This window comes from Macrotis lagotis, chromosome 4, assembly GCF_037893015.1.
Source record: "Macrotis lagotis isolate mMagLag1 chromosome 4, bilby.v1.9.chrom.fasta, whole genome shotgun sequence".
Taxonomy (NCBI): Eukaryota; Metazoa; Chordata; class Mammalia; order Peramelemorphia; family Peramelidae; genus Macrotis; species Macrotis lagotis.
The window spans coordinates 88,322,629-88,610,986 of NC_133661.1; the positions used below are offsets into that span (position 1 = coordinate 88,322,629).

The 288,358-nt window shown below is 35.0% G+C and overlaps 2 protein-coding genes, 1 long non-coding RNA gene and 1 pseudogene across 7 annotated transcripts; 1 reads left to right on the forward strand and 3 right to left on the reverse strand.

The window, feature by feature from the left end:
* The window catches only part of LOC141522690 (GATA zinc finger domain-containing protein 1-like), a 5,535-nt pseudogene extending 647 nt beyond the window's left edge, over window positions 1-4,888 (forward strand).
* A 10,066-nt stretch (window positions 4,889-14,954) lies between these two features.
* Window positions 14,955-111,280, reverse strand: LOC141521178 (scavenger receptor cysteine-rich domain-containing protein DMBT1-like). 5 transcript variants are annotated; one of them, XM_074233437.1, is made up of 48 exons: window positions 111,099-111,280; window positions 110,360-110,401; window positions 109,883-109,906; window positions 109,074-109,227; window positions 107,140-107,357; window positions 105,404-105,715; window positions 104,040-104,072; window positions 102,878-102,904; window positions 101,259-101,412; window positions 100,293-100,510; window positions 99,041-99,352; window positions 98,063-98,116; window positions 96,686-96,727; window positions 93,075-93,386; window positions 92,541-92,564; window positions 91,124-91,168; window positions 88,676-88,990; window positions 86,603-86,647; window positions 85,623-85,937; window positions 84,639-84,668; window positions 81,992-82,021; window positions 80,669-80,698; window positions 77,499-77,528; window positions 76,334-76,363; window positions 74,643-74,672; window positions 73,988-74,017; window positions 67,141-67,170; window positions 65,663-65,692; window positions 64,034-64,063; window positions 52,955-52,984; window positions 51,485-51,514; window positions 49,984-50,013; window positions 42,479-42,508; window positions 39,050-39,067; window positions 37,881-37,910; window positions 35,831-35,857; window positions 35,577-35,615; window positions 33,154-33,192; window positions 30,502-30,540; window positions 28,796-28,834; window positions 25,825-25,851; window positions 25,488-25,520; window positions 21,729-22,040; window positions 20,353-20,388; window positions 18,442-18,474; window positions 17,751-17,926; window positions 17,046-17,437; window positions 14,955-15,684 (listed from the first exon to the last, which is right to left on the reverse strand). In XM_074233437.1, the coding sequence occupies exons 1-48, from the start codon at window positions 111,199-111,201 to the stop codon at window positions 15,396-15,398; spliced, it is 4,698 nt and encodes a 1,565-aa protein (XP_074089538.1). In that variant the 5' UTR covers window positions 111,202-111,280; the 3' UTR covers window positions 14,955-15,395. The 5 variants fall into 5 exon arrangements, with proteins under 5 accessions (XP_074089538.1, XP_074089542.1, XP_074089540.1 ...); XM_074233441.1 differs by lacking the exon at window positions 85,623-85,937; XM_074233439.1 differs by lacking the exon at window positions 67,141-67,170.
* Window positions 111,281-111,886: 606 nt separating this feature from the next.
* On the reverse strand, window positions 111,887-192,758 carry LOC141522691 (scavenger receptor cysteine-rich domain-containing protein DMBT1-like). Its single transcript, XM_074236198.1, has 30 exons — window positions 192,690-192,758; window positions 191,640-191,937; window positions 189,046-189,108; window positions 184,305-184,358; window positions 182,752-182,814; window positions 181,353-181,418; window positions 180,950-181,264; window positions 168,102-168,233; window positions 165,898-166,219; window positions 165,524-165,552; window positions 163,361-163,432; window positions 141,146-141,178; window positions 140,385-140,702; window positions 140,223-140,252; window positions 138,616-138,648; window positions 135,849-135,996; window positions 133,655-133,845; window positions 128,971-129,000; window positions 127,543-127,581; window positions 126,148-126,465; window positions 125,326-125,355; window positions 123,525-123,842; window positions 123,207-123,236; window positions 120,322-120,354; window positions 117,950-118,103; window positions 115,508-115,725; window positions 113,891-114,208; window positions 113,123-113,210; window positions 112,714-112,931; window positions 111,887-111,930 (listed from the first exon to the last, which is right to left on the reverse strand). The coding sequence occupies exons 1-30, from the start codon at window positions 192,756-192,758 to the stop codon at window positions 111,887-111,889; spliced, it is 4,074 nt and encodes a 1,357-aa protein (XP_074092299.1).
* Window positions 192,759-193,826: 1,068 nt separating this feature from the next.
* Window positions 193,827-224,175, reverse strand: LOC141521184 (uncharacterized). The gene is made up of 3 exons (XR_012477860.1): window positions 224,114-224,175; window positions 204,199-204,297; window positions 193,827-193,857 (listed from the first exon to the last, which is right to left on the reverse strand). It is a non-coding gene; the product is annotated as an uncharacterized LOC141521184 (long non-coding RNA).
* Between the last annotated feature and the right edge of the window lie 64,183 nt (window positions 224,176-288,358).

The following is a 288,358-nucleotide window of genomic DNA, read 5'->3' on the forward strand; positions in this document are numbered from 1 at the left end:
GAATTGTCCATGGGGTAATAAAAGAAGAAAATCTATATCCAGAGCAATTCAACTCCACTTAATTACAGTGCCTTCCCTCCATTCATTATTTCCTTTTTATTCTATTTACTACTTGTTCTGCATGTATTTTTTTTTTTTTTGTATGTTGCCTCTCCCATTGTGAGCTCCTTGAGGGAAAGGACTGTTTTTTTGCATCTCTCTTTTTTATATAGTAAGTAGTTAATAAATGCTATTAATTGATCTAAGATAATTTCTATCAAAATAGTTGCATGCAAATTAATATTCCATTCCTCCTAGTTAGGCTATTGATTGATCAGGAGAGAGGCAGGAACAAGGACTTCTATTCAAATAGAAGGAAAAAAAACAGGTAAAGATTTTGCTAGAAGGAAAATTCACAATGAAAGGAAATTATCAAGTGCTTCACATATTAAAAAATGAATTAATTAAATCAGAGTTTGATTACACCACTACAGACAGATTTTTTTCTCTTGCATCATTCTGAGTTTAAAGAAAAATGATATAAGGAAGTCAAGGGGGGGATACATTAGGATCCTTTGTGATGACCAGAAAATATTGGAAATCTTGCTAAGGCAATCCTTTTAATTAGATCCATTAATCCAAGTTTAATGAATCTACTGTCTATGGGTATGATGAAGAAATTCTTGAATCATACAGCAGGAGGATATATTTTACACTGTGCGAATGATTGGAAGAAGAATAAATTAATGTCTCCAGCTTTTGTTTACTCCAAGGAATTGGCTCACCAGCTAGATAAAATTACAAACTTTACATACTTATTTCTCCCTTCCTATAAGAGGCACATGGGAACTGAGACTCATCAAGGATAGAAGATATTCACAGATCTCATCTTATGTTTGTTCATTCCTGGACATATGCTTATTAGATGATTATCAAAACTACCTATGCCATTTAAATTTTTTGTTCTGTGTGTCTCTTTCATTTTCTCTCTGTCTCTGCCTCCTCTCTTTTTCCTCTCTCTCTCTTCCCCTTTCTGGGTTTCTCTCTCACTTTCCCACTGTTCCTGATTTTAATGTTGCCATCTCTTTCTCTTTCTCTCTTCCCTTCTCCCCATCCCCCTCTTTCTCTTTTTCTCATTCTCCCTTTGTCTTTCTTTCTTGATAATATTTTTAATGTCCTCTATCTCTTGTTTGATCATAAATTCTTCTCTATAGAGCAGACAGGTAAACTGTTCCTTGATCTCCTAATTTGCTTATGGTATCATTCTTTATGTCTAAAACATATAATTTTCACTTTATCTTGGGGGTACAGTGTGAGTAATTGGTCTATACCTAGTTTCTGCCACATATTTTTTGTCAAATGATGAGTTCTTATATGGAGTTTTGAGGTTTACCAAACACTAGATTATTAAAGCCATTTACTGTCTTGTGAACCTAACCTACTCAAATGATCTACCACTCTTTTTTTTTAGCCAGTACCAAATGTTTTTGATGATTGCTGCTTTATAATAGAGTTTTGATGTTGTCCTTCATTCATGACATCAGGTGGTTGATGCCATGACAAGCAGGTGTATTGAATTTGAGTGAGAGTTGTTGTGCTAAGTCACTAGCCTCACTCTCTCCTCCAGAGTCATCTGGGTCCAGTGGGCAGATATGAATCAGGATGACTGGAGATGGCCCTGGATCTGGGGCTATTAATAAGGGTTAAGTGACTTGCCCAAGATCAAATAGCTAATAAGTGTCAAGTGTCTGAAATCAGATTTGAACTCATGTCTTCCTGGCTCCAGGATTGGTGCTCTATCCATTGCATCATCTAACTGCCCTAGCTGTCACTTTGCTTTGTATTTTTCCTTAATCCCTTTAATTTTCTTGACCTTTTGTTCTTTCAGATGAATTTTGTTTTATTTTTTCTAATTCTATAAAATAATTTTTTGATAGTATGAATGAAATGGTACTGAATAAGTAAATTAATTTAGTTGGAATTGTTATTATATTAGCTCAATCTACTCATGAGAAATTGATATTTTTCTAGTTGTTTAGATCTGATTTATTTATATTAAAAGTATTTTGTCATTTTGTTCACATAGTTACTGGGTTTGTTTTGGCAAGTAGATTTCCAATTATTTCATATTGTCTACAGTTTTTTTAAATAGAATTTCTCTTTCTTTCTTTTGCTACTGAGCTTTGTTGGTGATATATTGAGATGCTGATAGATTATGTGAGTTTATTTTATATTCTGCAACTTTTCTAAATTTATTTCAAGTGTTTTTTTGGTTGATTCTCTAGGATTCTCTAAGTATATCATCACATCATTTGCAAAGTGTGATATAGTTTTGTTTTCTGATTGTCTATCCTATTTCCTTCAATTTCTTTTTCTTCTCTTAATGCTAAAGCTAAAATCTGTCATCTATATTGAATAATGGTGGTGAAAATGGGCATACCTGTTTCATCCCTGATCTTATTGGGAAGACTTCTAGCTTATCTCTGTTTCAGATAATGCTTGGTAATTTCTGTTGGTTTTGTTATTGATATGGTCTATTATGTAGATGATTTTTCTAATACTGAACCAACCTTTCCTTCCTGGTATAAATGCCACCTGATTATCATGGGTTGAAATCCTGGTGATAAATCGTTGTAATCTCTTTGCTAATATTTTATTTAAAACTTTGCATCAATATTTATTAGGGAAATTTGACTATAATTTTTTTTCTCTATTTTGACTCTTCCTAGTTTGGGTATCAGTACCATATTTGTGTCATAAAATGAATTTGGCAAGATTCCTTCTTTTCCAGTTTTTTCCATATATTTCATATAGTGTTAAAATGAATTGTTCTTTAAATGTTTGGTATAACTCAGTTGTAGATTCATCTGGCTCTGGAGATTTTTCTTAGTGGGGTTATTGATGTCTTTTTCAATTTCTTTTTCTAAAATGGGGTTATTTAAATATTTTATATAGGTAAATTATATTTTTGTAAATATTCATTCATTTCATTTAGATTGTCAGATTTATTGGCACACAGCCAGACAAAGTAGCTTCTTATTTTTCCTTTAATTTTCTCTTTGGTGGTAAATTTACCCTTTTCATTTTTGATACTGGTAATTTGGTTTTCTTATTTCTTTTTTAAAAAAGTCAAGTTAACCAAGGTTTATTTTAATGGTCATAAACTGGCTCATAAAACCAATTCTTAGTTTTATTAGTTCAAAAGTTTTCTTAGTTTTGATTTCATTAATTTCTCCTTTCATTTTCAGAGTTTCAAATTTGGTGTTTAATTGGGAATTTTAAATTTATTCCCCCCCCCAGCTTGTTAAGTTTCATGTCCAATTCATTGATCTGTTCTTTCTCTTTTTATTCATGTAAGCCCTTAGAGATATAAGATTTCCCCTAAGTACTACTTTGGCTATACCCCATAAACTTTCATGTTATCTCATTATTGTCATTCTCTTTGTGAAATTACTGATTTTTAAGATTTGTTGTTTGACCCATTCATTCTTTAGGATTATATGATTCCATTTCTAAATAATTTTTGATCTATCTTTCCCTGGTCCTTTATTACATGTAATTTTTATTGCATCATGATCTGGAAAAGATGCATTTAACGTTTCTGACTTTTTTTGCATTTGATTGTGAGGTTTTTAATGCTCGTATGATCAATTTTTGTGTCGGTGCCAAGTATCACTGAGGAAAAAGGTATATTCTTTCTATTCCTATTAACTTTTCTATAGAGGTTTATCATATCTAACTTTTGTAAAATTCTAAGCACTTTTTAAAACATTTTTTTGGTTTATTTTGTGATTTAATTTATTTAGTTCAGGATGGGGGGAGGAAAAGGGTTGGAGTTCCCTATTAATATAGTTTTGCTATCTATTTCTTCCTGTAACTCACTTAACTTATAAGAATTTGGATGCTGTACCACTTGATGGACATATGTTTGGTATTGATTTTACTTCACAGTCTATGGTATCTCTTAGCAAGATGTAGTTTACCTCCTTTTCCTCTTTTAATTAGATCTATTTTTCTTTTACTTCATCTGAGATCAAGATTATCACCCTTGGTTGTTTTTTTAACCTTAGCTGAAGCATAATATCTTCTGCTCCAGTCTTTTGCCTTTATTTTATGTGTGTCCCTCTGCTTCAAATGTGTTTCTTGTAAATATCATATTGTAGACTTTTGATTTTTAATCAAATTTATTCTTTATTTCTGTTTTACTGAAAAATTCATGCCATATTCATTCATGTGATTTAATTTACCCCAATCTGACTCCCTTTTCCTTTTCTCCCAGTACAATTCCTTTGACCCTTAATTATATTTTTATCAGCATATCAAAGTCAATTTATACCAAGTATACTCCTTCTCTCTTAACTAATAGAGATGCAGTTCTTAAGAATTACAAGTATCAGGAGCCCCCCGGCCCAACTGGAGGCCCGAGGCGGCCCCCGGCCCGGCGCTCCCCGGGCCCCGAACTGACGCTTGCGCTTGGTCTTTTAGCCCGTCAAAGCCCCCAAAGCCGTCTCCACCATCATCACTGCGGAGTCCATCTTCCACAAGGGAGTGTACTATCAAATTAGAGATGTTGTTTCTGTAGTCGATGAACAAGATGGAAAAACATACTATGCTCAGATAAGGGGGCTTCATCCAGGACCAGTGCTGTGAGAAGAGCGCAGCACTAACATGGCTCATCCCCACCATGGCCAGTTTGATCCGGCATCTTATATCGTAGGACCAGAAGAAGATCTTCCAAGGAAGATGGAATGTTTGGAATTTGTTTGTCATGCACCTTCAGAATATTTCAAGTCTTGCTCCTCACCATTCCCCACTGTTCCCACTAGACCAGAAAAAAGGCTATATATGGACTCATGTTGGACCTACTCCTGTAATAACCATTAAGGAAACAGTTGCCAACAACTTGTAGTCTAGGGTGGCTTTTTAAAACTCAATTTTCCTATATCCTCTATGCAAACCATTACAAGATATCCTACAGTTTACTTACTGAAATTGCTGGCTAGCTGAAGAAATCAGTTTTTTAAAAAACCTTTCATTATTACCAGTTAGACATATAGTAACTTCTTGAACATAGTTAGCTTTTTCTTCACTTATTAATCATTTTTTAAGAATAATTCTAAAAAGGTATTTCTATAGAATAGGGTAAGATGGGATAGAATAAATGTCTCCTTTGCTGAGCTAGGATGTCTTGCAGTGGAGGCAGCCCCTGCTTTTCACAGGTGTATCCTGTCATCAGTGTAATGATGCAGGGGCTAACTTCCCATCCCAAAGTATTTGATGCTCAGTCCTTAGATTCCAATCAGTCTTAGATTGACCAATGTCAATAAAACAAACACAAAACTATCAATGTTTTGTTAGATTTAAATGTCACTGTGAAATAAACACATCCACACAGATTAAATAGGGAATTGCGCAGTGACATCCATTGAGTACGTATTACTGGATTGTAACCAGGACCTGAAACTAACCTAGTGGCTAGAATCCCAATAGGAGCCTTGGGCAGTGGTCTGGGCTCACCAGATAGTTTTGTAAAAGCTTCCCAGCTTAAAGTGCCACAGAAGTGGCTCCATTGACTTGATGGTAGTTTCTTAAAGGGTGACCTCATTCCCTATCTCTTCGATTTGCTCCAAGCTGCTGCTCATTACCAGATCAGACCAAGGGCTATCAGGGCACCATGTGAGCAAATCCTAATCCTTTCAAAAAGGATCTTGGAAAGAAACATTTCTGGTGAATGTGTTCCTGTGGATGGGTTGGAGCAGAGGGAGCTCGGCCCAAGATGTGAAGCTTCCTATCTGCTGGCCACAAACTGAGAGGGAGATTTCACCCCCCCCCCCAGTTTGGAAATATAAAAGTTTGAATATAGTCATCTGTCTTCCACCCCTTTCTGTACACACTTTGGCTTGTGTCTGGTAGGACTGATTGTAATCAAGTCTTACAGTTCATTGTATTTAATAGCACTCTGCGTCTTCCACAAGAGTAGTTGTGAGTCATTGTAAATATCTTTGTAAAAATATACTTAGAACTTTCAGATTAAACTATATTTTTCAAAAAAAAAAGAATTACAAGTATCATCTTCCCATGTAGTGATGTAAACAGCTTAACCTTATTGCAAACCATTTTAACCTCTTTAATGCTTCTTTTGTATTTGATCTTGAACATCAGATTTTCTTGTCATCAGAAAAGTTTAAAAGTTCTCTTTTTCTTTGCATATTCATCTTTTCCTTTGAAAGATTTTGCTCAACTTTGCTCCTTTGCTTTCTGGAATATCATCATATTTCAAGCCCTCTGATCCTTTATTATGTAAGTTGCTAAATCCTATATAGTCCTGATTGTGGCTTCTTGATATTAGAATTGTTTCTTTCTGACTACTTGCAGCATTTTTCTCCTTGAATTTATAGTTCTGGAATTTGGTTATAATACATCTTGGAGTTTTCATTTTGTGATCTCTTTCAGGAGATGATTGGAGGAGTCTTTCTGTGAGTCTTTTACCCTCTGGTTCTCGGATATCAGGGTAGTTTACCTTGATAATTCTATTTTTGATTATGACTTTTAGGTGGTCCAATAATTCCTATGTGCTCCTGGACCTATTTTCCAAGTAAGTTGTTTTTTTCAATGAAGTATTTTACATTTTCTTCAATTTTTATATTCTTTTGATTTTTTGATTGATTCTTGATATCTCATAGTCATTAGTTTCCACTTATACAATTCTATTTTTAAGGGATGATTTTGTTAAGTTAGCTTTTATACATCCTTTTCCATTAGACCAATTTTACTTTTAAAGGAATTGTTCAGTGGATTTTTTTTAACCATTTAGACAATTCTGTTTCCTAAGGTGTTCTTGTACTCCCATTTGACACATTATAGATAATGTCATTAATATGCTACTCCCTTGTTTCAGCATCTCTTATCCTGACAAAGCTTAAAATAGGCCTGACCTGATGGAAGGTCCAAACTAGAACTCTTAGTATTCTTTAATTCTATAAAATCAAGCAGTTGGATTCCCAACATTTTTGTCCTATGAACCCCTTTCAACCTTTCAACAATAACAAAAATTCTGTTGCAAACCTTCTGGGTAATTTGATATATTATTTAAATTTGTATGTAGAATTATCAGACTCATCCCAAAGAAGGCCCAAGAATAATATCAAAGATATAAAAATGTTTAAAATATAACTTGACAGTTCATGAAGGAAAAAAATCAGAACCTGTATGAATTAAAATATCAATATATAGTCATATAGAATCCAGACTTAGGATATCAAAAAAATGTAATTCACTCGGATAATCAGTTGAATTCTATGAGGTGATGAAGGTATGCATAGTAGTTGGTTGTCTTGGGATTCATTAAGCTTCCTTATGTTAAGGAGTGCAGAAATGCACAATAAACAATATTTTCTTAAATGTATTTCTGATATAATGAATTAAAGGAAATTAGGCACCTAATGCTAAAGGTAATGTGAGAATACAGAATCTGGATAGGAAGGTTCTATTGGTCAGTCCACCGTTGGAGAAAAGGAATCAGCTCAGCAGCCCTTAGGAGACTTTCTGTCACATGTCTCAGATACAACAGATGGCACCTCATCTATCAGACTCATCTTTTTTTTTTTAAGTTTTTGCAAGGCAAATGGGGTTAAGTGGCTTGCCCAAGGCCACACAGCTAGGTAATTATTAAGTGTCTGAGACTGGACTTGAACCCAGGTACTCCTGACTCCAAGGCTGGTGCTTTATCCACTATGACACCTAGCCACCCCTATCAGACTCATCTTTATTGCAATAGGAAGCTTTTGTCCTCTCTGACTTAAGCAAACTAGGTCTCTAAGGATAAAAGAAATGAAATATATTTTTCTTAATAGGTGTGTTGCTGTTTAGTCATTTCAGTTAGGTCCAACTCTTTGTGACCCCATTTGGAGCTTTCTTGGGAAAGATATTGGAGTGGTTTGCCATTTCCTTCTCTGGCTTATTTTATAGATGAGGAAATAGAGGCAAATAGAGCTAAGTGACTCCCCCAAGACTGAATGTATACTCATGTTTTCCTGACTCCACATCTGATACTTAGCTGTTCCCTTAATAGGTGTACTATGGATATTTACCCACCATGGGTAAAACAAGTGTAAAATAGTGAACTAGTTTGGATTTGGAATTTGAGTTCAAGTTCTGACTTTACTATTTATTGACTTTAAAAAATAAAAGGTAGCTCAGTAGTACAGTGAATAGAGTACTGGATTTAGAGTCAGAAAGATCTGAGTTCAAATCTGAAAGTGAGCACTTACTAGTTGTGTGACCCTGGGTAAGTCACTTAATTTCTATCTGCCTCAGATTACATCTGTAATGTGAAATCAGCATAACAATAGTATCTACCTTCCAGGGTGGTTGTGAGGATAAATTGAGATATCATTTGTAAAGAATCTGTATTTCTTAAAATACTATATAAATGCTGGCTATTGTTATTAGTTATTAATCAATATCTCATTAATGCTTAAGATATGTCATACACTATGCCACAAAGACAAAAATCTTATCCTCAGGTAGGTTACATTTTAATGGAGGTGACAATGGACATGTATAAGTATATACATAATATATATTATAGGAATATAATTCAGTTTTGGGTAAAATATACCAATAACCAGGGGATCAGGAAAGACTTCCTGTAGAAGTTTGACAACTGATCTAAAACTGGGAGAAAACTAAATATTCCAGGAGGTAGAAGAAAGGAGAACGTATCTAGTTGATCTTGGAAGATCTCCAAATCACTGAACCAATAAGGGTCTCATTTCTTCATCTGTAAAATAAATGAATGTATGCCCTGAATTCCTTTTCTTTTCATCTTTATGGCCTTGTTTGTTCTGTCAGATGTGAGATTTTCAAGCTATTAGCAAGGAAGCAGTCTTTGTTCCTTCCTTTAGGCAGTTGTGGTTTGATGCAAATAGTGCTGGGGATTCTAAAGAACCAGATTCAAATCCCAGATCTGATATTGCCAAGCTGTGTGACCATGGATAGGACTAAATTTCCTAATCCAACAGAAGAATGTAAATTGTGCTATCCACTTTAAGTGGTACTCCAAATGGCAGTAATTATTTGAGAGGCTGATAATCTTTGGATTTACAAAATTCAATTGTTTGTCATAGCTTATAAAAACTAATTTATCCACCCAAAACAATTACATTTTAGCAGGAAGCTGAAATTAGTAGCACATGTGAACACAACAGGGTCACAAATTTTGCCTTTTCCATTTAAGTACTCCATTTTCTACACACCATTTTCATCTAATGGACTAGTAATCACATGTCATTAAATTCTACCACTTATATCAAGGGAATTGTGCCAAAGGGAATATAAAAACCATGTTTTTAGTTAATAAGGCATGACTGCTTTAATACCATCCACAATTAAGGTTTTCATTTTCTAAGCTATTATCAGAAAGAGGGGCAGCTAATATCAACGGAGATGGAGAAAGTCTGAGAGAATGGAACAACAAGGGCTATAGAGTTAGAGGATCTGGATTTAAATTCAAGACCTTAGGCAAGTCATTTCATTTCTAAGAGACTCAGTTCCTCATTTGTAAAAATGAGAAGGCTGAACCAGATGATCTGTGAGATTCATTTCAGCTTTTTATCTGCAATCTTCTTATTCTATCTTTTTCCTTTGACCCGATTTTCAGATGTCTGACCATTAAGGTTTTTCATAGCAGAAGAAATCAAGGAGATTGCCTGCCATGTGGTTATGTGTCATTTAAATGTTCTTTTTTTTCCCTATAAAACATAGATCAAACAGATCAAGTAGGCAATAATGAATCTGCATTCCTATCATGCAGACAGTTTGTCAGAGGTAGACATTTGAATTTTTAAATACTGCTACTGAATATTTTCTGAAAACAAGGAAGAAAAGTGATAGAAAATTCTTACTACAGTCAAGTATGATTCAACATAACTCAATTCCTTAAGGACACAATTTTAGTTAGGATAACAATTCTAGACCCGGATCACTTAAGCAAAATAACTAGATAAAAAAAGCAGATTTCTCTCAGCTTCTGGGAAGTTATGGGAATATTTAAATTTTTCTCATGTACTTTTTCCAGATTTCCTGTAAGGCAAACTAAATCCTGGAAGCAATCTGAGAAAAATAGCACATGAGCTCTTGGCACACCAGAGGAAAGACATCCTTGGTCATTGTGTTCCCGGTATGTTTCACATTCTCTAATTTCTTGAATTGTGTGCATTTGACAAACAAGCAATAATAGTTACCTCATTTCTCTCGGCTTCAGGCTTCTTCAATTTCTTTTATGTAAAATTACCAATTTCTAAGGTAAGATAACTTCTAAGGTGCCTAGGCAACTATTTAGTCTTTATACTGGAAGGAAGAGTTAAGGATACCTTGAAAAACTAAGCAAATAAATCAGTTGCACTTCTATTGATGAGCTCCATCCTCCTATTGTTAATTAAAAATGCTAGACTTAAAGTCTGGAAAACCTGAATTCAAATCCCACCTTAGACACTATCTATATGACCTTGGACACATGATTTAATTTCTATTTATCTAGTTTCCTCGTCTGTGAAATGACAGCAAGGAGAACTCCTGGATTGTTGGGGAGTTAAAAGGAGATTCGAAGCAATTTGCAAAGTTAAAAACATATTAAGTCTAGTTATAATTATTAATCTACATCTAAGTGACAAGTTATTTCACTCAACTGAAGTCAGTTAAGAATTGATCCAGTACATCAAATAGATATATAATCTTGTTTTTTCTTTCAAAAAATTTTGATTATTTATTTTGCGTCACTTTAATTTCCCTATATATCCTTCCCCTTCCCCACTCAGAAAAATTACAATGAATAATACAAAAGAGAAAAACAAGGTCAGCAAAATACATCATTTATTATTAGATATAAAATTCCACATCTATTGTTCCCTATCTCTGCAAATAAGGGAGGGAATTCCATTCAAGTATCTCTTTTTTTTTTCAGAGCCAAATTTAGTCATAATTACACAGCCTCCACTTTTAATTTTTAAATTTATTTTGGTTGTTGTCCTTTCCATTTATATTGCTGTAGTCATTGTTTTTCATGTTTGGCAAGTTTCATTTTGCATTAGTTTTTATGTCCTATGCCTTCCTATATTATTCAGATTTTTAAAATTTCTCTTGTAGTGATTTTTGTATATGTATGTATGTGTGTGTGTGTGTTTACTTATGCCAGTTTATTTAGCAGTTCCTCAGTCAATGGGTATCTTCTTTATTTCTACTTCTTTGCTATGATGATAAGTGCCACAATAAATATGTTTGTGTATTTTGGATTTTTTTTTGTTATCTCCAGTCTTTTCAGTTTATACATAGAAGCAGAATCTCTGAATTAAAGAGTCATAGACATCTTAGCTACTTAGTACTTTATTCACAACTTCTTTTCAATTATATAAAAGTATCTGTCTAATCAGTCTACCACTGACTACTCTCATCTTTTGTAATTTTCACCTATTGTAAGTTATGAGATGGAAACTTAAAGCTATTTTGATTTGAATTTTTCTTATTAGTCATAATTTAAGGGCATGGTTTTCTATTTTTCTTTTGAAGATTGTTTGTTCATATTCTATGATCACATATTCATTAGGTAATGGCTCATGATCTTATATATTTCTGAGACCACTTACTTACCTGGTAGTACATTAGTTCCTTATATATCAGATACTTAAGATATTTGATGCAATTATTTGTTTCCTATTAACCACTTCCCTTTTAATGCTATAATTGAATTTATCCAGTTTATCTTTTTTTATGATCATCTCTAATATTTGTGTAATAATTCTCCCCTAGCTATGGCTACAAAAGGCATCTGAGTATCTTCTTTTTATTTTTTTAAGTTTTTGCAAGGCAAAAGGGGTTAAGTGGCTAGGTAATTATTAAGTGTCTGAGACTGGATTTGAACCCAGGTACTCCTGACTCCAGGGCTGGTGCTTTATCCACTATGCCACCTAGCCACCCCTGTCAAGTAATTCTTGTTCTTGGGTTTATCAAACATTGAGTTCTTTAGTTCAATTGTTTTTGATTTATCCTTATGTATGTAATGTATCATATTGTTCTACCTACTTTTCTATTTTTAGACTAGCATCAAATAGTTTTAATTACTACTGCTTAATAGTATAATTTAAGATCTAAGATTCTCTGTGTTTCTAATTTTAAAAAATTCCCTCCAGATTCCATGTTTTTGTTTTTCTAAATAAATTTTTGTTATTATTTTGTCTGGCTCCATAAGTATATCTTTTATAAATCTGAAAAGTAATTTGGATCATATTAACATTTGAAAAATCATATTGTTGAGGTCCAGCTATGATCATCTGAATGTCCTTCCAATTAAGTTTAAAGAGTATCGTACAATTCTACCTATATAAGTCTAAAGAGTACCTTGACAGATAAATATTAAGCTATTTTATGCATTTTGAAGTTTTAAATAATTCAATATTTTATTTTTTCTCTCCAATTTCAAGTAAAAAGTTTTAACATTTTTTTCCCCAAATTTTGAGTTCTAAATTTTCTTTCTCCTTCCCTTCTCTACAGTTCTCATTGAGAAGACAAGCAATTTGACATAGGTTATACATGTGCAGCCATACAAAACAGATTTTTTGAATTTATTTTGAATGGGACCTCCTTTTCTATTATTTCCTCTTTGGATTTGTCACTGATATAAAGAAATGCTATTTTTAGTTAATTTATTTTTGCAACTTTCTACTTCTCTTTTTTGCTGATTTTTATGTAAAAATAATATAAGCAAATTTTATATATTTTTATATATCACATATTTATTATTCTTGTAATTACTGTTTTTTAGCATTTCTAGAACTGTGTAAAATAATAGCTTGGAAAGGAAATATCTATTTTTATGTTTATTGAGAAAGTTTCTAGTGTTTCCAAATTGCATATAATAAAATCTTTTTGATTTTAGAAAATTACTTGTTATCAATTTTCAAAAGTTCCTTCTTTATAATTCCTAGGGTTTTAACATAATGATATACTTTGGCAAAGTTTTCTTGCATTATCATGGACTTTTAGATATTTAAAAATATGATTGGTTATATTATCTTCTCAAAAGTGAACTAACTTTGCATCCCTATTATAATTTAATAATAATAGATAATTATTTTGATATGTTGCTGTAATTTTTTATCAGAATATGGTTTTGGATTTCTGTTTATTAATAATGATTTTTAATTCTTTTTCTTTTCTTTGTCCTTTGCTTTATAATGTATCAGAAATATATTTGAATCATAAAAGGAGTCTGATATAAGGTTTTTCTTTCACAATTTTAAAGAATAATTTGTGAAAAAAGAATAATTTGTGAAGTACAACTATGATGTATAGTAGAAATTATCTCATTTTACGCTTTATATCATGAAGTCTTGATCCTTCCTTAATATCAGTTTCCATCCTCAAAGTCATTCTTTCTTTTGCTCTATGTTGATCCCTATCCAATTGTATTTCAACTATATTTAGGAAGTCTCAATCCCTTTGCCTAGGGTAAAATAATAGCCATGAAGACACAACAATTTCTTAGAGAAGATTGGACTTCCAATACACAAGTTTTTCCCCAAAATTCATTTTAACTTCTCCATCTCACACTTCCTCACCTATAAAAATGTTCTTCAACACCATCCTCTTTGGGGTTACATCCTCTTTGTTCCATTCTTGGTCCTAGAATTCTCTACATCTTTCCTTTCATGTGCAGTATTCTTTCTCCTTAATAGACAATAAAAACCATCATTCCTTCAGTGTTCTACCACAAACTTATTATGAATTTGTCATTGATTTCTTTCCTATTCCTTCCCACTGAAGAATATGATCCCACTTGGTAGGGTGAGGTCAGAAGATTAGTCCCTAGTGCCTCAATTCAACTCTTCGTTCTTTGTTTCCCTTGAATTAAGTTCTTTTGAAATCTTCAGCTTCTTTTAATCTCTTGATTCTCTTTCTTTTTTTGACACTTGAATATCTTTTTTTTCTTTTAAAAAATAAATCAATAATTTGTATACTTGAGACAACTATTTTTGTTACTTTTTTGATAATTGTACTTATTTGCCTTTCTTAGGCTTCCTTTTGGGGTATTTGTCAGTCATATCTGTTCACTCCCCCCCCCCCCACTAATGCCTTAAATGAATTTTTTTTGTCGAGTATCTTACCTGTCTTGTATTGATGACTAACCACTATTTTGGTTCACTACCTGAACTTGCTTCTTGGAATATATCATCCTGTTCCCTTTTTTTTGATCCTTGTAACTACAGAATAATCATGTGTCATTCAATTTGTCTTTCATGTGGGAAGTTCTTTCTATTGGCCATTTATACAATTTATAATTTGTCATAGGAATGATTAAATTAAACAACTATGTCTTAAAGTTTGAAGTGAAGGCTGTTTTTTTCTCCTATGCATTCTCTTGATTAATGCTTTGTTATCTGTATTCAGAAACTCAAGACAGTTTTCTGGCATTCTTTCTTGCATTAGGGTTTTGAAGTGTTTGGGTTTGTCATGTTCTTCTGGAAATCCCTAAGTTATTTCTCTGTGTTCTACCTTTATGGCCAGTCACTTGAATTCATGTAGAATTTATATTTTCAATGCTGCCATCCCTCTTTTCTTCCCTTCAATTTCTGCCTTTCATCATACAGAAATTAGTTCTTCACTTTCCTCATTATAGTATTTATGAATCTTACTTTGATTTTGCTTTGGGACATTATTCTTTATTCTTTTTTTGACTTTCAGGGTGACAAGTACATGAAATGATTTAAAAACGCACAATGTATTATAGAGGGAATGCAGAAACACAGCAATTCAATCTGATTCAAAACAAGGATATTTTATATTAAGAGACTAATTTGCATAATCTTAGCTAGTAATTGATTTTTTTTATCATGAATAGTTAAAAAGCATCTTAGTTAATCATGGAATTTTAGAAATAGAAACACAAGGTTTATTTAGAAAGAAACACCAAGTGAATAAATCTAACTTTCTTTATCTGTTTCCACTAAAATTGGTAGCATGTTATGTGTCAAAAATACCAAGGAATATTTATTAAATGCCAACTATATACAAGACACTGTGCCAAGTATTGAGGATATAAAGATGAGAAATATTGCCATCTTGGCTCTCAAGGAACTTAATATACTTTTTTGGGAGGGCAGGTAGCAGCAGAGAAGGCATGAATACAAATATATGCATACATTTATATATATGTATATTATAAGGTAGAGTATACTAGAAACAAAAGTTCCAAACTACTCTGGGAAAATTTTAAAAGAATCACTTTGTGAAGACCTTAAAAAACCCAACCACAACTTTGCCACTTAATTTCAAAACTGATTTTTTTTTGTAAAAATTGGAAAAATCACTGTAGGCTCCTTCTCTGATTGACTCCTTTCTGTATCTCCAAAGGTCCTACAAATTCAGATCCTTCTTCTCTGATTGATTCTTTTCTGTATCTCGAAAGGTCCTACAAATTCAGATCCTTCTTTTGCCGCTTCTATTTCTCCCTGGTAACTCGTATCTCTCCTGTTCCGACCCATGCAACCCTTGTAGCATCGGGAAGAGTGGTCATCTGCTTTGCACACCACAACCTTACATTGCAGGTAAACCACATCATAGTTTTCAAGAAAGTTGAAGGCATTGAATTTGAACTGTGCCACATTCTTGTGCTGAGAATTGAGGTTTGCATAGGAATTGTCCTTAATGCATCTATGGAAAAGAAAACACCCCATTCCATTAATTACTACAATTATTGGTGATAATACCTTATATTTCTCTACCACTTTAAAATTTACCAAGTATTTTGCCTTCTCTGTTCTCAACGAAGCATCCACAGTCAAATCTGGTCTACCATGTCCTAATTGGAAAGAAGTACCCTCAGGAACCTGCTAGTTATGTTCTGAGACAACAATAATTATCTTCTGTTGGACCTGGAGGTAAATGGTACCTAAGGCTCTGATGTAGGTAATCTAATCTGACGCAGGTAATCAGGCTTTCAGATGATCTGGGCTGTGATTGTGAAGAATACCTGGAAGCTTGAATAGGCTGTTTGTTCATTATTGACCTGTGTACATTTATCCCCAGTTAGAGGAATTGGAACCATATAAAAATAGAGCCATAGTCAGGGAGTCTAGGGAAAGAACCACAAATTACACCCTAGGAAGCCACTGCATGATGATAAGGACAATAGATAATGGGCAAGTAGCATGCACCAGCTGGATTAGCTTCTTATTTTAACAAATTAATTTTTGTTTTAGCTAACTAGATACTAAATCCTGATTTTTTTATGCTGCTGAAGGATTTCAAAGACAGTTAGCAACTTCTAAATTCAACACAATAAGGTCAAAAATCTAAAAATTTTAGTGACTTCACTCTATTAAGGATTGAGCTTTCTCTCTGTCTCACTCCTTTCTCCACTCTCTTACTTTTTTCTCTTTCACTCCTATTTCTCTCTCTCTACTTCTCCCTCTCCCTCTCTCTTTCTTTCTCTAACATCCCCATCTCTCTTTTTTCTCCCTCTCCCCTTCTCCCTTTTGTCTGCCCCTCTCTTTTTCTTCCCTCTTTCTTTTTTCCTCCCTCCCCCATCCTCTCTGCATCCCTCCCTCTCAGTCTTCTTCCACTTTTCATTCTTAGGAACTAAAAAAGGCATGAAAATCCTTAAATGATCCAAATGGATCATTGAAAATCTAATTAGAATATAGAATAAAGCTAATAGAGCCTCTCACTGTCAAAGAGAAGATATCTAAAGCCCAAATTTGCTCCATAATAGAACTATAAAAGTTAAAAGGAGGAGGGAGCATATTGGATTATTTAAATCAATATGAGATTGGGTGATTAGGGACAACCCTTTAATGAACCTGTGGTAAGCTCCTAATCAGGACTACAAGGTCGGTGGTCTAACAGAGATGGTGACTGTACTAATCTACCCAACCGAGGCTTTATGAGAGTTATTTTGAACAATTTAAAAAGTCCTTACTGAGCTTAAAAAAGATGGTGATTCCCCAAAGAAAGAAATGGTGAAAGAAATGACCAACCTTAGATCACCATGAAGAAAATTGCATTTCCCTTACCCTTGTTGGATTAAGATATATTTCACAGTTGAAAAATCATTGGCATTAGGAGAGGCCACACATGTGTCTACAAACAGCATTAGGTTTGGGTCTGAGGTATGGAGTGTAGCTTGAAGGAAGACCTCCTTCCTCTGGTCAGCCTGGTACGATGTCATGGTCTCTTGAACTTGGGATTCTGGCGACTCAAGAAATGTTATGGAGACATCATAGTTGGCAAGTTGGTCATTCTCCTTGGGGGTGTCAGGTCCATGAATGATTTCAACCACTGGAGCCTGGTTGGAGTTGCATGTGAATTTTAATTGGGGCACCCTGTGCTTCACAATGATGTGCCCCGGGTGAATCCGGGTTCTTGTCCGGATTGAGTTGGAATAACTGACAGAACCAACCCTGTCCTGTGAAGAGTGAAACAACTAGTCACCAAAGCACATGCCTCCTGAGCAATGATACTCCTTAACAAAAACCTCTTGAATGTAGATTTGGTAAGACAACCAACACATGATAGTAGAAAAATAATGAGATCCTTGTATTATATGACTATCATAGTTAAGGATTTTAACTTTATATCATCATGGTCTTGCCATAGCAATCATAGGGAGGGTTATAGCCCAATCACAGGGTTTTTCTTCTCTAAATCTTTAAAAATGTCATTTTAAATACTCATTGAACAAGATCCAAACTCCCTTAACATTCCAGTCAATTTCTTACCTGTCTGATTGTCCCGCACCTGCCAAAAGGTATGTCAAAGATAAGAAAACGTCCTGTAACCTGTGGTCTGCACAACCTGTCATTTAAGTGCACATTCCAGGAAGAGTAGCCTAGTTGCTGAAGGTAGCCTCGGTCAATGACAGCTTTGAATCCATCTGGGAAGCAAGACAGCTGAGCTGGAAGGAGAGGAGAGGGAAACACTTTTACAGCAGACACTAGGTGATTGAACATATGAGTTTTGAGGGAATTGTTTTTAATATCAACAGGCAATGGGGAAGACTATATAAATGCTGACCCATTCCAGATCTAGCCCTACCATTATTAACAAATTCGAAGCCAGGGTCCCCTTGACAATGCACTATGCATCATCAGTATGCTAGAAGGACAGTGTGTTTCACACACAGAGACCAAGCTGACAGAATTCCTCAACCTTGCAGTAAATCTCATTTTTATCTTTGTGTGACAATTAGGGTAGGAATTGGAGATTTAAACAAACCAAATATACCTAGGATTCTTTTTCTTCCCACCCCACCCCCATACCTTCACCTTCATCATGCATTGATTTTTGAGAAGGAAAGAGGATGAACGGTGGAAACACAGAAACATTTTCTCTTCATGCAGTTGTCCTCTTGGTTACTTATCCTTCTTGCAGGAAATTTCAAACCCAGGATGATAAAAGAATTTTACTTACCATTTTCCTTGGGTACAACAGAACTGTGTAAAGCTGGTAATAGGGAAAAATAAAAAAAAAAGACCTCACCTTTGCTGAAAACTCTGACAATTTAGCAATTCAACTGAGTGAATAATTGGATAGTCTTATCTAATTTAATGGTCAGTCCTTAAAGGAAAAACTTAGAGAGAATAAAAGATAAAATTATAGACAAAATATTATTCTTAAACTGGGGTCCAGGCCTCACTGTCCCAAGAGTCTGTCAATAGATTTCAGGAACTCTCTAAACTTGGATAGGAAAAGTACATTTTCTCAATACAACTGATTCCTTTTATAATCCTATGCACTTTATATTATGCTTTTATGGGTTTTTTGGTCTTTTTTTCATTTTTTTTGCAAGGCAATGGGGTTAAGTGAATTGCCCAGTGTTACACAGCTAAGCAATTATTAAGTGTCTGTGGGTGTATTTGAACTCTGGTCCTCCTGACTTCAGGGCCAGTAGTCTATCCACTGCATCACCTAGATACCCCATTTTATGCATTTAAAAACATTATTCTGGGAAAGGATTCATATACTTCTCAGACTACTAAAGGGGTCCTTGACACAAAAAAGGTTAGGAACCTCTTATTTTTATCAAGGTAGAGGGAATAAGTTTGGATTTACAGATGATAGGGACTTTTGAGATCATCAATTGAATGCCTTCATTTTGCATATTAAATAACTGAGGACTGAAAGGAACTATCTTAGAGAAGGTCACACAAGCAGGAAATCCCAAAGCCAGAATTTGAACCCTTAGCCTTTTATTCCAAATTCAGAGTTTTTCCCACTATAGTATATTCACTTTCGGAGGCAGAACATCTCATGAGCTGGCAGGATTGAATTTAGTGAGAGAATGAAATAGTCCAGATTGGTTTCATTTCCATTTGTGTCCTCTTTTTCCTAGAAGTGACAGTATTCTGGTTTCCAGAGCCATAGGCAAAATGATAATAGCTTTCAGGTACTGTGCTTGTATCAATCAACTATTAAACATTTATGAAGCACCTATGCTTTACCCTATGCTATTCTTATTGTTATGTCAATTTAGCTGTATCCAACTTTTTGTGACCCCACATGCATTTTCTTGACAAAGATATTGGATTGGTTTGCCATGTACTTTTTTACCTTATTTTATAGATGATGAACCGAGGCAAACAAAATAACGACTTGTCCAGGGACATACACCTAGTAAGTGAGGTTGGAGTGAAGTAAGAGGTTGGATTTGAACTCAGATCCTCTTGACTTCAGGGCTTGTGCTCCATACATTGTGCCAATTTAGTCCTTCTCATCAAGGACCTTGTCTTTCAAATATCTATCTATCTATCTATCTATCTATCTATCTATATATCACTATGGAACATAAGAGATCTGAATAGGAAGAATTGCATGGTTCAGTTAGCTATACAGAAGATAGCTCCTCTCCATCCTTATCCTAATATTGACAAACCAGGAATAGGACCAGGAAATCATAAACTAGAAGCAAGTGCTACCACCTGAAACCTAGTGAGTATCTCTTTCAATACCTGAAATTTTTTGGCAATAAAGACGTTGACAAGGAAGGTACCTGATAAGCATTACAAGGTTGTATCTCCTAAAATTCTATCATGGAAATCTCAAAAGGAAATATCATTCTTTAATAGCTACTCCAACCATGTAGATTACTGTATTTTAGAATTCTTTAATTCAATTTTCAAAGAACAGTCCATTCATAAATAAAGCAAAGTCCCATCTTTCTCTTTTTGGTTTATAAGATAATCCTCATTTTCTTAGAACATTTAAATTAATTATAGATCAAAAACATTTGATTAATAAAGATTTTTCTTAGATACCAGGAAAAACTAAAAAAGTTTTTGGCAAGTTGTAAGTCTCACTATAAAAAGGAATGTCATTAATTACCATTTAGATTGACTCCTCCACTTTCACCAGGGTAGCCTGAAAATGTAACCAGATTAAAAACAACCATCAAGATCATGGCAAAAAAATGACTATGATGGATCTCAATATTAATTGTCATGATTAATAGTTTTCATCAACTTTTTCCAAATTTTTAATGGTTGACTTTTGATTCCCCCTCTCCTTATACAATGCTAGGAACCTCTGGTATAATAAACTGAAATCTATAATCTAATTGATCCTAATGATACCACTTAAGGACAATCTTAAGAAGTCTAAGCCTTTTTTTTTAATGTGGTGCCCCTACAAATATTGGAAGCTAATTCCCTTGTTCCACTGAGCCTCTTTGTTGTGCTGAAAGTCCTATTTTCTTCAATTTATCCTTATGTGACAGGCCATCAAATTCCCCCACAATCTTGGGAGTCCTCTTCTAAATTGGTTCCCACCTATTAAATATTCCTCTTAAAATGTGACACATGAAATGTTTAATAGCAATAAAAATGATTAAAGTCTATTAATTCATATATGGTATGACTACTTATAGTTCTAAATATGTATAAAAAGAGTTGTCAAGATATTAGAATAAAATAACTATGGGTCAGCTTTGGAAACTTAAGGGAAAAACACCTTACATAAAAGGGAATAAGTGTATAAGACTTGTTCTAAGAGCTACCATAGGCTGAAAATATAGTTTTAAAAAAAGTTTGGCCAAAACTAAATGGTGATAGCACTGTAATAGTGAGGGGAATACTAAGATTTTTGAAGAGAGATTTCCAATTTTTAGCAGTGATATCATGGAGTGCAACTATTTTCTTCTAAAACATAATACCTTTCTATAACATATCTATAGTGTGTTTCTAGAGACAGAACAATGCACTGGAATAATCATTAATATAAAATAGAATGGTAATTCTTCCATTCTTATGAGTATTGTTCTACCTTTCTGTTTTTCTAATGTAATTTTTGAGAGAATATTTAGCATAATATTCCTTCTACCCAACCCTTTTGATCTAATAATATCAATATATTCTTTTAATTATAATTCAGAATAGAAATTCCAAAATCAATTTTATCAGTGATTTAAACCCAATTTGTGAACGTCAGTCAAATTATGTAAATGGATTTTACTTTCCCCCTTCTGAATTTGCTTAATTATCTCGATTTGACATCTTTACTTGACTGTGAAGACCTAGCCTATATAATTTTCTTGGGGTTTTTGGATTTTGAATTTATACATGTCTGCTGAAAAAAAAAACCCAAAGTGAGACTCATTTATAGTCCCTGGAAAAGCGAGTCAATTCAATTCTCAAAGCTGTTGGACAGTAAGGTCAGGAGGAATAAACTGGTTTCTAGCTTCAGCAGGATGACCTTATACATACCTGCACAGATGACTCCTGCATCTTCGTGGTGTTTGCAGTTGTGATTGGCCCAACCTGCATGATGACATTGCTCCAAAGAAACCTCATTTCCCACACAGCGCACATTATCTAGCAATATTTTCCCCATTCCAGCTCCAAAGTGACCATGTCCAGGGGCTCTTATAGCCCTGCCACAGCCAAGCAACTTGCAAATGACCCGTGCATTCTTTATGTTCCAGTGATCATCACATACAGTGCCCCATTTGCCATCATGATGGACTTCAATCCGCCCCTCACACCGGTTCCGTCCATTCACAAGTCTGATTGGCAAATCTTGAAAACACCAAATAATTGTTTAGAATTAGAAGAAATCTTAGTCATTTATAGCTTCTCATTTGACATTGATTTATGCAATATTAATTTGTCTTATTTTTTGAGCCTTATTTTTAAATATATTCTTTTGAGTCTTATTTTTAAATACATCAGAAAAAATATGTAACCTGGAAGAGAGAATACCAATTCTAGTTCAAGATATGATATTATCTTTTTTCACCAAAAGTAAAATCACAGTTTCCTCAGAATCCTCAGGATCTGAGTTTTTTTGATTGAGGCTTCTAGGTAATGGAAAATTTGCTCCTTTAAAGATTAGCCAAATTTAAAAATTGTAAAGATTTTGGATGGAAAGTCTTAAAAAAATAAATCCCATGATTTTGTACATTTTTAAAAGGACATGGCAAATACAATTAAACAATTCCTTAATGCCTCAAGATCCTCAAAAATAACAACTATTTTACTATACTATATAACATAATGATACTGACAGAAAACTTTAGAAATCATCTAGTCCTACCCCTATATTTTATGAAGAAGGAAACTGAGGCTCAGACTTGGGATCAACTCTTCATCAAGTAGTCAAAGCACAGCCTGGAAACAAACCTTATGTATTTGGAGGCTGTCAGAAGTTCAATGTTCTTTTGCTCTGCCCTATAGAAGCCTACAAAGTATTGTGCTAGACCCTTTTAATAATGGATCCAAAGCAAACTTGAAGAAGCCTTAATAGCCTGGACAGTCATTCATTTGTTCTTTTTTTCCTCCTCCAAATCAGTTATAACACTTGGTGGAGGTTTAAATTCCATCTTGAATTCTGAGAGGGACATCCCCTACAAATTCCATATGGTCTGGATTGGTTGATGGAACATGCAAAAGAGTACTTTGGACATCTTGTTTCAGAGTCTTAGGTACAATCAAAATTCCCATACCATTTCACCCCCAATTAAATCACCCATACTCTTCTCCAGATTAATTCTGGGGTCAACCATGACTTTGTCCATTCTATTCTGCTCTATTCTCAACAATATCTTACATTCTTGAATTTTTGAGCAACTAGTTTTCCCTCCTTTTAATTTTAACAGAAACCTAGTTCTTCCCATCATCATCATCATATGTCTAGTAACTCATTCCATTTAAAGTCAGTTTTCCTCCCACTCCCCTCCAACTCTCAAAGTTAGGAGGAGTGAACATTCTTCTGGACACCAATTTGCTCCCAGATTATTTTCAGAGTACAGATTTAGTAGCTTTAATAGTCCTAAGAGATCATCAAACTCAACTCCCCTATTTCACAGAGGAGAAAAATGAAGCACATTCAGTTTAAATGACTTACTCAAACTCATATAGGTAGCAAGTGTAAGAACTGGGATTTGAACTTGTACCTATGACTCTAAAATTCCTGTTCTTTTCGCTGCACCTGTTTCCCCTCATACTTCTATCACAAAATTCAATAAATTTTATTTCCTGAGGTCCTTGTAATCTGCATACACCTTTTCTTCCAATTCTTGTTGCTATTGTCTATGCAACTCCATGTCATTTTTTAAAATGACTTTATTTGGGGAGCTCTAGAAAATGTTGATGAAGGAACTTCTTTCAGCTGACCTGAGTTATAAGATTACCATCACATCTCTGGCCTCTTCCACTGCTACACTTCTGGGAAATTGTTTTTTGCACCAATGCTTTGCCTTGTTGACCATTCCCTTTTGTCAACTCCTTATTTTTGGAATTCCATTCCATCTAATGACTTCCTAAATATGAAATCCAAAGCCCCTTTTTCAGTGTTCATTATCTCTAATATAAGAGGTATAATGGTGTAATGAATGAGCTACTGGACTTGAAGTTAGGAAGATCTGATTCATATTTCTCCTGTGACACTAGCTGTGTGACCTTGTAAAGTCATTTAAATTCTTTGTGATCCAGGCAACTCCTTAGAAATTACCTACTAAATTATAGTCATCAATCCTCGATGGAGGGAAGGTTTATTCTGAGAGTTCCCTAAACTTAAAACCATTGCAGATTTTTTCTCTATTCTTAATACTGTGTAGAGTCACAGGTAGTGTAGTAAACTGTACCTTATACTTAGACCTGATTTTGAGTATGACCTCTGACACATACTGGTTGTGTTATCTTAAGTCACTTAATCTTTCTAGTGTTCAGTGCAATTCATGAAGAATATAAATTGCAGAAAAGTTGTCAGCCTTCATTGGGAAAGGGAATTTTCTCACCCAGGCTCACAGTAAAATCACTGTGAGTTACTATCTATCCCTAGGCACTATAATATATGACACTGTTGAACATCCTTCTTCTTTGACTTTCTGATAGATCACACACTTAGCGGGTGTCTAATCATTCCTTCTTTGTAACTTGGCTAACTCTTCATCTTCTTCCTAACTTCCTCATGTTGTTCAGTCATTTTGAATCACGTCCAATTCTTCATAACTCCATTTGGGGTTTTCTTGACAAAGCTACAGGAGAGGTTTTCCATTTCCTTTTCTTGCTTATTTTGCTGATCAGGAAACCAAGGCAAATAAGATTAAGTGACTTGACCAGGTCATAGAGCTAGTGTCTGAAACCAGATTAGAACTCAGGAAAATGAATCTTTCTGACTCTAGACCTGGTGCTCTCTCTGCTGTATCACCTAGCCATCCAACCCTTTTATATAGGAGCTCCTCAAAGATTTGGCCTTGGATTCTTCTATGTTCTTTCATACATTTCCTGAGTTTAAAATGTTACCACTCAGGCAGGATCTTAAAATTTTACCACTTATTCCCAGCATCTATTATACAGAGCCTATTATAGCTGTTCTGTAGTTGGTGTCTCAAGGTCCTATGAGATCAAAACCATTCTGGGTATAGAGCTCCAGCCTTATCTCCACTTTACATTTCTCAGACATGAAAACTTAATAATATTTGTTTATTAAGTGATTTGGCCTAATATAAGTTCAATTCAGGCATTAAATAGGAGAGATAGAATTCAAATCCAAATTTCAAATTACAAATCAGACACAAAACACTTTTTTTGTTGCAACCTCTGCTTCCTTCTAACATGCTGCCTCTTATTTGGTGTTTACCTTGGAAACTAGATACTAATGCTTGTTAGAATTGTGTGTAAAAAAAGGGCATAGGTCAGGTAGCTCACATCATTTCTCTTGCTGTGATGTAGCATGTAGATATCAGCCAGAAACATGTAATAGGTGAGTAAATATAAAATAAAATAAATAAAAGATAAAGGAAGGAAAGAGGAAAAGAGGAGGGAGGGAGGATGGGAAGGAAGAAGGCATGAGAACTAGGGGGAATGATGAAAGGAGAGAGGGAGGGAACAAAGGAGAGATGTAAGAAGGGAGGGAAAGAGGAATAGAAAAAGGGAGTGAAGGAGGGATGGAAGGAGAAGGGAGGGACACCAAGAAAATCAGAGGGAAGGAGGGGAAGGAAAGGGGGGAAAGAAAGATTTTACCAGGTGTCGGTACTACTTCTGCTTCAGTGGTAACTGTAAATATAAGAAATAAAATGAAATGTTAAAGACCTAACTTTGAGCACATCTTCACAACCATTGTGATGTCCCACAGTGACTAAATGAATTGTAAAACTCCAGTCAAAAATGGCCTTTTTCTCTACTTCCATTTTGATTTGGAAGGAAACCTTAGTTATATTTATATTCAAAATATTATTTATTACACATGCATATTGATGTACAGTGTTAATTCTATGAAAAGAAAATATTTCTCATAGAAATGTTGGAAAAGAGGATCAACAGAAACACAAAGGTGCTGGCAAGTGGCACCAAATCTGACCTTTTGTAGGGGTTACGTCCAAAGGTTCTAGAAAACAAAAGAGAAAACCAAGTCAAGTTCCACCTGGGCTACTTGCACTTTTCTGTGTGTAACATCCCACCTCTCTTCTCAGTGACCCTACTGAAATGCTTCCCCACACCTGGAAATCCTCCAGTCTGTCCTTTGCCTCTCGAATCCTTGGCTTCCTTTTTGAGGATCAAATACTCCCTCCCACAAGAGACCTTTCCTGATTTTCCCTAGGGTTAGTGTTCATCCTTTCAATAAATTTACTTACTTCTCTGTGTACATGCTGTAAGATGTGAGCTCCTGGAGGGGAGGAACTTTCATTTTTGTTTTATGTGTCTTTGGTATTAGCAAAATGTTGGACATAATGTATATACTTCTATATGCTCAAATAATTCCATTCACCCTTTTTACTCTACCAGATTTCTTCCTCTATCCCCTTTCTTTTACTTATCTTCTCTCCCAGCTGTTTCTTTACTGCCTATAAACATACCCATGACTCCCCAATGCACCCCAAACCTCATTTGATTCATCCTCCCTGTTAGCAATCATCCCCAATCTCTTATGCTTTTTTGTGGCAGAACTAGAGGTTATTTATCCTTGAATGACTCTACCTCTCTCCTCTTTATTATTCTACTGACTTCCCAGGCTTATCATTCAACTGAAACTGCACTCTCCAAAGTTTCCAATGGTCTCTTAAATACTAATCTAATGATTTTTTTCTCAAGCCTCACTATTCTTTTCATCTTGATAGCCTTTGATATTGTCCACCACTCTATTCTTGTTGCTCTATTCTCTCTAGGTTTTCAAAACCCTCCTCTTTTGGTCCTTCTAATTGTCTGGCCACTTCTTTTATGTCTCTTTTGCAGGATCTTTATTTCATCCAGGTTATGTCAGCTAACCTTGGGTAACCCACAGGGTTTTGTCCTGGGTCATCTTCTCTTCTTTCTCTATTCTGTTTCACTTGGTGATTTTATCAGTTCCCATGTATTCAATTATCATCTCTATGCAGATGGACATAGAGGCACAGTGGCCTTGGAGTCACACCTTGGGCAAATCATTTAACCATAATTGTCTGGCATCCAAGGTCATCTCCAGTTGTCTGAATTCCTCTCTGGCCACTGGACCCAGATGGCTCCAGAGGAGAAAGTCAGGCTGGTGAGTTAGCATAGCTCCCCCCCCACTACATACAAATTCAATTCACATGCTTTGTCATGACATCATCTTCCTGATATCATGGTCTTCTTTGAGAAAGAAGGACAACCATTACTATGCTGATAATTCTCAGATCTACTTATCTAGTTATGATTTCTCTACTCACAACTCCATTTGCTCATTAGACATCTTGAACTAGATGATCCCAAAACATCTTACATTCAGTATATTTGAAAAACATATTTCCCACCCCCAAACTCCCCTGTCTTCTTATTAACTTGCTTGTTACTGTTAAGGTAGCACCATTTTTCTAGTTGTCCAGGCTGGGAATCTAGGTGTCATACTTCACTCATTTATCTTTGTAAGATATCTATATACTTTCTTTTTTATGACAAGGCTGTCATATTAGTAAAGGTTCTTATCACATCATGCCTAAATTATTGTAGTAACCTGTTGATTGGTCTCCTTGCTACAATTCTCTTGCTTACTCTTCTCCATCTTAACTTTCAGCTGTCAAGCTGATTTTACTGTATAGATATGACCATGTCACCTTCCTATTTCATAAGCTTCAGGGTTCCCTGTCACTTCCAGGACTAATTCTTAGCATTCAAAACCCTATAGAACATGGTCCTTTCTACTTTCCCATTCTTAGACTTTTTTCCTCTCCGTGTACCTAGTGATCCAATGACACAGGTTTCCTTGATGATCCTCCAACAAGACACTCCCATTTCCTAACTCCAGCAATTTTTACTGACTGTACACTGCCCCTCCTCTCTCATCTCTTCTGGGCTTCTCTGGCTTCTTTCAAGTCCCACCTAAAATTCTACCTCCTCTATGAAGCCTTTTCTTGATTCCCCTTTAATTCTAGTGCTTTCTCTCTCTGTTGATTATTTCTAATTATTTTGCAGTTCATTTGCACATAGTTTCTTAAATTTTGTCCTCTCCCATTATCATGTATGTAAACTCCTTGAGGGTAGGGATTGATTTTTGCCTTTCTTATATCCCCAGGACTCATCACAGTGCTCAGCACTTAGATGCTTAATAAGTGCTTATTGAATTGAACCAAACCTAAACATTTCAGAAAATATTTCTACATGTAGCACTAGCCAGGGAGTCAGGAGTCTACTAACTTGCTATATGACTTTGGACATTCACTGCCTCTTTTGGGGCCTCAGCTGTCTCCTCAGAAAACTAATTTTGTACCAGATTATGCAATCTCTATGATTCCTTCAGCTCTCAGTCTTTGAGGAGTGAACATCGCTGATGTGTGAAACTTGCTGAAAGAGAAATGCTGCAATTTGAATGACCTCTCTTAAAAACACAGAGGAAAAAGTCAGTAATTGTCCCAATGGACAATGGATCCAAGACAGGATTTTTTTGGTTCTTATTCAACAAGCATTTATTAAGGTCCTGTTGTATGCTCTGATCCAGGTTCTGGAGAGCAAACTAAATTTAGAGAAAACATGGTTCTTGTCCTTATGGAGTTTATAGGGAGATAGTACATAAAATCAAATAATGATACTGTGTAATATTATTGGATAACATAAGTGTCTTAGAAAGATGCAGACCATGGTGCTAAGTGAGGTGTGAGGGAGAAAGATGTGAAGGCTTCTTGGGGGGGTCACATTTGAGTTGTGCTTTAAAGAATAGATAGGAATTCTAAAGGAAATCTGTAGGAAGAATAGGGGGCATTCCTGGAATAGAGAACAGTTGGAACAGAGACACTGAGGTAGGAGGACAGGGTTTTGTTATAGCTTGGTAAGTGTAGTCAAGAGCAAGGTGAATTATTTTAGCAATAGATAGACAGCATTACCAGGTAAAGGGATCACTTCCGTTGAACTTGAAGCTATAACTGGAAAAAAACACAGATAATCAAATATTGTCTCACAAAACTCAATATTAAAAAAAAGACAATAAAAGTTGGTTTCAAGGTTTTACAGTATTATTGAAATAGTCATTAAATGTGCTAGATCTGCAAGCAAAATAAAACAGAAACACATTTTTCTACAGCTAATTATTGAATGTCTTCGAATGTTTATTATATGGGCTAAATAAACTGGAAATTGGTATTAGATCTTTCTTCTTTCAATATAAAGAGACCTTATAAAAAGATTCCAAGGTGACATGGGTTGGACTGCAAATTCTGTATTTGTAGTCAATACTCCATTTAATCTTGGAAGGAGGCAGAGGAATGAGGAAAGGTCCAGGTTGTTCCATTTCTTCCCAAGAGTGTTCTTCAAGGGCCACTTCCCATAGGAACAGGAGACTGAGTAAATACTGACTGTTGAATATATTTCCTTTTAATTAAGTCTCAAGTCTCCTCATATTGAGATTGCTCTAGACACAAAAAGTAACGCCACATTGCAAGCTATGCTTGTACAAAGCAGATATGGAATGAATATTTGTTTGATCGAGTTGAAAGGAAAAGCATAAGGATTAATTAAAGCCAGTAAAAGAAACATTATAGGATGGAGGGATTACTTTGTAATTTGTAAAACTGGAAATAATCAAATTTAAATGGTAATTAAAAAAAGAAAGTTTTATTAAATTTGCTTAACATTTATATTATTAGCATATAGCAACACTGAGCATTGAATGAGTAAACCACTTGAGCATTATATTGTAAAGCTCTGGAATTTCATGGGTGATTATTATACCAGCTTGAACAGAACATCTAATCCAAGGATTCTTAATTTTATAGTATGTTATGGACCCCTTTGGCAGTCTGGGGAAGATTATAGACTTCTTTTCAGAATGATGTTTTTAAAATGTATACTATAGAATACATAAGATTATAAAGGAAAACAATTGCATTGAAATAGTTATCAAAATATATTTTTTACAACTTCATGGTCACTGGGTTAAAGAACCTCTGATGTCATCAAATCAAATCCTTACCAACAGGACTAAATATTAGGAAAAAGTCTGATATTGGAAAGCAAGAATCTTAGCCAGTCAATTAGAAGAACTAATTCTATTCTCAATGAATGTAACTGTGTTATTTTATCCCTCTAGAACTCAGTTTCTTTGTCCCATGTGGTGGTAAAACTAAGGTACCTCCCAATATATGTTCTCTCTTCTAAGTAGCCAAGTTTAAGTGAGAACTCTTTTTGTTTGTCTTTCTTCAAGAATAGACTTGAAAAGGGTTTCACTCTATTTAGGGAAATAATTAGGGTAGGTAAGGTAGGAGTGATTTAAAAGAAAAAGAGAAGACATAGAAGGACTTGGGGGAAGTGAGGTGCTTAATGCTCCCCCAGATCAATCCTAAGTTATCATCTTGTGACAATTACTGCATGAGTTAAAAATCAAACCGCAAACTACAAGAATAACAACCAGCTCCTCCAAAAGAACACCAAATCGAATTAGAATCCAATTTTTACTGTGTTCTCTTATCAGAACAGAAGTACATAAATAGCTCCAGACACATAAAACATTGATAACTTAAATGACTTATATTGGATAGGAAAGTCAAGTGACATTATTTTGTAAAAAATGAATATAAATAAAAAATAGATTTACCAGTTGAAGGGATCACTTCTATTGAGTTTGAATCTGTAACTACAAAAGAGAGAACTAGGCTGAAATATTAATAGTGGAAAAATAAAAACTGAACACTTTAGTTCTTTGGACATTGCCTTGTAGCTAAAGTAGTTATTAAACTATATTAAAATTATCCCTTCTACATCACAATTTTCCCTATCACCCTTTCCATACATCACGGGGCCAGCATAAGAAATTAAATGGGAATTTTTTTTAGAACTTTGTGGAAACTGCAGTTGACCCAGAAAAAGTTTAAAAACTCAGCATAAGAAATATGTATAGTTGTTGCATAATATCAATATATTTTATCTTTTAATGCCATAATATTTTAGGATTCTTCTCTGGTATGGAGGTATAAAAATTTTATGCATATTTTCCAAATCATGGGGCTTCTAATACCTCTAAGCCCCATAATGTGGAAGGGATAACTAGTTTATGAGATAAAGCATAGTAAAGTCCATGGATGGTATGGCTCACCATTGTGTGAATCTGGATACATTAAGAAGGTCAAATCATGAGGAGAAAAACCCTGCTCTAATCCATGGTGTCCCCAAAGTCCTAATGTAATATTAAGATTTAATAACTTTTTAAAACCTATAAAACAGATTTAATAACAAAGTTATTAGCTTTTTGTACAACTTTTAATAACCTAGAGAGACATAAAACACCATTGGCTTTTGGGACACCTTGAGAGAACCAGACTAAGGATCAGGAAGATTTGAGTTCCATTTCTGCTTTTCACACACTATAGAAGTGTGACCTTGGGAAAGAGATATCACTTTTTTTTGGCAGCTCTTTGAGTTGCAGAGAAGGGGCTGACTGCATTGATTGAGGGAGGTTCAACCCTTACAATATTAGATCCAGAAGATAAGTACTGCTAGTTCAGGTTATTACTAATTCAGGTTATTATTATATAGTTAGGGGGTTCCACTGTATTTAAAATAGAATTCCATTCTATTTACTAATAAATTGGAAACTATACTGAGAGCTTAATCACATGAAGGAATCAATTAGGTTGAAGATGAAGTTGGGTCTGTGCATATTCAAATACAAAACTATTGGGGACATTAACAGTAACTTTGTGGGATGATCAACCTTGAGCAGTTCAATAACTGGAAAATGCCATCCACATCCAGAGAAATAACTATGGAGTCTAAATGCAGTCCAAAGCATATGTTAAAATTTGTTTTATTTTTTATTTCTTAAGGGTTTTTTCCCCTTTTGTTTTGATTATTCTTTCACAACATGACTAATATGGCAATTTGTTAAACTTTAATGTACATCTATATTAGATGACTTGCTTTCATGGCGGGAGGCGAGTGGAAGGAAGAAAAATGTGGAATTCAAAATCTTACAAAATGAATGTTGAAAACTATCTTTACATGTAGTTAGGAAAAAAATTTAAAAAATGAACTAATGGCAAAAAGAGTTTTATTATGTTTGTTTTCATTTGGGATGCAAGCTTATTGGAAAAAGAATGAAAAAAGGAAAGTGGATCTGAGTTCTCTTATCTCCTGTTGTATCATCCTAAGGATGTGCATGTCTGCTGCTTCTTTTCATTCATTGACCTCTACAATGCTAACTGTCCTCTCTTGGGCAATTAGATGGTGTGGTAGATGGAGCACATGCCCTGAAGTTAGGAGAATCTGAGTTCTAGTCCAGCCTCAAACACTTACTAGCTGTGTGACCTTGGATAAGTCACTTAACCTGCATTGCCTCACATCCACGGGCATTTCATGATCCATATCTAGTCATTGGACCCAAATGACTTTGGAGGAGAAAATGAGGCCCCTCACTCAAATCCAATTAATGTGCTTGTCATGACATTCACCTCCCTGATGTTGTGGTTTTCTTTGAAAATGAGGACAAAGAGCAAGTGTCCTCATGCAAAGAAAAAAAACTTTACTTCTCTAACCTACTTCAATCATAATTCTTCTCTTGCCCTTATAAATTTTGTGATGCCTTTTGGTCCAGAACAGTATAATTCCCCCTGACCTGACCTGTGTCAAAATGTAAAGAAAAATTAAATGCAAAGGAACATTTAAAATAGGAAGTCAATTGCTTCTGTATAAAACTAAAACCACGTCTAAAGGAATATGAGAAAATCTATGATATGCAACTTAGAGTGAAGTAATTGCTCAATTTAGTCAAATAAGTGGGAGTTTAATCAACCAAACAATTATTTTTTTTAGCGGTTCAATCAACTGTGGCTTTATATCATGCAGCTAATTGCCGAGGTGGATCCACAACAACAAAAATCTATCTATCTAGAGAAGAGCGACAGAGAGAGAATGAGCTGTACAACAGGAAATAATCAATAATACATATGTGTTCATATATGTGTGTGGCATATACATACATATATTAAACATTGCAGATTGCATTTTGCTTTGCAAATTGTAGTTTTAAAAGTTTCCTGGAGTAACTATGTCATTAAGAGGTTGAATGACTTGGCCAAGGCTACACAGTATGTGGCAGAGGTAGCATTTATACCTAATTCTTCTGACTCTCTCTATTATTCAATGTTCTCTCTTAATCTCTTATATACCTAATAATTTTGTTTTTATTTTTTAATTTTTAGCTACAAAAAGAGAATTAATCTCATTTATTAAAATGGGCTGAGAACATTACCAGTTGAAAGGGTCAATCCTGTTGAAGATGAAGTTGTGTCTGTTCATAAAAGAAAATAGTAACATCAAATTTAAAAATTAGCAGAAAATGAACTTTAACATCTATTTCCCTTTAGAAGTTATCAATGTTTGTTAAAAGATGTTAGTTCACCAATCAGATAATGAAAAAATGAAAGTGGGTCTCAGTTCTCTCAGCCAAGACTCTTTGTTTAAAAATTTTTTTAGGTTTTTGCAAGGCAAATGGGATTAAGTGGCTTGCCCAAGGCCACACAGCTAGGTAATTATTAAATGTCTGAGACCGGATTTGAACCCAGGTACTCTTGACGCCGAGGCCGGTACTTTATCCACTACGCCGCTATGCCACCCCTCAGCCAAGACTCTTTTATCTTCCCAGCTGTTCTGCTGCCTCCTTTCATCCACTGATCCAGTGATATTTTTGATAGATATCTTCCGAAAATGTATCACACATTTTCCAGACTTCTAAACTAAGGACAAGATAGAGGTTAGAAAGACCTATGATCTTACTATTTGGATATGAAGGAATTCCTTCTATTAAAGTAGATTGAACTCTTCTCTGTAATTTATATTATTAAAAAAATCTAATTTTAGAAAATTAAGTAATTTTCCTAGGGTTAGACAGCCAATATACTTTAGAGACATGACTTGAATCCAGGTCCTCCTGGCTTTGCTCTCTCTCCACTTAATTACGCTTCCCCTCTGAACTAAGGTTGCTAAATACAAATGAACATCTTTTTTATTTGTTTTGGTTCATTATTATAAATATCACTTATAGTTTCACAAAATTCAGAGGCCATAGAGATATTGACTCTGCACTAAATGAAACTAGTCTGTTTAATTTCGAATTTCATATTTCTGCTTCTTGTAATCGTTTCTTTGGTTGAGGTATCTATAAAGCCATCATTGGTCTACAATCATTGCTGCTAGTTCTGCTTTTAGCAGAACCTTCCCCCTCACCCACAATCTTTCCTTTTCTGATATATTATTAATATTATTATTGTTATTGCTATAGTTTGAGAAACCAGATATTCATGCTTTCTAAAACAATGTGTGAAATAATAGTAACCAGTCTATAATGAGCTCTTTTGCGAGAAAGTGCATAAACATGAATTTTGGGGCATATGGTCTCCCTCACCTCTGGCTTTGACTAATATTAAGTGATTTGCTACCTCTGATGTTTTCTCTCTCCAATCCATTCTCCACACTCACCAAAATAATCTTTGTACAATATGGATCTGATTGTGTTGCCCTGTTAGCTAGCTCAGCATATATACATTTATATATATATATATGTATATATATATACATATATATATATATGTATATATATATATATGCTATTATCATCCCCATTTTACAAATAAGGAAATTGAGGTTAAGTGATTTGCCCAGGGTCACACAACTAGTAAACATCTCAGTCTGATTTGAATGCAGGTTTTTCCTGACTTCAGGCTATCCACTGTATAACCTAACTGCCTCTTTTACTCTTTACTCAAAAATTTCCAATGATTCCCTATTATCTCTAGGATAAAATAAAACTCTTCACTTTGGTATTTAAAAACCCTCATAATCTGATTCTCCTCAACCTTTCAAGATTTATTTTATATTGCTCCTTTTCTTCCACTATATATTTCAATCAACTAGCTGGCCCATTAGCTGTTTCTTCAACACAGCATTCAATACATCATATTTCTTTACTGCAACTTCTTTCAATCTCTTCCTCCACCTAGTGGTTAGTGCTATCTCTTTCCAAAATTGCCTATTATCTACCTATTGGGATATGTCCCTTAATTCTCCAGTTGAATGTAAATTACTTGCAGACAAAAATGGTTTCCTTTTTGTCCTTGAATACTGAATGGTGTGTGTGTGTGTGTGTGTGTGTGTGTGTGTGTGTGTGTATGTATAGGTATGTTGGATATATGTAAGAAATTTTTGCTTGATTCTAAATTCTCAGCTATCACCTCTGTCTTCTGGATTCCCTAGTTTCTTCTGATCTCAAATAAGTTTCCACCTTCCACATGAAGCATTTTCCAATCTCTCTCATTGCTATTGATTTCCCCTTTATCTTATCTCCTATTCAACCCTATATTCCTTGTTTGTACATTGTTATTTGCATATTGTCACCTCCGTTAGAATGTGAACTCCTTGGGAGCAGAGACTTTTTCTGGCCTATCATTATATCTTTACTGCTTAGCCAAAATCCTGAACCAGTGGATCTTTAATAAATGTTTGCTGACTTGATTGATGTTCCAAATAGTAAAATTAATCAGGTAAGTGACCTCCAGAGAAGTGAGATGGTCCTGTGTTATGTATCATAGATTGGTTTCCATAGAAGGATATGCATTAGATATGCCTTAGAATTATAGGAAAATAAGGAACTTTCTATAAATCACAAGATAAACTTACCAGATGTGGGGCCCATCATATCTGTTGCTGAAGTGGAACCTATGAATGTAAAAAACAATAAAAATATTAAAGTTACATGAAAAGAATTCTCCTTGTCCAAAGAAAGGTTTACATTCTGTGGACATTCATAAGTCTAAATAGATACCCCACTTTTCCTCATCAGTCCTCATGCAATTAAACTGCATTATAGGATTCAAATGCATTCTGTGGATCCCCATTCCAAGAAGCAATAATTCAAGAACTAAAACAATTACCAGGTGAAGTCACTTTTGTGGTTGAACCTGAAATTGTAAAAAGACAGCAAAAGTCAAATCTAAATCCCATCTTTACTCAAAAAGTTTATATTATAAATTAAGCTATATTTCAATTTACAGGGCCTATATGTCAATTATATTAAGCAATGACACAACACAGTAGACAGACTTTGGTTGGGTTTGTGTCCTGTCTCAGGCACATACTGACCAGTCATGTATTGACTATGTGACTCTGAGCAGGTGAGTCTGTGTACTCTTTCTAGTCAATTCTCTGAGACTCTAGGTTGCCGAGAAGGTGCTGCCCTTCATTGGAGGAGGGGAGTTTTCTCATTTGGAATGTCGATCAACCATTGAAATCACAGATTACATCCCTATCCTTAATTTCAGAGACAAAACTGTTTCTAAAATGGAAAAGGAAGAAACTTTTCTTAAATGAAAGCATAAAACACAAAGAGACAATTATTAATTCAAACTCAGGACTTTTCATATTTTGTAATAAACATTTATCACAGAATTTCTCAATCCAAATCTTTGAGTAGCTGGTGAAATTATTTCCAGTCTTGGCCAAGTACATTGAACTGTGATTCTTTTAATTCTGCATTCATATGGATTACAGTAGAACTTTATTGGCACTTGGGTAGTGCAGTGGATAGAATATCAGAAGTGGAATCAAAAGACTCATCTTCTTGAGTTCAAATATGGCCTCAGACATTTACTAACTGTGTGACCCTGGGTAAGTTACTTACCCCTGTTTGCCTAATTTTCCCCATCTGTAAAAAGAGATGGAGAAGGAAGTGACAAAGACACTAGAAAAATCCCAGATAGGGTTAAAAAGAGTAAGACACAATTGAAAAAGAGTCTATGCTTTATGGAATTTTCCCCCTACCTCCATTAATATTATGGGCTCAAAAATAACAAATTCAAGATTAATTTAAATTTAAAGATTAATTCAAGGTAAATTACTGGATGATAGACCAATGATAGAGATCATCAGTAAATTAAAGGAAATAAGAGTATCTGGGGTCATTCTCAATTGTTTTCTTTAGTATGAAGAACCACTATTAAATTCCATAAAACATCCCCGAAAGATTCTTAAAGGGGCAGATGCTATTGATAAACCCCCTGACAACTGAAAATTGATTAATATATTCCTTGGTTCTGGCAGTCCATCACCAAGTTGGATCAGTTTACTAGGGATACACCTCTCCATCTTCATCTAGATTGGTCTTCAGAAACCCAACATTGTCAATTGTGAGGATGTTGCTTCCTATCACTCCCTATTTCATTTTACTTTTTGACAGACATTCGAATGAGCAGTTGGATGGAGAGGAAGTCCAGGTGAACTTCCAGTTAGATAGACTAAATGAAAACAGTTTAGTCTGAAAACCTCGTCTTTTAGTATTTTAAGGGAATAAGGGAATAATTCTAATGTCCTTATTTTGAAGATACTGAGCTAAGAAAGATGTAGTTTCATTGGAATGGTTTGCCATTTTTTTCCAGTTCATTTTACAGATGAGGAAAGTGAGACAAAAAAAGGTTAATTGACTTGTCCAGGATCCCAGCCACTAAGCGTCTGAGGACAAATTTGAACTGAGATCTTCTTGTCTCCAGGCTGGGTCTTTTATGCACAATGGTGCCCACCTAGCTGCTTAGAAAGATGAAGAGACCCCTCTGATATCACATAGCCAGTCAAATGGCAGAACTGGTCTTTTCCCCTTTCTGTCAAAGTTCATAAGATTGTCAAGGATTTAGAAAGGGACTTGTTTATCAAATTACAGAATTTCAAAACTAAGTGTTCACCTTCTGAAGGTTGGAAGAGGTGTGTTTATGAGAGATTAAAGAGAATCATTTGCTTGGCTTCCTTTCAGAGATTTGGTTTTTATCTAGTGGTAGGGAAATGGAGAAATTATGTATCTTGAGGGGAATAGATATTCAATAAAGAGTGACTAATTTAATATGAATTAGACATAAACATTCCTTTTCAATAAACAAGTATTCTGTGATCAGTCTGCATTTCATAAAGTGAGAGAGTAATAGAAAAAACAATTACCAGATAACGAGGTCACTTCTGTGGTTGATGCTGAAATAGCAAAAAAAGTCAGTGTAAATAAAATCTATATTCTATATTTTGAGTTAGTTTTTCTCTTATATGGCAAGCCTTTCTGTTATTTTGGCAAAGGTATAAAATGCTTTTTAAAATTGACAAGTTTTTTGTTTCTTATTTGAACTTATGAAATGAACAGAGAAATATGAAGACAGAGAGTGAGATTTTCTTCTTTGCTTGTGAAAAGTTATTAGATCTCTATTATTTGATGATGAATAAAAGTATTTCCAGTAATGAAAGAAATTCACTTAGAAACTGGGAAGCTGTTTAAACCATCCAGATATAAAATAATGAATTCTTAGAGTTGAGATGGCAATACCAAGAACTGTCAAATAGCCAAGGTACTAATGGTACACCAGGTGGATAGCATGAAATGATGAATAGTCATATAGAATTCCAAAACTTCATTTCAACCAATTGTTTCTAACTTCTCACCCATCAGAATTGCAAATGAGGATTAGAATGGTCAGCTATGCATTGCCCTTCAATTCCAATTTTGTTACATGTTTTGACAGATAAGTGGGTGACTTGTAGGAAATAGGGAAAGCACAAAATAATAACAAATTAAATTGATAAAAAAAATTAACCTGAAAAATCCTAGAAGGAAGAGCAGCAAGAGACTTTAGAGTTCATCTACCACAACTATTTCAGATTATAAATGAGGGAACTGAGGTTCAGGAAAATGGAATAGCTTTTCCATTGTCCCATAAACAATCAATAGTAGACTGAAATCCATTTCTTGATTCCTACTCCAGAGCAATTCCTATCCAAATTTATAAAATAATAAAGGGTATGGGAAAAATAACGTTAACTTGTTCACCCAATTCAAGAATATTAGAATTAGAGATTAGCTTCTGAAATTGAGAAGGAATGAATTTATGAGAGATAAAAGAAAGTTAAATATTTAATATGATTTCAGAGACTTCCTTGGGTGGAATAGTGGGAAGGGGAGATAGTATGTACTCATATTGAGTAGTACTCTATAAAGATTGACTTGATTTGAATGAATGAATGAATTTGAAATTATTTAATAGGAATTAGGCAAAAAACTATTTCTTCTGAACAAATAAGTCTTGTCTACATTCCATAAAGCAATAAAACTTTTTAAAACTTACCATCATCTGTGCTTGATGCTGAAATGACAAAATTAAATAAAATCTATATCTATCGGTTGAAGGTTTATGTAGTTTTTATTTATAGAGTATATGTTTCATAAATATTCAGAATGGACAAAAATAAAACAGAAAATATGAGAAAGATTTTCTTAAATGAAACTGTAAAGAAGAAAGAGAAACTCCCAAGATAGAAAATTTTCTTGTCTGATTGTAAAATCTCATCATAGATTGCTATGTTTTTGACAAGCTAGTGAAAACATTTCTAGCCACGGCATAATACAATTTGAAGTAGTGTTTATTTTCTAGTTCAGCACTAATAACACATAAAGTAGTACTCTTATATTCTGGTAAGAGTACTTGGGGAATGTTCTTAAATTTTCTTTTTGCCATGAAGGGCAGATATTATATATTTTTTTAAACAAAAATAATCCTTGGTATTGTTTTTAAGGACTTATTTGAATGGACCATAAACTGGTGTTGCACTTGATGATCTTTATGTAACATAGTTAATTGAAGAATTCTTTGGTTATAAAAATTCAAAACTACACTTCCTGGAGATAAGCCTCTCCTTATTTAGTTGGAATCTGAAAGAAGACATCCTCTATTGCTCAGCTTCACATCACTTTCTGTCTTGTCATACCTTTTTTACAGAAATTTGACACTTGGAGAAAAAGAGAAATCTGAAGAAGCCACAAATTGGATTGATTGAATAGAAGAATCTGGAAATCATGTCATTCCTGAGATAAAAGAGATCCTATGGACAATCTACTCCATCCATCAATAAACCAACATTTATAAAGGTTACTATGTGTTAGGCACTGTGCCAGGTGAAAGAGATACAAATAAAAAGAATGAAATAATTTCTACTCTTAAGGAGATATTATTTGAATGGTATACAATACAGACAGAATAATTACAAAGAACTAATTTATGTAAACATAAGGTTGTTTGGGAAGTAAGATAATGTGGGGGATCAGGAAAAAAAGCTGAGTTTAAGGTGTTGCTTGAACATCTACATCTTAGAGGAAGAAAGGGATTATGAGTTGGAGATGAGGAGAAATTATGTTTTAGGAATAGGAAATGGCCAGTGTAAAGGTATGGGAGTAGGAGATGTAGAATTGTGTGTGAGAAAATGAATGAAGGTTATTATGATTGGACTGAAGAGTATGCAAGGAAGAATTTTATACAATGGTCCTAGAAAAATAGGTGGGAGCAAAATGCAAGGAGATTATGAAAAGAGAATTAACATTGGTAAAGGAAGCACAAAAATACTGAAAATTTAAACTATAAACATCAAAATTGGTAAATGATAGAAGAGGTACAAAAAATGTCGCAAAAAATTTTAAAAACTAAAATTGGTCAAATGAAAGCTAATGGCTGCAAGAGACATCAAGAACAATAAAACAAAGTCAAAATACTAAAAATATTAGAAGAAAATATAAAATATAGGAAAAATGATGATCTAAAATAGATTTAGAAAAGGTAATGTAAGGATTATTAAACTGCAATCACTAAAAAACAATTTAACACTCTGCACAAAGGGCTGCAACTTTCTGTATATCCTTTCATGCCAACAATTCTGTTACTAAATCTATACCCCAAAGAGATCAAAGAAAAAAGAAAAGAGCCTACATGTGCAAAAATTTTTTTGTAGCTTTTTTGTTGTGACAAAGAATTAGAAATTGAAGGGATGCCCTCTACTGAAGAATGACTAAATAAGTTATGACATATGAATGTGGTATAAGAAATGATAATGGGTATGATTTTAGAAAAACCTAAGAAGATATATATATATATATATATACATATATATATATATATATATATATATATATATATATATATATATATATGAACTGGTACACAATGAAATGAACAGAACTAGGAAAACAGCATACTCAGTAACTGAAATATTTTAAAGATAATCAGCTATGACAGACTTTATAACTGATCAATACAAAGATCTACCACAGCTCCAAAGGGCTCATGATGTAAAAGATTTCCTACTTTCAGAGAAGTAACTGAGAGATTCAGAGTCCAGATTGAATAATATTTTTTCCTTTATTTTTCTTGCCTTCTCATTTTGAGTAAGACTAATATGGAAATATTTTCTATGACTTTCATATGTATAATGGGTACTTATTATTTGCCTTCCCAGTGGGTGGGGAAGGATGGATAGAGGTAGAGAATTTAGAAAAAATGAAATTGAAAAAGAATTATTGGACTACTTGAAAGGTATGATAAAAAAGGCTAAATACCATATTTTAAGAAATTATAAAGAATTTACAGTATATCAGGCATTAGGTTAATTTCCATGAAGGTAAAAAAGCAGTTCCTGCCCTGAAGGAGTTTGCATTCTAATGAAGATTTTTTCTTTTTCTTTTTCCTCTTTTGATTTATTTATTTTTTTTATTAGGCAATGGGTTAAGTGACTTTCCCAAGGTCATACAACTAAGTAAGTATTAAATGTCTGAGGCAAGATTTGAACTCAAGTCCTCCTGACATCAGGGCTGGTGCTCTGTCTACTGTGCCACGTGACTGCCCTTCTAATGGAGATTTCTAAAGGAGGCACTAGAGAATTAATATAGAATAGAGGAAGATAATCTGAAGGAGAAAAGACATTTGAATTTGCACCTAAGGAATACAAGGAAAGGTTCCTAGCAAAAGGTGGAATTTTAACTGAAGGAAGCCAGGAAAATGAAGAGTTCAAAGTGAGGGGTCAGAGCATTCCAAGAATGGAGGACAGGTAATGCAAAGACAGGGAATTGAGTATCCCATTCAAATATTTGCTATAGATCTATGTATCTGGTTCACAGAGAATGGATTAAGAAGTAAGGTGTAAGGTTGGAAAAGAGTGAAGAGTAGGTATAGAAGGGCTGAGGCATAGGAAGAGGTGGAATTATATGTTATAGTCAGAAAGGTGAATATTGGAGTTTTTGATAAAGGAGTAATTGTGAGATCCAAGGTGCAACCATCCCAGTGTTGCAGAGGATGAGTGAAGAAATAGATGAGGAGACAGATGTACATTTAGATGAAGTAACTAGTACCAGGTCAGGGAAAGAAGTATTCCCCTAATTCTCAGTTCTGTGTCCTTTTCAGTACAATTTTTAAAGTCCTTAAAGGGTGATAGAAAGGACTTGTCCACCACAAGCTAGAACATTTAAAGTAGGGTTTACCCTCTCAAACTTTGAAGGGGAAAGTTTATGAGAGATAGAAAAATTATAACATATGACTTGTTTTTAGAGACTCAGTTTATATAATAGAGGGAAAAATAGACATACCAGGGGCCCATGGCCTCTCAGAAAGAGTAGGTAGTAATTATGGGTTGATATAGTCTGAATTGGATATCAACACTATTCCCTTTAAATAGTCAGGATATTTTGTAGCACATCTGAATTCCATAAAGTAAGAAAGAAGCAAAAAAGTTACCTGGTAAAGTGGTCATTTCTGTGGTTGATCCTGAAATTGCAAACAGAACACTGTAAATAAAATATTTCAAGCATTATATTTTCATTTAGAAAATTTCATGAATTTGATCTTAGACATACTGGGACATCCAGTTTGAGATGTGGAAAGGGGATCAGAGAGAAGTGAAGGGCTAAATTGATATGAGTCATTATTTTTGATCACATCAAACAAGGATGCAAACCATAGACTTCTAAAATGGTGAAGACTCACTATCATTCTTCATAACATTAGAATTCCATAATTCCATAATATTAGAAACAGATTTTACCTTTTCTGAAGTTCAGAAGAAGCAGGTTTATAAAAGTTTAAAGAATGTAGTGTGTTAAACTTGACTTTAGAGACCCATTTGTATCTAACAATAGGGGAATGGAGAAAATGTGTGGTATTCAGTAGCTATTGGTTGAATTAATTAAATTTAGATTCAAACACCATTCCCTTTCAATAATGAAGGCATTCAGGGACATGTCTGTATTTTAGAAATCAAAAAAGCAGCAATTGAAAGTTACTATATAAAGTGGTCATATTGGTAGTTGATACTGAAATAAAAAATGATAGTGGAAATCATACAAATCTCATCTTCAGGAAGCAAGACTTTTATGAGTTATATTTTATTTATGTAATTTATGTTTCAAATTTGTTAAGAATAAATACCAAAAAAAGAAAAAAAGAATAATTACAAGATGGTGGATTCTAAAATGGGAAATAGAAATTTGTTATGTTTTTTCATGAATGAAAAGATGAATCAGAATCAGAGAAATCCTAGGGTAGAAGAGAAATTTTTCTTATAAATAGTTATAAAGTATTTTATCTTTGATTCATGAAAATCTTTCCAGTCACAATCATACTACAATTAGAAACCGATTTTTCTCCTGTTTTGTCACTATTATATAAAAGAATTCTTTGATATTTTGGGTTTAGGTGACATAGAAAATAAATTGAAAATAGAATTAGGCAAATTCATGATTGATAGATTGTAGGGGAGAGATAGCAGTTAATCAAGAGGGTTAAGGCTGGAACATCCCTGAAGTTTTCTCTTTTTTTGTGTGAAAACGAGTATCATATCCTACATAAAAATATCCCTCAACACCATTTGGAGGGTAAAGGGGAACTAAATTGAATGAACCATTAGGCAATGGAACACATAGATAATAGAGTTGATTTACGAATCTTTTGATAACTCAAAACTAAGTGATCAGCTCATGGGTTAAAGCTATGTTGGTCCCCTGAAAGTAAACATTGTCCATTAATCACACTATACTTCACATTACTTTCTGATGTATTCTCCCTCTTGATAGAGATCTGACCAATCAGCCAAAAAAGAAACTGAACAAACCAAAAATTCGATAGTCTAAATAAAAGATCTCTACGATCTGAAAATCACAATATGAGACAATAGTGATAATCAATTCCAATCATTAATAAATAAATTTTTATTTTATTCTTCCTATCTATCCTGCATGATTTGTATATAGTTGTTTGCATATTCTCTCCCTCATTAGACTGTGTCTGAAGGCAGTGCCTTTCACCTTTTTTTTGTATCCCTCTGGCACAGTTAATGGGAACAACATAGCTAGAGAACTAGCAGAGTAGGTGCTTAATAAATTCTTATTTATTAATGGAGCACTTTCTATGTCCTGGTGATATTCCAGGATCTGAAGATAAAAATATAGAATCATGAAATAATTCTCACTCTCAAGGAGTTTACATTTGAATGGATAATAAATAGATATCTAAGTATGTACAGAATACATATAAAGAGAGTATTCAAGTGGTTGGGAAGAAAGATACTAATAATTGTTGGAAAAAGGCAAAACTTCATGTTGGGTGCATTTGACAGGCATCTTGAAGGAAGGGAAGAATTCTATGAGATGAGAAAAGAATACATTTTAGGCACAAGTAATGACCACAGAGATGGAAAAATGGAATTCCCTATGTGAGAAATATAGCAAAGGTCAATTTTTCTGGATTTTACAGTATGATTATTATAACAGGGCTAGAAAGATAGGTTGTGATGCACTTTAAAATATGAAGATAAATATTTGTATTTTATTTTAGAGTCAGTTGATTGAGGATGGTCAGATTTGTGCAAAAGTGAAATAATACTGAGGGCAGCCAGGTAGAACAGTTGCTAGAGCTCTGGGTCTGGCAGCAGAAGACTTGAATTCAAAACAATTTTCAAATCTCTAGCAGTGTAACTGTGGACAAGTCACTTATCACTTTTTACCCTTGTTTCCTCATCTATGAAATGAATTGAAGAAGGAAATAACAAACTACTTCAGTACCTTTGCCAAGAAAACCCCAAATGTAGTCATGAAATATCAGACGCAAAAGAAAAATAACTAAATAACAACAAAAAAATAATTTGAAAACAATATCAAAGCCAATCTGGAATAAGGAGAGAGATTTGAGACAGGGAAATGAACTAGGAGACTGTTAGAATAACCTAGGAGAGAAGTGAAATGAGCCAGAACCAAAGTGATGATTGTGTGAAGTGGTAAAAGAAGGGTCACATGGAGAGATGTTTAGGAGGAAGTTATGGCAAGATTTGATACCTGAGTCAAGAGGAAATAAATAATTATGATTCTGAGATTATAAATTTTAGAAATTAGAATCATAATAAATAGAAAGAGGGAAGTTCATGAAAGGGTTAGAATGATAACAAATTCTGCTTTGTATATGTAGGGCTGGTGATTTCTTTGGGACATACAATTTGAATTTCCAATCAGTAATAGATGATATTGAATTGAAGCTCAGGGGTAAACCTGGGTTGAATAAATCTATGAGTCATACATTTGTGAGTCATCTGCAAATCAATATGGAAGCTGATGTTGACCCCAAGAAAGACCCCATAAAAGAACAGAGAAGATCCAGAACAGAATCTTCATGAACCTCCACAGTTAATGGGTATCACAAAACTTAAGAATCTGCAAAAAACATAGACAAGGAATGGTCAGACTGTTAGTAGGAGAATCAGGGAAGAGCAGCATTTCCCAAACCCAGACAGGAGAGAACATTCAAGAGAGTAAGTGACCAGTGGTAACATGTTTTCCATCAGCAGTTCTGCTTGGTTTCTCCAAGGAACATCATGTCTCTCTAAGGACAATCTGATCAGATGCAATCTCATCACCACGCAGATTGACTCAGGTTTTGAGACTCAGCCCTTGCCTCTCTCCTCTGATTGGAGAGCTGAAGGGTGGAAGGAGAAACTTCCTACCAAAGTCTCTGCCCATTCTAGGTAATTGTATTTTCTATCAATGCCTCTGCTTGGTTTCTTTAGGGAACATTATATCTCCCTCAGGACAAGCTGAAAGGAAACAATCTCATTCTCACCATACAAATTGAATCAATTTTTGTTACTCAGCACTTTCTCAGCCCCTCCAGTTGCCTGAGGGTAGAGGAAGAAACTCCTACCCAGTCTTCCTTCCTAGATGGCTCTGAATATCCCAGATTACTATTTTCTATCAATGCCTCTGCTTTCTCCATGGCACATTATGATGTACTCACCTGATAATTCATCCCTTCTTTTTCAGCTTCCCTTTGTGTGTTGTCTTCCCTCTTTAGACTGCAAACTTCTTGAGGGAAGGGACTATTTTTCTTTCTTTTGTTTTATTCCCTAGTGCTTAGCAGTAGGTGTCTAATAAGTGTTTATTGAATTGAGTTGATCTTAGTAAGGATAATGATGAAGGAAAAGGATATTAGATGTGACCATTAAGAAGTCATTGGTTAAAAAAAAGAAGTCATTGGCAATCTTGCATTCAGTTGAATAATGAATTCAGAATCCATAATGAAGTGAATCTGGACAGTGAGAGGAGAGGATTTGAATGCTAAGGATGTGTAAAACTTATTTTAGGAGCATGACTAAAAAAAGAGAGAAGAGATACAGAAAGATATCTTGGGGATAGTTGGGTCTAATGAATTTTTTTTAAACACTGGGGACAATGAAGTATGTTTGAAGATAACATGGAAAAACCAGTAGGTAGGCAAGAGATTGAAAATAACAGAGTTTTTGGAGAAGTTAAAAAGGAGAACGTTTGGCCTTAACAAGGAGAAGGGATATTTCGTTAAAGAGAGTAGTGACAAGATGGGAGAGGAGGAAATTATGTCAAGAGGTTTAGAGATGAAGAGACTAAGGAACTCAGTGAATTGCTTCAATTTTCTTCAGAAAATAAATGAATGTATCATCTGAGAAGGCAGAAGGTAGAGGTGTGGGAGAAATGAGAAGGGAATGGAAGAAACTTTCTGTTGGAAATGGGATAGGGAATCAAGATAGAGAAGTGAGACAGGGAAGAATGACTAGTTGTAGTGCCCCTATTGAAGTTGAACTGAAGCTGGATAACATGCATATCTAATCTACAAAGTCAGCATGGTTGTATGATTTCTTCCAAGTGGAGTTGGAATCAACGTGTGCAATAAGCTTGAGTGAGAAAAGCAGATGATGGCAGTAATGCAGAGCTAGGAACTAACAAGAAATGGGGTGTGACTGGACAAAGGGGTGACAGAATGGAGAAGTGACAACAAATTAGAAAAAAATAAGAGAGTCAATCCAAGTAGTTGGAAAGAAACATACTTGCACTTGTTGGAATGAGGGAAAGCATGTTGGTTATGTTTTGAGAAGCATTTTGAAGGAAGGGAGGAATTCTATGAGATGAGAAGAGAATATATTCTAGGCACAAGGAATGGGAAATGGAGTTCCTTGTTTGAGAAATTGACCAAAGGCCAATTTGATTGGATTACATGTAAAATAAGTCTAGAAAGATAGGTTGGAACCAGATTGTGAAGTCCTCTGTAGACAGGTCAAGAATGAGAAGGGAGAAAAGTGAAGTTAGAGGTAGAGGACAGTCAGAGAAGGGCTCTATGGTAGAGGTTTTGAAAAACAATCACTCCACACTCAGTCGTTAACCATCTAATATATGCTAAATACTGGACTTCATAAAGGGATAAATAGAAGGAGGAGCAACTCCTATCCTTAAAGAATACCTACTTTAATGGAGGTTTTGCAGTGTAGTTGAAGATATTCTGGAAGGAAATGATATTTACTTTTGTAGCCAAGAATATCAGGAAAGGCTCCTGAAGAAGGTGAGATTTGAAGTGAGCCTGGAAGAAATCCAATGGAATGAGGCTGAGGTGAGGAATCCAAGCATTCCAGGTGTGGAGGTTAGGAAGGGCTAAGACACTGAGATGGGAGAGAGTATGGTAGTGTATCTGAGTCACAGCATGTGTAGAGGGGGTATAAGAAATTGGAAAAGAATGTGAAGAATAGGGGGTGGCTAGGTGGCGTAGTGGATAAAAAGCCTGGGTTCAAATCTGGTCTCACACACTTAATAATTACCTAGCTGTGTGGCCTTGGGCAAGCCACTTAACCCCATTTGCCTTGCAAAAACCTAACCCCCCCCCCAAAAAAAAACAAAAAAAAAGAATGTGAAGAATAGGTGCAGCAGGGGTGAGGCATAGGGAGAGGTTTAATGATAGGTTATAATCAGAAAAGCACATGTCAGAAGTTTTGAACAATGAAGTAGAGAATTTGTGGCTAATTGTGAAATCCATTGTGCAACCATCCCATGTTTATGACTAAAGGGGAATGAAGAAATAGATGAGTGACTGAGATTCATATAGCTGAAATAACTTATACAAGGTTAGCCATACACACAAGGTCATACAGCCAACTAGGAGAAGAACTTGGCTCCTATCTCCCAGTTTTGTGTTCTTAACATTAAAGATTCTAAAATCATGAAGGCTAGTAGAAGGGATTCATTCATCATAATCCAGATTGTTAGAGGGAAGGGTTATCCTCTTAAACCTTGTAGAGACAAGGTTGTGAGAAAAAACAGATCTGATTTCAGAGGCTTATTTATAACTAATAGTCAGAAAACAGAGAATCTACAAGCCCATGGCCTTGCAGAGAATCAAGGTGGTCAGTCATGTTGGACTGATTCAATTTAAAATAGATATAAACATCATTCCTCTCTATAGCTAAAGGCATTTTGTCCTATATTACATTACTTAAAGCAAGAAATCAGCAATAACAATAATTACCAGGTGAAATTATTTCTTCTCTAATTGATGCTGTAATTGCAAAAAACATCAGCTATCAATGATAATAAAATATATATATCCTATAATTTATGAACAACTAAATTAAAAATTAATTTTCACTTAGAAGGTTTGTGCTTCAGTCATATTAGGAAAAGACAGAAAATGCAGGTTTTAAAATATCAAATAGAAAAGAGAAAATTTTTTCCTCTTCAAATTATAAAAATATATAGGCATACTTAGGCTGATAGTAAGAAGTCTTGTTTGTGAAACATTGTCTTTGAATAAGTGAAAATATATCTAGGAATGGCAAAAATTGAATTGGAAAGAGGGAGTCTCTCTCTACCTCATGCATTCATATGAATGACAGATCCTTAAAAATAACAGAAGAAACTTTCAAATTGGTAATAGAATAATAGTACACAAGTATAGCCTGATTGATGGACATTCACAGATTATTCCAAAAGTTCATGGAACCCTATTCTTTCCAATTCCTCTCCCACTGGAACTGCAAAGAAAGAGCAAAATTCTTAAGTACATAGTTCATATCACTTAATTTTTTAATTATTTTTGACAAAGTGTGGTGAGTTTTAGGTTAGGAAGGAGAGGATGTCTACAATATCTACAAATTAGATTGATTAGTAGTCAGACCTATTCAATCTAGAAAGTTCTATAAATCAGAGATTGTCTAGTCCCAGCTCCTTCACTTGTACAGATGAGGGAACTTGAGGTCAGAAGATGAAAAAGCTTGTCCCAGATTTTCTTAGCCAAATGGAGGCAAAGTTGAGATTTTTTTTTTTTTTTTTAGGTTTTTGCAAGGCAAACGGGATTAAGTGGCTTGCCCAAGGCCACACAGCTAGGTAATGATTAAGTGTCTGAGATTGGATTTCAACCCAGGTACTCCTGACTTCCAGGGCCAGTGCTTTATCTACTATGCCACATAGCCACCCCTAAAGTTGAAATTTTAATATAAATCTCCTGACTCCCAATCCAAAGCTCTTCAAATAAACATGAATGAAATCATGAAGGAAATGGAAAGAATAGCATGGACTTGGATACCAAATTCCAGACTATAAGAAATATGGCTAACCCTTTAAATCTGAGAAGGGGTAAGTTTATGATAGTGAGTTTATGAAAGTGAGATTTGGAATTTGACTTCAAAGACAAGCTTGTAATGCAATAGGCTGAAAATGAAGTAATTCTAATGGTAGGAATTCATTTAGAGTCATGTACTCATATGACAGATCCTTAAAGTGTAGGAGTTACAACACAAGAAACTCAGTGCCTTGCAAAGAAAAATGTACAATAAATAAATATTGGTTGATTTAATTTAATTTGAACACAAAAAATATTTTTTCTCAAGAATTAAGGAATTCTGTAGCATTTCTGCATTTCATAAAGCAAGAAAACAGCAAAAACAAAACAAAAACAATTACCAGATGAAGAGGTAACTTCTTTGGTAGAGGCTGAAATGCAAAAAAAGACTGTAAGTAAAATCTATATTCTCTCTTTAAAGAATAAGAATTTTCATAATAATTTTTCATTTTCAAGATTTATTCCTCACATTAAGCACATACACAATATACTAACTTTGAAAAAGGAAATTGAAAATATGGAAGTGTTCCCCTTTGAAATAAACTATGAATTGATCCATGGAATACCAAAGTCAAAAGTCAGAATTTTTGTTTATGAAAAGTTATAATACATCCTTATATTTTTGCCAAACAAGTGAAACTATTTCCAGTCTGACAATGATAAAGTTAGAAACTGCAATCTCTCTAGATGTATAGTACTACCAATTGAAGTGGTAATATTATATTCTGGGTTGTGACTTCATGAATAGTTATCAGATTCACAACAAAAGAAGAAAAATTAGTGAATAATGGATCCATAGGAGGCAACAGTAAATCAAAGGCGTTAAGGATGCCTGGGAAACTTGCCTAGCTTTTTCTCTTTGATATAAAGAGAAGTTACCACATCCTCTACCATTTGCCAGACATTATGCTAAGTTTTGGAAAAACAAAGAAAGGCAAAAACAAAACACCAATAATAAAAACAAAAATAATCATTCCCAGATCTCAGGGAGCTACTAATCTCCCACAAATTATCCCTTGATGTCACTGTGAAGGACTGAATGACCCATTTTTATATATGGTCCTTCATGAGCCCTTGAGCAATTCAGAGGTGACTGATGAATTCTTTGGTGAGGGCAGCCCACCACCAAATTAAGAGTCTACTAGGGTTGAACTTTTCCACTAGTCCTCAGAAAACAGGAATTATCTGTTGTTAGAATTGCTTCATATAATTTTCTGTTTTGTTCTGTCTTGAAAGAATGAAGTAAGAAGTGAAGAAGGTATATCAAATCATCAGGGGGTTTGAATAAGACTCTTCACCCTGAAAATTGGCTCCATGTTGAGCTGGTAATTGGCCTAACTCACTTATTATACTCATGAGAAAGCTGAGTGCCAGAAAAAATGAAATGACTTAGCCAAGGTCAAATGGTCATCAGTAGCAAAATTGAGTCTAATGCTCAGGTATTTTGATTTGCAGTTCAGTGCTCTTTCCATCAAAGTTTATAAAATCGTGACAAATTGCAATGACTCACCAAATTTAATAAAATTAGAATAAGCATTTATCTTATGTAACTCTGAAAAGCAAATTTTTGAGAGATTGAAGAATGGAGTATGTTTCACTAGTCTTCAGAGTCATGCTTATTATACATCTATGAGAATAGAGGAATAATTTGTTCATTAAATAGTGAGTTCCTCTAGGACAGGGACTATCATTGACTTTCTTTGCATCCCCAGTGCTCAGATCTTGGAAACTCTTAATAAAGTTATTGATTGACTGATGTGCTGGATGCTTTGCAGAGAGCAGATAAGCCATAGACATGCTTTTATTGCATTTAATTTAGACTTCATATTCCAAACTTATTACCAAACAAGGTGGTCACTTCTGTAGTTGATGCTGAAATCACAAAAAAGAGAATAGAAATTAAAACCAAATCCCCATTTAAGAATTCTGAAGGGTATAGTCTCATTTATACTAAATTTAAACATTTAACAACACTTAAAATCACTGCGTTATTAAGCCAAGAAATAAGATATTAACTTAAGTGGAAAACTGAAAATAGGGAAGTTGTCCTTACATGTAACCCTGAAATAGTCAGAAATACAAAGATTAGAGAATGGATATTTTTCTCTTTTCTTTGTATAAAGTCATCATAGTCTCTTGTCTTTGAAGGAGCAGTGAGATGGGAATGACAGACAAGTACTAAGACATAATACATCTGTTCACATACCCATATTAATGGTGATTCTTAAAGACTGGAAATGATAATACAACCCACTCTTAAATACTTAGTGTAATAATAGTATTACATGGATAGCTACATTCACAGATATTTCAAAAATAACTTCAACCAATGTCTATAAATTCTCACCAACCAGGATTGGAGATATTATTATCAGTAGCAATAATATAAGTCTACATACACACATATTATTCATACATGAACACAATCATATGTATATATACACAGGACTTTTAAGTATATAGAGTTTTTTCATATATCTCATTTGATCCTTACACCAATATTGTGGGATAGATGCTATTGTTCCCATTATTATAAGTCTGAAAAAGGTTGTTACCTGCCCAGGGACACAGGAAGAAAATAACTGAGTCAGAATTTGATTTCATGATTTCATTTTCCTGATTCCATGTCTTATGCACTTTACTATCCAACTACCTCCCAAATTCATATATTATTTGTCATTTATACATTACATATGATTTCATGTTTCATCCTATCTTTTGACAGAGAAATGAGTGAGTGGTCAGAAGAAGGGGACAATTTAGAATGTACACAGATTAGATTGTCTGTTAGGAAGTACATTTTTTGGTATAAAATATAATAGAATAACAGTATTGTAAATCAGGCTGAAGACTGAATACAGCTCTCATTTCAAAGGGATGAAATAATTTGTCAAAGGTCCCATACACAGGCTGTCAGAAGCAGAGTTACTGTGTGAATCCAGGACATACAATACTAATCAAATCAAATATAAAGTTTATAAAATGATGAAAGTTCTGGGAAGAGTAAAGATGATCTTGTTTCCCAAACTCAAGGATAACAGAATTAGGATTTTCCAACTTTCATGCTGGGAAGAGACAAAAATTGTGAAAGATGGAAGAAACTAGGATTTTTCAGTTAACTTGAGAGACTTGTCTGTAGACAATAGTGGAGGAGTAAGGAAGCTATGTTCCCAGCAGTTTGCAGAGAACATGGTCTCAACAAATAATAGTTAATTTAATTTGAACTAAATTTAAACATCATTCCTTCTGAATGACCAAGGCATACTGTGTCTACATTCCACAAAGTTAGAAAGCAGCAACAAAAACAATTACCATATGAAGTGGTCACTTCAGTGGTAGATGCTGAAATCATAAAAAGACAGTATGAATCAAACCAAATCTCATCTTCATGAACAAAATACTTAGAAGTTATATTTTCAATATTTTCAACATTTTTAGGCTCAGACAAGTTAAACAAGGAAAAAAGATATTTGGCCATAAAATGGAAAGTCAAAAATAGGAAAGTTTTTCTTGAATCAAACTGTGAAGCAGGAATAGTGAAATCCTAAGGCAGAAAGTAATTTTTTTGTTTTGTGAAAAGTCCCTTCAGACTATTTTGTCTTTGACCACCCAGTAGATTATTTTAGTCACAGTAAAATATAAAAATAAATAGTTGCTCCCCTGGTTCAACCCCAATACAATATTACAAAAAGTAATATTTTATGCTTTTTAAAAAAACTTTGCATGACAATGGGGTTAAGTGACTTGCCCACAGCTAAGTAAGTATTAAGTATCTGAGGGTGAATTTCAACTCAGGACCTCCTGACTCCAGGGCTGGTGCTCTATCCATTGTATCAACTAGCTGCCCCTTGATGCTTTTTTTTTTTTGGATGCCTATCCAAATATAGAAGGTGTTCCAAAAGTCTCAATGCAATTTAAAGTTTTAATCATTTTAGATATAAATTTAATACAGGCTTTAATAAAAGAAAGTTTAAGGTTCTTTTAAGCTCATATAGTTTTCTTATATTTGAATAAAATATTTTAGTTGTAAAAAAGACAGAACATCCTGCTATATTTTGTCATGTGAATGGCAGTTGCTGGATGATACTTTTGTAGAATGATGAGCCTTGCTAGAGAAAATTTTCCTGCTTGGATCCCTTGACCATATACTTTATCTCCATTTGACTTTTTCTTGTCAGATCACATAAGAAATATTATACAGTGTTTGTCTTTGGATGATCTTATCCTGGTATGGCAGTTGTAGTTCTTTCATCAGCAGCTAATAAAGGTTTTTCACAAAGTTTGATAATTTACTAGAGTTAAGTATAACAGATGATGGTTATATTGAATTTTCATAATAAACATATAAAATGAACATATAATTGACTGATTTTTCTGGAGTTTTATCAAGCTTAAACCTGAATTTAGCTCCATCATCACTAACTCTCATTATAATATATTCATGGGCAAACTCATTAGTACTCACATTTCATTAAACATTCAATTGTTTCTACCCATTCTGATTGGAGGTAGGAGGGTAGAGTAAATGCTACATCCAAAGCCTTCATCTAAAGAAAACTTGGAAACCCAGTGAACACATTTCACATCAGCATTACTCTTTGGATTTAACTCCACTATCCTCCTGCTTCTGGGTTGGATACCTTCTCCACTCACCTTCAAATCTTTCCCCCTTTTCACTTTCCATTTTGTATATTGTCTTCTCCATTAGATTGTAAGGTCCTAAAGGAGACCTTTCTTACTGTGTTCCTTATTTGAATCCCCCATTAGTTAGAATAGTTCCTGATAAATAATAAGTTTTAATAAACGTTTATTGAGTTGACTAGAAAGCACCAAGGCTTTTGCGACCTTCAATACAACAGAGTTGATTGGTGAAATTTTTGATCATGCCAACACAAAGTCATTGGATCACTGGATGAGGTAATGAATGTCACAATACTAAGAGAAAATATTTCTCTAAAAGTATATTTCCTCATCTTCATCATCTCCTCTCTTTAAATAAAATAAATATTGCAATTTTGTTTTCCTCACACAAGATGAAAAGTTAGAATGCAAAAATTTAAATGACACAGTAATGTCTTAAGCATGAAAATTCAACAATCACTAGTGTTTCATCTTCAGTTTTGATTGACATTTTTAAACCCCAACTTTTAAATCATAATGACTCTGAAGAGATTTCAGCACCGGCATTAAGATTTCTACTTTTAGAGGGTGGAGCCAAGATGGCGACATGAAGGGATCAAGTCTTAGGAGCTCTCTGATAAAAACTCATAAACTAAAGACTTTAAACTTTCGAGAGACAGAACCCACAAAGGGACCCAGTGAGGCAGTTCTCCTACTCAAGGTAACCTGGAAAAGAGGAGAAAGGCTCTGCTCCCCCGGGGCCAGAGGGGCAGCCCGACAGAGGGGTGGCCCACCAGAGCCAAAGAACTTCAGCCTCCTGGAGGCAGCCCCAGGGCACTGGGAGCCTCAGCTCACAGCAGCGGGGGAGTCTCCTGAGCTGCACCCCAGGGGGCACCGGCACAAAGTGGGGGAACAGCGGGGGACCTCTGCCAGAGCAAGTACGGGGAGCCCAGCCCTCAGGGCACACAGCCAGCAGCCTGGTCTTTCCGCAGCCTAGACCCTGAAACAGAAGCAGGTGGAGCCCGTAAGCAGGAGCCCCCAGGGCATGAGCCCATTGAGCTGAGGGAGGGGAGTGAAGAGAAACTGCAAGCTCTGTCCTCTGCCCCTGGAACAGGACTCTGGAGCTCTGACCACATTCCGATCCTGATCGCAGTCTAGGCCCTCCCATAGAACAGCAGGGGCCCCCCACCTCAGGCCCATAGCAGAGGGGGGCGCTTATGTTCATTCACAGACCAGGAGGGAGGACAGAGCCTCACACACTGAGACCCCTGTGGGAGTGTCCCAAAAGCTCAGGAAGCACCCCCAAAAAACAGGCTTAGACTGGGAAAATGAACAACCAAAGAAACAAGAGGAAGACCATTGAGAAATATTTTGCAAATGAGCCCAAGAAGGATCAAAATACTCAGTCTGAAGATGAGGAAGCACAAGCTCCTGCATCTAAAGACTCCAAGAAAAACAGAAATTGGGCTCAGGCTATGATAGAGCTCAAAAAAGACTTTGAAAATCAAATGAGGGAGTTAGAAGAAAAACTGGGAAAAGAAAGGAGAGAGATGCAGGAAAAACATGAAAATGAAGTCAGCAGCTTAGTCAAGGAAATCCAAAAAAATGCTGAAGAAAATAGCATGCTAAAAAACAGCTTAGGTCAAATGGATAAAACAGTTCAAAAAGTTATTGAGGAGAAGAATGCTTTAAAAAGCAAAATTGGCCAGATGGAAAAAGAGATAAGAAAACTCTCTGAGGAGAATAAATCCTTCAGACAAAGTATAGAATTCAGGGAAATTGATGAATTTACCAGAAATCAGGAATCAATACTTCAAAACCAAAAAATGAAAAATTAGAAGAAAATGTGAAATATCTCATTGAAAAAACAACTGATATGGAAAACAGACTTAGGAAAGATAATTTGAAAATTATTGGAATACCTGAAAGTCATGATCAGGAAAAGAGCCTTGACATAATTTTCAAAGAATTACTACAGGAAAATTGCCCTGATATTCTAGAAGCAGAGGGCAAAATAGAAATGGACAGAATCCACCAATCCCCCTGAGAAAGAGATCCCAAAAAACCAACCCCCAGGAATATTATAGCCAAGTTCCAGAATTCCCAAGTCAAAGAGAAAACATTACAAGCAGCCAGAAGGACACAGTTCAAATATCGTGCAGCTGCAGTCAGGATCACACAGGACTTAGCAGCAGCTACATTGGAAGCTCTAGGGCTTGGAATACAATATACTGGAAGGCAAAAGAGCTTAGAATGCAGCCAAGAATGAACTACCCAGCAAGGCTGAATGTCCTCTTCCAGGGAAAAAGATGGACTTTCAATGAACCAGGGGAATTTCAAAGGTTCCTTTTGGAATGGCCAGAGCTGAACAGAAGGTTTGATCTTCAGATAGAGGACTCAGGTGAAGCATGGAGATTGGAGGAGAGGGGGGAAATATGAGGGACTTAATGAGGATGAACTGCATGTATAGAAAAATGATACTGATAATATTCATATGAACCATCTCAGTTAATAGAGCAGGTAGAGGGAGCTTTTATAGTTGAAGCACAGGAGAAAGCTGAATTCGAAGATAAAATATGGTGTAAAAATGTAATCAATAAGAAAAAAAGGGAAATGGAATGGGAGAAAGAAAAAGGAGAGGGGGAATAGTCCAAGCTATTTCACATAATAAGATTTTTTTTATTACAATGAGCTATTGCAATGATATGGAAGGGGGGGAGGCAAGGGGGAATGAGGGAACCTTTGCTCTCATCAGAGATGGCTAGGAGAGGAAACAGCAAATATACTCAATGGGGCATAGACAACTGGAGTAAGAAGGAGGGGGGGAGCAGGGGGAAGGGGTGGGGATGTGAGTAAAGGAGGAGAGGATGGACCATGGGGGGGACAGTGGTCAGATATAACACATTTTCTTTTTTTACTTCTTGCACGGGGCTGGGATTGGAAGGCCTGCCCAGGACCATAAGGCCAGGTGGATTCTGGTCCTAAGGGGTGGTATAGGGGCTCAGGGCTTCTTGGCCCCAGGACCAGGGATCTGTCTGCTGCGCCACTCAGTGACCCTACAGCAGAGTCAGAGTGAAAGGAGAGAGAAAATATAGTACATGGTAGTGGAGAAATAAGAAAGGAGGGAGTTGCGATCAGCAATGGCAACGTTGGAAAAATATGGAAGTAACTTTTGTGATGGACTTATCATAAAGAATGTGATCCATTCACGACAGAATTGACAGTGTTGGAACAAAGACTGAAACACATTTTTTGTTATTATTATTTGGGGGAGGGTGCAGGGCAAGTGGGGCTGGGTGGCCTGCCTGGGGCCACATAGCAGGGTGATCATTGGGTGTCTGGGGCCGGATTTGGACCCAGGTGCTCCTGGCTCAAGGGCCAATGCTCTGTCTGCCACCCAGCCACCCCTACTGTTATTACTATTTTATTTTATTTTGGGTCTTTTTTTTCCTTCTTTTTGGTTTTTGCAGGGCAGTGGGGATCCGGTGGCTTGCATGTCACATGGCTGGGTGAGTATTGGGTTTACGAGGCTGGATATGGACTCGGTGCTCGTGGCTCCAGGGCTGGTGCTTCGTCCATTGCACCACCTGGCCATACCTACAATTATTAATATTATTTTTTTTAATTTTAATTTTTTTTCTCCCCCCTTTACTTTTTTGCCCAAGCAAGTCTATCTATATTCATGGGGGGGAGGGGTATTTTGTTTACTTGTAAACAAGTATATTTTATTAATGTAAAGAAAAACATTTGTACAAAATGAGAATAAAAATAAATTTAAAAAAATAAAAAGAAGGGAGAGAGGACAATCTGGTCTAGGGAGAGAACAGAAATGTGAGCAGAAAATGAAAAAAAATAAGATTTAAAAAAAATTTCAAGACACCAGGTCCAGAGGAACTATTATCTTGAGTCCTGAAGAAACAGTCAGGTGTGATTGCTAAACTGCCATAATCTTCAAAAGATTGTGGAGAAAATAGGAAGCAGACCTGGAGAAGACTCATTTTCAAAATAAAGATGGTGGAATTTGAAATTTAAAAAAAAAGATTTCTACTTTTAGTTTGTTTTATATTGATTTGTTAGCCATTTATAGAGTATATAGTACAGATTTATCTTGGATTAGATTATATTGGTGAGAAATAGCATCTTCATGGGAATAAAAAGACTCCCTTAAATGGTACTCAACTGAACCTTCACATCACATTGTGCTTCCTTCCCCTTTTTGACAAAAAATAGACTGTGAATCCAGAGAAAAGAGAAGGTTGGACAAGTCATAAATTGGTTAGGATGAATAACAGTACTTCTCAGTCTAAAAATCCAAGTATATCAGAGATAGAAGAGATCCCACTGGTGACAATGTACACAAAGAAGTAATAAACAAGTATTTATTAAACAAATGTATTATTAAATAATTTAATAAATATTATGCTAGGTGTGGGATGAAAACAAAATAAAATGAAAATTTAGAAATAATCCCTATGCCCAAGGAGCTTACATTCTAATGGGGAAACAAGTTAATATATACATATATAAAGAAAAATATAAGGAGAATAAATAAAAATCAGCATAAGTTGGTCAAATAAAAGATAGCCTGGGAGGGAGATCACTCATAGTTTTGACCTCAGAGAGATTTTATATAGAATATGCTATGTATGAGTTATGTCTTGAAGGACAATGGTGATTCTGTGAAGAAGAGGAGCAGAACAAGTATTTTCTGGGCACAGGATTGCTAGTGCAAGGGTTCAGAGATTGGAAATGAATTTGCTTGTCTGAAAGACAGAGAGATGGATATTTTAGTTGGATTGCAGAGGAGTGAGGGCAATGGACAATGAAGCCATAAGGGCTTTAAAGGAGCCTTAAAAGTCAAATAGCAAAATTTATATTTTATATTAGAGTTAAAAAAGAAACTACTAGAGTAGTTCTGCCCATTAACTTAAGAGGTCAAATGTATACATAAGGAAAATCACTTTGAGAGAAGCTAAGAAGATCTGAATTCAAATTCAGCTTCATCTCTGGCAGTGTAACACTGAGCAAATCATTTAATCCTATTTGTCTCAGTTTCATCAACTGTCAAATGAACTGGAGAAGAAAAGGACTCTGGGATGTTTGCCAAGAAAAACCCAAAAAGGATCATGAAACATCAGACATAAATGAAAAATGACTAAACAAAAACAATAAAAAAATAACTTTGACAGTTATTTCAAAGAAAATTCAGAGGGAAGAGAAAGAATTAAGGGAGATACATGAAGAGACTGTTATTATATAATGTATTATATGTTATAAATCATATTATGTATTATATATTATAGATCACATAATATATTATATTTTATTAAATTTATTATATACTATTAATCTGGATAGAAGTGATATGAAATAGAACCAAAGTGGTAATGTGTGAAGTGAAAAAAGGGTTTATGTTAAAAGATTTTGAAGATGTAAAAATGGCAGGATTAGAAATATGTGGCAACAGAAAATAAAGTTATATTTCTGAGATTACAAATCTTAGAAACTTGAATAATCATTGCATCTTTGATAGATAGAAAGAAAACTGTAAAAGGGATAAGTTTGGTTAGCAAGATAGTAAATTCTGTTTTGCATAAGCAGTGTTGGGGATTTCTCTGGAACATTCAATTTGAATCTTCAATCAACAATAGACTATATAAGAGGGAAGCTCAGGGCTAATCAAGGGATAGATAAAGAGATTTGGGAGTCTTCTTCATATGTTAATGAACCAATGGAAGCTGATGTAGGTCTCAAGAAAGACCCCATAAAAAGAATACAGAAGACCCAGAACAAAGCCTTCATGAATCTCCAGAGATATTGGATATCACAAAACTAAAGAACCAGAAAAGAACATAGAGGAGGAATGGTCAGATTGACAGTAGGAGAAATAGTGGAGAGCAATTTTTCTAAATCCAGAAAGGAGAGAACATCTAAGAGAGGAGGTGACCACTTGTGGCAAATGTTTCCCATCAGCAGCTCTGCTTGGTTTCTTTAGGGAATACCATGTCTCCCTTAGGACAAGATGATCAGATACAATCTCATCACCACACATTTTGGTTCAGTTTTTGATACTCAGTACCTTCTTGGCTCTTTCAGTCACCTCTCTTTTCTGTGTGGAGGTCTGGAAAGTGGAGGACAAAATTCCCCCCCAAGTCTTCCTTTCTAGAGGGCTCTGAATGTTCCAGGTAACTATTTTCTCTCAATGACTATTCTTGGTATCTCCAGGGTACACCATGTCTCTCTTAGAACAAGATGATCAGATGCAATCTGCTGTTCAAACATTGACTCAGCTTTTGAAACTCAACGTCTTTTCAGCTGATTGGAGAGCTGGAGGATGGAGGAAGAAGCTCCTATCAAAGGCTTCCTTTTTTTGAGGTCTCTGAAAGTTTCAGATGACTATTTTCTATCAATACCTCTGCTTAGTTTCTCCATGGAACATCTTGATGCACCCAATTACCTGTTCCTGCCTTTTCAGCTTCCCTTTGTGCATTGTCTTCCTTCCTTAGATTGCAATCTTCTTGATGAAAGGACTGTTTTTCTTATTTTTATCCCTAGTGATTAGTACATAGTAGGTATATAATAAGTGTTCACTGATTTGAGTTGAAGTCAATAAGGTTAATGATGAAGGAAAAGGTCATTAGATATGGTAGTTAAAGAGTCATTGGTAACTTAGGGGCAAGCAGTTTCAGTTGAATAATGAATTCAAAATTCTGATCGAAGAGGATCTGGTAGATAGTAGGAGGAGAGAAACTGAATATTGTAGATATGGACAACTTATTTTGAGAGCATAACTAAGAAAGAAAGGAGAGATAGAGCAAGGTTTCCAGAGGAAATGTTTGGGTCTGATGAAAGCTTTTTAAGCATTGGGTCAATGAAGCATGTTTGATGATAGTATGGAAAGAGTCAGTAGACAGAGACTGAAGACGACAGGGGTTGTGAGGGAGAACTGACTTGAAAAAGTTAAAAGGGAGAGGGTTTGGCCTTAACAAGGAGAAGGGATGTTTCATTAAGAGAGTAGAACAGGGGAAGAGAGGAGGAGATTCATGTCAAGAGGTTTGAGATAAAGAGACTAAGGAGCTCACAGTGAATTGCTTAATTTTCTTAGTTTAAAAAAAAGAAATGAGAATTTCACCAAAGAAGAAGGCAGGAAATGGAATTGTGGGAGGCATGAGAAGGGAAAGGGGAGGATTTTGAATAGCTTCTTTTGGGAGTGGAAATTTATTGAGGAAGAATATAAGGAATGACTTACCATAGTGCCTCATTCAAATTGAATCTGAATTGAAACATAATATGAATTTATATTCTACATGGTTGTGTGACTTCTTCCTAGTGGATTTGGAAGCAGCATATGCAGGAAGCATGAGTGAGGAGACAAATAATGACTGTCATCCAGAGCTAGGGACTGGAAAGGAAAGGAATTGGGTGTGACTGGACCAAGGAGTGATTGATTTGAGAAGTGATGACAGTGCGGAATCAAAGTGGTCAAGCTCAGGATCAGGAGAAAAGTGAAGTCAGAGGAGCAGGATGACCAGAGATGTGAAGAACACGTGGAGGGTTTTTTTTTTAAAACACAAAACATAAAACAAAAACCAGTCATTCTACAGGCATTTATTAAGCTCCTTCTATGGGTCAGAAAATGGGTTGTACACTAGGGATCAAAAGAAAGGGAAAAGCAACTCCTATCTTTTAGGAATACCCAGTCTAATGGAGGTTTTATAAAAGACTAGACAGAGTAGATGAAAGTATTCTGCAGAAAGTATTCTGCAAGTATTCTTCTAATAAAGAACACCAGGAAGGGCTCCTGAGGAAGGTAGGATTTGAAGTGAGCCGGAATGAATCCAGGGAGATGATGAAACTGAGGTGAGGGGTTCAAGCATTACAGTTGAGGAGGTTTGATAGGGTTAAGACACTGAGATGGGAGACAGAGAGTTTCATTTAAGGAATTTGGCAGGTGAGTGTATCTGGTTCAGAGAGTGTGTAGAGAGAAATAAGGTGTAAGAAGCTTGAAAAGAGAGTGAAGAATAGGTGCAGTAGGGGTGAGACATAGGATGAGGTATAATGAGGGGTTATAATCAGAAAAAGAAATGTCAGCGGTTTTTAGTAAGAAAGTGGAAGATTTGTGAGTAATCCAAGAGGCAATCATCCCAATGCATGACTTAAGGAGAATTAAAAAAAGGATGAGGAAACTGAAGCCCCTTAAGCCGAAATAACTTATAGAAGGTTATGCAGTCAGGAAAAGAACTGGTCTCCTCTTTCCCAGTTTTGATTTCTTAGCATTATTATAATGCATTGGAAGAGACCCATTCACCACAATCTACATTCATAGAGGTAAGGATTTCCCTTCTAATCTTTGTAGAGGCAAGGTTGAGAGAAATTAATTATTATTTTTTCAGTGAATTGCTTGTAAATAGTAATCAGAAAATGAAGAAACTATAAGTCCAGGGCCTTGCAGAGAGACAAGGTGTTCAATAACTTTGGGTTAATTTAATTATATATATATATATATATATATATATATATATATATATATGTATACATACACAATCTCTCTCAATAGAGTTTTGTTCCTAGCTATATTCCATAAACAAGAAATCAGTAACAAAAACAATAACCAGGTGAAATGGTTACTTTTGTGCTTGATTCTGAAATTACAAAAGGAAAAAACCCTACAAACACCCAGTATTAAGTTACATTATATTTTTCTACTTTAATCATATTAGGAAAAGACAAAATATAGAAAAATTTCAATTCAAATCATAAAAAAAGAATACTTAAGCAGAGAGTAAGAAATCTTCTTGAATATGGAGCATTATTATAGACTCTCTTGTCTTTGAATAAGTGAAAATATGTCTAGTAATGGCAGAAATCCAATTGGAAAGAGGGAGTCTCTCTATATCATATATTCCTATCAATGACAGATCCCTAAAGTGTGGGAATGACAACACAAGAAATTTTCAGATAGGTAGTGGAATAATATCATATAGGTATAGCATGATTGATAAGCATTCACAAATAACTCAAAAAGCTCATTAAACTGTTTTCTTTCTAATTCCTCACCCACTGGAACTTCAAAGGAGGAGCATAATTTTTAAATGCATAGTTCACATCGCTTATTTTTTAAATTCTTTCTTTATACAAGAGTGGTGAGTTTTCAATAGGAAGGACAAAGAACGTCCAAAATGTTCACAAATTAGGTTGATTGGAAGTCATCACTATGCTAATTAGAACTAGTCTAGAAAGTTCTGTGAATCAGAGTAGTAAGACACCTAGATATTGTGTAGACCCACACCTTCACTGACCAGGTGAGGAACCTGAGACCCACAAGATCAGAAAGCTTGTACTAGGGGTCCTTATCCAAACAGTGACAGAGCTGAGATTTCAACTGAACTTTCCTGGCTCCCAGAAAACTCCCAGTACTCTTCTAGGAAACATTTATAAAGTAATGAAAAATATGGGGAAAATAGAAAGGATTTGATCATGAAATTCCAGATTATCAGAAATATGACTGAGCTCTCTAAATAGGAAAAGAATAATATGATAAAATGAAGAGAGATTTGGAAATTCGCTTGAAAAAAATTGCCTTGTCTACAACTGTGTGGAAATGGAACAACCCTGGACTAAGTACCATGTAGAGAAAAAGTATACAATAAATATTGGTTGATTTAATTTAAATTGGACAAGACTGCAAAGAAGCAAGGAATTCTGTAGCATGACTGTATTTCCTAAAGCAAGAAAGCAGCTAAAATAACAAATGGAAACAAAAACAATTACCAGATGAAGAAGTGTCTTCTGTGGTAGATCCTGAAATTGCAAAACAGACTGTGTAAGAAAAATCTACATTCCATCTTTGGTGAACAAGAATCTTCAAAGTAATATTTTCATTTATGAGGTTTATTCTTCAATCACATCAAGAACAGATACATGATACTGATTTCTGAAAAGGAAATTGAAAATATTGAACCCCCCCCAATAAAGTATAACATGACCTGAGGAATACTAAAACCATGAGTCAGATTTTTTGGTTTATGTAAAGTTATCACTGAGTCTTATATCTTTGAGAAACTAGTGAAATTATTTTCCTGAAATTTATTTCTGCAATGATAAACTTAGAAACTCAGATCTCTAGCTTTGGTACCATTACTAATTCAAATGATATTTTGACTCTTGGTTCTGATGTCTTGAAAGATTAACAATGGAATAAGGTAAATTCATGGACAATGGATCCATAAGGAGACATCAGTAAATCAAAACAAGGGATGCCTAGAGAATTTATCTAACTTTTCCTTGACATGGAGAGCAGCCACCATATTCTTCAGTCAAGTCAATAAGCATTTATTGAACATCTATCCTGTGTCATATCCAATGGTAAGTTTTGGGGAAGCAAAAAAGGCAAAAATAGCAAAAATAAAAATAATTTAAAAATCATTCCCAGATTTCAAGGAGTTGGTAATCTCCCACTAAATATCACTTGATGTTCCTTGATGATTTTGGAGGATTTGAAGGATCCATTTTCTTATGTGGTCCTTTATGAACCCTTGAGCAACTGAGAGGTGATCAATGAATTCCTTATTGAGGGCAGCCTACCTACAAATTGAGGGTCTACTGGGGATGAACTTTTCCACTGTTCTTCAGAAAGCAGATACTGTCTGAGTGGAAAGTAGAGAATATCATGATAAATCAGAGGAGGGTTAAATAAAAGTTCTCTTCATCATCAAAACTGACACCTGCTCCAACTCACTTTTTTTAGGTCTTTTTTGCAATGCAAATGGGGTTAAGTGGTTTGCCTAAGGCCACACAGCTAGGTAATTATTAAGTGTCTGAGACTGGATTTGAACTCAGGTACTCCTGACTCCAAGGCCATTGCCTTATCCACTATGCCACCTAGCCGCCCCCCCCCCACTCACTTTTTATACTCTTGAGGAAGCTGAAGGCCAGAACAAATGAAATGACTTAGCCAAGGTCAAACAGCCATCAGTGGTACAATTGAATCTAAAGCCTTAAGGATCTCAGTTTGCAGTTCAGCTCTTTCGATCAAAGTTTATAAAATCATGAAAAATTACTATCATTTATCAAATTTTATAATGTTATGATTAAAGTTTACCTTACATCATTCTAAACAGACAAATATTTGAGAGATTGAAGAATGGAGTATGTTTAACATTCCTTCATAGATATGTTTTTAAGTTTGAGAAAGGAGGAATGATTTCCCTTTAGATAGTGAGCTCCTGGAGCTGTCATTTACTTTACTTTGTATTCCCAGCATTTGATACATAGGAAATACTTATTACATGCTTATTGATTAGCTGACTGATGTGATGGATGCCTTGCAGGGAGCAGATAAACAATAGATATGCCTTTTTATTTCATTTGACTTAGATTTGATATTTCAATTTTAATTACCAGACAAAGTGGTCATTTCTGTGGTTGATGCTGAAATCACAAAAAAAAGAGAACAGAAATTAAAACTAAATCCCCACTTAAGAATTCTGAAGGGTATAGTATCATTTATACCAAATTTAAATATTTAACAAAACTTAAGTCATTGTATTATAAAACCAAGGAACAAAACATTAACTTCTTAAATGGAAAACTGGAAATAGGGAAGTTGTCCTTACATGTAACTATGAAATAGTCAGAAATACAAAGATAGAGAATGAATATTTGTCCCTTTTCTTTGTATAAAGTCATCATAGTCTATTGTCTTTGAAGGATCAGTGAGTTAGGAATGACAGACAAGTAATAAGACATAATACATCTGTTCACATACCCATATTAATGGTGATTTCTTGAAGAATTGAAATGATAATACAACCCACTCTTAAATACTTAATATAAGAATAGCATTACATGGATAACTACATTCACAGATAATTTCAAGAAATAACTTCAGCCAATGACTATAAATTCTCATTGACCAGGGCTGAAGATATTATTATAAGTAGCAATAATATGAGACTACACACACACACACACACACACACATTATCTATACACGAATACAATCATACATATATACACATAGGACTTTTAGGCATGTAAAGAGTTTTTACATATATTTCATTTGATCCTTATACCAATATTGTGGGATATATGCTATTGTTCCCATTATTATAAGGCTGAAAAAAGAATGTTCCCTGCCCAGGGAGACAGGAAGAAAATAATTGAGTCAGAATTTGATTTCATGTATTCCTGATTCCATGTCTCTATGCACTTTACTATCCAACTACCTCCCAAATTCATATATTATTTGTCATTTATACATTATATATGATTTCATGTTTCATTCCACCTTTTGACAGAGAAATGAGTGAGTAGTCAGAAGGAGGGGACAATTTAGAATGTACACAGATTAGATAAACTATTGGTAAGTAAATTTTTTGGTATAAAATATAACAGAATAACAGTATCGTAAAGCAGGCTAAAGATTGAATACAGCTCTCATTTCATAGGGACGAAATCACTTGTTAAAGGTCCCATACATAGACTGTCAGAAGCAGAGTTACTGTGTGAATCCAGGAAATACAATATTTATCAAATCAAATATAAAGTTTATAAAATGATGAAGGTTCTGAGAAGGGTAAAGATGATCTTGTTTCCCAAACTCAAGGATACCAGAACTAGGGTTTACCAGCTTTCATGCTGGGAAGAGACAAAATTGTGAAAGATGGAAGAAACTAGGATTTTTCACCTAACTTGAGAGACTTGTCTGTAGATGATAGTGGAGGAAACTATGTTCCCAGCAGTTTGCAGAGAACATGGTCTCAACAAATAATAGTTAATTTAATTTGGACTAAATTTAAACATCATTCCCTCTGAATGACCAAGGCATACTGTGTCTACATTCCTAAAAGTTAGAAAGCAGCAACAGAAACAATTACCATATGAAGTGGTCACTTCAGTGGTTGATGCTGAAATCATAAAAAGACAGTATGAATCAAACCAAATCTCATCTTCATGAACAAAATATTAAGAAGTTATTTTCTTAGTGACACACTTTTAGGCTCAGACATGTTAAGCATAGAAAAAAGATATTTGACCATAAAATGGAAAGTCAAAAATAAGAAAGTTTTTCTTGAATCAAATTGTGAAGCAGGAATAGTGAAATCCTAAGGCAGAGAGGAATTTTTTGCTTTGTGGAAAATATTTTCAGACTACCTTGTCTTTGACCACCTAGTAGATTATTTTAGTCACAACATAATATAAACAAAAATAGTGTTTACCCTAGTTCAGCCCCAATACAATATTACAAAAAGTAATGCTTTGATCCCTCTTAAATAAATTTCTCAAGGCAATGGGTTTAAGTGACTTTCCCATAGCTAAGTAAATATTCCCTGTTTGAGGCTGAATTTGAAGTCAGGTCAGTGCTCTACCCATTGTATCACCTATCTGCCCCTTGATGCATTTTTTGGATGCCTTTGGGATCAATAAGTCAACTCAAAATTAAATTAGTGAAATTCATGGATAATAGATTCACAGTGACAGTATCTGTGATCAAGGGAGTCATAGTTATCTTTGCATCAACCCTAAACTTTCTTTGTCATAGAAAGAAACAACCATATTTTCCAACAAAATATTTCTTGATGTTATTTAGAGGGACAAAACTGAAGAGGCCATTAGTCACTGTTGTACTTAATTGTCTATATAGAGGGTGTTCAAAAAGTTCCAATGAAATTTAAAGTTTTAATTAGTTCAGATATAAATTTCTTATAGGCTTTAAAAATGAAAAATTTTAGCTACTCTTAAGCTCATATAGTCTTTGTCAATTTGAATATAATGTATTTTAGTTTTAAAAAGGACAGAGAATCTTGCCATTATTTTATCATGTGAATGGCAGTTGCTGTATGATACTTTTGTAGAATGATGAGCCTTGCAAGAGAAAATCCTCCTGCTTGGGTCCCTCCACCATTTACTTTATCTCCCTTAAACTTTTTCTTATCAGATCACATATTTTTATATAGTATTGGTCTTATGCTGGCATAACACTTGTAAGCCTTTCATCATCAGCTGATAAAAGTTTTTACAAAATTTGACAATTTGCTAGAGTTAACAGATGATAGTTATATTGAATTTTAATAATAAAAATATAAAAGTATAAAAATTAAATTGATTATTATTTTCCTCAAGTTTTTTAAAAGCTTAAAATTGAATTTAGCTCCAGCATCATTATCCTCTAAGGAAAATTCAGTTAATAGGAAACTCATAATTCTGGTGACTATCAGCATTCTGGAGACTATTAACAACATTCAGTTGTTTCTACCCATTCTGATTGAAGGCAGGAGGGTAGAGTAAATGCAGCATCCAAAGCCTTCATTTAAAAAAAAAACTTGGAAACCCAGTGAACTCATTTCACATCAGCTTCACTCTTTGGATTCAACTCCACTATCCTTATGCCCCTGGGTTGGATACCTTCTCCGCTCATCTTCAAATCTTTCCCCCTTTTCACTTTCCACTTTGTATGTTATCTTCCTCATTAGATTGTAAGCTCCTGAGGGGGAGGAACTGTCTTTCTTATTTGTATCCCCCACTACTTAGAATAGTGCCTGATACATAATTAGCTTTAATAAATGTTAATTGAGTTGACTAGAAAGCACCAAAGCTTTTGGGACCTTCAATACAGCAGAGTTTATTGGTGAACTTTTTGTTCGTGGCAACTTGAAGTCAAGAGATCATTGGATGAGGTAATGAATCTCACAATACTAAGACAAAATATTTCTCTGAAAGTATGTATAATCATCTTCATATCCTCTCTCTTTCTCTCTCTCTATATAAAATAAATATTGCAATTTTATTTTCCTCACACAAGATGAAAAGTTAGGATGCAAAAACTTTAAATGACGCAGTATGACAAACATAGCAAGAAAAATTTGAAAAATACTGTCTTAAAAGAATGTACACTTAAAGCATGAAAATTCATCATTCACTTTTGTTTCATCTTCATTTTTGATTGACATTTTTAAACCCCGACTTTTAAATCACAATGACTCTGAAGAGATTTCAGCACCAGCATTAAGATTTCTACTTTTAGTTTGTTTTATATTGATTTGTTAGCCATTTACAGAGTGTATAGTATAGATTTGTCTTGGATTAGATTACATTGGTGAGAAATAGCATCTTCATGGAAATAAAAAGACTCCCCTAAATGGTACTCAACTGAACCTTCACATCACATTGTGCTTCCTTCTACCTTTTGACAAAAAAAATTGACTAAGAAACCAGAGGAAAGGGAATGTTGGACAAGTCATAAATTGGTTAGGATGAATAAAAATACTTCTCAGTCTAAAAATCCAAGTATATCAGAGGTAGAAGAGAACCCCCTAGTGACAATGTACACAAAGAAGCAATAAGCAACTGATTATTAAATAAGTATATTATTATATTATTTAATAAATACTCTCCTAGGTGCTGGGATAAAAACAAAACAAAACACAAAACTAAAACTTAGAAACAATCCCTACTTTCTAATGGGGAAACAGGTTCATATATGCATATAAAAATATAAGGAGAAGAAATACAAATCAGCGTAAATTGGCCAAATAAAAGATAGTTTGGGAGGGAGATTGTAGTAGTTTTGGCCTTAGAGAGATTTTATATGGAATATTCTATGTGTGAGTTATGTCCTGAAGGACAATGGAGATTCTATGAAAAAGAGGAATGGAACAAGTATTTTTTGGGCCCAGAGGATGGCTAGCGTAAGGGTTCAGAGACTGGAAATGAATTTGCTTGTGTGAAAAACAGAGAGATGGACATTTTAGAGCAGGAGAGGAAGGGCAACGGACAATGAATCCAGAAGGGCTTTAAAAAGATCTATTTTTATATTAGACTTAAAAAAGGAAACTACTAGAGTAGATCTGCCAATTGAGTTAATAGGTCAGATTTATTCTTAAGGAAAATCACTTTGAGAGAAGCTAGGAGGATCTAAATCCAAATCTAGCCTCATCTCTGGCAGTGTAACACTGAGCAAATCACTTAATCTTATTTGTCTCAGTTTCATCATCTGTCAAATGTACTGGAGAAGAAAAGGACTCCAGTATATTTGCCAAGAAAAACCCAATAGGGATCATGAAACACCAGGCTTGAATAAAATGACTAAACCAAAACATCAAAAAATAATCTGACTGTTACTTTAAAGACAATTCAGAGTGAAGAGAAAGAATTAAGGAAGGGTGATGTACTAAGAGGCTGCTATTTTATTATAAAATGCATTATATATTATTAAACAATAATCTAGGAGAGAAGTGATATGAGACCGAAACAAAGTGGTAATTGTGTGAAGTGATAAAAGGGTTTACATCAAAAGATTTTGAAGATGTAGAGATGGCAAGATTAGATATATGAAACAACAGGAAATAAGCAATTATAATTTTAAGATTACCAACTTTAGAAACTTGAAAAATCACTGCACCTTTGATAGAAAGAAAGGAAGAAAATTGTAAAAGAGATAAATTTGGTTAGACAGATAATAAATTCTGTTTTGCATATATAGGGTTGAGGATTTCTCTGGAATATGCAATTTGAATTTCCAATCAGCAATAGACTAATACTGAAGCTCAGAGAGAAACAAGGAATAGATAAAGAGTTTTGTGAGTCTTCTCCATCTGATAACTGAACCAATGGAAGATGATGTAGGTCTCAAGAAAGACCCTGGAAATAGAAAAGAAGACCCATAACAGATCTTCATGAATCTTCACAGTTGATGAGTATTAGAAAGCTGAAGAACCAGCAAAGAACATAGAGGAGGAATGGTCAGGCTGGCAGTAGGAGAAACATCAGAGAGTAGTGTTCCTAAAACCCAGAAGGGAGAGAGAGGAGGTGACCACATGCAGCAAATGTTTCCCATCTGCAGCTCTGCTTGGTTTTTTTAGGGAACATCATATCTCCCCCAGGACAAGATAATCAGATGCAATCTCATTAACACACAGATTTCAGCACCTTCTCAGCTCTTTCAGTTGCCTCTCTGGAAGGTGGAGGAAGAAACTCCCACCCAAGTCTTCCTTTCTAGAGGGATCGGAATGTTCCAGATCATTATTTTTCTATCAGTGACTATGCTTGGTATCTCCAGGATACATCATGTCTCCCTTAGAACAAAATGTTAACATGCAATCTTGTGACCACACAGATTGACTCAGCTTTTGATACTCAGCACCTTCTCAGCTGATTGGAGATCTGGAAGGTGGAGGAAGAAACTCCTACCAAAGTCTTTCTTTCTCAAGGGCTCTGAAAGTTCCAGATAACTATTTTCTATCAATACCTCTGCTTGGGGTTTCTCCATGGAACATCATGGTGCATCCATTTGATTACTTGTCCCTGCCTTTTCAGCTTCTCTTTGTGAGTTGTCTTCCCTCATTAGATTGCAAAATTCTTGATGAAAAGGATGTTTTTTCTTATTTTTATCCCCTATGTGCTTAGCACATAGTTGGTAGCTAATAAGTGCTCACTGATTTGATTTGAAGTCCCTAAGGATAATGATGTGGTAGTTAAGGAGTCATTGGTAATCTTGGAGTAAGCAGTTTCAGTTTCAGTTGAATAATGAATTCAGAATTTTGCGTGAAGACAGGAGAGAAACTGAATGTTGTATGTATGGACACCTTATTTTGAGAGCATAACTAAGAAAGAAAGGAGAGATATAACAAGGTATCCGGAGGAAATGGTTGGGTCTGATGAAAGCTTTTTAAGCATTGGGTCAATGAAGTATGTTTGATGATAGTATGGAAAGAGTCAGTAGACAGAGATTGAAGACGACAGGGGTTGTGAGGGAGAACTGACTTGAAAAAGTTAAAAGGGAGAGGGTTTGGCTTTAACAAGAAGGGATGTTTCATTAAGAGAGTAGAACAGGGGAAGAGAGGAGGAGATTCATGTCAAGGGGTTTGAGATAAAGAGACTAAGGAGCTCACAGTGAATTGCTTCATTTTCTTAGTTTAAAAAAAAGAAATGAGAATCTCACCAAAGAAGAAGGCAGGAAATGGAATTGTGGGAGGCATGAGAAGGGAAAGGGGAGGATTTTGAATAGCTTCTTTTGGGAGTGGGAATTTATTGAGGAAGAATATAAGGAATGACTTACTATAGTGCCTCATTCAAATTGAATCTGAATTGAAACATAATATGAATTTATATTCTACATGGTTGTGTGACTTCTTCCTAGTGGATTTGGAAGCAGCATATACAGGAAGCATGAGTGAGGAGACAGATAATGACTGTCATCCAGAGCTAGGGACTGGAAAGGAAAGGAATTGGGGGTGACTGGACCAAGGAGTGATGGATTTGAGAAGTGATGGCAGTGCAGAATTGAAGTGGTCAAGCTCAGGATCAGAGAAAAGTGAAGTCAGAGGAGCAGGATGACCAGAGACGTGTAGAACACGTGGAGGGTTTTTTTTTTAAAGAAACAAAAACCAGTCTTTCTACATGCATTTATTAAGCACCTTCTATGAGTCAGAAATTGGGCTGTACATTAGAGATCAAAAGAAAGGGAAAAACAGTTCCTGTCCTTCAGGTATATCTACTCTAATGGAGATTTTAGAAAAGAATAGTTATAGAGATCTATACTGAGTAGATAAAGATATTCTGGAAGGAACAGGTATTTTCCTCTGTGGCCAATAACGCCAGGTAGGGATCCTGAGGAAGGTATGATTTGAAGTTAGATTGGAAGAAATCGAAGGAATTGAAGAGGCTGACTTGAAGGCTTTGAGCATTCCAGTTGAGGAGGTTTGATTGGGCTGAGGTACTGAGATGGGAGACAGAGAGTCCCATTCTAGGAATGTGATAGATCTGCGTCTGGTTTGAAGAGTATATACAGAGGAATAAGGTGTAAGAAGCTGGAAAAGAGAATGAAGAATAGGTGCAGCAGGGCTAAGGCATAGGGAGAGGTATAATGAGGGGTTAAAATCAGAAAAACAAATAACAAAGGTTTTGAGCAAGGAAGTGGAAGCTTTGTGAGTAATCCAGGATGCAACTATCCCAGTGTGTTACTGAGGGAGAATAAAAAAATAGACGAGGAAACCAAAGCTCATTTAGCTGAAATGACTTATACAAGGTCATATAGCCAGTCAGGAGAAGAACTGCTTTCCCTCTCTCCCAGTTTTGAATTCTTTTTTTTTTTTTTTGCAAGGCAAATGGGGCTCAGTGGCTTGCCCAAGGTCACACAGCTAGGTAATTATTAAGTATCTGACACCAGATTTGAACCCAGGTACTCCTGACTCCAGGGCTGGTGCTCTATCCACTGTGCCACCTAGCCGCCCCCAGTTTTGAATTCTTTTTTTTTTTTTAGGTTTTTGCAAGGCAAATGGGGTTAAGTGGCTTGCCCAAGGCCACACAGTTAGGTAATTATTAAGTGTCTGAGATCAGATTTGAACCCAGGTACTCCTGACTCCAGGGCTGGTGCTTTATCCACTGTGCCCACCTAGCTGTCCCCAGTTTTGAATTCTTAATAGTATTATGAAGCATTGAAAGGGACCCACTCACCACACTCCATATTCATACAGATTACCCCCTTAACCTTTGTAAAGGCAAAGTTGAAAGAAATTATTTAATTTTTTCAATGAATTGCTTATAATTAGTACACAGAAAATAAAGAAACTACATGGTTATGACCTTGCAGAGAGAGAAGTAGTTCAATAGTTTTGGAATGATTTGATTTAATATAGATACAAACATCAATCTCTCTCAATAGTCAAAGAATTTTGTTCCCTATATATATCCCATAATCAAGAAATCAGCAACAAAAATAATTACCAGGTGAAATGGTTACTTCTGTGGTTGATGCTGAAATTACAAAAGCAACAAAAACCAATGTTAATTAAACATTAATTTGTGAAGTTACATTATAGCTTTCTACTTTAATCATATTAGGAAAAGACATAAAATATAGACTTTGAAATGTTAAGTTAAAGAAGATAAATTTTTTCACTTCAAATTATAAAAAGATAGAAGAATATCTAGGCAGAGGATAAGAAATCTTCTTGTATATGAAGCATTATCATAAACTCTCTTTTCTTTGAATAAGTGAAAATCTTTCTAGTAATGGCAGAAATTCAATTGGAAAGAAGGAGCCTCTCCACATCATACATTCATATCAATGACAGATCCCTGAAGTATAGGAATATATCAGAAATATGAGTGACCCCCTAAATATGAGAATGGGTAAATTTATGATAAAATGAAGGAAGTGAGATTTGGAAATTGGCTTGAAAATCTTGCTTATTTACAATTGTGTGGAAATGGAACAATTGTGGATTCAGTACCGTGTAGAGAAAAAGTACACAATAAATATTGGTTGATTTAATTTAAATTGGACAAGACTGCAAAGAAGCAAGGAATTCTGTAGCATGACTGTATTTCCTAAAGCAAGAAAGCAGCTAAAACAACAAATGGAAGCAAAAACAATTACCAGATGAAGAGGTGTCTTCTGTGGTAGATCCTGAAATTGCAAAACAGACTGTGTAAGTAAAATCTACATTCCATCTTTGGTGAACAAGAATCTTCAAAGCAATATTTTCATTTATGAGGTTTATTCTTCAATCACATCAAGAACAGATACATGATACTGATTTCTGAAAAGGAAATTGAAAATATTGAAATCCTCCCCCCGCCCAAATAAAGTATAAAATGGCCTACGGATTACTAAGGTCATGAGTTAGAATTTTTTTTTTTGTTTGTGAAAAGTTATCAAAGTCCTCTATCTTTGACAAACTAGTGAAATTATATTCCATTCTGCAATGGTAAAGTTAGAAACTTAGATCCTTTCTGGCTGTGTACCATTACTAATTCAAATGGTAATCTTAGACTCTTGGCTCTGATCCCATGAAACATTCACAACGGAATAAGGTAAATTCATGGATAATGGATCCATAGAGGACTACAGTAATTCAAAGGAACTAAGGATGCCTGGAAAACTTGCCTAACTTTTCTTTGTTGAGATGGAGAGCAGCCACCATATTCTTCAGTCAAGTCAATAAGCATTTATTGAACACCTGTCCTGTGTCATACCCTATGCTAAGTTCTAGGGAAACAAAAAAGGGCAAAAGCAGCAAAAATAAAAACAATAAAAAATCATTCCCAGATCTCAAGGAGTTGGTAATCTCACACAAAATATCCTTTGATGTTCCTTGAGGATTTTGAGGATTTGAATGACCTGTTTTCTTATGTGGTACTTCATGAGCCCTTGGGCAAATGAGAGATGATTGATGAATTCCTTGTTGAGGGCAGCCTACCACTAAATTGAGGGTCTACTGGGAACGAACCTTTCCTCTAGTATTCAGAAAGCAGATATTGTCTATTCTTAGAACTGCTTCATGCAATTTTCTGTTTTTTTCTATCTTGACAGAATGAGCAGAAAGTAGAGAATATTATGATAAGCTATAGGTAGTTTGAATAAAAACTCTCTTCATCATCAAAATTGGCACCTGCTCTAACTCACTTTTTATACACATGAGGAAGCTGAGGGCCAGAACATATAAAATGACTTAGCCAAGGTCAAACAGTCATCAGTGGTACAATTGGATCTAAACCCCAAGGATCTCAATTTGCAGTTCAGTGATCTGTCCATCAAAGTTTCTAAAATCATGAAAAATCATTATCATTCATTAAATTCCATAATATTAGAATTAGAGATAGCTAGGTGGCTCAGTGGACAGAGCATTGGCTCTGGAGTCAGGAGGACCTGAGTTCAAATTCAGCCTCAGATACTTAATAATTGCTTAGCTGTGTGACCTTGGGTGAGCCACTTGACCCCATTGCCTTAAATAAATAAAAATTAAAAAGTTTTATGATTAGAGTTTACTTTATGTAAGTCTAAAGAGACAAATTTTTGAGAGACTGAAGAATAGGGTATGTTTAATGGTCCTTCATAGATATGTTTTTGTACATGAGAATGGAGAAATGATTTGGCCTTTAAATAGTGAGAGGCAGGGGCTGTCATTTGCCTTTCTCTGTATTCTCAGTGCTTGATACAGAGGAAATCCTTATTAAATGCTTATTGAGTAATTAACTGATATGTTGGATGCCTTGCAGGGAGCAGATAAACAATAAATATGCTTTTTATTTCATTGGACTTAGATATTACACTACAATTTTAATTACCAGACAAAGTGGTCACTTCTGTGCTTGAAGCTGAAATCACAAAAAAGAGAGCATAAATGTAACCTAAATCCCATTTTAAGGGAATGAGAAATCTGAAGATACAGTTTCATTTATTCTAAATTTAAATATTTATTAATATGTAAGTCATTGCCATATTAAGCAGAGATATAAGATGTGGGCTTCTTAAGAAGAAAATTAATGATAGAGAAATTTTTCTTCCATGAAACCATGAAATAGGAAAACAGAGATAGAGAATGAATATGTTTCTGTTCGATTTGTAAAAAGTCTTCATCTCTTGTCTTTGAATGATCCTTAACAATCAAACAATCTTTAAAGGAATGGCAGATATGTAAAAAAGCAGTACATCTATTCACATACTCAAATTAATGATGATTACTTGTAGTACTAAAATGATAATACAAGCAACTTTCAAATGCTTTATGTATCATAGCATTATAATCATATTCACAGATCACTTACAAATACTTTAGCCAATTGATAAAAATTTCTCATGGATCATGACTAAATATTATTAGTAGCATTAAAAATAATTTTGGTTGACATACACACAAATTACACATATATACACACATTTGTAGTCTTTTAAAATATGAAAAGAGATTTTCATCTTTTATCTCATTTGATTCTTACACCAACATTGTGAGGTAGATGATAATACTCCCATTTAATAAATGAGGAAATGAACTGAGAAAGTTAATGACTTGGCCAATTACACAGGAAGAAACTATCTGAGTCTGGATTGGAACTCAGGCATTCTTGATTCCATGTCTCTATGCATTATATCATTCAACTACCTCCAAAATTAATATAAAATTTGTCAGTTATGCATTACACATAGCAACCATTGGTTGGACTTGACATTCACTAAATCTAGGAGCTTTTTAGGGGTAAATTAATTAAATGTTTGACCAGATATAACAGGTGAGTGATGTTATAAAAATCCAAAGCCCTTGGCAGAAAAAAGGTTCCCTACCTTTGCTGTAGACAATAGTGGAGGAGTGGAGAAACCTTGTGCTCAGGTGCTTAACAAATATTAATGACTTAATTTGAACTAAGTTAAAATATCACTTCCTTTGAATATTCAGGACATCCTATGGCATGTCTACATTCCACACAGCAAGACAGAAAGAACAAAAACAATTACCAGATGAAGTGGTCACTTCAATGGTTGATGCTGAAATCATAAAAAAAAAATAGTGTAAACAAAACTCACATCTCATCATTACTGTCATGACATGTAGAAGTTATATTTTCATTCTTGAAATTTAACTTTCAGCAATTCTAAGTATAGAAAAAAGATATTTGGCCCTAAAGCAGAAAATCAAAAATAATTAAGTTTTCCTTGGATCAAACTAAGAAGTTGAAATAGAGAAATTCCAAGACAGAGGGGAAATGTTTCCCTTTTGCTTCATGAAAAATCTTCAGACTATCTTGTATTGAACTATCTAGTACATTATTTTAGACAAAGAATAATATAAATAGAAAAAGTGTTTTTTTCTCTATTTCAGTCAATACAATATTAAATTCATAACTTGTGTTTAGGGATCAAGAAAAATAAGCTGATTCAAGATTGAATTAGGTCATTTCATGGGATCATTGATACATAGTGGAGGTATCAGTAATCAAGAAAAACTATATAATTAAATTTTCTTTATCGTGGAGAATAAACTACCATATATATTATCCAGCAAAACATTCTTTGATGTCATTTATCTAAATGACAGACTTTACATTTTATGGAAGTTTAAGGCCCTTTTAAAGCCATACAGTTTTGTGATATTTTAATAATATATTTTTTATGTGAGTAAAAGTCACCATATGATACTTTTGTAGACTGGTGAGGCTTGCTAGAGAAAATCCTTTCTCTTAGACATTAGTTTTCTCTCTATTAGATTTTTCATATCAGAGTACATCAAAAATGCCATGTAGTATTGGTCTTTGGATGATTTTAAAATTAGCTTATTTCATCATTATCAGCTGGTAAGTTTTTACAAAGTTTGACAGCTGACTACAGTTAAGTATAACAGATTATTTGGAACTTTATTAATAAATATATAAAATTTAATTGACCTTTCAAGTGTTACTGCTCTGCAAGTTTGTAGCACTTTTTGAAGTTATTAAAGATTAAACCTGGATTCGGCTCCATCATTATGCTGCCAGGAAAAGCCAGTCAATAGGAAACCCATCATCCTGGAGACTATCAGCTTTGTTACAACCACCTCATTAGAACCTCAATTGTCTTTACCCCTTCTGATTGGAGATTGGAGAGTAGAACAAACACTCCACCCAAAACCATCAAAATGCCTCTGGGCTGATTACCTCCTTTCCCATGCCTTCCAAATCCTCCTCACTTTTTCATTTTCCATTTTGTGTTCTATCTTTCCCCATTAGATTATAAAGGACTAGAGGACAGGGACTGTCTTTCTTATTTGAATCCCTCAGCTTATTGCATGATTCATAGGCTTTAAGAAATGTTTATTGAATTGACTAGAAAGCACTAAGCAACTCAAAACTATGTATGGGAATAATGACTCTTTTGTTTTACTTAGACAAGATGTTTCTCTAAAGGTAGACATCATTTCTTAATATATAGATTTATAGATATCTCTTTATATATCGATATAGATATATCTAGCTAGCTAGATTACAATTTTATTTTCATCACAAGGAAAAATTAGACAGAAAATTTAAATGGCATATAGTATGACTAAACATAGCAGAGAAGGAACGGAAAAATGAAATCTAAAAATGAGGTACACCTAAAGCTTGAAAATTCAACATTCACTAGCTTTTATCTCTAGTTTTGACACTTGATGGGCAAGCTTTTTTTTAATAACAAACTTTTAAATCATGACTCTTTTCAAGAGTTTTTTTAGCACCTGCTCTAAGATTTATAGTTTCAATTTGTTTGAAATTGTTTGAACAGTCATGAGGCTTAGGGGAAGGCTTTACATAGAATGACACTGTGTGAGTTACATCTTGAAGCACAATGGAGGAGAGAAGCAAGGGTATTCTGGTCTCAGAGGATTGCCAATGTAAGGGTGCAGAGATGGGAAGTGAAGTGAACTTGTGTGAAGAATAGAGAGAAGGTGGGGGGAGGCTAGGTGTCACAGTGGATAGAGCATCGGCCCTGGAGTCAGGAGTACCTGAGGTCAAATTTGACCTCAGATTAATTACCTAGCTGTGTGGCCTTGGGCAAGTCACTTAACCCCATTGCCTTGCAAAAACTAAAAAAAAAAGAATAGAGAGAAGGACATTTTAGTTTAATTGCAGAGTAGGGATAGGATGGCAATGTACAATGAAACCAGGAGGGAAGTTTGGGCTCCTGGTTGAAATGAGCTTTAAAAGTCAAATAATAGTTTATATTTTATATTAGAATTAAAAGAGAACTACTAGAGTAGATCTGACCATTGAGTTAAGTGGTCAATATTTCTTCTCTCCAAGGCATTGGTATAAGAATAAAGGTACAAAGAAACTACCCTCCTGGAGTGCACACACTAACTGGTAAATGATTAGATACATAGACTGTAGATGAAAATTATATAAAAGGGGGATATAATCAGAACTAGTGGAACAAGGATAGGCTTCCGGCAGAGAAAGATGGGTCAGAGTATTCTAGACTGGGAGATACATAGCAAGATACATAGTACGAGGCACAGAGTACAAAGACATAGTAAGATAGGAGAATGTCCCACTGAAGGAATTTCAAGTAAGCCAGTGTGGCTGGATCATAGAGAATACAGAGGTGAGGACAGTGTAAGAAGTTGGAAAGAGAGCAAAGGATAGGAAAAGGAGGAGTGATGTCAGTATAGTCAGAAAGGTGAATGTCAGAATTTTTGATTAAGAAAGTAGAAGCTTGTAAGTAATGGCAAGATCTCGTGTACGGTTATTACAGGATATAATTTAAAAAATAGATGAGGAAATTGAGGCCTATTAATATGAAGGGACTTATTCAAGTTCACACAGTCAGGGGAATTAATTCTCTAATTTCTCGTTTTCTGTTCTTTCTATAAAAGTGTATAGAGTTTTGAAAGCTATCAGAAAGGCCCTCTTTATCATATCAGTTTAACCCTTTGAATCCAAAAATGGAGAAAGTCTATGAAAAATTAAGGATAGTAAGACAATAAATTTAGTTTGAGATGCTCTCATGTATGCAATAATGAAGAAAAATGTGGTCAGTCCCTTCAGAGGGCAAGTGTTCAATATTGGTTGATTTTGTTTGAATTAGACATAAACAACATTCCCTCTCAATAACCAAGGCATTCTAACATATGTACTCCAAAAAAACAAGGACACAGTAAGAAAAATATTTACCAGGGGTGGTGGCTTCTTCTGGAGTTGATACTGAAATTGTAAAACCACAAAAACAGTATAAATAAAATCTACATCATATCATTTGTGAACAGGAAGTTTAAGAGTTATATTTTCATTTAGAAGGTTTATATTAAGTCCTATTAAGTGAAGATATAGCACTCTAACTTTTTAAAAATGGAAAATTGGAAATATGAAAGTTTTTTCCTAGAAATTATAAAATGAATAGGAGAATATTGAAGAAAAGAGTAAGGAATTTTCCTGTTTTTAAAACATAATCATAAGGGGTGGCTAGGTGGCACAGTGCATAGAGCACCAGCTCTGGAGTCAGGAGTACCTGGGTTCAAATCCGGTCTCAGACATTTAGTAATTACCTACCTGTGTGGCCTTGGGCAAGCCACTTAACCCCATTGCCTTGTCAAAAAAACCCATAATCATAGATTCTCTTGTATTTGAATAATGAGTGAATGCCTTTCTATGGATGGTAGAATTATAATGAGAAACCAGGGGATTCTCTAAATCATTAATACATTTGAGAGTTGAGGTGATAATATATCCATCTCTCAGAGAATTAAGAAAATTATATACAGAGGCATAGCATGAATAATTGACATTGCTGGATAATTTCAAAATAAAACTTTGACCAAATGTTTCCAACTCAGATCAGAAAGGTCATTTGTTGTCATTTCATTTTTTTTGTTCTACCTTTTATAGAATGGCAAGTTAGCAATAAAAAGGAAGGAAAGTCCAGAAAATATGCTAATTATATTGACTAGAATAAGTAAAAAATATATTCAGTCTAGAAAATCATGTATTATCAGAATAGTAAGAGACACTAGAGATTGTCTAGTCTTCAACTCTTTCACTGTAGAAATGAGGGACCTGGAGTCTTCAAGATGAAAACTCTTTTCTAAGATCCTAGAACCAGTCAGTGACAAAGCTGAGACACCAACCCAAGTCTTTCAACTCTTAGTCTAGAACCCTTTCCAAAAGAATTTCAAAAATCAATAGGGGTAGGATAAATATGGACTTAATCACCACAGGCTAGAATATCAGAAGCAGGGCTTACATGCTGAGTCTGAGAAGGGGCAAGTTTAGAGAAGAGTAAAGACTTTAAAACTATTATCAAGACTTAAGAGAAGTGCATGGATGTAATAGTGAGGAAAGGAGAAAGAATGTGCCTATGCCTTTGATAGCAAGTATTCAATATACATTGATTGATTTTATTGAAATTAGACATAAACATCATTTTTTCCTCAATATCCAAGGAATTCTGTAACATGTCTGTTTTCCACAAGGCAAAAAAATAGCAACAACAATAATTACCAGATAAAGTGGTCCCTTCTGTGGTTGATGCTGAAATGAAAAAAGGCAAATGTAAATAAAATCTACATTCAGTCTTTGGTGATCAAGAAGTTTAATAGTCATATTTTCATTTACAAGATTTTTTTTTGTTTGTGCTCATCACAAACATAAAATACTGGTTTTAAAATTGAAAATATGGAAGGCTGTCTTTTCTTCTTCTTGGAATTAATTTATGAAAGGGTCAGAGGAATCCTAAGACTGAATAAAGCAATATTTTTTAAGAATTTGAGTATAAAAAGTCATTATAGATTCCATCTTCTTTGATGAGCTCATGAAAATATCTTCCATCATGGTACAATAAAATTTGAAATGGGGGCCCTCTCTAAGTTGTGCACCAAACCAATTCAAGTTGGTAATGTCATGCTCTGGGTCCTGGCTTCATGGAAAACAAGCTGACCGAAAAATGGAAATAGTTAAATGCATGGATAATGAATGAATTGATTCCATTTTGAGTCAGCTTATTTTCTATGAAGCCATGCCCCAGAGCATGGCATTACCAACTGAATTGGTTTGGTGCACAACTCTTCCTGTTTGCCATGAAGGGCAGTTTCCATATTCTCATGGTAAGTGAACAAGCATTTATTAAGTATCTACTATAGCTGTGGCAAGAACTAAGGATACAAGGGAATAAAAAACACAGCCTCTGAACTAAAGGAGCTCATGATCCCCAACAAAACATCTTTGGCATCATTTTGAGAGTATCAACTCTGAAGAGACAAATTTATAAGAGTTTGAAGAACTCATTTGGTTTAACTTGCATTCAGACACTGCATTCTTGAAAGGGACTGGAAGAATGGAAGAATTATATGTGTAGTGTCAAGATAAAGAGCTCAATAAATATTAGTGGATTCAATTTGATATGTCATCTTTATAACCAATATTTCATCAATAATAACCAAATATTTCATCTTTAATAACCAATGCATTTTATGGCATATCTGTAGTTCATAAAGCAACAATACAACAAGAAAAACAATGAACAGAATTGATGGATATTTCTTTTTTTTTTGGATACTAAAATCTCAGCAAAGCATCATAATTCAAATCTAAATCCTGTTTTATGTTAACAGAAGTTTGAAAGTCATATCATAATTTATGGTTTAAGTTTTTATTGTTCAGTCATGTCAGACTCTTCATGACCTCATGTTTTACCATTTTCTCCTCCATCTTTTTTTTTTTTTTTTTTTAACAAATGTGGAACGGAAGCAAACAGGATTAAGAGATTTTTTTAAGGTCACTAAGCTAGCAAAATATTTGAGGCCAGATATAAATTCATGAAGATGAGAAGATGAGTTTTTCTGATTCCAAGCATTGTGTTTTATTCATTGTATCACCTAGCTAGCCCATTGTTTTAGGTTGCCATACCACTAAACCAAAAAACAAAATGTTGCCTTCTAAAATGGAAAATAGAAGATAAATTAGTTTTTTTAAGTGAAACTATGAGTTTCAATATTGAATTAGGCAAATTCATATAACCTAGATCCACAGAGACCTTAGTTTATTTGGGGGAGCTTAGGTTATTTGAGGAATATCTCTAGTTTTTTTCCCCTATGGAGAATAACTATTATATTCTCCAACAAAAAACTATCTTGATGTTATTGTGAGGAAGTAAATGGACAATTAGGCAGCTAAGTTGTACACCAAATAGAGTTTTAGACTTGGAATCCAGAAGACATGACTTCAAATTTTGCCTCAGACAGTTGCTAACTGTGTGACTGACCCTAAGTAGGTTACTTAAACCTTGTCAGGTTCTCATTCTTCATTTGTAAACTGGAAATAATTATTTTTATCACCCAAATGTGACTGTGAGACTCAAATGTGATAAGTAAAGTTATTCACAAACATTAGAGCATTATATACATGTTATTCTATTATCATTAATTTTTTTGTGATATTTAAAACACTCTTGAATAAAGGAGAGATGATTTATGTACTCTTTAGTTATAGTTAAACATTTTTAGTTAGGTCAACCTATGGGGAATTAAGAGTCTCCATATTTTCCTGGACTGGTCCTCTGAAAATAGATAACAGAATTACTCCACTTTGTACAACTTCATGTTTTGCTCAATCTTTAGGCAGAGATATAATTGACCAGAAAGTAGGGGAATTAGAGATAAGTTACAAATCAGATTGAATAAAAGAACTCTTCAACCAGAAGATTCACAACATGTCAGAGCTAGAAAGGACTTTAGGGATAATTTTATCTGAATCTTTCATTTCATAGGTAGGAAAATTGAAGATGAAGTTATAACAAAGATGAAAGCCTAGATGTCCTTACTCATAATGCAGTGAGTGCTCTTTCCATCAAAGCTTATGTGATCATGAAAGTTACCTGACATTTCCAGAATATTAAAATTAGGTTTTTACCTTCTGATTCTTGGAAGAAGTAATTATAAGAAACAGAAGAAAGAATATTTAGCATGATTTCATAGTTTTGCTTATATATTATAATGGGAAAATTTAGAAAGTTTGAGGCCAATGAAGATGACAGGTGCTCAATAAAAATTGATTTAATTTGAGTGATCCATAAATACTATTTCTTTGCTAATCAAGGTATTTTGTGGCATATCTGTATTCCAGAATATAAGGAAACAAAGAAGACAATTACCTGATAAAGTGGTCACTTCTGTGGTTGATGCTGAAATTGAAAAAAGATAGCAAAAATAAATGTAAACTCCATCAGAAAAGAAACAGAAAGTTTGAGAATTAAATTTTTATTTATAAGACTTCTTCTTTAGATATATTAAGCATAGGGGCAAGAAGTTGACTTATGCAATGAAAAAGTAATAAATATGAAGTTTTTCCTGAATGAACCTTCAGATCAAAGACAAATGGGCACTAAGAGAAAGACTGAGAACGTTTCTTGTTAGATTGTGATCAGTTATTTTAGAATATCTCACCTTTGAGGTACTATTGCAAATTTTTCAGCCATAATGTAATACAATTAGAATTATTTAAAATAATTTGGGCTTCAAAGAAAGTTTGGCCCTAGTTAAGTTCATGGATAGTAGATACACAGTGGGAAAATATCAGTTAATATAGTGATACTTAGGCTGTTGGGGGGATAGCTCTAAGTTTTTCTCTTTATCATTGAGGATGACTATTATATTCCCTCACAAACATTCTCTGGTGTTATTGTGAAGTTTTGAATGGACCATTGTACTTTATGAGTGTTTATGTAGTCAAAATGTTTCTTCGTGTAAGCAGGTATTATAATTAAAAATGGGAGCAAACCTTGCCTACTCATGGAAACAAATCTACAGCTTTGAATGGAGCTTTGCATAAAAACCCTAACATTCAGAAACTTCATCCTTGTTTTGAAAACTGCTCTGGCTCCCTCTCCTAACTGGAATCACACTTTCAGTCATCAGTCCTAAGGGTTCTGTCCCTTTCTTAGGGCAGGGCTACCTTTAGCTCATCACTATGTACTAACCAGAATCTTTGGAGGAGGGGCTGATCCCTCTCCCATGCAAACCGCCTCTACCAAGAAGGTATATCTTTGTCCTCTAGCAATTCCAGATAGATGGATACATTAAAAGTTGTGTGAAAACTGAGAATAGTGCCTTCCTAAATGCCAAAATACAAAGAATACCTGAACAAATCACTCCTGCGTCTTCATGGTGACCACAGTTGTGGACAGATAAGCCACGATGGTGACACTGCCCCAGGGTAGTCTCACTTCCTTGACATTTCACATCATCCAGAAGGATGCTTCCGGAGCCCTCCCCAAAATAGCTACTCTGCAGAGCTTTCATCCCCTCCCCACAGTCCAGTTGCCTGCACACCACATGAGCAGCATTGATATCCCAGAGGTCATCACACACAGTTCCCCATGTCCCATTGTAAGATACTTCAAGGCGTCCTTCACACCTGTCTCTTCCATTCACCAGTCTGACATCTGGCAGCTCTGGCAAAGATTCAAGAATAATTCAGTAGAAGTTCAATCATTTCCCCACAATTAATGAATAATACAATTTTCCTTTAAGAAATAATTAGGATATTCTAAAGTATACTAGCAAGGAACCCTCTTCTTCCCTCCATTTCAAAACTTTACTTTCTAACCCTAAATTCTACCCACAAATCTTCACACTTAGTATTTGATATTTATATAATGTTTTAAAATTTGCTTTTGACAGATTAGATAAAAATGAGAGATAATCAAGGATAATTTGTGCTGTTTGATACTTTGCATCATAAACACTAATTTTCAAGCTATGTTTTTTTCTACTTACAAACCAAAAGCAGTAATAGAAAACTCAAGTTTGTAGGAGTTACAAATTATTTCAGCTTGTTTACAAACATGTACCCTTTGGTAATCTTTGGCTCCTAATGAGTCCATGCAAAAATCACTAGGAGCCAAAGATTATACGGTTATTTAGAATTTTTGTAACCAAATTTTAAACACTTGGACACATATTTTTATATATTTTTCTTCCTTCTTGCCTTTTGTAGACTCCAGGAATCTGGAAGTTAAATATGAACTGACTTCTATATGTAACACATGTGAGGAATATTTTAGGATGCACCTGACCATTAGTTAAATTTTGGCTAAAAAAAAAGAAAAAAGTTTACCCAATGGAGAAGATGCTTCGGTTGATTCTGGATTAGCTGGACCAACTAAAAGACATCAAAAGCCAATGTGTTCATATTAAAAGGACTTTTGTAACCTTGGACATGTTCCTTAGCAATCAATAAGCATTTATTAAGTGACTACTAAATGCTAACACAATGCTTCAGTTTTCATATCTATAAAACAGAAATGGTGATTCATTTTTTCATTGGATCTCGTTCAGAGAAGTGCTATTATTATCATCCATGTTTTATAACTGAAGTTAAGGAATGGTTAGATATAAGATCTCTAGAGCCAGAATGGACTTATTGCTCAATGTCTTTATCTAATGGATTAGGAACCTAGGGTCAGAGAAATTAAATGTTTTGCCTACAATAACTGAATTAGGGAGCATAGTTGAGTTATGGTGCCATGAGTCAAAGTAAGTGTGGAAAGGTGCCAAAGTAAACTGAACTAATGGGATTATTCGTGCAGTTAATATTTATTTCTTAAGAGTTAAGGGTGTTTTGGGCATTGGGCTAAGTCAATAAGGGTAATTCAGTAAAATTACATCATAGGACTATATGAAATTGGCATGTCCAATAGTTCATCCAAATCTCTCATGGACTAAGTGGAAAGAGTATTGGACTACTGCTTAAGTTTTGGCTCAGATTTTTCCTACCTGTGAGAATATGAGTAAATGCTTTCACACCTCTGTGCTTAAGTTTCTTCAGTTGTAAAATGGGGTAATAGTACTTACCTTCTAGGGTAGTCATGAAGAAAAATGAGATACTTATGCAGTATAAACTTTAAAGCACTATTTAAATGCTAGTTAATTTAAGATCTGTCACTAAATTATTTGAATGTGGACAAGTTATTTTGCTACTCGACTTAATTTTCCTCATCTGTCAAATGGAATAATTGCACTAAATAATCACAAACATCCATTCTAGCTTAAATATTATATATTTTATGATTGGGACTTCTTTGAATTTTATGTGTGTGTGTGTACCTATACACTAGTTTCATGAGTAGGCTTAAATATATCGCGAGCAAGAAAATCATAAATAGCACAAACCTATATTTTGACTAATTGAGGAAAATAATGGACTACATTATTCTGGTGAGAGCTGAGTGGATGAGGAGGACACTCCATCAACTGCAGTCTTCCTAGCAGGCAAGGCAAGGCAAGGCAAGGCTTCCATATAGGACCTTTTCCTCATATATATATGTATGTATGTATGTATAGTTGGAAGGATTTTAGAGATAATTCAGTCTAACTCCCTCATTTGATGAATAGAGAAATAAATTTTAGAGAGATGAAATGAGTTGTCCACACTGATAGTTCTAATAACAATAAACAACCAGTATTTATATCTATTTATTTAATATTTTGATATTAAATATCTTCATTCTGACATTCAAATCCACATCCTCTGACCCCAGGATCCTTTCAATTGAAAAAAGGGGCATCATTGGAGCAACTGATGAATTGGTCATATGGTGATTGTGTGGTATGACTGATGAACAGTGGAATTCTTCTATTTTAAGAAAGTATGGAAGGCCCTCAACATGTTGGGTAGACCCATACTGGAGAGCTTACAGAATGACTGTATGAGAGCAAGATTTCTTAGTGTGGGCAGGAATTGATAAATTGTATTGTTGGAGGTAATGTCCTCATTAATAAGATAATTGATCCCAATGGAGTATTTCTCAAGAAATTGGTTCCATTTGAGTATTTCTGGATATTACATCTTAAATATTTCAAGAAGAGAAACTAGACTAGACATCATAAATATAATATAAAAATGAAATTCATTGTATCTTTTCTCCCCTCAAATTTGTTATTTAATAACTGTGAAGGAATTTCCTAATATAATACCCCACTAATTTCCTAATATAATACCCCACTAATCTGTAATAAAGAGATAATTCCTAGCAAAATTTTACCAAGGGGCCTAAGAGAATCTCTTTTCTTTCTGTGACCTTAAGTACTCTAGAGGAAACTCAAGTGCCCCTCATGAAATGGAAAGATAAAACCTTGTCATGCAGGTCTGAACAAACATCACTGATATGATTTTAGAGGCATGGTTTACCTGAGCAAACAACTCCAGCATCTTCATGGTGACCGCAGTTATGTATAGATAATCCAAGATGCTGGCACTTCCCTATATTGGTCTCGTTGCCATCACACTGTACATTATCCAAGAAAATGCTGCCTGATCCCTTGCCAAACATGCTGTTTCTTGGGGCAGACAGGGCAACTCCACAGCCCAACTGTCTACATACAACATTGGCTGCTGAGATGCTCCAGAGGTCATCACATACAGTTCCCCAGTTTTCACTGTGATAAACTTCCAAACGACCTTCACACCTGTTCCTCCCGTTCACCAGTCTTATTACTGGTAAATCTAAGAAAAGTCAATAAGTTGTCAACAAGTGAAAATTTCATCTTGGTATAAAATACATCAACAAAGAAATGATTTAAAAAAGGAAGTCAACCAGTCACATTAGGAGAGTGAACAGATGGCAGTTCATATGCTGTACTGGTACCCATGAAATATTAAAAGACAATCAGAGGTTCCTAAGGAGCCATAGACTCTCAAGGAATCTTTGGATGGATTTCAGGGGACCTGTGTTATTGGAAAGGAAAAACTGCATTTTTATGTCAATATGATTATTTTCCCTTGTAATCCTATGTATTTCACTTTATGCATTTAAAAATGTTATTCTAAGATGGTGTTCCAAGACTTCATCAGTTGCTAAACCATAACAAACAAACATAGAAACAAGACCAAATGAGATGTGAATGAGGAGAGAATATCATCAGGTCCATCAGAGTACCAAGCAAATTTACCCTGTTAACATTTTTGTGTGGGGGAAAAAAGGACACACATTAAACTTAATTTTGAGTATTAATTCCTTGTATCAATTGCTTGAAACAAAATAATTGTAACAAATCATAGTTTCACATTACTTTATATATTATTTTTCATTTAATTACCATAATACCCCTTGATGAATGCAGCTTAACACTTATCTCTATTTTATACTTGAAGAAATTTAGGTCCCAGTGGGTTAGATAATGGGCTTATATCATTAAAAATGAGCAAGGGATCATGTGAGGACGCAAGTCATCCACCTATCAGCCTGATGCTCTTTCCAGTCTCCCAAGATGCCCTTAAAGTTTTTAAAATAGTTCAGGTTGTAGATTAGGGATTTTTTAATACCGTCTATGGTCTAAGAAAACAATCTTTTATTCTCTTTTAGTTAAAACAAATGCTATGCCATATTTATTTGGAAGGCAGTACTGTTGTAAAATCAAAAAGTCAGTTTTTAAAACATTGCTAAGTGTCTCCTATGTGCTAGGCAGTTTGCTAAGTGTTGGGATAATTAAGGATCAATGGGATATAGCTTAATGATTCCATCAGCAATAAAGCAGATATAGAGTCTATTGATTTTTGTCTTAGATTGTGAAGTCCTTGTTATGAAGGACTTTAAAAATCATCTTGTTTAACCTCACACATTTACAGATGAAGAAACTCTTAATCTGAAAGGTGAATTGACTTTTTTCAAGGTAATGGAACTAGTTAGGAAATGAGATATTTAGGAGCACAATCCAATTTGTCAGACACTGACTTTAGTGTGCTTTAGGCTATGTTAACTGCCTCAGTTTTCAAAGGCTTCGCAGTGGCTATTCTTGCCTATCCCTTATCTCTCTTTGTCTCCCTGTCTGTCTCTGGCTTTCTCTTTCTCTCTCTCCATATACATATATATATGTTTATATATACATATTTATATTAATAGTGAAGATAACTTTAAATAATGGGAGAAAGCATACAGGGCCTACTTCAGCAATTTTAAGATAAATAAAACATTAAAGAAGCAGTGAGATTTTCATTGAAGTCCTTTAAAAATAGATAAAAGAATGTTTATTGGTAGGATTATAGAAGGGATTCTCAATCTCAACAGATGGCACTAGATGGCCTTGGAGATTCTCTTCCAGAGTTACAATTCCATGATTCTTTGACTCTAAGAGAGTATCAGAGGAGGTGCTGGATACTCTCTTGGAAAAAAAACTGAAGTCAGAAAAATCATTTTTCGTAAGTAAATATTTCTATACAAGACTTATTTAAGAACTTCCTTTTTGTGAAAGACTTGTTGTGTCAGTTAAATTATTTTTGACCATAATGTTCCTCAGAATGAAGAAAAAATTTCCAGAATATAAGGTACTATTTTACATATAAATTAATTTTCAATTGGTAGACAACTCTGGTTTAATAGAGAAAGAGGAAATCTCAGAGTCAGGAAGACTTGGGTGCAAGTCTCATATCCCAAAATTGCTGGCTCTGTGATTCAAGTCACTTATATTCTCAAAGCCTCAGACAATTCTCTCAGACTCCATTATAGAACAGTTGCTGATTTGTTGAAATGGAGTTTTGATACAAGGAGTTGCTTCAGAGGAATTCCATACACAGATTGAATTACAGTTCTGGTCCTGTCCTCCTTCCCTCCCCCACTCAATCCACAAAATTTATGATTACCTATTAGATGGAGAACGTTTGTCTTTTCCTTAGGACCTGGAAAATCTAGAAAAGCAAAGAATAAAAGGCAGGTTAATTAGTGTCCCAAATAAACAGGAACTAGTTTCTTACATTGTTATGTACTACTTTTTTGTAAACATTCTTTTTTTTTTTTTTAAAGGCAACGGGGTTAAGTGGCTTGCCCAAGGCCACACAGCTAGGTAATTATTAAATGTCTGAAACCGGATTTGAACCCAGGTACTCCTGACTCCAGGGCCAGTGCTCTATCTACTGCGCCACCTAGCCGCCCCTGTGTACTACTTTTTAAGAGTTCCAGTGACATCCTAATTGCTAAAATTGATGGCTGTTTTTTAACCCTTAAACTCCTTGAACTCTTCTCCTTGAGTTCCATGACCCATCACTCCTTCTAATTGTTGGATAGTGCTCCAGCACCATCACCAGTACTCTCTTAGATTCACAGAATCTGGACATTTTTAGCTCTGGAAGAGAATCTTCAAGGGCATCTTAGTGTCATTTACACCTGGCTAATTCATTTAATTTCTTTTGAAAGATCTTTAATGAAAATCTCACTGCCTCTGGACATGATCACTTACGAATAAGTTTAAGTGTAAGACAGCTATCTTTATATCAGTCTCAAATCTTTTTCTCTATGACTAACATTCATTATTCCTAGTTCTGTCCTTTGACATACCAAGCAGACCTAAATAATGGTTCTTCTATATGAGAGTTTTTGAAGACAGGTTATATACTAGCCCTTCCGAATATTCTCTTCTCTAGGCTAAGCATCCCCATCTCCTGCAATCAAATTGCACATGGCATGGTTTTTAATTCCCTTCACTTTCTTAGTTATCCTCTTCCAAATTACTGCAGCTAATCTATGGCTATTCTTCTTAAGCATGACGTATCTACCCTGAGGATGATAATGAACAACATATGGAGGAGGGAAAGGTCTGTGCCATGATCAACTTTTAGGAGAGATCACTGTCAGGTGACACAGCAGTATATCGTGAGCAGCCATAGGCTCACAGTATCACAGATTTGGATCCAAACTACTCCAATAATTTGAATTTACAAATGAAGAAACTGAGGCTCAGAGAAGTCAAGAGAAGCCCAAGACAGCATAGGCAGTGATAAAAGCAGGATTTGAACCTTAGTCCTCAGTTTCAAAGTCAAAATTATTCTAATTGCTTCATCTGCCACAGGACCCTGGACACTTGTAGGGGAGGGGAGGGGAGAAGCATCAGGAGAATATCCTAATGGGAACCTAGAATAGCAATTTCTCTTCTGCTACTGTAATTTCCATGATTTTCTGAAAAGCCTGTAGAGTCACACTAGGTATATGAACTAGGACAAAATCATGCTTTAAGGCAAAATTTCACTTTTTAGTCCAACATTGTAATCAATGAGTTACTGATACCTGACTTTCCCATTGATGAGGAATCTGTGGAGACAAAAAGAAAGCATTGGTGATGACAAATCATAAGTTAGTTGCAAGATTAGAAACTGAAATTTAAGCCTTGACAATGAAACCAGGTTTAAACAGTTCACATTCACCTGTTATATACTTCTTTGAGCTTTTAACATTTTGTGTCCGACCAAATTTCAATCACCTGACTAATAGCTGTCAAATATAAAAGTAGACAAATTGATTTTATGCTGAATCCCTTTATCCAACTAGGAAAATGTACTAATGAGCTAAAGTCATTATAGGAAAAAATGTGGTATTCCTAGGTCTGAAATAGTCTATTGATCTTCCCTTCTGCCAAGATGCTACAGTTGGGGTGGGTTATTCATTCTTGTTTTTAAAAGTTTGCATATTTTTAGGAGTAAGGACTGAGAATAGCATAATACTGTACACCTCTTTTTCCTGAGTTCCTTTATTGTAACTGGGGTTTCCAATGTTTATGATTGTGATATGACATTGCTATTTTAAGGAACCAAACCAACATACTTGAACAGATTACACTGGCATCTTCATGGTGCCCACAGTTGTGAGTGAACCAGTTACTGTGAAGGCACTGTTCCAAAGAGGATTCTGCTCCTGTACAGATGACATCATCCAGGATAATGCTGCCAGAGCCAGGGCCAAACCTGGCTCCTGGAAGTGAGGCTAAGGCAGATCCACAGCCAAGTTGCTTGCAGACGACCTGGGCATCTTCGAGGTCCCAGCCATCATCACACACGGTTCCCCAGGTGTCATTGTGATAGACTTCCACACGCCCTTCACATCTATTCTGGCCATCTGTTAACCTGATACCTGCACCTTGGATGGACAGAGGGCAGAAAGAACCTAAGGTGAGGCTTGCCTACAAAAACATGACAGCGAGTTGGGAGTGAGAGGGCAGATGTCTATGGTAATTAGAAACTACAAGAGATTCACCTTTCTGAGTTTTGTTTCCTTATTAGAATATGAATAGGTGGTGGGACTGGTGCACTCTGTGTCCTCATATCACTAGCATCTGACATGTAAAAGGTACTTAATAAATACTTGATAATTAGCAAACATTCAGTATTTTCATTGTTATAGTTCCCTTCCCCCATTTTTTAAAAACTGACTTGTCAATACACTAGAATTCTCCTCCTCCCTTTGTTTCATATGAGACCTGGCTTTTGTCACAAAGGATTTTGCATTTTTCATGTAAAACACACAAACAACATTGTGATGCAGTGTTGAGATTATTGCACAAGAAGTTAGGAATCCCAGATCCTAGTCTGGTCTCTGCAGCTGACTCCCCCTGTGACCTTGAACGTAGTCTAGAGAACTCAGAGATGATCTAGTGCAGTCTTATTATTCAACAGATGACGAAGTCAGGCCAACCAACTGAATGACTCATAGAATGTTAAAGGCAGAAACAACCTTGGCAATTATAGCTCCTTTTATAAATGATTTAATATGATAAATAATTTTAATTATAATAATAATTTAATTATATAATTATACACAAACAATAAAATAAATAATATAATAACTAATTTAATTATAATAATTAATAAATTGTTTAATATAATTTCTTTATAAATAAGGAAAACGAAGCCAAGTAAGATTAAGTTCAAGAGCTAATTAGTGTCAGGGCTGGGATTTAAACCCATCATTCCTAGTTCTACCATATGAAGCCAAGAAGAGCAAGCTAATTCCCCTTCCCTGTGACAATCCTTCACTTTGGTTTTTATTTCTTGATTGATTTGTACTTTCTAAATATTTTTTGATTATTTGATTGATTTTAGGAATTTGGATAGGGTTGGAGAAGGGATGACTGGAATCAGCAATGTAAAGATTGATTGTATTATGAGAGTCAGTTCATGTGGACTATAATTCAATTTCAATTTGAGATTTTCCAGTATCAGTCCTCCAATTTCAGTCCTTAACAGTTTAATTGTTAGTTTGTTAAAAATAACATTTTAATATATACGGTCATGTCCAATCAAAATAGTACCAGGCTAAATCTGAAATGTTTGTCCTTCATTTTTGAAGAAGACTATGACATCAGGGAGGTGATGCCTTGACAAGCATACGAATTGGATTTGACTGAGGAGGTGCTGTGCTAAGTCACCAGCTTCACTTTCTCTTCTAGTGGCCAGATAGGAATAAGGAAGACTGGAGATGGCCCTAGATGTGAAGGAATCAGGGTTAAATGATTTGCCCAAGGTCATACAGCTATTAAGAGTCAAGTGTCTGAGGCTGGATTCAAACTCGTGTCCTCCTGACTTCAAGATTATGCTCTATTGGGGTGGCTAGGTGGCGTAGTGGATAAACCAGGCTTGGAGTCAGGAGTACCAGGGTTCAAATCTGGTCTCAGACACTTAATAATTACCTAGCTGTGTGGTCTTGGGCAAGCCACTTAACCCCATTTGCCTTGCTATAAAAGGAAAAAACCTAAAAAAAAGATTATGCTCTATTAGGGTCATTATTTATAGCACTCTTTGTAATACAAAATGGAGATTTAGAATTTAGGACTAAGGAACTGATCATTTTGATAATATGACTATTTTTCTCTGGGTTGAGTTCTGGGTATGGGAAACTCAAGGTTTTATAATTTAGGACAAGAAGGATGGAAAAATGTTTCATATTTCCTATGTCTAGGCAAAATTTTGAAATGGGTAGAATCTTTGTTTTCCTCCTCCCTTCCTTCCCTCCTCTCCTACCTTTTTTTTTTTTTTTTTTTTTTAGTTTTTACAATGCATTGGGGTTAAGTGGCTTGCCCAAGGCCACGCAGCTAGGTAATTATTAAGTGTCTGAGGCTGGATTTGAACTCAGGTCTTCCTGACTCCAGGGCCCATGCTCTATCTGCTGCACCACCTAGCTGCCCCCCTCCTCTCCTACTTTTGATGTTTCCATGATGCATAGTTTTCCTGATATCCTAAATTTCCCCTTGAATCACCTCACCCTGTTTTACTATTTAAATTCTTTCTTCTCTTCTCTAATAAAAACAAAGCAAACCAAAACAAAACAAAGAAAAATTCCTTCTATTCACTTCTGTAGTTGATCTCAGCTAGGGGAAAAAGTAATTACCAATTCACACTAATGCTTGAATGAATAAGAATGCCTAACTCCTTCTGGAGTTATTTACATTTTAAGAAATTAAGATGAAAAATGCTTAAATTTATGTAAATTTAATCAGCAAAGAAGTGGAAAAATTAGGTTGTCTATGTATGAACTTGAACAGATATTTTTGATCGAAAAAGATTGCCAAGAAAAGAGACCATCACTTCTTGGAGTGATAATTTCCAAAACTACTTCTGTTTTTCACCTTTTATTAAATTCTGCACTTAGAGTTTCTCTAATAGCATTAGTATCAGTGGGCTTGGTGATGGAGTAGTAGGGAAGTTAACAATAAGAGGGTGGGTACCATAGACTGTATATCTATAGATTTATTGTAATTCAGACTATCAGTACACATTTAAGGTATCTCTAGAAGTTTGCTATATTTTTCTAATAATCAATCAATTTACAAGCATTTATTGAGTATCTATTATGGCCCCCAGGTAAGCACTTGGGAGACAGAAATAAAAGATAACAAGTCCCTTGATCTCAATTTTGAATGAAATTAGAAATTCTAAGAGCTGGTTTTGGGGAGAAGATCCAGTATAAAAACCCAGAGACAGGAGATGGGGTCCCATGGGTGCAGAACATCAAGTGGGTCAGTTTGACTGAATCTTAGTGTGTGTGAAGGGAAGTAAAATGCAATAAGGAAAAGCAGGTTGGGTTGTAAAAGTTCATATGTGTAATCTTTTAAATAAACTTGTTGTAATTTATAGAACTTATATAATAATGCAATATATAATATACTATTTAATATTTAATATGTAATATACATCAATTAATAATAACATAATTTAAACAAAGGTTGTAAAATGTTGTATATGCCATACATAGTATATTCTACCTTAGTGGTTCTAGGGAGCAAATGGGATTTGTTGAGTAAGAAAGCAATACGGTAAGATTGGATTTTAGGAAAATCGGTTTGGCAGCAGTGTAAAGGAAGAATTTACTGGATATAATGAAAATTTCCCTGAGCTGAAGAATGATAAGATGCATTGTGAGAAGGTTTGAGAGAGTATTACCAGTTGCTGGGGGTGATTCTGTTGAATTTGCGGCAGCTGCCTCTGCAAATAGAAAGCAAAAGAGGAAATTATATAACATCTTTGTCAATATAAGTTACATTCAACTTATTTATGGTTTGATTATCTTCTTTGGGGATCATTTGCAGTCAATTTCTAACTCTAGGCTTAGTGTTTCATTATTTCTGCAGATTCTGGGGCTTTTGACTCCTTTGATTCATTATTTAAAAAAAAAGTCACCTAATGGATTTAAAAGTCAAATAAGAGATTGATTGTTTTGGCTAACATATGCCAATGACTAATTAGTAGGATCACAAATTCAAAAGTATAAGAGCTGTTGGATATTATTGAGTTCATTTTACAGCCGAGGAAACTGAAGTCTGAAGAAGCTAAGTGACTTGCCTAAGGTTGCATAAATAGTGGTAAGTTTGATACAGGATTTGAACCCAGGTCCTCAAATTGCAAATTTAGTTCTCTTTCCATATCACCATGTTGTTTTCTTTGACTTATCAACCATTTTGCTGTCTTGAATTTTTACCTAATAAAGATTCCAGTTCACTACATTGGGAATTTGGCTATTATCCAGTGTTTTACCACAGCATGAGAGTGATGTGGGTTTTCAGCAAATGTGCCAATTGAGTCCAAACTCTGTGGGGGGACTTGAATGTCCATTAAGGTTCTCAGTGTGACTAAGTGATGAATTGTATGTCTAATTGTTTGAGTACCAGTTAGTTAAGTTTAGAGATAGAAACAGTTCTATGGCTCAATGAATAGAGCCCATGGACTTGCAGAAGGATCAAAGCTCAAATTTAGTTATAGATATTCTGTGATCCTGGGCAATTTACTTAACCTCTATTTACCTCAGTTTCTCATTTATGTAATGGAGATAATAATAGCACCCACCTCTCAAAGTCATTACAAAGATAAAATAATGATAATATTTATGAAGTGTTTTATATACTTAAAAGCACTATATAAATGTTATTATTGTTGATGCACACCACCAGGTAGGTCATAGAATAATCATTTTCTCATTACTAAAACTTTTAAAGATCATCTACTCATCTACTTGAGGGATTTCATCTATGTAGTTAGTTGAACTATCCACATCAAGGTAATAATGGGAAATCACCATTGAAATTATGAATGAATGTCAAAGCTTTGGAAAGGTGAGCCAAGATTAATCTGAGGGACAGAAAGAAGTTACCCCTCTTCCCACTTTCTTTCCATTAAGATGGAACCTAAAGGTAAAAAATACAAGTTTATGTCCTATTTTTGGATTTCCCTGGGAGCAGTAGAAGAATAATTGACTCTGTGTCTTAGTCATTGACAAAATGACTTAGATAATGTTTTGCTAACTGAAGAAGAACCAAAAAATACCTGATGTTGAGTCATTAGCTTCAGTCACTGTTGATGTTGGAGAATTCATTGTACCTAAAAAAGATAAGGGGAAATTAGGCAAATATTTTATATAAATGACCCATCTATTTGAAAATTGTTCTAGAAATTAAAATTACCTAAATTTGTCAATTGTTCATTTGTAGCCTCAAATTCCCATAATTCTTAATCCACCCCCCCTCCATTTTTTATTTAGCTATAGTAACAAAACACTTCTCACACCAATTTGGAAACCATTTAGATAAATAATACAAGTATTCATTTCATTGATTTATTGAATCATTGTTGAACTGATTATTGGTCAACTGATTATTGACTCATAAAATTTTAGAGCATGAAGAGAACTTAGAGATAATTTAGATAATTTAGTACCTCTTCCTTTTATAGTTGAAGACACTGAAGCCCAGAGAGGAAAAAGATTTACCTAAGGTCACACAAATGTTAAGAAGTATTCAAATAGCATATATTTGGTGCTTCTTTGTAGAAAAATTGAGTTTGTAGAAATACAACTTGAATTTGGTTTCTAATAATAATGAGGAAACTGAGGCAGACAGATTAAATGATTTTCCCAAAATATCTGAGAATGGATTTGAACTCAGGTATTCATGACTCCAGGTCTAGTACTCTATCCACTGTGTTATCTTATTGAATATTATCAAGAAACATATATTTAGGGTTTTTTTAGGTTATTTTTTTTTGCAAGGCAAATGGGGTTAAGTGGCTTGCCCAAGGCCACACAGATAGGTAATTATTAAGTGTCTGAGACTGGATTTGAACCCAGGTACTCCTGACTCTAGGGCCGGTGCTTTATCCACTACACCACCTAGACACCCAGAGAACCATATATTTAGAAATAGATTCTTTTGAGTTTATAGTTGTTGGGTCAATATGTATTTTATTCCTTCTTGTTTCCTTCAAATGATTCCTCCACAATTTGCTTTAATGGAAATAAGACAATACCTGAACAACTAACTCCAGCATCTTCATGATGACCACAGTTGTGGGAGAACCAGCCACTGTTAAGGCAATGCCACAGTTTTGCTTCATTTCCATCACATTCCACATCATCCAAAGCAATAGATCCTGAGCCTCGGTCAAAATGTGCCCGTCCTGGGGCTGCAATAGCTCTTCCACAGTCCAGCTGTCTGCACACAACTTGTGCATCTCTGAGGTCCCAGCTGTCATCACACACTGTGCCCCAGGTCTTATTGTAGTATACTTCAACTCTTCCTTCACATTGGTGACTTCCATTCATCAATCTTAGAGAAATGTCTTGGCAACAGGGGGGAAAATGGTTATTGCTTTGTGACACTTCCCACTTAATAGTATTTTGAAAAAGGGGGTCTATGTGCAATTCCACAGAGTTCAATGGTTTCTGAATACGTAGTCTTCATCAGCTTAGCATTTTAGGAAAAATGTTTTCAGAAATTCCCTTTAATTTTCCATTTGACATGAAAACATTTACCAGATTAGAGAAAATGGCTTTTTATAATGAAATTCATTTCTAGATGAAAAGATTGAGCTATCTGATTTTGAACTTTGGATCAAAGTTATTTTCTGTTTTTTTTTTAACAAAGAGATCATTAGTTAAATAAATATTTATTTTTACTAAAATAGTTCATGTAAAAGAAGTTTCCCAGTCATGCTATCACATATGATGACTCTCATGTGCTGAGCCTAAGTTCCCTAATGGCCCAGTTATATCATGAGAAATTACTTCAGCCCTCTTGGCAAGTGCATCAATTCTTTCAAACCACTAGATTACTATTGAGTACATTATAATTTCAATATAACTATTATGGCTAAGGACAAAATATAGGGTGCAAAAAAAGTCATAAGTTCAAAAATTAAAGTCTTCCTTGTATTGTTTTTACTATCAAGGTTAAATCAGTTATATTCTAAGATATCCCAAATTCATAGCCATTTGTGAATCTGAGAAAAAGGATAATGTCTCTGTTTTTCAAAAAGAAATAATTGAAAGTAGCACATTTTCATTTTGCTTTAGTTGACTTGCTTGCTAGTCTTGTAAGCAGTGGATAAGTCTGAAATCATAAAACTGCTATCCTACCAGGTGATGCAATGAAAAATTATCTGCCTAATTTAGAGCAGAGGTTATGTTTTGATCTCAACTCAATTTTTAGAATATATATTCTTACATTTGGAATGAGATATATTTATTTTTCAGAAATGTTCCAGCTTTATGAGCTCTTACCATTACTATTTTCATCTTGCGTAAGGGAATCGTAGGAGGCATGGAAGCCAATATTGGTGATGATGGCATCACTGTGGAATACAACAGTCATACTATTGGAGGAAGATGTGAATATTGGGGTGGTATCAGAACAGAACCTCCCAAGGGAAAATGAAGCACTCTGGGGACCATCAAATATTTCCACAAAGTCATAAGGACAGCCATAGAAGTTTTCCATCCTGTGAAATGAAATGAAATTATCTCTTAGTAGAATAATCTGGGAGGAATAGTGGATAATGAACTAGGCTTGATGTCAGAAAGACCTGATTTCAAATCTTACATTAGATAATAGCTGTGCAACCAAGGACAAGTCACTTTAGCTCTCTTTCCCTTAAGCTACTAATTTGTAAAATGAGGGGTTTGGTCCTTCCTTCCAGTTCTAAATCTGTAGTTTTAACTAAATGGTCACTGAAATAGAAAGAGCATGGCTTTGCAGCCAGATAATCTATGCAAATCTGAGCACATTATTTAACTTATCTGAGCCTCAGTTTCCCTATGTGTAAAATGGGAATCATAATATCTGCAATGTCTACCTACCATATAGGATTGGTATGGAATTCAAATGAGATGTTAGTGAAGTGTTTTGTAATGGTAAGGAGTCAATATAAATGTCAGCTACTATCAAAATGTATTTGTTTCTCTCCCCTTTTGCATATGCCCAACTATTTTGCTTTTGAGGAAAATATGGTCAGTAAGAATCCTTAGTCTATGATCATTAAGTAAGAAGAGCAGAAGATGTATGAACTGTCTAGATAAAGGCTATTATCTGGAAGTTTGTATTTGCCACATTCCCATTATTATCTGGTCTTTAGCTATTATTAGCCCTTTTTGAAATATAAGGAATCCATACTTTAGCAGATGATACAATAGCAACTAATATGTATGTATGTATATATGAATATATGTGCATATACATATTTTACTTACTTTATATCTTCAAATGTGAGTTTGACATGAGCTCTTCTGTCCACTTGTATTTCCCAAGCACAAACTATATTAGTTGGGTATTTTTTAGGATACCAGGGACTGGCAAAAGAGCCTGAAGAATTTGTGAGCAAACCACCACAATGGAAATTTTCATCTGCAAAAAAGGGAAGGAATCACATTAGATGACTTTTATATGTTCTGATTTCTACTGGTTGTGTGACCAGGATTAACTTCCCAAGTTCCCTTATCTGTAAATTGGGGATAATTATTTGTACTACTATTAATCTTATGGGATTCTTATGAGAAAAGTGCTTTGCAAATTTTAAAGCATTACCAAATATTATTATTAATTATTATTATTTATTATTATTATTATTATTAATTTGGATTGATGGCAAGGGCACAGAGTTGTAAGTCAGGATCATTAATTTTATTTCTCTATTAATAATCTCTATGCCTTCAGTTTTTTCATTGACTTCACAGTCAACTACATAGGACTGTTTGAAAATAAGAGTAGAACCTGTGATTTTTTTTTTATTGGGGTTGGAAGTTCCTGATGAGAAGGTTAGGCAGTTCCATTGCCAATTCAAATCAGCACCATCTCTGCAGCCCAAAGTTTCAGAGACTAGTCTAGAGCACTGAGAGTTTAAGTAATTTGCCAAGGTCATAGAGCTTTTTTGGATGTATTAGAGGCAGAATTTGAACCCAGGTTTCCTGCCTCCAAGGCAAGTTCTCTTTCTACTACACCATTGTTCAGGAGTATCATGAGGGTAAAAATGATAGAAATAACATTTTGAAAAATTGAAATTAGGTAAGCAGTGTTGTATAGCTAGGATAGAGAACTAGATTTAGTAGTCATGAAGACCTCAGTTCAAATCCTTCCTTTGATAACTCTCTCTTTGACAACAAGCAAGTTACTTAAATTAACTACACTTCGATATCTTTATTTGTAAAATAAGAATTATAGGAACAGGTCAGAGAAATCTCTACCTCCTAGGATTTTTATAAGGATCATATAAAATAGTGGAAATATAAATATCAGTTCTTAAAATGTTACGATATTCAAAGATATTATTTTTGTATTCAGACAGGACATGGACTGAGTGACTTCTTAAGTTCCTTTCTGCAGATACATATATAACAACATATTTACCTTCTATTAGAATAAAAAAAATAAATCAATAATTGTGTTCAATTGTTGTTTTTGAACTAAGTCTTTGACTTGGTTGTAACCTTTCATGTCTACCTATTCAAGGTGAAAAGAGCATTAATCTAGGACCTAGAGGTGTTGTGATTTGAGAAACAGATGGTGACTCAAAGCTAGGGCTGATTGATTTCTTGAGCTCATGGTGGTCAGAGCCAGTCAGATTATCTATACTAAATTTGATATTAATGTCTTCAGCCCATGGAAGCAAGGGGCCATCAGGTTGCCTAAGGATGGACCAACTGGCTCAGGTTGAAGACAGAGAAGGTCAAAGCCAACATGCTGATAGGTAATGGGATTGACTCTGAGTGATACTACACATTTCCAAAGACTTTTTGGTCTCACACTTAAAAAAAAACCCCCAAAACCAAAAACGTTAGCTGAGTAGAAAAGGCAAATAAAATGTCAGCAATACCTATTGGTGGAGATGCATCATTCAAGTCTGCAAAGGAAACAGAAAAAAATATCATGAAGAAAGATTGCACTAGTCAAATGGGTTTTTAAAAATATCAAGTCCCCCTTTCAGAACTGGGGCTAGGATTTCCTTTTCTATGTTCCACAGACTGGTCAGATGATTAGGTCCTTTCTAAGTCTATTCCTCTCACATACTTTATGTTGCAACCCCCTCTAAAATATTTATCTTGTATTATTATTCATAATTATTTGTGCATATTATAGTTGCCTCCTAAGTCCCATGAGGGTAGAGAAACTGTGTCTTAGCTAAACTCTTTTCTCCAGCACCTAGCATAATTCTATACACATGGAAGATGCTGAATGAATTAAAATTGAAATATAGCCCTGGATTTGAAATCAAAGCAATGGGTTTTAATCCTATGAATTTTCTATGTCACTCTTGGCAGGTAATTTAACTTCTTTGGGCCTCAGTTTCCCCATCTATAAAGTGCATGGGTTGTGTGTTCTACTTCTTTTGAGGGACTATGGAGTATAGCAGAAAGGAATGAAGTCAGGAAGATCTGAGTCCAAATTTGACTCAGGGCAAAGTCATTTAACTTCCATCAACCTCAGTTTTCTTTCTTTCTTTTTTTTAAAGGTTTTTGCAAGGCAATGGGGTTAGTGGCTTGCCCAAGGCCACACAGCTAGGTAATTATTAAGTGTCTGAGGCTGGATTTGAACTCAGGTACTCCTGACTCCAGGACCGGAGCTCTATCCACTGTGCCACCTAGCTGCCCCTAACCTCAGTTTTATTGACTGTAAAATGGATATGATGATATCACTTAATTCCCAGAGTTGTTGTGAGGATGGAATGAGATAATATTTAGAAATGAGATAATATTTAGAAAGTAAATGTTTGCTCATTTTTTATACCTGTAAGCATCTGGTACATGGGTATTCTGTACCAAGGAGGGGGCCAGCTAACTGATCCATGGAATCCCAGTAATTTTATTGTGATTTTCATCTCTGAACACATAGGTATAAATCTATTTGATTTGGCAAAGAGCCTCAGAAAAATCAGTGGTTCCAGGATTAAATAACTTTTATGTATTTGGGGAACCTCTCAGCTTCCCAAACTCCCAGTCTCTGTCTGATAGAAACATGATGTTATAAATAATTCCTACCTGTTGGTACTGATTGCATGTGGCCATCAGAAGCTGCTCAGATGCAAAAGAAGACAGGAGAGTCAAAGTGAATAAATTAATAGATTAGTTAAATTTTAAATATCACATGATTTTTACACTAAAATCATTAGGGCTTGTAGCAATAAGAGTCAATGGTCAAATTAGTTCAAAAGTATATGAACCAAATCTAAAGTTGGTGAGTAACTTCTCTAAGTTTTAGTACTCAGGACCAACAAAACAAATTCAGTTGGGGCTGGTTGGAGTGGTAGTCAAAAGCTCATACCTCAGCATACCAGATTCTATAGAGGACAGTCTTAAGCATCCCTTAAGAATAGGGGATGGACAACAGTGTAGGACTAATTCAATAAAGAACCTCTGTAGAATGTTTTTGTTTCATCTGGCTAGAGGGAGGAAATGTAATTTCCTATATAACTAATTATTCTTGCCAAATAGGAGCAAAGTTCAATAGTTTCTACATGCTAAAAGAGTATAAATTTCTCAATTTCAATGCTCTGGGGTCAAACCCTGATGAATCTGCTAAGCTATAGCTCCAGATTATATTTTTCCTTATAGGTTTAATGATAGTACAAATATAAATAAACTATTGCTTATTAGTTAGCAGTAACAGAATCCCAGGAAGTGGAATTAGTAGGATCATCATTGGCAGTCAGTTTAATATGGTTACTTGGAATCAATAGGAATTATTATCAGTTAGACAATATGATGCATAAAGAATTTTCTGTGGCATCAGAGGACCTAGGTTTGATCCCCAATCTCCAATATGTTCCTTGTGTGACCTTGAGCAGGTCACCTTTCCCTGGACCTCAGCTTCTTCATCTATCAAAAAGAAGCTTGAACTGTGTCCTTTGTAACTTTGTAATATGAATAACTTTCAAAATAGATAGGAATTATGTCATTGTAGAGAAATTCTGCATTCTAGGAATTCTGAAATTTAGAATATATGATAATTTCCATCTCCTATTCATCCACTACCATCATCCAATTCACCAGTTCATTCAAATTGAGTCTTGGTAAAAGATATGTTCATATCAAGTCTTTCTAAATTTTATATAGATATGTAAAATGAAATTAAATTAAAAAATGAAATTAATGAAAGAACACTGCCAATGTGAGAACTCTCTCAATCAATATAGATCATGACCTAAGATTCAGTTAATAAGTCTTAGATTTTGAGGAATATAAAACAGAAGTACCTTGCCCAGGATCATTTTAACCATTTGAGAAAAGTAAAAAATCCATAGCATATGATGCAAAAATGAAACAAAGGGTAGTGATACACTAAAGACTACTTTCTCAACTGTTCCCTCACAGCAGAGGCATTGACAGGGCCAACCAGAACATACCTGAACAGACAACACTGGCATCTTCCTGGTGTCCACAGTTATGGGAGAACCAACCATTGTGCATGCACTGCCATACTTTGGCTTCATTTCCAATGCACTGCACATCATCCAGAATTATGGGTCCCAAACCTCCGACAAAGTGGTTATGTCCTGGTGCAGACAGAGCTTGTCCACAGCCCAACTGCTGACATATGACCTGGGCATCTGTCAGGTCCCAGCTGTCATCACACACTGTTCCCCAGGTGCCATTGTAGTACACCTCCACACGACCTTCACACCTATGACTTCCATTCACCAATCTCAGGGACATATCTTAGAAATATAATTTAAAAAACCCAAAACAAAAAAGTTTAGCTATAGATAGAGCTTTTGCCAGTATCTTTTTTTAAAATTTAAGGCAATGGGATTAAGTGAATTGCTCAAGGTCACACAGCTAGGCAATTATTAAATGTTTGAGGCTGGACTGGAATTCAAGTCCTCATGACTCCAGGGACTATCCACTGTGCAATCTAGTTGGCCTATATAGAGCTTTTGCTAAAAAATTTCATTTCCTATCCCAACTCTGTGGGACCATCAGCAAGGAGTTTTATATTTCTACCTCTCAGTTGATCCTTCTTAAAATGAAGGGGGTGGATTATAAATGAGCTTTTAGTTTGTTTGTCTAGCAATAAAACTATGAAAGGTAGAGCCTGTATTTAGCACTTGGATGTCAATGGTTTAGAATACTAAAAAAAGCCATTTATGGCATAATTAGATGAGCAATCTTGGTCCTAAACTATAGGTGAGGAAATGCACCTTTCTCCTTTCATTGGAAAGGCAGGCGTCAACAGATATAGAATGGTGCATATGCATATATATATATATATATTTATTTATATGCATCACAAATAACTATATTTGTTGATTTTGTATAACTTTTTCATTATAATAATGCAGGACTTTCTAGTTATATACTGGGAGAATACTGAGAAATGACAGAGAAACCAAAACAAAAAGCATTAAAAATTATTTTTTAAAATACCATATTATTGGATTGAAAGTTGCCAAAAGTCCAGTAACTCTTTAAGATGAGATACTACATTAAGCAAGGATTACGTGCAAATTATGGGTAGAGGAGGAACACTTTGGGATGGATAAGTGTCATAAACAAGTAAGACTGACATATGCCAGCTGAAGTGGTAGAAAGAGTATTGGATAGGTAGTCAGAGGATCTTGCTTAACTCCCATTTCTGATGGTTGTAACAAGCATGACATTGGACAAATCATTTAACTTCCCCATTCTCAATTTTCTCAAATTTAAAACAAAAAGACTGAACTAGATGGCCTTTGAGATCCCAATATCTATAATCTTTTTTTAAATGAGAATTTTAATGTCAAATTTAAAATATATATACATATATATATATATTTTTTTTCATCTTGGTAGCACTTCCTCCCCAACCCCCCCCCCCCCCATTTATTTGGGAAGAAAGATGGCTATTTATAGGAGTAATGCACCACTCTCCTAATGTACATAGACTTATTCAAGACATATATTCAAGACATTTTGCTTCTGCCTGAAACTAAATGTCACCATTTGAGGATGGAACAAATGACTATGAATATCTTTAGGAGTAGGATAGGTAGGTGCTTTGTATAAATGAAATTCCGAACTTTGCCAGCAAAAGGTCTGCTTCAGATCAAATTTCATATATTATTGTCTTAAAAACAAAGGAATCAGCATCATAGATACCTACCAGTTTCTTGTTCACCTTGCTGAATAGCATTATACATTGCATAGAAGCCAGTGTTGGTGATCATAGAGTCACTTCTGAATACAACTGTTACTTTGTTTAAAGAGGAGAAAAATGTGAGCTCTGCCCCAGCACAGAATCTCCCCATAGATAGGTGGGCAGCTTGCAATCCATCAAAGATTTCAAGAAAGTCATAAGGGCACCCATAGATATCTTCCAATCTAAGAATGGAAATGCATTGACATCAGTTTCCCATCATTATAATCTATGATCATTTCAAATTCAAGTTAAGAAAATAAAAGAACACATAATGAATATTTTGAATTATAAAATGGCCCTTTACCTTAAGAAATCTCAAGATACCTAATTCTTTTTTAAATATTAGACTGGGGGCAGCTAGGTGGCGCGTGGAAAGAGCACCGGCCCTGGAGTCTGGAGTACCTGAGTTCAAATCCAGCCTCAGACACTTACTAATTACCTAGCTGTGTGGCCTTGGGCAAGCCACTTAACCCCATTCATTGCCTTGCAAAAAAAACCCCTAAAAAATATTAGATTGAAATTCTTCAGTTCAATTGGAAAATCAACAATAATTTAATAAGTGCCTGCTAATATGTCAAAGACAAAAGGGTTCCTATACTCAAGGAGCTCTCATTGGATTGGTTTTCCCAAGAGAAACAGCATGAGTAAGTATCCAGATTCTGCGAGATCATCTACTCAGGCCTGGAATCTTCCCCTTAGTTCAGCACCACAGATAAATATCATGAAAAGTGTTTTCATTTAATAGAGGGACTTCATAGGAGTACAGGATAAATCACTTCAATCTACTTCCACAGGCATTGGTATTTTTCCGATTCAGGCAAAAGTAAAGTGTACCTGTTTCCTCTTTCTAGCATTTATCAACCTATCATCTAGCTACCTATCACTCAATCATGGGCAACTGGGTAGTGCAGTAGTCAGAGCCCTGGCTTTGGAGTCAGGAGGACAGTTCAAATCCCGCCTCAGACACTTGCCACTCACTAGCTGTGTGACCTTGGGCAAGTCACTTAGTCCTTATTGCCTTGCATCCAGGGTTGTCTCCAGTCCTCCTGATTCACATCTGGCTACTGGACCCAGATGGCTTTAAAGGAGAAAGTGAGGCTGGTGATAGTATAGTCCCCCTTACTCAAATCCAATTCATGTGCTTGTCATGGTATCACTTCCCTGTTGTCTTATCTTCTTTGAAAATATGAAAAATCATTATTATCAGTCTATCTATCTGCCTTTCTCTGTCTATCTGTCTCTCTATTATCCATCATCTATCCAGCTGCCTGTCTATGCATCCATCTATCTATTTTTCTTCTATCAGTTTATCATCTCCCTGTCTAGTATATATTAGCTAACTAATATCTACATCTATCTGTTTCTGTCTGACTCTTATCTATCTATCTATCTGTCTATCTATTGCATTTTTGAAGACAGTTATTAAAAAAACAGGACAAAGATAGCAGAACTAAAGATAGATTGGAGACTCTGAATTGTGTCCTGCAAAGATTATAATATCATTGCAGTTGTGAAAAGAACTGTAAGGGATTTTAGTCTAACTCCACATTTGACAGTTGAGGAAACTGGTCGAGGCTGGTTAAGTTGGAGAAAGGAAAGGAAGTTTACTGTTTTATAGACTGGAAAGATAAAGTCAGAAGGAGAAGCTGCCAGGAAACTCAGTTCTACTAGGGGAAGAGTTTAAGAAACAAGAATGGAAAAGTTATCAAAGAAAAAAATATCAGAGAAACTGCAAAAAGGGCAAAATAACCTTCTTTTGTGAAAGTTCTAGGCAACAACCAACTGAAATTTTGAAAAAAAAACTTTCTCATAGGAAAAAATCCAAGTATGTTTAAGAAAAGTATTGATTCCAATATGATTAGCTATTGGGGGTGTGATGGTTTAGGTTGTTTACTTACTTCAGGCTGGGGATCTGAAGTTCAATTCGGAATTTCTCTTCCACATGTATAACCCAAACACATTCTACATCTGTGGGATAGTTTTTAGGATACCATGGGCTAGAAAATGAGCCAGAAAGCTTTGAGATGACTCCACCACAAGAATTACTTCCTCCTGTAAAAAGGGAAAAAAGGAAGTCAGGTTTTACTTCTATATACTCTTTATATTTTCACTACAAATAATCAAGGAAAAAGTGAGATGCATGTAACATTCATTCTACCTCATAAGTTTGGCAACTGGCAAATTGGGAAGATGGTTTAGTTATGAATCTTGGTAGGCAAATCAAAGACAGATATTGGAGTGTGTGTGTGTGTGTGTGTGTGTGTGTGTGTGTGTGTGTGTGTGTAGGTACTGGTGGGAAGTCATAGAAATTATACCCTAAAAACGGAAATGATATAGTGCCTTAATAATAGACTGACACACTCATGAACTGAGCTAATAGGTATGCCATCATACTAGTCTTTTGCCCCACATTTAGTGTCCTTAATCCTCAAACGAATCCTACATGAAACTATTCTATCCTCTCACTCCTCCCTTCTACCTCTGGTCATATGAAATCATCTCTTACTTGCCCATCAACCTTAGATTTTATGGCAGGGTGGATGTTGTTTTTAGGGATTTTAATTCACTCTCTCCTTTGCCCTCATAACTGCCAATTGAATCATCAATGGAAAAAGAAATTCTATCCTGCTTTTAAGGATTCTAGAAATACTGATTTCAGCTAATATCATTTTAAGGAAGTGATAAATTTTTAACAAGAGAGAATTACCTTTGGGCACAGTTGCTTGTAAAACTGAAAAATAAAAAAAAAGTTTAGAATTTGTTTTAAATGCATTTAAATGTAAATCATAATCCTTGTTTTTTTTTTATTAATTTCAATGTTTTGATGCTTTCTGATGTTTTCTCAGTATAGAAATTCCTACTCCTATCTTATAAAGTGACAAGTGAGAAGTGAGAAGACTGCATCAGAAGACTCTTTCACAGAAGTCAATCATAATTGATTTCTGCAATTGGTGTTATAGATGCTTGGATATTTCTTTGATGCATGAGAATTTTATTGATTCTATAAACCCATCTGAAATTAAGGGAAAGATATTTACATGTTCTTTTTATGGAATTAGCATTTAAGATAAGTCCCCGTTCCCCAGTGTCTTGGTGCACTGCATTTTAAATAGTGCATAGAAATTTTAAAAAATGTTTATTGTTGTTGAGGATAACAAGGACTCTTACAGAAGTCCAGGCATACCTGAAGGTATAGGAGTCACTCCTGGAATCAAATTTTCAGCACCTATTTATATAGAAAAAGAAAACAAAAATTATTAAAGAATAATTCCACTTGTACTGTAAAAACTAAAACTTTTACTTTGTTGGATGTGCCTTTTGAACATTAACACTTATGTTTCCAAGTGCCAAGTTTTAAACTCCACTAGACAACTAGAGAAGGTCCATAGCTTAGTGGACAGTGTGCAGGACCTGAAGGTAGGAAGCTATGAGTTCAAATAACACTTTAGATGCTTATTAATTTTGTGACCCTGGGCAAATTGCTTAACTACTCTCAACCTCTGTTTTCTCACTTAAAATGTAAACAACCTCACAGGGTAGTTGTATTAAATGAAAAAAAGTATATCTAAGATGTTAATATATATAAACATTTCTAATATACCTCTCTCTCTCTCTCTCTCTCTGAAAGAGACATAGAAACATCTCCTAGGTCTCTATTTCCTTGTTTCCTTTTTTTGGGGGGGGGTTGCAAGGCAAAGATGTTCAGTGACTTGCCCAAGGTCACACAACTAGATAATTATTAAGTATCTGAGCTCAAATTTGAACTCAGATCCTCCTGACTCCGGTACTGGTGCTCTGCCTACTGGTGCCACCTAGCTGCAACTCCTTACTGGTTTTTATTTTTTATTATTATGTCTTTGCAGCTATCAGTCGGATGTATCCAACTTAAATACTAGGGTCAGGAATTTTGAAAGAAGGCATACCTGAACAGATGACCCCAGCATCTTCATGATGACCACAATTGTGCTGAGACCAGCCAGAGTGGGCACACTGTCCAAGATTGTCCTCATTTCCTGCACATTGCATGTTATCCAGGAGAATGCTTCCTGAACCTGGTCCAAAGTGAGCCTCCCCAGGGGCTGAAATGGCTTTCCCACACTTGAGTTGCCTACATACTACTTCTCCTTCATTCAGATCCCATAGGTCATCACACACTGTGCCCCAGGCTCCTTGGTGATGAACTTCAACTCTTCCTGCACATTTCCCAGAACCACCAACAAGGCGCAGTTCTGGTCCTTCATCTAAACAGAGTAATTTTAACTGTGAATTTTTGAAATACAGCTATGTAATGAATAATATTTAATGAAGTAGAAAGAACAATGTAACACAAAGGATCTTAAATATCTTCCCATTTTAAAATGATTTTCCCTATAAATACAAAAGCATGGTTGTATCTCACTACTACTCTAGAAGTATATATTTATTGTCAGATGTTATTTTAGGGGTTGTTTCAGTCACTTAATAGTTGGTATCCTTGTCCTTTCAACAAGGTTTTTTCTCATGACTGAAAGATTCCAGTAAAATTTGTATTCATTTATTCACCAAATATAAAGGAAAATATAGTTCAAAAATAAAAACTTTGATTTTCACATATATTCTGGTCAATATAAATGATTGTATTGCGCAATGAAGGCTCCTTAAAATACCTAACTGCCTATTGAGCAACTTTAAGATGAATTCCAACAAGAAAAATGGAATACATTTTTTCATTCTAATTTGATCCATGCTGCTTTATGCCTGTACTTAGGCCTAATCCTGGTGAGAAACATAGAAGATATAAGGTTATGTATTTACAAACATTTGTAAGTAAGGACTTCAGAATTCTGGGTAGAATTTATGGGAGGATGTGGATGAAAATAATATAAAATGGGTAGAATGAATACATGAGAGTGGGGGGCGGATAATACTAATCATCATATATCTATTGGTGTATTGGAATATTTCTAAATGTACTTCCCAAGTTAAAGTAGTAAATTACAAAACAATACCCTGAAATATCATGCTACAAAAGTTATCTTTTTATCTCAACTGATTAAAGTATGCTTATAGTTCCATTCTGCTCACAGTTTAAAAGCAATGCAATCATTGATTCTTGCTTCCTTCATGTCCATTTTTATGTGCTGTGGCTTACCCAAACCAGAAAATCTTTTGACTTGCTTCACTGATCGACCAGGAATGTGCATCAAACTAAACATCTGTTTATAGTTCAGTTTCTAGGAAGATATGGTTCCTGCACTCATCACTTAGAAGAACCTTCACATGGTAGGTTGTTGCAGACTTGGAGTTATAGGAGGTCTTGACACAAATGTCATTTTGCTCAGGAAACAAGTTATATCCTCCTTCAGGTCACAAAGATTTACCTAAGTGACCTGTGTCAACTTACAACACCACCTTTCTTAGTGAGTAAAAATAAAGACAAAGTACGATTTGAGAGTGAACCTCCAGGTTTTATTAATAAGGAAGCTGTTAGGCTAAATTGAATTTAAATTATGGATTCTAGATTTTCTTTAAAAATAAAGGTTAATTTAAATTACTTACCCATTTCCTGTTCATTTTGCCTAACAGCATTGAACATCACATAAAAACCTGAACTGGTGATCATAGAGTCACTTCTGAAAACAACTGTCATGATGTTTGAGGAAGAGAAAAATGTGAGTGCTACGGATGAACAGAATCGCCCCATGGACAGAGAGGCCACTTGTGGCCCATCAAATATTTCAATGAAATCATAAGGGCAGCCATAGATGTCTTCCAACCTAAGATGGTAAACAAAGGGTTAGTCAGACTCATCTTGTAAAAAACCTTCCAGATTAAAGCAAAATAGGAACACGGAGAAAAACACTCAAACCATTTGAAGTGAAAATTTGGCTTGAGTTTAAAAATCACACTTTAATATATAGCATTAGCTTTCTTTTAAAAAATCTTTTTTGCCTTCAGGGACTTTTACTTTCTTTGCTCAGTGCTCATAGTTATATTATTAAAACCAGGCATACCTGAAGGTATAGGAGTCACTCCTGGAATCAAATTTTCAGCACCTATTTATATAGAAAAAGAAAACAAAAAATTATTAAAGAATAATTCCACTTGTACTGTAAAAACTAAAACTTTTACTTTGTTGGATGTGCCTTTTGAACATTAACACTTATGTTTCCAAGAGCCAAGTTTTAAACTCCGCTAGACAACTAGAGAAGGTCCATAGCTAGTGGACAGTGTGCAGGACCTGAAGGTAGGAAGCTATGAGTTCAAATAACACTTTAGATGCTTATTAATTTTGTGACCCCTGGGCAAATTGCTTTAACTACTCTCAACCTCTGTTTTCTCACTTAAAATGTAAACAACCTCACAGGGTAGTTGTATTAAATGAAAAAAAGTATATCTAAGATGTTAATATATATAAACATTTCTAATATACCTCTCTCTCTCTCTCTCTGAAAGAGACATAGAAACAATCTCCTAGGTCTCTATTTCCTTGTTCCTTTTTTGGGGGGGGGGGGGAGTTGCAAGGCAAAGATGTTCAGTGACTTGCCCAAGGTCACACAACTAGATAATTATTAAGTATCTGAGCTCAAATTTGAACTCAGATCCTCCTGACTCCGGTACTGGTGCTCTGCCTACTGGTGCCATAGCTGCAACTCCTCACATTATGTCTTTGCAGCTATCAGTCGGATGTATCCAACTTAAATACTAGGGTCAGGAATTTTGAAAGAAGGCATACCTGAACAGATGACCCCAGCATCTTCATGATGACCACAATTGTGCTGAGACCAGCCAGAGTGGGCACACTGTCCAAGATTGTCCTCATTTCCTGCACATTGCATGTTATCCAGGAGAATGCTTCCTGAACCTGGTCCAAAGTGAGCCTCCCCAGGGGCTGAAATGGCTTTCCCACACTTGAGTTGCCTACATACTACTTCTCCTTCATTCAGATCCCATAGGTCATCACACACTGTGCCCCAGGCTCCTTGGTAATGAACTTCAACTCTTCCTGCACATTTCCCAGAACCACCAACAAGGCGCAGTTCTGGTCCTTCATCTAAACAGAGTAATTTTAACTGTGAATTTTTGAAATACCAGCTATGTAATGAATAATATTTAATGAAGTAGAAAGAACAATGTAACACAAAGGATCTTAAATATCTTACCATTTTAAAATGATTTTCCCTATAAATACAAAAGCATGGTTGTATCTCACTACTACTCTAGAAGTATATACTTATTGTCAGATGTTATTTTAGGGGTTGTTTCAGTCAGTTAATAGTTGGTATCCTTGTCCTTTCAACAAGGTTATTTCTCATGACTGAAAGATTCCAGTAAAATTTGTATTCATTTATTCACCAAATATAAAGGAAAATATAGTTCAAAAATAAAAACTTTGATTTTCACATATATTCTGGTCAATATAAATGATTGTATTGCCCAATGAAGGCTCCTTAAAATACCTAACTGCCTATTGAGCAACTTTAAGATGAATTCCAACAAGAAAAATGGAATACATTTTTTCATTCTAATTTGATCCATGCTGCTTTATGCCTGTACTTAGGCCTAATCCTGGTGAGAAACATAGAAGATATAAGGTTATATATTTACAAACATTTGTAAGTAAGGACTTCAGAATTCTGAGTAGAATTTATGGGAGGATGTGGATGAAAATAATATAAAATGGGTAGAATGAATACATGAGAGTGGGGGGCGGATAATGCTAATCATCATATATCTGTTGGTGTATTGGAATATTTCTAAATGTACTTCCCAAGTTAAAGTAGTAAATTACAAAACAATACCCTGAAATATCATGCTACAAAAGTTATCTTTTTATCTCAACTGATTAAAGTATGCTTATAGTTCCATTCTGCTCACAGTTTAAAAGCAATGCAATCATTGATTCTTGCTTCCTCCATGTCCATTTTTATGTGCTGTGGCTCATGCAAACCAGAAAAATCTTTTGACTTGTTTCACTGATTGACCAGGAATGTGCATCAAACTAAGCATCTGGATATAGTTTCTAGGAAGATATGGTTCCTGCACTCATCACTTAGAAGAACCTTCACATGGTAGGTTGCTGCAGACTTGGAGTTATAGGAGGTCATAACACAAATGTCATTTTGCTGAGGAAACAAGTTATATCCTCCTTCAGGTCACAAAGACTTACTTACCTAAGTGACCTGTGTCAACTTACAACAACACCTTTCTTAGTGAGTAAAAATAAAGACAAAGTACGATTTGAGAGTGAACCTCCAGGTTTTATTAATAAGGAAGCTGTTAGGCTAGATTGAATTTAAATTATGGGTTCTAGTTTTTCTTTTAAAAATAAAGGTTAATTTAAATTACTTACCCATTTCCTGTTCATTTTGCCTAACAGCATTGAACATCACATAAAAACCTGAACTGGTGATCATAGAGTCACTTCTGAAAACAACTGTCATGATGTTTGAGGAAGAGAAAAATGTGAGTGCTACGGATGAACAGAATCGCCCCATGGACAGAGAGGCCACTTGTGGCCCATCAAATATTTCAATGAAATCATAAGGGCAGCCATAGATGTCTTCCAACCTAAGATGGTAAACAAAGGGTTAGTCAGACTCATCTTGTAAAAAACCTTCCAGATTAAAGCAAAATAGGAACACGGAGAAAAACACTCAAAACCATTTGAAGTGAAAATTTGGCTTGAGTTTAAAAATCACACTTTAATATATAGCATTAGCTTTCTTTTAAAAAATCTTTTTTGCCTTCAGGGACTTTTACTTTCTTTGCTCAGTGCTCATAGTTATATTATTAAAACAAATCAAAAGCTTTCAGAGCATAGCTTTATCACCAGCTACATCATTTACCAATCACATTTAGTATTGTAAAGGAACAATAATGTATACTACACAATATTTTACAACAGCATTCTCAAACTTTCTATGTGGCAAATAATTGGGTACTGAAATTAAAATGACAGCAGGAGAAAAAAGAGAGATGGAACTCATTTACAATGTGGCGGTTGCTCTTGAGGAAATCATTTTGAAGGAATTGGTAGCTGTCAGAATGATGGGTTTTAAAAGAGAAAGTAAAGATTGATTACGTTATTTGCTGTTTCAAAATATTCATATAGAATAAGATGTAATTTTATTTTGAAAGAAATGAGAAGGAAAAAAGATATATCTTCTTTTCTCATCTCTATTTAAAAAATATTGATGTAAGAGATGGAACTTAGCTTTATAGCTTGGGTTCTCAAATGGTTAGTGTACACAATTATTATAAATGAGGGGACATATTCTAAATCAGTGATTCATTAAATACAACACATACATCTGAAATACCGTAGGAAATGCTAAATCATTATAAGATTCTACTGCATTTTTGCAGTAGAGAAATGGAATGTTTCATGCAAGGAACAGCACGAAGACCAGTGTCACCAGATCATACAGTAGGGTGGAGAGAGATGTAAGATATAAGAATAATGGACAGGGAGATGGGTGAGCCAGGTTATGAAAGAGGATTTTATGTTTGATCCTGTAAGCAATAATTAGTCATTGGTATGTATTGAATGGGGTGTGGGGTGTGATGAGTGGGACGTGTGTGTGTGTGTGTGTGTGTGTGTGTGTGTGTGTGAGAGAGAGAGAGAGAGAGAGAGAGAAAGAGAGAGAGAGAGAGAGAGAGGAAGAAGAAGCAGGAGAAGAAGAAGAAGAAGGAGAAGAAGAAGAAGAAGGAGATGAAGGAGAAGAAGAAGAAAGCAGAAAAGGAGGAGGACCAGACTTTCACTTAGAAAGATTCTTTGGTCTCTGAGAGGAAAATGGATTGGAGTAGGTAGGGGGAGACCACTTCCTAGAGGTGGTGGTAGTGTCAGAGGAGAAAAGGGGACTTATATAAGACATGTTAAGTTAGGTAAAACAGACAAATCTTGCCAATAGATAGCATATGAGGGCAAGAGAGAGATCAAGGAGTTGAAGACGACACCTAGGCTGCCTGCCTGGATGACTGGGAGGATGGGAGTTCTCTTGACAGTCATAGGCAAGTTCAGAAGTGAGGAGGACTTGGAGGGAAAGAGAATGATTGTCACCTTTATTCACACCCTCATCTCTTTTCATTTGGATTATTGCAATAATCTCCTGATTGATTTCCCTGCCTCAAATCTCTCCCTAATCCAGGTTATTCAAACAGAGCTGACAAGATAATTTCCCTTAAGTATAACTCTGATGTGATTTCCTACCCAACTAGCCTCAATTGGTTGTCTTCTTAATTTCTTTATGATAATAAAATACCAAAAAACAACAAATGTCTCCTAGCTTTTAAGGTCCCTTTATAGCCTGGCTCCAACCTATATCTCCAAGTCATTACTCCTCCTTTTGAACTTTGTGATCCAGTTAAATTTATCTTTTCTCTATTCCTCACACACAATCCACATCTTTCGTGGTTCTTTGAACAGGCTATTTCCCATGATTGAAATATACTGCCTCCCTACCTCTGTGTCATAGAATACATTTTTTCTTTAAGATGAAGCTTAGGCACTATCTTTTTCTTCATCATTATCATCATCATAGAGTGCTTTTAAGATTTTCAAAGGGCTTTATAAATACTAATTCATTTTGTTTTCACAACTCCCATAGGACTTAAGTATTATTATTATTCTCATTTTACAGATGAAGAAATTGAGACAAATTAGGCTAAGTGACTTGTCTTGGCCTCGGTTTCCTTTTTGGTAAAATGAAGAGGTTAAAATAGAGGATTTTTTGAGTCCTTCCCAACTCTAACTTGCTACAGATTTATGGAATAATATAAATCATTTACTTACTTCAAATTTGGAATCATAAGCTCAATATGGAATTTCTTATCTACATGTATCTCCCAGACACATTGTATGTCTGTTGGATAATTTCCAGGATACCATGGACTAGAAAATGAGCCAGAAAGACTTGAAATGACACCACCACAAGAATTACTTTCTCCTAAAAACAAAAGAGAGAAATGCAGCAATGTAGATTTACTTCCACAGACTCCATACCAATCACTGACATAGAAATTTTTAACTTATGGATCTATTCTCTCAAAAGAGGTGATCTTTATGGACGTGGGTTTTGAGATGGGTTATTATGACTCTCACTAAATCATCTTAGGGCCGAAAAAATGTGCTGAATTTGGCAGCAGTAGTATGACACCTTTTAACTCATCTCTTGCAGCATAGTTGAGCTACTTCAACTAGGACAGATTCAATATTTTGGTCCCATCTGATTCATCTACACTTAATTAATGTCCCCTTTAATTGAAATAGTCAGCATCATAGCAAGATATGTAGCCTTTTTGGTGCCATGGACCCCTTTTGTTTCATAAAGTCTACAGAACCTTCCTCAGAATGTTTTAAATGCCTAAAATAAAATAGGATTTCCAAAAAATATATTGAAATACAGTCATTTAAAAACCTCAAGTTCACAGATTCCAGGCTAAGACTTGATTTATAGAAACATTCATTCAACAAATATATATTAAGTATCTTTTAATAAATAGTACTGTGCTATACAATATGGGTGATGTAAAAGTCAATAAGACTTCCATTTTGAGGAAGGTACATGAGTAGCCATGCTTTACTCTCCAAACTTCTACCAGTCTTCTTGCCACCCTGAGGGAAGTGCCTTATCCCTTTGTCCCCAAATCTCATTCTCCCTTTGGTTTCTTTCTAGAACTTCATTTTGAGGATGATCCCAGACCAACCAACTTTCATGACCTAACTTCATCCACATCCACCCATGCAGGCACCTCCCTCATTTCCTTTCAGCTCTCCATCATATGTTGTCTTATGTTATTATGTCATTGAAGTCAGGAACTGTCTTTTCATTTGTATTTGTGTCTCCAGTTTTTAGTAGGATCATTAATAAGTGCTTAACTGTTGAATGAACTTAACTTAGTCCTTGTCTTCAAGTAGTTTCTTACTGAATAGGGAAGATAAGGCACATCTATGTATAGAATTTTACAAAATTTCCTTTGGAAAAAGAGATGCCAGGTCTCATTCCTTTCACCTATTCTAGATGTTTTCGAAAGCTTCCCCAGGTCATTGGAGTTATATCATTTTCCTGTCAATAGGAAATACCATGGATCAAGAACAACCAGAAAAGGGAATGGTGGTGTTCCTCCTGGAACCCTAGACCCTGTAGACTCAGTAGAAAATACTGATCAAGCAGAATATACAGCGTTGAAGTGCTTGGGAGAAGTAAATGAAAATGGCAATGAGATTACATAGGACTGGAGAAAAAGAATACTAATAAAATGAAAGGAAAGATGTTTTACATTCCTCTAAGAAATGGTTTTTGTGTGAGTTCTGGAGCTGTGTGAATCCTTTTTCAAAAACAGACTGGAAGCAATGGCAGAACTTTAATCTGGAGGCTATTTATCAGCTAAACACATTTCCAATGTTCTGTGGTCCAGTGGTTGATAAACTGATTCCCTGGGAAAGGGAATAAGTGCCATCTCCTGGAGCCTAAGGGAAATGACAGAACCACAGAGGTGAGAGGAGTAGAGAATAGAGATGTATGGAGAAAAAAGTAAGGAACTCTATAAATGGAGTATGAAATATGTCAGATCTCTAGAAGAAATAGGAGTAAGGTGTTTATGAAGGCTCCTGGGAACTAAAAATCATATGCAGCTGGGAGGCATCAAAATAGAACTTCCAAAGGAGATACAATCCCAGCTGGAAAGTGGAGGTGGAGGGGAGCACCTTCTAGATACAGGAGACTGTATGAGGAAAGGAATAGAGGTGGGAAAAGCACAGGATATGATGGAAGAACAACAAATTGTTCAGTTTGGCTGGAACATAAAGTGAAACAGAATTGTGTGAAAAAAGACAAAGGTGAGTAGGCATGGTTTGTTCCCTTTCCTGATGCTTAAAAGAGTCTGTGATATGGATCTGTGAGGATATAATTGAGATTTTTTTCTCTGACCTTATTCTGAATCATTGACTATCATGTTATTTAGCAACAAAATCATAGGTGACCTCACTTTCCTTTCTATTAACATTTATGATTCCTTCTATAGAAACCAAATGACTCTTCTGCCTGAGAAGTCTCAGGACATATTCTTAAAAGCTAGATTACAGTGGGTAGGTTATTGATACCTTTTATCATTAAAGTAGTTTGAATTACATTCATTCTGAAATTTCAGATAAAAAAGATATACCTTTTGTATAATCTCTGGAAACTTCTGGTGAACCTATAAAGAGAAGTAAACAAATGAATAATAGCCTTAGGGGAAAAAACAAAAACAAACAAAAAAGTTCATTCCAGTTCATTTTTTTACTCTCAACAATCAAAATGGAATCATGTCACTGTCCCATCCCCTCCTGGTCCCCATTCCAGAGACATTAATGGTACCTTTAGGAATAGATATAAAATTCTCTCTATTTTTTTAAACTCTTTGTAACTTGCCCCCTTCCTACCTTTCCACTCTTCTTATACTTTGTTCTCCTCCATGTATTCTGCACTCTTATGACATTGGCCTTTGCTATTCTTCACACAGAATGATTCATCTCCCAGTTCTAGACATTTTCAAAGATTATCCCCCATGCTTGGAATTCTCTCCCTTGTCTCCAACTTTTGGCTTCACTGTCTTCCTTTAAATCCCAGCTAAAATTCCACCTTCTGTAAGATGCCTTTCCATATCATCCTTAATATCAATGTATTCCTTCCTCATGCTATTTCTCCAATTTATCTGTATCTATTTTTTTTTTTACAGTGGAATTCCCTATCTTGCCCAGGCTGGAAATACAGTAGTAATTCATGGTCTAATCCCACTGCTGATCATCATGGAAGCTTTGACTTGTTCAGCTTTTCATTTGGGTGAGTTTGTCTCTTCTTAAGCAATCTGGTGACCTCCATTCATGGGTTCTTACTATATTGGTTATTGACAATGTAGATGCCCAATCAGTTTTAGCCCTACTGCAGTTCAACAATCCCAAGTTCAAGCAATCCATCAGCAACTATTTCTCCCAAATATTACAGATGTATGCCTCCATGCCAACTACCCTATTTATGGATATTGGTTTCATCTTGCTTGTACATAATTTGTAATGTCTCCTCATTAAGACTGTGAGATCCTTGAAAGCAGTATTCTTTTCCTTTTCTTCTTATCTCCGGCTCTTAGCCAGTATCTGACACATAGTATATGCTCAGTAAATATTTATTGACTTGACTTATGTAGCTTTAGAGATGAATAAAATGCTAAGGGTCCTTTAGCTGATGTTCTTAGTATGACAAGAATAAGGTCAAGAATTGCTAAATGAATGTTTTTTGAAGTTTATTCCTTCATTTTATATCCACCTGTTTGATTCATCCTTCTCTATTTGAAAAAACATATACAATCAGTTTAGGTAGGTGTCAATGGTCTGAACTAGCATTCTGGCTGTATGAATGGAGAGAATGGGATTTATTATTTCTATCTATCTACCTGTCTACCTATCTGCCATCATCAATCTATCCAGCTGTCTGTCTGTCTGTCTATCTGACTTTTTGAGATTTAGAAGTAGAAATAAGATTTGGCAACTGATTTTTAACTTGACTAGAACATTTGTTTTTCAGACTTTGAAGAACAGAGAACAAAAATTTGCTCAGAACCCATTTCTTTCATGAATTGTTCCCCCACACCCATTTTACTCTCACCTGTATTCTTAGGAACTTGACTATAACTGGGAAATAGCTGCACTGGGATCTGAGAAGGTAGTGAGGACTGAATATGAAAGGCCCTATTATTAGGGGAGGATATCATATCTTCTTGTTTCCCCACAGAAGATGAGTATTAGATGGTATAGGACAGAGATCATGTGAATCAGCAGAAGTTAAACCACACTAGAGATCCTAGGCTATGAGAAACTCTGCCTTTCCTGTTCTAATTCTTGGCTATGTCTTTGCTGATTTTAAAATGCATGGAATGGCACTTATAAAAATAAAAGCAACTTTGCCTTTTATTTTTTAGGGTTTTTTTTGCAAGGTAAACAGGGTTAAGTGGCTTGCCCAAGGCCACACAGCTAGGCAATTATTAAGTGTCTGAGACCGGATTTGAACCCAGGTACTCCTGACTCCAAGGCCGGTGCTTTATCCACTACGTCACCTAGCCGCCCCAACTTTGCCTTTTTTTCACTAATACCAGGTTTCTCTTTCATTAATGGTATCACAATTAATTCCTTAACTTTTACGTAACCATATTGATCATTCTTTCTTGACTACTATTTTTAATTCCATGAAATGTTCAATCAGCAATATATATGTGTGTGTATGCATTGTGAATAATATATATATATATATATATACACACATATAAATACACACACATATAAATGTACATATACATTGATATAGATAGTTGGTATAATAGATAGCCTGTTACACCTGGAGTCAGGAAAACTCTTTTTTTCCCTGAATTCAGATATGATCTCAGACACTTACTAGTTGTGTGATCCTACACAAATCCATTAACCCTGTTTGCTTCAATTTCCTCATTTATAAAAAGAGCTGGAGAAGGAAATGGCAAGCCACTCTAGTATCTTTGCCAAGAAAACCCCAAATGGAGTCATGAAGAATCAAATAGGACTAAAAACAACTCAACAACAAATACATATTTATCATATGCATCACAATATAATACATTATATATAATATATGCATTACATATTATAGACATATATACACAAATATATGTATATAATAGATATAAATGCAATATATATATATATATACACATTATGTATACAATTACATATATATATTTGTTGGTTGAGCAATTCACTATAAATATAGAGATAAAGATGTTTACTACATACAAATCAATGAATTGGCTGCTGGTGATACAAAATTGAATTGAGACATTTTTCCTTTAATGGGCTTATAATCTAGTAAGATGAGTAAAACATATATATATATATATATACATATGTATATGTATATATATATATGACTTTTTATAAAATATAAGCTAGGATGTAAAATTGTAATTAGAGGAGCCCAAAGTACTAGGAGAATTCAAAAGCCAGATAGATGTGATATAAGAACATGATCTAGCCTATGACATACCTGAAGGTGTAGTAGTGAAGTTTCTTGCATCTGCTTGCATAAAGAAATAAAATGTCATTTAAAAAACAAATACAAAATGAAGGAGAAGTTAGAATTAGTTCTGAAGGGCTGGGATGGGGATATTATTTCACTTTAGTTGTGCTTGGGGCAACATGACAAAAATCTTTTCTGGAGATATTTAGCAGTTCATTTAAGGAAGGATGAACAGGCAAGGTGGAAGGGAATGAGTAACTTGAAGTTAGGGTGTCTATGACTTTTAGATTCCCTGCCATTTGAGTGAAACTTCAGTGGCTGATTTCTTGACAGAGTAATGAATACCTGAACAGATGACACCAGCATCTTCATGATGACCACAGTTGTGGTTGGACCATCCAGAATGGGAGCACTGGCCCAAGTAGCCTTCAGTTCCAATACACTGCATGTTGTCCAAGAGGATGTTTCCTGAGCCTGGCCCAAAGTGCGCTTCTCCAAGAGCTGACACAGCCTGTCCACACCCCAGCTGCCTGCAGACCACCTCAGCCTCATTTAGATCCCACAGGTCATCACACACTGTGCCCCAGACCTCTTGATAATGAACTTCTACTCTTCCTGCGCATTGCCCGGGACCACCTACCAGACGCAATTCTGGCCAGTCCTCTAAAGAGAAAAAAAATTATTTGTTGTGAACCTTTAGAAGGTATGGTATATACTTTATTCTGAATGTGGAAAGAAAAGGTCTAGATTTAAGTCTTTCCTATGTTATTAGAAAAAATGAATTATCTTATTCCTCTCAGGTTTTGCTTCCCTGTCTTAAAATGAGGAAATTGTATTAAGTGATCACTAAAGTCCCTTTCAACTCTCACTACGATGATTCAAGTAACCCATTCCTTGAAGGGCTAAGTCTTGGAGGTAATAGCTATTTTAATTGAACCAGATGGGCTACTACATGATAGTTCCTTTACTGTTACAGTTATTGTGGTATTAAGTGACTAAGCTTCTTGATATTCTTTTCTTTCCAAGAGATCAGAACTTATACTTTTAGTGAAAGTGTGCTGTCTTATATGCCAATACAATGCTGTCAATAAGATATGTGCTTTGAATTAATTTTTAAGCACTGAGACTTCGCTAAAACTGAACTATCTATGTGATCTCTCATGCATTACTCTCGGTAACGAATAAGATATTCATTCATTCATTTAATAAACACTTATTAAGCCCCTACTGGTTGCCAAGGTACTATGATAAATGTTGAATGAAACAAAAATGTTGAAGGAGGCAAAAGACAGTTTCAGTCTTCAAGAAGCTCACAATATTTTACCGAGTCAACTGATTGAGAAAAGAGGTATATAATCTGTGTCCATGGGACAGAGTTTATTTCTATGAGAAACTGGTTAACTGATAATGTTTATCAAAATGGCAGCCTTTGGCATACATTTCAACTTATTCTAACAGAGTTATTCTAACACTGGTTCTATTAACTGGGTCAGAAGTATTAGAATTACTAGAAGAATGGAAAGCATTGAGATATAACTAGCAATTCTTGTGACCAAGACAATTCAGTCAATAAGAGTTTTAGGAAGTATTGGGGTGAGATATCAGATTTAAAGAATACAAGACCCAATGGTAAGAATGATCCTGAAGGGGGAGACAAAGACCTCAGGACATTGGCTGGGGAAGCCATAGCCAGGGGAGAGTAGTGTTTCATTTAGTAACTTCCTAGTTTAATCATTCTTTTTAACTTATACTTAACTCAGTTGTGTCCACTTGCTAGAGGTGCTCTCAGCACTAAATTTTGGCATTCCAGGACAAATTTCTTAGTTTTGGCTTTGGAATAATGTAATTTTTTTCATTTAGAAGTTTTGACTCACCAGAGTCTTTTGCCACAAAATATCAAGCATAAGACATTTCAGGTACTTTGTTGTTCAAACTTTACTAAATTGCATATTGGAGATCTGAAAGGGGGTTTTGAGTTTTCAGGAGTGTTTAGTTAAAGAATAGTCAAAAGTTAAAGAATAGTCAAAATATTTTTGAACTAAATTAAATTGAATTTGATGCTGGAAGAATATATAATTTGGAACAAAATCAAGACATGGTAAACAATATCATGTTACCTGTTTTTGAAATTTTACTTTAGACTTACCTGGTTTGGTGTCCTCTGAAACTTCAGCATCTGTTTTTAAGGACCAATAAAAAGAGTCTATCAATGTTTTTAGTAAATTTAAATAAGAAAGATAAGACAGATTTGGTACCATCCCTTGCTAAGTAAGTACTAAGCAGGTGCGTGATATTTTTTCAGCATAAGATCAGACATGGGTGAAATAAGAGAGTTAAAATTTACTAAAAGGAGATACAGACGTAGAGTGTTATCAAAATAACTTCTACAAATGTTTAATTAAAAAGGAGGCAGTGTGATATAATAGATAAATGTTAGATTTGGAATCAAGAAGACCTGAATTTAAATTTCTTTTCTGAAGCTTAGTAGCTGTAAGATCTTGGGTAAAATACTTCATTTTTATGTACCTCCAAAGAAAATTAAGACTTATCTATAAACCAAAGTTGAGCTCTTCAAAGATGAAAGGCATCTAGTCTCAGATCACCTATGTATCTACATTTTACTTAATCACTGGGAATATTTAGCTTCTCTCATAAAACCATCAGGAATCTTGACTTATTTCAATCAGTTTCCCTTAATATTTTTAGTGTAACATAGAAACATTTGAGTATTTTATACATGTTAATAGTCTAAATCTAAATTTTAATAGTAGCAAATTCAAGTGCTTTATTGCATATAAAAAATCTAGCACCTGAAATATTACTTCCAGGTTAGAATATTTCAAGTAAAATTTCATATTAATATTGTTTAGTTATTCTATTTGTCTTCATCATCTTTTTTGGTATGTTAGTATAAGTGATCCAGAGGAGAAATAATGAAAGAAGTGGTTTTTGAGAGATAGGGGTATACCTGAGCAGATGACACTGGCATCTTCATGGTGACCACAATTATGATCAGACCAACCAGAATGAGAACATTGTCCAAGGTAACGTTCAACTCCTGCACACTGCATGTTGTCCAGGAAAATTTCACCTGAGCCTGGGCCAAAATGAGCCTTCCCTGGGGCAGAAACAGGCTTTCCACAGTTGAGCTGCCTGCATACCACTTCTGCTTCATTAAGATCCCACAGGTCATCACAGACTGTGCCCCAGTTCCCTTGGTAAAGGACTTCGACCCTTCCTGCACACTTCCCAGGACCATCAACCAGCTTCAGTTCTGGCCAGTTTCCTAAAGACAGACACATGTTGATTATAACTTTGAAACATAATTGCTCCCTTTCTCTCAGTCAATAGCTAGGAAGATTGAAATATTCTCCTCTTCAACCCCATCTTCTAAAAAAGAATGCAGTTAAATTTCAAATCTTGAAATCAAGTTTATCTTCCTTGAAAAACTGAGGTTGACAAGTCAGCATTTTAACTTGCTAGTTAACCTATTTCTCCAAATGATTCTACTCAGATGATGTGGAGGTATTAATTTGCATTGGTCCTTTGAATGCTACAAAGGTTTCTCAATGTCAAATAAATGAGGTAGGGTGAACCAGTAGAATCTGTTATCAGCTTCAGAATTTTCTCTTTCCCCAAGTGTCCACATGTTAAATGAACATTTTTTTTCTCCCATGGCAAAGAATAAGAGACAATAGGAATAATTTGAGTGATATATTATTTTCTTTAAAATATTAAAAGGAACAAAAGGAAGCTACTTTATAGAAGCACCAGTGTTTCAGAGAGCTACCTCTCAATATCCATGAGAATTCCATAAAGGGAGAAAAATATTTCCAGTAAGAAACAAGGCTGTGAAATATACCTTCTTTACATCTGTGTCCTATTATTGTACTTCAAGTTGCTTTTCCCATTAGTTCTTATGGCTCTTTGTGAGACAGTGTGTTCTAGACACTTGGGGGGTATGTTTCTATAGCAATTGTTCATGACAAATATTTTCTATGAATGCCATCCTTTTCTAAAAGCTAACTATCCATGGCTGACTTTAATTTATTCTTGCTAAGTGCTAAATTCAGGTAGATTGATAACTCAGAGGAAGAATACCAAATGGAGGCTCATGAGCAACTTTAGTAGAAAATGGACTCTAAAAGTAGATCACTCATCATCATCATCATCACAATCCTATTTGAAGCTGTATCTTTCCTAATAGTTTTGAATGACTATGTCAATGTATTTGAGAAAAATCAACTGGACAGTGTCTAGATAGACACATCAAATCTGCAAATGGTACAGATTCTGCATGACCCATCCATTGGGTAGAAAGTAATTAATTTAGTAAGCCAAAAGAGATGCTTATATTGCTTACCTGCTCTAGCTGTAATTATCCTGGGTGTTGTTGGAAGGGCTGGGGAAACAAGAAACCCCCCAAATCCCAAAACAAAATGAGATTTTTAAATTAAATATCAATTTTAAAATTATTATCTTATTGCACTGCTCCAATATAATAGATAGATAGAACAAACATGTATGAAGCACTTACTATGTGACAGACTTTGTGCTAATTGGTGAAGACACCACTACAAACAAATAATACAGTCTTTATCCTCTTGGAGTTTATATTCTAGTGAAAGAACAATGACACATAAAGGGGATCTGGAAAGCAACAGATAGAAAGGGGAAGGAAAAGTCAAGAGAGTAAGTTGAGCCAGGAGAGAATCTGGGACATTGCTAGAAAATGGGGTCCTACATAGACAATCATCAATCCAGAGAATAGGACACTAGGAAAGAGGTTTCATAAGAATAGAAAGACAATTAGAAAGAAGTGGAGGAAAAAAGTTTGAAAACTGAATAGAATTGAGGGTGATTTGAGACTGGTTGGGAATTGTCTGGAGATGGTGGTCCAAAGCAGGGAGACACTATTAATCACAATAAGTTGTTTCTTTGCAGCTTCCATATGTTGTTCCAGGGACTGTCATCATTTTGAATGCATTTCTGACTTCATGTCCTTGGAACTCAGTAGGATTTATTTGTACTGTACACATTCAAATCATTTAAGAAATTAATAGATTTTAATCATTGTCAATCTTTGTTTAAAACAAAATGTAGAATAATGTGATAAGAATACTGATTTGGAATTAGAGGACAGAGCTAAGTTAAGCTGGTCATTTTGACAGCCTGGACAAGAGCACTGGGATAAAGTATAAGCTGATTTCAATTGTAGGATGAAAAGCACATGAAGCCTATGGGTCCTGTGAGTGAAAACATAGGAGCCCTGTGTTTTTTGGTAAAACTCCTCTGGGTAAAGATCAAAGGGCGTGGTGAGACTGCTATTGAAAAAGCAGCTGTGTGGGGAGGAAATAGGGTAGCGCTTCAATTAAAGATTTTCAGTCTTCAGTGATAGGTTAGAATAAGCATTTTATTGGGTAGCTTCTACTTTAATTTATTCTTGCTAAATGCTAAATTCAGGTAGATTCTTTGCTTTGATAAATGGAATCTCCTCTTTGACAGAATATTGGATCTAAAATTTCAATTATCATTAGGCTAATCACTATGACTGTAACTCATAAATAGTTTAAAAGTAAAATCTCACAATTTAAAGCTGTTTATAATCACATGGTTATATTTGAGCAATTATATTAATAAAAATGTATATAAATATCCAATATCTGTAAACTGGGGTTGAGAGAAGAAAATAGAAAATGATTATTGAATAAAATAGTTTATTAGTATTCATAAATTATAAAGTAATGATATAAATATTTATAAAAATGAATTAAAATGGAATATGACTCACTTATTACATGTGGTGTCTTGGAAATAGTTTCTGTAAATATAAGAAAAATTATATGGCAATAAATTTGTAGTCACTTTGAGTTTAATACATTTTGATGACATTATATATTAGGGAAAGATCCTGGACCTGTAATTTCATTGGTATCCCAGATGAGGATACTCTCTCCATAAATGCAGGTTAGTGCATTTTCTTTCCATAACAAAAAGACTTAAAGATTAGTCTGTAGTACTAAGACTTTAAATGACTTGCCCAGGGTCACACAGCCAGTGTGTGTCACAGGCAAGGATCAGCTCTTTTACCTATTATACCATGCTACCTCTCACATTATCAACTGCACATTTTTAAAACACAAGGAAATGGATTGGTGGTGGAGCCAAGATAGCTGAGTAAAGACAGGGACATTTCCTTGAGCCCTCCCCTAAACCACCCCAAATACCTTTAAATAATTGTTGAACCCACAAACAAACTGAGTTAAACAATTTTCCAGCCCCGGACAACTTAGAAGATCTTCAAGAAGGGTCTGTTACACTGGGGTTAGAAGGACCCACAGAGCAGCCCAGGTCACCTGGAGCTAATCAACTCCAATCATCAAGAAACAGACCATGGGGTACCTGAATCACTGGGACCACCTGGGTCAGTGGCAGTGGAGGCAGTTTCCAGACATCTCAGCCCAGGGATTGTCAAGGACAATTGGGAAGGTCAGCAGGAAAACTCTGCCATACCAGAGTGAGAGGGAAGTCCAGCCCAGTGCAGACCCCTTCAGTACAGACCCCAGTCCCAATTGATCAGAAGCAGGACTAGGCAATCACCCGGCAGGGAGCCACCTGGCAGCTGCTTCCAGAGTGCTCAGCCCATGGATGATAAGATGGGGCAGGGGAATTGCAGAGTTTCTTTGCTATCCCTGAGACAGGACTCTGTGGTTTTGTTTATACTCAGATCCAGGTGGCAGTCTTGGACCTCAGTCTCAGGAAAAGGAACAGAAGTACAACTGAGCTTATTGCCTCTAGCAGAGCAGGGACCATCCTCACAGTTCCAGGGCAGAGGGGAGTGCTTGTGATCATCCAACAGATAAGAACATAGGACAGGAGAACAATCAGAGCCTCTCAGAAGACTTTGGAGGAATTGAGAATTTGCAGGTCCCTGGCAGGGGGGTAATCCCTGAAAATAGCTGTGAAAACCCTCAAAAGCTTGGGATAGTGCAACCTCTACCCTGGAAGTCATAGACTGGGTAGATCAACAAACAACAGAAGAGAAAAGATCTAACCATAGACAATTACTTTAATTCCATAGGGATCAAAATACACACTCAGAAGAAGATAACAAAGTCAGAGCTCCTGCATCTAAAGCCTCTAAGGAAAATAGGAATTGGTCTCAGGCTATGAAAGAACTAAAAAAAGATTTTGAAAGTGAACTAAGGAAGGTAGAGAAAATATTGAGAAGAGGAATGAGAAAACTGCAGGAAACATCATGAAAACTGAGTCAGTAGCTTGGTGAAAGAGATAAAAAAAATACTGACAAAAATACCTTACAAACCAATTGGGTCAAATGGAAAAAGTAGTCCAAAAGGCCAAGGAGGAAAATGCCTTTAAAAAATCAGAATTGGCCAAATGGAAAAGGAGATACTTTCTGAAGAAAATAATTGTTTCAAATGTAGAATGGATCTAAGGGAAGCTAATGACTTTGTGAGAAATCAAGAAACAATAAAATAAAACCAAAAGAATTGATAATTAGAAGAAAATGTGAAATATTTCATTGGAAAAAACAACTGACCTGGAGACTGATCCAGGAGAGATAATTTAAAAATTCTTGGACTCTAAAAGCCATGACCTCCCAAAAAAGAACTGTCCTGCTATCCTAGAAGCAGAAAATAAAATAGAAATTGAAAAAGCCAACCTATCACCTCCTGAAAGAGATTCAAATGAAAACTGTCAGGGATATTATGGTCAAACATCAAAACTCCCAAGTCAAGGAGAAAATATTGCAAATGATCAGAAAGAAACAATTCAAATATCATAGAGCCACATTCAAGATAACACAAGATTTAGTAGCTTCTACATTAAGTGATTGTAGTGTTTGAAATATTCCAAAAGGCAAAAGAGTTTAGATTACAACCAAGAATAAATTGTCTAGCAAAACTGAATATACTCTTTCAGGGGAAAAGATGGACATTCAATGAACTATGGGACTTTCAGACTTTCCTCATGAAATGAGCTGAGCTGAACAGAAAACTTTATTTTCAAAAACAAGACTCAAGTGCAGCATAAAAAAAGATAAACAGGAAAGGCAAATCATGAGGAACTTAATTATGTTCAGCTACTTATATTCCTGCATGGGAAGATGATACTGATAGCTCATATAAACTTTCTCATTTATTAGGGCAGTTAGAAGGAGTATATAGAGACAAGGCATGAGGGGAAGTTGAATTTGAAGGTATAACATTAAAAAGATGGAGTTAATGGGGAGGAAGGAATGTATTGGGAGAAAGGGAAAGGAGAGGTAGAATGAAGTATGTTATTTTACATAAAAGAAAAAAAAAACTTTTTCCAAGAGTGGAAGAAGGGGAAGGTGAGGGGTAGTGAGTAAGCCATACTGTCATTGGAATTGTCTCAGATAAGGAATAAAGTACATGCACAACTGGATATAGAAATTTATCTTACCCTCAAGGAAACTAGGAGAGGAAAGGGATGGGGAAAAAAGAGGACAGGGTGGAGAGGAGGAGATGTAGGTGATAGAATGGAGGGAAGATTGTGGGACAGATTAGTAAGACGCAATACACTTTTTTGGGGGCTAGGCAATGGGGTTAAGTGACTTGTCCAAGGTCACACAGCTAGGTAATTATTAAGTGTCTGGGGCTGGATTTGAAATCAGCTCCTCCTGACTCCAGGACTGGTGCTCTATCTACCACACCATTTAGCTGCCTCTGATGTAATACACTTTTTTTTTAGTTTTTTTGCAAGGCAATGGGGTTAAGTGGCTTGCCCAAGGCCACATACCTAGGTAATTATTAAGTGTCTGAGGCCGGATTTGAACTCAGGTACTCCTGATTCCAGGGCTGGTGCTCTATCCACTGCACCACCTAGCCACCCCTGCAATACACTTTTGAGGAGGTACAGGGTGAAAGAGAATAGAATAGATAGGGATGGGGGAATAGGATGGAGGGGAATACAGATAGCAATGGTAACTGTGGGAAAAATATTGAAACAAATTTCTATATTTTAATAAAGACCTCATTTCTAAGACATTCTAGGACATAAAACAAATTTATAAAAATAAAAGCCATTCCCCAGTTGCTAACTGAGCAAGAGATATGAACAGTTTCCAGATGACGTTATCAATACAATCTACTTAATTTTTTTTAAATGTCCTACTTCACTATTGATAGGAGAAGTGTGGGTTGGAACAATTCTGAGGTACCACCTTATACTTATTTGATTTGATTTGACAGAGGGAGAAAATGACAAATGTTGGAAAGAAAGTAGGAAAACTAAGACATTGATGCACTGTTGGATGAGTTTTGAAATGATCCAGCAATTTTGTAGAGCAATTTGGAACTATGCCCAAACAGCTATACAGCCATGCCTACCCTTTGATCTAGTAGTGCCACTATCAGAAAAGAAACTATATGTACAGGGATATTTATAGCAGTTCTCTTCTGGTGGCAGAGAGCTAGAGTTTGAGGTGATTCCCATAAGTTGGGGAAGGGCTAAACAAATTGTATGTGTGATTGAGATGAAAAACTGCTCTGTTATGAGAAATGATGAGCAGGAGGCTCTCAGTAAAAAAAAAACAACTTACCTGAGCATATGCAATGGGAAATATATCTTATACAAAATAACAGGAATATTGCAGGTTGATCATCTGTGAATGACCTACCTTTTCTCAGCAGTGCCATGACCCAAGAGACCTCTGAAAAACCTATGATAAAAAATGCTATCCATCCCAAAGGAAGAGCTGATGGTGTCTCAATACACACTGAAGCATGTCTTTTTTCCACTTGATTTTTCTTGAGATTTCTATTTTTTGTGTGTCCAACATGAGTATTGTAATAATGTTTTTCATAACTACACAATTTTAACCTATCATGGAACTTGCTTTCTCAAGGAGGGGGAGTGTGGTGGAAGAAAGGGAGAAAATTTGGAACTCAAGGTTTTGGAAGTAAATGTTGAAACTTGTTTTTGCATGTAACTGGGGGGAAATTTTTAAAAGTCCTTCATTTCACAATGAAGTGAAATCAAAAGACATGATTTTTCAAAATGATATGCATGTTACATAAGACAGGGTCCAAGACAAAGTATTAAGTATGTTTAGATCAGTCCCTACTCTCAGGAAAAATAATTATCTTAATCTTTTCAGATTGGTAGTTATATATATATATATATATATGCATATATATATATATATATATATAATTAAATTGCTTTGAGGAAAACTTTTTGTAAATTTTAGATTACCATATAAATGCAAGTTATTATTGTTATTATTATATTATCAGCAGCAACAGTAATAGTAATAGTAGCAGAAAGATGAGGACGTGGAGTATATATCATACTGCTTTTGTGTCTGTGAGCACTTGGTACCGCACCGCATCCAGAGTAGGATGTCGATATTTGCTTCTTAACTGAATGCAAAAGAGTATGTTGCTGTGAAATTGGACATCATGCTGATTTTGTTTTTAAATTCTTACCTTTGGTTGCAGAATAATAATAAGCAATAAAGTTCTTCCCTATATTGTTGTAACTGCGGTAGTACACAAGTGTCATTATGTTAGAAGAAGAAGAGTATGTGAGGTAGGTTCCATTACAAGTCCTCCCCAAGGAGTCAGAAGAAAATTGATCTCCATCCAGGATTTCAAAATATTCATTAGTGCAGTCCAGGCTAAGGAAACAAATTCACATTCTCCACATTAGAGAACTGTACAAACATTGTATGGATTTTAGATACTTTAAAAAAAATTTTAGTACTGAATCAAATGGACAAAGATAATCCCTGGCAATTAAATGGCACATTAAGATTTGCAAGCACTTTGCATTTATTTTCTTATCTGAGTCTTACACAGTGCTGAACAATGGATATTATTACCCCAGTTTTACAGATGAGTCAACTGAAGACCCTAGAAGTTAAGTGAGTGGAAGGCTACATAGTATGGTAGGATGGGAACTTGATTTAGATTCAGATTCAGATGGAATTGTGCAGTGCTGCTGACTATCATTTACCACCTGTTGTGACTACGGGTAAATATTTAACCTCCCTAAGTCATAGTTTCCTTATCTTTAAAAAAGTAAAGATATAGATCCCAGTTCATAGATTTGTGAGGATTAAATGACTCAAATTCTTGCCTTTAGTAACACAGTGATTAAGGATTTGGACAAGAATCTAAATAATTGGGTAGAAGATGCTAAATGGGAGATGGGAGTGTTTCAAGAATAAATTTCATTTATTTGTAAATTTTTCTATGCCCAATATTGTGCCAGAGAAGAGAGAGTAAACATTTTCTTCTTTGCTCTTCTCCTTCCTACAACACATGTTCATACCTTCCCCTATTTTCAGGACTCAGAGCTCAGGATAGTATTCTTTATTTTTTTAGGTTTTTGTAAGGCAAATAGGGTTAAGTGGCTTGCCCAAGGCCACACAGCTAGGTAATTATTAAGTGTCTGAGGCCAGATTTGAACTCAGGTCCTCCTGACTCCAGAGTCAGTGCTTTATCCACTATGCCACCTAGCTGCCCCAGGATAGTATTCTTAAAACCAGAATACAACTACATTATGAATTGAAAGATTTCTGTCAACTGACGTGGGAATCTAACTTTATTATAATATTGTGTTAGTGGCCAAAAGGTGGTCAGAATTCTAAAGAATTTGACTAACATATTAACATTTACAATAAAAATTGTTCATAAATAAGCCAGCACTTGTATTTGCCAGATGATTTTTGCAGAAGTGAAATGACTCTGCTAATTGCTTTTCACAGAGCTATATAACAAATAATTTTTTGCAGCTAGTCCAAGTTTCGCAAAATATGCCTAGGATGAATAATCAAATTTTACCAACAAGATAACTCTTAAATTAAGATGGGCATCTAGGTGCTGCACGGCAGCTAGGTGGCCAGGGGATAGAGCACTGGTCCTGGATTCAGGAGGACCCGAGTTCAAATACAGCCTCAGATACTTAATAATTACCTAGCTCTGTGACCCTGGGCAAGCCACTTAACCCCGTTGCCTTATTTAAAAAGCAAAAAAAAAGATAAATTAAATTAAATTTAATGGGTGGTGGGGTATTGGGAACTTTGGATCACTGCAAGACCACTGCTTAGAAAGCTACAATAGGGGAAGTATAGTAAGGTCAGAATAGGGAGGAAGTCACCAGGGGTTTAGCCACAGGAGGCACCCTGTTTGATAATTTCCTAACTTTGTGCTAAACTCAATTGTTTCTATGTTGCAGTAATGTAGGTATTCTCTGAAACCATCTAAATTTCAGTGTCCCGAGGCAAAATCCTAATTTGCCTTTCCTATATGTATGGGGACAAATTGTAACTTCACTATGAAGTCTTAGTAAAATTCATGAAAAGTTCTACAATTTCTATATGAAAAATAAAATCTAAGCCCCAGTCAATTGACTACGTATATGAAATAATATTTTAATTTATCAATAATCCAGCTATTCCAGCAATGGTAATAGTGACTGTTAGTACCTTGGACAGCATCTCATCACTAAACATTTTATAATTAAAAATGAACTGAAACAAACAGGATGAATTTCTATTTTCTATGAATCTTAAATTAAAATGTAGAAAGATGTTTTATTCTCCTTTGTCAAGGAAAAACTCCAGAGAAATAATGATTGAAATTATAAAAATTAGTTGCTAGTGTACTTTGTACTTACTTAAGATAAGGAAATGCCAGCAATATGTGATCAGATGAATTGGCTTTTATTTCCCAAATGCATGTTATATTGTCATGCATTTCATTTTGGGGAGGGTTTCTAATTGCCCCAGACGTATTTGAGACGATGCCACCACAGGAAGATTTTCCTGAATGTAGAAGGAAGACATTTTAAAAGTTATTTTTTTTTTTGTTTTTATTGTCAATTAACTATCACTATCATCTTTCAGTTTTCATTTCAGGTGTTGCCTGCTACAGGAAACTTCAGATAACTCTGACTTCCAGGTCTTAATTGCTCTCTCTCCTCACATCCTCTTGTATTTACTTCTTTCTCAGTTTAATGTAAGTTTCTTGAGGGCAGGGACTGTCTTTGTCTTTTATCCCCAGAACCAAGCTCATTGCCTGGCACACACAACAGGCAGCTAAGTACATGTTTTTAATTGAATTGAGTCATTCATCCTATGGCTAATTTCCTGTTTGTTTTTGTTTAATTGAGTATAACTCTTTGTGACTCCATTTGGCAAAGATACTGGAATGGTTTAACATTTCCTTCTCAAGGTCCTTCTACAGATGAGGAAAACAGGGTGAAACGACTTGCCCAGGGTCACTTAGTAAATATCTGAGACCAGATTTCAATGGAGGAAGATGATTTTTCCTGACACCAGGTCTAGTGTTCTCTCCATTTTGCCATCTTAGCTACTCCAATTTCCTGTTTATTTCTTTACAATAGAACTTCTCATGGGTCATGGGTCATTATCATCATCATCATAATCATCATCATCATCATCATCATTATTATTGCTTTATAGGTTGTATAGGACGAGAGATATAAACTTGTCAAGATGGTTGTACTACCATAGAAAGCTAGGGAATGAAGCACAACTAAAAGCACATGCTGATAGAGCACCAGCACTGAAGTCAGGAGGACCTGAGTCCAAATTCAGCTTCAGATACTTAATAATTACCTAGCTGTGTGACCTTGGGCAAGTCACCTAAGCCCATTGCCTTGTAAAAAGCCAGAAAAAAGCAGATGTTAAAAAAACAGACATAGGCACTAACTTCAGGACATATTGTTTTGTCAGTTTCTCATCTTGTATTTTGCTTTATTGCCTGATTAGGTTAGGAAGTCCTAATTGTCTCATCACTAGTTTTAATTACAAGTTACTCTTTTAATATACTTAGCGAAATTCTGGCAAATATATAAATGCTCTGTTCTTTGTATACAAAGATAACACAGATCATTGCTTTACTTGTAGTGGCAACATGGCAATAGAGTACAGAGATGTCAAGGACATGACCAGTTCCCCATTGGAGAGTATAAAAAAAACTAAAGTAAATTTAAAGTCATTTGCCTTCCTATATGAAAGACAGCATTCCTGAGTACTATTGGAAAAAAAGATTACAATCTAATTGAAAAATATTAAATAAAATAAAAATAGAATAGAACATAGATATTGTTAATATGTAGTTTTCAAAATCAAGATGAAATTTGTTGGTATCCTAAAGTATGGTTCAATGGCTCTCAATTCTGAGTTTGAAACCATTTTCAAAGTGCTCAACTTAAAATAAGGAAAGAACTGAATCAAAATCCTGTCCCTTATACTTATTGGTGATTTTGCCATAGAAAACATTCACTTTCCCTAAAATTTAGTTTCCCCATCTATAAAAGGGAGAGCGAGATAACTTATTCCATAGGGTTGGCATGAAGTGCAAATGATTTCTAGTAATGGTAATTGGCTCCTGTGTCATCTACACTGTCACTTCTATATACTTAAGATAATAAGCCTTCCATTTGAAGAGTACCTTGGTGGTTACAAAGTATTTTCACCTTTATCATACCATTTAGTCCTTATGAAAAGCTGTTAGAGGATGGAGATGGAACAGGTATTATTATTATTTTACAAATGAATAAACCTAGACAGATTCTTGTCTCAGCAAGATGCCCTAAAATATGAGGAAGGCAAACTTTACCTTACAACAAGTAATAAATACATTTTCTGTTCTTGGAATGGTTTTTCCTATCTGTATTTGGTCTCTACCAGGATTTCCAAAAGGAGTGACAATTATTGATAACTTTTTCTTCCTGATCTTATTAACTAATAATAGGAAAAAACTGACATTTACAGAGTACTATAAGTTTAATACCTAGTACCTAATAGGTGCTTAATAAATGCTAGTGGATGGATCACGTTAAGGCAAAGTATTGTACAAATATCTTATTTGATTATCACAACTTTGTGAGGTAGGTAGGTGCTATTAGCATCCTTTTACAAATGAGAAATATGAGACTCAAGAATTTAAGTGAATTGCTTAGCATCACACAGATAATAAGTGTCTGAAGTGGGACTTGAACTTAGCTATTCCTCTCTGTGAGTCCAAGGGACCATCCACCATATCCACTGACCCTGCCAGTGAATTGGCAGGGTTGCAAAAGATGAAACAGCCTTTTGATTAGTAAAACCTATACTTAGAATAAAGATTTTAGTGAGCATTTAATGTTCTGGAAAGGATGGTTCTCTGACTACCAATTGTTCTAATAGAAAATTCCCTTACATTTTTTGTCTAGAATATCAGGTAGATAATGATAAAACATTATATATATATATATATATATATATATATATACACATATATATATACATATACATGTTACATACTATATATATAAATATATGTACATATATCTATATATCTATATCTATATCTATCTATCTATCATCTATCTATCTATATATCACATACTAGTACAAAGTTGGTAGAAAGCTCACCATTCATCATTGCAGGAACAGCAAGTGGAAGACCTGTCAAAGTAAATAGAAAGAAAAAGGTAGTCAACAGCCAACCAGGTATTTTTCAGACTTTGGTGCATTATTATCCTTCATATCATGAAATACAAAGGAAATCAAAGAAATGAAATTCTGGTTCATTTTTAGAGGAGGTGAATCTTAAGAAGGCATGCTCACTGGTCAAAGTTTAGAGGTTGCTTTCATGGGAATGAGAGAGTATTTCCTTCCTTGTAATGACTTTACTCTCCCAGATCATAACACCTAGGAAGGAGCTCCTACATTGGCGGAACACTCTCAAGGTCTCTATGAAGAACTTTGGAATTGATTGTGTGATGTGGGAGATCTTGGCAAAGGACTGCCCTGCATGGTGTACCAGCTTCAAAGAAGGCACTGTACCCTATGAGCAAAGCCTAATTGAAGTAGCTCAAATGAAACATGACATGCACAAGTCTAGACATCTCCATTCCAAACATTCCTATCGACTATTTGTGCCTGATCTGTGGTAGAGCCTTCTCAACTCACATCAGTCTGATCAGCCATAGTTGGACACACTGCACCTTGATTCCAACATAATGATGTCATTTTGGTCCTCTTTGAGAAAGAAAGACAACAACCAACCAGGTGGTCATCTAAATGTGTGAAATGGATCCTTTTTTCCATACTACTTGAAATTAAACATTTGTGACATTTCTTTGGTTGAGTTTTTGCTGTCTCTAGGTTTCTTTTTAAAATAGAAATTTCTGGAGAGTATTTATATGTATAAAGGAAATGTTAAACAAGTAATACAATTTTTGAGAGGTTTTTATGTTTACTTTTACAATATGATTACTGTGGTAATGCTTTTCATGACCATACTTTTTTTTAGGTTTTTTTTTTGCAAGGCAAATGGGGTTAAGTGGCTTGCCCAAGGCCACACAGCTAGGTAATTATTAAGTGTCTGAGACTGGATTTGAACCCAGGTACTCCTTATTCCAAGTCCGGTACTTTATCCACTACACCACCTAGTCGCCCCATGACCATACATTTTTAACCTATATCAAGTAACTTGCTTTCTCAATTATAGGGAATGGGGTGGAAGGAAGGGAGAGAATCTGGAATTCAAGGTTTTGGAAATGAATGTTGAAACTTGCTTTTGCATATAACTGGGGGAAAATAAAATAAACTATTAATACAGAATATCAGAAATGGAAGGGACCTTAGCATCTGTTTAAATATAGTAAGAGAGATCAATTGACAGAGAGACATACACACAAATTGGGTGTGTGCTCTCTCAATGGCATACAAAGTTCCATAGTGAGGAAAATGCATCTGTCAATGTGGATTGTCAATTCTTATGCAACTTTAGTCTTAGAGAACTTTCTGGTCCTTTGATTGAGAGTTTTAATGACTTGTCCATGTTACACAACCAGGATGTCAGTGGAAGGATCAGAAGTGACACGTCACTTAAATACTCACTTTTGAGTAACTAGATTTCTCTAAATGTCATATATTCTTCCTTCCCCACCCCCCCAACTCTGCCCCACATCTTTCTTCTCATCTGTTCTCCTTTTCTGCTGTTTAAGTGTTTACGCATTTTTTTCTTTTCTTACCTGATAGTACAACAGATGAATTTTCAGCATCTGAAAACATTGAGAGAAATTAAAACACTGGTTATTAGTCAATGACCAGACAAATTCTTAGATTTGTCAACTAATTATTAGAATACTACCATTTGAAAAAATAGACTATTGAGAAGGAATATTAGAAATTACCTGAACAGATGACACTGGCATCTTCTCCATGGGCACAATTGTGGGAAAGCCAGCCTGTATGAGAACACTGTTCGAGATAATTTTCATCTCCCTTACACTGCACATTGTCCAGAAAAATTTTCCCAGATCCTTGTCCAAAATGGGCCTCATTTGGGGCTGAAATGGCCCAGCCACATCCGAGTTGCCTGCATACAACATTTGCTTGTTTCATATCCCAGAGATCATCACACACAGTTCCCCATTCTCCTTGGTAATAAATTTCAACTCGTCCCAGACATCTTCCTCTACCTCCTACTAGTCGCACTGGTGCCCATTCTCCTGAACACAAAGAATGCAGAATGTTAGTTTTTAATTCAACTTTTCCAGGTACGTCAACATATCTCCTTCCTTTTATTAATGGGGCTCCTTCCTCTCTTTCTCTTTTTAGTTTTTACAAGGCAATGGGGTTAAGTGGCTTGCCCAAGGCTACACAGGTAATTATTAAGTGTCTGAGGCCGGTTTTGAACTCAGGGACTCCTGACTCCAGGGCTGGTGCTCTATCTACTGTGCCACCTAGCTGCCCCCTTCCTCTCTTTATCAATCTTTCCAATTTTATCTCTCTCCACTGACCCCCTGATGACATAAATTTCCCACTCTACCTCTATATAGATACAGAACTCCTGTGTCTAAAACACAACTAAATTACCTTGGGAAATCATATGGAAATGTTGAATTATGCTTTGATTACAAAATACCAGAGATTTAAGAAAAATATACCTTACCTTGAGGTTTAGGAGGAGCTGCATTTTCATGATCTACAACACAGAGAAATAAACATATTTACTGTCTGCTTTGTTATCATATTATTGAACCTCAGAAGCAAGGTAATATGAATGTTACATAAGCCTAATCAACTTTCCCATCTTCTGGACATGAGAGAAGCATTAGGATTCACAGTAGATGAGAGTCAGATGCTTATACTATGATTTTGTTTTTGTCTTCCCATGGAAGAGTGTGTGAGAAAACCTGACTTAGGAGTGGAACTGCAAAAAGATATACTACTTTCCTTACGTTTAGTGAAATTTTGAGATATATTTTTCACATATGGTAGATATTTAATAATATCTTTATAATTTAATGACATTGGACCTAGTTATTTAACTATAACTTGGGCCCAGAACTTATATGAGACTGTCCTAGAGAATCTTCCCAATTGAATATGAACTTTCTTTTTTTTTTACGTTTTTTGCAAGGCAAATGGGGTTAAGTGGCTTGCCCAAGGTCACACAGCTAGGTAATCATTAAGTGTCTGAGCCCACATTTGAACCCAGGTACTCCTGACTCCAGGGCTGGTGCTCTATCCACTGTGCCACACAGCTGCCCCTAATATGAACTTTTTAAGGATGGGGATTGTTTTTGATATTGCTTTTGTACCCCAGAGTTTAGCATAGAGCCTTACCCACAGCAGACACTTATTAAACATTGTTGAATGAAAGAATGAATAGAGAACTCATTGCTTTGCAAAGTAGCTTTTAACTTGATTGACACATTAGTATATTTAAACTCTTTTCTAAAGATAAGAAAGGGAATTATTTCATAGAAAATTAATATGATTCTCATGTAATTAGTTTTTTTATGTTTTTTGCAAGGCAAATGGTGTTAAGTGGCTTGCCCAAGGCCCCACAGCTAGGTAATTATTAAATATCTGAGACCGGATTTGAACCCAGGTACTCCTGACTCCAGAGTCGGTGCTTTATCCACTGTGCCACCTAGCCACCCCTCATATAATTAGTTTTTGCAATAATTTTGGTCTACCTGGCAGTACAGTTGCTGAGTGTTCAGCATTTATTATCAATGATGGCCTGGAAATTGACTATTCAGGATGTACTAGTATATAAAATATAAAAAGACATTGTTACTTGATCAGAATAATGAATAAAGAAAATAAATTCAGGAAAACAAGGAATTTTAAATGATAAATGATTTCTGCATTCATGATGGATCATGGATTTTAGAGTGATAAGTGAACTTAGAGAAGTTGCTTATTTCAATATTTTCAATTTCTAAAAAATGAAACTGAACCTCAAGAAGCTAAATGGTACAAACAAGGTCACATAAAAGATAATTGGCAGGACCAGAATGTATGCTTATTTTCTGAATCCAAGTCTAATCTTCTTTGTGATCTTTCTCCATCCCCCCCCATTATATTCCACTCTTTGTGACCCTAAATAGGGTTTCCTTGGCAAAGATGGAGGAGTGGTTTGTTATTTCCTTCTCTAGATCATTTTACAAATAAGGAAACTGGGGAAAATAAGGTTAAGTGATTTTACCCAGGGTCACAAAGCAAATATGTATCTGATACCGGATTTTAACTTATAAAAACAGGTCTTCCAGGACCAGTATTCTACCTACTGTGCCACCTAGATTCCCATTTTTTTCTGAACTCCCATTATAAAGAATGGATTATTACTGGATTCAGCACAAAACAACTTGAAACAGAATGAAATACAAGAAACAAAGCAAAATAACCTTTCATCTATAAGGTCTCTAGTTAGGAAAGAAATTGATATTGCTTTGCTGCCTTTGGACAAACCCATGAGAAAATCACATGATGGATTTTAGTAAATAATATCTGATTTTCAATATCAACCTCTAATGGTGACATAAAAAAATGCATGTTACAGTCAACTTTCAAGTATTTACTGGAAGAGTTATTCATGGAAAATTTAAAAATTAACCCTGTTTTAAAATCAGGTTTTTAAAAATTATTTCTGGTTACTTACTGTTTTAGATGGTTTTGTAATTAATCTCCCTCCTCATTAATGAGTTAATGAAAGCAAGTGATGGAGGTAGGAAATGAGACATGCATACACACACACACACACACACACACACACACACTATAAATCCCCATTTTCCACCACTGAAACCCAAACCTGCTTACAGTTACAAAAGAAAAAGTTATTTATTGTACTAGGTACTTCATTTTGGAAGATTCATTGTAATCCATTCTTCAAAGTCAAGACCATTATTTAGTGCTGAAGCCAACACATGAAAACTACTTTATTATATAGAATAATTTTTATGCAATAATAACTAATATCAAAAAAATTCTATTTCTTGTGTTTTATAGCTTTCAAGCTATTTGTCTTTACAACAACCATATCAACTGAGTAGATATGAATATGTGTGTATCCTGAGTCTGTGATTTTATTGGTATATAGAGTTTCCATTATCTATCAATGAAGAATGGCACCTTCTTTGTAACTGTATATAACTATAGTTGTCTGGAGGCAATTAAGGGACTTGCCCAGGGTCATATAGACAGATTGGATGAGAGGCAGGCTTGAACCTAGGTCTGAGAGGGCAGATATTACTGCCTCCCTTTTCAAAATGAGAAAACCAAGGTTCACAACTAAGAGATTTGTTCCAGGGCCCAAGACTACTAAACAGCAGAATTGGGACTAGATGCATTCTCTGAATTCTGTCCATTCTACCCTGTTATCTCCAGCAGCATTGATTGTAATGGAATTTGCTTACATAAAGTCCAAGTGTCCCTTTTGATCTCTTTAAAACCCACATAAAAGACCACTAGGTGGTGCCATAGTGTACAGAGTGCTAGAGAGGGAGTCAGGAAGATTCATTTATTAGCTGTGTGACCCTGGGCAAGTCACTTAACCTTGTTTGCCTCAGTTTCCCCATCTATAAGATGAATTGGAGAAGTAAATGGAAAATCACTGCAGTATCTTTACAAAGAAAACCCCAAATGGAGTCAAAAAAGATTCAGACATGTCTGAAATAATTGAACACCAATAACAACAAAATTAATGCAGTGTAGGTCAGCTGGCAGCTAATATTTCACTCACAAATAATTTGTCTTACCTGGGGTTAGAGAAGTTGAAGAATCAGTACCAGTAAGAAAGACAAAGAGCATACTAGTACATCTCTCACTGTGTCTCTAGTACAATGATGGGCTGGACATATTGTTAGAAAGCCAGAAGGATGCTTGCCAAAAAAAACCCCAAACTATTTTTTGGAGAACTCACACAGGGAAAGAACTCCAACGGGGTCAGAAAAAGTGATACCCTGAAGGCCTCATTGAAAAACTTTAGAATTGATCATCTTACATGGGAGACACTGGCACAGGACCACCCAGCATGTCATGCCCTCATCAGTGAGGGTGCTGCACTATGAGGAAAGCATTATTGAAGCAGCTCAAAGGAAATGTGATAACCATAAGTTTAGAGTCTGCACCCTAGGTCTTTACATGGACCATTTGTATCCAACCTGTGATAGAGCATTCTAAGCTCGTATTGATCTGATCAGCCACAGTTGGACATACTGTCTCAAACATTTTGGTCTTCTTCGATAATGAAGGACAAGAACCATCCAAGAACCAACCAGGACTCTTAACATTCATTATGTCTTTTATAGCATAGGTGACAAAATAAGAGGTGATATTTGGAGAGGAAAAAAGGAATAAATCTCATCAGACAACTCCAGTATCATTCTGAAGATCAGTTAGGAAAGGGAGAATACTGTCCCAAAGTATGTCCCACTGTCTAGAACAATTTTTCCTAAGACTATTTCAAAGTGAGCTTCTCTGAAATTGTCTACTTATACTACAATTCTTGGCTTAAGTCATTAGCTCCAATTTTGTCCCAAAGATTGTCTCACATATATCCCTAGGTTCCTTGTTAGAAACCTTTGACACATGGTCAAAATCTTTCAAATTTATCCATTATCCTTACTCTTGTCATGCAAACAACCACACTAGTCATCTGGCACACTATAGATATTTAATTAATGTGTTTTAATCAATGTACTTTGATTAACTTATTATTTCAGGGATATAGTATGCATGGTATGATACAAAGAATGCTGAATTTGAAGAAGAGGAAGAAGGCTAGGTGAATACGATGGAAGGAGAATTTTGACTTGGAGTCAGAGGACCTGACTTTAAATTCCATGTCTGCTACTTTATTTGTAGGTGACTTTGGGAAAGTCAATCAACCTCCCTGGACCTTCATTTTCTCATCTGTAAAATGAAAGGGCTGGACAAGGTGGCTTCCAAGGTCCCTTCAGGCTCTAGAGCTTCGATCTATTATCTCTGAGGCTCAAAAATCCAGGTCTGCCACTTAACTATGTGAATATAGGCAAAGTACTCCATCTCTTTGGTCCTTGGTTTCTACAGCAGGAGTAGAATGGACTAGATGTTCTTAAGGGTCCATTTTATCTGCAATTCTGATCATTTTCTCAGAGTTGTCCACCATTTCTGGAATCCTCTCCTTCCTCATTTCTACCTTCTGGCATTCAAGATTCCCTCCAAATCCTGGCTAAAATCCCAGCTTCTTTAAGAAACTTTTCTTAATTCTGTTTAATTCTAGTATCTTCCCTCTGAGATTATCTCCAATTTGTCCAGTATATGTCTTATTTCTACATAATAGTTTGCATGTTGTCTCTTACATTAGATTGTGAGTTTCTTGATTATTTTTCCCCTTTCTTTTTCTCCCTAGCAATGTCTAATATATAGTAGATGCCTAATAAGTATTTATTGACTACCTAAATATATGATCTTGTGATTCTTGAGAAATTAATTAATTCATTCATCCATCCATACTTTGGTATTTATTTTTATTATGTCAACTAAATACAAAGCTTAGCATTAGAGAGATGATGAGATGAAGTAAATATGGTTTAAACCCTCATGGAAAAAATGAGCAAACATACAACATATTACTAAACCTTATGATGTTTGTTTGTCCTTTGTTTTCAAAGAGAACCATGACATTAGAAAAATGATGTCATGAATTTCAACTGAGTTGGATTTAAGTGGGAGGTGGCTGGATTAAGATACAAGACTCACTTTCTTTTCCATAGCCATTTGAGTCCAGTGGCCAAATATGAATCGGAACAACTGGAGATGGCCCTGAATATGAGGCAATTAGAGTTAAGTGACTTGCCCAAGGTCACACAGCTAGCAAGTATCAGAGGACATATTTGAATTCAGGTCCTTCTGACTTCAAGACCATCTCTCTACCCACTGCACTATACATTATGGAGCAGAATGAAATGCAAATAAAGATGGGATAAAGTACTCTGTAGAGATAGATAAAAGAAAGATATGAACCTATCCTCAATCCATTCATAACTATGAAAAGCTCACAATTTTTAACAATCAGAAGACATATCAAATTAGTAATCTTATGAGAAACTTTGTTTTCTGCTTGCCTAATATGACAAGGACTGCCCCCTGGAATGATATTCCTCACCAATTCATTCTCTTTAATTTTTTCCAGAAACACAGGATACACTTTAAAATTTCACAAAGTGATGGAGTTGGAAAATAAGATTGCTTCACAAATGTCTCTGAAGTTTCCAAAAGAACATTAACCTCTGAGTGTAGAGATGCTGTGGTTTGGGATAATGGAAAAAGCACAAGCCAAAAGATGTAGATTCATGTCCTGGTACCATTACTAACAATGTGACCTTGCCTTTGAGTAGGTCATTTAACTTCCCAGAGACTTAATTTCTTAGTCAGTAAAATGAATATGACAGTACTTGACCTGCCTATTTTCCAAGGGTACTGTGATAATGCAAAAAAGATAATGGGATTTTGAAAGTAATTCAAAAAATCACAAAGTGCTATTTAAATGAAAATGTTATTATATAAGCAAGTTTGACTCTCCTTTATTTTGGTGAGCATATAACTTTAGGGATAGAGGGTTGTGGGGTCCAAAGATGTCATAAAATTGACATGATAATAACTCAGAAAGAGAGCTACAGAAAATAAAGGCCTAAATGGTAGTGAATTAAGCAAAAGCATTGCCTTACCTTCCGATAAATGGGATCTATGAAGGACTGCACTCTCTCTTTTGAGAGTATTAGAGCAGCTATTCCAGTAGTTGATAATGTGACCAAATGGAGATGATATTGCTCTATTGGCACCTTTGATATAGTCCTGTTCTCTGTAATGCCCAATTTAGTTCTTTGTCACAAACACTCTCCTAATGGAAAGAGCTAGACACTTAGAGTTGGAAGACCTGGTATCAAATCTGTAACTTACTGGTTCTTTGAGAGCAAGTTACTTAATGTTAGTCTCAGTTTCCTCAAGTGTAAAATTCAGAAAAAAATAATTGTAGCATGTACTTTCTAGAGTTTTGTAAGGCTTAAACGAGAGATGATGGATGTCAAACTTCATTGCACACTATGCTGTACAAGTGCAAGGGGTTTTACTCTCATTTATTCTTTTTCTGAAAACTCAACAACTAAATTGAAAGTTTCTGGAGGCTGTTTAGTTTTTTAATTTGCCCTTTAGGTACCGGAATAAAACCAGAACTATAAACTGGTTGTCAGCAAAAATGTTTTCTTGCACATATCAGTTTATTGATATCTATGTTTTGTGTGTGTGTGTGAGTGTTTATTTTTGCAAGGCAATGGGTTTAAGTGACATGCCCAAGATCACACAGCTAAGTAATTATTAAGTGTTTGAGAGTGGATTTGAATTCCAGTATTCCTGACTCCAGGGCTAGTGCTCTAGTCACTGTGCCAGCTAGCTGCCCCATATTGATATCTATCACTACTGACTGTGATGCAATGAGGGTAAAGGAAAGTTTGTAACCTGAGAAGAAAAGTTCTTATTAGGGAAGAAACAGAGAGGAAGGTGATATCTTCAGGGACAGTGACTGACTTTGCCTCTACTAGCACAGGTCCTGGCACATAATAGGCACTTTAAAATGTGTTTTTTTTTCATTTAATTGAAGTTTTTCCTCAGATACATACTATCTGGGTGATGCTGGACAACTCTCTTAAGTCTATAGATTGAATAAAAGTTACAGATCTGAACTGGTAGAGGGGGTTTCTTCACTGAGAATTCCCTACAAAGATAAAATCTTTGGTCTGGACCAAAAAAGAAAATTGAAATATAGTCAACTCAAAATCTTTCCATAGGAGCCAGGAAACTCTGAACATTTTTATAGCATTCATTTTGTTTAGAATATTCTAATCCTTTGATACTGCATAAATCAGACTCTCATCCAAGAGATTTTTTTTACCAGAATGAGGTAATGTCTTCAAAAACTTAATCCTAGGAAATATTTAGGAAAATATTAGTGAAATATCTCTACATATATTATACAGAGTCATATAGATGTTAAATATCAGGTTATATTTAAGCACTCAGATGTTTGGCATTGTGAAGAAAGAATCTAAATAATATGCCCTTTGAGTCTTTGTCTCACTGTATGTGGTTCAGATGTTACTTTCCTGTCAGATTCTTAGTGATCCCATTTGGGGTTTTCTTGGCAAAGGTACTGGAGTGGTTTGCCATTTTCCTCTCCAGATCATTTTTATAGGTTAGGAAACTGAGGCAAACAGGATAAAATGAATTGCCCAGTGTCACACAGCTATAAGTATCTGAGGTCAGATTTTATAGTGCCTTCTTAATTCTCACCACATAAAGAGAATCAAAAGAATATTTAGCAAGTTCAAATACATATGTCATCATACCTATTAGTTTTATATCATTTAAAGTCAGTATATATATGCATGGATGTGTGTGTGTATGTGTGTGTATTTGTGTGTGAGAGAGAGAACAGATTTTTTTTGATTGCTCTCATTGCCTACAGTACCACATCATCCATTATTAATGCTCTTAAAGAATCAAGAAGTGACCTTTAAAGGGAAATAAAGAAATGGACCGAGCAGATGACTCCTCTATCTTCCTGGTGACCCCCGTTGTGTGCTTCCCAGCCCATATAGGGGCAATGATCCACATTAATCTCTTTCTCAGTACACTGCTCATAGTCCAGAAGAATTTTTCCTGAGCCTGTTCTAAAGTGGGTCCCTCTCAGGGCCAGAATGGACAGGCCACATTCCAGTTGTTGGCATACCATACCAGCCTTATTTCTGTCCCAGAGATCATCACATACAATTCCCTGATTTCCTTGATAGTGAACTTCCACATATCCTGAACATTTTCCAGATCCATTCACAAGCCTCACTACTATCTTTTCATCTAAGTAATACATTGGCAAGAATTCATGTATTTTCTATCAATCAAAATTTTCTGGCCCATTTTCTCTTGATCTGTGGTTAATCTTATTTATCTCAATCCTCAATAATTTTGTAAGCCTGGCTAGAAGATTATTCTGCCCAGGTTCAAATACCTTTCCTCCTGCTTGCCTATGATAATGGGCACTATTCCCTGGAACATCATTCATGGCTGAAGTTTTACTTTTTTACCCATGAAATTTAGAAATACTGTGGCAAAAATGATGACTTGGCAAAACAATGAGAACTATTTGGTCCCCTGAGCAGCTATATTCATAATTGCCTTATATGTATTTGCCTTGTACAAGTATGATACTTTTTCTCCAAGTAAAAGATGAATTAATGAGTTTCAGAGGGGTGAGATGATCTCTTTGATATCACTCAATAAGTCCGGGTTACTAATTCTACTACTAATTCTAAATAAGTTATATTTACTAAATCTTCAAAGAAGGCTACAGAAAACTTATTGCAGTGTTCAACATGGCTTTCTTGCCCAATGAAAGCATTCTATTAAATGAAAAAGTAACAAAGACCCAGACAACAATAAAACTAATTTCAAAATCCAGTAGCAAAGGAAATGGGGGGAAAATTATTTTAAATATGATTTTTTTAGGTTTTTTTGCAAGGCAAATGGGGTTAAGTGGCTTGCCCAAGGCCACAACAGCTAGGTAATTATTAAGTGTCTGAGACCCGATTTGAACCCAGGTACTCCTTACTCCAAGGCTGGTGCTTTATCCACTATGCCACCTAGCCACCCCAGCAAATTATTTTAAAATTCACTTTTCTGCATAAAAGCTCTTCCATAGCATACTAAGCAGGTTGGCAACCAAATGACTTAAGCTCAATTTCATGTTGATCTTTCTCAAATTGCTGGACATTTGAATCTACTACTTGCTCTAACTCCATGCTTATGTTTTCTCTACTCTAATATCTCCAAGGTAGTTTCAGGCAAGAGTCAGTTCAGCACTAGAAATACATATTACAAGTACCACAATGACTTATCTGTTGACATGTTTACTGGTTGAACATTATCATAGGAAGTGCTTACTATGATTAAAAACTCAAAAATCACAAAATTATTAGACCCTAAAAAATTCTGGTTTAATGTCTTCACTCTCAATTTTTGGCTTGGCTTCCTCAAATAAAGAGACAGGAAGCTTTTCCATTGCAGCACATCTGAGCAAATTTAGAAAGACTTCTCCTATCTTTAAAATATTTACCCTGGCCACACAGTCTATGTGAACATTTTAGACATCTGTAAGCCCATATCATGCAACGAACTACTAAGTATGATGAGGTAATGCCTTGAACAGCCAAATTTTTAGCTTCATTTGAGGGGAGGAATTCAGGAATTTCTCCACCTGGGAAAGTCTTTTTTTTCAGGGAAACATCCAGATGTCTGGAGCCATGCAGGACAAACATTCAAATTAATGGCTGAACTTTTTAGCTTGTATACAGCCATTTGACTGCTTTAACTGGTCTACATGAAGATATGGCATAAACAATATGACATATACAAAATTCTTATTGAGTGTCTCCTTCAATTTTCTCTTCTTGTCTCATTAACCTATTGGTAAAAAAACAAGCCTTTCTCGCTGCATTATAGAATCAATTCAGATTAAATGACTGTTTTCTGTTGTATAAACAAAATTATCCACAGATTGACTTTTTTTCATTTGTACCATCTTTTGTCAACCTATCAATAAAGATTCATTGAGTTCCTATTACATACTAAGTACTGTGTTAAATACACAGAGGTGATAGTTGTATGTGTGAAACCATCCTATGTCAGCACCAACCCCTGTGAAGAGAGGACAACTGCTATCAATCCATACCTCTTCTATCTTGTTAAAATTGTGGAATTGATTGTTTTGTGCCTAAGTTCAAGGCTTAGACTGGCCTAAGTACAGTTCATCACCAGATTAGCCCCAGGAATTTTTTAGCACCATCAAGCTCTAATAAAACTGTTTCCCAAGACACAGAAAGGACTGCAATCTGAATAACCATTCCAATGAAATTAGGTTCTTTAAGGAGTGAAACAGATTAGCAAAAACTTTGGAGTATGTGGTGAGGAAGTTTATTTCATAAAATAATGCAAGAGTTTTACTTTGTGGTTTTTGCTCAGATGAATAGAAAACAGGGAGACTAAGGAATAGGCTAGAAGGCATATGAGGAATATTGAAACTTTCTGCCTAAGGAATGGGAAGGATGGTGAGGGATGATTTCTGGGATGTAGAAATCAGATCCCTTAGAGTTGGAAAGGACCTTAGACATCAACTAATCCACACTCCCTATTTTACAGATGAGGAAACTGAAGTCCAGAGCATGTCATAGTGTCATACTGTAGATGACAGTAAATAAAAGTAAAGCTGATATTCAAAGATTGGTGTTTTGACTCCAAAATAGTATTCTTTCCACTGTATCTTTCTGCCTTTCTGAAAATGAGGTTGATGGGGGTGAGAACTAGAGTATGACCATTCCATTTTAGCCCAAAGAGGTATCCATTCTGGAGCAGGCTCAGAAAAAAAAATTCTTCTGAAGGAAGTAAAAGTATAGAAAATATAAAAAACATTCATACCAGTGTCTTCCCATGAGCTGAGACACACAGAACGATGACTACCAGGAAGATGTTGAATTTACCTACTGTGATTCATTTCTTTCTTCTTTGCTTTCAGATTTGCCTCCATTATGAAATATTTTATAGTGCAGTCTTTGTACAGTGGGGTTTTAGAGGACATCAAGCTCTATTATGAGTCAGGAGTGATACGGCTATCAAAAAAGAAAGTTAATGCAAACTAAGGGGCAGCCAGATGACTCAATAGGTATAGCATTGATCCTGGAGTCAGGAAGACTGAGTTCAAAATCAAGTCTCAGATACTTATTAGCTGTGTGACCCCGAGTAAACCATGTAACCTCTGTTGGCTCAGTTTCCTGATCTGTAAAATGGGAATACCTACTTCCAATAGAGGCCACTTTATGTGTAATAGCAAAAGGAAATAAAAACCCTCTTAATTGTTGTTGTTTCAGTAGTGTCCAACCATTTATAACCCCATTTGGGTGTTCTTGGCAATGATATTGATATTGATACTGATTCTGTGTGGTTTGTCATTTGATTCCCCAGTTCATTTTATTTATTTTTAATTTTTCTTAGGTTTTTTTTTTTTTGCAAGGCAATGGGGTTAAGTGGCTTGCCCAAGGCCACACAGCTAGATAATTATTAAATGTCTGAAGCTGGATTTGAACTCAGGTACTCCTTACTCCAGGGCTGGTACTCTATCCACTGCGTCACCTAGCCGTACCCACAGTTCATTTTGTAGATGAGGAAACAGAGGTAAGCAAACTTTAGAGACTTGCCCAGGGTCACACAGCTAGTGTCTGAGGCTGGATTTGAAGTCTGGAAGTTGAGTCTTCTAGACTGCAGGTCTGGCACTCTATCCACCTAGCTGTCCAATCCTCACAATGAGACATGTCCAAATAGGGAGTGAGTTATCTAAAGAAGGAGGTTCTACCTCTTAAGAAGGTTTGAAGCCGAAACTAGATAAGTACCTGTGGGGGATGTCAGGGATTATTTTTTTGCATATGAATTGGACAAAATCCTGATGAGATTCTCTTCAGCTCTTATTCTAAGATTTTGGGGCTAACAGCTTCTCCACTTATTCTCAAAGATTTCCTCACTTGGCAATGTGAATTAAGAGAAACATTTAGATATTCATTGCTGGTAGTACTCTAGGTTTGGAGTAAGGAAGAATTGAGTTTAAATCCTTTTTTAGTTATGCAATCTTCAGCAAATCACATATTTTTTAGTTTTTTTTTCAAGGCAATGGGGTTAAGTGGCTTGCCCAAGGCCACACAGCTAGGTAATTATTAAGTGTCTGAGGCTGGATTTGAACTCAGGTACTCCTGACTCCAGGGCTGATGCTCTATTCACTGCGCCACCTAGCCACCCCTCAAATCACATTTTTAAAAGAGTAAAAAAATCCCTTTGTGCCTTAGTTTCCTCAACTGCAAATTGAGGGTTATGGCAGTACTTACCTCACAGGATTGTTATGAAGATCAAACAACATGATATAACTTAAAAATTTTAAATCTTTAAAATACTATATACATGTGAGTATTAGCTAGCTTATACTCAGATAGAATTGCCCTTGAAAACCCAGGTTTTCTTCTGTGCCATGGTCAAATATTGGCATAAGTGTAATTTTGTAGAAGTGTTTTTGTTTTTTTGTTTTATTCCAAACACTGGTAAATTTTGGTGATTAGCGGGCTATGTGGAGACTTTTTAAAAAAATTCCACAGTCCCTATGTAATTTCTACAAAACTAACCACCATGAAATAGATTTGTAGTCCATGGGCCAAACATGGCCTTCAAAATCCATTTTTGTATTTATGACTGCAATGTAATCACTATTACACTTTATTATTATACATATTGATAATATGGATTACATTGCAGTCATAAATACATGTTAAATTCTATGTGTAATCCTAGACAAGTTTTTGTTGGGAAATGTGGACCAGAAGAACTAAAAGATTGGATACTCATTCCTAGACATTGTATGCTTCCTTTATGTCTTTCTAAAAATGACACACTCTTCCCTATAGTACTTATACAGTTTGCAACTTAAGTTTGCAACATATGATATATGTTATCTAATTTGGTCCTTACTACAACCTTGTGAGGTGTTAATATATTTTATGGATGAAGAAATAGAGACTGCGAAATGTTTACTTGCTAGCTCAAGAGCCTTATACTGTGAGACCTTAGGCAAGTTACTTGCAAGTCATTCAGTTTCTTCTCTATAAATTAAGCTGAAGAAATAGCAAACCACTCTAGTATCTCTACCAAGAAAATCCCAAAGAGAACATGACCAAAATGACTGAACAATAACAACAAACATCTTTCTCACACTGGGTCCAGTGCTTTCGCCACTGCACTATCTAGCTTCTTCTACCAAGAGCGTGACCATTTTTGTAATCACAGAAACAAGAGGTATTGTGGGTTTGAACAGTAAGGGGATGAACATTCATATATACCTAAAATAAAAAATAAGTGCCAATCATATGATTGAACCAATTGTGATAATTTTTAAATGAAAATATTTTGCTTTTTTAATATGACCATGGTACACATTTTCTATTATATTTATAGTAAGCATAAGTGAAGAGCATCTAGAGGAAACCTTGGAAAAATGTGAAAAAGCCATAGAACATGAAAAAATTAAAATTCAGAACTGTGTTGTTTCATTTGGTCCCTTCTGCTTCCACAGGGATTATAGCAGAATAATGTGTGAGAAAAGGGTGAACAGTGGGAAATTTTCTACAAATTCAGTTTTAACTATTGAAAAGAGGTGAAGAGAAGAGAAGGAAATGCCAAACCATTCCAGTACCTTTGCCAAGAAAGCCACCAGTGGGGCCAAAGATAGTTGGACATGATTGAAAAATGACCAAACACTCTATATGTGAAGGCAACTAGAAGGCACATTTAAGTATGCAAGCCTGGAGTCAAGAAACCTATTTTGTTGAGTTCAAATCTGGTTTCAGATACTTACAAGTTGTATGACCCTGTGACTTAATCCTGTTTGCCTCAGTTTCCTCATCTGTAAATGAACTTTGGAAGGAAACTACAAACAACTTCAATATCTTTGACAAGAAAACTCCAAATGAGATATGAAGAGTCAGACATGACTGAAACAACAGAACAACACTTTGTTGAATAAATCAATATACTTTTGGAGGACTGAAACTTTCATATTGACATACTTACTATAAGGAAATTAGAAGACATAAGAAAGTTGAAACTAAGTGAGAGGATATACAACAGGTTCTCTGAAAGGCAAATGAACCAGTAGAGTTCATTTCCTTACACTCATATCAAGATGAAGAGGCCAGAAAAGACAAGAAACCAACTCAAATAGAAATTTTTTGTTGTAGCAAGTGAAGGGCTTACAGAAACTTACAGAGAAGGAAATTTCATATAGTTTCAGTAAGAAGAGGGTTTACAGGGAGGCTGGTGGCACAGTGGATAGAGCACTGGCCCTGGAGTCAGGAGTACCTGAGTTCAAATCCAGCCTCAGACACTTAATAATTACCTAGCTGTGTGGCCTTGGGCAAGCCACTTAACCCCATTGCCTTGCAAAAACCTAAAAAAAAGAAGAGGGTTTACAGAAAACTAAGCATAGAATTCAATCCTCAGAGCATTTCAAGAAGAAACTGAAGAATAAGAAAGAAATAAATAGTGAAGTAAATCTATTAGCATGCCTATAAAAGATAATTTCTCATTATTAGCACTAACTGAATCAATGATTTTAACTAAGTCATTCCTTAACAGGTTAAATCAGAAAATAGAAATAATATTACTTCCCTTCACAAAGTGCTTTAAGTGCTTATTTTTTGGTAGAATAAATAGATGATGTATGCTTGCCAAATATATTTGTTACTGTCATGGAAGAAGTTCCGAACAGATTCCAAATGGAAGGGGCATTGCCAAAAGATTGAGACTTTTCAACTGTTCTTCTTTGAAAAGGAGATTATGCTCATTGCCCCAAAGTACCCCAAAATGTTTCTTCAATGATTTCTTTGCCCACAATAATCTAACAGTCTGGCCTGTTCAAGCTTAAAAGCAAGTAGGTAAAAAAGGCTTATTGTCCAATTTCCAATATTATAATGATTTGGGAAACTCATTTAATTGTGACACTTTCTTAGACACTAAACAATGATGATAAAGCAGATCCAAAACTATTGAGTAAGAGGAAATCAAGGTGAATTGCATTTGGGAAATTTTCATATATATTATATTAATATGACATTGATATTATATTTATATAATATCATATTATATTAATTAATTTATTTAATATTGATATACCTCTACTAATGTTACAGACAGAATATAATGATCTTTGAAAGTTCAAAACTGTGGATAACCCAAAGGACAATAATAGAGAAATGCGGGATGGATATAAAAGTCTGTAGTGCATTACCAATGATGTTTTCCAGGATAGAAGGGATATAAAATATCATTAAAACATTTTAGAATTAAAAAAAGGAATTCTGTTGGTCACGTAGCTAGAGCAAGTAATGACAAACAGAAACATGAGAGCGACCTTAGTACCATAAACTGTAAACCCTCTAGTGGATTAAGTATGAATTTATAGAAGGATATGGACAAGAATCCTATGGGATGATAACAAAGAAGAGTGTCAAGAAGCATCAGTAGAATAATTGACACCAAAGAGAACATAGCTCTTACAAAGTACTGAAGCATGTCATTATCGAACATAAGAATATTTTCATTAAAATGTCAGAATCATTCCAACTCACGGTTTTACGGTACTCAACTCTTTAGTTATATTAATTCAATATAGATAATGAAGTTGTTGATTATATTGAAAATTTTTTTGTAAAAAATCAATTATATTAAGTTGAAAATATTACCAATCTTTTCCCCAGAGAACATTTCTCTTCTTTCTATAACAAATTGGAGTACGCTGAGTATGAGATACTTTGAAACATCACTCTAGTTGCTTCTTTGTGCTTTTTAACAAGAGAGAGTTATGATGAGATGGGAGCATATCTGAAAAAAACTCTGGGGTTAAAAACAAAAGGCATTCATTTATTCTTTCCAAAAGTATTTGTTAAGTATCTATAATAGACATCAGAGATGAAGAGACAAAAAATTAAACAGTCCCTTCTCTCAAGATGTTTATATATACATGGTGTGTGAGGATGGAGTAGGGGAAGACATCATATACACATAAATAAATACATAATATTTTGGTGGGTATTTATAATAGCAATTGGAGGACTTTTAAATGAGATCTCACTTGCACTGAGGTTTAAAAGATACTAAGTAGTCTAAGGAAGACATGCATTCTAGGCAAGAGGGGACTGATGATGTAACTTTTCAATGAGAGCCATGAATGTATATGGAACAGTGAGCAGATCAATTTGGCTGAATTGCCATGTAAAAAAAGGGAGAATCATGTATAGTGAAAAATGTAGAAAAAAGGAAACCATAAGATTGTGGAGGTTTTTTAATGTCATTCTGAGATAGTAAAGAGCCATTGTGGCTTCTTGAACGGGAGAATGACACCATCAATTCTGTGCATTGGATTTATCAGTTTAGGAGCTGTCTGGAAGATGGTTTAGAGAGCAAAGAAAACTGAGGCTGGGAGACCAATTAGGTGATTTTTGAGAGAGTTCAGGTGAGAGGTAATGAAGGCCTCTATCTAGGGTAGGGACCTGTCAGCAAAAAATCTTCAATTTATTTAACTTTTTAAATAAAACTTTTAAAAATATTTAAATTTAATTTTTTAAATATTTAAATTTAAATTTTATTTATTCAAAATTTTATTTAATATTAAAATTTAATATTAAATATTCTTAATTTTTTATTTTAAATACAATTTTTAAAAATATCTGGTATTTTTTAGACAAAGACTAAAAAATCTTCAATTTTTACAATGAATTCAGGTATTTTTTTTAATAGAACCACTAAGTCAGGTTAAAAAGTTTACAATTATTATCTATACAAAAATCAACAAAAATCATGTGGCATCTATAGTGTTTTACAAAATATATTTAGATAGAACTGGAACTCAGATTTCAATTTTGAGAGTCCTGTAATTTGGTTAACCATAGAGTATTTTTCTTTTGACTAGTTAGTGAATGAGTAACCAGTGAAAAGAAAATTACTCTATGATTAACCAAATTAACTACTCTAGTGAATGAGTAGACTCCCCTACAGTCCTTACTTCACCTAAAGCCTGGAGAAGTTTGAGATGTAGGTGCTCAACATCCTATAATCCATGTAACATTTCTTTACCTAAAATCTTTGACAGTAGAGTAACACAAATATTTATCAAATTACCCCTTTGGTTTTACTTTGTACACTTGGTTGTAAGAATGAAGAAAAAGACTTTTCACCTGCCTTTTATCATGGGAAACAAAATAACTTTCCTTGTACTGCCTGTGGTGAATGTCCCTAAAATCTTTTTCCTTCCTCTAAATTTATTCAATCCTTAAGCAAGAGGGCATTTTTTGGTACCAATTAGGATTGAGTGGTAGGAAATAGTGTATAGAACTTGGAGTAAAGATTCTAGATCTAACTTTTATTAGTTGCATAACTTTGGGTGTTAACCTTTCTCTACCTCATTTTCCTCATCTAGATTTCTAGATAACTTCTAAAGTTCCTTTTAGATCATCCTGAGTTCTTATAATCCTGTTGGTACATGACCCAAATGCACAACTGTAAACCATATGAATTTTAAACTACATTCAGAGAGGAGATTCAGTATGTTGACTGTTGGAATACTCAAGGATCTATCAAGCAGCTCAAATAATCATTCCTGACTTCAAAGTTCTAAACTTGCCCAATTTGACCCAGTCCAATTATTGCCATGTACTTTGCTATTGTTACTAAACCTAGCATTTAAAGTCCTCTACAATCTTGTTCCAATCTAATTTTTAGATTTACTTTACATTCTTGATCTTCATGTAGTCTTTGTTCTGGTCAAATTGTCCTAGGGACTAATCATTGTTCCAATAATGGTCTATTTCTCACCCTTCTCCCTTTGTGCCTGCTTCTCTCCTACACCAATTGCCTCACATTCACCTAGCTGAGAACTTGTGCTTCCTTCCCTCCCTAGTAGAGTGTATAGGAGTTTGTTGAAGGAAAGAATTATTTCCTTTCTGTCTTTATATCCACAGTGCCTTGCGGATCATAAAAGTTGAATCAAAGTCTGGAATCTACTTCCTTCACTTACGGAACTCTCCAATGTAGCTTGCCATAATCTTTTTAAACCAATGGCTGAGAAGACAAGCAAGGAGTAAGGCATTCAATTTAAAAATTGAAATACTTTCAATTCACTTAGAATGGAAAAATGCTAGACTTTTAGAACAGTGAGGGGGACTCCTGACCTTTTAGAACTAGTTTGTATATCCCTTCTTTCTTGATCATTTAACTGCCTAGTTAGCATCCATGCAAGAGATGGAAACTAGAAACCAAGTCCTGGAGATTTTAACTCATTTCTGGTTCTGTCCTGGGCACTTCACTATCTCCCCATTGTTGGCTGCCTTACCTGTCTCACTGCTTTTGGCAGATCCCAGCCCCATGTTTTATTTCATTATCTCCCTACCAATGCCCTTGATCCCATCTCTTCTCTGATTTTTTTTTTTTGGAATGGAAAATACAATTACAGCCAGTTATTTTTAATAGAAGAGATGGGTGTAAATTTTTTTTAAATGTTTTAAAAAAATCTTTATTTAGATAATTTCTTCAAGAACTCATACAAGTTTGTCTTAGAAGCTAGTGTATTCCTAGTCTCCAGTAGAGTGATTAGTGAACATGAAAAATGAATTCTAAAAAATAACAGGGTTTTTGGTAATTCAAATTTTGCTATTCATACAAAAACTAGAAACCTCAAGGAATTCTTGCTATAATCTCAATTTGTCAAAATTTGTTTCAGACACAAGGAAAATTTACTCTATAATTGTCTTATCAAAAAGACCTTGCTTTCAACTGTAATAGACTCTGAGTTTCTTAAAGGCAGGAATCATGTCCTATACTCCTTAGGCCCTCACAGAGCCTAGTGCATTAGCTAGAATACAAGGTGCTCAACCAATACTTATTCATTGGGCTTCCCTCTCATTAGCATTAGGAAAGAGGTAGTGCCTCTATAGAATGATTCTGTCCAGTATCCTGAATATTACTCTATCTGTTCCTCAACTTTTTTTGGGGAAAGCCATTTAATGAAAGCATAAAATATATGATTTTTCATATTAACTGATAGAAGAGGTGAAGAGTCAGCATCTATTGTCATGAAGAGAGAATGGGAATGTTAGCAGCTTGCATGAGTACTAGATGCTATAAATGTAAATTATGTATGGTAGATTAATAATAATAATAATAATAATAATAATGACATTGCCATTCAGAAATTACTGAAAGGTTAATCTGAATGAATTTGGGTTTAGTAGTATAGATTATGCAGCCAAGTAGTAGCAGTCATTGCTGTTCAGTTATTTTTGACTGTTTGAATTTTCTTGGCAAAGATACTAGAGTAGTTTGCCAATTCCTTCTCAAATTCATTTTACAGAGCAGGAAGCTGAGGCAAAAAGGGTTAGGTGTTTTGCTCAAGGTTTACATAACTTGTAAGTATATGAGACCAGGTCTGAACTCAGGAAGATGAAGCTTCCTGACTCTAGGCCAGATCCTCTATCCACTATGCCATCAAGTTGCCTGTAACAAGGTAGTAGGAATTATTCAATACATTATTGAAAGCTGTACTAAGTGTCACATCAACTGAGTACCTAGAATGACTGTGACTTCAGTGATTAGAATTGTACACCGGAATCTTGCTACTTTTCACAGACTAACAGGAAAAAATATCTCCATAGTACAAATACAGATCTCCAAATATCTTAGAGAACTCAACCAAAAGTTGGTTATAAAGAATATTATGTTCTGAGCCATGGATGACACTTTTGACAAATATCATTATATCAGTATTCAGACTCCATGGAGTGAAGAACTTTCAAAATAGAATAAGGGGATCAAAATCACAAGGGAACACGATAAGGTAGATATAATTTCTTTTGTTTTATCTGCAGTCCTACTGAGGATGAATTCAGCAAGCTTACATTCTAATGCTTTGATCGATCTACAGAAACAATTGTTTTATTCACCTAATGGTTTTCAAAACATTAAATAAAAATGAAAAACAAGGAAGGCACTTGTTTTTAGGATTATTTGTATCTGAACCACCATATAAAATTTGAATATGAAATGATGATAATAACCTCTAATGATATTTATATCATGCTTCAGTTTATAAAATATTTTCCTTACTTTATTCCTATGTTGTAGAGAGTGTAATTGTCCTTTTTACAACTGAAGAAACTGATTCTCTAAGGGGCTTAGATATTTGTCAACACTCATGGCAGAGTAGATTGAATGCTGGTCATAGAATCAAGAAGACAGATTTAAATCAGGACTCAGTCATTTAACTAGTAGTGTGACCATTGGCAAGGTCCCACTGGAGCCTCAATTTTCTGATCTATAAAGCAAGGATAATCACATCTATATCACTTCCCTCCCAGGGTTATTGTGAGATCATGCATGTAAAGAGAGCTTTTTAAACCCTAAGGTCCTATGGGATTTTAAATTAAGAATTGTGATTAGTAAGTGGCAGGGCCAGGATTCACACCTAGGTCCTTCAATTTTTTGTCTAGGACTTTTTCCACTATAATACAGAAAAAGAAACAAATTAATATGAGCAGATAATTCCTAGCTTGCCCATGGTTTTCTTTCATCTATTCTATATATAGCTAATATATACCTAGTTATTTTCAAGTTGTTTCCCCTACTTGAATGGGGGGGGATCCTCGAAGGTAGGGTCTTTTCTGCCTTTCTTTGCATTCCCAGTGCTTGGCACTGACTATTTGATGAAGCTGTCCAGGGTGGCTCTGTCCCTCATGCATTGTCCATCATCTAGGAGGGTTTTTACTTAGACCGCTCCAAAGTGGCCCTTTTCTGGTCCACACTTCAGTTTTCTTCATTCTACATCAGCTACATTCATGTCCCTGAAATTGTCACACTCAGTATGCCATATTACTTAGGACAGAATGTGACCATGCTCTGTGCATCTTCCTAAGCCATTTGCTAGCTTCACTGCTATCTAGTGGGTGACACAAATGGCTATAGACATTTAGCCATCATTGGTCCTCACCTAATGGATTATTTGACCTGGTTGGCATTTTTTTTCAGTGTATTGAATTTAAAAGCATCCGTCATGGTGCTGATGGCTTAAGGGAACTGAGGTGATCATTTTCACTTTTCTCAAATTTCATAATGTTCCTATGTCAAGTAATGGATTCATTACTCAATGATTTGTGTTAATGGTAGATTAAGTCCATTGCCAAGATGCATGAAGCAACCAGGCAGAGGATTTAGGGGTCAGTTAGTTCCATCATCCCATTGACATGCTGGAATGAACTCAGTAATCTGGTCCATTATTCAGGGACCTATCTGCAAATGGTCAAGCTTTCCATCACCCAAATTTGGTCTGGAGAGCTATCATAATGATGTCACTACATGTGGATAAGTACTAGGACTTTTCAATAATTCTACCCTTTCTCAAAGTTTTTCAAACTTTCTCCATTTTTTTCTATTTGCCCCTCCCCTAGGACCCCAAACAATAACTTTTTTTTTGTTTTAATGTAAATGGTTACAGTTCACTTAGAAGCTGAAATGCTAACCTTACCATAGGGTAAGGTTACCAGTGGTACCAGTGGCTCTGCCCTCCTTATTAAGAATGGAAAGTAATGAAGAGGTAGAAAGATGCAATGTCTATTAGCACACTCAGCGGTGAACCTCAGAGTTGATTTGTCATAGTACCATATTCTAGAAACACCTTGGTTTGACTAATTTAGTTAGTCAACAAACTAAGCAATGTACCAGACACTGAGCTAAGCATTAGATACATAAAGAAAGGTCAAAACAAGGTCCTGGCCCAAAGGGCATCACATTCTAATGGAGAAATAACACGAAAACATATGTACATGTACTATATATATATACTGAATAGACAGAAAGTTAGATATTTTTACCCTTTGGAATCTCTTCTTTGGGTATCTGAGTGGGTTTTGAGGTTTTTCTTAAATAGAACTATTGCCCATATATACTTCAAGATATCAAAATCTACAGATTTCATCCTAGACTAGAATCTAGTTGATATCATCTTTGTAGAGAGGATTTATATATTGATTAAAGGATTGGGCTAGAAGCCTCTAAAAATAATTTCCAACTCAAATACTATTATATTGAAACTATATTCATACTATATGAATTTATGATCTTTTGGATTTCCTTCAGTGATTCAATCATAAATTAGTGTTGTGACTATGGAAAGGAAACACAAATAATTCACATTGAACATTTGACCTACCTGGTTGAATATGTGTTGAGGAAACATCTTGGGGTCCCAGGGATGATGTGAGAATTGCTGGCTCCTTAGCATCTAAGAATAGAAGGAGACAAATATACTTATTATAAACAATATTATAGTTAATCATCCAAGTTATTATTTATTTGTTTTAATGCAATATTTATAAGAGCAAACATGGAAATCTAAGCTGTATAATTTTCTTCTTACATTTTGAAATGATTAGGATATAAAAATAAAGGCACCAATTTATTTTAATATTTTAATTGAAAGCAATTTAATTTAAAGCTTAAAAAAATGCTCTCCTAAAAATTGTTTAAGTTTTGTCCATTAAAACCATTGTAGAGAGAAGCTAAGACCCACTGGTATAAATCCTGTAATTTTTATGAGCCCCATCAAGCAAAAAGAAGAAACATCTTATTTAGAAAGATCAATACTTCTTGGAATCCAAATTAGAGGCAAGGGGGCTTTCACTTCATCTGAAGAGAGACTATACCCAAGATTTCCCTATCAGAGTTGGGAGTTTTTGCAGGGGCCTCATATCCCAATTACTCTGGTGGCAGGGAGGGGAAGGGTAAAATATATATATTCCTTAGCAATGTGAATTATTTTATATTGCTTTTATTGTTTATTTTGGTCCTGAATAAGTATTTATTTATGTGTTAACTTAAGTAATGATAATATAGATGTGTTTGCTTCAGAATTATGGGATGGAAGTAAGAGAGAAAATGAAAGCTGAACTTCATTTACCAAGGAAAATCCCCACAGTATGGCCCTGGATCCATAAAAGATCTAGAATTAATTTTAAACATATACCATAGCTGTGGGGTTTCACTTAACAGGTTTGATTTTGTTTTTAAAAATCTCTGGTCTATTTATTAAAAACTAAATCAACAAGTAGGAAAATTTAATGCTAGAAACATATGATTGTGTATTGGAATGAAATTATATAATCATGGTGGCTACTTAAGTTACTGGAGAACTGGAGAACACTGATACTCAGTGTTAAGAGCAATAAGCAGAATTTCTAGGGAACATCTCAAAGACTGTTAGACGTGGGGAGGGAAGGGAGGATGAAGGAGAAATTGTAAAATTCAAAACCTTACAAAAATGATAGGTAGAAACTACTATTGTATATAATGGAAAACAAATAGCATATATATATATATATATATATAAATTAAAAAACAAGAACTTATCAAAGTTCTCTAGAAATATTAATTTATTTAATCTTCACTTGTACCCCAGGAGTTAGGTGCTATTATATTCTCAATTTATAATGGAGGAAATTGAGGGAGATAGAGGTTAAATGAATTGCTCCAGGCTACATAACTAGTAAGTATCTGATACTGGATTTGAAATCAAGTCTTCTGGAATCTGGAGTTCTATCTACTGAACTATCTTTTGTTATTGTGATTCAGTCATTTCAGTCCTGTCTGATTCTTTGTGATTCCAGATAGGATTTTCTTACAAAAATTCCTGGAATGATTTGCCTTTTTCATCTCCAGCTCATTTTACAAAAGAGAAACTGGGACAAAATGGGTTAAGTAATTTGTCCTGGGTCACCCAGCCAGAAAGTATCTGAGGCCAGATTTGAACTCAGGAAGAGGAATCTTCCTTATTCCAGTTCAGCACTCTAACCACTGTGCCAGCTACCTGCCCACTGGAATAACTAGATAATAGACTCTCATGAAGGTTTCAAGAACTATTGATTGGAATTAGATGTTAAAAACACTCCCTAGAGGAATGTGAAGTAAAGAAGAAGGCATAGAAAAGGGAACACTATGCAGGTGATTAATTATATGAGTGGATTAAAATTGTAGGTTGCTTCTGGAGATCTCTGGCAAAGGCATAACTGGAAAGCATTAACCAGATCCTTCCTTAATGATTTTCTGAGCTGAGTTAAAAAAATCTATCAATATTTTTCTCAAGAAACTGAATGCCACCCTGACTGCTTTAAACTTTGCATCTCTCTCCAATCTAGTACAGTGCCCTGCACACAGTGCATTCTCACAAAATATTCCTTAAATGTTTCTAACTTCAACTGGTAATATGAGGTTCCTTCTATTTACATTTTTCTCCACTTTTTCAATAAAAGTGAACAAACCTGACTTGACTGTTAGCTGTCTACATAATGGGAATAGACCAAATAAATCATTGCACTACCTGGTGAAGTATCTGCTGAAGTTTCTTCACTTGTTGAAGAGAAGAAATAAAGACATGACAAATTATTAGCCACATTGTTTTACTGAAAGCAAAATGATAAATAAATGTTCATATATAACTGCAAAGATGGAGCCAATAACACAGAAAATTTCTAACAGAGGGATTATCCTTCTCTTCCTAAATTACTCTTTGGTCAGGTTCTACTATATGTAATTGTTTTTGTATCAGACTTCTTTCAACTTACTATTGATAGAATGTCTATATATATATATATATGTATATACATATATATATATATATATATATATATATATATATATGTATATATATAGTTGAGGAAGCATGACTGTGATTTTGAGAGAGAAAGGAGACACTCACCTGCACAGATGACACTGGCATCCTCTTTGTGACCACAATTGTGTTTGAACCAGTCATCATGGGAACACTGAGCCAGGTGACTTTCCTCTCCACTGCATTGCACATTGTCCAGAAGGATTTTCCCTGAACCTGGGCCAAAGTGGGCCCCCCGAAGGGCTGAAAGAGCCTGTCCACAGCCGAGCTGTCTACACACCACACCTGCTTCCTTCAACTCCCAGTGGTCATCACACACTGTTCCCCAAGTCCCTTGGTAGTAAACTTCCACCCGGCCTGAACATCTTCCTTTTCCATTTGCCAGTCTCACAGAAGGCTGATTATCTATGAATAGCAACAAAGAGATAAGTATTCATACATTAAATGTATACTGTTCATCTTCTCTTTTCTCATACTTTAATTTTTCAAATCTACAAAGTTCTTCCTTTATCTTATTTTTGGACTAAGTTCAGAGAAGTGTGATGCAGTAGAAAAGTGGATAGAGACTCAGGAGACTTAGGATTGGTTTATTCTATCACCAGTGAGTTGTGTGACAAAGTCAAACAAACAAGTCATCCTTGTTGTAATTACCCTGAACTGTCCCTCAATACCACTGCCCAAATTCTTTTAAATGTACTTTGTTTGTGTGTTAAATATACTTTTTTGTGTACATCTTTCCTTCCAGTAGTATTTAAGAACTCTGAGAACAGGGATTCTTTTGTATTCCTTTTTGTAGCACAAACCCATAGACACCATGCCTGGCCCATAGTAGATACTTAATATTGTTGAATTAAATCAAAACTTCTAGCATTAAACTTCCTCATTTGGAAATTGTGTGTTTCAGTATATAGGTGTGTGTTTCTGTGTGTAGGTATGTATTTCTCCGTGTGTGTGTGTTAGACTAATGTTCCTTTTAGCTAGAAAATTTTATGATTCAATGAAAGCCTGAGAATTTCACTGTAGGATTTATCAAATTTTCTTATAATCATTAGAGAAAAAAGTGTTTCCCCTTTTGAGGATAGCAGACAGCATTTTAGATTTACTTCCCAAGTATCATCATAATACATTTGGGGACTTGAAAGGTCACTGAATCCAACTATCCTTATTTTATAAATGAGAAAAACTTAGGCACATTAAATATAACTAGATATGACTGACTCTGAATCCAATGCCTTATACACTAACCATACTGCCTCTAGCATAAACATGCTGAAATCTTAGACTGAAAATTCAAAGTTTAGATGGAAAATCCTGTTTTTTTTTAAGACAGCAAATTAGTGGAAAGGAAGTTATGTGATTATTTAAAAGAATTTGAATTCTCCCCTCAATTTATTGCATCCACTACAGCTTCATTACACATAGTGTATTCTTTTAGATTCTTGTAAAGTTTGTTGTTTCTTTATAAGCCTGGATTTCAATAGCAACATATGAAGTTGTTTCATTCCTACCCACCCACCATACATTAATTCATCTAAACCACTACTAGGAAGAAGTATTGCTCAGTCTATGACCTCATGGCATGGTTAGAACCATAAGTTCATCTGAAGTTATCAATTTAAAAATCTCAACAAACATTTAATTAAATACCTACTGTATGCTAGGAAGTGTTTTGGGCACTAAAGATGCTAAGACAAAAGTAAGGGAATATTTGTCCTCAAAAAGCTTATATTCTATTGGGAGAGACATGTTTATACATATAAATATGTATAAATAAAAGTAAAAGGTATAAAGGAATTTGGGGGTGGGGAAGAGAGTAGGAATTAGAAGTGGGATGGGTCAGGAGAAGTTTCATATAGAAGATGGTACCCGATTTGAAGGAAACTAGGAACTGTAAGAGGTATAGGTGAGGAGGGAGTATAGTACAGGCAGGGGGGCCTCAAGCCAATAGAAAAAGCACAAAAATAGGTGGTATTGCTTGTTTCCTTTGCTCCACCCCTCCATTTTGCCTTCCATTCTTTCTTTCCTCCTCCCTTCCCTCCATTCTTCCTTCCCTTCATTTTTATTTCCCTTCTCACTTCTTCCTTCTTTCTTTCCTCCTTCCTTCTACCCTTTTGTCCGTCCGTCCTTCCTTCCTTCCTTCCTTCCTTCCTTCCTTCCTTCCTTCCTTCTATTTTCAATCAGTACTCAAAAACATCTTAAGGTTTTTAGATGTGAGTAGATTCAATTTCTTATCCTGAATTTCCCAATTTGGAGTTTGATTAGGATTCAGAGGCTTCTTTGAGCTTACTTGATGGACTAGGTAAATTTGAAGATAGTTGAGAAGGTTCTGGGAGTGATGGTGATTCTGCTGGAGATGAAGCTAAAGATGATGATGATGGGGATGAGGAGGATGAGGAGGAGGATGGTGGTGAGTCTACATCTGGTGCAGGAAATAAAAATAAAGAGAATTATATTTTTATATGTTAGGGAAGAAGTATTCATCACTTTATTGTTATTATGAAATAAAGAGCAAAAGTAAATGACTGAGGCCATCAAGCTTTTTTCTATAGCTATTAATACCTTGATATTACATCTAGGTACATTTTTGAATAGCTTTGGGATAGAAGTTGGACCTATGATTTCATTGGTGGCATTAGTCTGATTAGTAAAGAGGATTTATTACCCCTAGAATATAGAATCAGACCCTGAACAAATCTGTTATTCAACTTTGTTTAGTTGTTTTCATTTATTTCATGTACTTTATTTATAGTAAGATTCTTTGTAACTTCACAAAGTTACAGGGAAATTTACCATTTCCTTTTTCAACTCATTTTATAGATGAGGAAACTGAGACAAACAGGTTATAAAGAGACTTATCTATGGTCACACAGCTAAGAATTATCTGAGGCTAGAGAACTCAGGAATTGAGGAAGATGAGACTTTCTGACTCCAGGTCTGACATTCTATCAATTGCCAATCTTAGATTGTTGGAGAATTACCTGGGATGCTGAGAGATTAAGTGACTTCCCAGAATCATACAGATAGAATGTGTTAGAAGTATAAATTGAACCTCTACCTGCTCTTTTTTCTAAAGCTTCTGATTTTCTCTAGATGTTGTCTCCTTGACTCATTTATCTTTTTATTTTGGAATTTTCATTAACACTTATGACTTTTTCAACATGAAACACCCTTCTACCATACTGGCTCCCTTCTACCACTGATGAGTTTCTTCAGGTAGCATTCTTTTTGGGGATCAGTTCATACTTACCATGCTTCATTTTCCTTCTCTTATGCTTCTTACTACTGAACTTCACCACCAAGTCCACCTGACTCCTTTTTTTTTCCCACCACTCTCCTATACTTCTCAGTTCCCTTTTACATGTTTTCCTTCTCCCCCATTAGAATGTAGCCTCCTTGGGGAAGGGAAAATCTTTCATTTTGTTTATATTTGGATCCCTTGTGCTTATCATGGAGTCTAGTACATAAATTATTAAGTTCTTGTAGCTAGTACATTGCTAGCACTCACCACTGGGGCTACCTTCTTTGAAAATGTCAATAGGAGCAGGTTTATTTCAGGTCAGTAAACATATTCTTAAAATTCATAGCAAAACTTGAATGTGCTTTAGGAAGATAAAGAGGATTGGGATTGATAAAGATTGTTACAAATTAATTGCATTTACTTGTTCAAAAGGGTTAGAATGAATGAATTGCTAGTTGGAATAAAAGAAAAATGCCTTATATCCTATTGCATCTGGAATAATACACCAAACAACAAAGCTTATGGAATAATCTGATGTAGGGACAAATCAGTAAAAGAGGTAAAAAAACTCCTAGAATTTTATTTCTTGAAGAAAAGCAATTGGAAAGAAACCACCAGTCAAATGTGAGCTTTTTGTGAGAGGGGATCGTGCCCCAACTATCTTTGTATCCCTACAATATCTCATACAAGTAGGTACTTAATAAACATTAAAACTGAATTCAACATGCTTTGTAGATGAAGTTTAACTGAATTCTCCTGGACAATGTGCAATGTACTGGAGCAACAGTAACAAAATCCTGACCCAAGTCCATTCTTGGGACAATGATAATGACTTATTTGAATAAACTAGGTTGACTAGTTGGTCAGTTATCACTGACTTTTGTATAAAAAGAATGTGAAGATGAGTCAAGAAACAATTGGAATTCACATTGGGGAAATAGGGTCTGATACTGGTCATTAAAACCTGTCTGAATTCCACACATGAAGTATTTGAATTTCTTTTTTTTTTAATCTTTGAATGTCTAAGAGAAAGAAACACTCACTTGCACAGATGACTCCAGCATCTTCTTCATGACCACAGTTGTGTTTGAACCAGTCATCATGGGAGCACTGTGCCAGATGGCTTTCCCCTCCACTGCACTGCACATTATCCAGAAGAATTTTTCCGGAGCCTGGGCCAAAGTGAGCCCTACAGAAGGCTGAGAGAGCCTGCCCACAGCCGAGCAGCCTGCACACCACACCTGCTTCCTTCAGCTCCCAATGATCATCACACACAGTCCCCCAGATTCCTTGGTAGTAAAGTTCCACCCGACCTGAACATCTTCCTGTCCTATTTACTAGTCTTACAAGAGGTCCATCTTCTAGATGAAGCATTTATGTTTAATTTGTCCACATCTTTACCATCTTTCCACCTTTCAAGATATCCTCCATTAACTTAATCTTTTTAAATTAAAAAAAGGATTGTGTTTATTACTTTATTAGGATGGGAAACTCTGAGGAATTCCCCTTACCAAATCACCACCTTTTTGCAATATGTTATGTTACTTTTTAACTTTCTTGGCACATTGGTAGGTAACATGATCATTACCTTAGTTTTTTGAATGAGGCTAGCTTGGTTTGTCATTGTAAAAAGAGCACTGTTAGGCCTCAGGAGATCTGGGATCAACTGTCAGTCACAAGACTAATGAATTTGGTGACAGTAGTCAAAGAAGTCATCACCTAGGGATTCCAACATCCCCTTTACCCAGGAAAACAGAATACTGAGTCTTCCCCAAACAGGGAGCAAATCAATATCCAGAATGGAGCTTCCAAAAGATGAATAAATCAATTGTGCTTCAGGCCTCAAAAATCAGCAAGGGTATAGACAAAAACTTTCAGTATGTTGACTTCCAGACCACTTGATTATAATTATTGAGGAGGAAACTCAATTTAAAATCCTAGGTGGGAGAGAGGTTACAATCCCTCTGCTACTCTAATTAAAGTAAATTTTAATATTTTCTTTGATTTTTATATCCCATATTTCTCTATACCTTTCCTACTTAACTAAATCTTAAAGGCAATTATCTACCAAACTGTAGGACATGTTCCCTCCTTTCTTAAGGAATTCAATATAGAACTCACAGTCTTCCTCTCCACCTTGATCTTATGGGTCTCTAGTATATATTGTCACTTCAAAGACGCTGTATTCTTTAACATGGTCAGATCCCATGCTCTACACATTCATTTCATCTCTCTTATAAATAGCAGTGGCTATAGCATCATTTTGTTATCAACCACAATCATTCTAGGTTATTAAGGGAGGGGCAGCTAAGAGGCCCAGTGATCCAGAATTCTGAAATTCCTCTCTCTTTAATTATAATCTCTTATCCTTCTAGGGCAGCTAGATGTTTCAGAGGATAAGGCACTGGCCTTAATCAGAGGGACAGGTGTTTGAATTCCAGCCTCTGACACTTCCTAGCTGTGTGACCTTGGGCACTGTACCCCAATTACCTCGCATTCAAGGTCATCTCCAGTCATCCTGATTCAGATCTAGCCACTGGACTCAGATGACTCTGGAGGAGAAAGTGAGGCTAGCGACTTAGCACAGCGTCCCCCTCACTCAAATCTAATTCATTTGCTTGTTGGTGAGATCACCTCTGATGTTGTAGTCTTCTTTGAAAATAAAGGACAAATATTCTAATTCTTCTCTCTCTCTCTCTCTCTCTCTCTCTCTCTCTCTCTCTCTCTCTCTCTCTGTCTCTCTGTGCTTTAGCCTTCATGAAATTAGTCTTCATTCTTAGTGCTATCCAGTGATCCTACTTATCCTTGGCCTTTCTACCTGTCACCAACATTTTAACCACATTTTATCTCCCTTAATAATTTTTTAAAAAACTAATTAATCAATTTATTTATGGCAATGAGATTAAGTGACTTTCTCAAGGCCACACAGCTAGGCAATTATTAGGTGTCTGAGGCCGGACTTGAACTCAGGTCCTCTTGACTCCAGGGCTAGTGCTCTATCTACTGGGCATCCTAGCTGCCCTTCCCTTAATAGCCTGAGAATGTAGTAAAGCAGTTCAGTATCACTCTATCCTCTACCCTTGAATCACTTTGCCTCTTGACTCATTTCTACTCATCCCTTTCTAAACCTCAAACCTAGGTTACCACTACCTTCTGCCATGTGGCATGTCTGCTTCTAATCACATATGAGAGGACCCATTTCTCCTGATTTCCATTTGTAAAAATAAATTTTAATGCTTTCAGTTTTCTCTGATTGATTGCTATTATATTATTTATGGTATCTGCTCCAAACTACTTTCTCAAGCTACCAAAGCATATCTTAACAATGGACCTTCCATCATACTATTCCAATTCAACTGAGGCATTAATTATTGAAATCCTTTTCCCCCCCAGTGCTACACATAAAATCATTTCAGGATCAGTTCCCATTCTCTCTTCTCCAGTTTTTTTTTTGTTTTTTTTTAGGTTTTTGCAAGGCAATGGGGTTAAGTGGCTTACCTAAGGCCACACAGCTAGGTAATTATTAAGTGTCTGAGGCCGGATTTGAACTCAGGTACTCCTGACTCCAAGGCCGATGCTCTATCCACTGTGCCACCTAGCCGCCCCCACTGCACCACCTAGCTGCTCCTCTTCTCCAGTTTTTAAGAAATGAAGTTCATTTTCTTACAAAGTCATATTATTTATTCTGGGACTGCTTGGTACTTCCCATCTGCCTCCCAAATGTATTCTGATCATCCCCATCCTTAGAAAATTTTCAATTAGTCATACTATTACTTCAAACTATCCTATAAATTGCTTCTCTAGCACAGATAAACTCCCAAGAGAGTTTGTTTACACTCTTTGGTTCCACTTCTACACAGTCCATTTACTCCTCAACCATCTTAATTATCTTTAAACTTTGTTTTTTAGTTGTGGTTCAGTGACAGAACCCTGGGTCTGGAATAAAGAGGACCAGAGTTCAAATCCAGCTTGATATACTTACTAGTTGTGTGACCTTGGTCAAGTCACTTAACCCTCTTTTCCCTTAATTTCCTCATTTGTAAAATGATCTGGAGAAGAAAATGGCAACCATTTGGGAATTTCTTTGTCAAGAAAACCACAAATAGGGTCGTGAAGAGTTGAACACAATTTGAACATAAATAGAAATTGGTTTAGCCAAGCTTACAAATGATCTCTTCTTTGCTGAATCTAAAAACCTTTTAACCTTTTCACATTACTTTTTTTCTTCACCTCTCTGCAGAATTTAACCCTGCTGTAACCACTCTCTATTTGTATTTCCTCTTTCTCCCAGGGTTTTTATAGCATTCCTCTCTAGTGATTCTTTTCCTACATGATTGTTCCTTCTGTTACCTTTGCAAGATCATCATCCATGTCCTTCCCTTTAGGCATATATATACTCCAGGCCTCCCCCCCCCATTTATTTTCTTTTTCTTCCATCAAATTTATGGAAATGTCTCATGTATATCTTCTTTATGAATTCAAAATTTGCTTTACCAGGTGCCTATTGGATAGTTTTTATCTCAGTGTCTCCATCTCAACATTTTAAAACAGAATTTTCTTTTTCTTAAAACCCACAAGTCTTCCTCACTTTCCTTTCCTTCCAATACCCCAAATGCCTAACTTTGAAATCATTGTTAGTTCTTCATACTTTCTCATCTTCCTAACCCAATCATTTGTCAGAATGTGCTAATTATATCTCCATATTATTTTTCTAATCTCTTCTCTTCCCTCTTCCCACACTACCACCACACCAATCATCCTGATTTTTAAGTATAATTTGTCTGAATATTTTCATTTTTTGTCTGAATATTTCTCTTAGTATATGCAAAATCACAAGAAAAATGACTTTTTTATTAAAGTAACAATGTATATTTGAATCCATATGCACATTTGTATTTACCTGATGAATTAGAAATTTTTATAGCTGATAATGTTGGTAATGCTGACATTGATATTGACAGTGAAGATGATGATAATAAGGAGGAAGATTCTGTTTTTATTTGTTAGAGAACAGATCATTAAATCATTGTTTTTTTTGAAATAGGAAGCAAAAATGAATGATTGAAACTTTTAGCCTTCTCTCAATATTTGTAATATTCTGATATTCTATCTAGGTGAGATATTTGTGTACTGATACTCTAATGCCTCTAAGTTATGAGATGGATAATCAAGTTCTCAGATTATAAGTTGATCATATTATCTAATTACTTCAGAAAGCAAGAATGAAAAGTTAAAAGATAATTTTCATTACATGTACTTTAAGAGTTTTTTCATGGAAAAACTAACATTGAGAAGAAGAGAAATGATCAATTTGGGAAAAACTTTAGAATCTAAGTCTTTTTTAAATTATATGTGTTTATGTGTGCAGGTATATGTTCAGGTATATATAATATATATGGTGAGTACAAATATAGAAGATAAGAAACTAGTGTCCAATGGGTTAAAAACAATTCATAAGAGATTTGTAACTTTTAACAATGATGTTGAAAGAATTCTTTATATTTCTAATAAAAAATCAAAATAATTTTGATGTTTCATTCTACATTAAATAACTTAAATAGAGATGACAAGAAATGGCAATAATCAGTATTGAAAGGGTTTCATAAAAATCCATTGATACTTCTCTGGTGGAGTTGTGAATTACAGTAACTATTCTGCAAAGCAATCTGGAATTAGAAAATAACTAAAATGTCCAAATTCTTTGATCCTAAGATTTTTGCTCTCCTATCACAGAATTAAATTCTAAAAAGAAAGGTTCCATAAGCACCAAAAATATTTACAGCAACACTGTTTTTGCCATAGAAAAATAATTGGAAACAAAGTAGAAGTCCATAGATTAGAGAATGACTAAACAAGGTATGGAATGGAAATATAGTGGGATATTACTCTGCAGAAAGAAAAAGTAAATATGATGACTACAGAGATAAATGGGAAGATATTCAGCATGAAATGGTATAAAGAAAATAAGCAGAAACATAAAGGCAAAATGCACAATGACTAAAGTAACAAAAATAGAAACCACAAAATAATAAGTGTAATGTTGGTTAATAATGGCAGAGTTTGGTTCCAAAGAAAAGAGATGAACATGTATTTCTTGTATGGGTGGGAAACAATTAGTATTATGTAATACAAAATTTGCTTCCTTTCATTTTTTAACAAAAAGCAAAATGTGAAAGTTTCTTTCACTGATATAATTTGGTGATTTATTTTTTAAGTTGCAAGCTGTATGAAGACTCTTATCCATAGACATGTAAGTAGTATGTGACAGAGGGAGGGCTTTCTGTAGTTCATCATGAGTCTAATGCAGATCCTATGTCCCTTATCCAATATTCATCCAAATTGCTTTAATTTGAAGCTGTCCATCCTTTGGTATTTTTTGAGGTCCAGTGTCTTTGTGTGAACCAACTTTGTATGAAAGGCATATAGAGTTCTAAGACTTTTACTGGTAACATCAGAATGTTTTCACCTTGAGGACAGGAACTATTTTCTTTCTATGTATCAAAAAGTTTCTTATATTATCTTTGTTAAATTCTTTATACTATTCCAAAGTTGCTTTATAAATTTCCTACCATAGTTGGTAATTGACTTGTTAAATATGAAATATTCAGAAAATGTATAATTTTTAAATAATGACTTTTTTGGAAGAAAAATAAAATCATCCCTATCATTCCTTCCCATACTCTGTTTTAGAGTAATGATAACAGATTATTTAGATAAATGAGGCTTCTGGATTTTTAGATAGAATTTGAAAATCAATAAAGAACTGAATATCTTGGCTACCATAGCAAGAAAATATACAGAGCATACATTTTCATGAAGGCATAGGACTTAGTCTTTCAGAACATGTTATCATCAATTATTACTGGAACAGACCATTGTCTTCTACCTAGTGAACTGTGAATAGTCTCTTTGAAGCATGAGATTTGAGGTTTTAAGTGAGGGAATATTTATTCACCTGCACAGATGACACTGGCATCTTTTTTGTGACCACAGTTGTGGGTGAACCAATCATCATGGGAACACTGTGCCAGATGGCTTTCCCCTCCACTGCACTGCACATTGTCCAGGAGAATTTTCCCTGAGCCTGAGCCAAAGTGGGCCCCATGGAGGGCTGAGAGAGCCTGCCCACAGCCGAGCTGCCTGCACACCACACCTGCTTCCTTCAGCTCCCAATGGTCATCACACACAGTCCCCCAGGTTCCTTGGTAGTAAACTTTCACTCGACCTGAACATCTTCCTGTCCCATTTTCTAGTCTCACAGGAGGCCATTCTCCTGTGTTCATAAAAATGATGATGATGTATTCATGAAGCATAACACATTCATTTTCCACTGTACTAACCCTGCGTATTTGACTCAGAGAATCAGGAGAATCCATTTATCTCAAGTTAATGGAAACATATCCAGAGAGAAAGCACAATAATTACAACACAGTGTAGCAATTTTCATTCAGGGAAACACAGTCAGAAAATGAAAGAAAGTTTTTTCTCAGAGATTGACCTGGTAGCCAGCATATTGAACATGGTTGGCTGTGTTCTAGCTGATTTTTGAGAACCCAGTTGAGGTGAAATAACATAAATGGGTACTGGATCCAGTCAGTATGTCTTAGAGATTAACATGATTTTGTCAGCTTTGGGAGCAAAATATAGCAATAATAAGGATAATAATTAATTATATTTATATAAAATTGTACAGCCATAAAGTGTTTTTTTCAGGATTATGAAATAGATTATAAAGTATCATTACCATTTTACAGAGATAGCTGAGACTCATGGTGGCTAAATGAGTTGCCCAAGGTCATAGGCTAGTAAAATGGAGAAGTCAGTATTGGTGACCAAATTTTCTCATGATAAGTTTGGAACTTCCCCCCAATTCCCCCATCCCCAACAGCATCCTAATATAATATTTCTGCTTGCTGTGAAAACTTTTAAGGAAAGTTACCGGAACAAATGTTATAAGTATCTAAAATTCCATCTCATATATCACAGTCTTGGAGGATGATGGTCTACCTTGTAACCATTAGGCTTTCCCTAATATAAATTGCACTCTACAACTAACTAGGTATGTAACCTAAGCAAATGACTAATTTCCCAGAGTCTCAGTGTTCTTGTCCACAAAGTGAACGGATTAGACTAGATGTTCTATTGCCCCATTTATATCTCTAATATTCTGTGATTCTATGATGAGAGTTATCATTATCTTCATTTTATTCCATTGTTGTTGTTCAATCATTTCAGTCATGACCAACCCTTCATAATCCAATTTGGGGGTTTTCTTGGTAGAGATACTATAGTGATTTGGCATTTACTTCTCCTGCTCATTTTATAGATGAGGAAACTGAGGCAAACAGGGTTAAGTGACTTGCCCAGGGACACACAACTAGTAAGTATCTAAGGTCAGATTTGAACCAACAAAGAGAACTCTTCTTGACTCTAGAGGTGATTATCTACTACTCTACATAACTTCCCCCCTGAATAAAAGAATATTAGAATGGAGATCATCCAATAAATCCTTGCCTCAAAAGGGATCCTTTTGGATTCCTGGACTAAAAGTCTCCCAGCTGGCCAGCTGGATTCCATAAAATGAATACCAGTGAACCCATTACCTTTTAAGGTTTGGATAGCTGTAATTAGGAAGGCAAGTTTCTTACAACCAGTCTACATACATTCTGAACTTTTTGCTCTTAGTTCTGCTTAGATCTGGGGCCAATAACAACAAGTTAATCCAACTTTCTCTTTTCCATCCTTTATAAATCCTCTCTTATCAATTTTGTAATGAGATCACCTGTATTTCTTTCACCATTTTGGATTCCTTCTTCTTAATACTCACTAGGTTATGAGTGTTCTTTCTAAAATGTAGCAACAGAATTGAACACAATGCTCTAGACCAGTGGTGTCAAACTTTAATAGAATTAGGGGGTCACTGAACTCTGCATAGATCCCTATTGATCACATATTGCATTAGTTTTAAAAATGTAATATTATTTGCATTTGTTATCTTTTTATTTACTTGGTTAAGGATATCCCAATTACATTTTAATTTGGTTCTGGCTGTACTGGGAAAGTTGTAGGTTGTTTGTAGTCCGTGCACTACGTGTTTGAGACCTGTACCTTATACGTGATCTGAAATATGCAAAGTACAATAGGATAATTACTTTTTCTAGTCCTAGATCTGGCTGTCTTTAATACCAGGTAAAATTTTTTTTCACTTTTTCTTTTTTTTGGTTTTTTTTGCAAGACAAATGGGATTAATTGGTTTGCCCAAGGCCACACAACTAGGTAATTATTAAGTGTCTGAGGCTGGATTTGAACTCAGGTACTCCTGACTCCAGGGCCAGTGCTCTATCTACTGTGACACCTAGTTGCCCTAACTTTTTAGGGTTGTAAAATTACAACCAAAATGGGGCTTGTATTACAATGAAATCCTTAGTTCTTTTCTGGGTAAACTGTTATTTAATCATGTTACTCTCATTCTATAGTTTTCAAGTTGATTTTAGTTATCCAAGTGTATAATTTTACATTTATCTTTAAATTTAATTTTTGATTCATCCTACTGAGAGATTTTGGATTCTTATTCTGCAATTCACGTATTAACTATACCTGTTGGCAAACAAAAGTTGGAGAAGCATGCCAGTTATGCATTTATCTACCTCAATGAAAAAAATTAAATAGAAGAGGGTCAAAGATAGATTCTTGGGGCACTCCATTAGAATACCTAATTGACATGGTAGATGACTATTCAGTCAGATTCAATTCCAAATCTACCTAATCATATTGCATCATGCTCTAAATTATTGAAACTGTTCACAAAAACATTAGGAGAGATTATTCCATGGTACTGCTACAGCAACAAAACAATAACAGCATTAAGCATGTGGTAAGGACCTATTGAACAGCTTATGAAGCAGGTGTAAAGTTTTTAATAGTCATGGTCACTACTCTCAGTATCTTAATGACAAAATAGGAGAAGGGGTTGACACCAATACAAAAATGTAATAGTTAAATGTATAAGAAAGTTGAAAAAAATAAAATGTAAACTATAAGAAAGGACCTTCCCAAATAAGACTTTTGTAAAGGTAGCATTTGAGACTGGCATTAAGGGATTGGTAGGATATCCAGCAAATGAAGAAAGGGAGAGAGCATTCTCCAAACACAGGGAATAGTTTGACCAAAGGTAAAAAAAAAAAGTAATGTGCTTTCTGACAGAGATTCATCCGGCTTGGTTGGAGAGCAGAACAAAGGCAATAAGAATTTAATAAGTACTTATATTTGCAGACATTTCTCAGCACTTAAAAATATTATTTCATTTGATCCTGACAAGAATTCTAGAAAGTAGGCAATTTTATCATCCCTACTTTACATTTGAGGAAACTGAAGCAAGCAAAAGTTAAATGACTTGGTCAGGATTTTATAGCTAAGTAAGGATCTGAAGCTGATCCCAGCCCAGAGCTCTGTCCACTCCCAGCCCAGAGCTCTTTCCACTCCACTTCTTCACTGCCATAAGTAGTTTAGAACTCAAGAAGGTTGGAAAGACAGCTCATGCTTTGTTGTAAAGGATATTGAAAGGCAACAAGAGAAATTTGAATGTTGCGACAATAAAGCATCACCAGAATTAAACAGAGTCATATTTTGGTACAAAAGATGGATTGGAGGGAGGAGGAAGAGAGAGATTGGTCATGAGAAGACTTGGAAAAAGACAAAGGCAATAATCTAGGTGAGTGGAAATGAGCTCATGGAATAATAATACTTTTCTAGGGGTAGATGGTTGTAGACCTGTGATTTCATGGATATGGGGAAGTTTTGGTATAGAAATTCCCTCTACTAATGTAGATGGGTTATTTTCTAACATCCCAGAGAAAGGTCTGGGACTTTAAGAGTTTAGAAGAACTGCCAAAGGTCATATAACCAGTATATGTCAGAGGAACTACCTGAACTCAGGTCATCCTGACTATCCTATTGGCAGTGGTCATGGAAAAGAAGGTCACAGTTGATATGGAGAATAAATCTAACAGGATCAATAACAGGACAATGCAAGTTGATATAAGATGTTCATAGTACAGTTGATATTACTGTTGAGTGGGTCAAGTGGACAAAATTTAATTACATATATAGTCAGAAATCAATGATAATTTGGTACAACTCCAAAACAGTCAATTCGATTTAAGTATCTTATAAATTTTTTTGAATTAAATTTACATTTTAGCCCCAAAGCCTTTCTAGGAATAAATACCTTAAGTTTTAGATACTTCCCAACTTTGTCATATGATTCATGATTTGAGTTTGCAAATGAATGTTTTAATATTAATCAAAATATAACTTGGAATGTATATATAATGGAAAATTTTTTAGAAATATGCTACCCAAAGCTAAATACTAGAGATTATTTGGATTAGTTGCTGTTTTGGTTTGTTTATCCTAGCACTCCATTAACAAAACCATTGGAAGTTAACTATGAATCCAAATGTCTAATATGATCCATATGTTTTAAAAAAGGTTTACTCATTTTTTTTTAGAGAATTATTAGGTTATGGAATTCTGATTTTTGCATTTTACAAAGAAAAGCCTATTCATCTTAAAACTACATCATAGTTATATGAAATTTTATTATTATAGATTTTTCTGTAAAAGATATATAGAGTTAAACATATTAGCATTCTAGATATTTTTTTATTTCCTACACTTAGGTATTTAGACACAAAATTTATCAAGAAAAACAATAACTTCATTGGACTACCTGATAAAATAGTTGTTGGATTCTCATCACCTATCGATAGAGAAATTAAAATAGCTATAATCATCATGTTTATTCATCAACCAGTTTGTTTTCCAGGATATCTCTAAAGCTATGAGCCTGGTCCATACAAAGGATGAGCTTTAAAGAGACAAGAAAAAATACTCACCTGCACAGATAACACTGGCATCTTCTCTGTGACCACAGTTGTGGGTGAACCAGGCATCATGGGAGCACTGAGACAGGTGACTTTCCCCTCCAATGCACTGTACATTGTCCAGGAGAATTTTCCCTGAGCCTGGGCCAAAGTGGGCCCCATGGAGGGCTGAGAGAGCCTGCCCACAGCCGAGCTGCCTGCACACCACACCTGCTTCCTTCAGCTCCCAATGGTCATCACACACGGTCCCCCAGGTTCCTTGGTAGTAAACTTCCACTCGACCTGAACATCTTCCTGTCCCATTTACTAGTCTCACTGGAGACTTGTCTTTTAAAGACACAACAATGATTAAGGTTAGCATGTGAAAGACATTGTATTCATTTATTATTGCACCAACTGGTACATAGAGACTCACCTGAATCTGGAATTGAATTATCAAGAATTCCTGGTGAAGGAGGATTTGAATCTGCAACAGGTAGTACTGAAATAAAATTAAAAAGCTTGGCTACCGTTTACCTTGAAAGGGAAGGAGTTTATTTATCTAACCCAGCAATCTAGGTAAGGAACACAATTATCCCTATCTATGTATATTGATATGGGAGATAGTTCTATCAAAGAAGCACCATACTCTAGTTTGATATGAAACCAATTAAAAATTCAGAGATTTTGGCTTAAAATAAAAAAAGTGATTTTTAATAATTAGAACTATTAAAATTATTATACAACGGTAGAAAAAACAAGAATATTCAGACTTTTAGAGAAGTAATACAAGTAGGGCATTATAACTATGCCTTCAAATATTGGAAGGGCCATTATGTAGGAGTAATATTATATATATTTTATATGCTCAGAAGAGAAAAATTAGGACAATATTGATCTTTATATACAAACAGATTTTTTTTTATTAAATACAAAGAACTTTCAAAGTCTTGAACCTTACCCAAAAGAAAAGATATTTTTTTATTTCCCCACCAATAGAAATGTTCAAGTAGAGACTCTTTGGTCAATAAAGATGTCAAGAATTGATTTCTTCATCTAGTAGGAAATTAAATTAATTGATTTCTAAGATCATTCCCAACTCTAAGATTCTATGATTCAGTCAAATAGGCATGAAGTGAAAACAAGATTATCTCTTTTTATATATAGATATGAACAGTTGAGGTTTGGGAGCTACAGAGTACCACAGTGTATGATAATAAAACTTTATTTTTTTTAAGGTTTTTTGCAAGGCAAATGGGGTTAGGTGGCTTGCCCCAGGCCACACAGCTAGGTAATTATTAAATGTCTGAGGTCGGATTTGAACTCAGGTACTCCTGAATTCAGGGCTGGTGCTCTATCTACTGTGCCACCTAGCCGCCCCATAATAAAACTTTAAATAGCCAAAGATAGGAATTCTTGACCTGAGAGTCTACAAATTCATTTAAAATATTTTTGTAGCTATTTAAATATAATTTTTTATCTTTGTAATTCAATGCATTTTATTTTTTTGCATTTAACAAGATTATTCTGAGAAGGGGGTCAATAGGCTTCACTGGACTGCCAAAGGAATCCATAATACAAAAAAATTAAGAATTTCTAGATTGTATGTAGATTTTAGATGAAAAACTACCTTAAAAGATTTAGAGAGTAGACTGAAGCTAGAATTATCTTAAGGGTCTTAGTGTCTTTTCTCTCAGTCTTTCATCTTAAGTAACTACATCAGTGGTAATTAAATAGTTTATATTTTTAATGAGTTTCTTCCACCATTATTATGATTTAAGTGTAATTTAATACATTAAATAAGCAGTTATGCTTATTTCCTCATAGTGCCATACCTGAAGGCATATTTGTATAAAAGGCTTCTGGTGATGAAGGATGTGAATCTTCGATTGATGGTGCTATAAAAATATCAGAATGAATATTTAAATATTGATACTATTCACTTCCAACAGATGAATACAGTTACTTAACATACATGAGGCAATGTTTTGTAGGCAAAAGATCTTTGGATTTAGAATAATATGACAGATTTGTGTTTCAACTCTGCTCCATAATTATAATCCATATGACTTTATGACTTAGTTTTTCTAAATTTTCGACTTTCAATTTACAACTCAGTAAATAGGGGATATAATAATGGTAATTTTATGTCATAAGGTCATCAGGAGAGGACTTTGTAAACTGTGTCCATAGAAACATGAATTGTCATTTGATCCATCAATCCAGAAAGGGAATTCAATGATCTATAAATGTGTTCATTCAAAATATAAGCATTTCCAGAACCTACAGGAAGTCATGGACAGAGTTGCACAGAATGGGCAGATATAGATGGGATTTAGTCTCCATCACTGGACAGTCACCACTCTGATGGAGTATTAAAGAGTTAGAGTTCCATAGAGCAAACAGACTGCTCAAGATGATATATAATGCCTTTATTCTTTGACTAGATAACAGGTGAGGAATCTCATTAATTTTGTATTTTCATTTTTCAGTGACTTAAATCCATAAATATATAAGATTGAGAATCATATAGTTTAATGCTGTATAGCAGTAAAATTCTAGCAACCAGGTCAAGTTTTCTAGATAATGGATAAAAGCAACTAGTGACAAATACTTAATGCAGAAAGTTTTTTAGTGAAGGAATACAAGCCATCTTTTTTCCTTTTAGGCTTTCTCATCTTTGGTGACCCTCAAGAGTATCCAAGTAATCAAAATACTATGCTCTTCTGTCATAGAAATATTACTAAAAACAGTTTTGATGATTTGATCATTATACCACCCTTTAAAAAATCTGTAATGATTCTCTTTTGTTTGGTGGATAAGGCCTCAATTCCCTAGACTTAGGTTGAAGGCAGGACCTTCCTTCTTAAGGCAGAACACAAACCATATTGAAGGCAGGTCCAATCACCTTTCCATACCAATGTCCCATTACCTTGTTTCACATTCTTTATGTTACAGTCCAACTGGAATTTTCACCTTTCCCTGAATAAATCTTCATGCTTTTGTTCAAGCTGTTCCTTCTTTGTGGAGTGCCCCTTTCCCGTATACTCATGCTTATTAAATATGTGCCAGTTTTTAGAAGCACAGATCAAGTACCACCTTCTTCATCAAATCTTCCTTTTTTTACCTTTTAGCTGGAAATGATCTCACCTTCCTCTAAAATCTTCTAATGGTCCTTTATATCTTGTACTGAATTTATCCAGTTTTCCTTTCACTTTAGTTAATGATAGTTGTCTTATTGGACAACCTTACATAGGAACTATAGTAGGCACAATAAATAAAAATGAGCCACGACTTTCATTCTATTTCCTAATTGTTTACATGTGTAAGGATCAGAAAGGCACCTGTTAATGATTTTTCAATTACCAGCTCCTATTGGATAGTTTACCTGAATGGTCAGCAACTACTGGTGATGAAGGAGTTGAGAAGGCAGCTGGTAGGACTAAATAAAGAAAATGGCTGTTAATAATGAATAAACTCTCACCTTGATGAAGAAAAATGTAAAATCTTCAATTTTATTAACTGGAGATATTTTGCTACATACGGAGCACTTTAAGTTTGAGGAATATTTGAACTTCACTCCATGAAAAAAAAGGACACAATAGAAAATACTATGATTTTTAAGTGATATTACATTCTAGATACGTGATAATAGATCACTCCTGGCCCAATGAGCCTTAAGATCTAGTCAGTCTCCAGGCTTCTACTTCAGTTTTGAAATACTTCTTCAGGTCCTTATCTAAGACCTCATTCTCTCTTAGATTCTATGTCCAGTGTTTTTTTTTTTTGCCAGGCAATGCAAAGGCAATGGGGTTAAGTGGCTTGCCCAAGGCCACACAGCTAGGTATTTATTAAGTGTCTGAGGCCAGATTTGAACCCATGTACTCCTGACTCCAGGACCAGTGCTCTATCCACTGTGTCACCTAGGTGCGCCCTGTGTCCAGTTTTGACTAAGGATTTGTGTAGGCAACATATCACATATCTGTTTTACCAAAGTTGGCACTTAGAAATCTCTCAGAAAGGATTAGGGACTCCTTCCAAGCAGTGAGTTTATATATTCTGACTACTAGGATTTTCTGGGGCCTTTTTTCATCTGTCTTGCTAAGGTCATAACTTTCATTGATGATTCTTACTCTGTGTCTAACAACAATAACTCTTAATTTCTCTGAAGAACAATAGCTGAAGTAAATATTGATTATGGATAGGGAAATAATTTCACCTTTCTTATCAATTAAACATTTTTAAAGCATCAAAATTTAAAAACATCAAAGATTACTTTAGAGATCACTTTGTTAAGCTCCTTTGCTTTACAATTGAGAAAAGTGAGGTACAAAAAGAGAAAGTAATTTGCACAAGGTCATTTGCTGCAGTAGTAGTATGATAGGCTCCAATAGTTAACATAGAAAAGGTATGATCTTAAAAGCACCACAGCATTGGTTGCCTTTCCTGAGGGGAGGGGAATGGAAAGAGAGAAGAGCTAAGTGTTTCGGTAGAGTTCACATACAATTATACATGTACAGATATATACATAGGAAGACATCTACTTTATATAGCTGTGTATATATATATATTATATATACATATTTGCCTTGTTATACTGATGGTCCTTCCTTGTTCTTTCTTCTTTATTGCATTGGTTTATTGCCAAGTGGTAGGTTTATGGTGATAAGCTTAAGGGTCAACATCAATCAATTAAGCAAATATTTATTTGTTGTGGTTCAGTTGTGTTCAGTTCTCCATGATCTCATTGATTTTTGTCTATGAGGTTTTCTTAGCAAGGATACAGAAATGGTTTGTTATTTGCTTTCCCTATGTAACTTCATTTTACAGATGAGAAACTGAAGCAAATAGGGATTAAGGAAGTTGCCCAAGGTCACACAGCTAAGGAGTGTTTGAGGCTAGATTTGAATTTGGCCCTTCCTGAATCCAGGCTCTATTCACTGTACCTCAAGCCACTATGCTAGACCTTGGGAGTACAAATACAAAGAACAAAACAATCTCTACCTCTAAAAAGCTTACATTTAAGTAGGGGAAGCAGCAAGTACATGTATAAATGTAAATTACATAAATAGAGCATTAATTAATACAAACATGGGCAAAGTAGTGAAATGCACCGTATTTGAGAGATTAGCAGTTGAGGGGAGAGGCACCAGGAAATGGTTAAAGTGGAAGATAGTACTACAACTAGAAGCTAGATATAGTAGATCATAGTAGATAGAACTTAAAGAACGAAGAAGACCTGATGAAATGGAAGTTAAAAAGAGACAGAAAATCTCAGGCATGTGGACTAGCCAGGGTAAAGACCTAGAGTTACAAGGTGGAACGTCATTTGTGAGTACTAAGAAGTGGTCAGGTTAAATGGATGGCAAAGTGCCATAATAAAAGAAACATTAAAAAAAAGAAACATTCCTATTTTTCTCCCAAAGGCAAAAGAATTTGCTTAAGTGAGAGAGTCACATCAGATTTATGTTTAAGGAAAAATATGTTGGCAGTGATGTTTAGGATGGATTGTAGTGGAGGGAGACTTGAGGTAGGGAGTTGAATTAGGAGGTTGCTGCAATAATCTTAGACAGGTGTTGCGGCATTGAACTAGAGATAGCAGCTGTGGGAGTGAGAAGTTATCATCTATGAAATATTGTGAATGTGGAAATGAAAAGATTTGGCAATGGACTGGATCTCCTGGGAGAGAGTGAGGATTATACCAAGGTGATAAACCTAGGAGATTGGAAGGATAATTGTGCCTTTGACAGAAACTGGGAGATTTGGAAAAGAAGTTTTCAAAGAGGAGGAGAAAAAATGAATTCAACTTTTGATATATCTAGTTGAAGATATTTCTGGAAAATCCAATCGGAATTATCATTAGAGATGATTATCCCTGATTTTTTAAAGACAGTTAGATGGTGCCATAGTGCCCAGAATGTTGGACCTGGAAGTCTGAAGACTCATATTCCTGAGTTCAAATCCAGCCTCAGTTACTTGCTTGTTGAATGATGCTGATTAAGTCACTTAAACCTGTTTACCTCAGTTTCCTCCTCTGTAAAATGAACTGGAGAAGGAAATAGTGAATCATTCTAGTGTCTATACAAAGAAAACCCCAAATGGAGTCACAAAGAGTTAGCCACAATCGAAACTACTGAACAAAAATGAATGATTTTAAGTTGCCATAGGATTGGTACCAATACCCCTGTGCTCTTACCTGCAGGAATTGCTTTTCTCTACCATACAGCTATGCTGTACTGCTTTAGATCTTGTACTAACACAGTAGCAGGTCTGGGATAAGAACTTGAACTTGGTGTTTCCCTAGTCATAATTTTGTTTTGTTTTTTATGCATCACTCACCTATCCCTGTCTTTATTATCTTTCTTACTTTTCTTACTCCTTGAGTCACTATTTTTACTGTCTTTTTTTGGGGGTGGGGTGGGTTTGCAAGGCAAACAGGGTTAAGTGGCTTGCCCAGGGCCACTTGGCTAGGTAATTATTGGATGTCTGAGACTGGATTTGAACCCAGGTACTCCTGGCTCCAGGGCCAGTGCTTTGTCCACTATGCCACTTAGCCATCCCTACTGTATCTTGTAATGTTCCATTTAACAGATTTCAAACACTGTTCTGTAAACATATCTAATACCCTATAATTAACCCAAAATCCCCCAAACTTCTGAATAGAGGAAAAAAAATCAAATTTTTTTCTCCATTGCAAAATTGACTTTGTTGCACTGAAGAATAAAATCTATGAGACCTTGAGTTGACCACTGAGTCCAACTGAGGCTTGAAGATGTAAGGGGCTCTACAATGCAGATAAAAAGAGCACTGAATTTAGTCATAGAAGACTTGGTTTTTAATCCAGACTTTTATTTCCTACCTATGGAGCATAGGACAATTACTTAAAACTCACTGGACCTTGATTTTCTCATCAAGGTTTCATAAAATGAGAATGGTGGATTGGATGACCCCCCGACTTTACTACTTTCATGCCTTAGAAGAATTAGAAAATATTGCCCTTTTTTCATAACAACAGTATCTTCTCCTCAAGTGTATGTGTCTAAGGGAGGACTATTGAAAACAAGTGATTTTACTTAAACTTGCATTTCATTTGTAATATCTAGGATGTATAACCAAGAAAACTAGCTTTAATGGCACAGCCTTTTAAAATCTATCTTTAGCAGTTCTTCCTTTTCTTTTTTTAAATTTAAAAAAAATTAAATGTTTTTCCTTTTATTTTTCTGTCATATATCTTGATGGTTAGAAAAACCTTCTCTTACCTGATACCATGGTTGACAAATTTTCATCACCTATGGGTAGAGATAAACTTTAAAAATCTCTCCACTATTTTGCTTTATTAACCAGTCTATTTTCATAAAACCAGTAGTATAATAAAATTCATAAAATGTGAAATGAATTCTCTTATATTTAAAATATGGCATCTTGTGATATTCAATTTTTGATTTGATTTGGTAAAAAGAAAGGATAACAAAAAGATAACAAATACTCTCATTCTGACTGCTTACTCCATATAAAATCTAAGCCAGGTGGTTTTCATTATAAATCTAAGATATTCCAAGTCCTGGAGAATTTTTCCCAAGTCTGGACCAAAGGTGGGCACTAGTGGGGCCAAAATACCTTGCCCAAACTTCTACTGTGGGTTCACTGCACTTGCTTTATCCCTAAGTCCAGAGGTTGCTACATAACATCTTCTAGATCTCTTGGTTAGTTAACTTTATTTTTATTTTCTTTTATTTTATTTTGGTTTCTGCAAGGCAATGGGGTTAAGTGACTCACCCAAGGTCACATAGCTAGGAAATTATTAAGTATCTAAGAGCAAATCTGAACTCAGGTCCTCCTGACTCCAGGGTCAGTGCTCTATCCCCTGTGCCACTTAACTGCCCTGGTTAGTACACTTTAACCCATTCTGAATATCTTCCCATCTATATCATTTGCTAGTTGGAAATAAAGTCAGTTTTCTAGTACGACAAAGGGATGAAAGTCTATATACCAAATGTTATCAGCTCTGTTTCCTCAGGGTCCTAGACAGAAATCATATGGTTCAACATTTCAAGTAAAAAAAATTAATTGCTCTATAACAGAAGGGAATACTTAAGAGCAAAGGATAGTTGTCATAAAAAATATCTTACTTATTTCTTCAGATGACTCATCAACATCTCTTGATGAGGGAGGAGTTGTGTATTTAATATCTGCTGTAATGGGAAAAAAATCCATAGACAAAGCTATTAATATTCAAGTAGCTACATTTTTTTCTCATCATGATGGATGAATGAGAAATAAGAAATGATATAGAAATAGTTTATAATGAGTTTGATCATTTTTTTTGCAAGATAATGGGTTTAAGTGGCTTGCCCAACGTCACAGCTAGAAAATTATTAAGTGTCTGAGGTCAGATTTGAACCCAGGTACTCCTGACTCCAGGGCCAGTGCTCTATCCACTGTGCCACCTAGCTGCCCCTCAATTTTTTTATAGAAATTGAACTTTTAATATTGAGTTTTAAAAGAAAAGCCTATTCCCAGAAATGATTGAAATATAAAATAAAGAGAACTTAAAGAAAAAAGTGACCTAATTGCATTTTCTATGACTGGAAGAATTTATGGAGAGTGACTCCCTACTAGAGATCAGAGGGGAGAATGATCTTTTCCCCCTGTCCATTAAGAAGGATAAGGTAAATGGGAGCATTCCCAAAGAGGGACACATTGTAGGGGTAACAGGTCTATTTTTGCCAACATTCAATGCTTTCTATCATATTTCCCTGTTATATCTATAAGCCTTTTATTTCTCCAATAACCTTTGCTCTTACACTATTAGAAAGGATGGAATGGCAGTTGGAAGACTGATGAGACCACCATTCTCTGAACCAGAAGTTTTCTGAAGAATGGGACTCAGACTCATGGCTGTGTTTGCTAAAAAAATAAGAACAATATTTAATTTAGGAGTATGTTCAACATTAAAAAAAATTTAAAGTGTTGGACACAATCCCCATTTTATCAAAAGAATAAAATTATTGCTTTTTTAAAAAGAAATGAATTACTGAAGTTGCCCAGGATTGCTGAAATAACTCTGTAGAAATAACTAAAACTTGCCAAGCCTATCACTTTAAAGTGATGTGACAATAGCATTTAAAGTTGGAATCATTTGTACTATATTTTCCACCTCATACTTCCCTACATTCCCTTCCTGAGAACACTGTAATAAGTATATTGAAAGAATATCATGTTAAGAAAATTGAAGATTGAATTTACCTTTTGTAGGCATCAAATACTCAGCCTCTGTCAACATAGGAAAAGGAGACATCTATTGTTAGACAAGGGTGGGTTTGTTCTTTTTAAACAAATGTTTCAATTACAAATGATTCTTACATATGAAATCAAGGAAATAGACTGTGTAACAGCACTTTCTTGATTCATGTTAATATAAGCAATAACAATATAATAAACAATTAAACACTTTACCCCCGTGCCTTAGAACATCATGGAAGATTCTCTATAATCAACCAATTAATCAGAAATCATTTATTAGGCAACTACTGTGTGGCAAGGACTAGGGATACAAAGACAAAGGTTAAGATCCCTGCTCATAAGGAACTTTCATTCTACTGGAGAATACTTATAACTGAATATTTTTATTGCATAAACCTTATTTCATCAATTACCTTTCAGGGAAGATTTAATTCCTAACAAATGAAACATCTGGTTTTACCTAGCAAAAATACTTAATTGAGCATTTCTATGGAGATATAAATTCAATAAAAATGATTGGATAAAGTATTGGATTGTTTGATTTTACCAAACCAAATGTTATTTTGCTTTCCAGTAGGCATGGTATAGTGGGCCCAAATCAAATGAACCCTTCTCTGGTTGCCTCTAAGTTAGCTGGTAATCATTTTTTCCCTCAAACCTCATGTCATATTTCACTTGGGACACATCTTTCTTTTTTCCCTGTTGAATCTTTTGGTATATATACTGTAGTTACTTATGTACATGCAGTCTCTCCCTATCTCCAAGGTTGCTCACAATAAAAAACAAGCTCCTTATGGACAAGGACTTTTTCTTTTCTGAATCCCTAGTACAGTGACTGGAACATAGTAGATACTTATTGAGTTCTTTTACTCTATAGATATCTGTGCATGCAACATTTCCCCTCAAATAGATTGTTGGTTTTATCATCATCATCATCATCATCATCATCATCATCATCATCATCATCATCGTCATTGTCATTATCATAATCATCATCACAATCATCCTTCTAATTATTGCCTTTATCATTGCCATCATTATGATAATAATAATAATAATAATAATAAAATAGCTATAATTTATATAGCACTTTAATATTTGCAAAGTTATTTTTATATGTTATTTCATTTGAGCCTCACAACAACCCTGGGAGGTAGGTATTATTATTCATCCCATTTTACAGATGAAAAAGGCTCAGAGAGGTTCAAGTTAAATGATTTGCTCAGGGTCATTGAACACAGAAGGGAGATACACTAGAGATGGTGGAGCTCAGGTCACTGTCATAAGAACTCCCCTTTATTTTTCTCTTTCATTAGATTACAAGCTTTTCCAGGTGAAGAACTGTGTCTACCGTTTTGTTTTTCTCTCCCCACATTTCAAACAATCAGGAATTTTTCATAATGGAAAAATGTGTTCAAGAGACCAGGGGAAATGCATTTAGAAAGTGATTTATTTCTTTGGGAGAAGAAGGAGACATTACCTGAACAGATAACACTGGCATCTTCTCCATGACCACAGTTATGTAGAAACCAGCCTGCATGGGGACATTGCCCCAGATAACTTTCTCTTCCCGTACACTCCACATCATCCATAAGAATTTCTCCCGAGCCTTCACCAAACAGGGCCTCAGTGGGGGCAGCAATGGCTTGCCCACATCCTAGCTGCCTGCAAACCACATCCGCTTCATTCATGTCCCAGTGATCATCGCACACCCTGCCCCACTGGCCATGGTAGTAAACTTCGATACGTCCAGCACATCTGCCTGACCCGTTCACTAACTGCAATTGGGGCCAATCTTTCAAAGACACAAATACGTTAAATATTAAGAGAAGAAATACTCTATATTTATTCACAAACTTTTTCTAAATGTTTCTCCTCATACATATATTTTGGGGAAAAAATAAAAAGATCATTTATTTTCTTAAGCCATCCTCTGTCCATTACCTCTCTTTTGTATCCTTGTTCAAAAAGGAATCCTTACTGTCACTTGAGGCTGCCCTAAGTATAAGGTCCCTGGACGAATCTCTATGTATAGATATCAGAAAAGTCTATGAACTTAAGTGTGAAAAAATTACACCTTTATTTCAACATCATTTATATGCCTTTATAACCATATGAATTTTATTTTATGCATTTAAAAACATAATTCTGAGGAGTCCAGATGCTTCCTCAAACTTCTAATGGAATCCCTCACACAATAAATGGTTAAGACCCCTGCTTTATGTAGAACGTGTATAGCTTTTGCCTAGGAAACCAAAGAATTAAAGAAGCAAATTCTTCTATTGTCTTAAAGTGGAAGCAAATTCACTCAACAGCTCCTGTACCTTTTATTCCTTGGGGAAAAGCAAGTTGTGAGCAGCTGTTTGGTCCTGCTTCTTTAGACCAAAGAAATTTAAATATACCCAGACATTTGTTGAATTCAATTCAACCTTCAACCTTATAATTGGAAGGAAAATAAGTCTTCCCTAGAGATACTACCTCTTAATCACTTGCAAATTATTCTTCTTTACCCCCTCCCACTTCTACTTACCTCATGGTAACAGTAAATGACTGTTTCAAACAGATGGCATTCCAGATCCACTAGCCTTATCATAAGCATGGAGAATACATAATCTCATTGAGAAAAGAGTGTGCTTTATGACTACTGCAAGTACACAATATTTCTAAAGCAAAATAATCTTGGAGTCCTTGAATGTTAGGGATAGCAAGTCATTTAGAAATATATGACACATCAAAGTTTATCAGATTTATTAAAAAAATGACTTACCACCTGGAAAGGGTGTTAAGATTTCAGAGCCTATGGGCACAGAGAAATAAAGTGCTTTACTCTTTACAGATTTTCTATTTTCATATATACATACATGCAATATACATAAGTCATTGACTTTATTTAACGTTAATTCAGAGAAAAAGACCCTAATCTGTAAGAAGATTCTAGCAGTGGGTAGAATACTCGATTGAATGATCTCTAACTCAGCCTAAGAACATATGATTCTACCAAACAAAACTATTGTCTTGTTTTCACATGTGTGGATTATCAAATTACTAGATATTCTATTATATCTTTTTTACCCAGCCCTCAGAAATAGACAAGTTTTGATAAAAGTCATCGAACTTTTATCTTTTTTGACAAAATTCATCCAATATATAATTGTGCAATTATTTGAACAATTTAGATTACATTTGCCTCCATCTTGGTTTATTAAGACTCATCAACTTATGTTAAAGTTCAATTTTGAATCTTCTTATGTTCTGCTTGGAACAAGGCAATTTTTCAATCTTTTCTTATTATGTATTTAAAATAAAAAAGATAATTAAAAATAAAACTCAAAAGGAATGAAGTTAAATGTTGCCTTACTAAATTGCAAAAAAATCTCCTTTGTCATTTAAAAAAATATTTTCCTTCATAAAGGCAAAGGGAACATTCTAGATGTGAAAGGTGGCAGACAATTATCTTTTAATTTCTACATCTGTTCAGTTAAAGTGAAAGGAATATTGCTTATGTTACCTGAAAACATATCCATATAAAATTAACTTAATGAATAAATATGTATACATCTAGTTGAGATTCAGTATGGTATAACTACATCATTCATTGGAGGAAGAGGTCAATATCAAAGAAATCTGAGACTTATTAACATTCTGATATAAAAGAGTTTGAGTCTTACCAGAAGCTCCAGAGCTTTCAAAGTCATTACCTATGAATAGAAGAAATGAAACATTGCATATCAATGTTAATTCCTTCTTTTTAGGAAAAATGCAGTGATTGAGATTCCCTGTACCTGGTGCTTAGGTGGGTCTATAAAATGTAAGTGATAGTTGGTCTTATGGTATGAGAGACTAAAATTAGCTTGATTTTTGAAAAACTCTCTCTTCTTTCCTCCAAAACAGATTCCTGCAATTTCTAATTATTGTACTTGCTTCTAAAGGATAAAGCCTTTGTTATTGGGGAGGGATAACTTATTGTTTATTCATTAAAGTGAAGGAATTAATTTTTCTATTAATCCATTGCTATTCTTTTGGGGAAGTGAGGACTGAAATGAGGGCTTCAGGAAATGAACAGAATACAAGATGTAATCTGTCCTTTATTTTAAAAAGACCAGATGAGGCATAGAGGAAGCAGGATGGCATGATAGAAAAAAGTCACCTTGAGACAAAAGTCTGAGAGATTCAATTTTTGACTATGCCTTTTACATCCTGTTACATATTCTTTTCCATTTGTATAATAGGGAATTGATATAGATGATCTGTGAGGGTCCCTTTTAGCTTGAAATTTAGGAACCTCTGGGATTTTAGATTCTTCCTCTCCCTTGTGGAATTTAGCATATATATAGTCAACTTTACCCTGCTTCATTGAATTATATTAACAGCTGAAAGGAATCCAAACTGCTTTAAACTCAGCCAATTGGAACACTATGAAAGGATTCCTCAATGCACCATGGGATGAGTTCCTAATAATTGCTTATAAATATATTTTCCATCTGTTATAAATGTAGTGACATATTTCTCTTGGAAAAAAATTTGCTACGAGATAAATTAAAATCACATTGAAGAATGCAGCCAATCTTGAAAACGATCTTCAAAAGATTTTGGATTTCCTCATATAGAGGCTTATCCTCTATGTGTGAAGAATGCAGGCTCTACAAAATCAGCCTTTGTGAGTCACATCTTGGTCAGTTTTTAGATATTGAATCTCTTTAAGATCCTGAAGAACCAGACATTGCTAATCATCCCAGCCATAATCAAAACCTTTCCAGCTTCAGGAGACCCTACCATGAGTGACATTCTGCTAGTACATAGCCTTTAAGAAGGCAGGTTTACCTCAATCCCCCAGTGAGATGACAGAGTAGGACTTTAATGGAAAAATTTATATATTTAGAAGAGAGAAGTGAAACTGTACTACTTTTCACTAATGAAGAAACTCAGAAGGAAAAGTTTTAATTACAGATTGTAATACAATTTATTTTCAAATGATGAAATGCGTAGGCTAATTGTTGCCTAAGTAGAAGTTCATTAATAACTTTCATGACTAGATTAGAATGTGAACTTTTTATGATATTTGAAAAGAGCTTGTTTTCTTTATTTTGAGACAATTTTCTTGAATTATTTACATGCTTCTCTGAACTTATGGCTATATATAACATATTAATTTACTGAACTGTCCTCTTTAGATAAAGTAGAAGTAAATTTCAAGCCAGACACTCTTCAAATAGAATTCATATACTTGTGCAAAGGTTTGAAAGGCATATAGAGTTAAAGAAAAGAAAGCTAACACTAACAGGTTTGCTCCAAATGAAAAGGTCTTCAATTCTTTTTTTTTTTTGCAAGGCAATGAAGTTAAGTGAATTGTTCAAGGTCACATAGCTAGCTATTTATTAAGTCTCTGAGGGCAGATTTGAACTCAGGTCCTCCTGACTCCAGGGCTGGTGCTCTATCCACTTTACCATTTAGCTGCACCCCCTTTTTAAGGCCTTCAATTCTTAAAAATAAATCCCAGTCTGGAATTAGAGCATGTTTTTTTTTGCTGATATTTTTAACAAGAATTTTATTTCATTGAGCAAAAACAGCATCTCTTGCATATGTAAAAATTATACAAAAGTCCTTGAAAGATATGACAAAAATACTCTTTCAATAACTTTAGTTTTTAATTTTGAGTAAGTCATAAAACAGAGATCATCCAGTGTCCTAGCTGCTCTCTTAAAGGAAAAGCAGAATAGAATCTGAAAAAAGGAAGAAACTCCCATAGATGGTGAGATCTTGCAGATGCAACTGTTTTGTAGCTGACATTGTGATGAATTTAACCAAGGCCTAGGACACTCCTGAGCCTCCTAAGACCCTCCTAAATCAGATCTAAAAATTGCTTTGGTTTGGCCTTTCTTTTATTTTAAATTTATTTTTATTAAAGATATTATTTGAGTTTTACAATTTTCCCCCCAATCTTACTTCTCTCCCCCACCCCTCCACTGAAAGCACTCTGTCAGTCTTTACTTTGTTTCCATGTTGTACATTGATCCAAATTGATTGTGATGAGAGAGAAATCATATCCTTAAGGAAGAGAGAAAAAGTCTAAGAACAAACAAGATCCAACAATAAGATCTGTTTTTTCCTAAATTAAAGGGAATAGTGCTTGAACTTTGTTCAAACTCCATGGCTCTTTATCTGGATACAGCTGGCACTCTCCTTTGCAGATAGCCCCCAAATTGTTCCTGATTGTTGTACTAATGGAATGAGCAAGTCCTTCAAGGTTGAACATCACCCCCATGCTGCTGTTAGGGTATACAGTGTTTTTCTGGTTCTGCTCATCTCACTAAGCATCAGTTTATGCAAATCCCTCCAGGCTTCCCTGAAATCCTGTCCCTCCTGGTTTCTAATAGAACAATAGTGTTCCATGACATACATAGACCACAGTTTGCTAAGCCATTCCCCAAATTTAGGACATTTATTTGATTTCCAATTCTTTGCCACCACAAACAGGGCTGCTATAAATATTTTTGTACAAGTGATGCTTTTACCCTTTTTCATCATCTCCTCAGGGTATAGACCCAGTAGTGATATTGCTGGGTCAAAGGGTATGCTCATTTTTGTTGCCCTTTGGGTGTAGTTCCAAATTTCTCTCTGGAAGGGTTGGATGAGTTCACAGCTCCACCAACAGTGTAATAATGTCCCAGATTTGCCACAACCCTTCCAACAATGACCATTATCCTTTCTGATCATATTGGCCAGTCTGAGAGGTGTGAGGTGGTACCTCAGAGAAGCTTTAATTTGAATTTCTCTAATAATTAATGATTTAGAGCAATTTTTCCTATGGCTATGGATTGCTTGATCTCCTCATCTGTAAATTGCCTTTGCATATCCTTTGACCATTTGTCAATTGGGGAATGGCTTTTTGTTTTAAAAATAAGACTCAGTTCTCTGTATATTTTAGAAATGAGTCCTTTGTCAGAATCGTTAATTGTAAAGATTGTTTCCCAATTGACTACATTTCTTTTGATCTTGGTTACAGTGGTTTCATCTGTGCAAAAGCTTTTTAATTTAATGTAATCGAAATCATCTAATTGGTTTTTGGTGATGTTCTCCAACTCTTCCTTCGTCATAAACTGCTCCCCTTTACATAGATCTGACAGGTAAACTAGTCCTTGATCTTCTAATTTGCTTATAGTATTGTTTTTTTAATGTCTAAATCCTGTAACCATTTGTATCTTATCTTGGTAAAGGGTGTTAGGTGTTGGTCTAATCTAAGTTTCTTCCATACTAACTTCCAATTTTCCCAGCAGTTTTTATCAAAGGGAGAGTTTTTAATCCCAATAGCTGGACTCTTTGGGTTTATCAAACAGCAGATTACTATAATTGTCTCCTGCTTTTGCACCTAGTCTATTCCACTGATCCACCACTCTATTTCTTAGCCAATACCAAACAGTTTTGATGACTGATGCTTTATAATATAATTTTAGATCAGGTAGGGCTAAGCCCCCTTCTTTTGCACTTTTATCATTAAGTTCCTGGAAATTCTTGACTTTTTATTTATCCATATGAATTTACTTACAATTTTTTCTAACTCGTTAAAGTAATTTTTTTGGAATTTTGATTGGTAGGGCATTAAACAGGTAGGTTAGTTTTGGCAGAATTGCCATTTTTATTATATTAGCTCTACCTATCCATGAGCAGTTGATATTTGCCCAGTTATTTAAATCTGATTTAATTTGTGTGAGAAGTATTTTATAATCGTTTTCAAAAAGTTTCTGAGTCTGTCTTGGCAAATAGACTCCCAGGTATTTTATATTGTCTGAGGTTACTTTGAATGGGATTTCTCTTTCTAGCTCTTCTTGCTGTATCTTGCTAGACATATATGGAAAAGTTGAGGATTTATGAGGGTTTATTTTATAACCTGCAACTTTGCTAAAATTGCTAATTGTTTCCAGTAATTTTTTGGATGATTTCTTGGGATTCTCTAGGTAAACCATCATATCATCTGCAAAGAGTGAGAGTTTTGTCTCTTCCTTCCCAATTCTTAATTCCTTCAATTTCTTTTTCTTCTCTGAATTAGAGCATGTTAAAGTTATTACAGACTTGGCGAATGAGGAGATCATATAGAATGAGGAGGCATGAAACTAGTAAAAAGACAACGTGGGTTCTAATCCAGTGTCTCACTCTCTTTGTTCAAATCACTCCTCCATTTTGGGCCAGTAAAATGAGAAGGACTGGACTGGACTAGGTGACTTCTGGAGGCTCACCTCTAACGTTCCATCATTCTATTTTGTCCTCCTCTCCCATTCTACAGGGGTTATGGCCACATTAGATTAGATGACTAGGAGAACAGGAGTTAGAAAGTTGATAGGGTCATCCTTGACTATTCAGCAATGAGATGCATAGATGTTTTAAAATAATACATAAGGAATCTTTTAAAAGGAAGGGGGGTAGGAGAATTAAGAACTAGGTAATTAATTTTTAAGGTGGCCATCAGTTTCCCTTAGAGGGAATCCCTTGTTGAAGCTACTGTGGAACTTTTTAAAAATTCTCCTTCTCTATCCCTTCTAAACCCTTCCTTAAATACAGAGTATCTAGGTTTACATTTGTTTGCTGCCAACCATTAAGAGACATTGAAACCACAAGGTATTTTCAGCTTCAGTAAAGTCCCATCCCTAGATACATGCTGAAAATGAAGAAAGTCCTCTTAGAGATTCTGGACCATTTCCCAAAGTTTCTGAGTTATAGAAAATGCCTACTCAGTCCATCAGAAATGAGGGGATACAGAAAAAACATCAGAAAGCCTATGCTTAGTGGAACATATTATGATAACCCAGTGATTGGGCATAATTGTCATTTAATAGATAGCTGAAATAAATAGACTTTGGCTAACTGAGAAGGCCTTTGATGTTCTAAACTAGGAAGATAGTTTCCTAAAAATGACCCTTGAAGCATCTATACTAAGCATGATCCTTTGATTGAATGTCAGTTGCTTTTTGAATGTTCAAACCCAGTTTTTGCCCACAGCTCAAATCTAATAATGTTTATTGTGTTCTTATTTTTAAAAAATAGAGACATGAGAAAATCAGGAAAGAGTAAGGATTTAAAAAAATGATTGATTTTAAATGATCTCAATGCTAAGAAAGATGAGGAAAAATATAATAATTACTTGATATTATATAAAATTCAAAATAAATAACTTCAATTGTACCAAGCATCTCTTTGAAAACTCTGTTGACTTTTATTTATGCCCACCAAATTCAGACAGGGAATGGAATTGGGGTTGATGAGGATTGGGAAGTGACAGACATTTTGTCATAAGGTAAGAAGAAGGTGGGGTAATGTTTGAACTCATTTCTTATCACTTACGACTTATTTTTAACTTCAAGATCAATGAGTGGACAGATAGGTTTATCATTGGGGGGGGGGGAATTACAATTAAAAAGAAAGAAGAAAAGTCCTGAAGATTAATATAGTTTGTCAAAACCTTAGAGCTGTCAACCTTCTCTTTCAGGATGATAGAGTCTTTTCCATTTCCATAAACTCTAAGTAGCCAAAGAGTTTGACTAATTGCACACTTAATTTGAATATTCAATGAAATTTATATATTAGAGAGCATTTAAAATTTAGGTGAGGTCCTCGACTGAACTTCCCCCCCTTGCCCTTGTCCACATCTAGTTTCTCTTTTTAACTTTTAGATTCCAATGCTTCATTTTTTTGGGGGGGGGGTTCCTTCCTTTTGGTTGATTAGAAAGTATTTGTTTTCCAAATAGTATTTACTTCATGGTGTTATAAAGTATTGAGGGACAACTTGGTATAATGAAGAATATTTAAAACTTGGAGTCAGGAAGGTCTGATTTCAAGTCTCACCTGCAATACTTATGGGCTCTCTGATTTTGGGAAAGTCATTTATTTAACTTTTCTGAGCCTCAATTTCTTCATTTTTAACTTGGGAATATTGATAAATGAGCTACTTCACAGAGCTAAGGGATCTCAGAAAAATCAGAATTCAAATCTAACCTTAGACACTTACTAACTATATGATTATGTACTAGTCACTTAACCTGTGTTTGCCTCAGTTTCCTCATCTACAAAATAAGGATAATAATAGCATCTACTTGTCAAGATAGCTATGAGGATCAAATAAGATAATAATTGTAAGGGGCTTAGCATAGTACTTGATACATAGTAAGCACAATAGCTATTATTAACATACTTTATAAACTTTAAGATGTTACCTGAATGTCAATTTATAATAAAGTTCTTTGCATACAAGAAGTATTCAATAAATTTTTTTAGGATTATGATCAGAATTAGGTTGATTAATTAGCATATTAATTTATTAATTGAGAATTTCCATGCATTGAATTTCTTTTTCAACGAAGAATTATATTTCTGAATAAAGGGATGCCTTTTTAATCAGAGGTATTAATTTTCCAAAACTGATGGAAGAATGCAGAAAGATTTGAAAATCTCCAGAAAAAGAATCAGCTTGCCAAAGTGTAAAGAAGGAATTTACCTGAACAAATCACACCGGCATCTTCTTTGTGACCACAATTGTGCACATACCAGCCTGCATGGGAGCACTGTCCTAAGTAGCTTTCGCCTCCAGAACAGTACACGTCATCCAGAAGAATCTGGTCAGAGGCCTGGCCAAAATGAGCTCTTCCGGGGGCCGAGACAGCCTGGCCACACCCAAGCTGTCTGCACACCACCTGGGCTTCCTTCAGATCCCAGAAGTCATCACACACTGTTCCCCAACTTCCTTCAAAGTAAACTTCCACGCGTCCAGAACACCTTCCAGACCCAGCCACTAGTCGGACTGTGAACCAGTCTTGGGGGGGAGACCCAGAAAAAAGCCCGGAAATCCAGTGAATGGCATATCTCTTTAGTGTTTCCTGGGATCTTATTCATTCTGCTCACTTTTGACTGTGCCCTCTGGTTTGCCTGCTGCTTCAGGTTAATTCACTCTTTGGAGGCTAACCAACAATATCACCATCAATATCTTAACTGATATTTATATGTTACTGTAGATATTTATATGATACACTAAGGTTTGTGTATCATTTGTCCATCTTATCTTGTTTTATCCTCACAACAAGGAAGGACTACCATCCTGATTTTATAGATGAGAAAATTGAGGAACTTGCTGATCTCCAGTGACTTAAGCAGAGTTTAAACTCACCCAGAATTCTGTGCACTGACCTGCTTAGCCTCTTTCTCTATTAAAGGAAATCCTCCCATTTTGCCTCAATCAATGTGGGATTCAACATGGAATAATGAGTAAAGAACTGAACTTGTGAAGAAAGAGACCCAGGTTCAAAACCCAGCACGTTCACACAAATGATTTGACCTAGGCAAGTCGTTTAACATTTCAAAGTCACAATTTCTTTTTTTTGTTAAATTGGAGATAATAGGGGCTTCCTCAATAGGCCTTTATGGGAGTCAAATTAATATATGTATACTGTGCTCCATAATTGTGTGTGTATGTATAATATATATTATATATATATATATATATATATATATATACTTATATCCTATGATTTTTAGCCTCCTTATTTTACAGATGAACAAACTAAAGCTCATAAAAGTTGTGAGATTTGCCTAAGGTTTCAGAGAAGTTGAATGGTCTAATGGAAGGAACATTGGAATGCGAATCAGAAGAGAGGTTCCACATTATGACATAATCCATCCATCAATCAGTGGATTATTTGTTGAATGACTATTATGTGCTAGTGATGGCTCTACTGTGCTACGTGATGGGAATACAAAAATAAGCCAAAGACACTTGCACTTAATGGGGGAGTCAACATTCAATCAAAAATACACAAAGATACAAGATATATTGTATCTGTATATAAGATAATTGATAGATAATTGACAGAGGAAATCCCCATTGAGGATTAGGGGAAGCTTCCTAGAGAAGGTGAGATTTTAATTGTGATTTAGCAGGAACCAGAGAAGTTAGTTATCAGAGAGGAGGAGGAAGAGCATTCCAGGTACAGGGGGAGAGTCAGAAAAAATGTCCAGAGCTAGGAGATGGAGTGTTATATTCTTGAAACAGTCAGAAGGTCAGTGCCATTTATTGTCAGGAAATACAATATAAAAAGACTAGAAGGGTGGAGGGGACTGGGTTATAAAGGTCTTTGAATGCAAATAGAACATTTTATATCCGACCTTGAAGGTTGAGGGAACCACTGAAGTTTATTAGGTAGGTGAGATAACATCATCTGATCTAAGTTTCAGAAAAATCAGTATATATCTGAAGATTAGAGGAGAGAGAAATTTCAGACAGGCAAAGTCATCAATAATCTGGTTTGTTTGATGATGAGGGCTTAAACCAGAGTAATGACAGCATCAGAAGGAAGAAGGAGGTTTCTATGAGAGATGTTGCAAAGGGTAAGTGGATGACTTTGACAAAGTCTTTGATATATAAGGGAGTGAGAGTTATTGAGGAATGCAGAATAATTCTTAGGTTGTGAGTCTGAGGGACTGGGGATATGGTGCTGGCTTCTATAGCAACAAAAAAGGAGTTGGGGAAGGCTTAGGGAGAAAAATAATGAGCTGTTTGGATATATTGAAGTTAAGGTGTCCACTGGATTTCCAGATTGAGTTATCTGAAAAGCAGTTGGAGATGCAAGATTGAAGGTCGGCAGAAAGGTTAGGGAAGGATAGGTGAATCAGAGAATCATTGTGGAGATGGTAATTAAATCCTTGGGAACTGATGAGTTCATCAAGGGAAGGACAATGGAGGGAGAAGACAAGATGGCCCAGGATAGGACCCTGAGGGACACCTACAGTAAGACTATGCCACTTTTCAGTTGGGTGGTCTTGGGCAATCTTTTTCTCTCTGGGCTTAATTTCCTCATCAGCAAAATAAGGTTATTAGATGAGCTGACTACTAAAGTCCCTTTTACCTCTACTATGATAATTCTAACTTATTCAGTTAGTTAATATGTGACTTGGGACTAGTCCTGATAACCTGTCTTTTTCTTAAATATACTTTCCACTTATTCCAGAACATACTGATGTAAAATAGTAGTCACTTGTATATGTATGACACCTAGTATTTTAAAAGTACTGTCATATTTGTTATTTCCTTTGATACTTTAGTTGAGAGCTGAAGTTAGTGTCCTCATTTTGTAGATGTGGAACCTGATATTGGGAGGCATTGAATCTTATCTAGAGCTCACCAAACTAATTTAGCAATCCTGATCCATTATCTTCCTTACAGGTATGGTTAAATTAAGTAAGAACTTTTGGTGTAGGACATCATCATTGTGAAAACAAAGTAGTTGCATTTAAAAAAATTGATTTGAATCTCATTAATGCCATTAATTGCCAAATGTGATCTTGGGCAACTCAGCTAAACAATGAATATTCATTTTCTTCTGGGCAGTTAGGTTGCACAGTAGACAGTATGCTGGATCTAGAGTCAGGAAAACTCATCTTTCTGAGTTCGAATATTACCTCAGACACTTGCTAGTTCTATGACCCTGGATATGACACTTAATTGTATTTGCCTCAGTTTCCTCATCTATAAAATGAACTGGAAAAGATATGTTAAACCACTCTAGTAACTTTGCCAAGAAAACCCCAGATAGGATCACAAAAAGTCAGACACAAATGAACAATATCAAAAATTCTGTTTTTTTTTCATTTGCAAACTAGAGAAGATAATAGTTGTGCTATTTATCTCACAGGTGTTTTACATATCAAAAATCAATACATGAAGAGGACTCTATGAAATGTAGAATACTATGGAAATGTCAACTTTTATGTATAATATTAAGCAAGAACAAAGATAGAGAGGAAACAACAAAATTGTTGTTGTCAGATGGGAACAACATATGGGAGCAAGAATTTCCATGGGAAATATTCTATTTCTAGCCCTGTTCTCAAACATCATTCATCATTCTTCAAAGCATTCTAACATTATCAAGCCTGATATAAATTATTTCTTATCAATATTATTGCTTAAATTCATAATAAGAATTCTTGAATTCTCAGAATAGCACTTCCTTCTTGCCTCTTATCTGAATAAGAAAGGGATTGGTTTGATAATTATTTACCTTCTCTCTGCTCCATTGGCATATTTTCCTGGTTTCTGTTTCTCCAGGGATGTCCTTTCCAAGGCCGTTCTCCAGGTCTTCTATTACTCCACCTGCAAACTGAGATATATCAATTCTTTAGTATCTAGAAATCAGTTAGCAGGGAAATAAGTATTCTGACCAACATTACTCTCTACTTCAATGATTCTTTTTTTTGGCAAGGCAAATGGGGTTAAGTGGCTTGCTCAATGCCACACAGCTAGGTAATTATTAAGTGTCTGAGACCAGATTTGAACCCAGGTACTCCTGACTCCAGGGTCGGTGCTTTATCCACTGTGCCACCTAGCCACCCCTACTTCAATGATTCTTGCATATTATTCCCTTCCCTTACTTCCCAAAATTATTTCTTCAAATTCATATGCACTTATGCTTTTATTTTGTACTTATTCTTTAAAAATAAGTCTTACTGATAAATTTTATTTTTATATCATGCTCCTTTCTGGATCCCTCTACCCCACTCCAGTCACTAGAACTAAAATCTGCCTTGTAATAAAGAAAAAAAAAACTTGAATGAAGGAAGCCAATATAACGATCCCATTGCCCAATGTATGCTAGATGGTACTGTGGTTTGAGCACAGGACTTAGAGTTAGGAAGACCCGAGTTCAAATTCTTATTCATATGTTTTACTAGCTGTGTGACCTAAGCAAGTCAATTGAAATTTGTCACCGTTTCCTCAGAGTTAAATGGTGATAACAATAACACATCTCATAGGATTGTATCAAATAATTAGCATATATAAAATACAAAATAAATTGTATTATCATTATATTCTATATTTTTGCAGTGTGGAGAGAACTGTTTAATTTTATGTTTTCCAGGGTCATTATCGTTGACTTTTCAGCTCAGGAATTGACCTCATTTATACTCATTCTTATGTAAGTTATCCTTCTACCATTTCACAGTTCAAAACTTTATACAAATCTTTCCATTTTTTCTGAATTCTGGATATTCATAATTTCTCATGGCACAGTAATATTCCACTAAACTCATATAAAACAGTTCATTCAGATATTCTGCAACTGAGGGGCTTCTGTTTTATTTCCAATTTTTTACCTGCACAAAAAAGATATGCTGTAAATATTTTGTCATAGATTAAAACTTCCTATTTTTGACCTCCTAAAGTTCATATCTAATAAGAGATCACTGGGTCAAAGAGTATGACCAGTTTAATCACTTTTCTTACATAAATCCTATTTTTAAGAGTGATTGGGCCACCTTAAAGCTATAACTACACTAATCTTTATGTTTCTTTTCCTTTATCTGGACTTGCTTGAAGTAATTATTTGCACTTGATAACTACTCCAGTGAAAATGAAATCCTCAGATATTTCCTATTAACTTTGAAGAAAAAACTTTTCCTAATGCCCCCTTTCCATTTTATTGTGTTGTAGTTTTCACATTCATTTTAGTTAGGCTCCATATCACTAGGATAACTTTTTGACACTTGTTTTATTTACTTTGTGTTGGTGCAAAGTAACAGGTAGATAGATAAGTTTTCATATGTACCATATGCCAGACCCAGGAGAATTAAATCAAGATGCACTGAAATAAAACAATTGCTTTGCAAAGATATTAGATATTTTGGCTCCTGGTCAATGCAAATATTATAGTTTCTCTTTTCCCCTACTTCCTCATTCTTTGTAGTTTTGTACAACGGCTTTACTCTAGCCACTGTGCTACCATTCTAGCACAGAATCAGTCATTATCCCTCCAAACCAGACACTCAATTCATTTTAAAGTATTTCAATATTGTATTTTTCCCAATTGCACATACAACTTTTAATCTTCATTTTTACCTATTTTGTTCTCAACTCTTTCCCACCCTTTCTCCACTCCCTCATAATTGAGAAAGCAAGTAATTTGATAATGATTTTACATGAGCAGTTGTGCAAAATATAGCTATATTTTAGTCATTCTGTGAAAGAAAATGGTAAAAAAAACCTCAGGAAAAATAAAACAACACTATGCTTCAATCTACATTTAGACTCATCAATTCTTTTTCTGGGGGGTGGATACTATTTTCATCATAAATCCTTCACAATTATTCTAGATCTTAGTATTTCTGGGACTAGCAAAGTCATTCATAGTTGATCATTGTATATTATTACTATTTCTATGTAAAATATTCTCCTGGTTCTGCTTACTTTACTTTTCATTAGTTCAGATAAGTCTTTCCAGATTTCCAAAATGATTCTTCTCATCATTCCTTATAGCATAATGGTTTTTCTTTCACAATTATATATATTTATTATATTGATGGGCATCCCCTCAACTTCCAGTTCTATGCTTTCACCAAAAGAATTGTTATAAATATTTTTTTGTACAAATAGGTTGTTTTAATTTCTTAAAAAAAAATCTCCTAGCAATACAGACCTAGTAGTGTTATAGTTGGGTCAAAGGAAAAGCACAGTTTCATGACCCTTTGGGCATGGTTCCAAGTTGCTCTCCAAAATGGTTGGATCAGTTCATCGTTCAAACATCAATGCATTAGTGTCCCAGTTTTCCCACATATTCTTCAACATTTGTCTTTTTATTTTTCTATTATGTTATTCAATATGATAGATGTGTGGTAGTACTTGAGTTATTTTAATTTATGTTTCTCTAATAATGATCTAGTGCATTTTTTCATATGCCTATAGATGCCTCTGATTTCTTTATCTTAAAAACTGACTTCATATCTTTTGATCATCTATCAATAGGGGAATGACTTTATTACTCTAAATTTACCTCTGTTCTCTATATATTTGAGAGATGAAACCTTCATTAGAAAAACTTGCTGAAGGGGCGGCTAAGTGGCGCAGTGAATAGAGCACCGTCCTTGGAGTCAGGAGTACCTGGGTTCAAATCCGACCTCAGACACTTAATAATTACCTAGCCGTGTGGCCTTGGGCAAGCCACTTAACCCCATTGCCTTGAAAAATCTAAAAAAAAAACTTGCTGGGGTGGCTAAGTGGCACAGTGAATAGAGCACTGGCCCTGGAGTCAGGACTACCTGAGTTCAGGTTCTGCCTCAGACACTTAATAATTACCTAGCTGTGTGGCCTTGGGCAAGCTACTTCACTCCATTTGCCTTGCAAAAACCTAAAAAAAACTTGCTGTAACTTTCCCCCCATTCCCCCAGACCCCTGTTTTCTGTTTCTCTTCAATCTTGATTGTATTGACTTCGTTCTGTTTTCATTAAATGTAATTAGTTAGCCATTTTCCATCCCATAATGCTCTTTCTTTTGTTTGACAATTTTTCCATTATCCATGGATCTGATAGGTCAACTATTCAATGCCCCCCAAATTGCTTATGGTAACACCCTTTATATCATAATCAGGTAGCCATTTTGAACTATCTTGATATAAGGAGTGAGGTGTTAGATTATACCTAGTTTCTGCCAAACTGCTTTTCAGTTTTTCCAGAAATTTTTGTCCAGTAGTAAATTCTTGTCCTAAAGGTCTGGATTTTTGAGTTTATCAAACATGAGATTGTTATGGTTGTTTTCTACTGTGTATTGTACACTTAATTTATTCCAGTGATCCACCCTTCTATTTCTTAGTCATTACCAGATAGTTTTGATGTTTCCTGTTTTATAAAAATATTTGTATTCTGGAATGGTTAGACAACTTTCCTTTACATTTTTCCCCATTACTTCTCTTGATATCCTTGACCTTTTGTTCCTCCAGATGAATTTTATTATCATTTTTCTAGGTCTACAAAAATAATTTGGTAATTTGATTGATATGGCACTGAATAAGTAAATTAACTTAGGAAGAACTATCATTTTTATTATATTGACTTGACCAACCCATGAGCAATTAATGGTTTTTCAATTGTTTATATTTGACTTGATTTATGTAAAGTGTTTGGTAGTAAGGGTCATATAGTTTCCTGATTTGTCTTGGCAAGTAGACTCTCAAGCATTTTACATTGTCTCCAGTTATTTTCAGTGAAATTTCTCTTTTTTTTTACCTCTTGCTTCATAATTTTTTTATATTATGTTCTCATCCTATGTGTTCCTATCCTTCCTTTCAACCATGAATTTCTTTTAGTTATTTTAAAGCATCACAATATCTAATATGAAGACATACATAATTAAGCCTGTGACTTAGAGTGTCAGAATATTTGAGAACAGAGACCAGTGATCCATTCACTGTCTATGTAACCTCAGGATGTAGCACAGTGCCTGGAGAATTGGACATAGCAATAGTTTTACTATATATAGTCTAAACCACTTATAATAGTTTTCAAAATAGAAATAAAACTATTAATAATTACATGAAAATGTTTTAAGTAAGTAATAAGTGAAAAATTAAAACTCTGAGGTTTAATTTTTCATCAATTTGACAAAAATGATAAATGATAAAAACTAGTCAAAGACAGAGTGCCCATGGGGAGACAAATACCTGTATATACATTGGTGGAAGTATGTAAGTTGGTTTAGCTGTTCTGGAAAACAATTTGTAGTTGTACAAGAAAATTTATTAATGTCTTCATACCATTTGATTCAGTAGTTCCACTACTGACTATATCTTGAACATACATATTGAACATATGTACCTAAGAGGTATAATGCAGAAAGAAAAGTTCTAAATAAACACCCTAATATTCATAGCATCAATTTAGTGGTTAAAAATGTTAGATGCAAAGTAGGAGGTCATTGAATGGAGAATGTCTGATCATACTGGATAAATAGAATGGAATATATACTTATGTGTTAACAAAGTATTCAGAAAAAAAAAAAAAACAAGTGAAGAACTGTCAAGACCTGATAAAGAATGAAGTCAGCAGAACCAAAATAACAAAATTTACAATACTAACAATATCAACTAAACAACACTAAAAAGCAACTGACTTATGATAATTATATTGATTAACCTTGGTTCCAAAGACCAAATGATAAAGGATCTAAAATGATAAAGGATGCTTATTTGTTTGTGATAGATAGATGTGAATATTAAAAATATCCAAATCGGTCATTTTGTTAGTCACTTTTGCTTAACTCTTCTTTTATTATAGGGGAAGATTCAATGTTGAAGTTGTGATGGTAGGAGGTCATATATAGATAAATTACTCTGTTGTTAAAAAAAGAAAAGAAAGGAAATCACTTCAGTATCATTCCCAAGAAAACTCCAAATGCAGTCAGGAAGAGTCATCCATGCCTGAAATGACTGAAACATGACAAAAATCCACCCTTAGGAGACTAACCAAGGTGACAAAATTCCCATATATACTACAGAAGTGATACCAGAAATATGGACCAAAACATGTAATTTAGACAGTAAATGCAGTGGGAGGTCAGAAAGCAAGATTATTATGAACTAGAGTAGTTAGGAAAAGCTTCTTAGGTGTGTTTAGGGTCACACTACCATTTATGGACCTGAAACCAGTTATATTTTGCATCTCCTTCTCCCTGACCTCCATTTTCCCCTAGACACAAGTTCTTCATATCAGTCCTTTAATCTATATAGTATTTATGCTTTTTAAAGCTCTTTTCAATCAATCATCATAGTTGTTAAGTAATTAAGAAAGATGTTATTATTATTATTATTATTATTATTATTATACCATTTTATAGTTAAAGAAACCAAGAAACACTCGAAGCTATACAGGGAAAGAACAAAGCTAAAATTAGAACACTAATTTAATGTTCTTTCCATTTTACTACACACTACCTAAAAATCCTCCCTCATGTGCTCCTTCAGCATTTTAGTCCAAATGAAAATTCTTTAGCAGATTATGAAAAGAACATTGCATTTGGAGTCAGAGGAGCTATATTCATATTCTAGTTTCCCTTACTAATTGTATGACCCAGTTCAAATCATTTAACCCCTAAAAACTCAGTTTCCTCACCTGTAAACTAGAGCTGACTAGATCACCTTGAATATCCCTTCTAGGTCTAAAAGTATAACCCCTTTACCTGGATAGTTATAATATTCTCCTAACTTGTCTCTCTGATATCAATTTTCCCATTCCTATATAATATAATATATACATATATATATATGTATATATATATACATATATATATGTATATACACATATTAGATTAATCTTCCTAAAACTTTTCAATTTGTCACTTTTACCCCAATACTTTAATGGTTCCTAATTACTTACAGGGTAAAGTCCACATTTCTTAGTCTGGCAATACAAGTCATTTACAATTTGAGTCCAACCTTCCTTTACAGCTTGCTTTTCACCACTGTCAGTCCAATAGGCTAAGCATGATATGGGACTGAGGACAAAACCAATGGATACTAGTACCTAAGAGTCATCTGCATAGAGATTAGAAATTAACCCTCGAGCAGATGAGATTACAGTAAGAGAGAGAATATAAAGATAGCAAAGAAAAGATCCAAGTTAAGACAGAATCTTGAAGATAAACCCTCATTCAGAAAGGTATGATGAAAGTCCAAGAAAAATGAATGATAAGAAAAAGTTAAATAGGTAAGAGGAAAAACTAAAAGCATAGTGTTGTCAAAACAGAGAGGAGGGAGTGTCCAGGAAAAGGTGGTATTCAGTGCCAAATGATGCAGAGATGGAGGGTTGGAGCCAAGATGGCAGAGTAAAGGCAGGAACTCCCTGGATGTCTCCCCCAGATCCCTCCAAATATTTTAAAATAATGACTCTAACCAAATTCTAGAATGGCAGAACCCACAGAAAGACTGATTGAAGCAATTTTCCAGTCCAAGACATCTTGGAAGTTGTCTCCCCCAACACTGGGGTTAGAAAGGATCCACCAGTAACACTGGAGCAAACCACAACACAGTGAAACAGCTCCAGCCATCAAGGAACAGATCATGGGGTGCCTGGGTTCCTGGGGGTGCCTGAGTCTGTGGCCATGGAGGCAGTTTCTAGACCTCTCAGCCCAGGGATTGCCAAGGAAAACTTGTAAAGTCAGTGGGAAAACTCTGCTGGACTAGTGAGTTCAGAGACCAGTCCATCCCAGGCCTCAGCACAGTCCTGGCCCTAGGAACCAGGAGTAGGGGAGCCACCTGGCAGGGAACCACCAGGCAGCTGCTTCCAGAGTACTCAGTCCATGTCTAGTAAGGGGTCCAAATAGACTGCAGAGGTCTCTTTACTATCCCTCAGATCCAGCTTCCAGTCAGGGCTCTAGTCTCAGGAAAAGGAGTTTTACTCCCATTGTTGAGCAGGGACCCTCCTCACAGTTCCTAGACAAAGGGGAGTGCTTGTAGTCATCCACAGTCCAGAGCACAGGCCAGGAGAACAGACAGAGTCTCTCATAAGACCCTGAAGGAATTGAGATCCCTGGGAGGTATTCCTGAAAACAGCTGCAAAACACTCAAAAGCATTTTCTACCTTGGAAGCAGTCTCACAAAAGAGTTAAATTCAAGTCATAGGCTGGGGAAATGAGCAAACAACAGAAGAAAAAACATCCAACCATAGATGATTACTTTGGTCCTATGAGGATCAAAATTCACACTCAGAAGATGATAAAGTCAAAGCTTCTTTATCCAAAGCCTCTAATAAAAATATTATTTGGTCTTGGGTTATGGAAGAACTCAAAAAAATTGAAAATCAACTAAGGGTAGTAGAGAAAAAATTGGAAAGAGAAATGAGAGCAATGTGGGAAAATCAAAAAATCAAGTCAGCAGTATGGTGAAGGAGATACAAAAGCCAGATACAAAAAATATTGAAGAAAATAACATCTTAAAAGCCAGTTTTGGAAAAAGCAGTCCACAAGTCAATGAGGAGAACAATGCCTTAAGAAAGCAGAAGTGGCCATATGTAAAAGGAGATACAAAAACTCTTAAAAAAACTAACTCCTTCAAATATCAATGGAAGCTAAAGGCAGCTGATGACTTTGTGAGAAATCAGGAAATAAAACAAAGCCAAAAGAATGAAGAGCTAGAGGAAAATGTGAAATATCTCTTTGCAAAAACAATTGACCTGGAAAACAGATCTAGAAGAGATAACTGAAAAATTAGTGGGCTACCTGTAAGTCAAGACCAGGAAAAGAACTTAGATTTCATTTTTTAATAAATAATCCAGGAAAATTTCCATGAGATCCTAGAAGCATAGGGTAAAATAGAAATTGAGGGAATCCACTAATAACCACTTGAAAGAGATTCCAAAATGAAAACTCCCAGAAATATTATAGCCAAATTTCAGAACTCCCAAGTCAAGGAGAAAATATTACAAACACCCAGAAAGAAACAATTCAATTATCATGGAGTGTTAGTCAGGATTAACATAAGATTTAGCAATATGTACATTAAGGGCTTTTAGAGCTTGGAATATGATATTTCAAAAGCTAAAAGACCTCGGATTACAACAGAGAATCATCTATCCAGCAAAACTGTACATCCTCTTCCAGGGGAAAAGACGGATATGCAATACAATAGGGAACTTTCAAACTTTCCTGAAAAAAAACAGAGCTGAACAGAAAGTTTGATCTCCAAGTACAGGACTCAGGAGAAGCATAAAGAGAGTCGTTGGGAAGGGCAAATTATAAGGGATTTAAGGATGTTGACCTACATATATTCCTGCATGGGAAGAAGGATATTGACAATTCATTTGAACCTTTTCACTAATTAGGGCAGTTAAAGGGAAAGGAGAATGGATTAAGTTATTTCAAATTGAAGAGGCAAGGAAAAACCTTTTTGCAATGCTGAAGAAGAGGAAGGTGAGGGGGAGTGAATGAGCCTTCACCCTCATTGTAAGTAGGTCAGAGAGGAAATAACATACACACTCAGTTGGGTATGGAAATCTATCTTACCCTAGAAGAAAATAGGAGAGGAAGGGCATGTGAGAAAGGGGGCAGGGGGAATGGAGGTTGGGTATAGGTGACAGAAAATAAGAAAAATTATGGGAGAGGACAGTCACACTTTTGAGGAGGGACAGGGTGAAAGGAGAGAGACAATAGAATAAATGGGGGTGAGGGGAATAGGATGGAGGGAAATTCAGCCAGAAAGAGCTACTGTGGGAAACAATATTGAAGCAATTTCTCTGATTGACTTATGATAAAGAATGCTATCCATCCCAAAGACAGAGCTGATGATATCTGAATATAAAATAAATCACACTTTTTTTCTCTCACTTCATTTTTCTTAAGATTTCTCTTTCTTTGTGGGGGAGAAGATTATGTTTACTTCTACAATATGACTATTGTAGGAATAAAATACAAAATATAAAATAAAAATAAAAGATTTGTTGAAACAAAAAATTATTGAAACAAATGATGCAGAGATGTCAAGAAGCATAGTGACAGACACTGACATTTAAAAGATCATAAATAGATTTATAGAGAACAGTTTTAGTAAATTATGATGTCAGGAGGAATATTGCAAATGTTTAGCAGAGAATGAGAGAGAAAGAAGTAAAAACAATTAAGTGTAAATCATTTAATTCAAGGAGCTTATCCAAGAAAGAGAGAAGGGTGCACCATGCAAAGGTAGTGGAGGTTGTAAGAGCCAGTGAGTTTTCTTTTTTTTTGAGGATGGGGGAAACTTGGGTATATAGTAAGGCAGAAACTAGTAGAAAAAGAAATTTAAGACTAGAGAGAGGAGAAGGAAGATAATGTATGAAATCTGCTGAAAATGAGAGATGATGGGATCAATGGTTCATAGAAAAGGGTTGTCCTTGGCAAGGAGAAGGACAACCTCTTCAGAGAAAAGTATAGAGGAGGAATTAGTGCAGGATTATATCTGGGGGATATGAAATTAGAAGAAAGGGAAAAGAAGTGTGTGCCATTAGCTAAAAGAGTGAGGAATGGGGATTTTTGTAGAAATTCTGATAGGACAGTTAAGAGAGTGGTTGAAACATTACAGTGAGTGAAAAAGAGAATTGATAGGGAAATGACTTCATGATTTACCTAGGATAAGACAGTGGTAGTATTAGAACTAGAATTTGAACACCAGTTTTCTAATTCCAACTTTATATTCTTTCCCCAGTAGTCCATGTCTTATTTTCTTTCAAGCATCCTTTGGTGGTACAACTTTGAGTTTTCTTTACTTTCTTGATTGCCCTTCATTTGTTTTTGTCAAAATCCTTTCTAAAATGTGGACTAAAATTCAGGGTAAGATGGGGTGGGGGTATAATAAATTGAAAGGGAAGGAATCTGATCCTTCTTCTCTTGTTGTCCCTGGAGAACTTGATATCCAAGAGCAATTCTGGAGAATTTAGAATGAGGCTGATAACTGCATTTGAAATTCCAGGAAGCCCCAATCCTTGGATTTTTGGTTGAGTAATGACCTAATATAACCTTGAGCAAATTAAGAACCAGAAATTTGATTGACTCTAGATTCTTTAGACATACGAAAATAAAAAGCCAATCTAAATTTTAAAAAAAAATGCCTTTTGACATATTTCCAAAAGATGAAATGGAGACAAAGACAAATTTGAAAGAGTACTCAGGTGAGCAACATCTTTCTTGGTCTTACTATTCTTTTAAGCCATCTCCATATCCTCCATTTGAATGGTTTGTAAGCTGATTCTTTAAGGTTTTAGAGACATTTTCATTGTTTATTTTGGATAATGTTGTTCAGATAAATTCAATCCCAGTGAACAATAGCATTTTGAAAAATAACCTTTCTTTCACCATAGGCTAACAAATAGTCCCTTGTCTTCAGTTGCCTCCTCTATCTCCCAGAGGTTGTATTGGTAGAAATCGGATTTTCTACAAATTCCCCAGAAAAACTTTTGAAAAGTCAGTTTTTAGAGGTTGCTCTTAATCCATCATTGGAGACTTGTTCCCAGGTCACATTGGTGCTGTTGTCTACAGTGGTATTATGCAATCTGCAAAATCTAAGAAAGCTATCACATTCTCATAGTATCATGTCACTAATCTGTGTTCTCCTTAAAGCTCATGAACTCATTCCTAAATACTTGGGTCCACGTGCCTTTCTTTGTAGGAGGTGGGGATTTTCAGGTTTAGGTAGAAGGGTTGCAAATTGGGGTAGAGATAAATGAAATGAAAACCAGCAATAAAATGGTATTATTGAGAGACAATAATTGTAAAAGGTGCCTAAAAGATATCCTGATCAGCTCAGATATACTTAATGTTAAGAAGAGCTCAGGAGACATGTAGCCCTAGCTTTTTTTCATGGACAGATGGATAGATAGGCAGATCCAATTTAGTGTAAGAAAAGGAGCATGACCTAAGAGCTAAGGAGATATGGACTCCTGTTTCAATTTTACCTTTAACTATGCAATTTTGGACAAGCCCTTTTTCCTCTCTAGGTCTTAGTTTCATTGTTGTTATTCAGTAGTTTCAGTCATGTCCATATCTATGTGACCCCATTTGGGGGTTTACTGGCAATGATACTAGAATGGTTTGCTATTTCCTTCTCCATTTCATTTCATAGATGAGGAAACTGAGACAAACCAGATTAAGTGAATTGTTCAGGGTCATAGAGTATTTGGATACGTATGTGAGGTCAGATTTAAACTTAGGTCTTCCTTATTCCAGACCTGGTGCTCTATCTACTGTGCTGCACCTACATGATCACTCGAGTACAACTCCAATGTTCATTTATTCTTTAATAGTTGGTATTTTTTCTAGTTAGTTCAATTGAATCAAGAGCTTTTGATGGAGTAGGGATAGCAATATATATTTTGCATTCCATCATAACATCCCTGTATCAAAGAGTAAATTATGTATTTCACTGAAAATAGTTGAGTTATATAATATTTGATCTGGAAAGAGGATGGTAAAGTGGAATCATGATGCAGCTATGTAGTCTCACCAACACTCATAATTTCCAATTATAGAATTATACAATCTAAGAGAAGGAACTTTAGAGATTGTTTTAGCCTCCCATCTGCATGCAAGAATAGCCTCTCCAGTATCATTAAAATTGAATTAACCTCTTCTTGAACCCTTTTAGAGTTGGGGAATATGGGGTGATCTTCTATAATTGTTGTAAATTCTTGTTTATGCAAGATGAAATAGAATGGTTTTTTTTAAAAGGCTAGATTTAATTACTGAACCTGCAATTTACCAATTATGTGATTGGGGGCAAATCATCTAGCCTTTCCAAGTCACTTTTCTTCATCTGTTAAATGTTGATAAATCAACTTGCTCAGCCTGCCTCCTAAGACTGTTATGAGGAAAAGTGAGCTAATCCATATAAAGTATTTTGTAAAGCATAAAGTCCTCTATATATGTAAATCATCATTATATCATTAAGCCAAAATTTATCTCCCTGAGGTTTACACCCTTTGTTTCTGTCTTAAGGCATTGCATGACTAAATTGCAAAACTGTTTAAAATGACAAATTTTCAAATACTGGAGAATAGCAAGCATGTTTTACCTAAATCTTATTAATTTTCTCTCTTCCAATCATAGTTACTATAGTTCAAAAGATACCCACTGGAAATAGTCTTGAGATCTTTCAATATCCCAAGTCCTTTCTTTTAAATTCATCTTATATTGCCAACAATCCTTTAAATTCCCATCACTGAATATAATACATTAGATAATCTGACCACCACAAAATCTTGTGAAACTGTTATTTCTCTTGCTATGGAATATACACTTCAATGAACACATTTCAATAGTTTTTGTAGATCTATTTTGTATCTTAGGGCAACAATATGAGGAGGCCCTGGGGCCACAGAGATAAATAAAGCTTGGCCTTTGCTTCCTCTAAGGAACTTGGAAAAGCCTGCTGGGATTAGATTAATGTTTGGGAGAGCCAGTTCACTTATACTTAGATTTCAATCATTTCAAACCTTCTAGTCATTTTTTCACATTAACTAACTGTCAAGTCAATTATCCCCATATCCTTACTTGTCTTGTTGATTTTATTGAAGTTAAGGTCAGGTTATATTTATTTAATTTATTTCAACCATTAAGTTTGCCCTATTAATCCAGTATTTTGATATCCTTTTGGACATCTAATTTCATTATCCAGGATGTTAACTATTCTGCTCAGTTTTGGTTCACTTAGAAATTAAAAAAAAACTGCCTTCATCCAAATTGCTAAAAATGTCATATGGAATAGGCCCTTTGGCATTTCTCTAAAGACATATCTCTGGGTCAAGTATTCTTAATCTTTATTGTGTCCTGGACTTCTGTAGCAGCCAGGTAAAACTCCTTCTTAGAATAATGGTGAGTGAAAATAAAGATTTAACTCTACCATTCAAGTTCATAGATTCCTTGAAATTTATTTATGGATCCATTTACTTGTGAACGATCCAAAGATGCCTTGTTAAGATGTCTTGATCTAAGCTGATATTGATTATTGTTTTTAAATTATTATTTTTCTACCAGTTTTGAATCTACCTAGAAACCTAACTAACTCTAGCCCATATCTCATTCCCAGGAAAACATGAGGAGTTTGGTCTGATGGTTTCTTTAAATCAGAATATACAATATTATTGGCATTACTGAAGTAGTAAGCTATCCAAAAATAATAGTAGATAAATTTGACATGATTTGTTCTTAGTGGCCGATACTGACTCTGAATGATTTCCAATGAACCAATAAACTTTTATAAAATACCTACTATGTTCTAGGTACTGTACTGAGCATAGGAGGTGCAAAAAAGTCAATCCCTACCCTCAAGGAGCTTAAAATGTAATGGTAAAGACAGCATATGTATATATATATATATGTTTGTGTACATATATGTATATATATGTATGTATACACACATGCACACACATATATACATATATATATATATACATAAAGATACATACAGGTTAAATAAATAGTTAACAGAAGGAAGGCAGTGAAATTAAGAGGGGCTGGGGAAGGCTTCCTATAAAAGAAAAGATTTTTCTCAGGAATGTCATTAGATGAAATTGAGGAGTTAAGAAGATGCCATTTCCTTTTCTCAAAGAATACAAATCATATACTTATTTATCTTTCTAAGATTACACCAGAGATTTAAGTCAATTTCTAGAATTCACTTTTTATTTTCTTCTTTTTGAAAAGTAGAACAACATATACCCATCTTTAGTCTTTTGGTACTATTTCATTCTTCATTAATCCCTGAGAATGACTGATGGTTGTTTAAGTATTGTTGTTCTTTCACTATCCTGGAATATAATTTGTCTAGATTTAGAGGTTTAAATTAATTTAAAGCACATTACAATCTTATGATTTATATTGATCTCATCAGTTTTAGACTTTCCTCTTACATAAGCCCATCTGACACTTTCAAATCAATATGGTAATAACATTAACTTACATTTCTTTAAAATTTACAGTGAGGGATTTCTGAAATTAAAGCTTCTAGAATTTGTGATTAATCAGTTTGGGCTAACTTCTATTGAGGTGAATAAAAACTCTCACTTTGTTTTAATGAACAATATTCATTAATTGCTGAAACCAAAGAAATTTATCAATTGATGATAACCTTCTGGGAATGGGTCTAACTCAAACCTATGTAGACTGGTCCTTGGGTGACAAACATAGTTCTTATATCTTGGTAGGAGATAACAGAATTTGCCCTTCATAACTTTCAAGAACCAACAGCTTCCTCTACACTATGAACAGAAGGTAATTCCCCTTATAATAGAAAATTAAAATATAATTGGAATTGATTAATATTGTATATTAGCCTTCATGTGAAGTTTATCCCTTTCTCTTCTTCTTTATATCAAACAACCCTTTTAAAATTATCTTCAGTACTTTGTACAAACCTCTACTCATTCTGTTTTTTGTTTTTCTGACTTGTTTCTTATAATTCAGAGATTCACACAGGTCATACATATAGAGGTGGAAGGGATTTTAAATTTTAATCTTATCTCCTTCATTTTACATGTGAGGAAACTGAGGTCCAGATCCATTCAGTTACTTGATCATAGTAATACAGATGATAAGGATATAATCAGAATTTGAACTCATGTCTTCTAACTCCAAAGTCACTGTTCTGTGTTCATTCTGTCAACTTATATACATATTCTTTAAAAATTTGAGCTTGTCAGAGATCCACATGAAACTTTTTATGTGGCCTCTCTATCTTCTTCACTGGGATCATTTGCAACTTCAGATTACTTTTGAGACTGTCTTATCTATCTCGCTAGCAATTGGAGAATAGAACATTAAATGGGGAATCAGGAAGACTCATCCTCCTGAGTTTAAATCTAGCTTCAGACATTTACTGGTTGTGAAATCCTAGGCAAGTCACTTAACCCTGTTTGTCACAGTTTGCTTATCTATAAAATGATCTGGAGAAGGAATGGTGAACCACTTTAGAATCTTTGCCAAGAAAACCCCAGGTGGGGTCAAGGAGAGTCAAGACACAACTGAAAAATGACTGAACAACAAAGGCACTGCTTTAATAATACAAATAACTAGAATTTTTATAGTGCTTATTATGTGGCAAACACCATGCTGCTTTTTTTAATGATCTCATTTTATCCTCAGAACAACCCTGAGAGGTAGGTGCTATTATTATTCACAATTTACAGATGAGGAAATTGAAACAGAGAAAGATTAAGTGACTTGTCCAGGATCATACAGCTAGTAAATATCTGAGGTCAGATTTGAATTCATGTCTTTTTGACTCCAGGCCCATCTCTCTTAGTTGCCTCTCACTATTATAAGCTGAAGATAATGTGATCACCTTATCTTAAAGTTAGCATCACTTCTTATTCTTCAATCAATTTCTATGTATTGGTCAGAAAAAATCTAGAAGAGTATTCACCTCATTGCTTCCCATAATATGCTAATATTAGCAAATTGATCTGACCCTGTGTCTTTTCATGATTGATTCCTATACCTGGAATGCTGTCCTTTCCTCACTTCTACCTTCTGACTTTTCTAACTTCTTTCAAGACTCAGCTAAAATCTTACCTTTTCCATAAGGGCTTCCCTGACCATTCCCATTGTTAGTGCTCCCCCTTCTCCACACCCAGATAACTTCCCAAATTCTGAGAGAGAGAGAGAGAGAGAGAGAGAGAGAGAGAGAGAGAGAGAGAGAGAGAGAGAGAGAGAGAGAGAAGATAGTGACTGGGAGAGTGAGAAGAAAAGAGAAAGAAGAGTCAGAAAGAGGAAAGAGAGAGATTGAGAGAGAGAGGAGGAGAAAGAGACTGGGAGAGATAGATAAAGAAAAGTCAGAAAAAGAGAAAGAAGAAATTGGAGAGGAGAAAAGATAAGAAGAGTGAGAGAAGGAGAGAGGAGAAAAAAGGAAAGAGGAAAGAAAGGAGAGAGGAAGAAGACAGAGGAAGAGAATGCGAGAGGAGATATAAAGATAAAGAGAAAAGAGAAAAGAAGAGAGAGGAAAGAGAAGAGGGGAGAGACAGACAGAAAGACAGACACAGACACAGGCACACACACACACGAGAGAGAGAGAGAGAGAGAGAGAGAGAGAGAGAGAGAGAGAGAGAGAGAGAGAGGTGTTCTTGATGTATCTTGCATAAGAATGTCATGTCCTTGAGTACAAGGAATGTGTTTTTGCCTTTCCTTGTATCCCCCAACACTTAGCACAGTGTCCAACAAATAGCAGGTGTTTGTCCAGTGTTTGCTGACTACTGATCCTTCAGCCTACTTCCAAATAGCTGCAGTTCCTGGATGGTACAATATTTTCACTTCTATGTCAGTTTTGTGATGTATGTGAAAAGCAATGTTACAAAACTAAGAGGATCCATAGAGTTTAACTAAAGTTCTTTCATTTTAAATCTGAGAGCTTAAAGCAGGGATTGTCTTGGTTGTCTATTTGTATTCCCGGTTTTGAGTACTGAACAAATCCTATTTTCTTCAAACTCCTACAGCTTACTAGTCGTAATGTTCTTATATCACACAACAGGAAAAAACCCAAAAAACAGAACATCCAAGGATATAGAAAGAGGCCAGCCACACTCACTTTCTTGGCATTAAACCTATTACTGCCTTGTTTTGTCATTTGTTTATGTCTATGTCCTTTCTTTCCACTGGACTTCAAGTTCCTTGAAGGTGTCCCCTAGTACCTAATATAGACAATAGAGGTAAGAGATCCCTTGTGACTACTGCTGTTGAAGAGATGTCTTTGTTTCAGTTCCTCTAGGGAGGGGACACTACACAACTTTCCAAGGGAATCCTTTCCATTTTTGGATGCCACTAATTACCAGGAAGTTTGTTATTACATCTGACCTGTTTCTAGCTCCCCACAACTTCTACTCATTGTTCCTAGTTAGACCTCTTGGGCCAAGAACAAAGGCTACTCTCTTCCACATGATAGCTCAGATTCACTTGCACAGTTTAAAGTGTGCAAAAATACTAATGCCCAAAATATCTGGTATCAAATCTAGGGAAGTGGGTAGATTTTTTTTTTCCTTTTCATGATGTTATGGCTGTTCAGTCATTGAGGTCATATCCAATGTTTCCTGAACCATTTTGGGGTTTTCTTGGCAAAGATACTGGAGTGGTTTGCTATTTCCCTTTTGTTCCACACCAATGATTTAATCAGTATAAGGAATTCCTCATGTGGAAACTTCCTCTAGTGATTTAGATTCACAACTCACAGGCAATTGCTATTTTCAACAAGTATTGTGAGCCACTAAGGAGCCAAGCAACTTTCTCAGGGTCATCTCCTATGTGCCAGAAACAGAACTTGAGTCCAGTTTTTCCTGGGTTCAAGTCCAACTTTCTAACTATTACCACATGCTACCCCTCTGGTGAGTGGATAACTTTTATACATTGAGTGGTCCACTGAGCAGTTATGACCCTTAGGAAGATGGTATATATCAGACACTGGACTTGAAAAAAAGATATTCTTGATCCAAGTTCAGCCTCCTATCCACTCTCCCTACTATTTCTTGATATTCTTTTTGTCCTGACCTATAATTTCATCAGTACATGGGGTCCACCTTAAGAAATTGTCCTACTGCAGGTAAGTAGCTATTTTACAATTTGTAGAGTTTTTAGGGGAATTGATGTTAAGTCACTTGCCTAGAGGCAAGCTTTAGACCCAGGCCTTTCTGCCTTCAAGGTCACCTCTCTATCCCACTCCCCCCATATTGTCTTTCTGAGCATTCATTGCATAAATAAAATATAAAATGTATGGGTGAATTAGGATTTGATCTTTCTCAAGAATGGAACCAACAGACAACAAGCTGTAATTTTTCTATTCTAAAACATTTTATTGACAAATGTTTCTCAGAGAGTAGAAGGAATAATTATATTTTAAGGTGGTGTTTACCTCTAGAAGTCCCCATGCTCATTAGTCTCAAAATGGCAGTTTTTTCCCTACTTTTTAAAAAAATGTTGATATTGAATACCTTTTGTTAGAAGAAGGCATATTATTAAAATGCCTTCATAACTTAAATTGACTTTGCTTCACTTGCCCATTGCTTATAGGACTTATGGCGTTATATTCATGATTGAGTTAATGAATCATTTCAAAATATGTTCCCAATTTTAAATATTTCAATACCTCAAACATCACACAAAGTAGATTTTATATTGACCATCAGTAGAACAAACCAAAAGCAGGTCAATTTTGTATTTTCAAATCTAAAAAAATATTTAGGAACTTTGAAAACTCCATAAATTTTCCTCTATGATTGGATCTATTTGTAGAATTCTCCATTCTTCAGATAGATCAAATCCTAAGTCACCCATACATTTTACATTTTCTGTTTATAATGAATATTCAGAAAGACCACATGGAGGGAATGGATAGAGAGGTGGCATTGAAGACAAGAAGACGTGGCTCTAAGACCTGCATTGCTCTAATTGGGTGACCCTAGGCAAGTCATAACCTCAATTCCTCCTAGTAAATAAAAGATATTGGATTTTGTGGTGGAGGGGGGAGGGGTTGTATCTGTTGTCATTTGAAAACTGACTGTCATTATTAAAAGACAGGAAAAAAACCCATGATTTTCATAGTGATGGGACCTGAATGTCTTAGTTTTGTAAATGGCTCTTATATATACATAATTTCAAATGCACCACTTTCTTCTCAGTTTTAAACACATTAAAGAATAAAGATTTAAATTTACTTAACTGATCTTTTGTGATAAATGAGAAGTCCTTTCATTTTCTCATTATTTTAATAAAAAAAAATTCCCAGTTAGTCAGACAAAAATATTTTCTGCTTTTGTTTCTAACTATTCATTAGTCTCCTAAAGGCATTTATACTGGCCCAATGGAGCAGAAAAATGACATTAGTCCTTTAAATGATTGGTTTATTTTCAAAAATCAACTGCCTAGAAATTCTAATATCTTTAATGGATGAAAAAAAACATTCAGCATTCCATGTAGGAGAATTTTGGCAAAGTAATAGATAAATAATTTTGCATTAGATGAAAGCAATTTTGTGATGAGTCCAAATTATTTGACTTCATGTCTAGTATTCTAGTCTTTGAGAACTGCCAACATATTCCATGTGTGAGTAAGGCTGTTGTTACAAGGGAAGTAATGTAGTATGATGGGGATCATATGGAGTCTGAAAGATCTAAATTCAAATCCTGGCTCTTCTTTACTCCCTAAACCACCTTGGACAGTTCTTTCCCTAGGTTTCAGATTCCAAATCAATAAAAAGAAGTCATTGTGCTATATGATTTGTAAAGTCCTTTTCATTTCTAACTTTATTAATCTAAAATCGCTCACTTCTGCTGCAATAACTGAACAATAATGCAAATCCAAAAGTTCATTCAGAATCAGTATTTAACAACTTTGAGCTAACTGCATTCTGCAAGAAAGGCAAATTTTTTTTGCATAGCATGATTGATTCATTCTAGTCTTGAAAAAATAGCTAAATAGAGAAAACATTTGAGTAAATTCCCTTAAGGTGTTATCATCAAGAAATTCATCTGCTGGTCAATACACTAACATCTCAACTGCTATTGATTAAACTAAAAAAGTAATTAACAGTCATTGGATTTGGCTTCATTTTCATTCTGTACCAATTCAGTGGGAAGTCACAGGTAAATAACAGCATTTTCCCCTTTACTCTCTGTAACAAATGATAAACTTTTTAGATGCATATGGAATACCTGTCTCATGGAGAAAAACAGCATGAATCAGCAACATCCAAGAGATGACAGGTGAAAGGCCCATGTTGAGAGGGTTTTTGCTTCTCCAAAGAATTGTCTCAGGTTTTATATGCTCACCTGGGGCAGGCTAATGAAACCTGATGCTTTTCTGAAACTTTGGAATTAACTCAGAGCTTTAGGCAACCTAGTGCTATTGATATTTAATGTATTTCCCTATTTCTGGGAGGGGAGACCAATCATCACAAGTGACATTTACTACATGACAAAGTTGGAAATCAGACTAAAGAAATAAAACTGAAATGTTCTTTCCAAATATTTATGTTTATGCACATTTGCATAATGAGACTACTGATCATATTTAGTATAGCTAAGATCAAAATCCTTTGCTTTCATAGCATCCACATATCACATTTTCCAATAGGGCCCACTGGTTTAGATTTGAGCCCTAGTATTGACTATAATTTTCTTTGGACCTCAGATGATTTCTGAGCTATCTGGAAAATTGTGTTTAATAAAAACTCAATAAGACTTGTGTTTTAAATAATTTTCCTGGGGGGGGTGGCTAGGTGGTACAGTGGATAAGGCACTGGCCCTGGAGTCAGGAGTACCTGGGTTCAAAACCGGTCTCAGACACTTAATAATTACCTAGCTGTGTGGCCTTGGGCAAGCCACTTAACCCCTTTTGCCTTGCAAAAACCTAAAAATAAACCCCAAAAAATTATTTCCCTAAGATCAGTGATAGATATGGACTCAACTAACCACATGCTTTCCAAGTCAATGAACATTAATGAAGTGGCTGACTAGTCTGTGAGATGGGACATGCTGTTTGGGAGTGGAGATAAATTGTCCATGTGGAAATGGAACCTGGGAGCATGGTTTTAGCAGTGCCATACTGTTGCCTCCACATGTCTTTTCATTGTATCACTTACATTGACAGAATGATAGTTTATCAAATAAACCATGGGCAGGAAGGGAGGGCTTTATATTCGTGAAAAGCAGGCCTTTGACAAATACATTGGAACTAGAAGATGATGTAAGAAGGACAATAAGGCAAAGCAAAGTGTCTGAGACATAGTAATGCTTCCTGACCAACTAACTAAAAAGGGAAAGAGTGAGAAAGAGAAAAGAAGACTGTAAAGTAAGGGAAGAAGAGAAGAAAGGATAATTTCCTTTTTTCCTTTGAAACTATGAAATAATTGGTTTCTTTTTAAAAAAATTTTTATTGTATTCTGAAGATAAGAAATAAAACAAGTATTTTTACAACAGTAAAATAGAAAAAAATGATAGTACCTGAAATTGCAAAACTATTATTCATAATTTATCATTCCTTTTGAATATATTTTATAAATATAAATATTAATTCTAGGAATGAATAAATCCTTTGGAGAGTTGTTCCTAGGAGAGGACAAAGAAAAGGGGACATATTTATGTAACTACTCCATTATAGATGACCCCTCCATTGAATAGGATCAATGTAAATAGCATTATCCTTTAGCCACCCACCTGTCAGAAATTCAAGTCTCTCTCTGTTAACCATTACTAAATTTGAAATGAAGAGTGATAGTGTCATTGATTGCACTGAGATTAAATATCTCCCAATGTTAATCCACTGAAATAAGAGAAATTCTACCTTTCTCAACCCCAAGTTGAAATTCCAGGAAAACAGGCCTCTTAAACTGGTAGAGAGAACACAGGTCTAGTAAGCTACCTTCATTATCTCTCTTCACATTAACTTTATCATTCCTGCATTGTAGACAGATTTACTTAACAACCAACAAAAGACTATGAGAGACCTCTCTGAAATGTTAACTAAGAGGTTATTCATGCAATGAATTCATAATGGATTTTTAAACAAGATCTGAATTTTAAGACAAAGCTTTATACTGTAAAATCCTTCTGAACAGCCATTTACCTTTTGCTTTTCTTTGTATCTTCATAGGACTGGGTCTGGAACACAGTAGGATCTTAATAAATGCTGATTCACTGATTGACACTAATGCTTTGACGATAGCATAACGTTTTAACCATGGTCTTCAAGGAGTGATCTAATAATGAAATATTACCATAACCCATTCAGAATGGAGGATGTTTTTGATCAAAACTTTGGAGAATTTATTGATTTTTTTCCCCTAAAAGAAAACCCCTGCTGCTTTCCTTTGCCTTCCTGGATCATGAGATCATAGATTAAGGATAAGAAGCAATCTGAAAAGTTTTATAATTCAACACCTTCATTTTACAGATGATGGAACAGAGACCCAGGAGAAGTAAAATGATTCTTTCATGGTCACATGAAAATGGAAATGGCTAGGAATTGAACCCAGACTCAAACTCCAGGATATCTTACACTTTATCTGCTATAATGACATATTCCAATTTATTCTTTACATTAATAGAGAATAATCTCATGCTATTCAAAAAACCTTTTATGTACTTGGGAAACAATGATAGCTTTGGAGAAAGAATAATTTCTAGATTCAAGGTATAAATTGATGTGGATATAAGTAGCTAGGATGGCACTGATTGGGAAGTAGCTGTTTTTGTTATTTAGGAGAGGGATTGTTTATGTAATAGTAACAATTGAAATTTGCATGACTTGAAAGTTTAAAAGATATAAAGTTTATAAAATGCAAATATCTCATTTGGAACTCACTACAATCCTGTGAGGTAGTTATCACAAATATTATTATTCCTATTTTCAGATTAGGAAATTGAGAGGTTAAATGATTTGTCCATGGCCATGAAGCTAAAAAGTGTTACAGGTAAAATATGAAATAATGTCTTCCCCTTTCAAAATACAACATATTATGATTTCATTGACTGACTTGAAAATTGTAGCATTATTGCTCAAATGTTATTAAGAATATACTCACTCAACATAGATCTCTAATGCTTCCTATAAAAATTCACTTGACCAATTTGTTGGAGAGCATTTTCTGAACATATCCTGTGTCAATACTCCTAACAGATTTAATGCAAATTCACAGAATAACAGAAATTCAACTGCCTTTTAAACTGGCCCATCTATGAAAAATAATTCTTTCTCTGGTGTTTCCAAAAATGACCTTTCAGTGTTTGTTTGAAGGCCTTCAATGAGGGGATGCCTCTCCTGACCATTGTATCTTCTTCAGGAGTTTTAATTGCTCAGCTTTTTTTTATATCAAGCTTATCATTTTTTCTCTGAAACTTCTACTTATGACTCCTAGTAGATATTGTTGATGACAATAATAATTATATTACTTCCATGTGTTCTTAAATTTAAATTTTTGCTACATGATGACAAAATACAAATTAATTCAATAATCTAGATCAGTTAAACTGGGGGTGCCTAGGTAGGGCAGTGTATAGAGCACAAGCTCTGGAGTCAAGAGGACCTGAGTTCTGTGTGACCTTGGGCAAGTCACTTAACCCTATTGCCTTGCAAAAACAAACAACAACAAAAAATCAATTAAACTATCAAAGAAAATCCTTTTTTATTTTTGCATTGTATAGATAAATACAACTGACCAAATCTTTGACCCTGGAGCTATTCCTCTACAAAAGGAGGATAATAATATCATTAAATCATTACTGAGGCCAAATTTGAACTCAGGTCTTCCTGATTCCAGATATTCTATCAATTGCATCACCCAACTGCCCCAACTCCCTCTTTTAGCTTCTCTTAATGGAATGTCATCTCCTTGAGGGCAAATACTATTATAATTACTTTTTTTTGTATACCCCCCAAAATTCAAATGACTGATGATTTTTGGAAAACATTGGAATAGTGCTATTATTTGCTAATAATAACTGAAATGGTACTTTCTTATGGACTTGACTGCCTGAGTGTTAGTACATTGAATGGATAGAAAAAATCTTTATATTTCCTTGGTGGACAAACAAATCACCCACACTACTGAACTAATAAATTTTCTGATCTTGTTTTAATTTACTGATAGATATACCTATCAAATATATTAATGTTTAATTCCTGGAATGTATCAGGAGCTATAGAGATATTTATTTTCAATCCCTTCTTGGCTATAAAAAATCTTCTATCTGAAAAAATTGATTCGGTTGACATATGAGTATTTTTTTGATGGCAAGTGAAGATTGAGTAAGAACCTCAACCTTCATTAACAAAGTGAATTTTTGATATGAATATACCTTCCATTTATGTTGAGTGTGGCTTTTAATGTAACTTCCAGTTTTAAAGAACTGCCTCAGACAATTCTAAGAGGCTGTGAATTGCACATGGACATATAATCAATATAAATGAATGAATGAAAAAATATTAAGTTATATAATTTTGGAAGATACTTTGCTAAGTTTTGGGAATACAAAAACAAACAATTATAATAGTATTTTCTCTCAAGGAGATGACATTCCATTAAGAGAAACTAAAAGACAGAGTGGGAGCAGTTGAGTGATACAGTGGATAGAGTATCTGAAACCAGAATGACCTGAGTTCAAATTTGGCCTTAGTTAGTAACCGTCATTTCCTGGGTAAGTTACTGAATTATATTTTCCTCACTTTCTTCATCTGTAAAAGGAGCTGGAGAAGGAAATGGCAAACCACTCCAGTATCTTTGCCAAGAAAACCCAATAAAGGGTCATGAAGAGTCAGACATGACTGAAAAATGACTAAACAACAAAAAAAGAGGGAGTATGAAGATTTTCTATAGAATAATTTGAAGTGGTTAAAAGCCTACCTGATGGACTCTAGACAAGTTAAATCAAAAATTCACCCATGAAATCCAAGGATTCCAAGGAGCAGAATCTCAGTTTTTGTGGGAAGGGAATAAGGAGGATGTTCAGAATGCAATTGGAAAGGGGGCATGGGGGAAGAATGATGTGATCATTTGTTTCTAGACAAGATAGAAGTATGTGTGTGTGGGGGGGTGGTAGGGGGACAAAATCTGAGTTCCAGTGAGAAGGGTATGAGGAGATTGAGTAGAAGGTAGCAGCATTGTTTGGAAATGGCCAGGACATATCAATGGGGAGGACTTGAATACTGATTTCTTGACCCCAGAACCAAATGTTTTTCTTTTTACTATGCCATGCTGTCTCTATGGATATGACCAATGTAACTGTATATCAACAAACAATTTCTATGATGTAACAGATATAATTACTTCTGATTGAAGAATACAGGTATCAACAAAGTGAACCTGATAGAAAGGTTCTATTACAATGGACAAGCTTCTAGTATGGTGCAGCAACACAAAATGAATCAGCTTTTCAAGGACCAAAGCAATTACAAAGTAATTCACCCAGAGTTTGGTGACTTGATAAATTATCATTTAGGCATGATAACTCAAAGCATAAAGAAAAATATTACCTTGTCTTACTTAGCTTACATCACTTTGATAGTGGTCATGGCAGAGTGGTAAGAAAAGGGCTATAGTACATCACATAGCTTTTAGATCATTCATAAATTTTATTTTTTTATTTTTTCTTTTTCTTTTTTCAAATAAAGATTTTATTAATTTTGAGTTTTACATTTTTCCCCCTGATCTTACTTCCATCTCCCACCCCCCACAGAAGGCAATTTGCCAGTCTTTACATTGTTTTCATGGTATACATTGATCCAAATTGAATGTGATGAGAGAGAAACCATATCCTTAAGAAAAAAAAAAGCATAAGAGATATCAAGATCAGACAATAAGATATCAGTTTTTTTCCTAACTTAAAGGTGCTTGGTCTTTGTTCAAACTCCACACAGATGGTAATTCTCCATTGCATATGGCCCCAAATTATCCCTGATTGTTGCTCTGATGGAATGAGCAAGTCCATCAAGGTTAATCATCGCCCCCATGTTGCTGTTAGAGTGTATAGTGTTTTTCAGGTTCTACTCATCTCACTCAGCATCATGACCTAGATGATTTTTGAGATTCCTTGTGCCTTGTTTGTTTTTTTTTGGAATGAATTACATATTTTTACATAATATTTATTTATTCTCATTTTGTACAAATAATGTTTTTTTACACATTAATAAAATATTCTTGTTTAAGAGTAAACAAAATATCCCTCCCCCCAAAAATAGACTTGCTTGAGCAAAAAAGTAAAGGGGAGAGGAAAAAAATTAAAATTAAAATAAAAAATAATAGTAATAATTGTAGGTATGGCCAGGTGGCACAGTGGACAGAGCACCAGCCCTGGAGCCAGGAGCACCCAAGCCCAAATCCAGCCCTGTACACCCAACAATCACCCAGCTGTGTGACATGCAAGCCACCCCAACCCCACTGCCCTGCAAAAACCAAAAAAAAGGACCCAAAATAAAATAAATTAGTAATAATAGTAGGGGCAGCCAGGTGGTGGACAGAGAACTGGCCCTTGAGCCAGGAGCACTTGGATCCAAATTCAGCCTCAGACCCCCAATGATCACCCTGCTGTGTGGCCCCAGGCAGGCCACCCAGCCCCATTTGCCCTACACCCCCCCAAAAATAATAATAATAAAAAATGTGCTTCAGTCTGTGTTGCAACATCACCAACTCTATTTCTCCACTACCATATACTGTATTTTCTCTCTCCTTTGCATCCACCTGGATCCTGGACAGGCCATCCAATCCCAGCCCCTTGCAAAAAGTAAAAAAGAAAATTGTTATATCTGACCACTCTCTCCCCATGGTCCTTCTTACATCAGATGTCTATATCCCATTGAGTATATATATATATATATATATATATATATATATATATATATATGTATATATGCTGTTTCCTCTCCTAGCTACCTCTGATGAGAGCGAAGATTCCCTCATTCCCCCTTGCCTTCCCCCTTCCATATCATTTCAATAGCTCATTGGAATAAAGAAACATCTTATTATATGAAATAGCTTGGCCTATTCCCCCTCTCCTTTTTCTTTCTCCCATTACATTTCCATTTTTTCTATTGACTCCATTTTTACACCCTATTTTATCTTCAAATTCAGCTTTCTCCTGTGCTTCATCTATAAAAGCTCCTTCTACCTGCTCTGTTAATTGAGAAGGTTCATATGAGTATTATCAGTGTCATTTTTCTATACAGGAATACATGCAGTTCATCATCATTAAGTCCCTCATATTTACCCCTTCTCCTCCAATCTCTATGCTGCACCTGAGTCCTGTATTTGAAGATCGAACCTTTTGTTCAGCTCTGGCCATTCCAACAGGAACATTTGAAATTCCCCTGGTTCATTGAAAGTACATCTTTTTTCCTGGAAGAGGATGCTCAGTTTTGCTGGGTAGTTGATTCTCCATTGCATTCTAAGCTCTTTTACCTTCCGATATATTATATTCCAAGCCCTATGAGCATTTAATGTAGTTGCTGCTAAGTCCTGTGAGATCCTGATTGCAGCTCCACTGTATTTGAATTGTGTCCTTCTGGCTGCTTGTAACATTTTCTCTTTGAATTGGGAGTTCTGGAACTTGGATATAATATTCCTGGGGGTTGGTTTTTTTTGGATCTCTTTCTCAGGGAGATCAGTGGATTTCTATTTTGCCCTCAGCATATCAGGGCAATTTTCCGGTAGTACTACTTTGAAAATGATGTCAAGGCTCTTTTCCTGATCATGACTTTCAGGTATTCCAATAATTTTTAAATTATCTTTCCTAAATCTGTTGTCCATATCAGTTGTTTTTCAAATGAGATGTTTTACATTTTCTTCTAATTTTTCATCCTTTTGGTTTTGAAGTATTGAGTACTGATTTCTTGTAAATTCAGCAATCAACCTGAGTTCTATTCTTTGTCTGAAGGATTTGTTTTCCTCAGAGAGCATTCTTATCTTTTTTCCCATCTGGCCAATTCTTCTTTTTAAAGCATTCTTCTCCTCAATAACTTTTTGAACTGTTTTATCCATTTGACCTAAGCTGGTTTTTAGCATGCAATTTTCTTCAGCAGTTTTTTGGATTTCCTTGACTAAGCTTCTGACTTCATTTTCATGTTTTTTCCAGCATCTCTCTCATTTCTTTTTCTAGTTTTTCTTCTGTCTCCATCATTTGATTTTCAAAGTCTTTTTTTGAGCTCTGTCATAGCCTGAGCCCAATTTCTGTTTTTCTTGGAGTCATTAGATGCAGGAGCTTGTGCTTCCTCATCTTCAGACTGAGTGTTTTGATACTTCTTGGGCTCATAGGCAAATTATTTCTCAATGGTGTTCCTCTTTTTTCTCTGCTTACTCATTTTCCCAGCCTGAGCCTGGTTTTGGGGTGCTTCCTGAGCTTTTGGGACACTCCCACAAGGATCTCAGTGTGTGAGGCTCTGTCCTCCCTCCTGATCTGTGAATGACCCTAAGTGCCCCCTCTGCCACAGGGCTGAGGTGGGGGGGTGTTGCTGTTCTATGGGGGTGGGGCTAGACTGCAATCAGGATATGAATGTGGTCAGAGCCCCAGAGTCCTGTTCCAAGGACAGGGGACAGAGCTCAGCAGTCTCTCTCAGCTCCCTCCCTAGGCTTATGTCCTGCGGCCTCCTGCTTACCGGATTCTGCTTCCTGTTCCTGGATCTGGGCTGCCTTGGCCATGCTGCTCGCTGTGTGCCCTGAGCGCTGGGCTTCATGTGCTTGCTCTGGCAGAGGTCCCCCAGCTGTTCCCCCAAGTTGTGCCTGCTGCTCCCCGGGGGGTAGATCAGGAAACTCCCCTCCCCCTGCTGTGAGCCAAGGCTCCCAGCGCCCTGGGGCTGCCTCCAGGAGACTGAAGTTCCTTCGCTCTGGTGGGCCACTCCTCTGGTGGCCACCCCTCCAACCCCGGGTAGCAGAGTCTTTATGCTCTTTTCCAGGTTACCTTGAGTAGGAGAACTGCCTCACTGGGGCCCTCTGTGGGTTCTGTCTCTTGAAAATTTAGTTAGAGTCCTTAGTTTATAAGTTTTATGAGACAGTGCCTAAGAGAGGATCCTCTCTTGTTGCCATCTTGGCTCTGCCCCCCCCCATTCATAAATTTTAATTTGGCTATGAGTTACTTTAAAAGTGAGATACATATCCAGTACCTCTTTGGAGGACACACTGTTGGAGCAGCTTAATAATATCAATCTTGACATTGTTGCCAATCTTGACAAATTGCAATAAAATGGAAGAATGAGTCATAGGTACTCATCTAAGAAATAAATATGAGTATTATTATGTGTACAAATACAACAAGAAACATTATTTTATAAGTTATATAGTCATCTAAAATTATAATATTAATAATAAATATTTGCAAAATATCAGAGAAATAATCATCATCCATGAACCATCAATGGTTGTTGGGAGTAATGAAGTAGAAAAATTCTACAATGAACTCGTTATGAATTTCTAGATTAACCTTTCATTTTCAGTGGTTTCTTTTTGTATGTCAATGTCAAAATTTAGTTGGAGTTAGACATTATTTTGGTGGATTTTTTGCATTTATTAATTATTATCATTCTTTTCTTTTTAAATTGTTGAGTTCCAGATTCTTTCCCTCTCCTACCCACAAGAACAGTATGATATCAAATAACATATGAAATAATACAAAACATTTCCATATAAGGCATATCACAAAATAAAAAGAAAAACCTAAAGCTAAAGCTAAGAAAGCAAGAAAATTATTCAATTTGCACTTAGGTTCATAAATTCTCTTTCTGTAAGTAGACAGCATTTTTTTCATGAGTCCTTTAGAACTATCTTGAATCATTTCTTGATCAGAGTAGTCAAGTCTTTCACAGTTGATCATCATTAAAACATTGCTGTTCCTATGCATGTTTATTTCTCAGTTTTTCTCACTTCACTGGGGTTTGCTATTTTTTTCCCTGAAATTACCCTTTTGCCATTTCTTATAACACAATAGTTCTTCATCACAATTATATACCTCAAATTGTTTACCAATTCCTCTCAAATTCCAAATCTTTGTCATCATAAAGATGCTTCTAATAAATATTTTATGAGTTTAGGTCATTTTTCTTTTCCTTTGATCTCTTTGGATTTACGATGCAATAGTATACACAATTTTGCACAATTTAGACATAGTTCTAGAATACTCCCCATAATGGTTGGATTAGTTCACTACTTTACCAACAGTTTGTGAATATACCTGTTTTCCCCTCATCCCCCGGAGCATTTTTCATTTCTGATGGGTGTTTTGGTACTTCAGAGCTGTTTTGCCTTTTTCTAATCAATATTGATTTAGAGCATTTTTCATGATAGCTTTAATTGATGTGAAAAAGTACCTGTTCATATGCTTTAACCATTTATGAACTGAGGAATGATATGTATTCTTATAAATTTGACTCAGTTTTCTATATATTTTAGAAATGAGTAATGAGTCCTTTACAGAAATGTTAGTTGTAAAAACTTTTCTTTTCCTCAATGAATTTTTGTGTCTCTTTCCCAGTCAAATGCTATTTTAGGGTAATATTTTCTTCAATATTTTTGTGCTTCTTTAACTAAACTTATTTTTTATTTTTTGCTTCATTTCCTTTCCAAATTTTTCCTTTGCCACTCTTCTTGCCTTTCAGAAATTCTTCCTGGCCTTGGGTTAAATACTTCTCTTTGAAGCTTTCTTGTTACTTACTTTTGTAAGCACTAACAAACATCACAAAAATGAAATAGATTATATTTTTAAGTGATATTAACACAACTTCTTAAAAAACTCTTTGTTGTGGTAATTATTCCTGAATTATCTCCTTGGTTTGTCAGAGCAAAGAGGAGAAAAACAAGAAGAAAAAGATGGAAGAAAATAAAAAGAAAAATATTGATATTTTAAAATCTCCCCTACAGATCTCTTAAATTGTCTTAGATTGGACAAATGTCTCCCTCTGATCTTTTATTGACTCTGTCACTCAAAAATTTGATTTGAGGCAGTATTTTAACAGAATTTTAAGTGAAATTTTTGGGAGAGCTCAGTCAACTTGGCTTTTTCCAAAGAAAAGCTGGAAACAGATGATCACGATGAAAAATATATTTGAAAACAAAGGAGGAGAAGGAGGAGAAAAGAAGAAGAAGGAGAAGGAGAAGGAGAAGGAGGAGAAAAAAGGAGGAGATAGAGGAAAAAAGAATAAGAAAGAACAAGAATGAGATGAACAAGGAGAAGAATAAGAAGAGAAGCAGACTTGAACAAGAAAAAAATAAGAACAAGAACAAGAAGACTAACCCTGAGAAAAAAATAAAAGTTTTCATATTGTCTTCCAAGTTAGTGTCTTAATCTTTCCTGCCATTATTTTAATTTTTTTAGTCAAATTATTTTAGTTTTTGTTTTCTTTTTCCCCAGTCAATTCTTGATTTTGAACTTTATATTAAAGTTGGGCTCTACTTACCTGGAGTGGGGAGGCACTGTCCCAACCTTCAGGCTTTATTGTGCTATTGTCTTCAGAGCTAGTTCTGGGGATGTGCAAGTTTTTGCTGTTTCCAAGGTGGTCTTATCCTTGGAGAGGTGGAGTCACTGCTCTCCTGGGTCTGTGGTCTGGTCTTTACCCAGCAACGGCCCTTGCTTCCCTACAACCATAATTTACTACTGCTCTTTTCCTTGGAACCATGACCAGGCCCCCTGCGCTCTTGTGACTAATTACAAGTTCTCCTTTCCTGGGACTGCAATCCAGAAGGATTTATGGGCAATAGAGTTGCTGATTACCACCAGCTGCACCCAGTGTTGGCAAAGGATCCCCTGTAATCTCTTTTTGATCAGTTGTCTGACACCCCCTAGCACTTCTGGGATGAGAGTTCTTGAAGCTGCTCCTGTTATACCAGCAGCCTCCAAGTCCCATTGCTGGTGCTCCTGTTGGGTTTTGGTCCTGTGCTTACCTTGGTACTTTAGATCTCTTCTGTAGATCTCCTAAGATGTCTTGGACTGGACAAATGTCTTCCTCTGACCTTTTATTGACTCTGTCACTCCAAAATTTGATTTGAAGCAGTATTTTAAAACACTTTGGAGTGAAATTTTGGGCCAGTTCAACCTGTACTCTGCCATCTTGCTCTCTCTACATTGTGGTTTCAATGAAAAAATGAAGATAGATGATCATAGTGAAAACACTGAAAAATAGTTTAATAAAAAAGGAATGAAAGGCCAAAGCCTTGTAGACTAAACAGATATGTTGTTCCTTTGTATAATAATGATATTATTCTAGGAAAGTGTAGATTTTAGGCATGGTAAGCATATCACATGGTATGGTAACATCACAAACTTGAAATAGATTATATTTTAACTGATTTTAATAAGATTTGTTAAAAAACTCATTGGTGTGGAAATTATTCCTGAATTCTCTGCTTGGTTTGTAAGGGCAAAGAATGAAAAAAGAAGGAAAAAACAGAAGAAAGAGGAGAATGAGAAAGAAAATGAAAAACTAACTCTGAGAAAAAAGATATGGTTATATAATTGATTTAAAAAACTCAATTCTGAACTGAAGGACATACAAGAAGTATACAGTTGGTGCAGTTTTAAGCTTGAATGATGTAATATTGTACTATGACTTTTAAAACACCATGTATTTAAATAGCAATGATGAGAAATCGAAAATGTGACACTGACACACATTAGTTTAACTACCATAACGTACCTCAGGCAGCAAACATTTGACTTATTGGCAAGCAGAAGAAAATACAACGGCACAGAGTAACCACAAATGGTTTATGAAATCTTGAAAAGAGGTCTGATGGACAGTTATCAACAAGATTACCTCAAAACACAAAAAAAATTTGAGGGTTCACCAATTTAAAGCTTGGCAAGAGATCCAGCTAAACAAAGTCATCCCAAAGGCATTTAAAATAAAAATGGAACAGATTTATAGCAATTATTATTTTCCACCTCAAGGAGAGTAGAATCATCACAAATCATCACATTTAGACCCACACATCACTGTTCCAGATGAATTTATAGAAAAGAAAAATGTACTAAACAGAAGCAAGAAAGGAAAATAAGATTGGATGAAGTATATTTAGAGAGATTATATTTAGGTCTATAAGGGTGTTGAGGAAGTGATAGAAGACATCTGAATGACAGGAAGTTAACAAATAAATGCAGAAAAAAAGAATTTTATTAATACTCCATAACCAAGAAAACATAAGGAATTATCAATCTACTTACCTTGTATTTTATTTATACAAAATCTTGGTATGAATCATTTTTACTCAAGACAAGGACATCTTTGACATGGATATTAGTAGGGAATAAGAAGACTTTCATAAACAATATTCAATAGTTGATCATTCCTTTACCATCTCACAGTTAACTGAAAAATATAGGTAAAGATGTCATGGTACTTTTTATGAAAAAGTATTTTATTTGTTAGAAAAACCTCCTGCCTTTTTAAAGACTCTTTCAAAAATGAGCCTGACCATCCATCCATTAATCAATGAGAATTTATTCAATGTCTTCTATGAGTCAGATATTGGAGAAAGGAAGACAAAAATAATACCTATTTTCAAAAAATCTATACTCTATCAAAATAATTCAAAATTCCTTGAAAGATGAAATAACATAAATAATATTTTTCATAAGCCCCTGACTGTAAATATCAAACAAGGCACTAAACAGAGGGATATACACTCACTAACAGGGTTCTCTGTGGGGATGATGGAGATCCAATGCAGAATCTAATTATATGGCATTTTCCTGTGTCTGGCTAAGTTCCCCAGATGATGCTTTTTACAAAGGACATTGTACTTATTACATCAAACCCTGGGGTATTGCAGCGTCTTCTGAAAGAGATTTATTAACAGTCAAAAGGTCTTGGTTTGACCAACTGAACAGGAAAGACCAAGGTGGATTGAGGAGATTTTGATATGCAAGAACATGGAAGGAAAACCTATTGTTCCTATTCATCAATACGCATATCTAGGATGAACAATTCAGATTAACATCATGGCATCAGGTTGAAGAGGTGGAATAAAGTATACTGGAATGCCTTCAGAAAATTGCAATGTTCTTTTGATGATCTCAAGGCTTCCTTGGAAACAAAAACCTACCTTTTAAATACCAACAATTTATTGATGTTATGGCATGTCAGAGAATCAAGAAACATGAGAAAGAATTAAAATTCAAATAAAATAGAGCAAATATATCATGCATTTGAACTGGCTGAAAAAATGTGCTACTAAGAAAAGAAATAATTTTCTTTTTTTTTTGTTTTGCAAGGCAAATGGAGTTAAGTGTCTTGCCCAAGGCCACACAGCTAAGTAATTATTAAGTGTCTGAGGTCAGATTTGAACTCAGGTACTCCTAACTCCAGGGCCAGTGCTCTATCCACTGCGCCACCTAGCTTCCCCAATAGAAGTAATTTTTGAGGACATGAAGAAATGTTGACATTTCAGGAAGAGATAATGTTCTGGTTTCATAATGAGGCTTTGAAATGAAAAGTAGATAGCCAGATTGCTCCACTGAGGCCTTCATAATGGAGGAGAAAGTATAGAAAGTCTCTAATATAGTGAGTAGATCCCTTTTGGTGAACTTAAGGGAGGATAAGAATAGCAGTCATACAGATGGTAGAAATAAATCCCAGATCAATGAGGCTGCATATCTAACTGAGCATCTTTAGACTTAACATGGCCATCATTTATGAATATTTTCTTCTTTCTTCCCTAGAAAAGTCATCCCTTATAACAAAGGGGGGAAAAAAGAAAAAAAGTTAGTTCAGCAAAACCAACCACAACATATCAAATGGGTCTGACAGGATATATAATATTGCACAACCATAATACTACATCTCTGCAAATAAGAGAAAAGGAGGGACATTAGTTTTCTCAATTCCCTTGCAGAGTTTTTTGTATATTATAAGTATTCAGTGTCAGCTGTGGGGTCTTTTGTTTTCTCCATTAAAACTATTGTTGCCAATGTATATTTTGGTTTCCCAGAAATACATGCCTTTTGAAGGACGTACTCTTTTCATTAGTGGTTATAATCTGGGGCTGTTTAGTGTCATTTGGCTCCCAAATAGAAAGGAAAAAAAAATCAAGTTAGGAAATTGAGAAGAACAGCAACCTCTATCTCTTATGGTCTCTAAGCTCTCATCTAAGGATCCAAGGCTTGATTATTATTGACAAAAAGACTCAATTTCATGGGAATTTTGCTTCTAATGAAAAAGTTTCAATTATTAAAAAGATTTCCTAAGTGATGAAAGTTTTTTCAGCACCTAGAGAATTGTACATATTTGGAAATCAGTCTGTCAGTCATCATCACTGATTGTGTGCTTACCATGAGAGAGGCATGTTACTGGATAAATTCATGCTGATTAATTTCCACTTAAACAAATGTGAAGAACACAATTAGGTGTTCTGGACCTGAATAAGAAAGATTATTTTTTGTGAAATCAATTTTAGCCTCAGACACTTACTAGTTGTGTGACCCTGGACATGTCACTTAACCCAGTTTATTTCAGTTTCTTTATATGTAAAATGAACTAGAGAAGAAAATGGTAGACCATTCCAATTGCTTTGCCAAAAGATCCCAAAGTCATGAAGATTTAGACATGACTGAATAATAAAATAAATATGATAGAGTAGAAAGTACCCTAATTTTGGATCAGGGAACCCTTGTTTCAGTTCTGGCTACTTAATGTACAGCTATGCAACATTGGACAAATGTTTTAATTTTTTGGAGCATCAATTTCCACCACAACAAAATGGAGGACAACAATGCCTAATGCAGTGGTAAGGATCAAATAAGTAAATATGTTTAAAATGTTTTATTTATTTTAAATTTAAATTTAAATAAATATTCACATAAATATTTATAAAATTTAAATGTGTATATTTTAAAACATTTAAAACATATCAATAGAAAACATATTAGTCTTTATTGTTTTTTGAACCAATTAATACAATTCTCTTCATAAATACTGAGGAAATTTCTTGGACTCTTTGCTTAAAACAAAGTACATTTTTAATAACTGTTTCATGTTCAATAATTATATTGAGATCCCTAATAAAAATTTGGGGTGGTGAGAGCACAGAAAGAAAATTAAGATTTTAAAATTCTCCCTCCAAGGGAAGTTTGGCCTTCCCCTCAATTCCCAGATGTTTCAAGAGTGCTAAATAATGTTGCCTAACTATTGTTAATAATAATTGGCTGAAACAAAGCAGGGGAGAGGAGTTTCCTCTTTAGGAAATTAATGTAGGAGGTTATCTGTCCTAGTACCAGGGAGAAAATATCAAAGAGATGAAAGAACAACTAATTCTTACAAATCACCATGAGCTAACTCAGGCACATAATGGGAGCACATCAGTTCTCCAGAATAGTTTCTATTCCTCAGACACTGGAAAGTAAACAAAGTTGGGCTCAACTCAATCCATCTTGAAGTGGGAGGTTCAGACCTTCTTTCATAGGATATGCTACCACTGACCTTTATCCTCTTTAAGGTGTCAGGATGGGTTGTGAGCTGAAAGTGTATTTAGGTACTGAACTCCTGATGTCTGCCTACAAATATTCAAAGAAGTTTTCAAACAGTGCTTTGAATAGGCTGAAGTTAATACCAATCAAAGATGAAGCTCCAAATGCACAAGAGATCCTGGCATAGAAGGGTTGTGGTGTCAACCCTCTTGCTGAAAACCATCACTTACTTCCCCCAAGGAACTTCAAGATCACTTTGATTCAACCCAAACATGGATAAGATTTTTTTTACACTGCCATCATGGACTATTGACGTTTATGTCTCAAGTGACCTTCATAAAATTACTATAATGCAATTATCTCTTGGGTGTGACTTTCTAACATAGCAGGTCACTATCTGTATAATATCTTTCATTGATTGACAGGATCCTAAGAGGCCAGAAAGAAAGATTGATGAGGCATAAAATTGATTCTTTGGGCTCTGGGAAAGTCCCCTTTACAAAGTCTGCCTTTGTTTCTCAATATCAACAGAATGGATAAAAGCTTCCACTGAACCAAATCTCCATGTTTTTTTTCTCAACGGCATCTAGTCTGCACATGTCCATCTAACCCCTAGCCCTTCCGACACCAGAGTCAAAGCTTTTCCCATGGTATGCTTCAGGATCTATTTACTTCTGAAATAAAAATAATTAAACATTTGTTGCAAACTTAGTTTATATAAGAAATTATACGTTATACTAAGATTCAAATTAAATTTAAAAATATGTGATCTCTAGGTATAAAAATTTTGACCCAAGTCACAAAGAAGATAGACACAAATTACTATAATACAAAGTGGAATGTGATAATTTGTTAAGCAGGAAAAATAAATTGTTATGAGTGTCCTGGAGAAGAAGAGGCAATTTTCAGTTGAGATCAAGAAAAGTTTCATGAAGAAAATAATTTTTGGTTGGGCAACATATATATATTATATATATATATTATATATACATAAATATATATATATGTATATATGTATATATTAGGATAGAGAAAGACTTTTGAGTAAATGAAACAGTATTAGCAAAGACAGAAAGACAAAAAGGCATGAGATGTGTTTGGGAGATGATGAGAAGTCTAGCTTGGCAGGAGTGCAGGCCAAATGAGAGGTTACTGTGAAAGAAGGCTAGGAAGTATGTTGGTGTTAGATCATAGGGGGCCTTGACTACCAAGTTCAGGGCTAAAATATTCAGTCTTGAAGTCTAAGACCATGAGAACATAGAAGTGGTTTAAGAAAACTGGCAATCATTTAAATTCAGTTAAATCAGCAATTCAGTTAAAAGAATGATTACATGCATAGAAACTGACAGGTATTAATTGTTTGGTTAAAGCAATGAGTCATCTTCAAAATCATCAGTTAGTGAAAGGATTCCATTTTCTTCAAACACATCTACATGAGTAAACAAAACCTTGATCAACTTTTAGAAACTAGCATTCATTGTATAATAGAAAGAGTACTGTATCAGTAATTACGAATGGATGAATTTAAAGTCCAAAATTCAGCTGCGTAATATTTTATATTCAGTTTACTTTTATGGACCTTATTTATTCTCTATCAGGGTTCTTAAGATTATTTTTGGATCCTTTTGGCAGCCTGGTGAATTCTGCAGACTCCTCCTCAGAATACATAAAGTAAAATAAAATACATAGATTACAGAGGAAATGAAATAAATTGATATATGAATAATTATGATAGACTAGCATATATTTCCCTTTACAGTTTACAAAACATTTTATAAATATCTTATTTTATCTTCCAAACAACAATAGGAAGTAGATACTATTTTCTTATCATTGTTTAACAGCTGAAGAAACTGAGATAGAGGTTGTAAAGTGACTTATTCTGGGTCACAGAACTTTTAATTGTCTGAGGCCACATTTGAATTCATGTCTTCTTGACTTTAAAAACATCACCCTATAGAGTGTACTATATAGCTTTAATTATCAAAAATCCATTGAAAACAAAACCAAAAAATCAAATTCACTGATGCCTGATTAAGAAACTTTAAGTGACTTAGCCATCAAATTCCCCTTCAACCCTAAAATTCTGTGAAAACATTTTACTCTTCCTTGGAAACTTCTGTCCCTTTCTCTGAAAAATTTCCTTCTCTCTCTCCCTTGAATTGGAGACTGAATATCTAAGAAGCTGACTTCTTTACTCAAATATGGGAAGTGGAGGTAGAAATCATTACAGGAATAGTTCTCAAACAGTGATAAGAATGAACAAAAAACATATTGTAAAGATATTTATCAGGCATAGAACAATTGAATCTTTTCAGAGGGTAAAATGGAGCTATTTTGCAAGAGGTTGATATTTTAAAGAAATGAAAACTTCCTGTTATTTGACAATTTAGAAAGAAAATCTCAGATTCTTATTCTCTGTTGGTGCCAAAGGTTTATTTATTTGAGTCAAGGAAATGTGTCAGGTTAACTTATTGGGACAGAACCTGGGGTTTTTGTGACAAAGGCAATAGCCTGGGAAATGGAACAATAAATTATGATAAAATTCTAATATTCCAGAAGAAATTATAAAAATGAATAATTAAGATAAATAGGAATTTTACATGAATATTAAGAATTAAATAAAAAAACCAGGAAATCAATATACACCATCTCTACAACAAAGTAAACAAATAACAATTAGATGAATCTGAATAATGTTTGATTATAAGGATCAAATTTGATCCCAAAGAGAAGTTGAGAAGATGCACCTCTCTTCCTCATGGCAGATATGAGGAATTATAGATGCAGAATATTGCACATACTGTCAGTCATATGCTGAAGGCATTTTTTCCTATCTTTTTTCCTGTCTTTATTACAAGGGGTTGTTTCCTAAGGAGAGAAGAAATATATTTGTAAATTAAAAGCAAAAGGTATGAATAAAAATAAGATTAAATTTTTATAATTATATGCCTGAATTTCTACTAGATTTGTTAACACTGCTCTAGTATAATGTAGGATGGTGAAGGGGGGGGGGGCAAAAACATCCTTATCTTTTCCCTAATCTTTAATTGGTTATAATAGCATACTCAATATAAAAATGACATCCTTCTCAAATTTGAACATGATGTGAAACTGGAAGAACTAATAAAACAATGGATAAGAGACAGCATCCAAAAGATCTTGGTCCTAACCATTACTGGAAATAGAATAAAATTTTTAATCAATTGTGAGACATAGGAGTCACTGGCACAGGACCATCCAACATGTTATGCCCACATGAAAGAAGGCGCTGTACTCTATGAGCACAGCAGACTTATAGTAGCTCTAAATAAATATGAGATGTACAAATTCAGAGACACTTCCATTGCAAATATTCATATGGACTATTTGTGCCCAATCTGTGGTAGAGCCTTCTGAGCTCATGTCACAGTCAGACCCCCTGTACCTTGACTCCAACATAGTGATGTCATTTTGGCCATTTTCTAGAATGAAGATCAACAGCTAAAACATCTGTGGCCATAATAAGAATAAATATAAAGTCTTACCCTGGGGTTCATGGAATCTCCTGCTCAACTAAAGGATGAGGGATGTGGGTAGACCACAGTTTTACTGTTTTAAAAATGTGGAAGTTTAAGCAGACTTCAACCTAAATATGAATCAAATGATGGGCCAGTCAAAAAGCTAATATGATCTAGAACAGACCCAAGAACTAAGTACCCAGAACTAAGGATGTGCATGTTCTACTGTACCCTTGTCATCTGGATCATTTTATTCAGTTCTCGATGGCACATTTGGGGAGGATGCTGACAAACTAGAGAGGCAGTATGGGGATAATGGATGGAGGGCTGACCTTGAATCAGAAAGACATGGGTTCAAGTCTCACCTCTGACACACAATGGCTTGAACAAATTATTTTACCTCTTGAGATTTCAGGCAATTTTCTAAGACAAAATTGAAAAACATTTGCAGCTCTTCAGCATCTTCGCTGGAGGGTTCTCTATAATGATGGGATCTTTCTTCTGACCCTCTCCAAAAATTTGTCCAGGTAAAGTATTTACAGAGTTTAGGAAAAAGGCCTGTGAAGGGACTGGATATCACCTCTCTTGCAGGTTGTAGATTCTTCTTTGTCAGTTCTCTGAAACAGTGGTTTTTAATCCTATTATACCATGGGTCCTTTTGGCAGTCTGCTGGAGGGGTGGTATTAACAATGTAAGTAGATATGGATGTGTATGCGTGATATATGATATATGTGATCATTTAAGGAAGGAGAGCAGACTATTTGTATATTCAGCAGAGGCTCCTAGTGAAAAACCTGTGAACTCCTACTCAGAATAATTAAAATAACATGCAAAGATTTCAAAGGAAACCAAAGAAACCAAAAAAATAGTTATTAAGATTTTTTTAAAAGCAAGTTCATAGCTGTTAGGTTAAGAATTATTGCTCTGAAATCCTGATTGATCAGAGTTCTGACATAACCACTTCATGTAAGTGTTGTAAGAAACCCACACTCTAGTGGCTTTCTTCCTTACTGCCCTTCCTCTACGTACACATCCAGCCTAAGATCTTTCCCAAAATAAGGCAAGATTCGATTCAATTTTACTGTAACATACTAAGATGTTATTCTGTGGGGCATGAGGCAATGGGAGGAAAAGAGGGGAAGCAGCATCTCTTTATAAGTCAATCTCAATACTCAACAATTTAGGAATATTCAACAAATGTCTTTTTTATTGAATTTGTATCTGCATGGTCTCTCCATTCATGAATACTGTTCTTAAAAAAGCATTATTAGTGAGAATAGAGTATTGAGTGAAATTTGAAAGCTGGTTGTATTGTGCAATGGAAAGAGAACTGGTTCTAGTTCAGATCTCAGCTCTGACACTTACTACCTGACAGGGCACTTGACCTCCATAATTGCTAATATCTTCATCTGTACAATGAAAGAATTAGACTTAATTAGACCTTTTCCAGATTTGTGTGATTCTAAAACCTTTGATCTTGCTCTGAAATATTTATTGGGCTAGGATACTTCAACTAGGTGGTGTCATAGATATAAGTGATGGCTTTGGAGGAAGAAGTGAGTTTAAAACATACCTCAGATACTACCTAGTGTGTCCCTAGATAAATCACTTAACTCTAGCTTCCTCATCTATGAAATAGAAATAAGAATAACACCTGTCTCACAGGCTTGTTGAGAGGATCACATGTGATAATGTTGGATCATAGAGATTAATGTTGGATAATGACAATCACATGTCAAACACTTTTCAAGCTGCATATAAAGAAAGGCTTGTTTAATTAAATTCATCTACTTGCCTCATTTGGACAAAATTCCTTATGGCATATTTAAACTGTTCCTTTAAGGCTGGTGATGATTGGTAATGCTAAACTCTTGCCCCTGAATACTTTCCTGTAGGAGGCTGCTTCTTCAGGTAGGTTGGTTTTAAATCTCTTAATCAGGAAGATTGGATCTTTGATATACCACAATGTTTCCTGTGGGTTAGAATCTGAACCTCAGGGAGTTCTGAGATTATTTTTTATTTTGTGACCTTGCATAAAATACCTGAGGTCACAATGGCTTCCTTCTCTGTGAAATCTCTAAATTTTCTTTGAAAAGAAAAGATGCCAAAGATATGTTCTTAAGGTATAAGTAAGGTCTTATGTCATTGTCGTTCATCTTCTTGGGTTCCATGGCAGCAGAAGCTTGTGTTATTGTCTACCTGTGGATGTGCCAGATACCTCAGTAGGAAGATACCTCATACAGGATGGCCGTAGTGACAGTGTGGAAGAGAGAGTCATTTGCCATTTGTGTCCTGGTTGTCCTGCCTTCCACTAGGTGGCACAGTGGATAGGGTAACCAACCCTGGAGTCAGAAGCCCTGAATTCAAATTCAGCCACAGACATATGATACTAACTGTATGACCTTAGGCAAGTTCCTCAACTCCATTGCCTCACAAAAAAGAAAAAAGACCAAAAAAAAAGAGATGTCATTATCTACTAGTGGACAACCTCATTCATAATACAGATGCTCAAAAGTACTCCTTGGAGACTATACTGCACTCCTCTAAGCTGTCTTTCTTGTTCTGAATTTTTCACTGAAGGGATAGGAATAGGGACAAGACTTCTGGTTTCATTAGTATAGGAATCTTCTTAGTAAGGTATTTCATTGACAATATTGTCAATGAAAATAATTTTCAATTTCAAAACCTTTTCCCATAGTAATATATTCTTATGACAAAAATCATACTTTACTGAGATTTTTCTTTTTAAGAAAAAAATAGCATTTTACATAGTGATTTTAAAGTATAGAACACTTTCCATATTCTATCTCTTATGAAACTTTATCATTAAGCATTTATTACATGACTGCTATGGCTGTATGTGTTTATATGTATATATACAAACATATATACAGATTTACATACACATATATGGAGAGAGATGAGCACTTGTCTATCTAGATCTGTCATTTATCTATATCTTTGTATATAATTAGATAGGTGTCTCCAATAGAATGTAAGATATATAGATTGATTGATAGACCACTTCTCTAATAGAATGTAAGATCCTTGTGAGAAAGGGATTGTTTCAATTTGTTCCCACACTGAGATTATGAGATGGTAGCCTTGCTTTCCATGCTATCTCTACACATTTGGGTCAGACTTATCTGCTCAGTCTGCAATTCTGGGACTAGTAAATATTGGAGTTTATATTGCTTCCTCTTGTCTGTTGTGCCTAAGCATTTCCTTATCCTCCTGATCATTCTTGTTTTGTTTCTCTGGGTTAACTTTCTATAGAATCTATCTCTCCTACATGTAACTGGAGTTTTATAAATTCTCTCAATTATACTAGTAACAAAGGCCCCCCCAAGACATCAGTCTACCCAGTACCTAAGAAAAGGGATTATCACTTTTTTTGTTTTGTTTTTAAATTTTTCTTCATCATGAAACCAATTCTTATATTTATCCATCTTTTTTTAAACCAGGATTATCACACAGGCCTGGACCCTGCTTAGCAGGTACACTTTTCCTACTATTTCCGTGAATTTGATCTTTTAATTATATGGTGAGAAGAAATATTTATGGGTCTTAAGATTTAGAAGGGTGAATTCTTATGACAACATAATGGAGCCTGATATGACAGAATCCGAAAGAAAAAGGTTCCTGTGGGCATTCTGGGTGGGTGGGGGTATACAAAATAGCTTTACCTCACTTTGTCTCATCCTTTCCCTTTATCTATATGAAATCGAGTGAGATTTTTCCTCGTATTTTTATTTTTTTTTTGACGTTGGTCATCCAAGTCTCCTATCACTGACTACTTGAAGGTTTGAGACTAGAGAGAAGACTCCTGAGTTCAATCTATTTAGAGCTCCTTCCTTTTACAAGTCAAGAAACAGTGGTGAAGTCACTTGGCCAAGAAAACACAGCTAAGTTGCTCAGAGACAGAACTACCAGGTAGGAATTTCTCAATCTAATCCAATTGAATAAGTACTTATTAACAGTAACAACCTACTGTTGTTCCAGGAATCATGCTAGGTGATAGGGATATGAAAAGAAAAGAAAAACCAGACTCTCCTCCAAGTTTTCAACATCTCAAGATTGGAGGGGGGGATGGATAGGAAAAGTTAGGATAATCAAATGCAAATTTCATTGAAAATTAATAGTTAAAAGTACAGTTTTGGGCAAGATCAGAGATTCTAAACCTGAGACCAGTGAAATCTAAAACATATTTTGATAGTTTTATTTCAATATATTTCATTTCCTTTGTAATCTTATATAGCTCATTTTAAAAGTTTATAAGCATTATTCTGAGATAATTCTGAGATAGGGGACATACATTTCAATAGACTGCCAAAAGGACCCCTGGGGGAAAAAGTTATAAATGTCTGGACTGGTTTGACTTATGATGAAGAATTTTCTATATTTGATTTGATTAGATAGGATAGATCTGTGATTTAGTGGATAGGAGTATGCTGTCCTACAAAGTAGAATCCAATCCCATGCCTTGTCAACCTGTTGTACTCTGGTTCATGCCAACCTGAAAATACTTTACAATGAGTACTTTCCATATACTTTCCCTTTAAACTCTTGACTGGAAAAACATTGTGGCATATATATATAACTCTTAGCTCTCACTATCAGGTCCAACCTTTTTTTTTTTCCAGTTTTTGTGGTAGAACCACAAAGTTACCTCCTTCACCTTGCATTTCATTTGCAATTCCTCCAGCTAAAGTTACAGAAAAGTGTCAACTCCCTCTTTGTTCATTATAAATTTTTAGTTGTTTAAATGTTTAGTTGTTTAAATGTTTAATTGTTTGCCCTTTGTTTTTGAAGAGGTCAAGTGACATAGTTGACTTGTATGTGAATTGGATTTAAATGAGGCAAAGTTGTAAAAAGTTGTCAACTTCACTCTTCCAGAGTCATCAAAGTCCAGTGGCAATACAAGTCAGGACAACTGATGATGACTGGGAATGCGGTAGATGACCTTGGCATCTTTGACATCTGACCAAGCTCTAAATTTTCCATAGTACCTGCTTCAGCTGCCTTCATGACCATTGAAACAAATTATTCTCATCTACCTGTTCCACTAGAGAATTAGTCTTCACATGCTTGGGGTAGAAATTCCCCTAATTCACTGACAGGTTTGAGGTCTATCAGTTACCCTCAACCAGGTTTAGTCCATCTGCCAACAGGGTTTTACCAGAGTGTGTTGACTGTAAGATGAGAGTTGGTTGACTGCTGGACACCAAAAATGGATGAGCAGCCCTGAAAAAAGCTCATCCAGCCATCACACACACACACACACACACATACACTGAACATCCCATATACCCCAGGGAAAATGTACATTTCTAAGGAAGTCGGTCCTAACTATACTCTTCTTGGGTCAGACAACAACTAAAATGGTGAATTTAATACTTCTTGTCAGCTGTGCTTCTGACTCTAAGGACTTTTCCACCATGACTCAGTTACCTTCTCACCCTAGAAAGTTTTTCAGTGCTTGGAGTCTCTCATCTGGAATACTGCTCCATTTTATCTTCTCCCTTTTCCCATAAATGAATTCCAATTAGGGCTTCCTTTATTGGGCAACTGGAAATACAAAAAATTTTCAGAACTTTTTATTAATGCATTTTAGCTATAGATCTCTCAAGATTTCTGTTTTCAGATAAAATAGAAATCCAGTATTTTTGATAGTTATAGGGATTATAACAAATATAGATGAGGGAAAATTCCATAGATAATACTAAATCTCTAATGTAGGAAACCTTTTTTGGGGCATAGAAAAAATGAGGAAGATTGATTTGAGTGTCATCTCGCTCCTATTGTAGAAGAAAGAACAGTGGGTTAGAGTTAGAAGACCTAGGTATATTACTTACCACTTTGTGTAATCTTGCAGGTTTTTTAAAACCCTTTTAAGACTATTTCTTGACCAATAAAGTGAGGGGGTTGAGCTCTTTCCCTCCCAATTCTCAAGGCTTTGAGCCTGATTTCTTTCCCTAACCTAGCACATTATTTAGCAGGAACATGGGTCAGGTTTATTCACTCAACTTTTCACAATTAGAGATGAGGATCAGCTCTGCTTCACCTGCCATCTCCTCACTGCACATGCCTGGAGAAGTACGTGGTATCTACTTAATGGATGTAGATATTAAATGAATATGCTTGAACCAAGTTTTCTTTTGTATATTGAGTTTTACTTTCTCTTGATAATGTTTGTCCTTCAATCTTGAAAAAGACCATGATATCATGGGAGGTGATATGACAAACATATGAATTGGATTTGAATGAGGGAATGTTGTGCTAGGTCACCAGCCTCACTTTCTCCTCTGGAACCATCTGCATTCATTGGTTAGATATGAATCAGGTTGACTGGAGATGACTCTGGATGTGAGGCAATCAGGGTTAAATGACTTGCCCAAGGTCACACAACTAATGTTCAAGTGTCTGAGATTGGATTTGAAATCCCATCCTTTGACTCCAAGGCCATTCTTCCATCCACTGCATTTCCCTAGCCGTCCTATTTTTTAAGAGCAAAAGTAATTTGTCATTTTTCTTTTAGTTTTTTTTTGCAAGGCAATGAGGTTAAATTGCTTTTCCAAGGCCACACTAGAGCTAGGTAATTATTAAGTGTCTGAGGCTGGATTTGAACTTAGGTACTCCTGACTCCAGGGCCGGTGCTCTATCCACTGCACCACCTAGCTGCCCATTTTTTCATTTTCTTGAAAAATTTCTAATGAATTAATGAAATTAAATCTTCACTTATTAAGACTGTATTGAATATAGTGTTGTATTGAATATAGTCTTAAAAAAGTGAAACATTATCAATGGTTCATATTTTAGTTTAGGGTGATAGCTTTAAGAGTAAAGAAGAGAAATTGTAGAATTTTAATTCTTTCATTCCTAGGAGAGGCAGAGAAGCATGAGAACAGATAAGATAGAAGAATTTTTAGAGCTACAAGAGTCTTCCTCAGTAGACTGACTCTAGTCTTATATATTACACCTTCTTTATCACTTAATAAAGTAATTTACTTTAATTACTTAATAGTACCCTTTGTTTCTACCTAATCATTCTTCTTACTGTCAATACACTCCAGGAAAATATTCCTGTTTTGTTTTTTATGTATTTTTTGCCCAAAATGGCCTGTCTCTCTTTCCCCAAGTCAAATTCTCAATTTCTACTGAAGGGCAGCTGAAGACTCATATCATTCTTATTCTCAATTTTTTCTACCACTTATGTGACTTTTTCCCTTTATTATATCACTTCCCCAGGACTGTGTAAGCTCAGCATTCACATACCTTTCTTTGTTCATAAGTATTGGATGCCTATTACCTCAATAAACTTAACAGAAATTTATCTTACCAGCAGGCACAGAAATAGTGCTTGCATTATTCATTATGTCCATCCCAGTATGACATCTTGTTTTTTCATATCAGTGATCATCTTCCTTGGTTCCTTTTCAACAACTTTCTATGGTAATAGTTTGGTTGTTGATTTTTTAAATTGAATGTTCATATCCTTGTTGTTCAGATGAATCCAAAGAGAAAGTTTGTGTCAGTGACTTTTCAAATTCAGTTCTCCCAAAGCACTTAAGAGAACCTTAGAAAATTTAGATTGTTTTAAATTTGACAAATTTAAATTTTGCTGACTTCATTAACACTTGAAAAACAGTTACTGAATAATTTGTAGAAATTGTGAGTTTAGAGAACAGTAGTCTTCATGAATTCTTTTTTTTTAACAAATGATATGGCCCAAACATTTCTTTCCTTTTCCACCAGTTTATCTTTATTTAAAAAAATATGGCTCAAATTTTGTTCCAAAAATATGTATGTTCGAGGGAACTCAAATAGAGATATCCTACCTTTCTGACCTTCAGGATCCTTATCTGTGAAGTGGAAGAAGAGGGTTGGTCTGGATAATAATTCACATTCAGGAAGGGCATTCCAAAAGTCTTAGTTAAAAGTAGTTTTAAGCTAGTACTTAAAACTGCTCCAAGACTTTTGGGACTTACTGTCTTCAGAGCATGTTAAGGTTTACAAAGCATTTCATAATAAACCTATGAGGCATTCTAGAATTATTATCCCTATTTTAAAGATGAAGAAACAGTCTCTGAGGTATAGTTTAAGTGACTGGCTCATGGTCACCTAGCTAGGAATTGTCTGAAGTGGGATAAGAGTCCAACTTGAAATCTAGAACACTATCTATTATGTCATGGTATCTCAATGACCAGAGGGTCCTTGTCTAGTTCTAACTTTCTTTGATGCTAATGTTGTCATTAGCAGTTCTGACTTTGAGACCAACAAGAATTGTAAAAGTTGGCAAGAGGAGATTAGATCTAGCGCCAGAAAGGACTTTCAAGCTCATCTCTAGTTCTTTCATTTTTATGGATGAGGGTACTCATTTCCTGATAGATTAAATGAGGTCCTGGGATCACACATATTGAAAGGAAAAGAACCAGAAGTTCAGTTCAAGTCATTGGAAGAATTTGAAGAATTTTAAGTACAATTCTCTTGTAGAAAGATATTACCCTGACAACAGTGCACTGTTATTTGGACAGAAGGCATCTTAACACATTTCAGTTAAAAGTTAATTTCTCTGCCTCTCCACATGGTAGCTTCTAAACTAATGCTGTCCATATTGAGGCTCAGCGGCATTGTTGATCCTCCCTCACTAGTCACATTCTGGACACCTTGGCTGCTCACAATAAAATTAGACCTAAAGGGAAAAGGAAGATGAATGGCCATATATTAATGGGGAAATGATATTTGAGAAATGTGTCAAAAAGAGATGCAAGGCAGAAAAATAATGGTAATGACTTGTTCTTGTAAGAATGCTAACTTAGCTAATTGGGTGGGGAGAAAGAAATTGTCTCAAAGACTTTCTATGAATTAGACTAAAGAGTTCCAATGCTTTCTAAAGTGGAAATCTGATCGTCAACCCCAATTTAATAAACTCCAACATTTCCTTCTTATTTCCAGCATCAAATATAAAAATCTCCTATTTGCCTTATCTAGTCCTTCATACCCTATCTCCTATTTACCAGTTTTCTGACACTTTAATTTTCCTCTGAGTATTCTACCACTCACACAAAGCCTTCTTAATGTCCTTTACATATGATATGTCATCTCAGGATTTTGGCACATTTTCATTGACTCTCCCCCAAGACTTTATTATACAAATAGTGATCTGACCTGGTGCATTGGGTAAAATCAGAATTTTGCTATACTTGTGTAAAGACTCATTGAATTATAAATTCAACTTGGAAATCTTACACAAAATGATGAAAATAAATTTGCCAAGGAATTCCCCAAACTCAGATAAGTCTTTGCATAAATGCATATCTTGGAAACAACAATGTGATATTTTCTATGTTCACATTAAAGAATTAAACTCCAAAATCAATCCAGGGTCTAATCTCATTTCTGTGTATGTGAGTGTGTATCACATACAGGTATACTGGGGTAGGGAATAGAGGGCAATAAACCCCTAGTACAAGGTCCAACAGAAATTTGAAGTAGATTTTGTAACAAACATAACCACATTTCTTTGGTTGGGGATGCCTCAGCACCAATTCAAAGCCTTCCCTAGCAGATATTTGCTTTTTTAAATAAAAATTTCTTAATTTTATTGTATTTTTTCCATTTACATGCAAAGGTCTTTTCACACTTCATCCATTTGTAATTTTACGAGTTCCACATTATTCTAGCATTATCCCTTCACCTCCCCCAGTGGTGAACAATCTTATCCTAGACATTTATAAGTAGTTGTGCCCTATAACTGCTGGAGAAGTAGTAAGAGTGAAGTCAGCAGTGTTGGACTTTGAATAAAGGAGACTTGGGTTTATATACCACAGCAAAGACTAGCTATGTGATCCTAGGAGAGCCCGTTTCCTCATATGTAAAAATGAGGATAATGATGGCACCTGTCTCATAGCATTGAAATGATCTGAGAAAATATATGTAAAGTACTTTGCAAACTTTCAAAGTACCATATAGATATAAACTATTATTATAATATCATTTTAAAAAAGAATGTCTTGCTTTTGAACCTGGTTTCATATTCAGTAACCATATCTTCCTGTTGAGAGAAATAATTGCTAATAATATGGGGGACATGTGGGTTTTTTCCCCTTTCTATTTTCTCATTCAAAGTCCAGCCTCTCAAGGGCAATTCAGAATTCATACCTTTCAAACAATCTTATCTAGGTGGATTTCTTACCCTCCCCCCATTGCTATTGGTTCATTGATTGGGTGGAGGTTGATTCCTTTTATATAGATTGCTCAAGGCAGAGTGAACTGGCTTGAAATGAGTCCCTTTGTCCAAGAATGACACAGAATCATATACCCGGTCCCTCATCAGAATAACCAATCTCTCATTATAATATTCATTCTCTCATTAAATGTGAAATAATCAGTGTTTATTTTCCCCTGGCAGGAACTCATTCTTCCTCATTTCACAAATTATTTGCTAGGAATAAATAATAAATTGATTATTAATTACCAAGAAACTATGTTTCTTGACTTATTCTTTCATCACAGTTTCTATTTTTGCTACGCTATATTGGTGAAGAGCATTGCTCTCTCTCTCTCTCTATATATATATATATATATATATATATATATATATGTGTGCATACATATATACATATATATATATATATATGTATATATACTAGGAAACAACCTATATGGTGGTGCCTCTGAATCTCCCTGATACTCTCCTCCAGTAGTAGATAGTGCCCATGCCTGAAATTCTCACCAGTAGTGTGACTCCCTTGCTTTTTCTTTTCCTGTTCTACATCTAAAAAGATCCAATTTAAATAAAAATGTTCCTGGGAGGGGAATTACATTGAACAGTGGAAAGAAAACTGGATTTACAGTCAATAAGAGAAAAAATTAAATTGAACAACTCTGAGACTCTACCTCACACCAGATTGACAAAGTTGACAAAAATGGAAAATGAAAATTCCGGAGGGCATGTTGAAAAATAGGTATATTAATGCACTGTTAATGGTACTGTGAACTGGTCCAATCAGTCTGAAAATCAATTTCGAACACTGTCCCCAAAACCTATTAAATTGTACATTCTCTTTGACCTAGTTATACTGCTCCTAGGTTTATACACAAAATACAGAGAAGTTTCAAAAAGAACCCTCAGGTAAAAATGTTATTATCAATTCTTTTAGTGGTGGCATAAAAAGGAAACTGAGAGGATACCCATCAGTTGGGGAATGGTAGACAGTTATGGTATATAGCATAATCCATAGTGGCAAAAATCCATTTAGGTTGTAAGAATTGGTAGACAATTTCTCACTTTGCCATGTAGATACCCTGACTTTGTCTTGGACCAGGCTCTTCTCCTCTAGCCCCTCAATTTGACTTCCTTTGACCTCAAGATTTCCCTTTTCAACAGATGCCTACCCCAATGTTCAAAAGAGGCTGACTCTTTTCATAACTCAACTGTGTTGTAGCACACCCATGCTGATAAGTTCACTTAAGATCAGACTAAATTCTTTGGATCATATCCTTTCATTTGATTTACAGTGGGGCAACCCACACTACGCTCTAATTTCCATAGGTAATCTTTATATCCATACCTGTAATCATCACTGACAAAGAATCACCACTGTGAAGGTAATAAAATATTTGGCAGTGTAGGATTTTAAACTCAATAACTGAGAATATCTACAACTACAGAACAAAGTAGGATAAAAACAAGTCATTAATGAGAGTGATCTTTATCTGGTTTCAAGAAATGTGTAAGATAAATAAAACTGTATTATCCTGTTCCTTTTGAAGAAGTTAGATTGTATTGTCACATATAGCTAATAAAGAACATCTGATGAAAGGAAAGAAATTATGTACTATAGAAATCTGTGCTAAGGTTTCTTCCATTTAAGAGTGACTCTCTCTTCACAAATGTGTGTTAAAGATGAAGAATTACAGGGGTTTATTTTTTTCTGCTACAGTAGAGTGACAAGAATCACATATTTGGTTTCCATGGTACTTTTGGCATTCTTGGGTTAAGATATGGTCTGGTGAAATTTTTTTCACTGAGGTTTTTAAACAAAGAAAAGAACTGGTATTACATCTTGTGCCTACCCTTTTATGTTCCAAAGGAAACTTCTCACAATGGTTTGAGCAGGACTTCTTGCTCTTGATGGCAAGGAAGAGGATCTTCTTATTCTCTCTACAAAAGACATTCACATTAGATTTCAGATGACATGATATTTGCTTAGTATATTTATTATGACTTTAAAAAAAACTTTGCAGCTTAGGTTTTTATGAGACATAATGATAAATAGTTTTAAGACTTTCCTTCTCCACAGTATTCCATGATTCAATGGCCACATTTACTAGGTGTGTATCTTATGTTATATATGCTACATATCACTTTAATGGATGGGAAAAATGGAAGGAACTTTTTTAAGGGTTTATTTTCTATTATTCTTGGCAGATTGCTCTATGTTGTGTACTCTTCCCATTAGATAGCCCTCATGCTTCATCCTTACAATATCTGGAAAATTTAAATGTAAGGCCCCAACATATTTAATTGGTGATACAAAAAAATCATGGGTGGCATAAATGAAAGTTGTTCTGCATGGTTATGAATTAATCATATCTTTTTTTCATTGGAGGAAATATCCACATGTATGAAAATTGAACTGAAAAACTGGAGTTTTTCAATATTGCAGTTGAACCTACCCTTACCATTATCTCATAAATCTTCAAACAATTACCACTTCCCTACCTATCCATGATTTCTTTGCTACTCCTAATTGATTTGGAATGAAGGAAGGAAATGGACAAACAAGAACTGGTTAACTTAAGAATGAAAAGATAATTAAAAAGTCACTTTAGCAAATTATTCTGTCAATTAACTGAAGTCTTATTCAATATTGCTGAATTAACTATATTGGCAGAAAGTCTTATATCCTTGAGCCAATAATCTAGGACTATCCCTTTTTTAACCTGAGATAAAAGGTCTTTTGAATACTGGAAGAAGTAAATTTAGATAATATATGAGTTTTGTCATAAACACATAGGAGAAGGCCAAGTTTGTCCTTTTTCTTTTAATCCACCTTGAATAGTACTTTCATTATTAATGAATATTTAAATGGATTAAACAGCAAAATAGATTGCTGTTGTGTTTAATACTAAAATATGGGTGTATTTGATGTTATTCACTTCTAGAAGGTGCAGATTGTAACATTTCTTTTGTCTTTCTTTTTTCTTGCTTTTTCTGGGTGGGGGGGCTTGGCTAAGGTTAGAAGGGAGTAGTAGGGGGAAGTTAGTAGAGGGAAGGAGAGGATTTAGAACTGAAAATAAAACAAAATTGATTCATTTAAAGTGCATTTTAGAATTATCCTCCGCACGAACACATACACACACACACACACACACACACACACACACACACACAAACACACATAAATGCTAAGACTATTCTCATTGAGGGGAATTAGAAAATGAAATAATATGACATGGTAGTCAAAAAATTAGATTAAATTAATAAAAATAAGTTGTCCTTGCCTTGGTCATCAGAAAGAAAGAATTTACTTTCAAAGAGTTTACATCCAAGCAAGGACTATTACTCTCATTGTACTCATTGTACCCTGGATAGTTGTGAATTTTGTTTTGTTTTGTTTTTCTTTTTTAAGAGAAAGAATTTTGGGGGCGGCTAGGTGGCACAGTGGATCGAGCACCAGCCCTGGAGTCAGGAGTACCTGGGTTCAAATCTGACCTTAATCACTTAATAATTAACTAGCTGTGTGGCCTTGGGCAAGCCACTTAACCCTATTGCCTTGTAAAAACCTAAAAAAAAGAGAAAGAATTTTTAAAGATGTTTTAATTAGATGTTGTTGCAAATAGAATTCTTTGTATATTAATCAACAATTTTTCTCCTAGGTTATTGAATTTGTGCTTGTCAAAGAACTCCCACAATATTCAGGAGATAGGCAAAAGAGAAAAACCATCAAGAAGGGATAAAATTTATTAACTATTACTCTGATACTATTATTTGCATTGTGAAAATTTTAGTGGCAATTTACCACTTTGTGAAATACACTTCTTCATATTAACAATAATGCATTTTTCAATTTGTAATTACTTAAGTTTTGTGAGCTAACACTAGATAATTGTCTTTTCTTTGAGGCACCATATTTCAGGAAGGGCATTAATAAATTGAAAAGCATACAGATGAGATTGATCAAGATGGTAAAGACATTCAGGTGCCCTCTTAGGATTAAATGAAAGATATGGGGATATTTAAACTTGAGAGAAGATTCAGGGAGGGTCATGATAGTTGTATTCAGAGATTTGAAGGGCTGTCCTATGGAAGAGGGAGTTTACTTATTTTGTTGGATCTCACAAAGCATAGTTAGGATCAGTGAAGAAAGTTCTTTTTTTTTGCTCTGTCCTTTATTTTTTCTGTTAATAGTGTTTTATTTTTTTCAATTATATGTATAACATCCTTTTTTGTTTTGCTTTTTCTAGGAAGATTTTGTTTATTTTGAGTTTTACAATTTTTCCTCCATTCTTGCTTCTCTCCCCCCACCCTCACAGAAGGCATTCTGTAAGTTTTTACAGTGTTTCCATGGTACATACATTGATCTCAGTTGAACATGATGAGAGAGAAATCATATCCTTAAGGAAGAAAAATAAAGTATAAGAGATAGAAAAATTACATAATAAGATAACACTTTTTTTTTTCTAAATTGAAGGCAATAGTCTTTGGTCTTAGTTCAAACTCCACAATTCTTTCTCTGGATACAGATGGTATTCTCCATTGCAGATAGCCCAAAATTGTCCCTGCTGGTTGTACTGATGGAATGAGCAAATCCATCAAGGTTGATCATCATCCCATGTTGCTGTTAGGGTGTACAGTGTTTTTCTGGTTCTGCTCATCTTGCTCAGCATCAGTTCATGCAAAGCCTTCCAGGCTTCCCTGAATTCCCATCCCTCTTGGTTTCTAATATAACAATAGTGTTCCATGATATACATAGTTTGTTAAGCCATTCCCCAACTGAAGGACATTCACTTAATTTCTAATTCTTTGCTGCCACAAACAGGGCTACTATGAATATTTTTGTACAAGGGATGTTTTTACCCTTTTTCATAATCTCTTCAGGGTATAGACCAAGTAATAATATTGCTGGATCAAAGGGTATGAACATTTTTGTTGCCCTTTGGGCATAATTCCAAATTGCTCTCCAGAAATGCTGAATGAGTTCACAGCTCCACCAACAATATATCAGTGTCCCAGATTTCCCATATCCCTTCCAACATTGATCACTGTCCATTCTAGTCATATTGGCCAGGCTGAGGTGTGTGAGGTGGTACCTCAGAGATGTTTTAATTTGTATTTTTCTAATAAGTAATGATTTAGAGCAATTTTTCATATATCTGTGGATTGCTTTGATTTCCTCATTATAAATTGCCTTTGCATTATCCTTTGACCACTTATCAACTGGGGAATGGCTTGTTTTTTTGAAAATTTGACTCAGTTCTCCATAGATTTTAGAAATGACTCCTTTGTCAGAAATACTAGTTGTAAAAATTGTTTCCCAATTTACTACATTTCTTTTGATCTTGATTACAGTGGTTTTGTCTGTGCAAAAGCTTTTTAATTTAATGTAATCAAAATAATTTAGTTTGTTTTTATTGATGTTCTCCATCTCTTCCTTGGTCATAAACTGCTTCCCTTTCCATAGATCTGACAGGTAAACTATTCCTTAATCTTCTAGTTTGCTTATAATATTGTTTTTTATGTCTAAATCCTGTATCCATTTGGATCTTATCTTGGTATAGGGTGTGAGGTGTTGGTCCAATCTAAGTTACTCCTATATTAACTTCCAATTTTCCCAACAGTTTTTATCAAAGAGAGAGAGAGTTTTTATCCCAATAGCTGGACTCTTTTTGTTTATCAAACAGCAGATTACTATAATCATCTCCTGCTATTGCACCTAGTCTATTCCACTGATCCACTACTCTATTTCTTAGCCAATACCAGATAGTTTTGATGACTGATGGTATATAATATAATTTTTGATCTGGTAAGGCTAAGTCATCTTATTTTGCACTTTTTTCATTGAATCCCTGGAAATTATTGACTTTTTATTTCTCCATATAAATTTACTTGCAACTTTTTATAGCTCATTAAAGTAATTGGAATTTTGATTGGTAGGGCACTGAACACGTAGTTTAGTTTTGGTAGCATTGTCATTTTTATTTTATTACTTGACCGATCCATGAGCAGTTGATGTTTGCCCAGTTGTTTAAATCTGATTTTATTTGTGTGAGAAGTGTTTTCTACCTGCCTTGGCAGGTAGAGTCCCAGGTATTTTATATTGTCTGAGGTTACTTTGAATAGGATTTCTCTTTCTAGTTCTTTCTGCTGTATGTTGATAGTCATATATAGAAATGTTGATGATCTATGAGGGTTTATTTTATATCCTGTTACTTTCCTGAAGTTGCTAATTATTTCTGGTAGATTTTTAGATGATTTTTTGGGATTCTTTAGGTATACCATCATGCCATCTGCAAAGAGTGAGAGTTTTGTCTTTTCCCTCCAAATTCTAATTCCTTCAATTTCTTTTTCTTCTCTTATTGCTGAAGCTAACATTTCTAATACAATTTTGAATAGGAGTGGTGATAATGAGCATCTTTGTTTCACCCCTGATCTTATTGGGAATACCCCTAGCCTATCCCTATTGCATATTTTTGTTGATGGTTTCAGAAAGATACTGCTTTATTATTTATTCTATGGAAGAATTTATTCCTAAACTCTCTATTATTTTTATTAGGAATGGGTGCTGTATTTTGTCAAAAGCTTTTTCAACATCCATTTATATGATCATATGATTTCTGATAGGTTTGGTATTGATATAATTAATTATACTAACAGTTTTCCTAATATTGAACCAACCCTGCATTCCTGGGATAAATCCTACTTGATCATAATGTATTGCCCTAGTATAACTTGTTGTAATCACTTTGCTAAGATTTTAGTTAGGATTTTTGCATCTATATTCATCAGGGAGTTAAGTCTGTAATTTTCTTTTTCTATTTTAACTCTTTGTTGTTTAGGTATCAGCACCATATTAGTGTCATAGAAAGAGTTAGGCAGAGTTCAGTCTTCATCTATTTTTCCAAAGAGTTTATAATAGAATTGGAACCAATTGTTCCTTAAATGTTTGATAGAATTCACTTGTGAATCCTTCTGGCCCTGGAGATTTTTTCTTAGGGAGTTCAATAATAGCTTGTTGAATTTCTTTTTTTGAGATAGGGTTATTTAGGTTTTTCATTTCCTCTTCATTTAATCTGGGCAACTTATATTTTTGTAAATATTCATCCATATCACTTAGATTGTTAAATTTATTAGCATAGAGTTGAGTAAAATAACTCTGAATTATTACTTTAATTTCCAGCTCATTGATGGTGAGTTCACCTTTTTCATTTATGATATTAGCATTTTGGTTTTCTACCTTTTTAATCAAATTGTTCAGACATTTATCAATTTTATTGTTTTTTTTTTTCACAAAACCAATTCTCAGTTTTATTAGTTCAATAGTTTTCTTGCTTTCAATTTTATTAATTTCTCCTTTAATTTTTAGAATTTCTAATTTTGCATTTAATGGGGGGATTTTTAATTGGTCTTTTTCTAATTTTTTAGTTGCATATTTAGTTCATTCATTTCTTCTTTGTCTTATTTATTCATGTAAGCATTTAAAGATTATAATATCTCCCCTGACAGTCTCCTTGAGTGTATCCCATAGGTTTTGATATGTAGTTTCATTATTGTCATTAACTAGAATAAAATAATTAATTCTTTTTATAATTTGTTGCTTTATTCACTCATTTTTAAAATGAGGTTATTCAGGTTCCAATTAGTTCTGGGTCTGTATCTCCCTGGCCCAATATTGCATATGATTTTTATTGCATTATGATCTGAGAAAGATGTATTCACTATTTCTACCTTTCTGCAGTTGGTCATTAGGTTTTTATGTCCTAGTACATGGTCAATTTTTGTGTAAGTGCTATATACTACCAAAAAAACCCAAATATATTTCTTTCTATTCTCATTCAATTTCTTCCATAAGTCTATCATATCTAGTTTTTCTAACAATATATTTACCTCCTTAACTTCCTTCTTGCTTATTTTATGATTAGATTTATCTAAATCAGAGAGTGATGTTGAGGACTCACACTAGTAGAGTTTTTCTGTCTATGTCTTCTGGAGCTCTTTCAACTTCTCCTCTAAGAATTTGGATGCTATCCCATTGGGTGCATACCTATTTAGTATTGAAATTACTCTATTGTCTATAGTACCTTTTAATAGGGTAATGATTGCTTCCTTATCTCTTTTAGCACTATCTATTTTTGCAGCTGTTTTATCTGAGATAAGGATTGATACCCCTGCTTTTTTCACTTCAACTGAAGCAAAATATATTTTGCTACAATCCTTTACCTTTACTCTATATGTATCTATCTGCTTCAAATGAATTTCTTGTAAGCAGCATATTGTAGGATTCTGGTTTTTAATCCACTCTGCTATTCATTTATGTTTTAAGGGAGAGTTCATCCCATTCACATTTAAAGTTATAATGACTAACTCTGTATTGCCCTCCATGCTATCTTCCTTCTATTTGTATTTCCCTTTTTTCCCCTTTATCCATATTCCACAGTGTTTTATTTCTGAATACCATATGTTTGCCCTCCTATATCCACCCCTCCCCTTTCTTTCCCCTTTCCCTTTTCTCCTTCTTCCCTTCCTTCTGTTAGTTTCCCTTTTTCTTCCCCTCCCAGTCCCCTCCTCCCCTTTTCCCCTTTTAATTCTTGAAAGGTAAAATAAATTTATTAAAATAACTGAGTGTCTAAATTAACTTTAAACCAAGTCTGATGACATGAAGTTTCATGTGGTTCTCACTTCCTCCCTTCTTTCCCTCTATTAGGATCAATCTTTTGTACCTTTTGATGTAATGAGATTTACCTCATTCGGTTTCTTCCATCCTCCCATCTCCTTACTGTCCCCCCTTTTAAGGAGGTTTCTTTTTTAAAATCATTCTATCTGAGTCTCAGTAAAAGCTATGTGTGTCCATCACTTCTGGCTAAGTATATTCTCTCTAGTAGAGTTACAATTCTCAAGAATTATGAGACTTTCTCCTTAGTGGGTATATAGCCAGTTTCATCTTATTGGGATAGCAATTTTTTTCTTTACCCTTTTGTCTTAACCTTTTTGTGTGTCTCTTGAGCCTTCTGTTTCATGTCCAAATTTCCTATTTAGCTCTAGTCTTTTTCATCAGAAAATATTGGAAGTCTCCCATTTCATTAAATGTCCGTCTTTTTCCCCTGAAAGAGAAGGCTCAGCTTGCCAGATAGTGGATTCTTGGCTGCATTCCAAGCTCCCTTGCTCTTTGGAATATCTCATTCCGGGCCCTTAGATCCCTTAATGTTGATGTGGCCAGGTCCTGCATAATCCTTAATGTGATTCCTTGGTATTTAATTTTTTTTTTCTTTCTAGCTGCTTGCAGGATTTTTTCTTTTATCTGATAGTTCTGGAATTTTGCCACAACATTCCTTTGTGTTTTCATTTTAGGATCACTTTCTGGAGGGAATCAATGTATTCTTTCAATAACTATTTTACCCTCTGATATGATATCGGGGCAATTTTCCATCACTAAATCCTGTAATATTAAATTCAAGCTGTTTTTCTCTTAAATGTTTTCAGGAAGGCTTATAATTCTCATGTTGTCCCTTTTTCATCTGTTCTCCAGGTCAGTAGTTTTGCTGATGAGGTATTTTACATTTTCTTCTATTTTTTTCAATCTTTTGGTTTTGTTCAACAGAATCTTGTTGTCTCATGAAGTCATTAATTTCCAATGATTCCATTATATTTTTTAGAGAAGAAGAATTTTCTTTACTTTTCTTTTGCAACTTCATTTCCAGTTGGTCAATTCTATTTTTGAAGGAGTTTTCCATTTGACCAAGTGTAGTTTTGAGAGAGAATCATTTTCTTTTTGCATTTGCCCAATGGAAGATCTGAGATAGTTTTTCTCATTTCATATTTGTCCAATTGTATTTTCCAAGGAATTGTTTTCTTGCTGTGAGGTGTTAATTCCTCTTGAGTTTCTTTTCCAAATTTTTCCAATTGATTTTAAACTCATTCCTGATTTCTTCAAAAGAGTCTTTCTGGGCTGTAGACCAATTTATATTGTCCTCAGAAGCTAGATCTCTCTGGCTTAGAATCTGTTTCTTCTAAGTATTTCTCCATGCCTCCCCCCCTTCTCTGGTCTTTTTTCATATTTCTAGAATCTTGTGTTGGGGGTTGGGGGATGGCTCTCAGAGGTTTGCTTTTGAAGATCCTAGAGGTTTTGTTCACTTGGTTTAGTAATTCCAAGGGCCAGCCAGTAGAAAGTGCTGGTTGCTTTCTCTGGAATGTTTGGGGCCCTTAGCAGCAGGGTCTGAATTGACCTTGAACAATGGGCAGAGCTGTGGGGGAGGGAGTTAATCTCCTTCTGTTGAGTGAACTTTGTTGCCCATTCCTTAGCCTGAGGGGTTGAGGGGTTGTTTATTATTTGTTCTAGGGAAAGGGCTCTGCTGACATTAAGGAGCTCAGGTCCCTGGCCCACCTGGTTATTCTCCAGGCATTCTCTCAAACTCTGTGCTGGAACTTACACTCCCATAGTTCCTCTCTCCCATGGCCAGACTCCATAGCTAAAGTTGGATCCCGCACCTGCCACTCACCAAAGTCTCTATGACTGAGGCTGGCCCTCTGGCTTCCCCCAGCTGTTGTCCCTGTGCTGACCCTTTGCTCTCTGTTCCTGGTTCATCCAATGTCCCCTGAGACAGACCTTCTTGGTCAGTGTTCTTCTCCTAGCTTCTCTTTCGGGGTTTTGTTGATCAAATTTCTGTTAAGAAGTTTATTTCATGTTGTTTTTGAGGGGAAAGAGGAGCACTTAACATAGTACCTGTCTTCTCTCTGCCATCTTGGCTGCAAGTCAGAAGTTCTTAAGATTTAACTAAAATACCTGTTATTCAAAGTTTTAAAAAGTGGAATAAGTAACCTCCTCGGGAGGTGGTAGGCTTCGCCTTGATGAAGGTCTAAGAGCAGAACTTCCTTATAATCACTTGTGAAATATGTTAGAGAAGAAGTTCCTTTTGGGGCATGAGTTAAATTCGATGGCCTCAAATGCTTTCCTGATCTGAGAGGATGATAGGGAACAGATGGGCAAATTCATTGGTTAAAGGAACTCCCATGTAAGAAAGAACCCTCCACCCATGCAGGTTAGGACCTTTTCTACAATTTTCAGGTTGTAGCTGAGACCTTAATAGATTAAGTAACTTGCTCAGAGATAGATCACATAGTCCACATGGGAGGGTAGGCAAAACTTAATTTCAGACTTTCCTGATTTTAAGGTAAAATTCACACTTTTTCTGAAAATACAGAGAGAATATAAGAATCATGTATCACCTCTTGTTGACTACAGCATCTTACCTTTTGAAAATATTAATTTTACAATATAGGAAAGGAGAAGGAAAAGAATCAAACAAAAGGTGATGGTAATGATGAGTTGAAACTTTAGCTTCTCATTTTTTTCCTCCTTTGCTAGAAAACAAAATCAGCAAAGCAGTTAATATAGATTTTTAAAGCAGACCAGTTTAGCAACAAACTTCTTTTATAATAATTATTAAAATGAAATATCTATAAAACAAAAGGATGTTAGTCCAGTCATATAGTGCCTTTTTAAATTTAAATTTATTTTTTAATTTTTCACTTATTTTATTTTTAATTTATGGAATAAAACAAGCAAACACTATAACAAAAATATGATTTAACATGAAACTGCAAGTCTATTAGGTACAACATGCTATTCTTTTAAATAAAGATATCATGTAAATTTTTTTTCTTCTCCTTTCCACTCCTCACCCAAAGATCTACCATTAGACACAAAGTATTTGTATTCACAAAGATTATTCACATACATTATCCCTTTTGATTTTTATAGTATACCTTATGGTGTAAATAACAAAGCACTAGTATGACCATTTTATAGATGAAGTAACTTGAGTGCTAAAAAGGCTAAATGATTCATGCCAATCCTGATGGAAACAACTGAAAAACAACATAGCTGCACAGACTTGAAGCTAGGGACTCTAAGTCAAGACTTAATTGTCTAATTTTTAACTTAGACAATTCTTTTGCCCCACTATTATATGGCAATCCATTATGTTATATTGTTTTAAGGTAATAGAAATGCAATCAGTAACACAATAATTTGTTAAATTCATGGTCAAAGACAAAAAGATTCATCTGGTCTAGGAGAAGGCTGCTAATTTAAAGTCTAAGTAGGCTAGAAGTGAGAATGGGAATAGGGAGTAAGAAGGATAAAAGCTATTAGAAGGATATGGTGAAGAGGGCTATGACTTGGGATAAATCTATTTTTGCATTCATTGCCATTACTCTTTTTCATAGGCTATACCTTTCTACCTTTTGTTTAGAAAATATCAGACATATAAATAAGTGACCAAGAAAAGACAGTTGTGCCTTAATAGTCTGAAAAAGAGGTCACCTGATTCTGATGGTATAATATTAATTTATTTAATTATAGAAATCTTGAGCCAAGGTCAAGAGTCAAGAAAGCCTGGAATCACACACACTCCCTCTGACACCACTGGGTCTATGGCTTTGGAAAGATCATTTAAGGTAGCTCCCTAATAATTCAAATTGCTGGATAGATGCCATGAGTCACAGTGATGAAATCATAGGGTTTTTTAAAATTCCAATATTTTCAGGAGAGAATATCATTTTTTATATGGAAACCTTGTTTCCTTTTTTAATTCCCCTCTCCCATGATTGGCTCAAGTTAACCCTCTACTAACTAAATCTCTCCAAAACATACTAATTGACTGAAAATTTGTATTTTGCCTTTCATTCAAATGTTTAGAAATGATAAGAGGCAAGAGAAATTACCTTGGATCTCAATTAAACATCTTGGTGACATATGGTTACCTTTGGGAAATAATAAAACTCAGTTACTTATGCCAACAACAAAAGCAGTAGGAAATGAGAAAAATGCATACTTTTGATCCATAATGGTATATCTTCCCAAGAAGGAGGGAAGATAGAGGCTAGATGAGGATCAACTGGTACCATCCCTTGTTTTACCTATGATTGACTTCAGTCAAATACAGCATTGACAAGGATATCCTATGAGAAGCAACTAATCTTCTTGACTAAGCCATAGTAAAGGCACCGTGATATCATCCCTATGGCAATGGAATTTCTTCTGGTCATTGTGGGAATGGGTTCATATATTTGGAGAGTTTGTATTTGATCTTCGGATATATATATATATATATATATATATATATATATATATATATATATATGTATGTATATATATAATTCTTTTCCTCTCTTATAATCTGGTTTATCCTGTTGTCATAAATTTCTGGATAAAAAACTGAATCCCACAATAATACTGTGGATCTCAAATAGCAGTTATAATATAGCGGTTATATAGTAGTTTAAAATATTTTATCAATATTAAAAATTAAAAATATTAAAATTAAAATTAAAAATATTTTATAAATTCTCTTTTACTTTATCACTTCATAATTTATCCCCTCTCCTAATCCCACAATAAAACCTTCTTTGAGAAGAGCGAAAGGGGAGAGAGAGAGAGAGAGAAGAGAAGAGAAGAGAAGAGAAGAGAGAGAGAGAGAGAGAGAGAGAGAGAGAGAGAGAGAGAGAGAGAGAGAGAGAGAATATAATAATATAATAGTGGTTAAGTTTCACAATGCATACCCCATTCCATACCTATAGTCCACTGCCTACTACTCTGTTGAAAGGAAGGTGTCCTTTGCAGTCATGACTGATTACTATATTAATCAGAGTCCTGAAGTCTTTCAATTGTTATTTTTTCCCACATCAATGAGATGTACATTTTGTAAATTCAGTGTTCACAACCTTTATTTTCTTTTGTTTTCACTTCCAAGGAAGGAGATAAGTATAGTTTGGTTTAAGATAAGGAAGGTGAAACTCAGAGAAAGTAGCCTACAGAGTTATACAAGAAACTACTCAGTATTGGTGTGAGGTCTGGAAAAAGAGGCTACCTGATTCTGATGTTCTAACAATTTACTGAATTATAGAAATCATCTAATCTTTCTGGTGTATTATGGATCCCTTAGACAATCTGGTAAACATAGGGTTGATTTCTTTGATTACTGCTTTTAAATAATTGAAGGAAATTTCATTTAGAAATTTGTGAAAATGACTATTTTTTCCTATCCAATTTCATGTTCTACTCCACAAATCTACTCATGGACTCCTTGGGAGTCTGTAGACTAGAGGTTAAGATCCCATGATCTAACCCAACTTTTCATTGTAAAGAAGATGAAACCAAAGTTCAAAGAAGTTATGTGATTTGTCTAAAGTCACCTAGGCCATGAATAGCAGATTTATGTAAATCCATAATTCATTATGGTATCATATTACCCAGAAAAGAAAGCATGAAAATGAATGACATTGAGAAGGAAGTCAGCTAGACAGATTACCGGCATTTCTTCCATTATGGAAAATGTTGTATTTTTTAGAGGTTGAATGACTGACAGCTTCATGTTTCTTTTCTTCTCTGATATCTGTTCATTTAGTAATTTTGGCAAATCCTGGAACAAGTTGCAAAAGGAGATCAGTTCCATTTATTCATACTGTTGTAAAAACACAACTTGACTTTAGATGAAAAAATCTTAATTTTCTTTAAAAAATGGAAATTTTCTAATAAAAGTTGTGGCACAATCATATGATTCTTTACCCCCACCCCTACTACCACTTCATTTGACAAGAAATAATAAATAGGATTTCAAGAATGTTTCAGATTTTCCAATGTTTCCAATATTTATTCCAAATTTTGATAATGCTGACCCCCATTTGAATCTAGAGATTGTAGGGTTTTTTTTTAAAAAAGATTATAATTAGTAAATGATATACAACTTTGTTATTCATTATTTTTTCTTTTCCCTTCTTCCTCTTGTCTCTTGAATTATTTTCAACAACTATAAAACTATTAAATGCCAATAATAGTCAAAGTACTGTGGTGGGGAAAGAGATGTGAGGCTGGGAGACCCACCAACAGACTATAGGAATAATCCAAGCATGAGGTGTTGAGGATCTGCACTAGATTGGTGGCAGTGTCAGAGGAGAGAAAGGAAAATAGAGAAGATCTTTTATGAAGGTGCAAATAAATGACAATACATGGCAACAGACTGAATATTGCGACTAGGGTTAGGAATGCACTGAGGTTGTGGGCCTGGGTGGGTGAAAGCATTAGAGTGCCTTTGAAAGTAATGGGAAAATTCAGATGGGGTTGGCTTTGGTGAGAAAGGTAACATGTGGAATTTGAGATGCCTGTGGGATATCCAATTCTAGATGTCCCTCAGGCAGTTGGAAATGCAAGATTGGAGTATGTTCAAATTCATTATTTCCTTTTATTCTCACAATTTCCTGTATGGTAGGTAGGCATTTTTGCCCTTGTTTCATGGATGAGAAAAGTTGAGACCCAGATATGGTGCATGACTTTACAGAAAATAAGCACATAAAATGAATGTTAATGATAAGGTACAATAAAAATTAATAAAGCCAAAATCTCAATTCAGAGATTCTTTCCACTATTATAACCAATATTTGAACAATGCAACTCCAAAAAGAATTACTTTTTGTTTTATAGAAATATTTTCTCAGGTACCCTTGCCTTGGATATAAAAGTCTTGAAACTTTCCTATACTAAAATGGAAGATTTGCTCATTTTTTTGAAAAAAAATCTCAATATAATTATAAATATATTATTCATTAAATAATTATACTTTATTTTAACATTCATTTTAAAAAATTTTGAGTTCCAAATTCTCTCCCCTTCCCATTGTGAAGGCAAAAAATTGATATCAATTATTATATCATGTATATGAAATCATGTAAAACATGTCTGCATTAGCCATGTTGCCAAAAAGGCAAAAAGAAATTATGCTTCCATCTGTACTCAGAGTGCAGCCTTTATTTTTCTGGATGTTGATAGAATTTTTCATTCTGAATCCTTTGGAATTCTTTTAGATCATAGTATTAATTAGTTAAGCTAAGTCTTTCATAGCTGATCATCTTTAAAACATTGCTGTCACAATATACAATGTTCTCCTGGTTCTACTCATTTCGCATTGCATCAGTTCATATACATTTTTCCCATTTGCTTGTCATTTTTATAATAAAATACTATTCCTTCAAAATCACACATCACTACTTGTTTAGCCATTCCAAAACTGAAAGGTGTCTCTTCAATTTCCAATTCTTTGACACTACAGAAAGAGGAATTATAAAATATTTTTATATATTTATAGGTTCTTTTCCTTTTCCTTTTGATCATTTTTTGGGATACAGATCTAGTAATTTAATTGCTGGGTCAAAAAATAAAAGCAATTTTATAGCTCTTTGGGCATAGTTCCAAAATGTTCTCCAGAATGGCTGAATTAGTTGCAACTCTTCCAACAATGCATTATTGTAAATATTTACTCATAGGTCTCCAGCATCTGTCATTTTCCTTTACTGTCATGTTAAACAATCTAATATGTAGAAGATGGAGCCTCAAGAGTTCTTTTAATTTGTATTTCTTTAAACATTAATATTTTGTAACATTTTTTCATGGAACTATAGATAACTTTTATTTCTTCTTCTAAAAACTGCCTGTTCATATCCTTTGATCATTTATCAATTGGATAATAGCTCTTACTTTTTATAAATTTGATTCAGTTTCTACTTATTTGAGAAAAGAAGGCCTCTATAAGAAAAAAAATGCTGTAAAAATTTTCCCCTAGTTTCCAACTTTTCTTCTGAATTTGGTTTCATGGGTTTTGTTGGTGCACAAACCTTTAAATTTCATGTAACTAAAATTATCTATTTTGCTTTCTGTAATCCTCTCTCTTGTTTATTCATAATTTTTTCCTTATCTACAGAGTTGACAGGTTAATTTTTCCATGCTCCCCTAATTTGCTCATATCACCCTTTATATCTAAATCATATACTCATTTTGACCTTATTTTGATATACAATGTGAGATGTTGTCTATACTTAATGCTTACCAAACTGCATTATAGTTTTCCTAGCAATTTTTGACCCATAGTGAATACTTGTCCCAAAAATAATCTTGGATCTTTGGATTTATTGAATGCTAGATTACTACTGTCATTTACTTTATATATATATATATATATATATATATATATATATACATATATATCACATATATGTATGTATATATATATATGTATATGTATGTATAAAAATCTGTTATATTGACCCACCACTTGGTTTCTTAAGCAGTACCAAATTATTTGGATAATCACCACTTTGTAATATAACCAGTACTGCTGAACCACCTTCCTTCAATTTTTTTTCATTGATTGCAAGTTTGCTAATTTCAAGCAGAATCTCTGACCAACATGGAACACTATTGCTCTATTAGAAACCAGGAGGGATGGGAATTCAGGGAAGCCTGGAGGGATTTGCATGAACTGATGCTGAGTGAGATGAGCAGAACCAGAAAAACACTGTTCACCCTAACAGCAACATGGGGTGATGTTGATGGACTTGCTTGTTCCATCAGTGCAACAATCAGGGACAATTTGGGGCTGTCTGCAATGGAGAATACCATCTATATCCAGATAAAGAGGCATGGAGTTTGAACAAAGTTCAAGAACTATTCCCTTTAATTTAGGGAAAAAACCAGATATCTTATTGTCTGATCTTATTATCTCTTATACTTTTTGTTTCTTCCTTAAGGATATGATTTCTCTCAACACACTCAATTTGGATCAGTGTACAACATGGAAACAAATTAAAAACTGACAGATTGCTTTCCATGGGGGTGGGGGGTGGGGGGAGGGAAGTAAAATTGGGGGGGAAATTGTAAAACTCAAAATCTTTAATAAAAGGGAAAAAATAAAAAGAATCTCTGACGAAAACCAAAATTCAATCATAATTAATTTCAGTATCAGTTCAGTTACGTTACTATTCCTCCCCCTTTCCTTGGCTGTGAAGTAGCTACTTCTTACCAGGGGTTTCCCAGAAAGCAGGATAGCAAACCTACTGTCTCTTCTCATAAGCTTGTTTGGATGGATGTGAAACTATTAGGTTCATTTGCTCTGATTCACTTGGCGCCATCTTCATACCAGACAAACACAGTGAGTCATTTTTTAATGATAAGAAAAACCACAGTGAACACCCTTCTTTGATAATCCTATGGATTGTTGGAAATTGCCAACTAGGAAACTAGGGGATCACATGTCATTCATACAAGATCCCTTTCACCACTCTCAAACACAGGCAGCAAGGACATTCACCATCTGATTCAGGTTTATGCCTTTTGGCTAGGACAGCTTATTTCAAATTCACAAGCTAAAAAACAGTGTAAAGTGCACTGAATTTGGAAATAGAATTAAAAAAAAGGTTTGTATCTCTTCTCTACCATATTCTAGTTCTGTGACCTTGGGCAATATTTCATTTCTTTTGGCCTCAGTTTTCTCGGTAAGATGTTAATAATAACCCTACATTACTGAACTGTTGTCAGTTAACTAAAAAATCATTTTTAAATGCTTACCATATACCATTACTATCAAGTGGTAATATAAGTTCCAGGGTGGGATAATTTCTGTCTTCAAGAAGTTTATACTCTGAGGGTATTATAGAACATTTTCACAAATAAATGAATATCTTACAGATGCAAAATAAATACACTGTAATTGTGAATGAAAGATTCAAAGAAGCCTTTGGAAGGAGAGAGGCACTGGATCTGAGATATGAAAGTTAGGGATCTTAGGATATGAACTAAAGGAGGGAGAAAATTCCAGATGGGGGAATGGGTATCCTACAAGATACCCAAGCAAGAGAAGTCACTGCATGCAAAGGGGACAGGTTAGCCAGTTTGGCAGGAGCCAAAGGTGGGAGTGGAGATGATGTGCAATCAGCCTAGAAAGAGAGACTGGAGCAAGGATGGGATGTCAAATAGAGGAGGTTTTCTTTTATCCCAAAGCACAGTAGCCCCCAAACATTTAGGACTGTGGAGTAGCCTGGTCAGACCTGTGCTTTAGGATCAGGGGAAGTAGTATGGCAAGCACTATCAAAAGTGGAGTAAACAAAATGATGTAAAGAAGATTCTTGAAAACCACAGGTGTTGTGGATTAGTAAAAATTCTGACCCTCAGAGTTAAGATGAAGGGAATAAAGAAGCATCTATTTACTGTTTTAAATGGGTCACAAAGAATCTATCAGGATCTATGGACTGAGTTCATTTGCCTTATCAATCCTCCATAAGGTGAGGGATAAATGACCCACTTTCCTATATAATAATAATAATGATAATAATGATAATGTAATAATAATATAATTAATATTTATATATATTTATACTATACACCAGACAGTTTACAAGTATTTATCTTTACAAGGTTTAGCTAATTTGATCCTCATAATAACCCTAAAAAGTAGATGCTAATATTGTCCTCATTTTCCCATTGAAGAAACTGAGACAAAAAAAGGTTAAGTGACTAACCCAAGGTCACACAGCTAATAAGTGTCTGTGACTGGTTTTGAACTCATCCTGAATCCAGGTATAATGTTATATTTGATATGACGTATGATATGATTTGATATGACATACAAACACACATGTGCATGTATGAATTTATATATGTGTTCGTATATGGTAAATATAGGTATAGTTTTAAATGTGCATGTATGCACATATGTTCATCTATAGGTATCTCATATGTGTGTATTTGGCTACTATAATGAATTAAGTTGGCACCTTTTCATTAGCAAGGACCAGCTTAGCTAAATTTAAAGCAGTTTATCACTCCCTTGGCTGGATAGCTTTGTTGTTGTTGATTACAGGTCACTTCATTTTTCTGTCAAAAAGACTAGAAAAACTCTGCATTAGTTAGGGGTAAGGATGGGGTAGGAAGAGTGTCCACAAGGACAAAATTACCCATTCTCAAAATCAAGAAGTCTGGATACATCTCTTCTACACATCCCATCATGACCCATTCCTTACAAAATGGAACTAGAGGTGATTACCTGAGAAGAACCAAGTAACCAAAAAGCATTTCTTGAAAGTCTCCTATGGGTCAGGCACTATATATATATATATATATATATATATATACACACACACACACACACACACACACACACATATGTATGGATACAGAGGCAAGCATTAAAGAATCCCTGCCTTCAAGGAGGTTTACATACTTATCATTCTATATGAGGGAAAATGTACAATATAGACATATATAAGCAAAAATGAAATATGCACAAAGTAAATACATAATGTTTCAAGGAAAGAAGTTCAAGAAAGAGGAGGAGATTAGGAAAGGTCTCATAGAGGATCACTAGAGCTGACCTTGAAAGGAAATTAAGATTTTGAAAAAGGATAAAGAGGTTTAGAAGGGTGTGGTGCTAGGATTCTAACTATGGAGATAGATCTATGAAAAGTCTTAGATGATTTTTTAAAACCCCAGATTCCTATGGCTTGATGGCTTCCATGGTTGTGAAAGATTCTAGAAGATCTTGGTATCACTGGAAATTTGTTATTTTTCAAGGTCTTTGGCAACCATCTATAGACAAGATAGCCATTTTAGACTGACAACCTGTTATTGTTGTTCAGTTGTGTCTGACTCTTTTTGATCCCACTTGGGGTTTTCTTTCTTTCTTTCTTTCTTTCTTTCTTTCTTTCTTTCTTTCTTTCTTTCTTTCTTTCTTTCTTTCTTTCTTTCTTTCTTTCTTTCGCAAGGCAATGGGGTTACTTGACTTGCCCAAGGTCACCACATTGGAACTCAGATCTTCCTGACTCCAGGACTGGTGATCTATCCACTGCACCACCCAGTTGTCCCCATTTAGGGATTTCTTAACTAAGGTACTGAAGAAGTTTTCCATTTTCTTCTCCAACTCATTTTACAGATGAGGAAACCGAAGTAAACAGGGTGAAATGACTTGTTCAGAGTCACACAGTTATTATCTGAGGCTAGATTTGAATTCAGGTCTTCCTAAGTACCACCTAATTTCTCCCTCAGCCTAACTGCCTCATTGCCCATTCGACAGAAACTCAATGGGTCTTGACTAGGAATTCTATAGAGGGAATCCTATTAGATGTGACTGTGTGACAAAACACTTCATTTGTAAATAATTGTAAATTGTAAATAATCAGAATGCCTAACATTTATATAACACCTGCTAGGAATGAGGCAATGTGTTAAGTGTTTTATAATTATTCTTTCATTTGATCTATAAAATGGGAATAATATTAGCAACAAGTCCCAACAACCCTGGAATTCGTTGCTATTATTATTTCTATTTTATAGATAAGGAAACTGAAGCAGACAAAGGTTAAATGATTTGCCCAAAGTCACACAGCTAGTAATTGTCTGAGATCACATTTGAACTTAGATTTCTTCTTGAACTCAGGTCTGGAGCTTTATCTACTGCAACTTAGCTGCCACAAAGGGGTTGGTTGAGATTTTCCAAAGGCCCCTTTTAGTTCTAAATCTTATGATTCTGTCATATTAATATAACTGGTTTTAACTTTGAGACCACTCTCTCCTGGAAAGAGTCGTTCAGTATCCTGAGGGAATCAAAAATTGTCTCTGTGTATCCTCCTTTTTCAATGACCCCAATCACTAATACATCAATTTCATTTAACCACTTGTATCAGATTAACTTTTTTCTTTTTGAATATTATTTTATTTTATTTTTTCCAATTTCCAATAAAGATAGTTTTCGACATTCATTTTGTGTAAGATTTTATGTTCCACATTTTTCTATCTTGCCTTCCCTCTTCCCTCCCCATGACAGTGAATAATCTGATATAGGTAATATATGTATAATCATGTTTTACATATTTCCATATTAGTCAAGTTATAAAAGAAGAATCAAAACTAAAGGGAAAACCATCATGAGAAAAAGAAGAGTATACACTATGCTTGGTCTGCACTCAGACTCCAGAGGACTTTCTCAAGATGGATGACATTTTCCATCAAGTCTTTTAGAGTTGTCCTTGATCACTGAACTGCTGAGAGGAGCTAAATCCATCCTAGTAAATCATCACTCAATGTTGCTGTTTTTCTCAGATTAATTTTTACTGATGGATATTGTTGGACAATATAATAAGAATAAACAAACAACCCTTCCCCCACCTCAGGGTCATAATTGTCCTTAGCCCACCTTTTTCTGGGGGTGGGAGAGAAGGGGAGGAAGGGGATGAAGTTTGTAGTTTGAATCATTTCCTACATGATGGGAAGTTCATACACAAATCCCACTTGGCTTGGCATCCCAAGCCCTTATCCTTCAAGCACAGTGGGTGGTCCATAATACATGGCCTAGATTCCAAGACTCTCCAGTCCTCATGGTCTCAGCTCTTTGCTTGGATTGATTATTTCATTTCTTCCACCTAGAATGGAAGGGGATGAATGAAAAACTTCTCAGGGTCATGTAGCATCAGGTAAGAGGTGGGGATTTGGGAAGAAGGGAAAGAGACCTATAGATGTAGGGTCCTTCTCCTTACAGAATGGAGCAAGTGAAGGAGTCTTTCCTTTCAGACATAAATGTAGAAAAATCATCCACATTTTATAAGTCTGGCAGTTTTAAAGACCAACATTTCCAGCCATGAAGTCAGTTAGAAAAAGACTTATCTACCAATACAAAGTATTCACACCCACTATAATCCTCAAGTCTCTCAGGGATGACAACAAACTCCCATTATACAATAATCTTGATAGAGTCTTCCAAATCTGTGATTCTATAACTTCTGAAAGCATATAGAAGAACTGAAAACATATAGTAGAAAAAAGAACTCATGTGTGGGGAACACTTTTACATATGGAGAAGAGCCAGGAAGAATACTCCTAATAAATTAGGAATGCATTATGGTTTGATGGACAGAATGCCAGATTAGAGTTGAGAGACCTGAAAAAAGTCTAGAGACTCTTGATTTGCCACTAATTTTATGAATAAATCATTTAATTTCTCTAGGCCTCAGTTTACACACACACACACACACACACACACACACACACAGAGTAAATGAGGCCTTAAAGAGGAATGCTGAATTGACTAAGATTACCTAGATAGCAGATGAAAGATCTGGACCTCAAACTCAGATCTTCTGAGTCTTGCAAGAGTTGAATAACATGTTTATTCTTTGAGAGATAAAGTGGTATAGGAGAAAGAAATCTGGCCTCAGAGTCAGGAAGAATGTATTCAAACCCTTCCTCCAACACAGAGAGACTAAGTACGTGACCCTAGATAAATCCCTTAATCTCTCAGAACTCTGAGTTACAGAGAAAGGACCAGTTTCTATTGGTAGAAGGAGGATCCTCACCTGGAAGTTCCTTAATGAAATCACAGACCCAGGTGACTATCTCATCAAACTTTGAGTTATTTTCATGAAGCAGTGGGGGCATAAATGAATAAATAGATTGTTAATTTGGGGGTTAGGAAGTCCTGGATTCTAATTTCACCTCTGACATTTTCTAGTTGGGTGAAACCTCAGATAAGAAGCTCTGCCCACAGTTCCTCGAAGATCTTACAAAGCCCAGTTGTCCTTGGATTTCTCAGTTCAACAATGAGCTGAAAAATATTGCCCAAGCTACCAGACCCTTCTTATACATAATCAATCTTATTCTAATTACAAGCATTAAATTTATTTATGACATTTAGCATGGATAAGTGGTTCTAGTCTGTTAACCACATGGTAAAGAGAAGCATTTTTGAATGGAATCTCTACTGGGATGCATTTAAATAAATCTCTTGTTCTGTATCATTCCTGAGTGGTTGACAGTTGATCAAAGTGTCTGAACAGTGGTAGGAAAATCTATGCTAGGATCTGCCAGATGACACAGGGTGAAGAATGAAGGCTCAAGCACTCTTCTTTACCCAATTTTGTAGTAGAAGACATGTGGACTCACCCATCCATTGTTCATGGTGCATCTGGATTTGAACTTGGTGGGCTGAATGCTAGATAGCAACTATGTTCATTCTCAGTCCTTTCTCCACAAGGAGCAAGGTGATATAGGGAGGTATGTAGAGCCAGGTATTGAGAGAAATGTTTGCAACACCTATTTTATTATTTTTGATTTTGTTTTTGTTTTACTACATCTTTAAAAATTCTTTGAAAAAAATAGTATTGATTTTGTTAAACAAAATTTGGTGTTAACAAATGAGAGAACACATCTAAATGGGGGCTTCAGCTGTGAAATTAGAAAAGAATCATTCCTTAATCCCATAGGGGTACCTTAGAACACTGAAGGGGAGATGAAGTAGTTCTTATTTTGAGAGAAGTAATCCAGAATACCACTCTGTGTATGTGTGTAGTGGGAGGAAGGTTATAAACACATAAAAATATTTGTTAATGGAATAATTGATACTTTGGATACAATAAACCCTAACCTTTTACATTTGCTTTATAGAATCCTTATAGGGACTGTAAGAATGAATTGCTTGCACTATCACTTGAATCCACAAGGTGGCTCCAAAACACACATTTTGTGTCCATTAACTCCACTACTGACAATTTCCTTGAGAAAAACTGGGCTCAGAATAACTATTTAATCATGCACATTGATAGGACCCTTATAATGCAGCAAGTAAAAATATTGAATTTAATCTCAGTTTTATGTGTTTAAATATGTACTTCATGGCAAGTAATTCCAATGTTGAAGATCAAACGCACTTAAGAAATTTCAAATGTTCTGGATTTTTTTAAATAAAATATTCCCATTCAAGCTTCTCCTCAGTTTAATGCTTTGTTATGTGTTCAATGTCAACTCCTGGCTCACAACTACATATATGATCCCCAGTGCCTTAGATAGTCAGGGAACATTTGGGAGACATCTGCCATGTATCCAACACCAACATGGGCACCATGTCTAACTGAAAAAAAAAAATAACTCAATCAACAAAGGCATTACCAAGGACAAACAAAACAATTTTTTGTTTAGAGATCCACATCATTGCTACAATTTACTCAGTTCTGCAAATGTAGTCAGTGGAGCTGGAAAGAAGTCTAACTATTGTTGGAATGGAAAATTTCAATCAATTAAATAATAAGTACTTATTCAGATTCTAATATGTTCAATGCAGTGTTTTGGTGCTGTGAGTTTCTAGATCAAGGAGATATAAGAAGGAGCATGAGACCAACCCAGGCACCCCCATCCTAAAGAGACTTCAACCTTACCCAAACCAGATAAAGGACAATATAACAAGTTTGATTTTCAACTGGTTTCTAACCCAATGATTCATCACTGCTGTTACTATTTCTCCCACCACTCTCAATCACAATCCATTGATACTTCCATAAGGATCTTATGAGATAGGTGATGTTATAGAAGTTCTTGGGCAAAAAAGAGAATTGTTCTTTGTCAACAAAGAATTGGCCATCTTCTTGGCCACGGATGAACATTTCATCTTTTTGATGAGTTTGACTTTCAAAGAAATCTTCTCAATATTTTTAAAAGCTTAAAAGAGAGAATAAAATAATAGGAAATGTGTTCTCCCTCCACTTCCTTCATTCTTCTTGCCACTGTTCTTATTTTTGTAGTAATCCTGAGTCCTGACTATCTCATGCATAATAGTATAATATGGTGCAGACAATCCATCTTAGACGGAATACTTTATTTGAGATTCTTCCAGTTCACTATGTAAGGAAGAAAGAATGACAAAGAGAAAAAAGAGCACATGAAAGGAGTTAGAAATGCAGATAGACTTGGTAAAGAACATGAATTATCTGATGTCTTTCAGTAAACACTCTGGCGAATACAGAAAAGCATAGATCTGGACCTCATAAACTTACAGAGCTTTCAGAAAGAGAGTAAACACATATGAGCAGATTAGATATAATCAAATGATAAATTGTGAAGTACTGACTCAATACAATAGGTCAGAGGAGAGAACTTATACCATTCACCAGTAAGGGTGAAGAAGACTATGGGACTTGAGTTGCCCTTGGGATATGGGTTCAAGGGCCTTTCACAATGTTTCAGTCTCATTTTGTGATATTATCTTCCTTGGCTCAAAATGGATTAGTTTATTCATTCTTCCAGAATCATAGAATATCAAAAGTGAAAAGGACAGCAGCTAGAGGAGAACATGGAGTTAAGACCTGAGTCTTACTTTACATTATAATCTTATTTTTATTTTACTTTACCTGAGTCTTACTTAACTACTCTAATCATTTAGGAACTGCAAGACACTAGACAAGGACCTTAACCTCTCTAAGCCTCAGGTCCTCTTCTGTTTTACAATAATATCTAACTCTCAGGGTTATTAAGGAGATAAAAGTGGAATAATGTATTGGTATATATGTAGTCCTTCACAAACCTTGTAAAACACTACATATGCATATATATATGTATATATATATATATATATTATCTATTGTTATCAGTATTACTTCAAAGGCCATCTAGTTTAACATAAATCTGAACAATAGACTTCTCTGCCATATACTTCATGTATGGATTCTAACTTTTGCTTGAATATTTCTAGGTGAGGGTAATCCATTACTTTCTGAGGCAGATAGCCTTCTACTTTGAAACAATTCTAATAATTAGCAAATTTTCTATCAGGATGAAATCTTGCTTACTCTAACTTTAACCATTGCTCCAACTCTGCCCTGTGAGACTAAGAAGTTCACATTCATATAAAAATCTTTCTAATATTTCAATACAGCCATCATATGCCAACTAAGTCTCCTCTTCTATAAACTTAATATTCCTACCACATTTCATAAGATGTGGTTCTAAGGGTTTTCCCCCTACCCTGGCCTTTATCCTTTGGACATTGTTTAGTTTGTTAAAATCCTTCTAAAATATAGTACCTAGAAGTGAACAACATTTTCAAATGTTGTACAACTACAGCAAATTAAAACAGGTTTATCATCTCCTATGTACTGGATGTGATGCCTTTAAATGTAACTTAATATTGTGTTGACTTTTTTGACTGTCATATTTATGCTATCATTATATAGCATATATACACATCAATTTATACTATGTATTGCATAAATTTATATACAATAAAAATTGCAGACCACTAGAACACCTAAGTCTTTTTTTATTTGTACTGTTGACTGCCATGCCTTTCCTATTTTGTACTTCCAAAGTTGATTTTTTTAGACCTAAGATTTTTCCTTATTAAATTTCAACTTAATATCAAATTTGTTAGCCATTCCTCTCAATCTCAAGACTTTGATAAGCATATTCTTTTATCCTCACCATTGATAAAAGTGTTGGACAGCACAGAAACAAGATCATTTTTCATCAATTTTAGATTCAGATAATTCTATGATCATCAGGTACTGATTTTATTATCTTTTCCATACACATAGCATGACAGGATTAAACAAAAGTTCTTTTGACATATACATATATATCCATATCAATATATAATATCTATCAATCTATATATCATATCAATATGTATAAGTATATACATATATGGTAGATTTAAAAAAAGATAATTTTTACTGATGAAAGTCATATTTACATTCATGTCTATACCACAATTGCTGTTAGAAAAAGTCCAAGTGAATATGGAGGATGTGGATATCTTCATCAAGTTGTAAAAGATACACTCCCTCCAAGAATGTTTATTTGTTTGCTTATTCACTTCCAGTAAGCCTAGAAGTATTGGTCCTATTGATGAACTCTGACAAATAAGTTAATATACTGAGAAGTGAAATTGTACTGGAGATTGCAGAAATTCCAAAATGGAACCTGAATTCTCTAATACGAACTTGCATCATGTCTCAAATCATGAAAGGCTAAGTAATTTGTTTAAGAAATGTAGATAAACAGTTTTTCAGTGGCCTTGAAACTCATTTCATTTAATTTTCATTACAAATTTATGGTTACAATCAAGAATTGACATGGAAAAATGGAATATTTGTCAAAGGTATACTTAACATTTTCATGTTAAAGAATTAAAGAATATATGTATCAAAATCTTGTACAAGTGAAATCAGTCATGGAAAACAAGTGATTCTGGCAAAGGAAGGGCATAGTGGACATTAAAAGTTTTTTTTTTTAAGATTTAAGAATAGCTTGAGGTTTCCTGAAGGTTTGAATGAATTTAAATATTTTTCCCTGTCTCAAGAAATTTACAGTCTTGGGTTAAACTGCAAGTAATAGAAACTTCTCTTTGGCCCTCCTTGCATCCTTCTCCTTTTTCTTTGTGCTATTCACACAGAATATATATAGTTATCTGACTGCCAAGGGTCTCTTCTGCTGCCCTTCTCCCATTCTGTTGAACTTACACAGATGAAGACTAGAAATGGAAATGCTGATGATGAGAGCTGTGAATAAACTGAATTTGGAAGGACACTAGAAATCTCCCTGCTGTTAAAGATGTACTTTAATTAAGCTTGGGAAAGGAACTGAGAAGGCAAATGCTTCTTCTATGAGAATTTTCACCAGGAAAAGTAATAATATTTGTTTTTTTCCCTCTTTCCTAGACAAGTCTCGTCTGAGACTCCAAAAACAAACAGAAGCCTCCAGTCTTGCTGCAATAATCCTCTTCAGGAGTCTGTGGTTGCCATTGGCTAACTTCCCATAAGCACTTGCTTATAACTAAATAATGTTACCCTTGAGGGTGAATTTCTTCATGCATAGGCTCAACTCAGAGGTGATTTATATTTCTCAAATGTGTGTAAAGCCAAATAGATTCTGTAGGTTTTAAAATGAGTGAACCTCAAAACTCCATTAAGATTTCATTACCACCACTTTTTAAAACCTTCCATCTCTTCTCTTTGAACTTTAGGTTTTCTCAGTACTTTATGATCCTTCCTTAGAATGAGTAACCAGGAGTTCCTGACACCTTGGTGCCTGAGGCTTCAATGTTTATTCTGTGCTTTTCGTTCTAGTCAGAGTCATCTGCTATTTACTCATTTGGGGGCATATTTGTAGGGTTGGGGAGAGGAGAATGTATAGTGGGTGGTGACTTACATCAAAGAAGCAAGAGTTATTTTTGAGAAACCCATCGGGTTTTTCTAAGATGGAAATTAAAAAGTAAGCAATTAGATATTTAGTGCAGAAACTACCATTTCCAAAGTTGAAGGAATGATCTTTCAATCTGTCCCTTTCAAAGCTTTTTTTTTTTTTTTTTAACGTAAGGGCCTTCAGCAAATGTCTTATCAAATAAAGATGGGAAACACAAGCCAGATGATTGTACCCTCTGTCATTTCTGCTTTCTCACTAATTTCCAATGTCTTTAATTGGCTATTGTCACTACCCATAAACACATATGCTTCCTATCTTTCCCCACTCTCTCTTGATCCAACTGTCCCATGCCCACTATCATCCTGAATGTCTTTTATAGCTGAGTTCTTTGAGAAAGCCACCTACGATTGGTGCCTCTACTCCCCCCCCCCCTTTCCCTCCAAATCTGGTTTCCAATCTCATCATTCAATTGGAATTGCTCTCTCCAAATTAAAAATAATCTCTTAAATGACAAATCTAGTGACTTTTTCTCTTCCTTTTCTGAAACAGATATCCTTGATTGACCACCCTCTTCTTCTGGACACATTCTCTTTCACAGATTTTCCATGACACTGATTTCTCCTGGTTTTCCTACTATCCATCTGATGGCTCCTCTTCAGTCTTTTTTGATGGATTGCCTGTTGGTTCACACCAACTAACCAAGAATATGTCATAGGTTCTTTTCACCCTCTTCACTATTTATTTTGGTAATCTTATCAGCTTCCAAGGATTGAATTTTAATCCCTATGTAGAGTATTCTCAGGGTTTTGCTTTTGTTTTGTTTTTTTATCCAGAATTAAGTTTTTTCCCTATGATCAACAGGGACATCTTAAACTGAATATTCCATAGGCATCTCAAATTCAACATATCCAAGGAACTGATTATCTTTTTTCTTCCAAATATTCCCCACCTTCCCAGCTACCTTATTACTGCTTGTAGGTAATTTCACTACTCAGTCTTGAAAACTTATCTTTGACTCTTCACTCTACCCCATATTCCCAAACTCTTGCCAAATATCATTGTTTCTACCTTCAGTTTCTCTTATAAATGTCTTCTCTACATTCATATATCCACCACTATGATACAGATAAAAATAATCTCATTCATGGAATACTGCAATAACCTATTGGTTATTGGCTGTCCAAGTGATCTTCCGAAAGTGTAGGCCTGACCATAACACCCCCCCCCTCAATTTTTTTAAATTCCAGTGGATCTCTCTTTGGGATCAAGTATGAAGTCTGTCCTGGCTATTATAACTATTCACAACCTGGTACCCTTCTTCCTTTTCATCCATCTTACACAATATTCACTTCCAAGTATTCTGTCATCTAACAATACCTATCTTTTGACTTATTTTATCTTCTGATGAAATTTTTCTTTTTCACATTTTCTTTAATTGTTTGTTTTTGTTTTTGTTTTTGACTTTGCATTTTCACTGGCTGTCCTTGTACTTGAATTTTTTTCCCTCCTCACCTCTACCTTCAGATTGTATTGACTTCATTCAACTAAGCTTAAATCTTACTGTCTTCACTTTTCCAAACCTCTCCACTCCACATTTGCCAGAGCTTTCTCTATGAGATTACCTATTATTTACCAGTAGACATATGTAAGTATATATTATATATATAATATATACACATATATATAAATACGTATGGACATAATATATATATATATACATATATATACATATATATATATATATATATATATAAATGTGCATGGACATGATATATATACGTGTATATATATATATATATATATATATATATATATATATATATATATATATTCCAACTTCCCCTTTTGACCCTCGTTATTCTGCACATTGTTTAATTGTAATTTCTCAAATTGACTTATTTCTCTATTTCTTTCTTCCTCTTCATCCCACCCCCATGCAAACCTACTTGTGGCTTTTTTTTAGCTAAACAATACTACACTTGTTTTTAATTTTCAAAGGATGATTGCATTGAAATAATACTCTAATTAATCACAATTAATCCACTGACTAATGTACTTAACATAGATCAAGGCTAGCTTCTATGTGCTCTTATTGATTTTATCTGTTAAAATATGATTTAAAATTCTTGCTACCTACCATAGATCTCTCAAATTTGTAACAAGTGATAAAGGATTCTTGTTTTCAAACAAATTGCTAAGCTTTTATTAAAGACTGATTTTGTGATCATAGGTAAGTACATGATCATAAATTTATTGAAAGATATTTATAGTAGGCAGATTTGTTTCTATAGAAGAAAATCAATTTTTAGGAACAAAATAACCCTTCTTACTTACCACTCCCCTTTATTTATTTTCTCCCTCATTAGAATGTAAGCTCCTTAAAGGCAGTAGACTGTCTTTCCTTTTATGTCTGTACCACCAGCACTTAGCCTAGAGTTAGATATAGATTAAAAACTTATCAAGTTTTAATTCCTTAATTCATCATTTCAATGGTTATCTAGTCCTAGATTTTACAGATAAAGAAACTGAAGTTAAGGAAAGGTAACATTCTCAATATGAAATTTCTAATATCAAAGATCTTATTTGAATTCAAGTTCTCTAAATCCAGAGCTCTTTTGACCATACCATGCTGCTACCCTCAGGTCCTAGATCTTTTAACATCCAGCATATCATATTTTAATTTCATCTTCCACTCTCATTTTCAAATGTGAAATTTGTATTAGAATTTTTAAATTTGTATCACTTTTTTTAGATGTGTGTAAAATAATCTTATAATATACTTGAACAATGTCAAAGATATGAGCTAAATTTGAGGTTCATTATTGTTGGCATCATCTGAAACATATTGATTGGAATATTTCCTTTACTTTGGATAACCCTGGTATTCACTTGCATAATTTCAGGAGGTATAGTAGTCAAGTTGGACATGACTGATTGAACAACAAAAATTGAGTCAAATTATTTTCTTCTATCCTTATTGGAAAGACAATAATCTTCACATGTTTTCTTCTTGCACTGTCCTTCAGATCTATTATTTTCATACTCATTGACTATAAATCCTTTTTCAACATAGTAATTTTATGGTTTATTTTCTTATGCATTCTCTTATTCTCAATATTTTGTCTTTAATAAAATCTAGTTTTCAGGGAATACATTGATGCTTTTAATGTTTTCCCCAGGTGTTTCTAAACTGTTGAATTTCATCACCCTTCCCTGAGTTTTTTATTTGCTCTTAATTTTTGTATCCTCATAATATTTCTCTCATTTAATTGTTATTCCTGAGTTCTTCATTGTATTTATATTGCATTTTGTTTGTAGCATATTTTCCTTCTGTCTTTCTTTTGCCTTGGATTATTTTTAACCCTTAATGTTTTAAAATTGTGTTAGAACTTTTGTTCATTTCTTTGAGTGTGCTTTTAAAGTTATTTAGAAGATTTACAGTATGTTTGCTTTGGGGGGGGATATCCTATTTCTGTTATCTCTCACATTTCCTTATTACTGAAACTCTAACTTTAATTTGATAGATATCTATTGTAAAAATTTAAAACTTTAGGGTTAAAAATAAGATGACAGAAATATGTTAAACTTGCAGTTTACTCTGTAGGATTTACCACCTGGGGTTTATTATGATCATGGCCACCTGGAACAGCAAGAGAAGTATTTATACACAAAGATTAGGAAAAAAAGTTAAACCTCCTTGGAGCTCATTCTATTAGACTGCACAATTAGGTTGTATAATTGCTCATCAAAGAATATCATCCTTAGACAATGCTATCTGTTCTAAAGGAGGATCCATAGCTTATCTCTTTTTCCTGGATTAAACATAAAGAAGGCAGGGCAAATTTTTTGGCTTTCCTCCAGAGTTTGTAATTAACATATGTAGAGATAATGTTTCCTTTATTTTACAAAAGAAAAGAATACATTTTTGAAATACTTATAAATCTTTTGCAATATCAATGAAAATTTTTTCTAATATATTCATTTATTATTTTATTTTTCCTCAGTTACATGTAGAAACAATTTTTAATGTTTGTTTCAAATCCTTTCCCTTCTTCCCTCTTCACACCTCCTTCACTGAGAAATCAAGCAACTCAATATTGGTTATAAATGTGTATGCATGCAAAACATTTCCATGAGTCAATAACTTCTTAAGTATTTCTCTAGGTTACTTACCCCAACTAAGCTGGGCATGGTGTTTATGTCCTTAAGGCATGAGTTTATGATCTTCATATAAGTCAGCTAACTTTATCCAGAACAAAATCTTTTTCAGGGGCAAAAATTTCAATCTACTCTTGATGAGTACCTTCCCTACTAGTTTTAGAATAATAAAAAATAAATAAATCTCAGAACATTTGTAGTATGAACAGCTAAATTTTGATCATACAGAATAGGCAACATAGCATAGTGGAAAGGAAGTTTAATCTGGAGCCAGAAGAGGTGTTTTTTGAAATCTAACTCTAACATTTATTAGGTCTGTGAAAGAACAAATCATTTCTATTTTTGAAACCTTAATTTCTTACTTTGTAAAATAGAAATAATAGCTAACTTACAGGGTTGTTGTAAGGAAATTTTTGTGTGTGTTGAAGTACCATATAAAGGTGACCTATTGTCATCTTGTTTTGGGAAGGAAAGTATATAATTAAAACTATGCTAAGACATTTACTCATTCTAGTTGGTCACCCAGGATGATTTTCCTGTCTTAGGAAGGCAACAATTTTCCTCTACCTTATGGGGTAGTTACATGCAGAACATTTCATAAGTGTGTGCCCAGTATATTTTATGGTATCAATATAAAGATAAAATTTATCAAATAATCTTAATAAATAAACTTAAGAAAACTTAATAAATAAGAAAACTTAATAAATAAACTTAAGAAAATTAAATTTAATAAAACAAATTATTTTTTAAAATTAGTATCTAAACTTTAATAGTACAAATTTTACAGAGGATTCCTTTAATCAAACTCTTCCCCTTAAGCTAAAATATGTAGGAAATTTATCTTGTATGAAAAGATTTTCTTCCAACTACATATTATTTCTTTATCCTTTTACTTTCCCAGGGTCAGTGATGAATTGCAAGAATAATGAGTTCAGAAACACATTTGTTTAAATTTAAGATATTTATTTTTGAATTTCTTCCCTGTATCAACCAGAACCATAAGATCACATTTTGCAGGTTAAACCTTCAGAAAAAAATAAAATTTTTTGAAGAGTCAAAGGGGAATTAGAATTTTAATTTTCCCTGAACTAACTACAATTTTCTAGATTCTCTGGCAGGAGTAGGAAGCTTGAATGGGGAAGGTAGACAGCCTTTTTGATCCTGACAGGAACTGCCCTTCACCAAGCAGAAATTCCACTGGAATTATGGAAGATATCTAAAAGTGATTTTTAGGGAGATCCCAACTAAAAGCGATGAAATCATTGAGATGTATTCTTTCCTTCCTGCACCAGCCTGGAAGCCAGAGGAGAAGCAATATGGAAAGTGGAGAAAGCAGGCAGCAGTAGCAGCTTTAG

What these genes read in the sequence shown, in the direction of transcription:
- LOC141522691 (XM_074236198.1), bottom strand. Translation starts at nt 192,758, where the DNA reads ATGCTTATGATAAGGCTAGTGGATCTGGAATGCCATCTGTTTGAAACA. An exon ending in TGCCAGTGTTATCTGTGCAG is followed by an intron (nt 168,234 to 180,949) that starts GTGAGTATTTTT and finishes TTCCTGCACCAG; the next exon opens with ATGTAGACTCACCACCATCC. An exon ending in CTTCACTACTACACCTTCAG is followed by an intron (nt 120,355 to 123,206) that starts GTATGTCATAGG and finishes TTCTCTTTATAG; the next exon opens with GTTCACCAGAAGTTTCCAGA.
- LOC141521178 (XM_074233437.1), bottom strand. Translation starts at nt 111,201, where the DNA reads ATGCAATGTGCAGGAAATGAGGACAATCTTGGACAGTGTGCCCACTCT. An exon ending in AGAATCACCCCCAGCAACTG is followed by an intron (nt 93,387 to 96,685) that starts GTAATACTCTCT and finishes TGTCCATCCAAG; the next exon opens with GTGCAGGTATCAGGTTAACA. An exon ending in TGAAGTGACCACTTCATATG is followed by an intron (nt 65,693 to 67,140) that starts GTAATTGTTTCT and finishes TTGTGATTTCAG; the next exon opens with CATCAACCACAGAAATGACC.